Consider the following 288,358-nt stretch of genomic DNA (forward strand, 5'->3'; position numbering starts at 1 on the left):
CATGTCTAACCCAATACACTGTTGTATTTGCTTTCTGAGCCACATGATGGTGCTATAGCAGCATATCACGCTCTGAAACCTGTCACTGTCTTTAGAGCCAGTCAGTACAGTGAGAAACCTGATTTTAAATGAGCCAACAATAACCAATTTAATATTTGTATAATTCTTATACATATTTCTATTGTTAACATAAATGCTCAAAACTTAAAAATAAACCACACGTGTTAAGATTGTTCCTGTGTCATTCTATTGCTGGTTATCAGTCACACAAATACTGGAATAGAGATTTAACTTAATACCATTATTCTGTAAATGTGGATTAATATGCAATGAATGACAGATTCATATATTTGTTTGATGTTTTTAAAACAATGCAAAACAAAGAGATTTAGTTGGTACAATGAACAAAGACTGCTCAGAATACAGAAAGAAATATACTTATTTCTGGCCATCAAAGAAGAATGACTAAAATCATAAAAAGTCTGAGACTTGGAAGAGTTACAGAAGTAGTGACAAATGCTTTTAGAAGCTCACCTATTTATATTGTATGACACACCCATTTACAACTTGTCATATTTAAAGAGCAACTGTAGATAATTGCATTGTATCCAGGCCACTGTGTAAATTATATCTGTGCCCTACACAGTGCAGCACAGTGATAGATTGCCATTATATTGCCCAATCTCTGTAATGTGTTAGACTTGAATGAACTCATTTACTGTAAGACTTATTTATGAATTATCTTTACGGCTAAAGAGGTTAAACATCTGGAATGATATAAAACTAACTTAATGGCAGGAAGGAGCGGCAAATCAGTGAAGCAAACAATTTACATGGCAGCACATCCTTCGTAAATCTAAGCAAACAGTAGTTCGACTGCCATTAAGACCCTAATACTTTACATCTATTGCCAGGGACTAAGACTAAGAGAGGGACTATGAAACACACATTTCGTTGTCACCAATGCCCAATACATGAAAATAAAATAGCAGTGGTAAGACACTTTGTGGCTTTGCAGAAAGGTAATCTTCCTACACCACAAATAAATAACAGAATTGTGATTACAATTTTGCAATAGCATTTGGGGTTGGGCTAGGTTGAGCATAATTCTGTACCAAGCAATACACATAGAGTCAACAAGAAACTTGATGTAAAGTATGTTTCTGTAGGGATACTCCATCACCACCTAATCTTATCATCAATGGAAAACTGAGTCCTTGTTACACACTGGTCTGGCGAGGCTTCTTATCAGGGAGTGAGAGGACAAAGGGGAAAAGTATGCCCTTCGCTGCAGAGAGGACACTCAAATCCTCATCTTTGAAAGCAGGAGAGATCTCATCAGCCTCAAACCTCATGGTGAACTGGCGGCTGACACAATAGATTGTGTCATCCATTGTAACACACTGGAAGGCAGGGCAATGGAGGAGCCGTTTGGAGCTGCACTCATACCACAGTCGAGCCACTGTGTGGTAGCGGTACACGCTGATACCCAGCAGAGGGCTAACATCAAACCGATATAGAAATCGCCCCACAGCCATTATATCTGCAGTTCTGTCTTTGCTGCCTGCTAACAGACTTGGCCTCCAGGTGTTGATTTTGGGGCTGTAGCGCAGAAGCATACATCTAAGAGTTCCCCCAGAAACAAAAAGCTCTCCATTGCACACTGTGACGTGATGTGCCACAGCAAATGTATCATTAGGTAGTGGAGCCACAAACGTCCATCTGTCCAATCGCGGGTCATAGCGTTCCACTGTTGAGAGGCACTCCCCACCGATGGCGTAGATGTAGCCCTCCAGTGCTGCCAGTTTGCAGCGGGGCCTGGCTTCATTCATAGGACTGATCTCCTTCCAAATGGATGTCAAAGGATTGTAGCAAAACACTCGCTTTGAGGGTATCATTTCTCTGTCTGTGCCTTGGCAGCCCACTGCCACAAATAAGTAGTTATCCATTGTGCACATGGCACAGGCTTTAGAGACGACCTCCTGAGGGATCAGGCAAAGTGTATGCCAGGCGTCTTTGTAGTCATCATAATAGTACACTGCACTGGATGTACTTCTTTCCTCTTTCTCTGTTGTCTGCCCCCCTGTGTTCCTCGCCCAGTCTTGAGGGTCCATATCTGCCACCATGAGAAACCTTCTCCCTCTCATTCTCTGCTTCTGGATTTGTTCCCGCTCACCAGCCATTAGCCGCCCATAAAGGTTTGGGTCCCTGAGCACCTGGAGGTAGTTATCTGACATGACTCCAAGGGCTGCTTGCTGCACAGGGTTCTGGCCCCACTGTTTGGCCAAGCACAGTGCCTCTAAACAGTTCCCCAAATCAAGCTTACTTTTTAAGCTTTCCAAATCTGTGCCATCAAGAGTTTTTGCTGAAAGGTGTAAAAATGGAACTCCTGTTGCAGTCTGTAGATCAGACCCCTGCCTCACATTAAGGCCTTTATTGCCTGTAGAGGGACAGATCATAGGGTGAACAGAGATTGACTCATTGCTGGTTGAGGCCAGAGAGTGACTCGTTTGAGTTGAAGCTCTTGAAGTTGCAAAGGGCATGGACAGCTCAGACTGCTCTGCTGCAGACAGATAGCTCTCCTTGCGTAGGAGTATAGGCCTTGCGGGGGGCCTCAGCTGGAGGCTTCCTAGTGAGGAGGGATCCTCGACAGTGCTTTGCGGTAAAACCAGATCACGCATAATGATGGGGCTCAAAGAGGAAGGAGATTCGGTGAGGCTGCCACGACGGCTTCCAAACTCCACTGGCTGTGACTCAGCGTTCCACTCATACTGACCCAGCACAGTGTTTGAGTCTGTAATAGAATGAGAGGTGGACTCAACATAGTAGTCATATATCTTTCCACGCACAATATGGTCTCCTGTTCCTTCCAGCACCAAATTAGCATCCTCCACTTTGATCTCTGCCTTGGAGAGGAAGCTGGAGTAGGCCCCCTGGTGCTCCAAGTCTTGCCTTAACTCCCTGCCCACACCCACAATGCCTTCTAGCTTCTGTAAAAAGCAAGGTGAGCGGCGCCCTGTGGTACAGGACATCCCACTCTCTGTTGGATGAGGAAGGTTCCAAGCAGATCCATATGAAATATTACTGGTGACAACCTCTGCCTGCTTCCGAGGATCAAGTATATTTCCTTTTATGCTAATGTGTTGGTCACTAAATGACAGGCTAAATGCATCGTCACTCTTTTCCCCTTGGTGCAGACATGCTTCTGCTGGCATTTCCTTGGTGCTGTCTGATGTCAGATCTTCAGTGGCTGAGTCTTTGTCCGTCGGCCTAGGTTGTTCTTCCCCATCATCAGTATCATGTTCTGTTGAGCTCTGACATCGCAATGTTGTCTTGCAGTTTTGGCAGGTTGCATTTTGTGGCTCTTTGTTGTCTTTGTCACAGAGCTCACTTTTCTTCACACCCCTGGAGCTGTAGAATCTGTAGGCCCAAGACACCAGAATAGCCGCAGCCACAGAGAGACTCAGTTTCAACAGTAGCTGCATGTCGAACTGGACTCCCAAAAGCTCTGCAATAGGCATAGCGGTAGCAGTGATGGTGTTGCCGATTGGTTGACTGATCCTATTGCATGTTATTGTCAAAGGGTCTCAGCTGACGGTAGCACACTGTCTGGTTTTCATTTCTGTGATCTGATGTCTGTACCTCTGTGCCCAAAGGATCAAGTGTAAAATGATACCTCTTGAGGTACTATTTGCATTCCTGGCTCTGTAGAGGCGGGGCGTTGGTCATGCACCACCTGTGACAGTCACATGTAGAGTCAATAACCATAAACAGAATATGTAAATACCCCATAGATCAATATTTACTTATGAAATTAGCTCACTCACCCAAGCTTTTCCCATAACAATCCAAATGTCATCCAAATCTCTAGGGAAATAACTTCTTGAATTTACACTCTAATCCTAACTTTGTTTCAGCTTTCTTTTTGCTGGTGCATCTCTTTCTCTGTGCTTACCTGAACAGGAAATATTTTATTGTGTCAGTTTCTGAAAATGTCCATGAAAATATGATGATAGATCACACTCTTTAACTTGCTCAAATACCCAGCTAGAACTGTGGGAGGAAAACATGGTTTGAATAAGGGGTGGGTTAAGATGATAGGTGACATTTATCAAATGCTTAATAACCAGGATACATCTGTTTGTGCAGTCATGGCACAGATCAAAGGTCTTTTTCTGTGCCAGTGTGGATGCTTAAATTACTCTGTCAACAATGAAATGTCAGTCACTTGGTATTATAAAATCACAAAACTGTAAATAATACAGATAACCATCTGAAGAATGCCAGATGGAAAGTGTGTCTACAGAGAAACTTGACAGCGTCATTCATTTCTGTACACTATTTTGAAATGCAAACATACATCTTTGTCACATGGAAGCCATGTCACGCAGTCCGTACTGTCAGGCTGTCATTTATGGTGCTGATAACACACTCGAGCAAGGCTGTGGTCAACAACAGAACAGTGTTTATTTTAACAGCACTCTGTGGAGCATTTTAAAGGTGTATCACGTGAACGGGCACATAGCAGATGTGTCAGGTGTTCTAGCTGACATGGGCGCTGTTTGGTCATCTGATAGCTGAGCCTGCAGACGACATAAAGGAAACTGGACTCTGCAAGCATGGTTGACTCGTGAATAATTCAAAGATGGGCCGTAGAGGCAGCTTCTTATCCTCACCATTGCTCCCAGCTCAGGTGAACTATCAGAAAACTGCTGTGAAAATGATTGTCAGCCATGTGCATTGTTGGGTGGAGGCACTTTCACCTCCTCTTGCTTGTGCCATATTTGTGCACTGTGTGACTGAACAAGAACAGAGGGCACAGAAGACATTTTTTAACAGGTATTTAAGCTTCTTCCTGTAATAACTACAGAGATTAGTCAAGCATGGCCTTCAAAGGGATATAATTGTCCATCACATTTTTTGAATCATCAGCTTGTTAAAAGAAAATAAGGGAATAATTAGTAAAGCTGCAGCAGGTGAAACTTAATCTGTAAGGTTCATCCAGTCACAAATAAACCTTTTCTTCACTTATTTTTCGTGAAGAAAAGGTGCACATGAAAGCCTTGCTCTTGTTTTCACATTGATGTTACAGTAATTATGAACAATGACAACTAAAGGGAACAATTAAATGCTTCACGTCGATGGCTAATATAGGAACCCTTTCTTTCTGGGTAACAGAAAATGTAATAGAGACAGATATTTAAAAGGGTCATCTTAATTGCCTGTTGGATCTTTTTGGTCCAAGACAGCTTTGATCTAATGTTATGAATTTTAAGTTACATGAAGTGTTCATACGTCATTAAATTGTGGACATTTGTAATACACACACACATGCATGCACGCCCACACAAAGTTATGATGCACATCATCCACTAGCATGATGATTAAGCCATACTATATAAAGATAATTTGCACATTCTCTAATGCATTCAGAAATGCATGGACCTGTTTTTCTCTCTTGAATACGAAGAGAGTGATAAAAGCAAAAAAGCACAGAAGTGCCTCTTGAATCAAAATTAAAATGATAGGTGAGTTATAATGCTATACAGTGGGTGGACAAGGATTTGTGCCCTTTGCTTCCTTTACTGGAAAAAAAAATTAATTCAAAGTGCATTTGACTGTCTGTTAATAATGTTTGTGCTATGCAGCTCTCATCTCAGGAATGCAGGAATATGGATTGTACTTTGGCAAGGTGAGCCGATATCCCAAACGGACAGGTCTATCCTTTCTATTCGACTAAGCTTTAAAAATCTCTCCTCTTACCTCCCACCTGGTTTAAACCTTAATCCCTTAATACATGTTGTGTCCTCAGAATAGCTTAAATTGCAATTCTTGTGAAGTCCAAAAAATGCAGGATTACTCTGCATTAAACTACTCTTCACTGTGTGTGTGAGAGTACAAACTTCAAGGGTTAACAGCAATGTCAGAATCTCCTTCAAAAGCCAATTTGGGGTCAATACAATCAGAACTATCTGAAACAAAGACATTTTTGGAACATTGCTGTAGCTGGGCAAAAAATGAAAACAAGTCTATCTCTCTTGGCATAGCATGCTGTCTTTCAAATTCCATTGATATGGTGGGATTATCAGCAAATTAGATTGCACATAATTCCTGCAGCCATCTAGATATGCAGGCGTGTGCAGTATTAGATATATTACCTGTAGCCAGAATTAAGGAGGACTGAAAGATGCACATCTGCTACCAAACATGTTGGAACACATGTTGAACACAGTGTTGTAAGCAAAGTCAAGGCTTGTGAGTTTTATCATCTCTCCATTTTAATACAGGTGAAATGAAACAAATGCAACAACCCTGTTTACACACGCTGCCTCAGGTGAAGACCTCCCTGGAATGGTGGCTAAAATGATCCTACTAGTACTGTAAATGTCTGGGTAAGAGTTACGTATTGTACACAATGTAGGTCACTTAAGATAGTATGTCACAAGTAAATAACTGGATTACAGGCCAGTGAAAATGAGTTGCAGTGCTGTCAATTGCAACACACCAAAAGGAGAAAGAATCTTCAAACGTCACATGCACCACAACCCCAAAACAGCAGACATATGTTAGATTTTTTTTTTTACTCTGTCATTGGAGACCTGCCATATAGATATAAAAAGACCAAATGAGAAACAGAAAGGGTATTAATGTTTTTGTCCTTTCAGCCAAGGATTATTTCTGAAAACAGTGTTGAATGAAGTACAAACAAAGGTGAAGTGTAAACTCCAACTATCTCAGCAACCATCCCTCACCATAACCCATATAACCTCTTTAATTGTCTTTAAAATTTACACTGATGTACACAAAATACACTCAAAAAGGAGATATTTTTTCTAGTTTTTCAATGCATTGAAATCCTCTTGTACATTCCGAGCCATCAAAAGAAAAAGAAAAAAGGAATACTTGTATTTTATTAAAAAAAGATTGTTCTCTTGGAGCATCTGCATTTGTTCTCCCTTGGTTTATCAGCTCGCTGCTAATCAGGTGCATCCCAGGACATGTAACAGACAGGTGTGGTTGATATGGTGGCACAGCCTAAGCCAGTCCCACTTTTCACATTTCAGTCAACACCAATGACATTTTGACTTATCAAAAAAAAAAAAAAAAAAATCCAAATGCTTTTTTTCTTTTCCGTTTCAAATTGACTGACTTTATTGATCAACAGGCAGACGTGGGACAAGAAACAAAAAAAAAAGGTGTAACTGGGCAGGGCTATATAGGAGGTGGTTATTGTCATTTTCATCACGTTGTTCTTTTTTAAATCATTATCTCGGTTATTATTTTTGTTACAAAAACAGTGGTGCGCCATCCCGTGGCAGCGCTGTTTCCTGATCGACTGACGCATGGAGGGTCTGTTGATGACTGGAGAAGGCTTGCAGGATTGTGGAAAGAGTGTGGCTGTGTGTGCGTGTGTGTGTGTGTGTGTGTGTGTGTGTATATATATATGCTGCGTAAGAAGGGCAAATATGTGTGCGAGTGAGTGAGTGAGAATGTCTTGGATGAGAGGTTTCACGTCAGTTCCACTGTCACTGTGAGGACAAGTGCCATCCACGTCAGTCCGAGCACGTCCATGCAGGAGGCTCCATCTGCAAACACAAAAAAACATCCAGTCAGACAGGGACATACTTCCTCACTCTTCCACTCATTATGTCAGAAACATCATATTTCAAAACAGTGCTTCAAAACTCAAGTCCCATTTTGCATGACTTAAGACCCTATTTAAATGCAGTTGATATGGTACCTTTAGTGTGTATTGTAGTATTTTTCAGCCCTTGTTTTAAAGTAAACAACAATGTACTAATAAATCAGAATGGCCAAAACACATATTTACAAATGCCTTACAATAAAATAAGAAGTAATATTAATTTATTTGAAAGTCATTTTAATAAATGCAACTAGGTATGTTTTAATATGCTTTAATTCCATATACAGTACCAGTTAAAGGTTTCAACACACATTACCATTACCTTGAATGAACCTTTGACCAGTACTGTATATTATCATCAAAATAATATTGTTTATTATAATAATTTCGACTGAGATAATATTGCCATAAAATGTTATTATTGGCCTACTTGAAAAAAAAGACAACAAATGAACAACAGTATGACATAAACAGTCAATCTTATGTTGCCTAATTGCCTGTAGCTAATTAACCACAGCACCTTTTAATCTGAAATTGTATGTATTGTGTGTATTACATTACATTAATTTCTCTAGACATTAGTTTCCTGGACTAGTAGTGTGCTGACTTGATGACAGTCGTGCTTTGAGAAGATAATGTGCTACAGAATAGTGTCACTGCTACACCAGCAACTAAAAATGTTCCCGCTTTGTCTTTTTTGTAGTTATGGGAAACACAAAGATTCTCTTTCTTTCCCAATATTTGAGGAGTGCTTGGATAAAAATGGTGGTGTGTGGAGTAAAGCCCTACTTTTTTTTGACTTGTTGTTTTAAGGCCCACAGCAGGGATACTAGATTATAAAGGAGAGATCAGCAGAGCGAGAGAGGCTTTACGGTATTGGATACCTTACAAAGAGAAATTTGGAGCAGAGGAAAGTTGTGGCTTACTCTGGGTGTGGCTTTGCTGACATAACCAACAGCTTCTCCAGACTGTAGCCACACAAACAATAACAAAGTGTGCCTGACCACAATGAGATGTGGCGAGATTAATTCGATTCAAAATTTGATCTGGTGGTTAGACCTGACACGTAATGCAGTCTGGATGATGAAATATTGTCTGCACGGTGAGCAATGTGGGTTTTTATTATTATGAGTTGGATCAAAAAAGAGTTGGATCATATGTTTGTTGGGATTGTTTAAATTAAATAATCAAAGTTTCATGATATCGCCCTAATTGATGTAACAGAACAGAACAACATAATGCAACATCTTATATACAGTATATTCTACTCTGTTTATGTATGTCATACAACATTAGACAATCTCAACTGGATCTTCTCAATAAGAACTTCATCTCATTCTGTAATGGGCTCATACAACCATAAGATCATCATCTGAGGTCCCCTTCTAGTCTACAATCATAGAAGCAAGTCACCCAGCCATCTGTTTGCCTTCAGATTTTGGCTCAGACCTCAGTGCTTTTCTGCCAACCTGATTTTTTTCTTTTCTTTTTTAGACGACTTTAGACTCATTTCTGTGGCAACATGCTCTTTTTCATAAAGGATGACTGTACATCAGTTGCACAGGACATAAAATGCCACATGAAAACATCATGCTTTTGCTGTCTTCTTGCACACGTCTATATGACTACTTTGACTCCAGTGAAGATTTAAGTTAAGTTGGCTGTCTGTACAAACCTACTTGATAATTCTGACTGTGGCTATGACACATCTGTTTGCCCTCCTACCAGTCTGGCTCCTGTCTCTGATCCGACCTCAGTTCTAAAAGAGGGTTCAATTTTGAATTTTGCATTGCAGTCATGACATGTCTACCAAAAAGGAAAAAAAAAGAGAAAATGCATATTACATGATGACAGCCTCAGGTTCTTGTGGTTTTGTTAGTTTTGACTCTTTGAATGCAGTCCATCATTTGAAACTTCACTTTGATTACACCCCTCATCTCGGCCAAAATAATGCATTGTCCACAATAACATGACAACCCAAAACTTTTGACACTTCCACAAGCCTAGGCTGACAGGTACAGTATTATGAGGCAGAAAATGTCACATTTTTTTCCCTCAGTTTCACTCATCTCTTAAATTTATTTCATTGCCATACAGTTCGGCTTGTCAAGTTGTCTGGGAGACTGGAATTTTGACAAATATGAATGAATATAACTCCTCATGGGTAGCATAGTTTTCTTGTCTGCTGTGGCCCTGACTGACTGACAAGGGTGGTCCTTTCAACTTGCACCATGCAGGCAAGGAGTCGGGTATTCAACCATTAAACGATCAGGCACGTTTGCGGTGACCTCTTGGGGCCATGTTGTACAACAATTTGACTTGCATGCAAGGCATGTCTGTGCGTCCATGCTGACCTGATTCTGTCCTTGCTGTGACACACCTGCTCCTGTGCTTACCATAGCATTTGCATATTCAGATTTGCATCCCTAAGATACGACTAGCAGAGACGGGAACAGTAGAGATGTAAAGGAAGAGATGGGTGGAAAAAATAAAGAGCATAGAAAGAGAGATAGAGAAATTGACTGTGAGAGAGGATGAGAGACAAATAATGAGATGTATTTGAAGTAGGAAACACAAAGCAACTGTGAGAAAGGGGAAGCGTGAAAAAGAGTGAAACCCATGTCAGACTACAAAACTGTTCAAATCCTGCCTGACTAGTGCAGTTCAGCTTAAAGACAGCTCTGCTTGCCATCTGCTTGGGAAGCTGTTCACACTGTACGCTGGGACAAATAAGGGCGGTGCACACATGCACAAGGGATTATACACTATGTAGTATAGCATTCAAATACATTTTCCAGTTTATTAACAACAGCTCACATCAAAAATCGATTATAGTATGGATGTTTTATTGATTCCTGCTTCATGGTATGAAGTTACAATTAACATTTAGTGTACATTACTGATGTATTTTAAAGCATAACTTTGAAAATTATTTCACTAACAACTGTATATTTATGTAGATTGATTTATATATAATATGTAATGCTTGAAGAAAATTGGGCTACTGTAGGAGTCTTGCTTGTAAACTAATCTACACAAGTCTCCTCTTATACTTTATTCAGTTTTACCTCTTTAATCTAGGGTCTTGCTATGGGGTCACAACTTGATTTCAGTCTTAATTCATTTCAGGAGAATATAGAAGGAAATCATTTATTTATTGATATGGTGGAAATGGACAGAAAAGAGAATGGAGGGATGAATAAAGTGGTAAAAAAAGACAAAGAGCAATACAAAAAATTGATGAAAAGGGAAGATGGGTTGGCATTAACCGTGTTTCCATCACTGTATTTTATATGGATTTTAGAGTATCACATTAGAAAAGGCAAAATTCAAAAAACTCAATTACCCAAAATAGTTTTCACACACTCTTGAGATGTTTTTTCCTTTTTTTAATTAAGTTAAAGGACCAGTGTGTAGTATTCAGTGGCATCTAGGTGTGGGATTTCAACCAACTGAATACTGCCACCCTAACCCCTTTTTTCCCCAGTGTGTAGGAGAACATATAGTGGCTGGCTCCAAAATGAAGAAAAATGCAAAATACCAAATATTTACAAGTATTTACCAGTACCAGTATTTGGTTTGTCTTTTCTGGGCTACTGTAGAAACATGGCGGTTGCTATGTAAAAATATAGAGCTCATTCTAAGGTAACAAGAACACAAGGATTCCTATTTGCAGGTGATTATTCAAAAATTAAAGCATACAATATTATATTAAATTTTAGCTAATCTGTTCCAATAGATGCCACTAAATTCTACACACTGCACCTTTAATGCACTAAATGGGAAATGGAAACACCTTAGTTGAATAAGTTCTGAACATTTGACTCACATTACTGATCAGCTGTGTTTGCTGACAGTGTCTTCCTGGATATTCCAGAGATTTACAACCTCTACTTCTACTTTGTTTATTACAGCCATGTGTAAAGTAGCCTATACTACCAATTACGATGAAACTACAGTTTGCGTAGCCTAGTTTATTCTCTCCAAACCAGCTGATGGAAGCAGGTCTAATTAACTTTTTCTTATTTTCTTTTCTGCGTCATTTCAAAAATTTGCTTAAAATTTGCTTCACCATAGATGGAAACACAGCTACTAAGATTCAGAATGTGAGTGTGAAAAGTCAGGGAGGAGGAAAAAAAGAAAGAAAAAAGATTGACGTAGAAAGAGAGAGGGAGTGGCAGAAAAGGGGATAGATGGAAAGGTTGTTGTCACAACCTTATAGCTTCTGCTGACAATCCCTCATCTTTACATATGATAATCTCAGAAGCCGCAAATGAGCCACCACTGCACATATGAAACACCAATAATCTCACACTCAACCAAAAGTGACAGGCTCGGTTAGTCATTGGAAAAGGCTTGTTGCTTGCTGCTACTGAATATCGGCAAAGATTAATCCTGACTGAATCACTCTCACGCAGTCTATCTGGGGCAATGCATTCAGGAAACATCCACCTGTCAATACTCTGAATATTGAAACCACAGTCTCCCAAAGAATTTGCCTCTCAAAACAGACTGCAGTGCCTCATTTTGTTCTCATATTACATACAGCGTCTCTGGGAATATGATGATCAAATGATACAGCAGGAATCATATGATGCATTATAATTAAAACACACACACACATGCACACGCACACACACGCACACATGCACACACACACACACACACACACACACACACACACACACACACACACACACACACACACACACACACACACACACACACACACACACACACACACACAGCAGGTCATTTATGTGTTTGAAATACTCACTGTTTTGATTCTGTGTGTTTTTCATCATGCTTGGATTTTCTGTTGGAAACAAAGAAAAACAAAGATCAACAGAGATGATCAAAACAATTAATTGTTACTCTGAAATTGAGAAACTCAGTGAATGAAGGGGGGAACAATTAAGAGGACAAAGAGAACGAGAAGGAACAAGACAGAGAGAAAGAGAAAAAAAATAGTGATCTCTTGGTTTTGTGGCTTTCTAATGAAGCTGAACTCCAGAGTTCCTGAAGCACATGTTAAATGACACATCCCCAGTGAGAAAGACAGGGCCTGTTAATGGAACTGGGAACACAGAGCACTGCTCCAGAACAACCAGGACACTTTTAGCAGCCGTGAGACCAGCTGTAGCCAGACAGTATGGGAGAGTGGTTTTGAGAAATTGACTCCACCTTTAATAAGTAGCACCAATGTCCACCCTGTACAATACACTCTGACAACGTGTTTTCAAAGTTCTCAGAGGGATAAAGTAATTGCAAGGAAGGAGCAAGAGGGCTTGCTGAGTATTAGTAACACCCCTAAATTCCACTTTGTGAGCTATTTTTGGATGTTAGTCTTCACATATGAGCAGGTATGAGCTACATATACGTTGTGAAACTTTTCTGGTCTTACTGCAACCCCATTAACATAGCAGCTCCTCTGGGAGGCACAGAGAAATTAGTGTGTACACTGTGCATATGCCCACTTGTGTTTGCCTACCCCTGCAAATTTGCATAAGCATACATATCTGTGTGTTTCTGCATGTGTGTGCAGTTTGGGTCCCTGCCTATGTGTGTGTCACTGCCCGACTCCTCTGTGCTGACTCACTTCACAGTAATCTCAGAGGGTATTATCACTGAGGGTGGCTAAAAATGTACATCATCAAGACGTGAGCGCTGCTCAGCGACAGTGGAGAGTCTCTATACCAAGCCGTCATTATACTCTATTATTCCTGATGATGTATATTGAACACTTTGCCAAGTGAGCAGAGCCCCCAAATATTGCCCCCGGCAGAGAGAGAAGTGTCTCATCTCAAGGCCACGAGGGATGGTGCCAAGGTCACTTAATCACCATTTACTTCCCCTAAGCACGAGTGGAAGCAATCTACAAGGAGCAGGCAGACAGATGGGCCATACTAGGCACGTAGCCGATGACACCTGAGGGTGCATCAGGGTGTTAAATAGACATTAGTGCTCTTCCTAGCAAAACGCCTCTCAAGGTAACGCCTCCCTAAAGTGGCGCTTTACCCTTAAAGTGGGTTCTTATTAGACCCGCCCAGTAATTTGTCCATTTGTGACATACTTAAAACCTGTTCACAGGAGTATTTCAGGTGGAAGATTTAAAAAAAAAAAAGAAGATGGATACAATATTCTTTGTTTTGGAGTCAATGAGGTACGAAAAACGTGTCAATCTAATTTACGTTAATAGAGCACTTCATGGCTGACTGTACGTGTGTGTGCGTGCCACACACATTTCTGCTCACCTTCTTCAGTTGGGCTGAGCTGCTGAGCTTAAGCTGCGTTTGGTTAGCCTGGCACCAGACAGGGGCAGGGACCACTGATTTAGTATGAATGGATAAATTAGATGTTAACTAACTAATGTTAGGGGAGCAAAAGTAGCTTTTTTCACCATGAACTAAGCTAACGGGTTTATTTTCACCACTCACGGACTACAGCTATCTTTTTTCAATCAGTCTTTTGTCTCCTATCTTTCTTTTTGTTTTTGGAAGTCAGATTTGTCATTAGCAAGCTGAGATATGATGCTCCACCAGCACTCCGCCTTGCTATCAATTCACTGCTAGCAAGTACAGTTCACACCTCGCTTGGGGACAGGACCGAACCATTTTATGTAAATAGGAGGGTGGTGATAGTTTAATAATTTAATATTAGAAAAAATTACTTAATGTTCTAGTACTTTTTAGGGCTCCTGTCAGTTACAGGCCTTAAATTGCCCCCTCTCAGACTGGCTGGCTTCATCAATAGTAATGTCTTTTGGGCTTTCAGACGTAGTTCTCTGTTTCTGTAAATGTTGTAATAGCTCTATTCAAACATGACAAGGCCATTACGGATACGGCTTTGATGTTTGAGCAATATTTGGCGCGAGAGGGGTTGGTATCACTGCTGCAGAACAACGTTGGAAAAATAATGAAATCAAGGAAGTGTTAAGTCCTCTCACAGGTTGCATCAGTGATGGATTTCATAACTTGTTTTGCAGTTGAAGCCTCAATTAATGACTAACGGCACTACAGTGTTATGCTTTTGGATCCCCTCCTAAACTTCCTCTTTAATTTAATCATTCATCAGACAGAACATATAATTCTGCTCCTTATTTTATACATATATTTATCATTTAGTTTGCAGCTGCCTTTCAATTAATGTGACAGCATTCAATTCAGACTAGCTGTGTTGGACATTTCAAGGATATGTTACTAAGTCTCATTAAGATTGCTAGTTTGACTTTAAGGGAAGAGTGACTCAGGGGCTTTTTCAGACATGAGACAAACATATAAAATTCTCTCTCATAAAAACTTGATTTGATTAAAATAGCTTTCCATCCATTGATGGATGCTTCTAATGCCACTTCCTCCAATAGTGTCCAGTGTAAACAGATCCAGAGGAGCAGGACACACTGACACAATAGAGACTGTAAGAAATCCAAGTCCCTCATCAACACCAGTAAATGAACAAATTCCATGTTCCAATGAACACATTTACCTTCGTTTGGCCAGTGAACAAAGTGCTTGTCTGACATTGTCAACAACAAAGATCTTTTGATTCTATCATGGGGATTTGATGTCACTGCTGGTGTTTAAGTGCGTGAGAGCAGTGCAAGCCATGCCACTGATGGAATAGTCATTAAATTCCTTGTTAGAGAATAGTTATCTCACTAAGTGCAGCCTGAGAATCTGTTGTTGAGCCAATTAGGAATACAATCTCTTATTAATCACACACTTAGCTACATGAATGATTAATACCTAAAAGTGGCCACATAAATCTCTTAAGTATTTTTCAAAGTTACTGTAGATACTTCAAATGGATTTTGTAGAATTATGTAATTTTCCATGACATTTAACTGTGTAATGGTATAAGTGTTCCAGATAATTCTTGTGGATCCAATTTGTTCAGTCACAAAAAAAGAAAAAAATGTTTCATATTCATCAGTCTGTAAATAATTCATCAAACTTAAATGTGATTTCAATTTAACTGCTAGTGTAGTAGCCACTCTGGAGTATACATACCAAAGACTATGAGGCGAGTGTGCGTATCCGTAGAGCCCAGAGGATTCTGGGCCGTGCAGCGATACATGGAGCCATTGAGCTCAGCTGGCACTCTTTCCAGAATCAGCTCCTTCCCCTCTCGCTCAGTGCTGCCGTCCAGCAGGCGGCCCCCCACCCGCGTCCAGGTGAAAAGGGGTTCGGGGAACACCTCATTCTATCAAAATCCAACACCCAGATGGGATGGAGCAGGGATGAAAAAAAGAAAGAAAGGAGAGGAAGAAAGAGATAGAGCGAAATAGAGGATAGGGAGGGGTGAGAGGGCGGTGCAGAGAAAGTCTGTGAGTCTCAGCCAAGAGATTAAGAGCAAAGGATACATGAATAATACAAGCTCCAATTTTTTCCCCCTAATGCAACAGCAAGTTAACAACATGCATTAATAATCAACACTTCACTTTACAACAGTTTTTCCCCTCACATTCAGAGCCCTCCAGAGAACACCCCCAATTTCCAATCTAAAAGTATAACCCTCCATGAAGCAGTATTTCATTTATATCAGTGTGTTGACATGTTCATAGATAATAAGGGGACACAATATGAGGGTGAATCTCTTGTATGCTATCACCTTGGAGGAATGAAGTTTTGAGAGATCAACAATATGACCTCTTCCTTTGTGAGAAACACTGTGAATGGAGTAGGAGTATAATCAATGGCCTCAATGAGCTGGAATATATTGCAAAGTTTAATTCTCAGTTTGGTTTGTTTTCGTTCACATTGCTCAAGTGCATGAACTTAGATAAAACTAGTGTTTTTACAAATGTGGGGTGAACCCACAAAGAAACAACAAATCGAGACTTATTTCAAGTTTTGACTGTCTTATGGTATAAATAACTGTTTATACCACAATAACAAATGTAGGAACAGTTCAATTTGAACATCAGCTCAGACTGCAGCCTGTCCTTCCTTCAAGGGTTTTCAAGCACAGGTGCTGCCTACTCTCAGATGTCAACATCCTTCTCCATTGACTCAAAAAGTGCCTATTTTGGATTCTTTCATTGAGGCAAGCACGTTTGGTGCAGTTATTTGGCATGCATAACCTGATGTGCCAGATGGTTTGTTACCCAGAAGCATGTGAGAAATCATCCTTAGAAACTATTTGGAAAACGGGCAGGCACTTTAAAAAAAATGCTTGGCGCCCAAGTTCAAATGATATCATTCTCACAAGTCCGAACAAAGCAAACACTTCAGAGTTAAGATAAACTGCTCAAAACGTGCATGGCGTGAAAGTGCCCTTCAAGTCCCCCTCCAATCAAAAGTATCTTTCTCCCTCTTTTTCTACAGTTGAATGTTAGAGCTCCATTGTAAATAAGATAAGATAAGATAATACTTTATTGTCAGACAGGTCTGAAATTTTTCATGTGCCATCAGCAGTTCCATTGCAAACACAGACATGCAACACCAATACACAAAAACAGTGACAACAGACATCATTGTGCAGAATGACGCATGTATGTGCAGAGTTTGAGACTACAAGGATCATTTTAAACTGCTGAAAGGGGAAAGTTTCTCTGTGCTTATTGAAAATCCAATTTTAAGGGTGCGGGCCAATAAGCACGATAGATGACATCACACCTGGTTTGGAAGTCAATCCTGGTCGAATATTCAGCTTACAAAACTGTAATGTGGAAACTTGAAGCCTCCAGTGCACTTACACTGAGAATGGAGTTTACAGTGAAGCAAGAGACATCTTGTCCAGCAGTTAACCTTCTGAAATAAAATGCATTTGCATATTCATGGCTTCTGTCATTTTTAATGAGGGAGAGGGATAAGATGCCATTTTACGGAATTTTTACAAGATAATTGAATAGTTTTTTTTTTTTTTTTGCAGAAACACCATATTAGGCAGACATTACTATTCAAGGTAGAGTATTTTATATACATCTTAAAACATGCCTGGAGGGGACAGCTGGAATTGACCTATTACGAAATGGTCATATTGAAAATCCCAAATTAACTGGTTTGCGATTGTTGTGACAAAACTGTGAATTGTCCAACCTTTCAAAACATATATAATACATAATAAAAAGGTTCTTCATGCTCTGTGTTTGAATGACAGAGGTTAAACGAGTTAGTAGACTTAGACAGGCTTTTGGGAAAAAGTCACATTAAGACAAAAAGAAGAAAAAAAACACTAAAAGGGTCTAAGTAAAACCTTCCTGTCACATATCCCCAAGAGCCTATGGAGTCCAAATTAAAAAAGATCTGTGCACCGTGCTGCTGAAACCGCCAATGCCCTATTAATCTCACACATAAAGCAACAAGAAAAAGTAGTACAAACTAAATCCCACACTGTAGGATCATCATCCATAATATATTCCTAAAACAATAAACTGGAGGGGTTACTGGCATCCATTTTATCATACTAAGAGAAAGGCAAGGCAAAATTATCTGTCTTGACACACAATCTTATCTACTTATGAAACCCTAGAGCCTTGGTCCAGTGAAGGATAAGGGAAATTTGCTTTCTGATCAATCTGCATGCACTGATGCCTACACTGCCGAGGGGCCTGACTGGCTGTATGCCATAGTCAAGCCTGTTTACAATAACTAGTCATAACAATGTTCAAAGAAAACCTTTAAAATAATCCTGAGGTCATTGGGCAGACATAAACACATGTACAAATCTGTACAGGCAATATCTCGGTGCACCAAACCGAGAACAATAACACGCATTTTTACATTAGCCATGTCTCAGAAGAGTGAAATAAAATCAAACAACAAATCTGAATTATGATTTCTATAGATTCCTGAAGCAGTGGCCTGAGAAGTAACAAAGGCAGTTTGTGCTGTAGTCCATTAGCATGTCCTATATCAGGATTAGCCCTATCCTCTTCACTTGACTGACTTCAGCTACCCGGCTTCAATGTGTCATTCTTGTCAAAGAGATCAGGACCATCCACAGCCAATTCACACTAGGGACATAGTCTTTTTATGACAGGGGATGACAGTGACACAAAAACAATCTTATTGCTGTTACCTTCAGCCCCTTCTTTTGGATTAGAGAGCAAGATGTCTCAAGGCAGAAAAAAAAATACTCTAGCTAGCATAACATGTCAGCCTGTTGGCTAAGAATGACAGACGTGGACATCAGATAGACTTCAAACAAATTAATTGCTTTAAGGTTGTTCATTGCCTTTTTTTATTCCCCAAGGCTTTACTGAGTACAAATAGCTTGAAAATACTGCAAGGCTCCAAAGTGACAATATGAATCCAATGAAATTGGTTTGTAACATTTTTGACAAAATTAATATTTAGTAAGTACGTAAAACTGAAAATAACTAAGGAAAAGATGTCTATGCACAACAAAGTGATAAAGTGAAAACAAAACAGGATACACATACACACATACAGTATGAACAGGATGTCTCTTATTCTAGACTGGCCTGAACTTGGCCTTTCTTTTTCTTCAAACCCCATGCACTTACCCCTGGAGATCCTACCTGGAATCCTTGCACAGTGATGCGCACCGTGTCCCCTACCTTAGCCCTGGTGGGGGACATGTGGAGTTTAGGACCCTTAGGAGCAGCTGATAAGAGAAAAAAAGACAAAGAGACAAAGGTCATTGTACTGAGCATGAAGAGCAAATCCTGCTGGACACCTGTTTTGTTACAGAGGGAGAGAGACAAATACAATTTCCTGTCAATTAAGGTCACGGGGCGAGAGACGAGGGACCTGCAGGTTCTTTCATCTAAAGGACTGTGCTGGATTTATTCCCCCTTGGAGAGAAAAAGAACTAAATTGGGTAGATACTCATTACTAGAGCAGAATGGGAGTGCACCGGGTGGAGTGTGGAGGCAGTGAGATAAGGGACACTCAGAGAGCTAATTCCCTTGTCTTGGTGTGGACAGCGGCCCCCAGATGGCTTTCATTTGGACCCTCTAAAACAATAGGGGCGCAAGCAGGAAAGGGAAAGGGGAAATTCTAATATTCAGAGATTGTGAGGGGCCAATGATTGTCCTGTATATGTAATGCTGAGATAAAACGAGCGATTTGCATAATGGTATAAAAACGTGAGTCACTTCATTATGCCCGAGCTGCACACTATACTGCATTAGACCCACATAAGCAAGTTCTGCACAATTTGAGATGATTAACAATTCCCCTAAAGACACTGCTTCACACGTTGTCCCATTCCATATGTTAGACAAACGGACTGAGCAGCACATGCAATGAGACTCAAGCTAAGGGCATCCTATCAATAATGCCTGTACAAGTCCACCCCAGGAGTTCTTCAATTAATTTGGTTTCAACTCTCAATATAAATCACACTGAATGCTTGTTTTCATTGATGACTTAAACTAAAGGATAAATAAATAAATAGACAAATGACCTTAGTTTTTAGCTATTAATCTGGCAACAAACTGTCCACTGTGGCTAATGAAGCACCACCTTTTCTTAGGCATCCATTGACTACAAGCCTGCATCAGACTAACGGATAAGGAGTTACACTGTCATATCTGTAAATAGGATTGAGTGTGTAGCATTGCCCACATACTGTATATCATGTCTGAAGATCATTTTATAAAATGGAAGCAAAAACATTTCAGTTGCTTAAAACGGCAAACCAGAAGTAATGAATTGAAGTAATACAAGGGGGAGAAAGAGCTGACAAAAATATTTTGGATACATTTCAGCACAAGTAACACATCTTGTTATTATTCATGAACTAACTCAGTCCAAACTAGTCAGCAAAGTCTAATAACTTTCTTATCTAACATACATTTTGGAATCTGTGGCTCTTTGAAGATTAAAGGAAAACATCCACATATTTATATTGGCAACCTAACCAAAGACATAGTGTGAGCAGTTTGACATAGCTAAGTGTTCGTTTTCATGCTGAAGATGGATGGCATTTCACAGGTTAGTTTTGGCATGACAGTGTGAAGCACTATCTTTCCACGGCCCACACGCTGACGGAAGGGTATTTTTAAATACTAGTGTCATGGCGTCACATGGAGCTTGCAAGGCATATGGCCGGGGAAGATGATGGCTGATATCTGGGATTTGCTCCAACAGTGACAGTTGGTGTCCTACGTCACCACCTTTGATTAGGGCAGCATGCAGTGTGATGGACATAGCACAACCTCTCTCTGAGGGTGAGGGCATCACTGTGGAAATGATTCACAGTCTCAAGAGAGCGTCACCTAAGACCCAGCTTCTTCAATTTGCAAGAGGAAACTGTTATCACTTCAGAAGGGGTCAAGAATAAACATGCCCTCAAGAGACACAACTGCGCACCCAGCATCAGGTGTGCTTTAATACCAAGCTAAGACATCAGCAGGTCTGCCCAGCTGCACAACAGACTTAAACAGTTGAAGGGAACCTGCCACATTACTTGGGTGACTGGTTTTGTTAAAAAAAAAAAGAAAAAAGAAAAAAGAAAAAAGCAGGACAGGCATACAACAAAATTTAAAAGGCCTGACTGGATGCTGGATTGCTTTATCGCGGTGAATCAGCTGCTGTGTAATGTCTTTCATGGATTCAACCAACACGCTAGAGTAGGTGACCCAAAGCCGCGAGATAAGACAAATGGATGAATGTGGAACTGAGCTGCAGGTGAATATGGATACAAGCAACATACTAGGTACACATGACAAATCTATATTTCCACTGGCAAACAGACAAAGACACATGCCCACAGTGAACACACAGGGATTTCCATACAAATAACCATACACATGCATACGCACCCAATCCTCCAAAATGCACACATAGATATACACATGCACACACACAGATCACAGACGCCTTTCTGAAACTGAGCATCTGCTCTTTGATTATCACGGTCTGGCAGAGCAATGACTGGGAGATGTGAGGAAGCCTGGATCTCCTCTCACTGCCGTACAGGGTATGAAATGAGAATTCCACCACTTGTCTAATGATGTTGAATAATAAACACCCAAGCTCACGAAAATCCACAGCAAAGAGCTTCTTTTAAATATTAAGAAGCACTATGTTCATGAATACAATCCGGGTGTGCAGAATATACCTGCCTCATGATCTCGTTGAGGTGTAGCACTTCTTTAGACTCCCAAGGCCCGGCGCCAGCTTCAAATCAATTTGTATGCATGGAACCATCCATGAATATTCATGAAGTGTAATACAACATTGGTCGATTGTCAGACTGTCGCTCTGTCTCATGTGGCAATATTAAATCTCTGAAAGATTTATCACTTATGGGCACTGCAAAGACCTCCTTTTCATTTCCTGACCAAACACACCTGAGAGAGCCAGGAGAGCCACTGTGTATATGCAGTACGACAGTTCTTGAGTACAATTATCCAGTTATAGCTGCATAATATAAATGAATAGGGTATGTAAGTGATGGGAATCCTGAGATGCTTTACACAGTCACATTAAATTAGAGTTAAACAGTCCTCAAATACTCTGAAAAAAACTTCTGTTCTAATTTTTGTCTATAACGAGCAGATTCAAATGGAGGAGAACTCTTTTGTACATAACCTCCGACCTGAATAACAATCATATCTTTTTTATTTTATTCTTCCATTCCAAGATGGATCAAGCCCCAAGCAGGTCTATGAACGCTTTGAATTTCAAGTGTGCTCTAATTAGAATCAACAAACGCACATTTTCTGTTCTTTTTTCTTTAGGTGGTGGGAAAAAGAATGTCTGGCGATGCTCCTTCCATCTCTTAAGAAAGAACAAAGGTAGTGGTAAATTAATGACTTCAAACAAAACTGAGAGAAAGGCTTGTCAAAATATTAGTGCCTTTGACATTTAGCAAGAGTTTCACAGGGCCCATTCCCCCAGGGTATGTCATCTGCTTTATCATCAACATGTGAAAGAGGCAAATAGCTGTTAAAATATCTTATTGCAATACTTTGTCTTCAGGAGACAGCTCATGCCGTTATACCTTTAACTTATGCTGTCTCAGTCTCACATGTGATGTATTATATTTCTGTGCATTTGGGATATGACGATAACAGATATTTTAAACAACATTTGTATGAAATGAGATATTACTATTTTAAAAAAGTGACAATACCAGCTCTGACAATAGGTTTTTAAATAAGGGGCAAAAGGTTTTTGTTGACACTGGGTCCTTTCCTCAGCCACAATTGACTAATTCTAAGGATGGGGCAGTAACATTTTTATATTTTTCTTAATATGACCAAATTGTAAGAGACCAAAGTTAAAATCCAACAATGAATTGATCTTACCAACAAGTGCTGCCTGTGTAGCCAAAGCCTAATAGAACATACAGTATTCCTTTTGTGCCATAATTCTATGACCATGGTCACTTCAGTTTAATTTAAGTCACACATACACTGACCCGCTGCCAAAAATGCTCAGCGGCACATTAAATGTATACTATTTATGTATTTGTTGTGTGAGCAATTTTAAAACTAGAAATATTTTAAAATAAATTAAATATTTGTGACCTTAATCTTTTTTTTTTTTAGATTTATGTCTTTGTAATGAACAGGTTTGTGTCTGATTGCCACAGTTGTGACTGTCCTGCCAAGAAAAAATCGTCAGGATCTGTAGTTTATGCAAGTGACCCAAAATGACATATGCCCCCTAGCAGCCTTAGTAATTATGACTAGAGCAAAGGACAAAATGAGGTGACGTTATTATAGAGCGGCAATGTCCACATAGGGAAGAGGTCAGGGTGGATGGATTATTCGACAGGCTTTAACACAGGATATGCTGTGTTATATAAATATAAAAATAAATATAAAACATTGTTTTTTAAAAGCTGTGACCTTGGTCAAATCTTAAGGAAGTAGTTCAACCCAAATCATGATCTTTCCCCAACCCTAGTAACCTTAGTAACCCTAGTAACCCTAACCCTAACCCTACAAGCCGTAACCATAGTGTTTCCACATTACAAAACACAACAGAGATTTATAACAGTTTTGAAAGGCTCAGATAAATTATGCTGTCCTTCCAATTTCATCCGAAAGTGGCATCAGCTCAAAATGCTTGTGTCATTCTAGAGTGCCTGAATGACACAAGCAGTGACCAACAACGTATTGGTTTTTTTTAATTTGGAGGAATTGTTGCACGGACACATAAGAAGTCGGATTTAGTCTTTTCGTATGATTTGTTCACAGTAAACGAAGTCTTGAATAATGCAAGCTGTTTTGAATTTTTAATGCCAGATTTGTATGGAGAAAGTACACTCCTCTTGTCAGTTTGAACTGAAAACAGATTGATTCAGATGCTACAACAGAAAGGAGTGTCCCTTCCCCACTAATTGAGACCCTGTAGATTCACCCTATTAACCCAGATATGTATATGGATTCTGGCAGGAAATCTACTTGGCATACAAATAGTGAAGAACTGAAAGTTACAAAAAATAGAACACTTTTTTTTTTCTTCAATCGCCAATCTAGGAGTGTGCCATGAAAAGAAAGCTGGACTCATGGATGTTTCAACCTGCTACAACAAGATTATTTGTCATCATCTCCACCAAGAATACATTTAGACCAAAGACATCCAGGTGTTTTTTTTTTTTTTTTTTTTTTTTAATTACCCAAAATTCAAGCCAGTACTTAGAGCCACTACTTAAGAGCTGTGCTGTGTATTATCACGTTATCAATTAAAATATACTAACTTTGTTTTAGATAATGCATTGCCTATTGAAGACTTTCCATTTTAAAATAATAATAGCAATTTCTATCAACTCAAAGTGACCAAAGCTGCACACCTGCATATTAAGTGGGATACTTTTAATTAGATGAAAGGTGGTAATGTGAGATAAAATACTGACAGCATGATACAATGCAGCCAGCAAACACCAGTCGTAGTTTTCTAGTTCAGTGTCTCTTTCCGCCTTCAACCATTGCTAGTGTCTCATGGAAGATAATGTCTCTGTTTATCATGTCAGGATTGCGTGGCTTGTCTCCAGGAGGACCATGCCAAAATATTGCCTTTGAAGTGTTAATTGGATGTGCTGGAAGCCATCTTTGTTTTTAGATTTAAAAAAATTATCAGAAAATGTGTGTGTGTGTGTGTGTGTCTCCTGAATCACACATTAAAACTTAATAAATTTTCACTTAAAGTATGACTTCTTTTCGTAATTCAGTACCTGCATCGCTAAATGAAAAAAACAAATAATCCCACTGCCATAGTGTTTCTCTCTTTGAATAAAAGTGATGAACTTTAGAAGCTATCTTCTTTCTGTTTAAAATACTGAAGCGTGAGACTGCATAGCTTAAGACAGATGCTCACTGAAGTTTGAAGGAGGGCAGCATCTCTGAGATCGCCTTTCCAATGATATAACACTGGTCAGTGTGTCTAAATTCTGATCTGACTTCACTAATTCAGGTTGACTTTTTCAATAACAGCAATGAGTTAACTCAATCTAGCAACAGACAGCTCGATGAATTGCCTTGTCAGTCACTTGGAGTTTTGCATTCGCCGCTAAACTTGCAATCTGCTCAGCTGTAACACAATTAAGCGGCATCAAATGAAAATCAGTGTTGTTCTGAGTACATTTGCAAGAGAGACATAAGGGGGCTCAGTTGGTTTCCAAGTGTGGCAAGGGGATACAAGGAGACATCAGGAGATTAAAAGGGAGAAGAAATGAGAAAACTGTGTGTGTGTGTGTGTGTGTGTGTGTGTGTGTGTGTGTGTGTGTGTGTGTGTGTGTCTAGGTGGAGTACGAGGGGGAATAGAGGACGATGAGAAGATGAGAAAAGTGTTTGGAGGTTTGAGAATAGCACGCAAAAACAAGTTAGTCTGCATCTTACTCACCCAGAGTGACCTCTGTCTGCATGGGCATAGACAACGCCGGATGCTTGACCTCGCAGCTGAATAGGGCATCATTATCCAGCTGAGGGTTTAGGGTCCAGGTGAGTCGGGCCTGGACCACAACAGAGCCATCACTCTGGGGGATGTGAGTGTGGCTGAAGTAGTAGAGAGGGTCCGTGCTGTGCACCCAGCGGGGGAACTCCCGGCTCACCACTGTCTCTGGGATGACCTCTGTGGCAGGGCTGGGCTCAGAGGCCTGCTGGCCCTGAGTGTGGACACGCTGGGGGCTTTCTGTGTACAGACGGGCTGACCGCCCTTCAGGGTCCAGGAGGGAGAGGGACCTCTGCAGCTTAGTGTCATCGAGGTCCCTACTGATGAGTGGCCTGGCCCCTCTCACCCCCGCTGAGCCGCCTCCCTGCTCGGCGGAGGGTAGAGTGTAGGAGATCACCTCTATCAGCTCACCATCACGCTTGAAGTAGACCTTCAAGACAGAACAAGGAATATTGAAATTGAGTGAGAAAAAGACATAGAGGAGAAAGAAAAGTGGAAACAAGAATTGCAAAGACATATTTTACGGCACTCTGTAACTGCAGCAAAGAAAAACATACAATCAACCTTTTGGCCACACACAAAAAGCTTTAAACAGAACCATGAGCAGATCTAGGAATTGACAAGATCCGAGGCTAAGACCAGAGCACCCAGACCCAGGTTATTTTTATTTTTTTTATTGGATTGTTCACATGAGCAGAATTAAATTTCACTGCATTGTATGACTACTGCAACAATTAGTAGTAGTAGTAGTAGTAATTTATTTTGGTCCTTTTTTTTTTTTTCCAAAAAGAATGCACATAGAAACAAAATAGTAAAAAAAGCATTAGATCAAAAGAAAAACATATTACATTCATTTTTAATTACATTTCACTCTGGTTGTAAAATGCTTCAACTGAAATATCTTCAGAAGTATCACTCTTTATCACATTTATTATAGTCTCACTCAGATTCAGTTGGCAGCTGGTTGAAGTTACTGTTCAGAAAAAGTGACTATATATATATATACAAAGTCACTTTTTCTGACTATAATCGATTATATATATATATATATATATATATATATATATATATATATATATATATATATATATATATATATATATATATATATATATATATATAATCGATTATTATTATTTATATATATATATATATATAAATAATCGATTTGGGGCTTTTGAGAAAACATTTAGGGCTGCAGCCCCAAAACCACTATCTCTGCCCCTGAACAGAACACTGACAGGGGGGCAAAAAAGAATTGCCAATAGACACAGAGAATTTGGCATCTAGTTTCTGGCCATCTGGCAAATCTGAGTTTAACATTCATTCTCCACCAGTTCCTGAGGAAAATATCTGGCTTATTAGGTGCTAATTTCTCCACCATGCTCAGTAGTTAGCTTCAAACTGTGTCTGTCTGCTGTTTTTTGCAGGGCAGACAGTGGTTTTCACAAAGAACTTGCAGATGCCTGTTGCAGGGTTGAGTTGAGCTGTGACAGCAAACAAACAGTAAAGTTGTGGACCATCAAACCACAACAATCAGCTGTAAGATGTTAAAATCCTCTGTAGAGCTGAAGGGAGTTGGATGATAATTATCTTTAGTTTGGTCAACTTTCACACCACACAGTCATTTTCTTTCTGTTGCTTATATTAAAACATTGATAAGTGCAGCTTTAGGAGATTATTTTAAATTAGGCTCATCCACTGTGTTAGTTCAGTAAAGAGTTTTCTCACCATTAACAGTCCATTAACATCTCTGGCTACCTAATCTCCTGGCAGGGAATTGATGCCCATTCTCAGTACATAACCTGCAGGTATTTGCATTGGAATAAGGTCGTATGTTCACTGTGGTGCTGCTGTTTCTGCAACACATATTCTTGCGTTTTTGTTGTTCAAGAAAGGAAAATTTAATCTGCAGCTCTTCTGCGGACCTTTGGTCATTTGAATTCAATTTTCCAAAGATCAAAGAGTCATTATTGTAAACATTGCATTTCACTGTATTGTTTGAGGCTTTTGTGAGGAGATGGCTGAAACATGCTTTTGATATGGTGCCACCTCAAGCGCTGATGCTGCGAGTGGGTAAACAGCAATAATGAATGCAAACAGGATAAGGCCAAGCTTCAGAGGAATAACTCCAGATAATATTTTTACATTCACATAAGGGATAGAATGTATAATCCCCAGACCACTATACAATTTAATAATGCACAACCCTTTGTATGAAAAATGATTAACCTTTAATATGACAAATGTTTTTTTCCCTCAACATGTTGACAATACAGTATTCAGACACATTGTCCTAAGCTGCATGCTGTACTGTGACATAAAATACAGGATCTACTCATACCTGGAGAGATTTACCTTCCAATAAAAATGAAATGAGCCTGGCTGAGGATTTATAAACCTTATGGATTTCATTCAATTTAACCTTTATTTAGCAACTTTATTTTAAAACACTGATGGATGGGGACTGTCTTTTTGGCCCACCTTGTTGTTGAGGTTATGTTTGCCAGGACAGATGCAACTTCATTATATAACAATCTGTATTGTGTTGCTGGGTTGTATCATAGTATTTATAGCCAACTCTAAAAACTCTCTCATGCCAGCCATCACAGCTGGTACACATACACAAGGGGCTGGGTGCCCTTGCTCAAAGGCGTTACCAACAGTACTGGTTACTCAGTACCACAGATAATTGTCCTCCTAACCAACCTGCTGCTCTAACTGGACTGCTCTGTGGCCCCATCTACCTGTAACACACTTTCAATGCAGATGTAGCATCAAGACAAGTTTAACGTTTTCTCAAAGTTAGTTTGTTCATTTTCAGTTGTGACTATAGAGGTTAACACACTGCAGTGCTTATTTATTGGAACGCATTTTTATTAAATTCAATTAAATATTTTATTATAGGAAAAACAAATTTCACAACTTGAAGAGGATGTTTTCTTTCTTTTTTTCCATACAGTCTATCAACTGTGATAATAAATGTTCTCCTTGGAGAAATTCTGAACTCTCACATTATTGCAATCTGTTGTTAAAAAGATAAGTAATGACTACGCCTACTAAGTATAACCATAGTTTCTAATTAATGCGCACTCAAACACGCACACACAAGATATTGACATAGAAATAGAAAGAAGAAAAAAAGCTCCTCTATAGGGTACATGTAATTAATTTCAAATTAGCTTAAGGGCAGGTAAGATGCAGGTTGTGTAGGATTACCTGCCCACTGGTAAGATAATGTAGAAGAGCTCATGCATTAAGTCCATTCCATACCTACAAACAACTTTCCACACAAAGCATTCGTGTCTACATCCTCAGTATCTTCTTATAAACCTTTTGTAGTACAAGTGTATTGATTATAGCTCAGCGTGGCATGAAAGGCTAATTTACAAATGAAGTTACACTGATTAACACATTTTCCTCTGTTGAATATACCATGTGGGAGCATTCAATACTCATCAACCGTTTATTTGGTTTTACCTTATGTGCTCTGCAGATCCCAAGCTTAAAATCCAATAGCACTATGGGAAGTAGAAACATCAACCTCGGATCCATGATGACCCCATTGTGTCTGCTGCTAACTCCTACAGCTACACCACAACTTGCAAAGAGAAGGAGTTTTTTTTCTTTCACTGTGTATTAAAACACCTCATTAATTATCACAGCAGGTGGAGAGAGAGCAGCATGGATTAGACGCATTCATGCACCTGTTCTGTAGCTTTTGTTGGACAAAATGGTGTGGGTACACAATAACACCTGTGCTGGCTATAGATTGTATAATAGAGAATTAATTATGTAGAACAACTGATTAGTTTATGTAAACATTAACAGACAAGTTAATTCACAGTATATGGATAGCAGAAATATGGATTAAACATCGACATGACTTAACACGATGCATGGAAGGGCTTGTTTGTGATCTGAACGAGTCAGAATTAATACTTTTATTGAGGTGTTACCTCCAGCAAAATATCAAGCATCAGTTTATCTATTCATGGTGACTCACACCATGACTAAATATCTTTCTTTGCCACCTGTATGCTTGAGGTATAAGAAAAGGAATCAATGAAAGTTTCATCAAAGACATGAATGAATAGATAGACAGATATGTAGCTGTGGGGAGAGAGTGAAGTGTTTTTCTGCTATTATCCTGCAGTTCTGTTGCTTTTTCCATTTTCCCTTTCATTACCAGGAAGTAAATCACATATGGTTATGAAAATACTGCAGACACTGATAAAAAATAGTATTTATTTATAGTACATATTTACAAATAAGACTGTTATAGAAGTTGAGTGAACTCATTTTAGATTGCAACTTGTAATGTTGTTTAGTGAATATCCTGTCAAGTGTCTTCCAGTCAGCATTGATCATGACCACTCTTTCTCTTTACAACTTTGCCAACCATTTTTATTCAGTGTTAAGCATATGTTATCATAATTTTCAGGAGCTATTCCCTTGATATATTGCACTATTTTACAGTATTTGTGAATGATACATTAGCTGTATATTGAATCATATTATTTTTAATGCTAATCAGCCGAATCTGTTGGCATTTATGGACAGTCACTATTGTTATAGTTGGTTTAAATGCTAAATGTCAGCACTTTTACTTTACTTTAAAAAAAAAAAAACAATACAAAAACATCAACTTGTTAGACACTGTTCAATTAATGCCGACATCATGGATTTCTTTGACATATCTGACATCTATGGCATATATGACATCTGGCATATTGGACAGCACAAACACAAAAAAGAGGGAGTGGAGAAGTGACAGAGAAGAGACCAGACCATATGTCACATGCCCCTAACAAAACCTTCTTTGTTTATATTAATATAAATCTAAGCACACTTAAGCAGACATCTATCATCTCTTGGTCTGCATTCCTTTAGGCTACCTGCTAATTTGCTAAAATCTCATTTCCCACATTTCCTTGTTTGACAGGCAGAGATAACAGAAAACGCATCACTACTTTCATTCTGTTCATATGGGAGAGCAAACACTGATTAATTTTACACAAGTGATTATAAAGCTGCCAAAATAACACTGAGGATGTCTCTCCCTGTGATACATGTCTCCAATAAATGGTTGCATTTTACAAAGTGACACGGCACTTTTCTTGTACGCTGCTTTGGATGAGTCGCCTTTCAAGTGGTTTCCCTGCATTCATTGTGTATTGATGAAAAGAAAAGTCAATTTCCATGCCATATAATGAAATAATATGGCTATTGTACAATCAATTGTAACACAAAAATCTGTTAATGTGATAGATGCCAGGCTATTCTCTTTAATTTAAGGTGGCTAGAAAATACTACATTTTAATCTTGGAATTTCTAAACATGTCCTCCATAGTTTAGCTAGCACAAAGGTACTAAATGGCTATATTGTCTTTAATCAACAGATTGGCTTGTTAGGTAATACATTTAGCTGCTGTAGGACTTGGAAAGTAGTGCCTGCTCTCATGTAAAAGGGGATTTTTGAGTGCTTTGGCATTGATGTTGTATTGTTCTCTTACAAACAGTGTTACAGCACGGAATAAAGTGATTATCAATCACGCCTCTGTTATAAATCCCCAAATACTTCATAGTCCAATATGTGCAGACAATGAAACCAGACACAAACCACTTACTTCATTCTGAAATGAATGAGCTCAGAAAAAAGAGAGATGTAATTCTAAGCAGTACCCCATACACAATGCCATGGCAGTGGTGAAATTAAGCTGGGATGGCATGAGATGCATTTTCTCTGTGAATAGACAGTGATGAAAGCACCTGCACTCTGCACACTGCCAAGCCGCCCCCACCTCACCAACATCTCAAATCCAAAACGTTTTTGAAAATGTAACAATCATGCATTGGTCCATATACACCTTTATGTTGCTGCAATTAATCATGGCAATGTCAAAAGGACAAGGCGGTAATTTTCATGGTGACAGAATGATTCAAAGAGAGAGCAGCAGCATGAGAAAAGGGGAGAGAGGGATCCTGGCCATGACTTAATCAGCTTTCCTTCTTATTATTAACTGTCATTATCTTTCCTCTTTTCAATCAGTGCTTGCTTGTGCTCTGAGGATGTTCTAATGAGTGGCACTGGGAAGCTATTATTGATATGTCACCAGCTTGCTTCAGTGACATCAGATGCCGACAGATCTTGAAACATAATGCCAGACAATTTTAACACATGCAGTCCATTATAGTCAGCTCTCTCAAAGCTGCACTAGGGGAATTTAACATGTTGGGTGTCTCAAAAAAGTGATGGGAAGTAACTGAGAATATAAGAACTTGTGAACTTCAAGACACAGAAGTCATGTAATGACATAATGCTGGTAAACCTCACATAATTTTCTCATGTGTAGTGTAGAACATAGACTTCTATACCACTACAACCAAAGTTGACTCATATTATGTGTGTGGCAAGGATACTGCGACAAAACACAAGAAACCTTATCATTTTAGTGACATCTGCTGAGGATGGATAATATGTAGCATGTTTAGAGATTGTAGTCCATTATACCAAAGCTTCCAATATGATAACATTGTTTATATGAAACTTTAAGTAACCATAGCAACAACACTTAGTTGATGTCTAATACATGACTGGACCATGTATAAAACAGTCGAGAGCTTTTAGTTTAAAACGACAGGTGGCGCCGAAGGTCGACCAGTGATGTAACTTCATCACTCACTCGGTCAGTTAGTCACATATGTTTGCATTTATATAGGGCTGGACCTGCTTTTGTGGTCCAGCCAAGAATCCAGGTGAAAATTAATGAAGGTATCGCTTGCCTTCAGCCCATTCATCTCACGGTCCCTGGGACAACGATTTGTACCAATTAAAGCAAAGAAAATAGGTCAGTGGCCACAGATTTGTTATGTTTGCCCTGAACATTCAGTTGCAATGTCCGTCATGCTGATATCATTTTTAGTCAACATGGAGCCTTTAGTGGTGCCTGCTATTAGATTTTTCACATGAATTGAAAAAATAGGTCAGAGTTGTTTCTGTTAGTTAACTAACAAAAACTTGTAGAGCTGCTTAAATCTCATCTAAGCTTGTCATCATTTTGTGTCACTATTTTTAATGAATGTAGTGACAAGGCTCTGATTTGTCGACTGTCTCTACAGCCGGGGTGAACAGCAGTCAATGAGCACAACACTAGACCTATTTGAATTGCTGACCAAATCAGATATGTGTGCAGTGATTCAGAGGTCTGGTACCAGGCTATGAGCAATAATGTGAGTCTGATATGGTTTTTCCATAAAAGAAGCATAATTACTGTTTTATCCTTAAAATTACATCCACTCACTCTCCCTCATTAGAAATCACAGAATCTTTGAATATGCAAATACATTTCATTTGAAAAGCTTAACTACTGGACACCAGATGTCTCTTACTTCACTGTAAAGTCCGTCTCTGGTGTCTGTGCACTATAATTATACATCACATTTATATAAATTGAATATTAAAAGAGGATGTCAGAAATCCTGCTCATAAGCCCAGCCCAGTACACATAATGGGAAATGAGATGAATGTGGAAACAGTCTTCTAGTGTCAAACTCTGCACATACTGTACATCATTCAATCGTGAAGCTCATATATCCAACTACAGGAACAAGAAGAAAAACATATTTTTGAGTGGAGAAACACTAAACCCTTAACATTATTGGCTGTGAATACATGTGTGTTATTTTTTTTTATAAAGTCAATTCTTATATGACTTTTGAGGAACCGATTAAATGATCATAATACGCCAACGTAAGGAACATTATAAGCATTCAGCATACAAGAGCAATGTTGGAGGAACTTCAACACTTGCAAGTGTCTACACTAAGCTAAAATGAAGTGTCAGAAATTATAATGGATGCTAGAAGGACGCAAAAGGATGTTGCATAGCAACAGTGAATATTTTTTTCTTCAAGGAGGACCAAAGCAAATTTATCACGACAAACAAAAAGCTCATGTTCCTGTTGAGCATAAAAGAATATGTTGTGTTAAAAGCATTTCCCCCCCCTTTTTATACAGAGAGACAAAGTTAAGATTATGTTGACCTACGACACTTGTGCTTTTAGTGTCATTACAACAGAGCTAAATTATGATTGCACAGTATGTTTGGTTTTTCTGCCTTACACGTGAAGAGTTCTGTTCTTTAAGTTCAGATAGAGATGAAGAAGTTAGTCTAAAGCAGTTGTTAGGGATCTCTCTCTCTCTCTCTCTCACTCACTCTCACTCTCACTCTCACTCTCACTCTCACTCTCACTCTCACTCTCACTCTCACTCACACACACACACACACACACACACACACACACACACACACACACACACACACACACACACACACACACACACTTCGATGTTGGCTCATTATTTTTAGCCTTTGTTAAAAAATCTGTTTATCTGTATCTATTTTTGAAAATTAAAGCACAACAGGTACAAATAAACAGAAATAATCAATTATGTGGAAATCAGATTATAAAAATAACACATGCAGCGCAAACACTCCATGGCTTCACCGTTTGTTTTGTTTTAATTACTTGAAGGGATTCTGGCTGATCTGCAGTTTAATCAGCTGCTCTTGTCTTTCCTACCCATTTTCTCTTCACTCTCTATTAACAGCAGCCATATTCTAAGCAGTTCTTACCATGACAAGATGGTTGGCTGTGTTTTCTAGCAGCATAGAACTTTTTTTTTTTTTAATGCCAGGAAACATAAAATGTGGGTAAAATAAATGTAAACTGGCCTAAACCTTAAAAAATGTGTTTCAGTGTTCATCTGATATTTCCTTGTGATCCTCATTTTGATGAAGACTGGCTACAGATACTATACAATAAATGGTCAGTTTACCTTGTATATATATACACAAGGTTCCTTTGTATTGTTGGATATTGTTGGCCAGCTTCAGACCAGACACTACCATTAATCCATGCATATTTCTAACATTGTCATATTTGTATTTTTTTTAATATGTGTGCTTGTTTGCAAACTTGCTTTCCTCAAGCTACCCCTTGAGGAGTGAATAGCAGTATTCTGAGTTGAATTAAGATGTAAAGCACACACGATTTAATCCTAAATATATGTATATACTGGATACCAGACAGTTATATAACAATATTTACTGCATTAATATAATAAATTAATTTCGTTTTGGAAAAAAGAAAAAGAAACTAAGGTTAATTATACTTTTCCATGGTTGGATACAAATGTAATTCAGTGTGAGAAATACCACACAATGGTCATATTTAGTAGCAGTTAAATGCTGGCTCAATAATTGTGGCCAATTTCTTGTGTAGTTTATGAGCCACAATTGAGACCAGGCTTGCAAAGTTTTGACATTGAAAATAGAGCTGACAACAGCTAATTCCGCAACAAGCCCCCAGGCAGCAGCACCGACAAAAACCAAATGAGTTTCATCAAAAAGCAAAGGGAGCCGTTTGAAGTTGCAGTCACATAACTGGGCCAAAGCAGCAACATTCAAGCAAATACTTACAAACCTAATAATGAGGCTTTGTTATGTAGCATGACTGTGGACAACAACATAAATGAAACAAATGGTCACAGTTTAAATGTGATATTTGTGCCTCTTAAAAATGAATGGGGACCATGTAACTGTACTGCCGTGTAGATGCAGGCATAGACATAATAGGCAAGAATAATGCCACAACAGTGTGTTTTTATGTTGTAATTGTGCTTTTTGCAACTCTTTATTGAAGCTGAAATATTATTTTAGTTTTGATACTAACAACTGCTATTTGGTATTCGAAGATTTGACATAATTTAGATGCTTTTAACTATGAAATAAAATTCACAACAACTCTAACTGTGATAACAGTAACCATTTAGACAAACAATCTCTTATAACATCACATTATTTTTATTTTTAAAGAAACCTTTTAACAGGTTTTAACTTATCACACTGATTTCTGCTGTTTTCCTGTTTTTTTATGCTATGTAGTGTTGGTGTATTTTTTTAATGTCTTCATGATATGGTGTGTATTGTTTGTATGTTTTAATGTGTTGGAGGAAGTTGAAGACAAATTTCTACTATAAGGTGGACAATACATTCAATTCAATTCCATCAAGTTAAATATGAAAGTAATCTCCACTTCCCAAATGACTAAACTTTTTCATGTAATTTAGAAATCAATATTTTCTTCTACTAATTAAGGACCGAAGTGTAAGATCTCAATTGAGACTAAAGAAAAGAGTGCAGCACTGGGGCGCCTAGTGAGGCTGTGGTGGTAAAATATATCCATGAAACCTGTCACAGTTTGTTTTCTGGGTTTTAATTTAGTCCAACACGTTGGCAGGCCATGATACACTCCCCACAGAGCCAATGTAACTTTCCAAGTTGAGTATCTTTCTTACTTCCTTGGATTGTGCTGACTTGACTTCATGTCTTGGATCATTCCTGTGCCAACAGTGTGCATGTTTGCTTTCAGGATATAATTAATGTCCATCCAGGCACAAATTGCAAGCTGTAGAGGTACATTTCCTGTGCTAGTTTTCAGGCTCACATAATGACTCACAGATATTTTTTTTAGCAAATATTTTCAAGATATGAGAGAACAAGCAACATTAATGGCCCTTCACACTCATTGTACTCAAACACTATTTTTTTGCTTGTGTTTTTGGATGATTAAACCTCCTCTCAGGACTTTGTGGGTGTGTACATATCATACTTGAGTAACATCTGACTCCCCTGTTAGATTTGTTTCATCTGCTAGGGTGGAAAACTTATGGCTTCATGATTTAAAAAAAAACTATATATGGAGTTTGGTGACTTTTGCAAACTTCCAGCGTACTGTAGATCCACAGAGCTTCAAACAGAATAAGTAAGAAAACCTGTGTGGGTGTGCAGGACCTTTAAATTCTGCTGATAGTGTTTCTGTTTCTCTGGTGGAATAACTTGGTTCAAAAAGCCACTTTGGAAACAAAATGAGTCAATCCGAAGATGTAGGAGATATATTTTGTTATTTTTAGGATTATGTATTATTTGGACACTGCTGGATCACAATTATGAACTGAAAAAGTGACACACAATAAAGGTTCACCATATCAGTTTTGTATGTGTCCAATAGAAGGATAATGCACATAGCTAAATGTTTTTAATTAATTTCACATTTCTTTTTATATTACTTCCACTACTGATTCTGCAGCATGTGTCAACAATCATTTGTGCTTAACAGCCTTTAATGAGAGGCCAATACAGTAACAATACTCAACATTATTTTTTTTACATTCTTTGTTATACTGCTGTATCTTAAGAAATAGTCACTTGTCTTATGCTGAGAAGCTTATGAATATGATTACATTTGTAACACTTGTTGTGTCTCTTCCACTGAGTCGCTATGCCACATCCTGCATCATTACCCAGACATTCTTAGTTTGCTAATTTTTCATTGTCCCATTTTTTTTCACCAAGGCAATCTTCAGTATACCACTAAATCTACTGTACTTTCCTGTGCTTTATGCAGCAAATAATCTTCCTTTTATGATACCTGACCAAACCAATTCTTTATGTTTGTTTGAAGTTCAAACTTTTGTGTCATTTGTGTTTTACCTTGACTTTTTGAAGGTAAATTCATAGAATAAGTCTATTCTATGAATCAGAAAATGCTAGAATATATGGAACAGATTGCTTTTATAAATGGCATCACTACTTGACACAACATTTTTGAGCGATATAGCTACTGGAATGAAATAACCTTAAACTGTTTGTGCATTTTATAGTGACCATGAAAACCTTTTAGTGTGTCTCAATTTTTTTCTGTTCAGCAAACACAATGATGAATGTCACTAAATAGTCTTTCAGTTTTTGTTTTTATCTCAAGTCATCAACTTGAATAATTTGCTTGTTGATTCATTGACAATGCCAATTATCCGCAGTGTGACTTGGCCAATGACAAAGATATGGCCTGGGCTTACTGATCAGCTGAAACCTTTCAGATCACTTCTCCTCCATTAAGCATTGGGAAAAGGATCCAGCGGTGCTGAGTTTTAATGGCTTAAGACTCCCTGTGAAATAACAACAGGGGAGAACCTCACTCATCACACCATCAACCAGGAAGTACCTGAGAGACGGAAATCAGATTCACCTTGTATTCACCTCTCACTGGGCTCATAATTGCAGGAGATAGGTGTGCTCAGGGTCTGGAGTACATTACCATACACCCATGGACGATGATTAATGACCTAGTGGGAACAAACAGCGAGCGACCGCTCTCAGACAGCGTCAGTAAGCCGTATGCCACCAAACACAGCAGCAAATGCTTGCAAGACCTTGTCTGTCATTTCAAAAAGTTGAAGGAAAAGTATGTGTGAAAAGTGTGTGTGTGCTTGATTGCATGCATATACACACTGACAGGGAGCATATTAAAGGAAAAATCTGAACAAAAGAGTGGAGAAATATATCAAATGCGGATGCTTCTGTGTGTCAGGGCTCACTGAATGGTTTGGTGAGTAAGAAAATTATGTGCATAAAATGCAAGGGTCTTTACAGTCACTAAATCTAAACCCAGTTGAACACCTATTGAAGATTTTGGACCATTGTGTAAGACAACACTTTCCACCATCATCCCCTTAAAACCAAATGATTTAATATAAACTTTCATCTTAAAATCTATTTAGTGATGTCTGTGATTGTATCTGATGTTATTTGTCCTTTTGTTATGTCTGGCTATGTTTGTTTTCCCTTCAGTCTGCTGTGCTCAGGCCTCTCTTGCAAAAGAGATCTTGATCTCAATGAGATTATCTGATTAAATAAAGTTTGTATATATGAATGAGGGAATATTTTGTGGATAAATCATGTTCATCCCTCAAATAGACTTCACTGAAGAGCACCGAAGCTGTTCTGGAGGCTCGTGGTAGCCTGACTCCATATTAAGACACTTCATGTTGTGTTTTTTTTTCCTTTAATTTGTCACCTATCTGTAGCTCTGTTTCTGGATGCATGTATTAGGGTGTACAGTTATCATTCCCTGTGCAATCATTACTATCTTGTCACTGCAATTAGATTAATTGCCCTGAGTGTGACCATTAATAACATTAATGTGTCTGTTTCCTAAAACTGATCTACTTTTTTAATGACTGCACTGCATGACTGAATTAGTGCGAGTAATCAATCACAGGTCAATCTGTAATGAAGGTAACAGCGGTACTTTGTGGCAGCTACGTTAAATGACTGCAGGAATACACTATCTGTGTATTCATGCCTGGCACAGTCTGTGTGGGGCTTGATGTAAATTCTCTGGATCCACCAGCAAGTATTGCTAAATGGATGTCTGCAGGAGGCACTGAGATCAAGGATTGTGCTGTTGTCATACACCTTTTGAAATCCTATTTGAAGAGCCTTTTTACAGAAATGTTAAAAAACATTTATAACTCCTTCTGGTTTGTATGCTGATATCTAAAAGAAACCTGTCGAGAACATGCAACACAGTGTCTTTTCTTCTGTAAACAACAGGGATATGTGTGCTGTAAAGGCAGGTCCCCAGTGGACAAGCAGCATGGCGTATCTTCAACAGCAACTCACCGATGGGGCTGGCTTCCCTCCCTTTGCCGTGCAGACAAGAGTGAAATTCTGGGCTTGGTATCGACTAAATGGGGCTGGAGTGTTCTCTGCCACCACTGATATGTTGTTTGGAGGTGCTGTGGAGGACAAGAAGAAAGCTTTGTGAAGAAATATTCCAACAAGTTTGATAGACACAAAATGCAACCTCACATATTCTTAAACTGTTAGAAAATATTTGCTTTCACTCACTCAGTGCAATCCAAGAGTTATTTTGTGAGAAAAGATCATATTTGGGTTACACACGTAGGTGGAGACATCACTGCCAATACTGACAGCATAGTAAGTGCAAGAGAGTGGGAACAGAGAAAGAACAATGTCTTTGTGCACAGACTTTTTAAAATAAAACTAAAACAAATTTACAGACCCCCCCCCCCCCCCCTTTTTTTTTTTTTTTTTAATCTATCTATTTTCAAAAGAAAGCAAGGACCTGCTGGGAGAATCTCCTCTTAAAATGCTAACCGAATGGTTGGGACAATATGTTCAAAACTCCCCTGGGCTCATGTGAGTCGGATGAGGCTGATAAGGTAGAAAATCTCATACATATCATATCACTAACCCTCTGTCTGAATCTCTCCAGGGATCTTAGCAAGTATGTCATGGTAGTGTGAGGGGAAAACATGTGAGCGAGAATTCACAGCATTATAGAGGAGCTCGGGGAAGAGAAGGAGGTAATGAATGGAAATCTCCCACATCCACCAGAAAAATCAGCTGTTCAACATGCAGCACTGTAGTCCTTGTATGGTGGTTTAACTAGGAATGTGAATATTTTATGGGCAATATTGTGGCTGATTCAGAGAAATATCAACAAGCAAATTTTAACCGACTACACTCCAGCAGATGATGGCCAGCTGCACAAGGACCAGTTGAATTTTGATGAGCACTGCTGAGTATCATGCACTTTTCACAACATTAACTGAAGAGGCTTTAAGATGCAGAGTGTTTCATGTATTCTGTATATCTTCATGTCTTCCCTTTATTAGTCTTTTCATGCACCACCATGCGTACACATTGAATAGTCGTCTACCACATTATTTCCCTTCCTATTCGACAGCGGAATGTTTTAAGAACACTTCAAATGGCCCGAGCTCTAATCAGAATGAGAAGCATTTGTGAAATCTGTCAAGGACTGTGTGAGGTGAGAGAAGAATTTCTTCAGAAGTTACAATTTCTGAGTCCAGAAGGCACATTTTAAGGCAGATAAGGTAACAAGAAAGGTCATGCGGGGAGCAGTGCCATTTTCATGTGTCACTTTTATGTGTAAATCTATCAAGTGGTTTTAAACAGACATGCCACAGCAATTAATTGATTAAAAGCAGGTGGGGGTTGGTGGGGATTTAGCTGCTGGCCTGGGTGCCTCTGTGTTTCCACACCTCTTAATTGCTTATTGATGGGATTCATATGGTTGTAAATTAACCTTAGAACACTCAATTAGCTTACTGACAAGCCTGTTTCAACCTGGCATATGATAAGCTGTCAGGGGTGTCTGTTCCTGACCAATCATGCCCAAGTACTCGACACAGAAAGCATGTGTCAAGTCCTGAAGTGCCTCCGGTATGGTGAAGTTGTACCACTATGCAGAGCATATAATCCAGCTTTATAGATTCATGATATTGATTGTTCTTTTCCATAAAACAGTACTACACTCTACTTTGTAAAGCTTGCTATTTCCAGTAAATATAAACACCATAGTTAATGTTTTTGTCTGCAAAGTGCTTCAAGTGCTGCTACACTACGCAGTTAAAAAATATGATTCATTTTCACAATATTTGCAGCTCTAAACACAAAGATACCAGGAGTTTTGCAGCAATCTGCATACCGTTTTAACAAACCAAACCACACACATTTAATTTAGAGAAAGCTAATCTCATGAATCCAATCTTATTAGATTTAAAATAATAACTGTCAAATTGCACGTTTCCCCTTGACTGATAAGTATTTATAATCCCCTAACAAGTACTTGTGCAAAGCAGTCTTAACAAAATGCTTTATTTAGTTAGGATAAAATCCCTAACACAACCTTGCAACTGCTGAGATAAATATTTTTGCACTACGATCAAGTTAGTTCAGGAGAGCTGCACATTGATTATGATGCTCAATTGTTTACTGCCCTATAGGTGGGGGGCACCTAATGGTAGTCAAAGCCAAAGACAACAGTAAGCCTTGGTGAAACATTTGACATGATGAAACCAAAACTACTGTGCACAGCACACTATTTGCAAACACAACAATCCTGTGTAGGATTAAGGTGGTTGTCTGTGATGTCTAAGCCTTTCATACCTCATTTAATTGCAGCTCTCTTTTCGCCCACTTGTTAAAGGTTGAGCTAATTTTTCCCCCTTGTTTTTTGTGCTGCAGTTCTTTGTTTTAAGCTGTCTGTTGGGGTTTTTTTAATGGGGGTGGCTGCCTCTCAGTTCAATCCTTCACTGAGGCCTGCATACCAATCATTTTAAGGCAACAGATAAATAATTAAATGTCTTTTTTTGACAAGGTTACTGTCTACTATGTTGATGCTGATACAGTGCTCATACAAAACAGGGAGAACAAAAACTTGAAATTATTGAAATAAAAAAAGAACACCACAACCAAGTTTGCTAAACAATATGTATAAGTCTTGGGAAAACATATCAAACACAAAGAAACTTTTGAAAAAAAACCCCGTAAGAAATGTCAATATCGTTGACAATCTTCTGGAGGTTTCTTTAAAGACTCAAAAGGTTCAAGTGCAGATATAAAAATTCCAAATCCTCTCCACACTATCTCTCCTTTTCCTTTACATAATGAAAACTGCACAGCTACATGGTGTACTGCCAAAAGTATTTCTACTCCTTGTGCCTGGCATTCTGATTGTCACACAGGTTTTTCATTTTTCCTCAGAATTGATTGAAATCTTTGGCAGTGCATATTTTTGGTTTGAGTTTAGGTCACAGATTTGGTTCAATTTTGATGATTTTCATATTTTCACATTTCTTAAAGATTTATATCATCCTCTATATGTGAGTCAATTCCACCCACTTCCCACTGGAACTCCTCCATAACATGTTGTAGTAAGGCCTTGTCAAGTGAAAACATCCTGAAGCCTGGCAATTAAGGTTTCACCTGACATTAACATGATTAGCTGCTAGCTGTACACTGTACATATACTTCTAGCTGTGTTCTATTATGAATACAGTTCCTAAAACCATAAAACAATACACGGCAAACATGTAAAAATGTGAGGCCTGTGGTCCCATGAGCCCTTCCTTCTTGTTCCAAAGTTCAGAGCACACATACACACTACTGAATTAAAAGCACAATTTATTTTCTTTTGTCCCTAGTACTGCTGTGCTAGTTGCATCAATAATGATCTCTCCCTCCATCTCACCACCTCCCTCTTGTTCTATGTCCTCAAGCACCATTACTCTGCTATCTTTCCAAAAAAGAAAAAGGAAAAAAAAACCTGCAAATGGGATTGGTGAATGTGCAGAACAGGAGCACGTTTAATGTTCCCAAGAGACTGCTTTCCCTGGCCTCATAATTAAGGGATTTAGAGCTCTGGAGACAGTTGGACTCACAAGAAACAATCCTAACGTCACATCTCTGAGGTCTTATTTATAGTGGAGGAAGATGTGTGTGTGTCTGTGTGTGGGTTTGTGTTTGTGTGTGTGTTGTGGGGGGTGGGTGTGCGGGGGTCTTCGCAAAGGAAAGGCATCAAGGTCATCCTTGGCTTACTTTCACTGACAGTAATTCAGTGATAAGTGTTTGATGAAGCTGTACTTCAGCTCAAGGGTCCCAAAGTAATCAGTATGAATTTTGAATGGTTTCACCAGGCTAAATGATAGTGATAGACTAGTGACCTGTGCAAGGTGTACCCTGTGTCCCACCCAGTGCATGCTGGGAGAGGTTGCAGCCACCATGTATCAGAACAGGATTAAAGAGAAAGGACAATTGATAGGACAACACAACATTTGGTAAGTTTCAAAGTACTGCATCAATCTTACAAATGACATTGTTTACTTTCAAATAGCATTAAACGTCTACAGGTGAAAGCCGGCATACCAAAGCAGCGACTAATCTTTCTTGCAAAATTAAACTAGAAGTCAATTTACATTGCAATCACAAAAGGAACATTAGTGGAATCATTTAGCCTAGGTTTTCAATTTCAGACAACTCACGATTGCCTGCTTTTTTTCTTTGTTTACTGCATATTAGCTTTTATGCACGACTTGTGCTTCAGTCACCAACTATCCTGTGTGGATGCATGCCATTCAGTCACAAAAGAACATTGGTTGTGAATGCTCTACTGCAGAGATTTCCTTTTAATAAAGCTGTAAAACACTAATTTCCATCCGCATTTGTAAGGATGGTAATTTATTTGGATTTAGTGGATTTAGTTTTACAATTAAAAAGGCCCAATTAGATCTTGATTCCTCTGAAGCAAGTACAGCGAATACAGCAAAAGCCATTCTCTGTCTTATCCCTGTGTTTTTCAAGATGTGCAGTTGTATATTTCAAACTGCATTGAAAGTCGCCCTAAAGGTGACAGAGTATCATCAATATGTAAAACAATTTGGTGTCTGAATATAAGAGGTTCTTTAGAGTTGAAATTGGAAATAATAGCACAGACAGAAAGAGACACAAGTGGACCCCAAAGAACATCTAAACAATATTTCCCTCCTCTTAGTACCAAAATGACAATATCATACTGTGTCTCTGATACGCAGATCTGTAACAAAAGCCAGAGACAGAATACAGATGGAGGAAGGGGAGAGGCTGCCATACACCATGTGTTAAGGTGATGTTGCTCATTTTGCAAGATACTGTCTTCTGCCTTTACAGTGGCAGGGAGAAGCATGTTTTTATTGACCCTATTGAGATTCTTTTCTTGAACGTTCCTCCACAAAGGAGTCAAAGTTCAGGGCCTCCTCCACAGAAGCATCCCTGGAGCTGCCAATGGTACAATTACTTGCTCAGAGACCCTTGCGCAGAGCAGATGCTAACACTAAGTGTCAAAGGTGCTTGAACCTGTACACTCCAGTTCATTCAAACTATACTTGCCAGCCACTTCATCTTGTTTCACCATGTCTATCTTGACACCAACCTTTGAGGCCCTGTTGTCAGTCTATGTTTTGTGTTTTATACATTATGCAACTTTTTCTTATTATTCCACCAATGTCATCAAAACAAATCCATTTACTGTACATTTATTTGTGTGTTCCATCAAGTGTTTACATAATGGTATTGGACACAGCTTGCATAAGGACATTCTTCAAAAGGAAGGCTACATATTCAGCTTCTCCTAAATGTGATCTGTAATTTGTCCCAAACACAAAAGGTTGAGCATGAAGAGTGGAAACAGAAATACCCATACCACATTACTGCAAATTAAGCAACTGGAAATTCAAAATGTCAGTTTAATTGACTCTTTCGCCTAATATCCATCCCAGTGGAGTCTTAAAAGGAAGGTAATTGGTTCATTCCTGAGCCAGTCCTATGATCTCAACTTTACATGTAGGTTTGAGGATGTGACTCTAGCATTCAAAAATCAAAAGGAAATTTTACACTGCCAGCTCTTGGCAAAGCACACAGAAAATGCCCCACTGCTGTGTCAAAGACTGTTCCTAGCAGAGAGGTAAAGAGGTAAAGTATCTGTAAATCCCTGCTTCCATAAAGACATGAACTTCAATACACATACATGTGAAACAAGACTTATTTCTTATGATGTTGAGAAAAATACATGCAATCCAGAGTGAGTTAAGCTGAGTGAAACATAAAACACTGCCAAAGTGCTTATATCCTGTATTTTGAGAAGTCACACAGTTGGATGGGCTGTGATTGCAGCAGTGGGGAGATAGAAAGCAGCCTGAAAAACAATCAAAGTAAAGTCCTCTTGAGAGAGAAAAAAAAGACATGTTGAAATGAGCGCTGGCATAAGTCCCCAATACCTAAGTCTGCTCTCTTTGAAAGCCTTTATTCCCCAGCACGAGCAGCACCATGAGATAAAAGACACTGAAATGCTTTTTAATCACTTTTCCATTGTGCTTTTAACATTTGCATTTACACCCCACCCTGTTAATTTGCATGGGTTATTACCGTGCTGTCAGCTCATATCGCATCCTCCCGCCCCAGCGAACCAGCTAGCAGTGGCTGGTTGCGAAGAGAGGGAGACTCTGGTGGCTGTCAGGAAGAGGAAGGGGATGACACACAGAGACAAAAGCTTGTGTCACATTGAACAAGTTCCCCAGTTCCGAAGCCCATTAATCATACCGATGTTGTTGAAAATTCAGTGAGCACATAAACTACATGCCCGTGTACTTGGATTTCTCTGTGTGTTTAAGGGTGGAAGAAATGCATTTGTCTGTTCTTGTCTTTGGAAACATATGGTTTCATTGATGCATTACTGAGCAATGACAGCTGTCTAGTGAGTGGCACACTCTCAAGTAGACAAAATATTATGGTCTTCCTATGAGATATGCACCACCCACATACACTCTCAGTAATATACAACACTATTCAGAGCTGTCCAAATAAAAACATCTTACAGGTTCATAAGGCTCATTGTTAAATAGGAGGAAAGATAGACACAATAAAATCATTCACCATCTAAAGAGAATGATTTGGGAGCTTAGGCACAATTGTGTATTATTTTGTTCTCTTTTCCCAAATGATAGGAAATACAATATGTCAAGGCTGTATGTGGCTTTCCTCAGTCTCTCCCCAGGCTTCCACTCTCTGTGGGTAAACCAGGCTTGGACTTACAGCTTTGCGCTTATAATGAGGACAAGGGGGACAGAAGAGAGGATTTTGCCAGCACAGTTTGAAGGCTGGGTTGAGACAGGACAAAAGGCAAAGCCTTTTTTTTTTTTTGTCTCCCAAATAGCAGACAGTGGCAGATGGGACTTACCCTGTACCCAGAACAGCATCAATTATGCTGTGACTGGCACCCTCATCCCTAAAGTCCATTTTTTTCTTAAGGGCAGGGGTTTAGGGTTGGCAATCTGTTACAATTTGGCCCCTTTACCTCTAGCCTTCCCTACTCGTCCCTCTTTGGCAGCCTGGTAATTCACAAGGCATTGACATGGATGCACCTTTAAGGTCCCCTGTGGCGACAAACGTCTTGATCAGTGTGACTGTGAGGTCTGGTTGTGATGTTTTTTTTTCCCTTTCTATTTTATGACACCTAATTTAAAGACCAAGGAGGTAAAATGAGGCTGTAAAGTTATATGAGGCCACAGAGAGTCACTTGAGGTAGTGAAGTATCCATCATTCAATTCTCAATTCTGGCCTCAGACCATATGAACAATCCCCTAAGAAGTCTTTGAGAAAATCTACATCAAATGCCTGCAGACAGATGGCCACAAGCTCCACAAATGTCGATATAGTATACACAGCATTCAGGGACAGGGAGGAGAATTCATATTTCAAGCTGACATGCAAGGGTTGTTGATGGGCCAGTTATGACCAAGACAAATGGGTGACCATGCATCAGGGGTTTCTGTTTTTTAAATGGGCAAAAAAATACAACAGAATGACTTTCATTACCTTGATGCGGCTACCTTTTCTGGATGCTGGGAAGCTTTTTCTTTTTGGCAAAAGAACTGTTCCTTTGTTATTATTACCTCATATATTTTGCCCATCAAATTTCTAAATTTTAAAGCCTCTTGTTTGCTGTTTGATGGAAGTGCATTTCAGATCATTTTTTAGTGAATAAATCTGCTATCATTCTGACAACAACGATTTCCCCAGATATTTAATTCATTTATGAGACATTACTTATCACTGAGGTAACATCTATATTTATCTTATTTACATTTTATATCTTCACTATTTTTATTCTTACCTCTTATTGTTGATATTAAGCCTTTCTCTGTGTTTGAAAGTAAATTTAGTGATTATTATACAGGTAAAAATAGGTATAATTAACTTATTTTGAATATAGAACTGAACGTTTAATACAGCAGGGTTGATAACTATATGTATTGTTATTTATTTGGTAAATAGCATATACTTAAAACTAGTAGTACACACTGGTAATTATATAAATATCAAATCTCCAACATTCAAAGTGCCACTAATTTGTATGACTACTGTGTTGCGTTATACTGCAGGCAATGACAAAGTTATCCTTCAAATGGTCAGAAGTGTTAGATGTGTAATAGCTGCCTTTTCAATAGGCTGTCTCTCTAAATAAAAATACAGTCCCTGAACATTATTCAAACCTCCTAATGCATGAACATTTTTGCTTTTTATAATCTTGTGAGAAGACTTGAAAATGAGATTTTAAATTGAAAATTTAAAGTGTAAAAATCCCAGTGGGCATCCTCAGTTACTCATTTTGGCTGGAATGGCGAGATATCAGCTGAAAAACCCCCTTTTTTGAGCTCAACATAGTACATATTTTGAAGCACCCGTGCTTTCCGGTAGCTTGTATGTGTTTCAACAATGTGTGCCTTACGTGTTAATTAGACATGATAAGTGTCAAGCTGGCCAGACAATTAAGTGATTTCATGGCATCTCAAGGGCTCGTTTCACAGTTGCTACTTGGTAGCAAGCTGCTGCAACATCTATGAATATGTTTGACACAGCGTGTTTACTCACATTAATGGTATACATGTGTGATTAAATGCTGTTACTCTAAATTGGACGTTGCTGCTGTGCTTGTTAGTATAAGGAAGAAAAATGTTTTATTTAAAGCACTGCAGCCATACTAACTTTCTATGTAAGGGGTTTTGGGTAGGAGAGATTTCTTGGTAATAACATGCAGCACATTATTGTGAATTTCTCATTTTTATGATGTGCTTTGTTTTTCATTTGATTTAACAGCAGACTCTTGGATTTAAAATCACACAAGCTCCATCTAGGCTTGGGCAATTGTTCCCCACAATTTTACACAATGTGATCCTAAGAAAAACAAAAGCAATAGTTTTTTCTACAAAATAGTTCAGTTTTAGTTTAGTTAATTTACCTAACCATAAATAAGTTATTATTGTAACCATGTCAGTAAGGTAAATTAACTTTATATGTATCATTATTCCAAACCACAATATAGCATAACCATCCCCAAAATTATTTTAATTCAAACCATGTTGTTTCTAAACCTAAACTTAACTAAACCTTAACCATAGATTTATGATAACAAAAAAGGTTTTCTTTCATACTGATAGCAGCATTAGATCAGAAAACATTAACGGAAATTTTTGTTTCAATTTATTGGTTAAGCTTCTGCCAAATCCTGATCTTACTGTGTCTATATGAACACATTTTGATATAGTCTTCTTTTTAAAAACTTAATGGCAGCTTCACCTCTCTAAAAATTGCTGGTAGTACGGAGCATCATGAATAATCTGGAGTTGGAGATTTCATGTGAGAAAGTCATTTAGTCACTTGCGGTTATGGGCAATAATGAGCGTTACTCAAATTGCACAAACTGCCACTTGTTGCAATCTATACCTTATCATCTGTATAATTAAGATTTATATCATTTATATCATTTCTTTATTCAAATTTAACTGTAACTGTAAATTTCAGTGACTCAAAGATGAAAATTCAATAAGGCTTGTCCTCCAGTTTAGGGGAATTTAAACCAATGAAAAAATACCTCAAATCTTAAAATTGAGTTACCAATTTTTAAGTCTTGGTCGACCACTGCTTTATGATATATTCACCATATTTTCTGTGCTGACAATGGGCAAGGACGGCATGGCTTTAAACCTGGGCCAGTTATTAGTTACCAGTGAGTTCTTGCTTGAAAAAAATTTAATGAAAAGAGAAAAATGCAAAGTAGCTACTGAGTGCAATGTGTTCTCCATAGTGTCAATCCACTCCTGAGGGACATTGACAAAAGGGGTTGTTTGAAGTGTATAACTTCACACGTTAGAGGTATGAAAAGGTTCATCAAATGCGAATAATTTGTTGCATTTGATTGATGGGTTCTTTCTGGTTGGTAATCCATTCTGGAAAGAATGAGAACATATAGCTGATAGCATGTTTGAACAATGTTCATTCAAGTGTTCAGCACATTAAAGCTTTTAATGGGGTTGGATTCTCCTTCCACACTTGTACCATATGCTAAATTGAGTGAGTTTTAATCTAAGATAATGATATACAGAGTACTGCAGTAGTCGTGTGGTAGCGCTGTGCTGACCTTAACCTTATGGCACTCTTCACTTTAAGTGTTACACTTAAATAACTTGTATTGTTAAGCTGAAATATGTGACTTCCTGCTAATGTGTAACTCTGCAGCCCTCTGCTTTTTCTGTAGATTTACTTCCTCCTTTCCTGTATTTGTGTGTGTGTGTGTGTGTGTATGTGTGTGTGTGTGTGTGTGTGTGTGTGTGTGTGTGTGTGTGGCTTTGTGACTCAAATAGCAATAGGACCTAAAAGAGGATCTGAAGTAAACATTTCTGTTCAGGACATCATGGAGAACATCTCTTGTCAAATTTGCTGCATTTTGTGCTTTACAATATTTCATCATAAAAAAAAGATTAATGGTGTTAAAAAATATATATTATGGATACAACATCCCACATTTATGTCTTGAAAGCTTGATGCTTTAAGTCTTAAAAGACCAGAAAACATTTTTTTTTCTCATCCTGCTTCTATAATGGGAGGTAGCGTCCTACATAAATAAAACACCTTACTGCCAAAGATTGAACTTTTTGTTTTTTTCACATTAGAAATGTCTTGTCTGTGCCCCTCTCGTTGGTTTAAAGTTACAAAAAGGTGACATCACATCCTTCCATGCAGCAGTCAGGATTTAGTAACATTTGAATCACAATATGATGACTGTTTTTTGCTTGTGTTGCAGAGTCACTGTCAATCAAATCCAGTCTCACAGACATGATGAAGCAGAGGTTTTGAGTGCTAACAAACTCTTAATGAATAATACTGGACTGTAATACCGTAATGTAACTTATTTGCTTAGTCATAACTATTTGATGTAATAGATTAATTAATTAATCACACCAAAATAATAGTAGATGGGAATGTTGAGCAGTGTGAAACTCTTTCTGACCCTACTCTGGTGTTTGGACTGCCCAAACTATGCTACGTCCTTTCAAAGAGAAATACTTGGTGCACCTGTATTTTCTCAACTTCATTACTGCTGTGCATCTATCAATATTTACTGGGCGCAGCAAATATTATGGCTGACACTCACAAGAAGATAAAATCCACAAACTGAAGTTGATTTAATTTCTCAAAGGACTAAGCCTACCCTGTTGATCCAAACACTTTCCTCTGCTTTGTCTTGTCATACAACAGTTTTGTTTATCTTATCTTTTTGTTTGTTTGTCTGCTTCAAGGCGATTACATGAAGCACTACAATGATTTAAATTAGAAGCTCAAGATAAATACAGCCTATTTACGTTGTATTATACTCTAGAAAGGTTTGATGAAAATGATTTAGTCAAACAGTCCAAGATATGAATAATCAGTTGGCATGGAAGTTTGAAACGCTGTCTTATTTCAGATCCCCAAAAAAGGAAAAAAAAAAGTTTGTACCCCTTTTACACCTCACTTACTTTGACTGACGGTTGTTTTAGAAACCTAACACTGTAATTTTAGAATTGCTCTTTCAAAGAAAAGATAGAAGAATGGATGAATGAAAGGATGAGTGAATGAATGAATGCATGGATGAATAAATGAATAAGAAACTAAAAGTATGAATGAATAAATATATCAGCCATACAACTCTTGAGAGCTCAGCATTTTATACATGTGATACAAATGTAAATCCACCATTAGCATGGAAATTACATTTGATTACTTCACGGTGAGATATTACATCTTCAATTCCTAAATATTCATGAATGCATTGGTTTTGATTTTGGCTGTAGAAATATTCAATTTACGTGGTGGCTGGAAACATCTTTCATTTTCAAAATAAATTGAACTATCATGGTGCAGCAGCTTTTTCAAACTAAAAAAAAAAATAAAATCTTGGTGATTCTGGCCTCCCACTGAGGCAAAAAGAAACTTCCACTTCCCACTAAATGTTCCAAACTTTGGCTATTTAGGTTATCCCATAGTCAGAGCTGTTATAACACCAAAGTGCATATCTTTGGGCATCTTTCACTACTGCTGCTTATTCCCAGTCCATAATTTTCATTTTTCTATTTTGACAATTGAATCTTTGAACACAGCAGTTCAGAGAAGTTGTCATAACATCCCATGGCAGCTAATTCCGTCACATAACTCCAGCCAAAAATCCCATTTTCTACTTGAGCTATTTCACACTCGGCAGACTGGCAAACGTTCTCAATTAAATCTGAAGCGTTTGCTTCTAGACATGGTGGGTTCTGTTTCGATGATGGCTTTAATTGCTAAACTAGTTAGAAATTTCATTGACATTCCAAGGGTGATGCCAGTCATTGAACCGACATGCACCGTAACACTGAAAGATCAGGCTTAGAAATGTGTGAAGCACCGATGAAAATGACAATGACTAAATAAAAGCCTTGTTAGGAGTAGATGCATGCCCTGTTGTGTGCCTGCACGGTCTATCCATAATAATAGTAGAGTTCAGTGTAATATTCCATTGAGCCACACTGTGTAGTGAATCTATTGTAAAATGAGGAGAAGAAGATAAGATGAACCATAAAGTTATGGTCTGCTGTTTGATTTATGTGATGTGGCCCTTGTTAAAGGCAGGTTAAGCAGTTGTGCCATGCTGCACTACACCTGCCGCTTCAAATTCTTTGTATAATGTTCCAGTTCCCAATATTCTCAGGCAGGGCAAGACCTCTGCAATGTTCCTCTCAATACAGGAAGGCATGGAGATAGAAAAAGACTAACTTGGCCATACACACTGAATTCAATGCCTCCAAATGACTGTAACATCACATGTAGAGCCACTTCAACACAGCACACTGCTGCCTGAGGTTTTGATTACAGTTTTCCTCGAGTACCTCACAAGTGTAACCATAATTAAGATGACCAACTTGTTTTGATTCACCCTGGAAATTGCTCAGAGTTTTGTTTGAACAAGTGTGTTTGTAATGCAAGTGTATGCATGTGTTTATGTTTATGGATACAGATCAGTATGTTGGTGTGTGTAGGCGAACTGTATGTCTTTAAGTATGCATGCTACAGATATTTAATTTTCATGGTCAGATGTCATCTTTTCCTGCCTTCACAAAGTATTAGAAGATGTGTAAATGTGCTGTTACTGTTGTGTAGGAAGCAACAACTTACAGCTGCTGTAGACTTTTTCTCTTGTATAAAGAATTTAAAGATAGTCCTAATGAAGAAAAAAAAAGTCCTCACTAAGGTGCAACATTTGGCTCATTTTCAGCAAAGAAAAAAACAACCCTTTCCTGGACATGAACCCCCAGACCTGGGGTTCTCATTAAAATAGTATTGCCATTCAGTGACCAAAACAATGTTAAACACACAGTGAACTCTCTCTTTCAGGTTCTGAACCTGTCCTAATTATTTATGGCATAATTTAAAGTGTTTTTTATGGTTTTTATTCAAGGGTAAATATTTTTAGACTCAGTATCTCTGACTAAGACCAAATTGTAATCGACAAAGTTACTAGAAGATATTTTAGGAAAAATGTATAAAATACACAAAAATACATTATATACTGTATCATCCCTTATAAAAATGTTTTGCCCATAAACAAGATAAATGATTCCTTGTTATGTTCATTGTATGAGATATATCTGGAAGTAATTAAGTAGCCAAATGCAACTGGGCCTTACCACTGGTCTTGTTAATAAACTAGACAAAAACACCCACTACTCATGAAAGTATTATCATTTTTTATACGCACAAATAATTAATGGAACATGAGAGTTACATTGCTCCATTTGACATGAGTGTCAGTGAGTGAGAAATAAACATGTTCAATGTCATGACCTTGTTATTAAGAGGAATATGGAGAACATCATCTTCATTAGAACTGCAAATCCAAACTTAAGGTTCTCATTAAAATAGTGTTGCCATTCGTTGGCCAAAAAGATGTTAAACAAACACTGAACTTTCTCATTTCAGCAGCTTCAGCTGAACCTGTCCTAATAATTTATGCATCATTCATGTTTTATGGTTTTAACTCAGGTGTTTTTCTAATATTTTTGGACTGAGTATACCTGAGTTTGACCAAATTTCAATTGACCAAGTTACTAGGAGAAGATATTAAGAAAAAATAAACAAAATACATTAAAATATATTACATACTGTAGATATTACATTTCTAGGAGTCTTGTTTGTATCAAGATATATGTCAGGAAGTAATTGAAGGTAGTTAGTTAGTTATTAGTTAAAGTTATTCTGGAGAATAACTGACTTTCTTAGCACAACAGTCCATCCTCCTTTTCTCCTTTCCACTTCTCACTCGACCTGCGTTCAGCATCTCTGTCAATAGAAGCAGCCATCTGTTAGCTGCAGCACCTGCAGAGCTGAGAGGACAGCAGCTGGACAAACTGCCTTCATCAGGCTGACTGACAGCAAAAATTTAAAGAACCAAAGTAGTTTGCGTGTCGGCTCCACAAGAAGATATCGACAGTGTTTGTTTTTATTTATTCACTGACACAGTTTGTAAGTTCAAAACACATGTACAGCAGGATATTTGTGTGATTGAAACAGCTGCCTGCTCAGATTATGCTTCTTTAAACTTGTCAGAAGGGGTCTCCATGAGACTGTCTCAGATTCAGTGTGGATTGATACATTTAATAAAATGAAAGTGTAACTGTTCTTTGAGAAAACTTTTTATGTGAATTGGCCACAGCTTCTCTCTCTCTCTCTACAGTTTGCCAGCCCTTCACCATTCGAGGTTGCTGGAGACTGGACACGATCATGTCCTCAGACGGACACCTGCTTTGATGACCTCCCCCTGTCCTGTCCTTGAGCCCCATGCTGATTGGATGGAATAGTGTTGTGTGTCTCAGTTTGAGCCACCTTGTTTTCTTTCCCCTTTTTTTTCAGCGCACACAGAGAACAGGGTCCAGAATAACTGACTCTACCTTTAAGTAATGTAATTAATGGCCAAGTTAATAAACAAGAAAAAACACCTCTTTCTCATAAAAGCATCATCTCAAGTTTTTATACACACAAATAATTAATGGATAATGAGTGTTACATCGTTCAAATTTATATATGCAAATCCAGTTATATACATGGTATATATAAATAAAGTTGGAATAAAATATTTTTTACCTCTTTCCATGAAATGATTGTGACAATGTGATGTATTATTGATAGATAAAGTGTATATATTCTGAAAAAATTGTATTGATCAATCTCATTATACCTGGTCAAAGGTGATTACTGATGTGTATAAATAGAAAATAAAGAGGAATGTGTCTGAAAACTAAATTATTCCAACTTTATGGGCGACCGTGTATGAAAGTGAGTGACCCCCAGCCAGTCCGATGACACTCTTATCATCATTGTAGTTATTTTTCCTTTATTTATAATTATTTCATATTTAAAATTTTTATCATTTCATTATTTAACAATGACTATACAATTTGAGATTAACAGAGCCTCACATGATTATTAAAAGTAAAATATAAAAATAAGCCTTTATAAAATGACATTTCCATTAGCTCTATTTCTAAATAGTTTATTTATTATTGAATCTGGGAAAGGTCAGCATCACATATTGGAGATTCTCCAACGAATGAAGGCTGCCATCACAAAGAAAACATTGGTCAATTGTAGAAGAGGTAAAATAAGATGAAATGTTCTGTAAAAACATTTTGGCAGTTTTTGCTGTTTTGCATCATTGAAAACATTTTGCACAACTTTCTAGTGTGGCAGAATTACAAATGGTCAATGATTCGTTCATGAAGCTCAGATGAGAGACCAAGTCTGCTACTGACAAAAAAATCCATATTTCTAGCTGGAACTTTTAAATGAGTTATTTTACATGCAAAAGCCACAGAAATAGTTGGATTTAGTGAATGCTCAGATTCTTGGTCATCTAGAGGGGATTGTGGGGATTTTGGTTCAAACCAAACTGAAGCTTATACACATGTCACTGTCAGCAATGTGCTAATCAATACAAAAAAGGGTGTCTGCTATAGCACCACACTGTAATATCTCACACGGAAAACTTCCATATGAAAGCTCAATTCCCCATTTTCTTGACAGATGTGAATATGCAAACCACTCACATTTTTATAATGTCTAAGTCAGTGAAAAATTGAGTGGTTTGTTAATATTGAGGTGATTTATTTGCAATTCCACTCAGTGCTGAGAAGGCACAACATTCCCCAAACTCACCCAACCATAAAAGTGATACACAAGCATCCGTATCTCTTCTTTCGAGAAAACAATATTACACTATTATGATTATTTGCAACTGGCAAATTAACTGTTTTCAGAATACCGAGTTCATTTGCTATGATAAGAGATTGACAGAATGAAAGACTGACACATATCGCCAATGATTGCTCCAGTGTAATATGTGTGATCACCTGTTATTATTGACTACTCAGTAATTTGGCATTTCATATTTCCACACCAACGTGGCATTGGCAGAAACCTCTTTGAAAAAACAACTCATAACAATGATGGATTCATGGAACATGTTGCTCCAAGAACAAATCTCATGTTGTAAAGAGACTGAAGTTTATTCATTAAAGCCCCAAATGGTTGAGATTAGTGTCGTGCAAGCTCTGATTCCTCTCTGGCTTACAGTATTATCACGTAGATGTCAAATGTATAACGCTAGTACGGATATTATTGTTGTTGTTGAAAGGGCCTGAAAAATTCAAGGGCACAGTATTACATAATTAGTTGTCAAGAAGATGACAGTGACTCATGGTTCATAGTGTGAAAATTATAAAGAGGAATTAAACAGTAAATTCAAACAGAATCACGTTGTTCAGAAAACTGCTGCTGCTGCTGCTGCTCTGCTTGAGTTCAAACGTTCAAGCATGAGCTACTTCTGGTCACCCAATCAGTGATGTCACAACACGTGTCTGCAAGAGCTGTTAAAAAACAAATAATGATCATGATATCACCATATGTGGAGCTCAATCGGTTATTGATCATGAGTGAATTCACATTTGGAAGAAAAATAATTCGAAACACTTTTACTAGAAATCAAGAGTTCATTTGCAAATGCCATCCTTTAAAAAAGTAAAGGATAAGTATATCCATTAAAAGGTGTTGTTTGTTTACTTCATCAAAACAACCCAATTGCAGTTTGGAAAGAACAAGAAATGTCTTTACTAAAAATACTAAAAATATTACTATTACTAAAAACAGGCTCTTCAAATGGTAAAATAGGTATAAGATAGATTCAGAGAAAATAAAGGAACTAATTTCTAGTAATGGCTAAAGAGAAGAAAAGCAAATGGATTACTGTAATTCAATTAGACAATTGATGTTGCATTTTTGGGCAAAATCATACCGTAGGCTCCTTTTTTCTCACTGACTCCATCATGACTGCCTTCAATATGAGTGAAGTCTCCATTCATTTTATTCTGCTGACAAATGTCTGGCTTGGCTTCAGGCTTTGTTTAGAGTATTTCCCTGGTGGCACAATAAGCCATATACTGTACAGTATATGTCAGGCAACACAGTTTCTGGCTACACTTCTCTGCCCATAGATCACTGAATTGTTGGTACATTCAGATAATTTCATATTCCCTTTGGCCTTTAGTTTGAAGGCCAGCAGAAACATGTCTTTACTTAGTTCATGGTCTAACAGATCTGGCCATTCATAGCAGCCATGCACACTTTTGTTTTAGTGTTAGATGAGTTGTACCACATGTAAAACAGTGACTTAAATTAATACTCTCCAGACTTTTTAGTGTGAGAGCTGTGTAAGAGCAGTTTTTTATTCAGTATGATCCAGTGTTAATTTACAATTGAAGCTGATTCCTCACTGCAATAGGAGTTAGGGGGGACATTTCTTCACTGGCCTCTTTTGGAAGGAAAAAAAAGCGTCATTTGGACTGAGTTAACAAATCGGGCTGTGTGTTTGTCTTTATATCAGTAGAACAGAAACACGGGGGCAGAGACAACCTCTTGTGTCCTGACAGAAATAGCCCAGCTATAATTGTAAGTCAGGTTGTGAGCCTGTTTCTATTCCACAGTCATTCAGTCACAATAGGATAGAACAAGTGAGAATATGCTCTCGGGCAAAGTCACAGCCAGCAGCAACAGCCTGTTGAGAGAGTCTTCATTATATGGAACAAGGAATCATTTATGGAACACTGTTACTCTTTTCAGGGGCAATCTGACAAACATATTGACTTTGGCACACATGAGGTTGCAGATATCTCTGCACCTACTTTTCAATATGGCATAATTTGATTTAGTTGGAGCGTCAGTTCTGTAGCAAGCTTTCGTTCTGGCATCTCATAAAAGTTTGGGTAACGTGCATTTTAAGTGGATATTTCCTTTCTAAGTTGAGAAATAAAGATTATCAATGCAGTACAATGTGCATCACCTATCTCCTGGAAATGCAAAGTGTGATATACATTAACTGTTTTTTTAATGTATCAGCATTTCACCACTGCTTGCATAATGAGATTATGAAGGAATCCACGAGTATGCATTATTCAAGAAATTACTATAGCTGATTTTGTGTGGTCTGCAGTATGAAAAAAAAAAAAAAGATACCTGTTTGTCTGAAAAGTGAAAAGACAGCTTTTCCAACCTCCACTAGCACACATCAAGATTTCACATCAGTTTCCAACTCAAATCTGCTTTTGGCCCATGGCCACTTCAACTCTGTCACAGATTTAATTATTCTAGATCAGAACAGATCAAATCTTAAATCCCCACTTATTTTATACCCAAAAACTGCACACACTCCTTAAATCCACAATAGCAACAATGTTTTATATATCCAGAAGATCCCTCTTAAAATAATTCAGATCCAGTTTATTAACACATAACTTGCAGAATGCATCGTTTAGTGAGTGAGGGATTCAGATCTGGCTTCATCAGTAGAAGTTAAAGTACAGGGAGGAAACAAGCTATAGGTTCATGTGTTCCTCAGTTAAAAGTAATTCAATCCACCTGTCTAAGTGCACCACACAGGAAAGCACTAGACAGGAGTCAGTCTGATCATCCAGATGAGAAATGCTTTTATCGTTAAAGAGTAACAGCCTTGACATTAGTAACTGAGGTCCCTCTGTTTATCTACAGTTGACTTATGTGAATGAATCATTCAATCGATTATGAAACTCCATTGGTTTATTGAATTCAAGGTATTCAACTGATATTCAATGAATATGTATCTGGGCAAAAATCTATATGAATGCTAATTCAGTTGTTGGTTAAAAAGTAAATGACTGCCTGCCTACAGATGTATATGCCTCATTATGTGGAGATGCTTTGAGTGCTTTATAGCTTTCTGGGGGCATCTATTGTGTGTTTCTGCAAAATTGTCAAATGCCAGTCATTGCAAATATTGCCTATGTTTCTATAAAGCATTTTACAAAACGTAGGCCAGTCACATAGAAGCACTTCCATTTTATCATATGCGTCAGTCCAAAGTGACTCATTCATACACATGTGAGACGCTTGTTTTTTTTAATGCTCTAAAGAGAGCTGTTTCAATGACAAGCCCTGGTAACCTACCAGATAAGATGCATGCCACATACAACATTGTCGCATTTCGTTCTCAAATCTCTCCCTCATTTCCTGTTTTCCCTTGAATGTCATTATACTAAATGCATAACAAATGCCCAAACATATTTAAAAACACAAATAAAAAAAAATCCTTTAGATGTTGTGAACTTTTTGTTTGTTATTCATATGTTGTGATTCTTAATCTTATCTGAACATCAATATCAGTATAAACATATCATTTTGCATAATCCAATATTGAAAGATCTGTCTAAAATCAAAAATGAATCCCAATATCAAATCAGTCTGTATTTGTTAAAACGAGAGTTCATCATCTGCTAGCAGACTGACTTTAATTTATATGCTGATGATACCCAACTCTAAATAGCTGATCATTCTGATGATCCTCATCATTATTAGTCACATTACACAATAGTGCTGGATGTTAGATATCATCACTAATTGAGGTCTTACATCCAGAAAAATCTTTTAAGAAATGCTTCAAAGGTGAGGTTTGTTATTTCTTTACAAAATGGCGAAAATCTCGTCAAGCCTTTTTTTTTCAAATAGACGTGGCTTTTTCTAATAAGAAATCTGAAATGGCTTTCAGTTTTTCCTCACAATGCCAACAAATCGATTGCAACTCATCAAGGATGCTGTTGCCAAGGTTTTAGCAGGAACAAAGAAAAGAGCTCACATTACTTGTGTTCTAAATCCTGTTCTAAAGCCTTTGCTCTTGTTGTGCTCGATTAGTCTTAGGATAGATTTTAAGATCCTTATACCTTTGCCTATAAATTTTTGCACTGTTTTGCCCCTGACTATGTCATTGATATGCTGCCAAAATGTGTCCCTGTAGGGTCCTCAGACTTACAGTCTCTGCTGCACTGAAAACTCAAATACATACAGAGAAGTTGTACACTATGGTGTTGGACCAATATATAATAATAAAAGCAAATAAATACATAAATAATAATAATAATAATGGAATCTGAGGACAGCAATATCAATAAACATTTTACCTTTTTAATATTTCTGGTCTTTTGTCTGTTATAGTTACATAATATACAAATACATTTATTGTTAATAATATTATAGAGTCATAATTTATAAGAGGACCTATATATTGAATCAGCACTGTATCTACGCCGGCTTTCATCTCTCCCTCTCTCTCTCTCTCTCTTTTATTTTTTGTCAAGTGCAATAGTTTCTTTCTTTTGTGCATCAATCAAAACATGTATTACTTTTTCAGGTTGAATATCTACATTTATTTTATATATTTATGCTCAAACGCAGGAAACACCTGCCTAATACAGTCTTTGCCAGTGCCACATGTCGTGCCACCAGGGCTTGAAATCAACATTTGCCAATCTGCCAAATACGTGCTAAAAATTGGCAGACAACTCTGTCAATTCTAAGGGCCACTTTGGCAGGTGGAATGTTTTGATCTTGGTTCTGCAAGGCTTCTCCAATAGTTACACATTGACTATTATGTCCTCTTGTGTGTTATATTTTTTAGAAATATGACAGAACATATACATTTTTATTTGACTATTGATTTGCCTCCATTACATACCTCCCTATTGTGCTGTGACAGTGACTATGATATCTTACTAGGTTGAGACAGCAGTCAATTAAGTTCAGTGCTCCACAGCATGAGAGCAGCTTTCTTGTAGCTGAAGCACACACTGCCACAACGTAGTAAATATGGGGAAAAAAGATGGATTGTGTGACTACATTACCATAAACAGTCTATCTGCTCTCTAGCAAAGCTACTCAGAGTGTATAAGGAAGCTGCTTCTGTGATGCAAACACTGAAGACACCCCACTCCTCCGTCTATAGCTCACTGCATCATATAACAACCTCAGATTCACTTGCATGCAGCCTGCGTGTGATGTATGATAGCCCTGGTGTCAAGGTGAGAGTAGCATAATAAAACTGTGTGAACATATTTTATGCATTCTGTCTTGGGATCCACTGGTTGAATTTCAATCAATGGACTTACAAATATGTCATGTGTTTTCATTCCCTACATGGTATCCTCTTGTGAATGGTTTTCACCTCAACATGCAAAAAACATTTTTGAGGAAGACTTCCCAATGGTACAATTACTGCTACCAAAATAATGAGTAGGAGAAGAAGGAGAGGAAGAAAGTGAAGTTAATGTAGGATGCTCCAATTAGTTGTTAATTCCTAAAATAAAGCAGAATCACCAAACTGGCATTTGGTTCTTCTGAAACAGTCACATCTCAAAAGCTTTCATTTTCATTTCTATATTTATCAATCTCACGGCTGTATTCTACCCTTTGAAATACTTGAATATGTAAGTTAATAAGCCTCAATTCAATTATTTCTAGGGTGCTTTTGTAAATTGGCAATTAAGCCAACAACACCTCTCTCTTAAGAAAAAAAACAGACTTTTGCCATGCACCTGTATGTATGAATGTTTAATGCATTCATTAACACTCTCTTAAGACTGAAAAATCTTCAGGCAACTTTATTTTATTCCTCTAAAGACATCATTACACATCTGTGGACTCCAACAGTACTCCCTCAGACCAACTGTTTAGACAATTAATGCAGGATACATTACCTACCCCCTAATTTGATGGATTTTGATGAATTTTGACAGGACAGAATAAGGGTCCACATATAATATAAATTTACCATTTCAATTCTCCCTTCAGCTTTCCCTCCTCTGATTTCTATTCAAGTTTAGAAAAATGGCCACACTGGGAAGAAATCAATCCGATCCATGCCCACAGGCTGCTTTCAGGGGCTCCTAAACCTGTATTTCTTCTTTCCCCATAAATGTATCGCCTGTCTCACAGTCTTTTGTGCGGCAGCAAAGATGAGTGTCAAATTTCAAAGAGCTAAGACCACAGTGAAAGGTATACTCAGCACCACTTTTAGAAATGTCTGCCACTTTCCACCCTTCAAGTATAACACTAGAGAGATCAACTAAATTAAATGACATTTACAAACCTCATTTGTGAAGGAAATGCTTATAAGCAGTGAGGAAATGTCAAAATCTATCCGTTTATTAATATTTGTATAATTTATAATGAAAACCTCATCTGCTCTTCTAGATCTTGATATTGTTAGAGAGCCCTTCTGGTGAGACATGCATCAAAACAGTTTTAAGGGAGTTGACATAATATTTTGATGGATAGGACACAGGCGTTATTGTTATTAGAGACAAACAATCAGGATAGAAATGACAGGTGATCTCATATCTACAGTATATATTCCCTGTTGTTATAAAAAAAATCTTGCAGACCCACCGGACCAAGCTAAAAATAAATCTATACCTACATCATGGGGAAGGATTGATATTACAGACTTGGGAGCCATTCTGACTCTTTCCATCCTGCCTGGCTCTTTTTAGATGACCCTTTTCAAGTTACAGAAGCCCTTGGGTTAGTCTCTTGAGAAATTAAATTAATTTGAAATACAACACATAACCTTCTTAAGTGAATGAATTGATTCCGTTACAGAGTGAAAGATAACACTGTCTGATAAGTTTTGTCAAACTTGCTCAGAAAAGAAACTATTTTTAGGGAGATCACTTTGTAGGGAAGGAGACTTATCAAGCAAGGTGATATTGAGGTAAAAGGTAGAGACAAAGAGGTTTTCTCATCCTTTGGTACAATCAGCTGCGTGTCTCTGGGGAGGCAAAGCTGTTCTTCTCCTCTGTCGCCTCTTCAGTCATCCACGCTCAAAAGGAGGGACCTTGGTGGGGAGCAGAGCGCAGCAAGTGATGAAGACATCCTTAGTGAGGGGGAGTGAAGGGAATGAGGGAGACTGCGCCACAAGGAATGAAGCCTACACTTCACAGCATACAGAGAACCACAAGGAGACATCCAGGGAGGCACTGTGTTCAATATCAGACATGCACGTCTCAGGATGAAGGCGGGAAAGCTACCCAAGAAAACAATAAAGGACTCCACCATGAAAGACATCACAAGGTTATTTTAAAGTGATGGTTTAAAGACTCTTGGAACTATTTGAAGATGTGTACTTCTGTGTTTTAAGCGTGGTGCTTTGAAAAAAAAAATGCTGATATGCGGAAAGTTTCTTCTTGTCCATGTAACTGACAACTCTACAACTTTGTGCTTATGCATATAACATCCTTGAATTGAAAAGTATTTGATGTAACTCATTCACTTCAACTAAATATCTCTGACTCTCCATCAGGCAAAAGAGTATATGCAGCCCAGAAATACAGCACAGCAGAGACTTATCTTTGCATGACATCCACCAGTGTTGCTGCTCTGCCATGACCGGGATTATGTATCGTGGGAGGGACATTCCTAAATGATTAATGCATGGCAGTCAGGAGATTCTGTGTCCCACAGGGTTTAATAAACAACCCTCGATGTCACGCAGAGCAAAATGGTATTTGTTCATTGCAGCAGCCTAGAATACTCAGCACAGCTCTAATTTGTGCTCTTTAACAATAGTGCCATATGGTGGAGGAAGCAGCGGGGTCTACTCAGGACATGCCTACATTTAAAATGAGAAGTCAAACTTTTAATGTGCCTGCAGGGTATCTTGTCATTAAGTGGGTGTAGTGAGGAGCCCAAAAATGGATAATATACTCAGCATGGTGTTCTACTTGAATGTTACCAATACAAAAATTAAGCCTTAATAATAGAGTTTAACTGCAGAAAATAAAATCTTAATAGGACATTATCAATCTTCTTTAGAACAAAATGTTTTGTAATTACTTGCCTGAATTGTGTCTAAAATTAATACTGTATGTTCATGAGTCACTGACTGGTTATGCTAGCTTTATGGTTAGTATGTGCTGAGTCACACTAAAGCTGGAAGTAATTAATATCATCATTTCTCATAATTTATATATCAACCCTCTTCAACAGAGCTTACATGACACTATTTCAGTGCCTGTGGTGGGACTTTTTGGCTCCTTCAAGCTCTGTGGACTTCAACTGAGGATTTTCAAGTCTTTAAAGATTCTTCATGAGTACTACTTTGCTAATCCTTGCAGAAATATGGCTCCATGCATGCAAATGCAAATTAATCAGTGTACAGAAATGGCATGCATACAGTGAATCCAGGTCTTAGCTGATAAACATTATCTCCAGCCAAAATAGTGACTCCTGGAGCCTTTCACTGGACATAATATGAGCAGATGATGATGCAACCATCAGCTGCTTGTTTTTTGTTTGCTGTGTGAAATCTGCGGGTATAAAAACAGGCTTGCTCATAAGGCTCAGCCTTGGCATGCATTGGCTGCCCCACTGATGAGTGCTTGGTGAATGTCAACTGAATGAGGCACTGGATGAGTTAGAGAAGGAAAAAATGACTTCTTGTTAATGCAGTACCAAATGAGATACACTGTGGCTACAAATATGATTGCAGGTTCATGCTGCGAGCCGGTTGAGGCTAATTTTAACAAGATGGCAGCAAAAGATTTCACGTTGTGCCCAATGGAGTTGGACCATTCTAAATTCGTGTTGCTGCTAAATTCCTGAAATATTCCACACTACAGAATTTTTTATTATAAAGTAAGGTCAACTAAAGGGAAAGAGGACAGTTTTCTACCAAAACTCTGACAGCATGGCAGGAAGACAAAAAGTCAAAGGAAAGTCTTTAGCATAGACCAAGTGATGCAAAGACTACCAGTTCAATGCAGGGTAGAGCGATCCTTGAGGAAGCCCATGGGTTGTTTATTTTTGCCTCAATTAACACCCTAGGGTTTAGCTCAAAGACAGACATTTAATAATTCATCTGCTCTTTGAATTCATTTTATTCTTTTTTTCCTCCAAGGGGATCCAAGCCAACATGTTTTAATGGCGTTGAAAGCTACTCCCAGTCAGCAAATCTGAATGTAGGAAGAGAAGTGTAGTAGGAAGGTTTCACAGAATAAAAATGTAAAAAAGAAGAATTGATAATAACCAGACAAAATGATCTCAGAGAGGCACCTGTTGATGTATTCCATGTAGACTACAGTTGGTGCATCATCTTGTCACAAGATAAATCGTTGCTTTCCACATGGAACTTTTTTTTAACACAAAATCAGTTGAATAGGCTGTGATGCTGATAGCACACTGTAGGACATTAAGTGTGATGAACAGGAAGGTGACACACAGGATAAATTAGAGCGCAATGGAGAATGATATCAAGGACTCTTGAATAATCCCCTACGGTGACCTGAGGCGTACTAAAAAAACAACCTGACAAACACTTCAGGATACAACTGATGAGTCTGACAAAATTGGCATCCTTTCTGAGAAATGAAAATGAGGCCACTGTGTTTGAGTCACTCTATGTGTCGATTCCGGCCAAGATGTTCTCTGCACTTCCCAAACAAGTACAGGACACAACACCCACTCCCTAGCAATCCATCAAACCCCACCACCCAAACAACCCTCTCCACACACAAGCACGCAAACTTGCATCCACTCTATCGCACACAATCCCTAAACTATTCCGACTAACACACTGAACTGCTGTGTCTGCAGGCATTTCTGTCTTTGGGCTTGGCTCGTACACCATTAATCCCACCCATTTATAAACGAGCGCCTAAATATACACAGCGCTTAATTAAAGTTGGGCATCCATTATTGAAGCGAATCCCAGTTTTATAGGATGTGAAGGTAATTAGTCCCTCTACACCTTAGCGCTCATCTCTGTTTCCAGGGGTTATAAATACCAATGCTGCCAGCTCATGAAGGGTATCCTTTAAATCACATCCTCACGTGTTACAAAAGGTTAGAAGAAAGGATTTCTGAAATTACGTGACATGATGTTTAAACACAACAGCTATAAAGATGTTCTTCATGCAGTGGAGGAGTCACCATAACCTAACGGTCATCTGATATAGACACCAACACAACAACCTTAGTTGTCGCGGACAGTGTGCACAAATCAAGTAGTAGCTGGCTTCCCAAGGTCAGACTCAGTTCTGAGGAGACAGATAACCTTTCCTTGTAATCTTTGGAATGTCGCATAGGAATCACTTTGGGTAATAACAAATAATGACCCAATCTCTACCATTGGGAAAAGAGGTATTGATTTCTTTCACCCACCAAAGCCTGAAATTATGACCTTAGCTTTACAGGGATGGATATGTCACTATTTGCAGGATGATATATCTGTTTTATGTGATTGGTGATGGTTCAGAAGTCTACCCCTAGAGATGATGAAATCACAATATACTGAATCTATTATATTGTTATATATATTACACTGACATTACATAAAATATCTGCTGTTAAATATGTACATTTACTTTTCATTCAAAGCATTCACTGCCCTGTACATTATTACCATAACAATGAAACGCTCTACAAACAAACAACAACTAAAGATCTGAAGAGTGCCTCAAAATTGTGATTGACATTTCAAAGTCTAGCTATTAATTGTTTTTCATAAAGTGCTTAAGTGAACTGGTGAACTCAAGGTTTCTCAAAGTAACTTGCATTGACACTGAAATTGCTTTGATTGCAGGAAGACATTACTTAAATTCATGGTACAATCAAGAAAAACACTGTAGGCTATGTTTATATTCGAGTGACAAAGCCCTCTAGGGCAATGACATGGCTAGAGCTGCACACATTTTCAAATTCAATCAAAGTGAAAGAACATCTGGTTGAATAAAATAAGGCTGGAGTTATGTCCCACTTTGCTTTCAGATCCACAGCCGGCAGAAGTAAGAAAAAGGCAGAGCAATTGTTGCAATGAATATGACCTGATCTTTCTTATTGAAATACTGCCCACAATTTGACACGACTTCCTGTGATTTGTTTGGAAATGTGTTAATCACATTACACAAGTTCCTGGCGTTAGCAGAATGGCACGGGGGTTAAAAGGCCAAATTGTAGTCTATTGTCATTTCTCTAACTGCTGTATATTTACATCTTGTTGAGTGTATCCTCTGCAGAGTGCGACTTAGAATGATTTGACAGTCAATTCAATACCCTAATACAGATTCTGTTCAGCATATTTAGCACTTTCTCATGCTGAGCGTCTCATCCCTAACCTCCCAGTTCAGATGCTGATTTTGAACTTTGATAACAATAGAGTGTCTCATCATGCGATGTCTTATCATGCAGTAATGCATCTATAATATCATTTTAAGGCACAGAGCAGAATTCAGGTTAAGGGATAAACATCTAACACAGTAGATAATAAAATGCCCTAGTTATGGGTAAAGCCTGGTACTGTATCATATTCATGTTCCTCATTATCAGGATAAAATATTGTCGGTGCAACTGTCTGGGGATTAGTTTACATTAAATAAAAAATAAAAAACAAACACAGCAGAAAACCCTCAATTATTTTATAAGAAGATTGTACATGACACTTTGGCTGTAACAGCTGTCATTTATAGTAATTTATAGCGTTCATTATGGGATATAGCTTGAGCTAAATTGGACATCATAATATCACTATGACAGTCATTTGGAGGAGAGATTCTCCATGCCTTCAGGCTTAATAAAGTCAACATATGCTCATAGTGCAAAAAGAAAAGCAAAGACTTTTCAAACTTTCCTGAGAGTGAAGGACAGTAGCGAAGTAGATGAGTTCAGGGTTTAGCCTTTTAAAACTGGATGATTGAATTTCTTGGCAGGGGATTCATTAAAATGATAATTCTTATTTATGAAGCCCTTTAAAAAATTAAAATACTCTCCGTGTACTGCTTCCTATTAATAAACTTTTTTTCCTCTCATTTTCTTTCTTTCTCCTCTCTACTTTTTTTCTTTACTTCCCGCTGAACTTGACACACTAATAGGTTATGAATAATTCTGTTTCAGTTTAGATGGCAATTAGCCACAATGCCAGAGGCCATTCTTCTTCCTCTCCAGTAGAGTGGTGATTTAAGACCCAGCTGAGTTAGGGTGCTCCAACTATCCCACGACTACATCATTCACGTCTCCTCACCCAGTACTGAAACAAGAAACAGTTAACTGAGTAAACCCTCTCTCTCATTGATAAAGTCTTTCACTGACGTCACTGTGTGAGCACGTTAACAGAGAAATGGGACTCGTCATCAAAAACAGAGCATGAGGTTGAGGTCTTAATAAAATAAAATAATAATAAATAATCAAATAAAGTAAGAAAAAAAGGAAACAAGAAAACAACTGCCAGGTCTCAGAGGCACAAAATGTGATAATGGAGCAATATTGTCACACAGTGTCTCGCAAGTGTTCCACTGAAAAATTTCACCATTGCTAATTAGCCATAGGACCACATGGAGAACAGCATGTCTTTGCTGCTGGAATTGATACATCAGAGTCAAGCAAAGTGACTGTCATTAGGGGGGCTTAAATACAATAATTACAGCCCAGCCTGAGCAATAGGCTACAGGCATAGAACCTCCTCTTATGATAGAATAAAATATCATGAATAATGGTAACACAGAAGCAATAAGGTGTGAAGTAAATGAAATGAAGCAAATACATATCAAATAGAGCGAGAAATATGTAGATACATAGAACCATGCAGCTGGGTTCATTGCAGTTGCATTGCAAGGAAGCAATGCCCTTCTCTAAGAGCAGAAATTCTGGATCCACATCACCACTGAAATGCAATCAATCTGCTTATCTGCCCACAAAATTTAAAGGAAATGTGTTCATCAATTGTTGATGTCATACAGACTGTCATGAAAGTAGGACAAAAGAAGTATAGCCAGAGAGGGGAAAAATAAACAATAATAATAAATACTTCATCAACAAGAAAAATCACCTCTGTTTAAAAGATCCTTGATATTAATTGGGCGAAGCTGATTAATCCACTTGTTGCCTGTGGTGCCATTGTTTTCTCCTCATAGCTTCAATCCATCTGAGTGAAGTGTAATTTTTCAAATTTTCTCACACGAAGACTCTCACAGAAAGATCTGATAGGTGTTCTCAATTTCAAACCAGACTAGTGTGAGACTATTGATCACTGGTATTTATCAAACATTTATAAAACATTATTTTCATCGTAACAAGTGTTCAACAGTTTTTCCTAGAGCAGAATGAAGAAAGCAAGTTTGCACATTGACACACGGTATATTATTGGTTTAGCTTTTAGATAAAAGATGCACCCACAATCACAAAGATTCTGATAGAGATGTGATTTATGCACATTTCCATCAAGCAAGACTGTAAAACTCTACTTGCTCACTTTCGATATGAGCATCAGCTAAAAAGTTGTAAATAAATGAAACTTTTTGCATTATTTAACATGTTTGATCAAAAGCACAACACCCTTGTTACTTGCTGAAAAACAACATATCCCACTTACAGTACTACCAGTAACATCTGGCACCTCGCATGAAACTTACAAGCCTCACACTTTTTTGAGTGATCAAGAGGAGTCTGTCTCCTGCCTGCAGGCCTGCACTGCATCCAGTTTTTCAATCTTGTCCACTATCCAACCCACTGGCTTTGAATAGTCCCTCACGGTGCACCCAATGTCCCACACCAGCATCACATTTTACACAGAAATACAGTGGGAACTGTGAGCACACTAATTGAAAGGATGTATTTTAAATGTAAGTAAAGTGCAGTCAAGGGTACTCACACATAACAGTAAGAAAAACATTCCCTGAAGCCAGGACAACCTTCTCCCTCGTTGCCCGGTCGTAGATTCCCACATGGCATTCATAAGGCCCGTTGTCTGAGATCCGCACCTCTGGGAGCCTGGAGAACAAAATAGCACTCCATGAGCTGGAACAAATCTTTGCATTTTATCAATAATGACACTGATGCACAAAGTAACAATTAGATTTAATAGTTCACTGGTGGGAAAATAAATATTGATGTTCATAGATATGAAGTTCAAATTGTTTGTACAGAGTGCAGAGCTTTGTGATTTGGAGCTAAATTCATGTGAAGCAATCATCAGACACTTAACATATTCCACACATAATACAGATTTATTCTTTTCGACATGACATTGGTGAATGGTGTGTGATGAAATTATGAATGAATTATGATGAAATATGAGTTGCAGTTTTGTACATGTACTGTATTTCTTCCGAAGGTTCATTATAGTTTTTCTCAGTCAATTTGGTGCATTCCTGAGATGAGAACTGAAATTCTTAAAACTTCTTGTTTAACCTCCACATCACCTTGTCAGTTTTTCATGTTATAAAATAAGTTTATTATTATTTTGAACAAATTGGAAATGCTTTGGCACATTCATGCAAGTGATTATGTTCAAATATCTGCTGTGCCTTGTCCCATATTATTAATTGCTTATGTCTTATTGATCAAAATGTATTATACTGGCTCTCTGTTGAATTGTCATACCGCCCAAAACATCTATGCATTAGTTCATTGCATAAGTCTTTACATGTAAAAAGGTTAAATTAGTTGTCATGTTTAAGATGACTGAAAATCTGTAGAGATGAAGAAATAATTCATATCAGTAACATTTTATTAAACATAGCATTCACTCTGCTTGAATAAACCTATTCTAAATTGTCAGAGGATACAGTAAATGTTTGTTTAACAGTTTTAGGTTTTTTCTCAGGTACTCTTTAATAGATTAATTCAAATTGATTTAAACCTGCTTTACCAGCTAAACTGTCACACACTGCATCTGCTCTCACACAGAGACTAAATACATTGTAATGTTTATAGTCTGCATTCTTAAATCAAAAAATACTAAAATAAAAGAGGGATTTTTCCATCGTATGTATTTTAGGGTCTAAGCAAAAGTTAAATAAATGTCTTTAATAGTAATGTTGATATAACTGCTGTCTTTCTGTCAGTGTGACCGGTGCTAATTATTATTATTTTTTGGTTATTGGCATGTTTCCCTGAGAGAACATGTTACTCTTTGGCTACACTGGGTAACGTCAGCAGACCGCTCATGGTGCGGATGATGCAACCATACGCTTCCATCACAATCAATGAAAGTGGCTACACCCAGCACCAAAACAGCACATACGCCATGTGTATGCGCCACAGAATACAAGTGTAAAAAGTGTGTATAAGCATTTTGATATTTTTTATGTGAGCCATACACAGCTATAGTGCAGCTGTAATGGTCTATTTTTTTTAAAAATAAACTACAAAGGATAAATGCTTCTAACTTTTGGCATATTGGTTTTGAGACTTTTCTAAATCTGTATTATTCCTGTTGTTTCATGTCCCGTGCTTTCTTTGATAACAGTTGACAACAGAGATAGAAATAACTTTTTTTATGTCAATGTTTAGTTACTTTGTTCATTTTTGACAGTAACAGTTGGTACCTCACCTTGTAACATTATCCCTTACACATGCAGATGTTATCTTGTCATATCACACAAACGCGGCAAAAAAGCTGAAGTTAAAGAGTTTTCATAAGGTCCAGAGGCTGAAGACACAATCCCAAGCTACCAGAAAGCAGCACGTCTGCTCCGCAAGCAGTCTGCTAACATTATGTCCCCAGTGTAGCCAAAGAGTAGAATAAAATGAGCCGAGCTGCTTTTCGTCTTTTCACAGGTATATGTAACTAAGAGGTTTTTGTAAACAAAGATTGAAAGAGTAGCTTGTCAAATATTAAAAATTCACAAATATCTAAAAAACCACAAACCTTTGGGCCAAAAAGAACATTCACAACAAGAAGATTCACAACATTTCTAACTTGTAATGAGGACCAAAACTACAATATGCACCCAAAACCCCCCATTAAATATACACCAAACAAAAACTTTGTTTCAAAGCCTGTTTCAGTGTTGAATATCTCAAGGTAACATGTTGCATTCGGTCAGTTTCTAAATATCAAAAACAGAACTTTTTTAAAAGGCAAGAGATGGAAAACCAGCTCATCTTCCTTCTATTACTCATCTGTGCTGAAAAAAAAAATCATCAGCACGCTTTATGGGAGAAATAAAAGAAAAGCAAATCTAGGTAGACTCACACTTACTGTGGTTCATTTTCTCTGCTCTCTCTAGTGGGTGTGTTCACCACACATGCCACTATATATTACACAAACATGAAGTGCGATACTCACTGTCAGGTTTGGTCCAGTATTCTCAGTGGTCTTGTTTAGTCCAACATACTCTCGTGTTTCAGCCCTTGTTTGGTCTAATATTTGCCGGCATTTTAGCCTTAATTTGCTACAACATCTCCAGGTCTCTCTTTGTCAGCTCAACGTCTATATCTCTTCACCTGACATGTTTATCTTTGGCATTCTTCCACTCTATGAGGTCTGGTGCACAATGAGCTGAAGGCTGCACTGAGCTGCAGACTAGATTGTAGATTTGCAGTTGGGATCATCAACTATAGCTAATACCTTACACAAAGAATTCTCCTTAAAACTCTATTGTTTATTGTCTGTTATTGTTTATTCTGCACCAAATTAACAAGCTGGTTTATAGGATAAAGAGCAATACTGTGCTTCTTCCTCACGTCAGATGTTTTAGTGGGTGTATTTATTTCACAGCCGCACATGCATTTAATTATAATGTTTGACAACTTCATTGTTTGACTTGGTAAACGAGCCAATTTAAAGTTAAATCTCTGGTTTTGATGAGACCTTGCAGAAAAAAGATGATATAGAAATTTAATGGAATACATTAAACGTCCTCTGTTGTACTTTTTTTTAACAACTTAATTACAGCACATACAGTGGAAGAAGTGTTTGTGTATGTTTTTATTTTATTTTTTGAGATCACTTCAGTACACTTTAGGTTAAAAAAAAAAAAAAAAGCCTATAATTCTGCAGAGATATACAAACCGACAATTATTCAAACAGTTACAGCTGATGACAATTTTTGAAAGAGCTGGGGAGCATAATCTGTATTCTGCACTCGGCTAACATGCCAACAGTGATAATCAAAGTGAGACACCACTAGTCACATTTAGCCTCTGTGATTTATTCCCACAAAACAGGAACAATTGTCCTTGCCGCCCGGGCGTTTCAGATGGGGACCTCTGTTGGAACAGCGGCAGGGCACTCACAGCAGCCGGGCTTTAATGAGTTCAGCTGTGTGTGTGCTGAGGAGAGGAGATCACTCGGAGAGCTGTCGTAGTCATCTCTCTCTCTCTCTCTCTCTCTCTCTGTATGTACAGTATCAGTTAAAAGACATGCATCCCCATTCCCTTGTATGAGAAATTGTGTCCAAACAAGGGAATGTTTATAATTATGACAACAAGACCGAACATCTTATCTATATATATCTTGTAATCTTTTAAAACTTTTTTTTTTAACAACACCTAATGAAACCATAGAAGGTTAGATAGAAGTATATACCTGTTGCTGTCCTGACTCACAGAACCATTGAGATAGTTGATAAAAAACCTATCAAGTTCAACCTTGCCTTCAATGTACTCGGAGCAAGAAAGCAAAGCACTGCTGAATGAACCAATGATGAGTAAATGTTTGAAAAAGCTAAGTATATATGAAAAAGAGTGAGCACCTCGAGATATAAAGTGAGGTTGTCTCCACCAGCACTTCCTCGAGGGATAAGCATAAAACAACTAAGTCTTTTTTTTTTTTTTTTTCACTACAGTGCAAAATGATGAGAATAGCACTGTAAATCTCTCTGGTGGTGGATGAGGAGGTAATTGGTTTTGTCTTGGCTGGCTACATTATGGTAAACGCTGATGTAGCCCATTGCTTTGTTTTACAAACAAAGCCGTAGTTCAGTTATCCACAATCCTGACTGCTGCTTTCATGGATTCCAAACAAGACAAGTGGAGAGAGAAGAACCCAGAGATAAGATAGTTCAAGACATGGATGTATCACCGGAAGAAAGGTGACAAAGCCACAAAGAAACCCACAACCACAGCATTTCTGAGAGGCTGCCTAATTCTGATAGACACATCCATCACAATGAGGAGCAGGAAAAGAGGAAAGGTTGTACTCCTAACATTGAGACTTCTGTTAAATATTAAGAGTGGTGGGATTCATTTTTCAGCACGCCCTCTAATCTTTGATGTCATGAATTTCTAAGGTGCTATAGTCCATTGAGAATCTGTTCACAAATGATTTTTTTTATTTATTTATTTTTCCTGCTTCAGGTAACATTTGAAATTTTAATTGGAATTAAATCACTATTTAAATGGAATAATTGAAATAAAAAAATAAAAAAAAACAAAACATAAAATGCCCAGTGCCAGGATGAAGTGACTGAAGGCACTTTTTTTAGGAGACTAAAATTTATGGATTTAAGCATACTATAGCCTCAGAAAGATAGTGTTTGTATTTATGAACAATTCCTGTCAAAATCAGCAGGGGGAGGCATGTAGAAACAGCTGTTTGTGGCTTGCATCTCTCTCTCTCTCTCTTTTTCTCTCTCTCTCTCTCTCTCTCTCTCTCTCTCTCTCTCTCTCTCTCTCTCTCTCTCTCTCTCTCTCTCTCTCTCTATCTCTCTCTCTCTCTCTCTCTCTCTCTCTCTCTCTCTCTCTCCCTCTCTCTCTCCCTCTCTCTCCCTCTCTCTCTCTCTCTCTCTTCACTGCTCTGCCGTTTCCCTCCTGTTTGTGGATTGCTACAGTGGGGTGAAAATGGAATTAGGGCTGAACGTTTTATTTACAACCATGAAAAGCGAGCAGGCTAAGAAACCAAACTAATTGACGTGTTCTGTCTATCGATCTCCTCCGCTTGCAAATAACCTTAAATTACACTCAAAATATACCAGCAAAATTCTTCCTTACCTTTCCTCAATTTAAACGGAGGTAGCAAAAAATACAACTAAGAGGGCTAGGCCCCTTTAAGTCCACTCATGACCAGCCAGTCACACATATATTTTTTTCCCTCTGATTACCCAGAGAGGGGTAATCAGAGGAAAAATTAGAAATATCTACAACTGTGCCACACAGCCATCAGTATGTAATTTCATTTTAGTAAATAGCCGTATGACAGCTGTTAAGCAAACATTTGAGTGTTTTGAGTCTGTAACTTAAGCCTCAGTTATTACCTGGTAATAACATGTGAGTGAGCTGTATCTGAAAACATTATGTGAATAATGCAATCAATGGAAATTACTGCCTCTTGTAATCTTTAATGTACCTACATTGTGATCAAAATGACGACACTGGGCTGGGTGAGACTGGAAAGACTTAGCTGCCACTACTACTTGTAGCTTTTGACAGGTTTGCTTAAGCTCACATGAAGAGGTGGGTTTAGATGACCTTGTAGGGATTGCATTTAAACCCAGCTAAGATTCCATCACAATGTGGTCCAGAAGATCTAACCGATCCAATCGCATTACAATCACAATGTGTTCTAAGTGCTTTTATACCTTGCATTAATGTGTGTTCCCAGATATAGACTGCATTTCAATGCAAAGTGTAAATGGGGTAAATGGTGAGATGGGCATAATTTTAGTCTATATTTGTGCAGCAGAACATTTTTCCTGTTGTAACAGCTTTCATTTTACTATGAAGAACTACATCTTCCACTTACTTTCTTTTTTCGCCCCTAACATCCTCATCTTTAGTAATTTTTTCATGTTTTACTGTTTCTTTTAATACAGTCTATTAATCTTTTTGTCCTTTACTTTGTTTTGAAATACATCACTGACCTCATTAATCAGTGATGTATAAAAAGCTGATTAAAAGTGACACAGACTGAGGCTGATGCTGAGACACAAAAGAAGACACACACACACACACACACACATATATATATATATATATATATATATATATATATATATATATATATATATGTATACACTTCAACTTAGATAATAAGCACCAAGTGGACATGTAATTGAATAAACAACAAAACACAATAAACACACCGCAAAATCTACCAAACAAGTAAACCAAAAACAGCACATGCATGGTGGAGATCAATAGCAATGGGCCCCTATGGAGGAGCAGCAAAAACAGCACACCACAAAGAGAGATCGATTGTCCCCTAGGAGTTGCATCTGAAAGCTCTTTCCTGTTATGTAGACCTTCCTCCAGAACTCCTCCTGCCTACAAATGCAAGCAAACGTAACTGGCTAGATGGATAGTGAAAAAGAGCAGTCTTGACAGAGCAGCGTCTGATAGCTTGTCCAGTCAATCTCTGCATCAAATCAACTACATTGTCAGATACTCTTTCTGGCTCAAAGCATTAAATGTGAATGGATCAAGATTGGCTACTGTAAGCGGTACATTTATTGGAAAACGGAGACAAATTGCCCAGAAGACAGGATGCAAAGAAAGGTGTCTAATCACCCATGTTTCCTTAAAGGTAGCCTGAGTAGGATTTGTTTTTTATGGTTTTTAAACACAGCATTTAAAGTTGGCCCCTCCTCGATGACACCAGAAGCCCTACGCTGCAGTGCAGCACTATGTCAATATGTTTTTATAGAGTCCCGCCCTCACACCTTATGTGCTATTACTGGCTGAGGGTTACACACCCACTGGTTAAAGGTAGACACCCAGAAACATCCCAAACATAGCCAAATAAGAAAATACAGGCGCACGACAGACTGCCACACACTTCTAGTGAGTCATAGATGTATTTTGTATGAGTCTATAGATTGTTTTTCAGGAAAATACTGCTCATTCTGCCTTTAAGGAATGAGCATGAAACAAAATGACGAGGGTAATGCTGTGATTCTCTGAGAGCCAAGGGAGGTGTGATTGGTTTTGTGCTGGCTGGCTACATTATAGTAAGTGCTGATGTAGCTCATCTCTCTGTTCTTATCCACAAAGCTGTAGTTCCGTTGTTTGCTATACTAAGTACTGCATTCATGGATTCAAATCCACACAAATGCAGAGAGGAAAGCTCAGTGATAAAATGGTGGAAAGCCTGGATGTATTACTGGAAGAAAAGTAAAGGGCCACTAAAACGACTCACAATACTGACTTTTCGCTGATTACGGTAGCTCTAACACCTAATTCAATATGGATTTAATAGGTAATGTATTTCATTTTATTCATAACCCATTTAAGAAGGATATACTTCACTCAGTACTCCCTAAAAATAGTTATTTAATGCATGCTACATGCTCAAATACTTTTCATTTACACCTTCAAAATCAAATTGGTGAGAAAATCCTCACATATCTTCAAAAAAGAGATTTGGCATCATTTTATTTTCAGTAAAAACACATTGAAACCTTACATTGCCATCCTTTTTGTTGAATAAAACCTAAATACAGTAACAATGCTTCCACCCACAGATGTGAATTCTCTCTTTTCCAAGTAGAAAACCACAGCGGACACTACATTCACCTTCAATGTAAGATTGAGAGGAAAGCTATCAGAAGGAACATGTTTAATTTGCAACTGTAATCAAAATCAAATTGAAACAGACATCCTTAACACAGCTTCCCACAGGAAATATTTATCAATTACTACAACACCTTACTGAGTTGTGCTACCACATGAAATTGCCAGGACGACAGCTAGGATTGTCTGTCAGATTTAGTGTGAGAGGGACAAATAAAACACAAACAACTACAGCAACATGGCTCTTATTAAATATTAAGACAGTAGAAATTATATTTGAGCATATTGGATATTTCTTCTCCTTCAGTAATAATAAACTAGTCACAGTCAAACACAAGATAGTTACTGTGAAGCTGTAAATCTACAAATTAATGTTCGGGATACATCTTTCAGAGTCCAAAACCTATGGAATTGTCCCTGCTGATTTTTTTTAAACCAATCTCAAATGACAAATTAACCACTCAGATGCATTCAGAACTGCACCCGGCATGTTTTCTACATGTTTTTTTTTTGTTGGAGAGAGTTTATCGAGGTGAACAGAGAGGCATAAAAAAGACTGACCAAAACAACTTTTCATCAGGCATATTCTCCGTTTGTATTGTATTGAAAATAAAAGATGTTCTTTTTCAAGAAAGCTACCAATGTAAGCAAGGATGTAGCTACTGTAATAACATTATCCAGTAATCATAGCATTGTGTGGGAAATAATGGGTATCTTTTAAACACACTTTATCCATAACACACACAATAGATTTGTATTTGTTATCATATTAGCAGGAAAAACTGTGTAGTGACAGCAGAACCTGCAGTGACAGCTGGCCACAGGCAGGTGGAGCACCCGGAAATTTGATCTCAGCACCCCTAAAATTAAACCTTTTATTTTTATTTTTTATTTTACTTGCAGGGCACTGTATGCCAAAATTTAAGGTGAACGTTATTAAAAATGCTCCCTGCAAGATAAAATCCAGCATTCGGCCTGTTCTGAACGTGCCATTTGTAGTGTTACTTCGGTAGCTAGATTTTGTTGCTAAAGTCATTCCATGAGTCGTTCATATTTCCACTCAAATATTTTTCGATTGGATACTGGCTTGAATTGAATTGAGAAGTTTATATTTGGAGTAACCAAGGAGAACATCCTGCTACTAATGTTTGTTTAAAAAGCCTCCTGAAATGCTGCTGAGGGGCCGCTTCTGGAAGCTCATTCAGAACAAAGTGGGCTCATGAGAAGGGGGGCTTAAAGAGACAGGAGCTAAAACAGCCTGTTTCAGACATAGGCTGAACTGAAGGGGCTGCATAAAGGGTCACTATATTTTTTTAAACTGTAAATAATGAAAAATGTATTCCAGTCGAGTCCTAAAATATAAATATAGACCTAGAAAAGTGTACAATTGGTCCCTTAACACTGGGGAAAGATTGTGGACATGGTTGACACTTTTTATGCTCCACCATTCACCCTGACCTCTAATAAGAAGTTTTGCGGCGATATAACAACACCTCTCTACTTTATATTTACGCTTAAGGGAGGTCATTATTTACACAGCCACAAGAGGTGGCTTGTTAGAACAACATAATCATAGATCATTTTGAATTTAAACAAAAAGTGCTGTGTGTTTGTCTGTGAGAGTGCATACAAACACATAACCATTATGTTTCAAAACTGTCCCTAACACTGTTAGAACCAAATCTATATAGACTCTTGGAGTGATGCATTCCTCTTTTATAACAAATTAAAAACTCTTTTTATGGAAAAAAGATGCAGAATCCTGCTCCCATAATTAGAGTTTAAATACTGAAGGTTCTTCAAACATCAAGTGTCATCAGCTACATGCAGGATCTCTTATTTGTCTTACAAGGACTAATCTATGCATTGGCACCTGAATATAAAGAAAGTTACAGCTGCTTCCATTCTTTGAAAGATGACGACTAATAGCTGTCAAAGCTAGGCAACACTAGGCAATCTTAGATGAAGTCAATATCAATGTCACTTCTGAAACTGTCTGATAATTTGAAAGCCTTCATGAGAGGATAAAAATCACCTCTATTAGTGTTAGTCTATAGCATAATAATCACATACAGCTGTGAGGGAGGTGGGAATCGACAAAAAGAAGAAAAAAGGAGAAGCTAAAAATGCAAATGCAAAAATAAAAAAAGCTCTCAGTTTATAAAAGATAGAGAATATTGAAGTATTCATTTCTGGTTGTACAAGTGGATTTGTCAGGCTGCTAAGGCTTTGTACAGAAGATTTACCATTCTCAGGTGGAAATGGAAGATTATAGCAAGTAAAAATTCAGCCTTTTGCATTTGTTAGTGGTGTTGAACTTCTATGTCACAGCATAAAAGTGGGACCGTGACCAGTCAGAGTGAATATTTTTCTTGACTTTAAAAATGATGTGACTGTAGAAAGAGTCAACATTTCTCTCAGGTTGCCGGACACAGGCTAAACTTTCTGATACAGATACGAATACAGGTCAATGCAGGTAGCATCCAGCTGTTTTTCAATGCTGGTTCATTTGAAATACTACCCCCTTTGGTGTGTTTGCATTAGACTTTCTCACACTCTTTCTGTGTGTGTGTGTGTGTGTGTGTGTGTGTGTGTGTGTGTGTGTGTGTATGCGGGTGTCAAGGCGTCACAGGGTCAAGATTCTGTTAGTGTGCGCATTTATGTTTCCATGTCTGTGTGCATGTAAGTGTGTACACCATTCCATTGTGATGATGCCTACTCTCCCAAAGGGATAGTAGGATTGTCCAGATAAATCATCCTCAGCTGGGCAGCCACACCACACATGAGAGATAGGGAAAGGGAAGAGAGAGAGAACAGGGAAAAAGGAGAAAAAAATACATAGAGGAAGGAATGTACACAAGGTGAATCAAAGAAAAGCAGCAGGACAAAGATGAGATGAAAGGGAATGATGAAAGTAGGATCATTACAAAAGGAAGTGCAGAGCATTCCAATTTTAAATGAAGTCATAGTTGTGATACATAGCCTGCACTTTCTTTGTGCTGCTGAGCATTCAGACAAGGATATCTGCAATAGGATGAGAGTCAGAGCAGAGCGAGCAAGAAATGAGGAGATGGGCAGACAGCTGCCAGCCGTATTGTTGAGGCCTGGGGTAAAAGAAGACAGTCCCCAGGACGCCTTAAACGTGTAATCAAGCCAACCAGAGCCAGATGACTCCTTCTCCTCCTGCTCTCTCTTTCTCTATTTCTTGCTTTCTGTCACTAAAACCTGTTAATGTACGCACAGTGTGGTTGTGTGGAGTTACCTGGCATATAAGTTCCACTATAGCTGGAATAAAAACAGGCCTAGCCAGATGTTAGCTAAATCTTTAGCTCTAAAGTCTTTATCCTGAGCAGAGTTGGTGATTAGAGTTTGCCACCGCCTCCTGTCCTCATGTAATAATGCACTAACCCCTTTGCCCGGTCACTCCAGTCTAGCCTGGTCTGACCAACAGCAGATGGCAGAGAATGAAATTGTGTGGCACTGAGCAGGAGTTCTTCTCTCTGTTTTTACTGTCTGTATTATCACAACACGAGATGTTGTTGGATTGAACAGTACGTTTAAAATCATCAGTGCTGCAAAAAACATGGAGCAAAAAGCAGTGGAGGTAAATGCTGAGTTAAGCAAGTAGTTTGATTTCAAATGAAAGATAATTGATTTTGAGGCTCACCGGACGGTAGATTGGTACACAAGGTCTTCACGTCTGCGGTAGTCCTCCATGTGAGAGTAATTGGTATTAAACATAGCATCATAGGTGAAGATTTTCTGCTTGATGGTACCTCCATCTGTGACCTGTGAAGTAAAAAGAGAGAGCATTAATACGATGATTCCTCTAATGATGGATGGGACAGGGGCTACCCTTTTGCCCCCATGGAGAACCTGTTGTTTCATGGCCTGGAGTGTTATAGCACTCCTCCCTGCAATTACCTCATTGATTCATTTGCAGCCCTGATAAGCACATTCCTTATAATGCCTGAAAGCAAGGGATTGAAAACCTGCTGACATGATAACATCAGCGAGACAGTCTCTTAGGCAGCTGCCGGTATGTGTTCGAGCACATGGTTAAGTCTTAATGAAGACAGACACAGTACAGTGTTCTGTATGTGTCAAGCCGTCTGCTTTCTGCAGAGGTAATGGCTTGTGACGAGATACTGCAGAGGTAGTTGGATAGGATATTCTAAACACTGGTCTCATCTTTCTTTTTTTTCTGGGCATGGTAGATGATGGAGTAGTTCTCTCCCGTCTAATATTCACAGGAGTGCTAAAGTCACTTAGCATTTGAATGACTGTGATTTCTTCTCTCCCCAGAAGCCACAGGCAGCCATAAAGGAAAAAGGGTGACAGGATTTTAATGGAGCCACTAATGCTGCTTTGAAGAAGGAAATTGTTGGTGGGCCAGAAATCCTTCTTCACTTTGCCAGTGAAGATGCTATCGTTCTGATCCAATCCAATCCTTTCAGTGAGGTAAATAACGTCAAAGCATTTTATGATTAGTCCGTATAATGTATAATGTACACATCGCCTCATGAAGAGACAAAGCTAAATTGTATTTATAAGTGCAAACAATTGTTCCCTGTGAATGTGGGTAACTCGCATAACCTCTTGCCTCCAGAGAAAGCACACTGCCTCAGGCTTAGTTTGCTAAGTGGTACTGCACGGGGAGTTGACAGTGCTGAAACAACCCAAAGCAGGAGTGCAGAAATAAATTACCTTTGTCACCTGTAACCAGTACAGGCTTTTGGATATTTTTACAGATCTAAAATATTAAAGGTCAAGATGATTACTTGCAAGGCTTTTTGTTTAAGCATTCACCCTCTTCAGCAAGTGATTCTACATTTTTGTGACACCATTTGTCCAAAAAAAAGTCTAAGCACCCTTGTCAAGGACCAGGATCAGCTCATCTTTAATATCAGATCAGGGCTGTAAACACTGAGCAATGATGTGGCTTTGTTTTGTCCTACAGAACAGGAAGAGGCAACATAAAAAGGTCAGCCTTTTAAAAGCAAAGCCATGTTTAAAAAGTGTGCTTTCCAACCATCCAGGCTTGTGGCACCACTGTACTTACAGTCATTGGCCTTTTAAAAACACCGCCATCGGTATTCAAGAGACATTTCTTTCTGATATGGCGGTATAGCACCTTATGTGAGAACACTTCTACAGAGCTTTATATGAATACCTCCCTTAACCTCTGTGATGTATGGTATCTATATGGGAAGCTGAGAGGCAGCATATTTTTACTAGATTAATAATGAGATGTCACTGAGACATAAAGTGATATACGTTACAGATTAATACAGTATGAGGCAAGCATTTATAAAGACAAATTACACAGCAAATCTGTCAATGAAAACTGAAATGGTCCATTTCCAGTTGTTTACCTCTATCTTTCTCCATATCACACAGTAATAATGTTAGTGCATTTTTCATACGACAAAATTATTTTCCTGTTTGCAGTTTTCATTTGTTTATGTTCCTGTCAGTTCAAGAAAAATGTATTACCATTAAATGTCAACAACTAAAAAGCTAATTTACAGTAGATCGGTCCACACTTTCAATAAGTGACGCATGACAGAAATTAAAGACTTGCACAACATTTTTTACTTTATCTTTCAGCAAAAGGTTTCAGTTGTATCCATAGTAACCGGACGTTATCTTCCAGCCGGCTTGTTTAGCTACGTTATACTGTATCATCCCATCCTGTAAACTGATTAAACTAATTAAACAAGGCTGTTGCAAGTTATCTTAACTTACAGACCAAAATATCAATAAGGAAGTTCAGTGCAAACTACAATCTCCATGGCAACGCTAGTAACACTACCCAATCACATTACATGACAAAATATGATGATATGAAGGTGTCTGTGACTTAGCAAAATCCTCCAGGTGTGCAACATGAAAGGAAAGTGTTGAGCGCTTTCTTTTGTTGAAAATATGTCATTTCTTTCACGTGACACTTATCAAAAGTGTCTAATGACTGACAATAAATTCATCTTAAGTCAGACAACAAGTCTCCTTTTACAGTTGTAGCTGGCTTGTATACAGAGCCCAGGAGGTATACAAATGACCTAATTCATGTTTGCAATTAAATGATTTGTGTGCACATATACTACATATTACACATTACAAATACTTTAAGAGGAAGCCACAAAGCCACTACTTAATGAATACTTTACAGCGGCTGTGAAGGTTAACCAGACTGCAACCCTCACACACAGGATTTGATCCATAAGCATTGCAGAGAGTGTTAAAGCCACAATTGGTGTTTACTCAGTGGGGGCGCACACATAGACCTGTCCAAATTCACAACATACCTTTCTTTCATCTATGTTAACGTAAGTAAAATTCCAAACTCTCCTACCAAATGTAGTATTACTGGAAGCTTTCAGTTTGCAATGTCTACAATATTTGCAGTGATATGTAGAAATGTGTTTGTATAAAATATGTTCAACAAATCAACAGGAGCCTCCCACATGATTTAAAGCAGCCATTGAGGTGATCAAGGCTTTGGCAACAGTGGATGTGAACGTTGTGTGACATGTCAAATGTCACTGATACATTTCCTCAATTCTGGTTTGAGAACATTTTAGCTTGTCAGCAGCAGTTAACATTTACTCTGCTCACCTTCTCATCAGCACACTTGCAAATACATTTCCAATACAAATACATCTTGTCTAATAGTCACAGGCAAAACATAATTAGCTTGCTGTCAGTAAGTTAACCATGAAAAACATCTCTTTTTATAGCTAGGCAGTTTCATACTTAGGCCATAAAGCCCGCTGGCAATTCTCCACTGGACTTTCAAAAAAGCACCACAGTTAGTTCCTCTGAGAATAGTTCTACAGCAACACTTCTGTTGGAGCTACATCTCTGGGTTGGCGCTAACATGATGCCCTGAAGGTATTTGTTCAAAGTCCATATGTGGGTGTTGGTCATGCCTTAGATAACAAAGACTTTCTATAGGACCAACCTGCTGTATTTGTTTGTCAGCTAAGTTTGACTAAATCCAATAACACTGCAACTATGACAGCTTTTCTACCGACACCTTAGATGTTCGAATTCTTTGAAAAAGACAACCGCTGACATAGTAACCAGTGTCAGCTAGGCAATTCTTAGTTTCCACAAAAGTGACACATTTTCAAATGGCAGATGTAGAACTGGATGGTTGCTGCAAGCAGCAATAACCTTTGCACTGCTGAAAAAGACAAAACAAGAACTCAAGCATCATTACTACAATTCAGGGAAAAAAGACATCGGAGTGTCTAATTGTGATCTCCTGGAAGTGCAATGAAACACACCACAGCTATAAGTGTATAGCATCAAGAAAAAGTGCAAAAGCTTTTGAATCATCACTTCAAAAGGGATTTTATATTTGTAGTTTCTTTAAGGATTTCTTTAGTTTAATCATTAGTTCAAATCAGATGTATATATCTATGCCTGTGACATGCACATTATCAGTATTTAATAGTCCATTTATTACATAGAACCAAGTAAAAGGGAAACACAACTCACATTGCTATTCATAAAAATATGCCTGCTTATTTACGCAGTTGAGCAAAAGCAAGAGTTTACAAATCCCCCGCAAGAAAGCTCACCTCCCATCTACCCAAACACATTGCTGTTGACTTTAGAGTTACACGGCTTCATAAACCATTGCAAAAATGCTCTGTTGGCCCTGAAGTACTGAGCTGAGTTAGAGAATGTTTCTAGCTGTCTCCTCTTTCACAGTCCATCTAATCCAACAAGCATTACAATTGCTTCTATCCTTGCTGTGAAAAACCTGGTGGATAGTGCAGGTGTCAGATTTCCGGTTGTCTGGAAGCCATAAAGACCAGAGATGAGATTTCTGTCTCAGACAGGTCATGTCTGTGGTGCCCTCTCTTTATCTATCCCTCCTTAATGATTTCACCTCTTAATTAAGACTGACCCGTAAACCCCCATGTAATAAATCTGGGAGAGAATCTGCACATCAGTGGATGACTCTTTATGCCCACAAGGGGATCTGTTTGTGGTATAAATGACTGACTAAGGAAGGAAAAGAACAGTGAGTAGGGAGCGAGTGGGAGGGGAGAAAGAGAGCCAAACTGTGCCAAAATGGCTGTACAAGAGGGAGGGCAAGAGGGAGATGAATACTCTTTGATTGCAGAAAAGCACCATTGGGGAAGCAAAGCTTTGCTACAACTGCTTTGTTGAATCCAAGCTGCAAATGCAACACATATGAGGCGCAGAAGCACTAAACCTCTTCAACACTCGGCTATCTGGAGATATGAAAATACAGGCATGTGTGGTAAAGATTCAGCTACGTCTCCCTTGTCAGCATTGTAACAGACAGTGTATTTTGGCTGAGGGAATAGCCAGCAGGCAAAGAGGAGTCCGCGACAGGTAGCTGACAATGGGCTTATTGTGAAGATCCTCAAAACAGGATCCTGTGCCTCTCCTGAGATGTGATAATTCCAAAATCTTTTCAGACGAAATGTGGCCTGTATACTTCCTGGCCAGCCACATGAGCTGGTTTTCTAATGATACCTCCTATTATTGGGGTCAGATCAGGACTGGGTCTCAGGGGTTAACCAAAGCCCTCCTCCCTCTGCCTGTCTGGGGTGGGCCTATTTATAGGCTGCAGCTGCATCAGCAGCCACTGGAGGAAATTCAGCTAACACACTGCAGGCCAACTGTGAGAGATTCAACCTGTATCCTGCTTCATAATTTCAGGCAGCAGTCAGAAAACCACTACAGCTAGTCTTTTATAGTATTTTTTCGAGCTGGTTAGGAAGAGAGATGGAATATAAAATGCATGGAATTACTGAGGATATTCAAATCTCCCAGTACAAAGATATGGAGGACCTCATGGAGTTTAATGTTATGCCAAGATAAGTTTAAGTAATAACAGTATGTCCTTCACATGCTGTCTTACAAGTAAATGATAATAGCTAAAAATGTCATTCATATTCTACAAGCATTTCTTTGTGATCTGAATCTACAAGTCTAAAACTTTCATTAGATGGACAGCAGCATACGTAGCTCTCAAATAATGTCTTAATGAAATTTATTCCCATTCAGTCCCTCATTTAAAGACTTAGACAAGCAGCAACAAAAGAGATGATCAGAGCATTGCCACGAACCGGCTCTCATTCATATCCACACTAATTTGCCTAATATTATTATCTCACAAAGTGTCTTTTTGAAACAGGGCAGAAGCATTGTCGAGACATTGTCTTACTTGTAAAACTGTTATCATTGCTGCACGCTAGAACAAAATTAAAACAATGTTGGCATTTAACACAAAATCCAAACCTTTCCACAGTAAGGCAGAAATTGGAATCAAATTACTTTTACTTGTTTAATTTTATACTTATGATACAGTGTGATAACAATGATGTTATATTTTTGTTTATCATCAGTTATGATTTTTCTTCTTCTATTTATTTTCCTCTATGTATGTTTTTGTGTTCGCGTACAATAGAGAATAATTAAAATCTAACATGACCTTCTTAAAATTATATTTAATGCATCTTGAAGCCTATCCTTTAAATGTAAAATGTGTGCAGGATCTTGATAGATGTACATAGTTAATAATAATTAAAAAAAAAAAAAAAAACTAGAAAGAAGGTCGACATTACTAAGTGAACGCATCATTTTCCCTCCATTAAATTCAGAGGAACAAAAAGCTACATATCTTTGAGTTTCTGAGGTAGTGTAACAAACAGGCAGGCAAAAGACTAGGACATACACACTGGGAAGTATGCAGTATGCGAGGTAAGCGAGTGCTGGGGTGCAACAATAATGCAGAGATGAACTTTGCTGTCATTGCTTTAATGGAGCACAAAGCATGATATAGTGGCGACAATACAGAAGAAAGTGTTGCGAAATTGTTGTACCTTAAAAGTGTAATAAACAGAACAATATACGATGCAGCAGGATAAAAGCGCATCATGTATTAACTTTATTAGTCTGCAGCACTTAGAGCTGCCAAGTGCAACTACAGTGGACGCTGAGGTGTGGATATGTGGTAGGTTTGCTGACGGAGGTGGTCCATAAGTGATAGCTACTTCTGTGGATGTGCTGTGTAATGCTGATCTTCATTCAGTAAGCAGATCCAGTATGCAGCATTGGTGGCCATGCCTCTTAACCTGTGCTTTTACAGCGTTGCATGCTGTGCTCCCCGACTGGCTGCTGAGTGACAGAGGACTTGGTTAAAGGGATTTCATGATTCAAATGACAGGCTCCTCTCCTCCCTCAGTCTGTCTCTACTCTCAGTGGGGAGCCGAAGCTAATTTAGGCCGGTAGCTAACTGATGATGCAAATATGTACAGTAGCTTTGATGCTGAGATTGGCTCATCATGCACTTCCACGCTAATTTAAATGGATGTTGAATTTGCAGGAAAAGTGAGTTTAACATCACCTTTACAGGGAAATATGGTCAAAACTTTTGACAGAGCAATCGACAGGCATTAGCATATTCTTTCAGTGTAATTTGGGGATATTTATTAGAAACAGATAATTCATGGCAGTCCTAGATTGTTCCTTAAAACATATTGGAAGCCAGTGTAATGTATACATTATCTATATGCACATACAAGGTAAAGATGGCATGATTGTAGATATTATTTCTGGCCCATCATTGGTGTCACATGCTCTAGCTCTGCTGTCAGGCATTTTCATTCCAATATTACAGAGTGCAAGCACGTTGTGATTGGCTGCTGCTGGAACTGCCAGATTACATACAAGGATTAGAGCTGGGCTTCGTGAAAACTGTGCCACCATCAGGAACAGACCAGCTGCATTTAGCTGCACCCTGGAGGTAGAAGGGTGAGGGTCAGGCATAGCCTGGGTATAAACTCAGGCAGTTAAGCGTTATGCAAGCGTGTTATCTAAAGCCATCTGAGACAAAGCCATCCAGAGATAGTTATTATGGCTGTCATTCTGAGGGAGACAGGCTGTCTGTGGGCTGACAGTAAGGAGGTGATGAGATCAAAGCGGGTCAGACTTGTTGGAGACTGTTGATCTACAGTATATAGGTTATTATATAGAGTAAGGCAGCATTGCCAGTTCTGCATTCAAGTACACTTTAGTGTGGTCAAAGTAACACAACTTCAAGAATGAAATGAAAACAGTTCATTAAGTGGTGCTGGAGTTTTTAAAAAATGTGCATGTCCCTGTTCATTTTCCAAAAGTGGCTTGAAAAATCAGGGCAAGGAATCGCTTATCTACCTCAACAATTACCATTGAGATGCCCTTGAGCAAAGCACTTCTTGCCAAATTGCTTCATGAAGCTGATTAGCTAACAAAAGAAAATTTGCACTTGTTCTCAGAAGCTTGTCGCATATGTTAACCATTTCAGGAGCACCACTGATGCTAATAATGGCACAGAGACTATCCATGCACCAAAATGCCCACTGCTGTTGGATTAAGAAGCCTTTTTTCCTTTTGTTTACCACAACACTATGATAATAACAATGGTGATGTATTGAAGAATGGTATGTCTTATTTCTCTCTAGCAGTGTGAGAATGTATCAATAACAACAAAAATTAAAGAAAAAAATTATTCCTGAAACCGAATAAAGCATCAAGTTTTAAAAGTAGAATTACAATAAAGGATTACATAACTTCAGCAATTAGTGTAATACAGTGACTTCGACTACATATCAAAGAGTTCTATCAAGGACGTGCAGGTAATGAGATGCGGCGCCAGGGGAGGAACATCATTGTGGGCACTTGTCCTTAATCTGTTTGATCAATGTGCATTAAGTGACTCCACGCTCACACCTTCCTTTGACAATGTCTTTATCAGACAGCTGGCAGGCTGTAAGAGGCTGGGCGCCTGCTGTAGGACACAGAAGGCAAAGCTGACCAAAACGTCAAGTTGTATTGTAACCCTACTATAACATATTATAAGTGTTTACTTCCTTTTATGGGAACTGGGAATGTTTGTTAATGTTGTGGATGTATTCTGAATAAAACTTTATTCAATTTATCTGTTTCGACACACAAATGCCTAACAGATATAGACAATGTGATGTATAATTTTTAAGGGATAAGACTTCATGAATTCACATTCTGGTCATAATCAGGGGTTTACTGCACAGTTTGTTTTCTTGGATGTTGCATGGATTGTTTTGCATGGTCACCTGGGTTAATCTTTCTATATTTGAACAATTTTGTTTAGCTGATGTCTCATGTCTTATGCCACCTTCTGCATTTTCTGCCAAGGTATATGTGTCTTTTCTCCACCAAGTAATAATTGTCACCTTATTCACTTTCAGTCAAATAAATGCAGAGATTTATTTTTTGGTGGTGACAATAGTGCAGAAACATAACCACTAACAACAAGCACCTAAATAGATGCAGTAAAATGAACAGTGTCTAATTTAATTACACCTTTGTCTTGTTTTGTGTTAATTAAGCATCTATTCTGTTTAATGCCACATGTATTCTGCTCCTCCACTCTCTGTGCTTTTTCATTGGTTGAATTACTGTTTTGCCCAATTGACCTCCAGGCTCTTGTAGCCTTGATTCACCCTGAGCCACTTCGTTCCTATTACTGGACATGTGTTTTGCTTGATATGCAAATTACAAAATTAAAACAAATGACGATGACTGCATTCAGCACTGATAAGGTATTGTGTCAAAGTCTGAATAACTTATGAGTACGAAATGCAAGCTGTGTGGCAGCATGTAATTAAGAGGCTGCGTATGTGAGTTACGGATGTTGAATGTGGGGGTGATGGTAGTTAAAAGTTTAGAGAAGTGGAATGAGTAATGCTGTCCACTGCCTCAACAATTTACATTGCAGCAGCACATAATTGCAGAGTGGAACTTGTCAGTGGTTATCAGGAACTCTGACAGTACAGTGTGCAGTTTATACATGGGGGATTGTGTATGTTTGTAACTTTCGCCTCCAGGCAATTGCTGCTCATGTGAGTGTGTTAATCATACACACATATACATAGATGCCGCATTGGCCTTTGGATGATACGTCGCCACCATATTGGATCGGGCAAGACTGGCCTATAAATAAATACAAGTAAACAGGGCAGCTGTGGTTTTTCAGAATAAAAAGCACTAACATTTTCATTTCTCAACTGATTTCAATTAGTCTTTTTTATATTCAAGTGTTTATGAACTACATGAAGTAGAAAAAACCTTTCAAAAACTTTGTTTCTACTCCAAGTAGCCCTGAAACTCTTGAATATAGAAAACTCTCATTGAAATCAGTTGAGAAATGAAAATGTTAATGCTTTTTATACACAAGAATGCTACTGTGCTTGATGTGAGTGATCAATCTCAGAATAAGAATTGTCAAAGCAATTATGGTTACCAGCTCATCAAAGAAAAATCTAGAGAAATAATGTTCCTTTACTGTCTAGCTAATGATGTGCTTTTGTCTGCTAAACCTATGTCCAACAACATTTCTGCCATTTTATTTTTTATATCACAGATGGGTTTTGGCTCACAAGGGCACACAAGTTGGAAAACAGATGGTCTTAAAAGACATTAGGGCCACTGTGGACAAAACGAGTCTGCATATGTTTGCAGCTTCAGAGTTCTTTTCCTCCCCTCCTTTTTTTTTTTTTTTTTTTTTAATTCCTTATCCTCCAGATTACTGAAGCCACCATCTGCATCTGCTGGTTGATGGATATATGGGGTGTGTTATTCAACGCATAAATCATAAAGGAGGTCGTGAGTACACAACAGAATGCTGCATTTGGCAGAATGCTAAAATAGACAAAAGGTTTTTGTTTTTTTCATAGATTTTATTTAGTTTATTGTGATAAAGCATTTTCTGTCTTCATACTGAGAGAAAATGTATCACAGGAACTGTCCTCTGACAGAAATTGGTTGAACGCAGAAGTTCACAAAGGGATTACTGTGAAGCAAAAAATGTAAAGATTAAAGCAACATCCCACCAAATGATTGATTTCGCCTACAGAAACAATGGATTCCAGTTAATGTCAGCACTGCTTCCATTGTGGAAAATAATTTTAGGAATTTTGTGGACATGGAGTTTTTGCATAACACAACACAAAATATTTGAACCAAATGTTTCTGTGTTTCATGCAAATCCAAAGAATATGTATTCTGGTCGGGTTGAAACATTTATCTGTCTGTACAGCATGCAGCATAGGGCTCATTTCATGCTTAAATACAAATTTCTAATCCTTAATGTGGCATGGGCCCTTTTTCCATTTTTAATAAGACATGCTTGAGTTAAATTGAGGAAGCAGACAGTGGCTCATATTATTTACTACTAATGCTTGTTTCCAGGGTGACTTTGTCTCCTCATTCAACTGAGCTAAGTACTGAGGAACAAAAATTCTAATTTGATATTAAATGCTTCTATTTTCCTGATTTACTCTACACGACTAATCTCATGTTCCACTGCTTTATCTTCTTGTCTTGGTGTGTCTACAATGCAGACAGGATTTGACGGTAGCACGATACCTTTATTGTACTGAGACTCTAAATGTATTTCCTAACTTAAACATATGACTTAGGGATCATTATGACAACATTAATTAAGCACTAAAACACTGCAAATACCTGTGCGTAGAGTAGTGTGCATTAAACGTCTTCCCAAACATCTGCTGTAGTGCCGCAGCGACTCATGTTGATTTATGATATTTCAAACAACAAATCTTTAATAAGTAAAAACATTATTATGATTTATTTTTTCCTATTTGGTCTGTGATACATTTCATACTACAAACCTTCATCCGCACCCTCAGATCTGCCAGCAGCTTGCTCCTCTGGGTCCCCAGTACTAAGCTCTGCACCATGGGGGATCGAGCCTTCTGCTCTGCTGCACCACGCTTTTGGAACAGCCTTCATAACTATCTAAGGGCAACACAGACCCTAGTCTCTTTAAAAAAAGGCCTAAAACCCTTTGTATTCAAGAAGGCTTTTTCATCTTAACTCTTATTATTTTCTTGATGCACTTTATGTTGTGTGTTGATGTTATTTGTACTGTCGTACTTTGAGTTTCATTATGAATGAAATGTAATGCAAATTAAATGTATTATTATTATCATTTATTAGCAGGGACATCATGCATTTACAGCAGAAGCCAATTATTTGTTGAAGTGCTATAAATGAATCTGTGGTACGACAACAAGTTTTTTCTCCACCCTCCCAACACACACACATACACACACACACACACACACATACACTAACATAGAGACACTTACACATTTGAGCCTGAGATAATTCTCCCTCAAGCAATTTAAATAAGGACTTATTTCTCATATCAAAATGTTATTTAGCAGTAATAATTATAATATAAAATGATTCCCCTGTGGGAATGTTGACACTAGCGCTGTTGACATAAAAGGGTCTCAAATGTAATAGGAGTTCGTTTTCCTTCTGCCTCATTCCCTGGTATCAAACAGGGAAGCGTTAGTGACCTGACATTATTTTTGGTAGCCTTGAGCTGAATGCTGTGTTTTTGTTTACCTCCCGGGCTGGTGAGGATTTTGGAGGTCTTGTCCAGCCTATTGTGGGGTTAGAAATTATTAAAGTGATAGCAACATTGCTATTCACGATATGGCAATATCTGCCATAAATGATGTCTCACAATCATCTCACTGCATACAGTATATTGTCTTGTTACCCTGTTTGGCACTATATTATATCAAGTTGTTTGATTTAAAAATACACATGAAGACAAAGCTCATTTTTAAATATGTTTACTGAAGCTGCTAACTAGTGGCTATAGTTCCTCTCTACCTTGTATTTCATACTGACATCTGTGATATGGGTCCACCTGTTCACTGGCTTCCTATTAAACCATGTGGCCAAACACACATCTAATCGCAATCAGCTTGTGAGATAACCTGGCCCGTGGTGTGGGGTACTCAGCTGACGATAAAAGCATGGGAAATGATGCCCCCGGGTGCCAGAAGTGTATGTCATTGCCTTGCATCATTCTCTGTGCTGAGATGGACACAGAAGTCAGACCCCACGTGCCCCTCTGTGTGAGGCGTCTGGACGGAACGACTAATCAGACAAGACTTGGGAGACGAGCTGCCCATTTGATCTCTGTCCTTTTCCTCCTGGGCACATTCCCCTCGCAATGATCCATCAGCTGGACTAATGACGAACACCAGATACATCTCAGCTGCACCGAAGCACGTTGTAAGGTAGAGTATCCCTCACAAGTTCATTCCCTTCAAGCTTTTGTACTCTCTGTCCACTTCTGTACCTACTGAAATCTGTAGTCCAAGGTGGTACATTCATTAGCAGAGTTCATCTGAAAGGAAACCGGTCTTTAGAGTCACCAAAAATATTGGTTTCCAATTAGAGTAAAAAAGGGTGCAAAAAACAGTGTGAGCATGTCAAGGCATAAATGTTTATTTGCTTGTAGCAATGAAACAAAAAACCACAGCCTTGCCATGCAAAAAGGAAAAGAGTGGTAGTATCAATGAAACCTTGTTATTATGTGGGGACTAAAGCAATATAAAGGATGTTTAAAGAAGGTTTTGGTCACCTGGTAAAGGCCAAGGGATTTCAAGACTGTGTGATGAAGCAACACTGGCTAATGAAGCAGCAGACAATAAATAACACGACAAAGAGGGAGTCGGATGCGGCAGAAAAGAATCCGTCGCTTCTTTTTTCCCCTCTCCCCCTTACACAAATCTCCTCTCATTAGTTTCTTTCCTTGTGTTGTGCACATCGCTTCAAGTCTGCTGCAAGCAAGAGCTGTCAAACACATGTGGAGAAAAAAAGCCATTGTTTCCTTACTGAGAGAATCCTTGGGAAAATATTTTAGTGTACAATGAAATCACAGACTTCTGCTGCTAAAACCTATACGAGGCACCGGGGGGAAACAAAACCAAGTCACAGTTTTCTCTCATCATACATGGGTTATGTCCTATGAGTGCCATTGATGTGTCCCTTTTGTGGAGGTCAATGTTAATTTTATGATAGAGGCATTTGAAGGCCTTGAAAGTATTTTTTCATCTTCTACTTGCAATCTTTTTGTGCAGTCAATGTGTGCCTGTAAGTGCATGTCTTTATGTGCAACACTTCTACTTTTGAATTACCTAAAGAAAGCAATTACCTTGAATTAAAATAACTTTTTCACTACAAACATTTTTTCATATGGTTGAGTTGGTGAGAAAATAATGTCTTCTGTTGACAGCTTATATAGCGGACTGCAGGAGGGTAAAAAATGGGGGCAGAGAAGGAAGGGGAGGACTAGGCTATGAAAGAAAAGAAAATAACTCTTCCCCTATACTGTGGGTTTCTGTAATAGAAGCTGCATTTTTTTTTTTTTTGCTATCCACACAATTTAGGTTTGATGAGCGAATCTGAAACAAAGACAGAGCCGTGGGATATCAGCTTGTGAAAGTGCCCACACAGTCACCCAGTTTCTCTGAGCAGGGAAGCTCATTTCACTTAGCACAGTATTCTGTATATGCTCAATATGGACTGCATGGATAAAATGGACATGTCAACACACTTCCAAAGAACATTAATGTTTCAATCAAATGCGAGGATGCCGAGGAGATTTGCAGAAGGAGTGGCGGGGCGTCAAGTCTGCGTTTGAGCCACATTGATGGATCCAATCAGATGTTTTTATCTTTTAAAAGTCTCCCGGTGGAGACGTTTGCAAAGGACTGCTGGCGTCAGAGCACTCTATTAATGCATCACAGCTGCTTTACAATTCAGTTTATCTCTCTGTCACTGTTCTCAACTCAATTTATCAGGGAATTCGTTTGAGCTGTACATTCAGTACAAGCTTCTGATACTGGGAGAAAATGGCTTGCCTCAGAGATATCTTAACAGCTTTCAAAAGATGCATAAAGAAAGCATGTGACAGATTTATCTAATGCCATAAATTCTAACTGTTTTTTATGTATCCCATCCTTTTATGTGCCAATTTGAACGGTGTAATTGAACCAGTAAACAACAAGGCATTTTAAATACCTGATCTGCAATGGCAAGACATCCTACTGCAAATGAATCAAGTTGTCATCAGGTAATTTTAAATCAAAATGATGCATTTATGTGGTAGGATTGGATGAAAGTGTGATATACAGTTTATGTGTTCAAATATGGTTTATGAACATATTTTCTGTCCAACAAACCATACTGTGGATAAAAGACTGCCAATTAACTCAGACTATGTTATTGAAACCACACAAAAATCACACACACACAAACACACACACACACAAACACTTGCACTACAAAAAGACACCATAATGCATGCCCTGCTTTTACATAGCTGCAGGAAACTTCTTGATATTTGTCTTGCATGTTGCTTTGTAGCACTGAAAGTAATCTGGAGTCAGGTCCACAGAGTCAGCCATCTATGGAGGTCTATCTGTGAGTGATTTACCACTTGGGTGTACATGTCAGGACAGTTATGTCAGGGTTGCATCAAACAGGATTAGAACATGTAGCTTTTAATTGAGAATACTCCTGCGATAGCGTTCAAGCAGATGCCTGGGCAAGCTTCTGTCATGAGCTGTAAACGTATCCTTTATTGTGTCACTAGAGATTATTTCAGTAAGGTAAAACATGTCTACAGAAAACATGCAGCTGATCACACAAAACATGCTTAGAAGCAGTTTTCCTGCAAAATGCTTTGAAGTTGGGTTTTCAAAAGTTATGAGATAACACAGCAGGATACAGGCATAAGCGTGCATTAATTTTTCACGAACTGCAAACACAACACCATATACTGTATATATTGCTCACATGAAGGCTGTGGTCAGTAAAACTGTATCACTGCCAGGAATGTTTGGCTATGAGTTCTGTGCTTTTTGCACGTTTGGCAGTGTTCGCTCCACTGTGACTTGGTCAACAAGGGTGAGCTCCAATGAGCTCTTTTGTTAACAAATTACTGCTATGCTAAAACAAAATGCAAATAATGTAAACATGTTTGGCAGGCAGTTTTTTTTTTCCCATGAAAAAAGGGAAATTAAGGATTTAATTTTGCATGATGCTGCCTGGCTCAGAATGCCTCAGTCATTAGCTTGGTGAGGAAAAGGGTTTACCCAGACCACATAAAATCCAAGCTGAGATGCAGGCCTCCAAATGCAAGCCAGTATCACAGCTTTCTCAATAATTATGAGGAAGACCCTAGATGAAAGAGAGTTCTTGGACTTTTTGGCATTTTCCAAAGGCTATACCTCTGAAATGTAAAAGAAAATAAGATATGAAAGCCATCGGTTGGCTGCTTTTAAAGATGAACTGTGACAATGGCACAATGCCCAAAACAAAGATAATAAAAAAGAAGGCTGATCCTTTTTGTGGTTGAATGCTAAGCCTATTATCTCAGTCACAATTAATGAAAGCACTTGTTGTAAAAACTGTTCTTATTTCTTTAATTCTTAGCTTGGCTGTTGTCACACAAATATGTTTAATTTAATATCTAAGTGTATTGCAAAGAAAAGAGTTGGGAGGAAGGACAAACAGTTAAAGCAGGCTACTTCCTCCGCTTGCATCTGCCAGACTCTGACAAGTTCATTAACATTATAAAATGCATCAGTTGGCAATGATCTGAAGCCTTATACTCCCTTGAAAGAAACCAAAGCTCAGAGGATGTACTGGCATTTAAAGGAACTGTATTTTACAGTTGATTGGCGCAGTGAATTAGCCAACACTTGAAAACAAATGTCTTCTATTCATTAATGCCAAGGTGAATCAAGAGGCATGTTACAGTAAATGTGTCACTGCATGTAATGCAAACTCAACAGCTAGTTTAAAAGCCTCATAATATGTGATTTTCAATTAATGGGTTTTTGACAAGGTTAATAACCTTTAAATTCAAACTATGAAATTAAATGTAAATACTATAAATACTTGCAGCCCATGTCACCTGGATCTAAAGCAGCAATAATATATTTTGCAACTAAGCATAAAAAAAGGAAAAACTTCTCAGTTTTGTGAATTCAAAATCAAGGTCTTGAAACACTCTTTTATCTTAACTAGGACACATCAAAGTAGTTTCTCTCTATTGGGTATCAACCTTATTTATTTCCACCAGCAGGAATTGTCGTCCTTATTCATTGCATGGTTTCCACACCTTAAACTAACAAAGCTGTTTCTTTCAGACGTATGCACCTGCAGAACAAACATTTTTTTACTTTTAGATTGCACTGTTTCACAACCCTGTAAAGATGTTAAATACACATGGACAATGACATTCTCTTCAGACTGTACTGTGCTGCTTGATGATGTGCCATGCATCCATCTATTTATCTATCTCTCTATGAAAAACGATATGTTTATGTAAAATAGCAATCCAAAGGAACATAAGACTTTCCAGGGAGAATATTTGAGCAGCTTTGTCAATACTTCAGTTTGTTTAATGGGACCACTGACATAACACTTTGCCACTGTGGCTGATCGATCTGGATCCACTGCACTTGTGCTGCATCAACAGGGGAAGCAGAGACCATGAAAACCTACATTACACAGACATCTCTGTTGTCTTTTGATTCTAAATGGTTGGATCACATCAGGATAAAAGGGGATTAAACAAAGTCTTCAATTTGTAAATCAGAGGGTAACGGAGCACAAAATGCGTGTAAAAGTGTGTATGATGCAGCTAGGTTCAAAGTTACCTGTGTGTGCCTCAGTTGATAAAACACAAAAATACAGACGCACAGTATTACATGTATTGTATTAAGACTCCACCATGCTGACATGTCACATTCACATTAGTACATAAAAGCAGAGACTTAATGCACCGTATAAACAAAGGTGTGACTGCAGTGTTTTTTATATTTCACTATTGACTAAGTTGCCATGTAAATACGTGTCAAATTAAAAGGCTTCTCAGGAATGCAGATATGCATCCACAACATTCAATACTAACTGCCGTATCCTATTCTGTTCCCTTAGTGTAGATAAAGCCGACTGAGTTATAGAAATGTTTATTGGAATGGACATCAATCATTGCTCAAGTCAGCTCTGGTAGATACTGTATACAGCTAATTACTCAGGAGAGATTGACTAGTCAATTCGCTACAGTTTGTACCCCCGCAGGAAAAAAAAGCTTTGCAAAGCTTAAATAATATAGATGAAACAGGGGAAATTGTGCAGTTGCCGTGGTTGACATTAGAAACAGGCTGTGATCAGCAAAAAGAAACAGAATATTGTTCCACATAATTATGGTAAAAATGTCCGATTAAGGATCAAAATCTAACGAGATACTTTGATGGCATTCTTTCATTCGTTGTGACACAAGATGATATATAATAAGTAACAACCGCTTAATCCCCAAATGTGCAACAACTTTCTACTAAAAGTTTCACGCGTGTGCCATCACTGTGCTCCAACAATGACTGTTTACTTAGACGGCAATATTCCAATCATTATTTAAGTTAAATATTCTGAATAAGAAAGAACATTTTCTTGATAAACACTATAGAACTCTGAATCAATACATAATGTGCATGTGGGCATGGGTTGCACGCGTCTAATGGCAGTGGGAATATGTAAATGTATACTGTAGGATGTATATGGGAATATCATGTGTTCTCAAAGCAACAAAGAGCACACATAAAGTATTATAAAATACACAAACCACTTATCCAAAATGTCAAAAGTCAAATTGTTGTAAACAATATAAATACAATCAATAATAAGCTGAATAAAAACAGGACATGCAAAAAAAATATCTAAAATTATTAGCAACAATCATTAAAACAAATGAAAAATAAAAATGACTCATCAGTGATTATCACTTAAAATGTTAAATGGAGGCATTATGATATTATAATGAAAAATGTAGGACAGTGAATTTAGAGGACACCATTTAGCTGGAACATTTTCACCATCACTGTCAAGCAAGCATGTAGTTAAAACCTCAATGTTAGAGCATAACCATGCACCAATAAAACAGCATGTCTGTTCTCAGTCTTCTCTCTGTTTCTCACATGCTTTGGTATCTACAAACATGCCTCCATCAACTAGTCAAGATGCAGTTTTCAGTCATGTCAGTCCAAACTTATATTTTCAGGTGAAATGGAAGTTATTGTGATACTGACATGAATGATTCCAGTGAATATTTGAACATTTGAGCAGTTTCATATAAAGCAGTTCAGACTTTAAATAATGAATATAGAATATTTCTGATTGCACTGATACGGAGGAAGACATAGAGATGGCAAGTGATGAAAGTCATTACCTAGATTCATTTTCTAATGGGCCACAAGAACTCTTACAAATATTTAAGGGATTCAATCAATACATCTGAATAATGATGAGAGTAGTGTGCTTTTCTTCAAAAAGGTTGAAGAACAAATAGTGCTGCAGCTTGTGTAAATATGTACATAAAGAATACACAAATATTGGCCCACAGCTGCAGATTCAAAATCCACTATATTTGCCATCTATCTGTTTTTTACAGTAGTTGGAGGAAAATGACTTAAAAATACACAAGGAAACACATTTCCTGACAAGCTTATTCAAATAATAAAACACAGAAATAAAAACATGAAAAAAGACAAACAATTTTTCCCACCCTTTTCATTCTTTTCATTAATCCATCGAGCTGACATGATCAACAACCCCAACTCAACTGTTCCACCGAGGCTGAAAAAGCCAGTGTCAATTGCCAGGGTCTCATGGCATTTAAGAAAGAACTTGATTGCATAGATGCAATCTCCACTTTGAACACCCTCAGAGGCTCTCTGGCGATAACTACCATGAGGAGTAGCTGTCATGGCTGGTAGTATGACTCACACCAAGTGCCAGAATGATGTCCTGGATGAATATCCTTTAGCCCCACTGGGAGTGTGCTGTCCCACTCCTCTGATGTCTTTGAGTGTCTTGGACCTAGAGGTCAGTGTCTCATTTTACATGGACAAAAATCTATTACAAAACCTATCTCTCGTCACTTGCATTAAACCCACTGGGGAAGATAGGCTTTTTTCTAATTGTTTTTCCTTGGCTGCAGAGCTGGCCTGGTTATAAGTGAGCCTAGTCCACAGAATGAGTCTGATTGGAGAGCAGGTCATTTAGGACCGTCATTTAGGACCATCATTTACCCATTACAATGCACGGTATGGCATTATTCAAGGAGTCGTTCTTTTCATTCTGGTTGTAGCGTTCCTGTTTTCCACCATTTGCATTTGACACAAATGAACTGTGTATAAAATATTCACATTTTATAAACACATTCGATTTTATACTGATACAGATTTGGTTCACCATGCTTTTGCAATGTAAGTACAGAGAAATGTGAAGAAATTGTTCCCCCCCCCCCCCATTTACACCAAGCAACATTTTCATTGAACTAAATGGCAATATTATTGACTGATGCAAAAGAAAAAGCCCCGGCAGAGAAGATACTAAGAAGTGCAGGAAGAATATTATGTTTTCAGTAACTTTAACACCTAATAGTTATTTAAAATAACTTATTTTGAAATAGCATGCTACAGTGGCTGAAAAGACACAGAATAAAGTGCAATCTATAGACAAACCTAATGAAGAAAAAGGGGATAATTTCATATCTGGTTTAAGAAAAAAGGTCATGTACTGTCCTGTATGTGTCCTCTGTATATGTCAATATTCAATTAAACATGTTTTAGTCATTAAGACTCTGAAAACAGGTTTCGTTTTGTCCACAGGTCTATTCATTCAGAAAGGGTAAAACTGAAAAGAGCAAAATTAAGAAAAGATTGAGCTTCCTTTCATGTTAGCTTTTCTAACAAACCAATGGGATGAGGTGGTTACTGTATAATCATATTACACAATGGTCAAATGAGATGAGCTAACATAAGTGTAGTTAATTAATGGATCTTATCATTAGCAATGTGAACACAGCTGTAAGATGTACAAAATAACTCAGTATCCCATAAATAATGTTACACAAATGCAGATAAGTGAGTAAAATAATATTACCCACGATGATTTTGTATCACATGACAAGTCACATGTTACAAGCCAATGGAAATTGCAAATTGTTAATGTCCACTAGGAGGAGACAAAACAAAATAGAAACAATTATATTATAATGGTACAGGTACTATAGTGACATGACAGTAATATTTGCCTAAATGTCGGTTGCACCATGGCTGCAGCTTCTATGCAAGATGGATGTTCATGAACACAAGGCCACATTTTGTGATTGGGAGAAAACATGCAAGTTTTGTCATAACATTTTTTATGAATGATAAATATTTGACAATAGGACCAAAGGTGATTCAATACCAACCCATCCTCATAATTTAAAAAAACACATATGTTGACTGTTACTGCATTTCAGAATGACCCATAGGAGTATAATATAATGTTGCAAATCACTGTTACAAAAAACCCCAAAAACATCATGGTTTGACAACGCTGCGGTTGAGGTCCGGTTAGGTTTGGCGTAACTGTCGCTTTATGGGGTAAACATAACTATAGATCATTTTGTCCAGTTGAATTTTATATATTCTTTACTTCTTTACTTTTCTTTTTATTTACACAGAGCCAAGAATCAAATTCAAGGCCATGTTGAAGTATCTTTAAAATTGACAAAAAGCTCAAGCAGCTCTTGTGGTCCTTCAGTTGTCCCTTTGAAATGGCAGGGTGCAGATGCCCATGCTGAAAAAACACTTCTAGCAAATTGTTACATTGAAGCGGCAGTATCCTCTTATAGCATCTCTCTGCACTTGCAGTAGTCCTCTTAACAAGAACACAGGAACAATGGTGAGTGATGTTTGTGGCAGTGATGGCAGCAATAATGCACATTTCTCAGTATAGAAAAGGATGTATTATAAAGACAATAATCGAGTCTGACCATCCGGTTTTGTAAAATGTTATGGTTCTTGCATTTATGTTATAATTTTCACCACAGGACATTGTGTGTGCAAAAACAGAAAGAAAAAATGTGGAGGTTTTGCCTCATATGTCCCAAAATTATCAACGCCTTCACTATCATGTATAATTTTCAGTGAAATACAATCTGCATGAGCACGCAGCGGGGAAGATGAAAAGCTGTATTCAATACTACGTTATCTTCTACACAGTGAATGACAGTTCTCCTGAAATTATATATTATTTGTGAAATAACGTCAGTATTTCTCAGTACAAAGGGCATCTCCCTCAGGTCATCAAACAAAAAATGTTCTGGAAGAACACTGGGCAAGGAATGACTCACCGCACATTGGGTAATTTACCTCAGATTTTCCATTAACACTAAACCTAACAGAGGGGTCACTAAAACAAAAAAATTGCTCCAAAAAATACCCCAAGTACCAAAAGTTCAATATAATGCTTTTCACAAAAAGGACAGGTAGAAACCTAAACAAATCAGGAAAAATATGTTCTTTTAAGTTAAAGGAACTTCCCATTAAAGAAGAAATGAATACAAAACTCAAGGTTCTTTTCTTTTAGTGAAGCTCTCACCAGCAGCTATATTCTATTTAGCGTTAAAAGCATTATTTCTGAGGTTCACATCTCAATAGAATGGTCTATATATTAAAAGTTGTCCTCATAATTGCTCTGATTAGTTCAATTATAGTTTGGTGACCTATTCAGTGTTTTCTCTGACTTTACTCACTAGATACTCTTCGGCTGCCTTATAAAACTGAGTAAGAGCAAGAGGCAGAAGAAAAATGATGGAAGCGCCATCCACAGCCTTCAAACAAAGGTCAAATCTCAAAGGAAGAAGTGGAAGAAGCTTACTATTGCAACTCCAAAGTATTTAATTCACTAGTCTGCCCATGAATAACATGAAAATCAAGATCTATTGTTTTCTTGTACAAGTGACGTTAAACTTGGCAATAATAACACTAAAGCACACGTTGGTTACTCATTTTAAGCAAGTTTTACTGTATTAATCTGAATCCAACTGATAATGTTTAATCAGCTTCAACTGCTGGCAGTGGTGCGTTCACAGCTATGTTTGCCACCTGTGTTCACATGCCTCTGTAATTTGTGATCAAGTGGGAAATATGGGATCCCACGGTAAATACATTTATCACAAGCTAATTTTAATTACTTACTATTATTTTAATTAGAGGATGTTTGTGATGCTTTTTCCCTTATTCATTAGATTTACTTCTAAACCTGATATGTGGCCTTGTTACATTTCTGTTCAAGGCAAAGACTGCATAAGAGGAATATAAACAAAATTATCAAAATCAAAAGCTTTTAACATTCTAAACAAAATCAATTCATTAATTAACATTCAATATGTTTATTGTGCTGCTTCACAATGCCACCATCAAGCCTGGTATATCTACAAAAATGAATAATTTATAGCTGATATTTAAACCTTTTACTGGATCTTGATTCAACAACTGTTTTACTGCATTTATTTTCAGAAAAGTATTATCAATTGACAAACACTGTGGTATGGTTTAGGGCTGGGTTACAATGAGGATGACAATAATTTGTATCGACAGCCTAATGCTTTTTGCAAGAGGGGAACAATACCTGGATTGCAGTATCGCATTATTCTGCAAGGTTGCAGAGTAGTTGTACAAAATGTAAACTATTTATTACAGATTGCCAAAGAGAATCAGGTTTTCAGAAAGGTGGGCAGTTTGGCCCTAGGCTACTTTTCAATGGAGTCAGTGCCTTGTTTGAAGGGATCAACAAAAAAACAATCATCTCGAGACTGACCTGATTATTTTTGTGGGAAAAAAGAGAATGTAGAAAGAAAATAAGCCCGCTGCAGATCACATCATAGCTCAAATGTTATGTGGACGGAATAGAAAAAGGAAAAGAAGCATAAACATACTCTGCTTCATAGTTTTTAACATTTATTTTTTTAAAAGTCACTCACAATCACTTTTACTTGAATTGTAGAGAGCATTGCAGATATACATATATTTCAGATTCAATTGCTTACACTGTCTGTATCCAGCCAAAAATTTAGCATGCGTACCCCGAAAGTATCGACCTCAATCATTACTAATTAACTCCTGGTCTTTAAAAAGTGCTGATAACTAGTGCCCCGATTAGCCCTGTGATCGAGTGATGACCAATCCATGTGCCATTTACTCAATGGATTCTGGGATGCTAGGATAAGAACCTAATGACTCTGAATAGTAAAAAGAAGGAGCAGAAAAGGATTGAAAGATGGATGGATGATAACTGTTGTGCTAAGGGATGATGTCTAACTTTATAGATAGTAACAATAATTTGTAACATGGAGCATGGACTATCTTAGATAGCGTCAATCAGTGGATAATTTAGTTGTGTGATGGTCTCCCATCCGATTAATTTTTTTCCAATGTTGTTGCTGTTTCTGTGAAGCTTTAATAGATAAGAAAGTACTCATATGTACACATATTACTCTAATGTTTATTTGTATGAAATATAAAGTGGTTTCTCAATGGTTACTGCTCCCACACAGATGTTGCATCATAGACTGTTAATGTTCTTTTCAAATGCAATCATACAGCAGGAATGGGCCAGCACAAATTACATATGTCTAGTAGTACATGTGCAAAATTTTAAATGGTTGTCACATGTTATTATATCACCTTCAAAGGCACAAGATATGGCACTGTATGTCATTAGAGTCATATGAACCTAGTGCAGTAGTATGAAAGAGAAATCTAATGACCTCTTAGATAACTTTTACAATTATAGTTTAGTTTCTGAATTTGGCAGAGCTAAACTGTTTCACATTTTGCTTGTTTTTTTTAATTGAAAAACTAAGTGCAATAGTTTTGATTCAATTAGCAACACATTTTAAATTTAGAGCCGGTGATGTGATCTTGAAAATAGAATACAAAACAATGTCACAGACAATGAGAACAGCTTTGTATGCTCCTCTAGATGCAGTTTTCAAAGTCAATTAAATTAAATGAGTACCATTCACGTCATCATGTTTCTACAGTTTTTAAAGTCACCAATGCTGTCTCTGCTCTACACCCTGAAAACCAAACATCTCTGATTTCCTTTACCATTTTATAGCATTTATGGTTACATGGGACTAACATGGCGATAGTAATAGGAGCTAGTGGACTTAAAATTGTACATTTACAAAGCTCTTAGTCAATTTTGTACTGAATTTTCTATGAAAGAAGTATCCAAAGCATGTCATCTTGTGCAGGGTTCACATTATGTCATCTGTTTGAATGTAAGTGATTTTTTTTTTCCTTTGGAATAACATGAAGTGACAGTCTATCCAAATAAACAAACAAGCAAGTAAACAAGTAAATAAATATATAAAGAACTAAATAAATAATTGTTTTGCTTCTGCCGTGCCCTCAGAGGACTTTAGTATGTGTTGTTTTGATGCAGGCTAGTGGCTACTGCTAAGACTCTTCTGGCATGGAAATGACTTCCTCCTCTAATGCAAATGTCACAAAGAGGCTCTGATCCACTCCTAATCACTAAGTAATCACTTTCTTGTTTGATCCTTCTGTGATTGTTAGAATGGATTTCTAAAATCTGGTGTGATTCTGGTTGGAAGATTACAAGTTTCTGAGACATGTTGAAAATTTGAAGAGCTACAGTAAGCCTTAAAAAAATAAAGCAGAAGTGATGACTTCTAAATTAAATTCTTCTCACAGATGGCCATTGTTAATGAAATGTTATGAAGCAAACATTTTGACATTTACATCATCAACTTCCATTTTTCTTCTTAAAAATGTTGCAGTATGTTACAATATGAGCTTTGCTATCATAGCACATTTTGGGATTAAAGACTAGATACTATACTACTATAGTATAGTTCTATATTATACCCTATACTACTATATTATACCCTGATGCTCACATTCACCATGAAGATGAAAATGTGTGATGTAATTATTAGACTGTATTTGATCCTTTTGTCATGAAGAGAAAATGAATCAGTGGGGAAGAGTCAAATGACCCTCATAGAGAGTTTTTCCATAATCATTTGTTGAATTACCTAATTAATTAGATACAGAGTATGCTCTTGATAGATACCTGGGGATCTCTGGGAGATGCTAACAATGAGGAGGCATTATTCACTCTTAGCAGCATGGAAACAAAAAAAATCCCATTGTCATCACAGTCACTGCCATTAGTGGCACAAGCTCTCAGACAGGCACAGCAATGATCAGTCCCTTTGTTGCTATTAGCATTTGTGGATAAAAAGGGACTCATCTACTAGTTTGCTGACATGAAGTGTGTAATTATCATTCCATGTATAACAGGCTGCTTATTTGCCCTAGTGACATCCTCAAAGGGGAAGGTTGTGGTGCAGTGATCCATATCACCTTATCTCCTATTCCCCCTTGGGGCACCACATTCAGCATGCAGCGGCAGGCTAATAAAGATGACAGAGGTTTGTGCCAGTATTTAAAGGGGCAGGCTGAATTTTTCTCCTGCAGAAAGGGTAGTATAAACATTGCTCAAGTGAGATTCAATAAAACGGATTTCTAAGTTCTTTTACATGGGACATTTAGCTGTGCCCTGTGGAGAGAACCGGGTCACATACTGGGATCTGATATATTTTTAAAACTAAGAAATGTCTACCTTTATTACATCTGTTAGCAATTGGAATTATTCTACAATTAATGTAACGTGTGAAAGTGCCCACTTGTGAGATATCCTCTCAATTTGGTCGAAAACACAAAACTGGAGAAGAAAACGACCACATCACAAACCTAATAGCCCCACAGTGCATCCTGGACAATGCAATTCTGTTATATAAATGGTAAAATGTGTGTAACTAGGGTGTAGAATAATTACTTGGGGTGCAAAATGTATTATTATTACACTGCATGTGGCTCTTGAGGGCCTACTTGAAACACGTTCTTTAATCTAAAGGATCAAAACATGAAAAGAAAAACAATATCAAAAGAATTTAAGATTAGTTTGCCTAGATTATACATTTGGAAGAATATATCACAATTTCATATACTAATGCTTAGATGTCTATTGTGATAAGAGACTAATTCCCATCATTTTTATTCCCAAATTTTTAAGACAGTTTTGAGTTAGGGTTTATTGCTTTCCAGAGGCATATAAATGTACTTCTGAGGGGCTCATGATGAGGGTCGAGCCCAAAGGCAGAGGCAAGATCAAGGCAGGCAAATGCTTCATCACTTGTTTTACTTTAATGATGCCAAAGTCAAAAAAAAGAAGAAGTCTACAGAGGACAGCAACAAACTCTACTGCCAAGATGGGTACATTAACTAAATAACCCAATAACAGACAAAAAAGGAAAACTAAATAGTTGTGATACTAAGTGTTCTCAATCAAGAAAATAATTCTGTACAAAGTTGGAGCACAGACTTAAAAACAGAGAACAATGTAGTTTCTCACAGGGGCTTATGTCAAGACTCAGCAACCTTAAGGTTGGCTATCAGAAAAATAGGCGGAGTGTACTTTTGTCTAACAAGCAAGTTAATTCTCACAGGTGCCAAATTAACCTGTGGGTAGATTCAGGGGATTTTGGAAGCACTCAGAGTTTGCCCTGGGAGCCAGAGCAACATCAGCACTATGGGCAGAGGCTGGGGAAACCCTTTGGCATGGACCTTGTAGCAGCACCGTGGCCTGTGGTTCTGCTAGTGATCTGCCTGTTGTACTATTGTTATTTGTTGATAAGAGGCTGTGGTGATACATGCAGGGTTTATGCATTTCTTAGTGCTCTCAGGCACATGTGAATACATCTATGCAACACTCCTCTGTTTATTCATAATGTTATGCAGCTCACCTGTGCTTAGTTGTAACACCGTTGCCAGCTTGTGAGCTGAAGAAAGGCAGCTACCCAAAAAATCTGTGCAATGCATGAATAAGCAATTTAAGCAGAGTGCTGTCCTACTTCTGATTTTTGATATTTTCCTTTGAGGATTCAGCACCCATGTGGGTTGAGCCTGTTGATTCATTATCTAAAACAGTAGAAATTACTGTGGCTTGATTACACTTGATGATGGTACCCTAAGTTCCAAAATTGAAATGTAAAGATAAAGTTACATAGTGAGTGGAACTGCTAAATATAGCTTTCAAGTCCTAAATGTGCTTACATACAAATGAAAAGCTTGGATTGTCTAACAGCGTCTGAAAAAACCTTATTGACCAGAGACAGGAGAGGGGAATTCAACTTTACAAAACAGAAGATTTAACAATTACACCAACTTTATGTATCGATTAGCCAGCAGTGATGGAGCCAGGAGACGGCTATAGAAGCAGGTTTTTACATCACCTTTGAATATGTCAATTTGGAGCAGGTCATTTTTTTGTATATCTTCTTGAATTGATTTACATTTGTAGTTTGTTTTAGCCCCTCTTTCAGACTATTCAAATTCTCCCCACAAATTGATATAGTGGTGCAAACATAGTTTATTTTTATCTTCTTTCTTTCTTTTACTTTCTTCTCAAATCACAACCCCCTCTCTGTCGAAGAACAGTTTTTATACATCACCTGGTAGTAGGTTATTTCTTGCTTCATACATAATGTGTGCTGTTAAATTCTACCAGATCCATGAACTTCAAGGTATATGACTTTTGATTTTTTTCTATATACCTCTGAAGTGCATTGGTGTGTTGGCTATACCGTACATTGCTCTTTTTTGTAGTATGCATAATGGCTGTAGGGGGCTTTTATAGGTGTTATCACGTACCTCCACACAGTAAATCAGATATGGCAATACAATTGAAACATATAGAGAGTGCAGCACTTGGGGATCCAGTATGAGCCTTGTTCTTCCTCATACTGCAATGTTCCTTGCCAGCTTCACTCGCATATATTCTATATCAGGTTTCCAACAGATTTTGTGGTGTACTATCACACCTAGAAAAATCTATTTTCGTATATTCTTTCTAAGATATATATATGCACATTATTAATAAATAACTATATACTACAATAGAACATAACGGAGTAAAGATTTATTTTCCTTTTTTAACCTACAGTTACACTTGGGGATTTAACAGCAGGAAGTTAGACACCCAAAAACCCCACAGGAGAGTGCTGTGCGTACACACTCAGTGAGCTCTCTTCTGTACTCACAGATTCCAGTTGCCCAGGCAACCCTGTTTTGAAGATTTTAAACTCGGATTTAACATATGACGCCTCCTGTGTCTCTCCACAGTCAAGAAACAGGATTACCGACTAGAAAAACACCACTTTTCCGTTGAGTATCCCGTAATATATCGTTGCCATAGCATTTTGCGGGAACTTGTGGCCAGAAAAAGCCAACAGTAAATCCAGTGACACACTGCCCTCAGGTAATGCACTCCTATATTTCTTGGCAGACTGTGACAACAGATAAGTCATTTGCATAGCTGTTACATTGTGCTTTGACACTGTCAACAGATTTAATGGGATTTGTCAAAATGTGGGCCACAAGTAAATCTGAAAAACACTACCAGAGGCATTGTAAGAGTTGGGAGTATAAAATGAGGCACACATAGTTTGTGTGGGCACCAAGTGTCTCACTTATATTTCTCAATAAGATTCTTGCTGTAAGTTCAACTATACAATTGTAGTTTGGTCCATGTTTTATGTAAAGAGCTATTTTCATATTTCCAAATATAAACGTCATGTACTCCTCAAAGCAACTAACACAGCTGGCTTGTGTCCAAACACAGCTGGCAAACACTTAAGTACACGTGTATAGCACTTCTGTGCTGTTAAGATAATGGCAATGTGTCGAGAGGGAAGAACAGTGCATGCAGCATTTCGGTGTGAGAACTCCTACTAAGTCACTAAGGATTGTGGTCTGCTTATGAGGTGTGAACACTGCACACTTTGGAAAATAACATTTAAAGGACCAGTGTGTTGGATTTAGTGGCATCTACTGTAGCAGTGAGGTTGCACATTGCGACCAACCTCTAATGTCCCCTTCCAAACCATGTAAAACCTAGTCTAAAACTCTTTCTTTTTTTTTAAACAGAAAGGCCCTAGAGTCAATGTGTGGTTTTTCCATTCTGGGCTATTGAAGAAACATGGCAGTGCAACAATGGCTTCCGTGGAAGAGGACCTGCTCCCTTTATATAAAAAGGTCTCATTCTAAGGTAATAAAAACACAACAATTCTTACTTTCTACTTACTAGTTACTTACTAGTTATAATACACTCATTAAAACATGCTTATGAATATTATATTCCATTTCTGCCAAGTCTGTTTCGCTAGATGCCACTAAATTATACACACTGCGCCTTTATTCACATAAAACCAAGTAGAAACATAGAGTCTACGTGACTGTCTCACTCTTAGTTCAAATGAGCCATGAAGTCTGAGCGAACAGGCTTATTTTTTTTAGAACTTTCAGAGATGGGGAGAATATTCTCATTGGAACACCCAAGAGAGCCTCTCATTGTAGCAAAAACAAATGTCCTTCATAACAAAATGGGTCACTTTTCAGTGCATTGCAAAATGGTCCCCTGAGTTTTCTAAAAGCACTTCCTAAACACTATTAAAACTATGTGGTTAAGGTTATATAAAAGCTCATTTCAAGATAACATGGGCTCAAAGTAAGTTAAAGGAAACCTAAACCAACGTTGACTATTGCCATGAAAGTGGACACGGGTGCTGTCCCTGTAATTGCTTCACTAAACATCCCATTACTTCTCAGTTTGGTACTGAACTGAAAAGTCATGTCAGGTCTGATTGTTTTAAGCAGCTTGACCAAACAATCAATGCCATTGTTTTTCTAGAAAGGACTGTCTTAGCCTTGTGCCAATAGTGAAAGCAGCTCCACTGTGGCATATGTGGGTTAAATGTTTTGCCTATAGTATGTTAAGCAATATAAGGTAACTTTTTTTTAACTATGCTTAATGCACTGTGGCATCCACCTTTGAAAACCAATCTTTGCATTCTGCAACAACTAGGAATTGTCACTGAGGTTAATGCAATACTCAATAATGAAAAGCTAATTGGTGATCAATCGGTCTAAAGTTCCCAAAGTCTGAAATTAAACTATATAACATACATTTAAGTGTAACAATCTATCTTTTGATTACTGTTTGGAACAATAGCAATAATGATTCACAGTATTACATTCAGTTCAGCTGGTCAAATATGCATTGGGGTGAATTTTACTGGTTAGGTGAATAAAATGGAGTAATCCTGCCCGGTGGTTATTCATCATTACAGGTACAACATTTTGGCTAAAAGTCACAACTAAATACTTATACTGTATACAGTTGCCTTGTGGTAACAAAGCATAGGTTGTAAAGCTAATTCATGATGCCCTGAACAGAATCAGTGGAGGCAGATGGCTTCATTAAAATTTGTCAAGCTTTCAATGGTAGTCAGCTGATGATGGAGATTTACAACTGTCTTTGCTTGATGTCCTATCTGGACATTATAAGCTAATGATTTGTTGCAGCTCTCACACAAATACCAACACACCCACATGGGGGTGGAGGGAATCCCACATCACATATTCTGTATAAAAACTTTAATTGGCAAAACAACCATCATTTATTTTTCTAGCACAGCATATTATCAAATATATATTCAGCTTCTGTTTACCTTGTGGAGTTGTTATTCAAGTTGCAATTCAAAAGGAAGCAGGGAGCTAATGGTACTGAGGGTGCTGGTATTTCACAAGTTAATTATACTAACAACCACCACATGTTTTTAATTGTGTTGCAACTTAAAACATTTATGACTGACTATATAAAAACATGCCTAACATGCACCTATAGTCTTTCTGTGATTTGTTACCCTAAACTGTTGTTCTTTTAAAACAAAATCATCCACCTACTAGTTTAAATGTCCCTTTGCAGATATAATTTTGGTGCATACAGACATAATTAGAAAAGGTACGAGTGTATAATTTCAAAAGAACCTCAACATAATGACGTACGGTATTCACCCATTCAGCTCCTGAATTTGAATTTGAATGAAATTTCTTTGAAAAAAAGAAACCATTATCTTTTAACCTTCAGTCTTCATTCTTTTCATCAGAAAAGAAATATCACAAGACCACATCTAACAAAACGTTCAAAATGTGGAGGCTGGATTTCAGTTTCTCCTGCTTGCAATAACCCATGCTGATTATTTTACTATTTGTTAATGAGGAAAACAAAATATATATGTTGTGTCTTTAATTGTCAATATTGTTTCTTGCTACTTTCTAAAGCTACAATAGGATATTCTCATACTGCACACGGAGTCAGAGAGTGGTGTTCAATTCAGCAGAGAGCAGGATTATTAAAACTGGTGAGTTTGAATTATAATAATGAAATGGACAGAGGTGGACACAGCTGAATGATGAGAAGAGAACCAGCTCAGATAGCAGACAGGCCAGTGGTAAATTAAGGAAGTGTCTAAGGGAAGACACTTGCGTTGGTGAGAGAGAGGATCCCAGAAGAGTTATGTCAGGCAGGATGTAGGAATTCTGTAATGGGCGGAGTGAGAGAGGAGGGAGAACAGGAGAGCATAGATGGTTGATCCAGTGATTAAAATTAAGCATAGTGCAGAGCGGCACTCAACAGGCAAGCTAACAGATACCGCCTGCTCCACCACTGTCAGCATGACGCACCTGGGCGCCCACTGGGAGAGGTCCCATATGTATATATTGATTAGAATGACATAAATTAAAACGAGCACAGCATCAGATGAGCTTGTGCGCACGTCTTTGAGGAGCAGTCTCTGAGCGCAGCCATGCCATGCCACATTCTTCTCCTAAACAGCCAGCACATTAGCTCCACCCTATCAAATGATCCATCATTACTATTTGGTACGCTATTAAAGCATAGCAGACAGCTTGATGGTATTACACATCTATAGTGCTTAATCCATGGCCTGCCAGTATTCACCACTCACGAAAAACATTCATATGGCCTGTAGTGCAATATCATACACACTTTAGAGGCTTTCATTTATTTGCTCTTGAAGCATTAACAGCAGGACTATACCACATCCATTACCGAGGCCTGCTCTGACTCTCTTCCATTCACTCTCTGTCTTTGTCTGTCTCCTAATCTTGTGTCATCCTGAGTAAACTAAAGTAGAAGTATTAAGAGGGATTTTTTATTTTTTATCTTTATTCATTTGACATAACAAGCAAATAGATATAAAACGCTACATGCGGCGACAAATATGTAGGCATTTAAAATGTCAAGGATAACACAGTGAAGTTAAAGGATAACTTATTTCCATTGTGATCCTCTTTCAAAGCAGGCAAAGATAGCGAGACAAATCACAGATGACATGATAGCCTGTCCTGTGTCATGGGGTAAAATAAAAAAACATAAATTAATAAAAAAACAATATATATATTTATATATATCTGTCTGTCTGTCTGTCTGTCTGTCTGTCTGTCTGTCTGTCTGTCTGTCTGTCTGTCTGTCTATCTATCCATAAACACCATTACTGTACAAACATACACATACACCCAGCAGCCACCTCACCACCAAACCGTGCAACACCCAACACAGCGACCACTCCCATCTTTGAGTGAGACCACCACATTCAGTGCACCAAACTAATTGTTCTCCGAGCTCACATACCTATATAAATGCACCCGCATACATTTCTAAGTCATTCTTTCATTTTGGTCAAATAACCATTCCCCACATGCACATTTAAATCTATGACAGGATCAACTGATTTTTATCTCTACTGGAAGTCTATTTCATTCTACTGCTGCCATGTACAAAAAGGTATTTTGCCCAGAATAGGTCTTAAATCGACATGAAACAATGTCTATGGCCTTTTCTCTATTTGAATAGCCATGTGAGTCCTTAACACGCATAAAATAATTCCTAATATACCATAGCCCATTACTTTGGGATTTTGTGTGTTAGTGTCAATTCTACGTGCCTTCTTCTATTTTCTAGCTTCAACCATTTTACTTGATCACATGTCTATGATTATTATCAGTGGGTATGGATAAGAGGCATAGAAAGAGAAGGATCATATATTGTTAATTTAATCTTTTTTTCTGATTAGATTTGCTTGATGTTTCATGTTCCTGTTTAAGTACTCGTATATATACCACTGCATGCATTTACTGATGCATTCCCACACTGCACAGAAGAGAATCATCGACTTAAACTGCAGTGCTTCCAGGGTGCGGACCTTGCAGGTTATGCAGAGGTGGATGCCGGCCAGACCTGTAAAATCTTTGGGTTCAAAGTATTAAAACAGATTTACGCTACTTTATTAATACTTAATCATCACAGCCCCTACATTTTCAAAGCGGTCACTGGAAAGGGTGCAGCTGATGGCTACTGTACACTGAATAAGAAATAGAAGTTAAGTGTCAAACACCTTATCCGAACTCAAATTGGCTTCTGTGGTGTGTTTTTTTAAAACTGTGGAGTCCTCTTGTAAACATGCAAAGCTTTTTGTTAATATTCAGTTACACTCACCAAGCGCATTATGTGTATCCTTGAGGTCTAAATTTGTAAAATGTGTTTCCTTCCTAATACAACATTTGCAAGGACCTTTGGAAAATTTTAAAAACCTACATTGGTTACAGTGCATCCTTGATTACTTGCTTGCTGCCTTCTTCTCTGCCTTTCACTGGCACATTACTGTGTTACTGCGCCAAGTGGGTGTGCAGACAAACAAACCCATTCATACAAACACTGTTCCATAGTGGACAAAAAACAGGATACCTTTAGGGTTAATTCAATGGTAGAGTATTGTATGATAAGTTTATTTCAAATAATATGGAAAGGTCAAGTCAAAATCTTAATAATAAAAAGCTCAGAGACAAAGAAAATACAAAATGCTTTAATATAATACAAACCATTGTGGCACTCATATCAAATCCATTACTTTTATCTCTCTTGTTCTATATATAATGTTGTAAAGAATTTGTGTGGCTTGAAAGGTTCTCTGAAGTAATCAGGTTTATCTTAAGTACACCCTAAGACGTGCTAATTCTGACTGAAGTCTGGATGTGTCATGCATTTAAAAAATCCTCAAACAGAATACGTCAGGATCAAGCTCCACGAGTGAGCACTTGCTGAAATATTCAGTTTATTCAGCCCTCTGTCTGATTGGCCGAGCTTCGATTAGATATGAGGATTCCCCAGGTGAGTATCAACCCCAGTTCCATTTGAACAGGAGGTAAAATGAGAAGTCAACACAATTTAGTCAAATAAAAGGCAGAGATTAAAGAAACTTTGGCAGGCGAGTGTGAGTAATTGATTTATAATTTATCAACGGTTGTGCTGAGCAGGGGCCACCGGAGAGATGGGGCCGATTTCTCTTACAACCTCTTTGCTTTCCTCGTGAGAAAACTTAATATGAGAAGCATTATTCTGAAAGCGGTTATTTAAACTACAGCTATCAATAGACACCGCAAAAATCTGACAGAATACAAGCAAAACAACGCAGTCCAATCCCTGCCTGATTAAATGAAATTGTCACAGCCATGAAAGTGATCAATGATACTAAGGTGAATGGGTAAAGTGCCATAAATCTCTTTCTGTCCTACCTTGAAAGGTCAGCATTTGCTAAGATGAGTACAAAGACACCGTTGTATTTCACAATAATAAAAGTGAGAAAGCAGAAACTACTCTAAAGACATAGTTCCTGCCTAAGCAATAAAACGCTGCTCGCTCATTAATGAACAGTGTTCCAGCTCAGAGAGGAGGGTGAAAGCAAGGTGAATGTCACCACAGTGTTGTGCTGTACATTCACAATAATCAAATGCTGGATAGATAATTATAAAGTAAGATGCTGAATCGATCAGGAACGATGACATGTTGGCCAGCTGCCACTAAGATCACCCGGGCCAGCTGATTGGTCAGTGACCCAAGTTGATGAAGAGCTCAAAAATTGAGTTTTAAAGTGAACGGCTAAGGCTAATTTACACACTTTATAGTTTACACATGTGCAATCTAGTTCAGTTCAGCACAACAGCAATAAATCACTTTCCTTGAAGCTTATTATTTTCTTTCTGCCATCAGAGGCCTATTATTTGATGGGAGTAAACTGGTGCAATCAGTTGACTGAAATATTTTCACTCTGTAACAGAATTTCATTCATATGCCCTCTCTGCTATACAGCACATGGATGTGAACTGTAGTTTGTGTTGTTTATAAGATTTCTCTTCATCTTTCACTACCATCCCTCTTAAATGAATACTCAGTCGTAACTGGGGCTTACTAACTAAGGAATACTCCAGCAATTTAGTACTGCACTTCAATAATGTCAGAGGAATAACAGAGGCTATTACAATGGTTAAAATTCATGAGTAAAGCTCCAGAAACATTGGACGCTAAGTACCCCGTAATGTAACTCAATAGTGCATTTTGCCAGATGGCATCACTGGGGTTATTTCTCAGACTTTTCAGAAACAAAGCAGACATTATACAACTGTTTTCCCATGCAGAATAGCACTACTCATGATGAGTAAACTGAACTTCATGTATCTCATCAAGGGAGTGCTGCTTTAAACAGCTGCAAATTAGTTTATTTTCATGAGCAGAGGCCCCCTTGCAATGTATTTGTCGTCTTTGTTTTGCTATGCCATCTGTCATTAGATTAGATAAATTGCATCATGACCAAGACAAGACAGAGCAATACATTTTAAGAAAGACACATAGCATTTGTTTATATTATAAATTAATAAATTAATTATATAATTTTAGACTCAACAATTTGGCCGTACCACGTTATTTGAATCCTATCACCTCTCAACAACGTCACTAACAACTTGGTGAAGAGTCAGCCGCTTTCATGAAGAAAAGCTGTATAGCGCTCATGACATATTGGAGAGTTTTTGGCAAAAACAATGGACAGGCAAGAATGTGATTGTTGCAGCTGCTACTGCTTTCCATTTCAAGTGCTCATCAGTGACTCAGTGAGAAATGTTTCCTCTGTGCATTGCAATATCATGTACATTTCTTTATTGATATTAACTTTCATACAATACCCAAACATTACGCCAGATGTATGGATCAAATAGACTCAATCTTGGACATGTATTTATTTATATATGTATTTATGTATGTATTTATTTATTGTTCAATTGAATTACTGGCGTCACTTAAGCAGTAAACCAACTGGGATTTTAATAACTGTTGAATCACCAGCTGTGACCTATTAAGAAATGATGGTGATGACCGGCGGATTGAGAAATCAAATTCCCAAGCTACAGCCAGTGATGCCTCCCATACAGCTGGTCAAAATAATAGCTTGTTTCCTAACAATTGAAAATTCACAGTGCGTGGTTACTCTCTTCTAACACAGTCATAAAGCTGTGATATGACTATTAGCATTGACCCCCTCCGATTCTGATTGGTTTGGTATGAATTAAATGGATGTTACAGGGAATATTGGCTGCTTAATGGGACTGAAAATATAGACAGGTTTACTCACCCTGTACCAAACAATCTCTCGAAGCCTTCCGTCAGTTTTGAAGTTACACTTGAGAGTAACAGTCTCTCCCACAACAACAGGAGGCAGCGGCTCTATGGTAACTGTCAAATATCCTGGAAAAAAAGAAGGGAAAAGAAAAAAATGTCATTACAGTCATAAAAAGAACACTTTGTCAGAACAAAATACATTTTTTGGTGCTTTGTTTGTTTGCCTGTTTTTCTTGCTGAGGTAAATTTTAGACAGTAATAAGCATTCATATATTTAAAGGTATTTAAAGTATATTAGTATATTAGCATATTAGTACGTGTGAGTCCACATTCTCTTTTGGAATAATGCCATCATTCATCTTTATGTTATTGCACAACAAGCGCTCTCCCACATCGGGGTTAATCTAGGTAAATACCACTTCAGTGTTAGTTACTTAAGGATTCTTTTTTTTATTAAGGTATTCATTTTTCCATGACCTTGCACAATTTATTCATCTGGTTTGGAGATTAAAGCAAACAAACTCGAGTTCGAGTGCAACCACTTCTAGACTATGTGATATACACCATAGCTATAGCTTTTGAAGGAGTTATTTATCAACAATTAACAGTATTATCTATCCTGTTGTCTAAAATTCAAATTCCATCTTCCTTGAAACAGAAAAGTGTGTGAAATCTGGATGAATGTAAACATATTCTAGGACATACATACTCCTCTAAATAAATTATTTCAATGAAATTTATCCTGCATGCCTTGTTGAACAAAGTCAGTAAAGACTTTTCACCAATTATTTATCTGAAGTTGTTTGTCCTTGAATAAACATGCTAAGCCAATAAACATCTAAGAAAAGTAAAGAAAAAAAAGAAAATGATTGATTGTATTTTAAAAAGTAAAGCTGCCATTGCTTGACAAGGACAGCTCAGTCATTATATTTATACAATAACATATTTGTCTTATATTTAGAAATCACAGAATGGGCTTGGAGCTTGGATTTTATCTTATTTTTTTTAAATCCATCTATCTTTTTAATCTATATAGGTCTTTTGTCATGGCAGGCATTAACAGACAGCAAAAAACACATTAAGTAACCCCACGCATACACTCACCAATAATATGTAAAAAAAAAAAAAAAAATTTAAAAATGTAAAAAGTAAAGGAAATATAAGAAAGGATTGTCAATTGCAAAGGCAGACTATTCAGTTCAGACGTTAGACACTCATTTGATGTTCGGTTTCTCAAAGAGGAAAGTGCCAGACAGATTATTGACCTTGCTTTATTATGCCTGATCATAAGCACTTTGAAAAAAACCAGACCTGCAGGTGTTGTTTGTCTATTCCACACATACTGTATAAGGTGAAAGTCAGTAAAGGTTTGAAGTTATATCATCCAAATAAAAATACAAAGGCAATTACCCTTTCATAATAGGAGAAAATAAATGCATGAATAGACTGCAGGGGGTGCAATTAAATGAGGGCTGATTGAAGGATGCATTCAAGTGGTAACACATAACCTAAAATTAGGGGAGGTCTCAATGTTGTGTCAAAATATATATATCTCAAAATATATCTATTTTACAAAAGGGTAAGGAAAGTCTCTGGCAAGCAGACGGAATCAGCAGTGGTGTGTGGGTTGACTTCCACTGAACACTGAAAGACTGAAAGATGAGTAACCCGAACAGCATTCAAGGGAATGCAAAGAAAAAAATAAGGTGGATATAGCAGTAAAAATAAAGTATAAAAAGGGGGAAATGGGACCCCATGACCAATAATTGAGGTCATTAGTGTATCAACAGACTCCAACAGTTGATCGGAAAAGAAAGGAAAACTAGAGATACTGCAGCTTTTGAATACTGTACAATAGAGATTCATTTCCTTGTCAAAATGTTACAATGTCGATATCTATGAACATGTTTCTCTTAAAATTGTTTTGGCATTTTGCTATTATTTGAAACAGATGTTACAGACAGAAAATACATAGAGAGAGAGAAAGAGAGAAGCTGTTATTCAGTGAAGAATTTCAATTTAAAAAATAATAAAACTGTATTTTGGCTGTATGACTCATGTCCTGGCTGCTAAACTGGTTTTCGACCACAGGAACCTGTTTATTGATAGGACAAGAGTCATTTCCCCTACTAATCAACAAAGAGGTGGCAGCCAGTATCTACTATGTGTGTCACGATGTATGCTGACAGTTTTATGTTGAGGCAACAGTCATTCCCACTACACCCACATGTACTGTAAGGGTAATCATAATGAAAAATGTCTCATGTCTCATTTTTCTCCTGCGGCCACAAAATGGGTTAGATCTTGAAAAAGATCTTTTCATTGACAAAATATCAGAGAAAAACAAGACTGCGTCATCAACCTTTGGCATAGTGTTTGCATGCAAATCCTTATTGCATATTCCATATTGCTCTGTTCCTCCTGATTGTTAGCGATACACCCGGAGTGAGCTTCTCCTCCCACATAGATGCAGCAGTGTTCACACTTAGTCACCAAAATACCTAACAGGTTCAGTAAGAAAAGCATGTATATGCACCTAAAACAGCTACAGTGCAGGTGCAATTGACTTTCACGAATAGAGAACCTTCGATATCAGTAACTTCCTCACATATTCACTCATTGTTACTCATTTTTACACTGCTTGGCCCTTACACTGTACAAAGATTATTCTGTTGCCTAAGTGAAATCATGCTGAAATGGCACATTTTTCCCTTTTTTCACATCGTAAAGAGACTGTCCCTTGCAAGGTCTTTCGTGAAAGAATCTATTTCTCTACATAGTTGTTTATCTTCCACAAAAAGGTAAACTATACACCTAAAATACTGCATCAGCAAAATAGTATGGATTTCCAGAATTACCAAGTTTTACATACAATTTAAGGCAGTGTGAATGAGAATAAGACTTCACTGAATAATTCAAAGGTATACTGCATGTCCAACATGAATACTGAACTTCTAATTTTAGAAAAGACTACACAATACAGCGGTGGATTTGAGTGGCAAAGCAAAGTAGAAAAGAGGTGAGTAATCATTCACACATTCTGCTATGTAACTGAAAGAAAAAGATGTGATATTGCAGAAGTTCCGCGTAACTTGCTTTTTCAATAGATAGTCTTGGGTATCTGCATTGGTAGACACAGATCAGCATGTCTCTCGTGTCAGTGCACCTAGATATGCTTATTAAAGAATCTTAATTTAATCAGCAGGCTGAAGAGATCTTCTCTCTAGAGTCAAATTGAATGGATAAACCTTTCCGGAGACTGCATGTCATTAACACAGAGCTGATGCTCTTAGAGAAAATCCTAACCACTTACTATGAACCCACAAGAGGAGCAGTCTGGCCTTGTAAATGTCTCTTTGTGAGTTTTCCAGAGAGGTGGTTGTAATGAATATTACAAGAAAAAGAAAAGTCAACTGACTCTGTGGAATAGTTTTACTCACTCACCAGGGGATAAACACGTGCCTTATCTTTATGAAGGGACACTTTTAGAAATAGGTTGTATAATACTTCTAAATTCAACCTAGTCCTACAGGATATGCACTGTATACGCTTACACTTGTAATGTATAAACAATTAAACAGAATAATAAAGCCTGTTATTAGGGTGCATTATTCAGACAATACAAAGAATACTGTACACAAATCTAGTGGTCTTCTTGTGTGGTTTCAGGGATTAATTGTGAACAATTCATTGACTATGTGGCACAGAGGAAAATGTTACATAGCCAATGACAGAAAAATGCTCCCGAGCATGTGGGGAGGGATGAGGAATTTTTAAAAGAGCAAATTACATGGGTTATGCACTCATGCCAGGGAAGTTCACATTTCAAATAATCCCTACGAGAAACTGGAACAGTTGCAGGCTGCACATACCAAGACATGAGGGCATAATTCCCACGCAATTCAATAACCACCCAATGCCATCCAAATGACTTCATAAATTAGACACATTTTATTTGCCAATTCTCTGTTGAAAGTGTTCCAACGAAGCAATATCTCTTGTTATACTTGATGCCCTTGTTAAAACCCGGGCTAATAAGATGAATATTCACACAGCAAAAACGCTTGTGTTAATTCAACTCTGAGCGTAAAAAATCAACACGGCGCAAAGTGTTTGTGTAAGTCGTCACCCATCAGAGATAATTCAACACTTGTGATCGTTTAGACAGCTGCCCCGGAGTGTATCAGCTCTGAGTGGACACACAAGTCTCCAATCAGAACTCAGTGCTGTTATGATTCAAACATTAGAAAATGTTTATCACAATAGAAAATAAGTAAATTGTTGCTTTTATTGAACCTTATGCTGCAAGCTCTGGTAACACCAGCAATTAAGTTAAAACGAACAAAAAACCCCAACCAAGAGTTTTAAATTAATTTAAAAAAAAAAAATTAATCTGCTGTAATATATTGTATGGATTGAAGCTGGAAATGTTACTTTACTTCAATGTGTTGTGCAAACTATTTCAATTCTCAGGAGGAGAGTGATTCTCCTTTGATAAAAAGAACAGCACTTGAATTATAGTTGTGATTTTAGTTTTTTTGAAAAACTCGACGAGTAAAAAAGAAGCACAAAACAAGTTCTTCCACAGTTCAATCACACAAATATGTGCTTTGGTGTGAAATGTTTTCTTAGATGACTTTTTGAGCCTTTTAAGGTAATATGACTTAAGCGTCAGGCTGGATATATCCAGTAAGCTCTAACAAGTTATGTCTGGCACCGTGAACACCTTCGGTTTAGCTGAGCTTAAATTCAGCAGACAGAGAGAATTACATTCTGTTTTCATGCTAGCGCTGCACAATATCGATCCTTCCTGTGTTATAAGCCCCGCATTCGAAGGAAGCCCCGGGTATATTTATATAGCGCTCACAGCCATCTACCCATAAGCTTTTTCTGTATGAATCAGACGTTCTGCTAGGCTGACGTTACCTTGAAATGCAACACTCTCGAATAGCAGCTGTGTCTCTCACATCCCAAGTAGAACCAACAGAGCTTGTGTCACAAATAGCTCCAATTACTGAGGGGAGAGATTTAAAAAAAAATGTGGATGAAGATCTTAAACATACTTCTGATCAAAGCAAAAATGTTCAGTAACCTCAGAGAAACCAACTGCTTTAAAAGGACATAATTTATTATCATAGAGTGTGAGGGTAAGCATATAGTTCTGCAGAAAATCTACTTATCTTGAAAGTAAAATCCATTTGGCCATGAAGCTGAATACTTGGATATCATTGTAAGAGCACATATGCAAGTGTGGAGTGGCCAGAGAGTGCACAGCATTTAATTGGCTCATATTAGCTGGTTGTAGAGGCAGACAAGGCCTCCAGCTTGTCTTAATCCATCAAAGGCGCTGTTGGAACAACATCTAATGAGGGCTGCAAACTATGCTTTCTCCCATTAATAACAGCAATTTGCCAAGATGCAATGAGAAAACAAAACACGGCCCAATGATAGACCGGCCCAAAATGTGCCTGTTATTGTGCTCTGTGATTTATGGCTATGGCCTACCTTTGCTTAGATGTCAGTGCAACGAAATGTATGAGAAAAATGGATGGCTGAGTTTCTCAGTTCTTTTCCTCATCTGTGCCTCTAAGCAGTGTAAACAAACAGAGCTGATTTGTAGTGTCTAAAACAAAGTTAAGCATTATCACTTCCAGGAACGAGTATATGTGGAAAAATATGTTGCTTTTTGTTGGAAAAAGTGATTGCAAGAACAGAGGATAAATGTTGTAGCTCGTGTTGAATCATTTTTACTAAAATAAAGAAAGGATACCATAGTGTCAGTGTGGCATACTGCATCAATACTTGTGCTCATGTCTTTTAGCAAAACAAGAATTTTGGCACAGTTGCACTACATCATCTGTAATTAAACACATCTAATATACTTGGCACCAGCTTCCACTATGAAAGTCCAGCAATGCGGACACGTGTAATCTATGAATTCAGCTAATAACTCCACTTCTAAAGCCAAGTGACTGATTTGAAGGCAGAAACTTGAGGCAAATAAGTGATGTGCTGAGCAGTGGAGGCTCCGACCGTGGCTGACTTATTAATACTTTACATGTTTTGGCAGCAATAACCTCTCCATTTGAAATCTTTGCATTTAGTCAATGTTATGTGGGTCTCCTCAGAAAAATGCCCACAAAAAAGTCCAGAGCCTAGGGCAAACAGGGATATAGATGCCCATGTTATATATCTTATTCACATTATTATCAATAAAAAATAGTCACTATGTGAGGCTATTAAAGCTTCTAATAGGCGAGACAGATATAGAAACACCTTAATTGCCTCATTCCTTTTATTTCTTAAAACATGAGGATAGTGGGACTTTTTTTTTATGAAGGTAAAAAAAAGTCATCATATATTTAGTTTATAGTCCCACATAGGTTTCGTTAAACACTGGTTAGATAATATGAAAAGTAATAAGACGGTATAATACTTTTTTTTGAATGGAGCACAGAAAGGGCATCTTGGGACTTTGCTGCATTCTGAAACTGTTTTATTGTTGTGCAGGCTTTCTAGACTCAACCTCCAGAGAAATAATAGTTTTGAGGCTCATGAAATGACATCAGATCCTAAGCGTACAGCGTATTATGGATTCTTTGTAAGGGATACAGGGATATAACACCTTTATTTTCAAATTAAAGTCACTTATCCAACCTTGGTCTTATTTTGTATTATTTTAGCCTACATTCCTATTGGTTTTGATACCGTTTTGCTTCATAGCTGAGATGTGGACATGTGGCAGTTCTGCTAGTCACAGCTTTACAAGCGGACTGCTCATATCAGCCACACAAGCGATTTGTCTGACAGCTTGTGTTGCCATATTGGTCTCTGTTGTAAAGCTGTATCTACCTGTTTTGCCTTATCCCCAGATCCCAGAAATGTCATGGTGTTATAACCAGAAATGATAGCCCAAACTACTAAAACAGGTCTGTAAAGAAATAGACGTTTCCTTTCAACTTAACTTGTTTGATCATCTTCTGTCAGCAGGAAACATGCACAAATATATGCAATGCACAAACATTAACAAATGGATTCAAAGCTTTTATGTAGATTATGCATCTAAATCTCTTGTTTGTATTGTAATGTTTATTTTGCTGTTGTTTTAAACTCCACATAGCATTGCCTTTTTCTTTACTTCTTCTCATCACAACACTTGGTTATTTGTAATGCTAGAATTCATCTCTGATAATATAAAATGTGCAAAAATATAAAGTGTTTTTATCATCACCTTTATCAAACTAACAGTGTTTAAAGTGGATGAATGAACATCGCTGTGGTTGTTCACCACAGTCGACACATCTCAGGCAGCAATTTGTAACTGTACATGCAAACTGGGCTCAGAAAGTGTTACACGGGAGGACAATTCGAATGACTGGTTGCTGATTTATTCTGGCCAAGAACACGATCTGTGCCTGCGGAGAAGGTCTTCTTTTGTAAACAGAAAGCTGGGAGCCAATGCGTTGTTCAATCAGAGTGATTTACTGTTTAATGACATGCTTCAGCTTCAAGAGTGTCAGCACCCATCCATTGTAATCCATCGCCCTCCCACAAGCCCGTACTGCTATAGTGGATAGCAATCACAAGGAACCCTATCAGCGGGTGCTCATTCTGAATGGCCTTAGGCATGTGGAATTATCATGTCATTGGTGAGAAGAGTTGAAGCCAGAGTGGAAATGCAGCCAGCCTTCCCACATGGAGTTAGTCAGCTGCAGTGGTGTGTATGTCATTGCTGCAGTTAGCTGGCCAACTAAAGCAGTGAATCTCTGATCCCTCTATATCCCACTCTTTCTTTTCTATCCCTGTATTAGTGAACAGCTGCCATCAAGAAAAATTGCAAATGTAGGACTGCTGTTTCTTCCTTGTTATTACTTACTAGATATGCAGCTATTCATTTACTTGCTGTGTGAGTTCCATGACCCTCAGCACCATGAATCATGTTAAAAACCTGTCATGTAATTTCAGAAAATAAATAAATGCCGACAAGAAAACAAGCCCTTTTCTCTCTTGACCCATAAAAAACCCACTTTTGGAAGATGCAAGGCTTTGGTCCCACAGCAACAACATGAGTCTCGCATGATAAAGACAGAAGATGACCACTGCTGCAGCATGTAAGTAGCCTTCGGGGAGTCTGAGTACCAGAGTTTTCATGGCCACACCATCAGGAAAAATGACATAGCCATGTCTGGTGTGTAGATTATCCATCCGGGAACTTGTATGTGTGGGGATAAAAATGTGCCATTAGCTTGTGTGTATCCTCTGGAGATTTGTAAAGCCTGATATAATCACTGTGGGGAGATAACCACACATTTGTTTATTCATATTTCAAGAGTGGCTGACAAACAGAGAAACTGGTAACTTAAAAAGGACCAATGCACTGCTCTGCTCTCAGCAGCAGTGCTGGCAAGGGTGCTCTGCAGTCCACAGAGTACTGCGTTTTATCACTGAGCTGGAATTACAAAAGGCCTTTTTTGATAGTGTGACAATACCGCATGTGAAAATTTCACTTTGTGGCTGTGTGATGCCAGCAAAGGCTCCAAAATGTAAAACTCACAGGCTGACAAGTATGATTTTTAGTACAGTGGATGAAAAAGGAAAAACTGTGAACAAGGAAGAACAAAGTTTTTTGACATAACAACCAACAAGAAAGTGTCTTTACAAGTAGAGCAATGAGATCTGACAGCTAAAATCAAGAGCAAACACTGCTGAAAAAATGGAATATCATTAAAACTCTCTTTCTATAACCTACAAAAAAAATATGAATTTGGGGATGTTAAAGGACCATCACAACCATGTGAGAGCTTTTGCATCAGTGCACACAAAGCCATTGGTGTTGTAAAATGGTATTAAAGTGATAGTGTAAGTAATATCCCTTTGCCTTGCTTAAGAGATTCATCATAATAACATATCTAGTACATTTTATGAGAACAGGGCTTACCTTATGACATGTCAGTACAATAAAATGCATTTTTGTTTTTGAGAGGATATTGCAAAACCTGCATCACTCCTGCTGGCTAAATATAGATTCATCTGCCTCCTGGCTTCATTATTGCAGATGGAAATTATTTTTTATCGTTGTTCTGTGGCTGCCAATCTCAATAATTTACTGAGAAATAATCAAATTTCAGCTCACGGAGGGCTGTGTAACTCTGCTTTTTGAAAATAGCTCCACAGAAGTTATGTCTCTACAAGTATGTGGGTGATATTATTTAGTTTCATGGTAGTAGCAGGTCTAGTGGTTCAAATGTAAAACATTTTATTACAGGTTCTGCTCAACTCTTGGGCCATTTTATGGCTTCAGAGTAACACTTTTTGGGAATGTAAATTGTGTTCTTATGGAGCAAGATTAGCCATTGTCGCCTGTCCCACAGTCAGTATACTCTAGAAACTGATGTTTTCACCAAAAAGAGTAAGCCCCCAAACAGTTGAAGTGAACAAGACCTGTTTGAACAGTCTCATGTCTTGCACCTTTAATAAAGCAGGCTGGGGATGGTGCACACACTACAGTGAGCAAGCAGAGCCTTCTTCTGGCTCAGTGCCGCAGTATGATACACCAGTGTGTGGCTCTGTATGAGTTTTCATCAATAAGGGACAGTCAGTGAGGTAAATATAGGAGGTTGTGGAGTAAATGTTTTTTAGCTGATGGTGCAGCTCTTTGGCTATGAAATATTTGGATTTTGCTGCATTCATTAAATTTCTTGCTTATTAAGTTTTTGCTTGAATTTGGAAGATCAACTGCTAGAACTTCCTTGTCGTGTGTTTGGTGTTTGTACAAACTTTTTTGGGGGAATTTAGACAAAATTGGAGTGAGCTGATGATGGCAGATTTTTGTGTTTCTCTCATTATAGAGAGCAACACTTGAACATGAAGTAACCAGGTTGTAATGTTCTATTCAGCATCTGCAGAAAGGAAATCAGCTGCAGACATGAACAAAAGCGGAAAGTGGTCAAAGTGTCTGTTCTGCTTAGAAGTGTTTATTTTGCCTGGGAAAATTAAGCGGACACCAGCAGTAGAAATAGAAAATATGTTCCCAAATCCTGACTCAAAGTAATTTTTCAAATAGCATTTTATGATTCTATTCACTATTCTTCATTCCAATTTCAGTAAAAGCCTCTGGTACAATGAGTGTGGGTGTTATACATGAAGTAAACACATTTAGAGCAGAGCGGGAGTCACAGTCCAATTTTTAGTGACACACACGCACATGCATGCACACACACACAAACAGCCAGAGTCAGATGCAAACAAACACATGATAATAGATGGCTAGATACACAGATGGATACATAAGGGATCATTTAAATATTTGTTCAATAATACGTTTTCAAATTCATTGTAAAAGATCTTCAACATGGAGCTGTAACAATGCTGCACGCACCCCATGTGTGGATATGAGCGTATGTTCTGGTTCTCTGGAATTAATACAGAACACTTACCACTCAAAAGTTTAGACACACTTTCTCATTGAAGGGAATGGGAAGGCGTGTCTGAACTTTTGACTGGTACTGTACATATAAATTCAACTTGTAAAAAATATGAGTTGATGTTTGTGTTCATTTAGAAATTCTTGAAAAATAAGCTGTACAAACTATATTTACACAAAGACCAGATGTTTTTCCTGAAAGATACCAACAGTTTATTTGTTGTTTTCTTCCATAAGTAATAAATACAGCAGACCATCTAGAGGAATCTAGAGGAATGAAATGTCACAGACTCTTGGAAAGAGATATTCCAATCTTTTTTTAATAAGGTAAACAGGACCTGGGCGCCATATTAATATGGCCTCAACAAAGTCATAATGGTGTTACCAAGGAAAGCAAGTTGTCCTGGTAACCCACAGACAGACTCACTAGGGTATCAATCACTGTTTGTGCATTCAATCTGTAGACCCTTGCATCACCACAGGTCATGAGCAATAGCAGGAAACGAGGGAGGGGACGGGGGCAGTGCGGAGAAATGGCCGCTCTGAATGTCAAACGGGTGGGTTTGAAGAACGCATCCAGCATGCAGGGAACATAAACTGCAGAGTCAATTTATCACAACGGAATTGCTGCCGTTAAGAACGCCATGTTTCAGTGACTATTCACAACATCTTTGCAGTGGTGTGCGCTTGTTTTTTGCACTTTGAAGCCTCACTCAACCACTTTACAAACACAATCTCTCAGGGGCAGCAACTGTTATTCTCAAACTGTTCTGCGGTAGTGTTGAGACCAAGAAGAGGAGATCTAATGTGCCTTCATACCCTAATAAAAAAAGAAGGAAAACTATTGACAAAGTGACCTCAATTAAGATATTGATGCTTGAGTGTGTTAAGATTTTCTAACAATCACAACCTTCAGGTTTGTGCTAGTGGCTCAACTGATCTGGTATTGTATTTTATATTTCTATTAACTCCAGTGTCCTTCAAAAGGAGCCTCTCTGCTATTCTAACCTCATGTTTTTGCTTGCGGTGAAGTATATTTTTCCTTGTCCAAATGAGTCAGTGGCACATACGCCAGAAAAAAAGAGAATCTGTCACCTAGCTAACTTCATTTAAGGCCAGAGGAGTCATGTTATGCATGATGCAATGGGAAAAATGAACGCATAATCTTCAATCTATGCTTACACAATCATCATACAGCTTAGAGGCAAGGGGATCAGTTTTGTTTTTTTTTAAATTGTAAATTAAAGTAGGAAAGGGTGGGAGGGAGAGGGAGAGAAAAAAACCCCACAGACAAAACACATTTTTGATAGCGTCTTCTCAATAGAATCTCATTCTAATCTCATCCTACTTTGTGTGATAATTTGCAACGTACAAGGTGTGACTTCAACAAAAACTGCACCGGGGATCAATGAGAAGATCTAAGAGAAGCACGGAGGAGGTTACAGAAATTCACCACAGACTGCACTCATGACTGAAAAGTTCAAAGAGTGGCACATAAAACACATAATAGTTTTAGAAGATTCACAGCAAGGAGGGTGTTACTGGAACATAGAGAGTGATCAAAGTGATTATTGAAAACCGGTGGCTTGTCTAGCTTTTCTTGCCTTTTTTGTTCTCAGCTATATTGTTCAAGTTATAAAAGGTTTTTCATTTATTGTGCAATTGCCAGTGGGAGATTACATAGTTATTTAGTATCAGTGAAGCTTTCTGGCTAGACTGCTGCCCCCTCCTCACTGATCTGACTGTCTGTCTGTCTGCCTGAAAGCTAACCGGACCATCTGAGACCATCCACCTGTTAGCCCAGTGTCTCAGCACCAATCTGGCCCAGTGCAAAGGGCGTAATCCATGATTGGATATTACATCAAAAGGCCTCAAAGGCGAGTGGGGGTTTGTTCATCACTCAAGAGCCAAGCAAACTGGTAAGGGGGATAAAAATGAAACTCGCATGCCGATTTATCAGCACTGTGGTGAGGATTAAAGGACTGCCAGCCCTCTGCCTGCATAGCCAACCTACTGCCTGCATGCTTTGTTTCAGCAGCTTTTAAACCCCCTCTGTCTCTCAAGATGTGCTTCATCACTTCAACAGAACCATGCCTTCGCCTGACCGACATTGCAGAAAAAAGACGCTGCAAAGGAGACAGCAAAGTCCTCTACTCATTGATACAATTCACCTCTATGTAGGCAAGGTAAGCAAACCGTTTTTTCCTTTTACAATTCACCTTTACCGTCAAAGAAAGGAGAACAGGGACACACCCAAACCCAATTACAAGCTTTGTTTTGTGTAGAGAGCTGAAGAGGAGGAGGCCACATGACTGCCGATAAAGAAAAAAACAAAACAAACATCTCCACCCCCACCCACTTTCATTTTCTATTTTTTTCTTTCCCGACACAGCCTTGCTGGCACTGCCATGCTTCTGTACTATGTGGAATTGCATCCCATTTTTAAAAAAAAAAAAAAACTAAAATCCACATAAAGTAACTACTCAGCTCAGCACCAGAATTATTCATTGAAGGGTGGGGTGGGTTGGTGAGCAGACCTGTATTAAAAACCACCAGAAGAGGAGACAGCTGTCCCAGCCCACGTTCTTATGTGATCTCTGCTTAGGGAGCAGGCTGGTATTCCAAAGCCCCATCTGAAAACAAATTAAAGAGGATTAGAGGCTGCCACTGCAGCTCCTCTCCTCTCTGTTCTGTGGAATAGAGTGTCCTGCTGGCCAAAATAGTGACCTTCACACTGACTTCCTGTCCTGTGTACAGGCACACCCTAGCAAACATTAAGGTAGTATAGATTCAGCAAAAATGTCACTATGGCTACATTGAAGGTAGAAGGGTCAAAAGGATTACATGACCGGCTGAGTAAATGGGTGAATGTGTTAAAGCTTCAGTACATGTATCTTAAAAAAGCATGTACAGTACAGTGCTGTCTAAAAATATTTGGACATTGAGATGTTTTCTGTTGTGTTGACTGTGTACTCTCACAAATTGGATTTTAAATCAAGTGATTACTATGAGGTTAAAGTGCTAAATCTCCGCTTTATTTTGAGGCTGTTTACATCCACATCTGATAAATTGTGTGGGAACTGTAGCCTACATACCTAGTATATTACCTGGCGATGGTCTGCCAGGCCTATACTGCACCTGCAGTGTGTTCTTCAGCAAATGAAGCGCATGTTTAGCTGGATTAAGGTCAGGTGATTGACCTGGAAAATATTTCACTGCTTGGCCATTAAAAAAAATCATTGGTTGCCTTGTCTCTGTGAGTAGGATCATTGTTCCATAAAAGTAGTGGCGTTAAAAGGCATAAAATGAGCATTGAGTTAAGTGATCTCCTGACCTTTCATTTTGCGCCACCTGCAGGTCAGGTTTTACAGTTTTTACTGTGACCTGTCATCATTTTAGTTTTTCTGGTGTGAAATATCTCAACATCTACTAGATGGATTGGCAAAATATTTCATCAGGGCATTTCATTCACCTTTTCCCCCTGAGGATGAATGCGTATGACTTCAGTGATCCTCTGATTTTTTTAAACCCTCTGAAATTTTGTACACATATTCACGGTCCCCTCAGGATAAATTGTAATCACTTTGGTCTTTCCCACTTTTCATCTAGCACCAAAATCAGGTCAAAATTCGTATTCATCATTTAGTTAGTTAAGACCACATACCTGCAAAACCTGTACATTTTGTTAAGTGCTAATTAGCTGCTAGCATGGCTGTAGAAACTTGGTCCTGATACTCTATGGGCTTTAGAAACATTGTCATATAAAGTAAGCACAGATGGCATATGCATGACATGAAACAGCTGCCTGATGAAATGACTTCAGAACTGTTCCAGTGTACTTGTTCTGTACTGTTTGACTTTACCTTCTGTTTGAAGCAGGGCTTTTCTTTTTCTTTTTTGCCGTAGGTCAATGTCAGTCTCTCTCCAAGGCTGCCTGCTGTCGTCTTTGACTGAAGCAAGGGCATTTTTACTGATTAGACTGAAACTGGTTTGATCATCTTTCACCATTGTTCCCCTGTGGCTAAAGTTACACCAAGCATTAATCAGTCTTCATTAACTCTGGTGTCACATGTATAATTCTACTGTCATTTTACCCGCCTATATGTCCCCTCCCACTGCTAGCTAGTGGCAGGTAGGACAGTCAAAGGAGACAAGTTGTCTATCCTGCAGCGATTTCCCTTTAGTCATTTTCAGATCTCGCTGAAAATCTGGAGCCATAAAGTCAGCCGGGGGGGGGGGGGGGGGGGGGGAGGGGGAAGGGGGGGCAGTGCCAGAGAGATGGATGTCAGGTTCTACAGATCACAGTAGGCATATTTTGGGTTTTTATGGCACTGGATAAAATGATAAAAGCTGCAGAAGATCAGTGTGATTCCATCTATCCCAGCAACATATATCTCCCTGATTATTAATAAACTGCGGTTACCCTGATGTCAAGCATTTTGAAGTTCACATGCCCGGAGGCGTGGCTCATCCAGTGGAAATGTTGCCATAAACTGGAATGACACAGCTATCTCTAAGGGCACCTATTGTTGTTTAAGATCCTTAAGGGGAGGAGAGATAGCTGAGGACAGGAAGAAAATGGATGAGAATTACTATTATAGTTTCTCTGGAAGTGCACACCACTGAATGGGAGTATTTGGTGATTTTCCCAAATTACACAGATTCATCTGATCTCAGTACCTCCATTATGCCTTGCAATTATTCCTCTAATCGTGCACTCCTGTATGCCTTAATGGGTTATTTTTTTTCATCTCCTTCCTTGAGCTGATTTATTTCTATAGTGGAATGAAAGAAACATGGCAGTGTGAGGAAGAGAGAGCAGGAGAAGCAGAGAGGGAGAGAGAGCACAGCCTATCACTCGTCTTGAGTGAGGGGAAGTAGGAAGCATTGGTATTCACAGCAGTCCCTCCATTTTGGATCCCGTTTGGTACTTGGCTGCAGCCAACTGCAGCTCTGACACATACACATCTCCCCCTCACACTGTTAGTAAAAGAGCTACTGTGTTAATTGGGCTAAACTGTGTTAGGGACGGGAGGGGAAATTAATGCATGGCTGTAAACAGGCATGGATGAATCACATCTGTCAGGTTTATGAGATCAAAGAAGACGTACGGTGCATGCGTCTCCAGCATTTTATTTCCTGCGCACATCTGGAGAACTGGGCTCTATTTAATGAAAAGCAGCTAAATGGAAATCACTATGTTCAATATCTATGTTACAAATCACACTTCGAAAAGTTAAGCTAATTGTTGTTTGTTCCTTCACTGTGTTGTCTCACTGGTAAACACGGTTGTATCCTTTGGCCGTCTCTTAATTAGAAAGACTCAGCTTCAAAATTATGAAAGCAAGCCAAGTTGAAAGATATGAAGACATTTCTAACAAATAAGTTATAATCCATACCAGTCTTAGCTCAAATAGGCCTATTAATTGCAAGTAATTCTCTGCATTTGTACGTGTTTGAAGTGTTGCCAAAAAGTATAAATTATTACAAAAATGTACATTTCGAAATATTTCCTGTGATTGAAACTTATTTAAAAAGCTAGTCACTGTGTGGGTTAAAACAAATAGTGAAAATGATCAACTGTATAATAATGTACTACTATGTACTGCAGAGTCATGTCTATATCATTCATCTAAGTCTGCCTCACCTATTTATATAACTTTTTACTGATTGGAGAGCAGATAACTGATCCTCAGAAAAGCCTAGGCAAAGTCATCTGTCAAACACTACAGAAGACAAATCAATAAGTCATATGAAAGCCATCCCGACATCTTTACCTACCCTGTAGCTACACAACCACCAGACACAGCTGTAATATTACAGTGCCATTATTTGTGTGCTCTGTTTTACCTGTGTGAGTGCACAAACTCACACACATACTCACACACTCAGACTTAGATTGGTACAAATCAAATCAATGTGTTGTTAACTCTCACAACACTGTTGCTGTCATGAAGCCAATCATTCCTAACCAGTAACAATTCACTGACATATTACATTAAGTAAAATGAACCTGGGACAATTAATGATTGTTTTAATTTTGTTCATTAATTACTGTGCCTATTCTGTTGATTGCAAAAAGAGTTGATTACTAACCACGTTACCTCTCCAAGGACCTCTCTCTTAAAACTGAAAAATGCAAAGCCAACACTGGAAAGGTTGAGCCTTACAACATGTCTTCTGTTCGGACTTCTGTGAGCTGAATTTACTTATGTGCAGAAAACGGTGTTATACACAACGTTATACTATATAGCAATAATGTCTATATAATATAAAAAAAGACAAGGCTGATCAATGTGCAATACATATACCATACATATTTCCTATATAGTGATGGCTAAATAAAAAAAGGTTTGTCTTGCTATAATTTTAAGGCACAACATAAACAAATGTAAGAAAGTCCTGTTGGCTGCAAAGCTCATCCAACGCAATTTGGATCCAATAATTGTGTGATGGTGTGATAAAAATGAAAATCATCACAGTCTGGACAGCTCAAACAGCAACTGTCCCATACTTGGGTGAGTTTAGCTATAAACTGGTCAATAGAAAATAGCTTAAAAGTTTTCTTTACAACAACTTCAAAAGACAATATTATTCCTGACAGCTCCTTTCACGCCTCTGAGAAGGCAATAATTGTGTGTAGCGAGTGCGATGAGGGAATTTCAGCTGCAGAAGACAGGTACATGTGTCACACAGATAGAGGCTGCTAAACGCTTGGATACTTTTTGCGGGTTACTCTCCCACTATTTTATTCGACTTGTGTTTGTGCACACAATTATTTATCCTTTTTTTTTTTTTACTGTGTGTCAAAAATAATTGAATTTGTTTCAAACAATATGTATACACACTCTGCTAGAAAAACCAAAAACCAAACAAAATAATAACATTAAGTACCTCTAAATAACCACTGGCATGCCCCCAAGCAATTCTGTGACCATGATAATTGCTAACAGGGTCAGGATGGCAGCTTCCTGCTCAGCATTGCTGTGCTCAGTGCTATATGTACCTGCCACTCACCGCTGTGACAGACATGCGCTATCTACTGCACACCTCAGAACATCGACTCATTATTCATATAACTTCATTTATAACACACAGCATTTAGATATGACTGGACAGAAGCATGCAAGAACAGGGGTTTTCATGAAACCCGAGTACGTATTAAATCAGAGATGTGGGACCAATGTTAACTGTTTAATGGCTTGTGGCTCCCTGTCTTAATATAATTATACAGGACTGGTTGGGGGCTGTCATTATGTATGTGTGTATATATGCATATTTTGATTGAATCTACTGCATCTGTGCTGCATGTGAACATTAACTGTAGGGGCATATTTGTACTGTAAATCTTGTGTTAACAGTATGTGTGATTGTTTAATCACAAGCCAGTAGGGGTGGGAAGGAAGGGTGTTGTGGAGGCACAGTAGTGAAGGCATAAAGCTAAATGATGGAAATCCCTCCTGTCACCCAGGGTCCCTGCAGCATGTTCACTCAGGATGCTCATCTGTCTCAGCCTCCCACTTTAGCAAAGCAGTCTAAATAAGGAACACGAGAGGCATCCTTGGCAAAACCCTGAACATGTCCACAAGGTCAGCTATCCCACCAGGGCCCTGGGTTACTATCATGGGGGACTTGAGCAATCAGGTGTGAAAATCTGCACTAAGGGAGCCTCTAATTCTGTAAGGCTCCAGGACCAGACTGTGCTGAGGCTTAAAAAGCTGTGAGAAAAACGGTAGTCAAGAACTTGATGTGGGAACAGATGTACTGTAACAGATTTGAAACATATAAATGTAACGTTGACCTTGTCTGTGAAAAGAACTTACACACATCCTTTCAGTTCAAATATATGACATATATTATTAAAGCAGTTCAATCCACAAAGTTGTGAAAGGCAAAATTTTATGTAAATCAACATCTAGCTGAGACCATTAAGAGAAGCTGTCCCATTCCCTCTAACTGAGATGCTGAAGACATATTTGCACAAGTAAGTCATGGAAATGTACATTTGTCTGCCTGATCTGAAGACAAGGCTATTTTTTTCTACCTTGGAGTAAAATAGAAGTCATCCCCTAAACATCAATGAGTGAGTAATTTGGTAAAAAAGTCCCACAGACCACCCAAGCTGGTAAACATCATCAAAATGTGTGTAATTTACAAGCATCACATTAGATCATTTCGGGGGTATTGAGAATTTTAACACTTAATGTGACATTGCACATTCTAAAAATACAGTGATTTTCTGTTAAAAATGTGCAGCTTTGTGTACTTGGTGATGGTTTCTGGGGTGATGTGGAAGACAGAAACCCTGTCATATACAGTCTTTGCTCTCGACCTGTTTCTTCCCCAAGTTGTTCTACTTGTCTGCAAAGTCACAGTTCACATGCAGCTGTCTGAATAAAAAACGGTGCAACATTTTCAAGTCTCCTCTCATTTCACTTATTCATTTGATTTTCCATCTAATTATTATTCAATGACGGCCCCACTCTCCCAATGACAGGTGATATCCTGTGTCCCAAATATCAATTTTAATGTTGTTCGCTAGCTACAAACACATCACAGTGACTCATGGGTTTTAATAGATTATTTTGTGAGCTGTCAAGTCCAGGGCCTGTAATAATGTGACAACGGCTCATTGACTTTTAATAGGATGCAATTTGAGCTGAAACTCTGTGTTTAGAGCAGCAAAGTGGAGGAAGACAGCAGAGTGATGTTCCTGATTCCCTTAACTTTTGATGTTTCTTTGGGTTTTAAATTTGGTGGTAGGAGGGGAGAAAGGAAAACAGTCAATGGAGCTGTAAATCTCAGGAAGATACCGAAGGAGCCAGCACAAAGACAGAGCAAATCTCGACTTTGTAATGCAGGAGAGAGACATCAAAGTCATTCAATGACAAGAAGACGGATGCAATAAATATAAGCTTAGAGCGGCATGTGATGTTGCATGATGACATAGAGTTGTCCGCTATGGCTGTCACTCAGTCTCAGATTGAGTTTGTAAATGCTGTACATGGATGTGTGACCTATGGATGAACTGGGGTTTTTTTCTGCTTGGATGAAGAAGAAAATGACAAAGGGTGTTGTTGGTGTTGGATGGAGAGGTGGAGGGAGCTGGAGAGGGGTGGGATGAAAACAGGACCGTTTTGACATTGCCTTTTCTGACATTCATAATGCTTAAAGGACACTGTGAGCATCCAGTGCCCTCCTCCCCTGTCGTTTTATGACAAGCTCAGACACTCCACAATCTGGTGGCGCCCAGGTACCATCACTCCAGTCATTATCTCGCAAAACCCATTCCATTTGACCTCTGCAGTTGATGCGCATTATTCACGATAGGAAGAGCTCTAACATGCACCTCAGCTCTGGTGAAGGAGACACGGGAGCGCAAGAGTGAGAGAACGAGTGAGTGAATGACAGGAAGAAGGAAGGAGACAGAGAAAGAGGGTAGCCAAGAAAGAGCCAAAGACCAAAGACAAGGAGACAATAAGTTAAAAGAGACAAACCAATGATGAGTTTAACAACTCAGGGGAGACAGATCACATGGCGTGAGTTGTGCTCCTCCATTAAATACTGTGGTCACCTTCAAACAAAAATAAAATGACCGCTGTGTGTCTCCACCCCATGACCAACACCCCTCCTGCTCCCTCATTAGAGCATAAGTATATCTCTAATGAGTAGGAAAAAGCTTTTGTGTTGTAGGCAAGATGAATGGATGCACAAGGCTACTTCACACTCTGCCTGATGCCGTGGTGGTGTCTCTATCTCTGTGCTCCATGGGAGGGAGCCTTCTGGTGAGTCCTTCAGGACCAAAGGGCCCCTAAGAGGCCTTAATTACATCATTCAGCTAATTATCCACAAAGCTGTTGTCATGGATAGCTATTTAGCTTGGGTGAAAGCTTCAACAGCGACAGAGGGGCAACCTCAAGGAAAGGTATCTATACTAGAATGAAAGCCTTGGAACTGATTTTTTGGCACATACTACATAAACAGGATAGATCTACTGTGAGGTGAAACAGTAATCGTCTCTCTTTGTACCATATAGACTTTTTGTAAGATCTTTTAGCAAAGCTTTGTAATCCAATGCAGCAAGCAACATTGTTCATCCAGTACGCTGTGAGTGGCATATCATATTTAGAGGTCTAAAAGACCTCTGGCAGCTGGTGATATTTAGACCTGTCATTCTGCAATACCATACCTGATATCTGAAATAGGTTTCTCTCTTGGGCCAGCATAATAAAAGGGCTCAAAGCCTTAGACGGAAGAATTATTAGTTTTACATAATTCTGTTAAGTGTCAAACTCTGAAGCAGGATGAACATAGCACAGTCTTGCTAATGAATTTTGCTTAACAGTATTTCCAAGAGATACAGAATTTCATCTAGTATGGTGTAGCCATTTCCTCTTCATGACTATATCTCCATCTGTGCTTTATAACCATTTATTCTGTGACTGGGTGGGATCTATCCTACCAGGAAATAAGGTAAAAGACAGAGAAAACATGGTGGACAGTTCACCAGTCAATTATAGGGCAAACAGAGAAAAAAAATTCATAGCCATAGCAATTTGGAGTCTAGACTGCATGTGTATGGACTGAGAAGGAAGTAAAGCAGGATGAGACCCATGTGGACACATGTAAATCTCTCACAGGCAAGACCAGTGCTGTCATTTGAACACAGGACAGTGTAAAGGACACACCATCTGTCTGTCTGTCTGTCTTACTATCTATCTATCTAGACAACGAGACAATGATCATTATATAACAAGATTATTATACAAGTTTACAGATTGCATAACAGTTGGATAGGATGTGGTGATGGTATGAAAAGTAATGGACTGGTAAAAGTAATTATCTTGCGTGAGTCCTGAATCGATGTGAGGAACAGTCTGAGCTTCCTCTACAATATCCAAAACCATGACTTATTGCAGTTGAATGTTGCATCATTATGAATCCATTCTTTACACCAAAAGGCTATGAAAATAAGAAAGAACAAGGTCTGAGGAGTGAGAATTGAACATTATGGGGCTCTATGAAAAGGTGGGTTAGATTCATCAAGGCAAGCATAAACTAGAGGAAGAGAGTGGTTGCTTGAACCCAGTGATGGATTAAGCTGTTTGATGTTGCTCATGACTCATATAGAATGATCATCGTTTAGAGCAGGAGTCCATAGTGTATTACAATTGCATGCTGAAACATTACTAATACTGTAAGCCACTTCGCCGGAACATTATTGAATTTATCTGTGTGAATTAACCATTTTGTGGTTATGTATTATATTGTTCTACAGCAAAAAATAAGATGTAAAAAACACAAGCAGATATTCAAGACGACAGGATAGTATTGCATCCAAAATACTGTTGATGTTGAATAACTTGAAAACATACTAAAAAATAAGCTCAGTAAGTGTGGTCACCTTTTTCAAATGTCAGAACATGCTCACAGAAGCATCATTTTGAATGGTCTTGCTTTACAGCAATTAAACCAGGTATCATGGCACTGGTTGAAATTGCTACAGTACATTTAAAATGTCATCAGACCTGCCCCAAGGTTTACATTGAAACTGACAAATAAATGTAATGAGGGGATAACAGATCATTGAGGTTCAGCTCACTAACAGCCACTATACAAAATAGCATCTGCAGATCCCCCTGTTTGCAGAGCAGTCAGTCTGAAACAATGATGTCATATATTACAGGCCACTCTTTCATTGAACAACCAATGGCTTTTTCAACACATACAGTATACAGTAGCTTATTATAATAACCTGTTTAAGATAACAGAACATATAGAGTGGATTCAGATAACTCTGTACTTGTGCTGGCAGAGCCTAATGGACCTTTGGTGCATGGAAAGAATTACTTCTTCTTATAATTGGGATTCAAGTTGCATTTCAAGGTGTGAAAGTAAATGTAATGAGAAACAGCAGGAGAGCTATGATAAAACAACATACTCCAAATGCTGTCAATTTAGCAATGGAATTGATTAATTGAGTCATTTGACATGCCTGCCCACTTGCCAAAAAACTGCTTTTTCGACATGGCTCCAAGGAAATCACTCTTAACTAAAGCTAATAGGCTGGAACACTTTTTGAGTTAGTGGTTTGAGACCACACATAAATATCTGCCAATCAGATTGAATCCTCTTGCAGGGTCTGTATCCTACGTCAGCAGAAGCATGGTTTATAGCATACACACACTGACATTTCCTGATGTGACTGACAAGACTCAGTGAAGATGAGGGTCACTGTGGCACTTATATGCCTTCCAACCCCACCCCATGACAATCCAAAATAGGTGACAGTCACAGTGAAGACAGGGTGCCAACACAAGCACAAATTTGGCCCTCTTGTACACTTCATACTTTTGTCGACCATGACAGCCACTCCATATATATGGTCTAATGAGGTGGCTGTATACCAGCATGTGACACATGCTGGAATAGTGAGCACAATGCAATGTGTTGACTTTTCAGGCACTTTTTGAGAGCCTGACTTGTCTTTTCATTGGCTTTTAGATAGGTGTCTGTTAAAAATCACATGGGATGTTTCACAGTGGGTGTGAAGTAAAAAATAAGTTTGAGTTCATGGATAATGCTTTTTTTATTAACTTTTCTGTCCCACTTCCATTTTGCCTGGCTGTACATTTGATCACTTTCTAAGCAGCAGATTTGTAAATAAGTGATCAGTATTGACCCAAGTGGAGAGGGATTGTTCTCTGGCAGCTTTCCTGTCTGAATAACACATTATGTTTCTTATAATATCCCACTGATAGAGCATGGGACATTTTATTTTCATAAAATTAACAAAAAAGGTAATAATTTGGACTGAAAACAATATTAAATAGCACTCTATATTTCAGGGTAAAGATGAAAAGATGAATCCAAACATATAAGTGTCCTATATTTTTCTGTTCAAAACATATGTGGAAATTGTATGCTTAAGGCAACAGGAAAACACTATGAATACATGAAATGTTGACTTTGGGTATATTTCCAAAAAACATGTACCCTGAGAAGGAGATATCTTCAAATCTCTCACAGTGCTGTAATTTTCAAGGGTATTTCAGAAAACTCCCTTTTTGATTCTTCAATTTACACAAACCTAGGTATGAATGGTAACAGTAGGGTAAAGGTGCAGTTTTCTACCCACACTGCTGGGTTTTACAGTAAATGGGTATCATGTTTAAACCAATTCATTTTTATTCCAGCTGCACAGATTAGTGGTTAGCAAGGTCATATTCCAACTGAGGAGCCTAAGAATGGACCACTGTGCATCCATAAATGAGGAAGTTTCACCGAGCAAGATACTTAACCCCCTTCTGCTTCACTGACTGATAAACCCTGCGGCCAAGGGGGAAAAGGGAATTTCATCCTTCGGTAATGATAAAAGCATGAAAAATAAAACAAACAAAAACATGTATGTGCAAATAAAAGACAACTCATTTAAAAATGAGTTTGATTTTTCTTCTTTAAAAAAAAATAAAAAATCGTTAGGATCAAATATTATTATCAAATATGGTATGATAAAACATAACAATCCGAAATCATAATTAAAGTTAGCTAATTTTCATATAATATTTCCATTTAAATCAAAACATTACAATGTTCCAGCACATTTTGTGAATAACATTCAGTACATTCACACTGATTGTCCAAACATTGACATTGATGTTTGTGCTGGAGAAAGTGGTTTATGAAGGCTTCAATTCTCATTCTCTGTAAAGTGGCTCGTAACTTCCTTGACCTGATAACTTTAATCTATTTGATTACAGCAGAGTTATAGGTAGGCCTATTGTGTTGATGTGAAGGTAATTTAAGCTGCCTTGTAGATGCCCGACACAAAAAGTCAAGGCCCATTTTTATCATATACTTCTTAATATCTCCATTAGACTTCACTCACCGACCAGATAGGGAACCTTTTAGGTGCCCATTGGTTTTCAGATGCTAATGGAAGCTTATTTGAGCCATAATATATAGTAATTGATGATACACTTTAAAATACATTTCTGAATATTTTCCTCTTTTTTGTCAGCTGTGTGGGGGATAATTGCAAAGTTACAGACAGAAGGCAATGCCCGTACGCTGCAGAGCAAGAAGAACACACACTCCAGACTCCCACTATTTTTATTTTAATAGTGAGGCAGCTGCTTCACAGTAACAACTACATGTGTAGTATGCAGAAAAGGCTTTTGGTTTTATATTTCACTTTATGGTCATATTCTAATGCACTCTAACTACACATCAAACTTATGTGGTATTTTTTGGTTGAAAAATCCCAATCATCGGAATTTATATGAAAACTATTTCTATGAGGCATTTGTTCGAGAAGCGCTTTCACATTTTTCACAGCCAGTGGAGATTCTCCCACATGCTTGGAAAGGGAGGTGAGGGGAGAGATATTCAGTTGGTTGCAGTCTGCAGCCTCACCACTAAATCCAACTAGTTATTTAAAGAGCACTTATTATGCTTATGCCCAGCTCTATATTTTGGGACCCCACTAGAGTAGCTTTGTATGACTCACAGTTGGTCCTTTATCAACTTCTCAGTTCAGCCTCTCTCTCTTAAGAAGGGGTAGCTGTATCAAAGTTGTGTTAAGTTACCACTGATTCAAACCAGTGCTTTACTGCTTGATATTTTATTGTGAAGAATTCACAGGAAATGAAACATGCTCCTAAAAAATGATCAACACAACAAGATATGGAGATATTTGGAGCTCTGTGTTCAGCAGATCAGTTTAGAAATAATGCAGTGAGGAATAGTACAAACAGAAACAGTCATAGTGAGATGTTTGATGAAAGGCTCGACTCCAGTCATGGCTCTGCGTGACTACCCCTAAAGCAATGGAAAAAGTCCATATGTCAGTGTTGCGAAGCAGTGAACTTGCATTATGTGCGTAGGGCAGATAACCATAAAGAAATCCGTCACAAGCCAGCGTTGGCTTGGGCTGAAAGTAGAAAAAAACATTGGAAACCGAGCATTCAAAGCAGTCTAAAGCTGATGATTTTTGCTCACAGGGATTACTTTTACACATGTTTACCTCATTATTTGACACTTTGGCTATATTCAACATCCAACACTGTAAAATGATATGCATGACTGAAAATTTAAAAAAAAAGCATAATTGGTCTCCTTTAAATAAAGTCAATTAAATAACTGTTAAGGGCAGCTATGGCACATAATTTCCCAGGGTATTGCTCATTATTCGAGGCAGGAATAGTTAATTAAGCCATGTCCTTTGAAATTGTAAAAGGACTTGGTTTAAAGTACATTTACAAATAGCAAACAGTTTGCAGTCCACTTTATTAAAAAGTATTTCATATATCTACTATGCTTTGTGCTGTATAGGAAGACTTTCAGTTGGCCCTGAAAGTCATTTATTTTATTTTATTTACTCAATTCACCTGTAATGTAAAACATTATGTGAATTTGTGATAAATGTATCTTTATCTGAACTACCACAGGGGTGATTTTAATTGCAGCATATCCGAACCAAATTTTTACAAGAAAGTGCTGGATTTTGTAAATCAATTCTCAAAGCTCTACGCAATTACATTATTTTCTGACATTTTAGCCAACAGACCTTAAAGAATGGATCCGAGAATGGCCTGAAATCCAATGCCTGCCACCACCAGTGATGATGACAAAGCTGCTCCTTTTAGTGTTCTTTCAGTTTGGCAACATTTTCAGCATGAAAATTGGATAATCTATTATAAGAAAATATACTGATAGCTGTTACATCACACAGCATTGATGTAATACCACATGTACACATTTCCTCAGTGTAAAGCTATGGATGTACAGACTAATAAACACATACTCAGTGCGTGTAGGAGAAATGGCAGTCATTGTAAAGGGTAAGTTGAGCAATAGAGTGTGATGTCTGTGCATTCCAGTGTGACTGATATATTACAATAACAAGATGGAATGTGAGTTTGGACGTGTCCATTAGTTTCAATGGCTTATAGACATTGTATGCTTTTCAAAGGGAAGATATGCCTCAGTTCTGGTATTACTCCATCTCGAACCAGAGTAACGTGAGTCCTTCACGTCCCCATTCTCAACACCCCATTGGAAAAGTATTTTATTGTGCTAGAGCTCAGCTCATTAATATATCTGTATCACGATAAGCCCCATTTGGCGATCCAAGTACGAGTACTTGTGCGATGGATGGCCACTGTTTCCATTAGTTTCATTATACTACCAATGCATCTCTGGTGCTGACCTCAGTTATGGAATTATGTGATGGCTCCATTTCAGCATTGGTCCTGAATGACTCAGTATAGTCCCCGTGTATTAATCTCAGTGTAGCCTCTCAGCCAATAGGTTTATTACATTTCTTTCTCATACAGACTTCATAATATAATTAATGAATGTTGTTTTTGTTTTTCTAGGAATAAAGTTCTTCGAGTTGTAGCAGGGATGCAAGAGCATATCATGCTAATTTTTAATAAGATGCTAAAATAAATCTTGCTTAGAGATACATAAATATTTGTTAGCTTTTTCCGCACATCATTTTGAACTGCACACATGCATATTTACGTACAAACATTCACACCTGAAAACCTACATTCACACAAATATACAGTGCATACACACAGTCAGGCACACACCTCACCCTCGTTGCCTGCATAACAAATTATGTTTATGCCTACAGCACTGGGTTGATAACACTTTAGTAAATATAGATTGTTCATGGGGTGTACATTATTGTCTTAGTTGTGTCTATGCCTCTACTGAGATACAAGAGCAGGATCCCTCAAACAATGTCTGCTTGTCTGCCAGGGTTAGAAAAAAATACATCTATATTTATTTGCAAATGGAAAAGTTTATCTTGGGGATGAACTTTTGTGGAACGAATGATGAATTTCACCAAGTTATTGGCTTCTACTGTCAAGGTTGCCCGCTTGTCTCAGACAATTTTATTCAACTGGCAACAGCCACCAAGAGAGTTCATATCAAATATCTGCTCTCCTTATTATTCTAATGATCACTGTCAATCTTGATGGATTAGTGTATGCATTATCGACCTGAAAATATGAGAGAGAGAGACAGACTCAGCATGCATCACTGAAGGAACAGTTTGGTTTTATGGGCAAACCCATTAGGCGCGTTAATCAGGATAAAATGTCTATCTCATCTATTTTCAGTGGCTGACCGCAATAATGAGTCATTAAACATTGTGTTTCAGAGAAATCCATCTCCATCTTGGCACAAAAATATTCTGAGATTATTTGCATTATCTTTTATTCTCAACCCAAGTATAACATTAGATCAAATTTTAAAGCATCTGGAGAGGGAGATGGAACAATATCAAATTATCAAATTAAATGTAATCAAGGGTTAATAGGGAGGTAAGTATTCATACTTAACATCTAAGCTTTTTCAAACATCCACTACAGAGGACATGTTTTTGTACTGTGCCATTTCATGCAGTTTGATGAAAAGTCTCCAGCTTATTTCATTTGAGGTTCAATGATACTTGCAGTCATCTGATGATGATATTGGCTGTGTTTACATGTACTGCACACAGTATCCTGGAGACTATCACATTTCCTGCTGAAGTAATCTTTGTAACACACATTTTCTAATATTACTGTATCTATACAAACCTGAAAATAATAAAAATAATACTTCATGTATTGTGGTCTGCTGGAATGCTACTTTTATTATGGCTTCATGTCAAGTGGTTCTTGTGCAATATGATGAGTTTATGTTCCCGTGCCACTGTACTATATACTTGAAATCCATCCATTCATAAATCCTTTTATCCCTCCCTTGTATATCTGATATCTGATGCGATATACAGGGAATACAAGAAATAATCTTGAAAAAAAAATCCAATCATACAGAAACTGTCCTAAATATGTAACTCCTTATTAATTTTACATTTTCATGGTAAAACTGTATTTAAAAACAATATGGATAATGTGAAATGTTTTGCATGCCATCTAAACTATTTGTAATTTCACGCTACAAAAAAAACAACCTTATAATAAAAAATGAATGACAGCAACACACTGAACTGTTTGTCACCCAGAGGCTGGAATAATTCAAAATGAATGTAAACTGTGGGTGGCAATGTTGAAACGAGACTTTCAAGAAATGTAATCGTAATGAAAAAGCAGCCTCCATCAAACAATGACAACAGAAAATAAGAAACAGAACAACTTCAACAAAGATGAACATTAGACATCTCCCTGTATGCAAAATAAAGTAAAAAAACACGACATATGTGACCACACAGGACCTAAGCTTATTGATTAAGTTAATGAAAGGATTTCCTATTGGTTTAGCTGCACCAAGGGGAGCTGAGCTCATCAGATTTTCATGTCTTTACATACAATTGCTTAAGACGGCACAATAAGCAGGCTTTCCTTTCTGCAGGCTCTTCTTTTTTAATGTGCATCTTGTTGAATATATTGTTTTCTGACTGAGGTAAAAACAATCAAGCAGCTGTCATGACACTGGATGCCCAGAAAGCTTTTGACGCTATCAAATGGCCTTATTTATTTGAAACCTTGAGGAGGTTTAGATTCGAGAAGATTTTTGTGGACTGGATTGAAATGATTTATACAATTCTCTCTCATAAGAAATAATACCTCATCAGAGCCAGTTAGTCTGACAGGGAGATTGCCTGTCTCCTTTGTTATTTAATAAAACGTTTAGCAATTGGGATAAGAAGTCATGCTCTCTTCCGGGGTATTCCAGTTGGTGCATCAGAGTGTCTTGTTACGCTGTACGCTGATGATCTAATTGTTACCTTAATGAATCCATGAATCACTCAGTTTTGCCCCCCGGTGGATAAAAACAATGCTTATGTCCTTAATAAAGCAATATGCCTCACTGTCCTCCTTACTTTTTTTGTCCTCCTTTATTTGTCAACTGAATTAAGAAGGCTTGGGAAAAGGAAATCAATGCTGTGTTGCCTCAAAAATATGGAGCACTGTAATTTCCTGTATTCCTGTAGAGTTGTTCAATAAACAACAGAAACAGGTTAACTCACTTCAAAATGATATACCGTTTTCATCATTTTAAGGTCATGTTTATGATGAATGTAAATCAAATGATGGTACATTGTTGCATTTATTTGGCGACTGTCGACTAATTCATCTGTTCTGGACAAGATTTTCTTTTTTCCTGGGGTTTACCATAGGACTCTCTCTCCAGACAGGGACTTGGCTCTCTACGGATGCCCAGAAGACTCTTTAACTCTCCCTTCACACCAGAGTTGTACTGGCCATTGGGAGCACCAGGAGAAATCCCAGTGGACTCGTCACTATGTGGGCCACTTGAGCAGCCCATTATACAAAAATAAGAGGGAGTGTGAAGCTTGAGTAGTCCATTATACAAAAATAAGAGGGAGTGTGAAGCTTGACTAGTCCATTATACAAAAACAATAGTGAGAGAGATTTGTTGGCCGCACCCCCCGCAGTGGTTGATCTGTGTAAGAAAGTCCAGGGCCATTTATTTGTCCCAGTCTGACCCTGCTTCACATATTCAAATAGCTCTGTCAATGGGTACTAGCAAGAAAACCTTATTCTCAGAGACTGGAAGACACTAACTCCACTGTGCTTCAGAAATTAGTTGCATGAACTTGTTTTGGTTACTGACATGGATAAACTGTGATTTAATACACATATGTATTATTATGAAGTGTTGTGCCCTTGAAATGTTGCTAAGATTAACTTTTCTTTGTCACTTGTATCCCTCTCCTCTGGTGTGTATATGTGTGTGTGTGTGTGTGTGTGTGTGTGTGTGTGTGTTTATTCTAAAGTTGGGTTTTGGGCAAATAAAGTTTTGTGTGGTTTATATGTTGGTATGAGTAATGTCTCAACAAAAACAATACTCAAAAAATAAGCAAACAAACAAAAAAGACTGCAAAGAACCTCCATAAAAGCTGTATCAGGCAATAAGTGAAAAGGAATGCCAATCACTGAGCATTTCAAGTGAAAATAGGAAGAATGGAAATCAAACATACACTTCTAAATCCATGCCCATTTGCTGTATAGCAAAGTGATTTTTCAAAATGGATTCAAGCTTGGCTAATGAGACAGTAGAATGTGATACGTGACACAGCATGACAAATCATCACTTATGAATCTTGGGAAAGCTTTTGTAGTGTTTCACATTTTATTGCGGGGCGAGATCTTCTGGATGATGTATCTTGCAATTAAATTTAAAAAAGATACTTGCTCAGCGATGCTCATGCTGTGAAGCAGAGCTTAGAAATATAATTTTGGATGTACGGTATACTATACATGTGGGAAAGAAAGGAAGCTTTAAAATTTGAAGTAAAAAAAAAAAAATTAATTGCTTTGACTTCTACCTAAAAATGTTTCATGGCTTATTCAGTGTAATTATTAGGAATACCAACACATTTTATTATCTATATATTGTTCTTTCATTATCCTTGTTATATCAACTAACATTTGTTTCACTTAGGGTTAATGACTGATCTATTGGAGACATGGCCACGTGTGTGATACTACATAACATTTATGTAGTCAATGGGATAGCTATATGCCCCGATATTTTTTGAACATAGAAAGTGTGCCATGGCAGGAAAAAAGGTTGGGAAACACTGCCTTAGGCTGTTTACCTGCTGAAGCTCAACAAAATATGCTGTGCCTGATGTAGCAATTTCTGTGTGAGACTGGGTGGATAATATGAATGCTACTTGATTTGCTTAAATTACACTTGCTAGCTGTTTGTGGATACATATCTTTTGCTCTAAAATGAAAATGCTTGATTTTGTGCTTGTGTGCATTGGGATGTGTATAACTATATAGTTTATGTATACTTAGTTTGTTCAGTGTTTATGTATGAATATGTATTACCAAGATTGCATGGGCCTGCATGTGAAAGGGTGCATAAAAGGCAATAATCTACGAAACAATATTATTTGCATATGCATTTGAATTAGGCTGCCAGACTCCTCCGCCTAGTGGTTAATCAAACATTTAATCAATTCACCACATACAGCTGTGTAGAAACCCTTATTGCACTCTCCCCAATGTTCAAATCCTACAACCAATTGCAAACAGACTTGAAACATATTTCCAATTTCATTCCCACACCAAAGTTCAAAGTAGCGACATAGGTCATTTGATAGCTTTATACATTTTTGTCTTACTAGGCTACTCCCCAACTGTTCAACACAATAATGATTCAACCTACAACTAGTTTTAGTATACAACACATTAACAAAAACATAATATCTGTGGCACTTTTATGCATAACTTGTTGGCTTGTTAGAGTAGACCACAACCTATCTGTCTAGCTCTGTTCAGATGTCTGAACTTAAGAGACCCTACAGAAATTACAATATCCCTACATCTGAACTTTGCTGTTTGTATAGTCAAGTGACAGTGAAGATGTCACGCACTGATGGCTGGGAAAAGTTCTCCTGTAAATCTCTATTGATTACCTATTGCTGACTCTTAACTGTAGAGCACTTGGCAAGCAGTTGATTTTGTCTGGATGCTGTTCAAAGCAGAAATACATCTGTTGATGGAGGAGCATTTAGGGGGTAAACCTAAGATGGCATTTTGCAGTGAGGACAAACTACAAAGCCAAGCAGGAGAGCTTTGGCTTTAGACCAGAGTGTTCCATGTACTCAGGGCACATCATTCCAAGTAACACTTGTTATAGTCCCTTTTTCAATTTTCTAAAGAATACCCAACAGTAAGGACGTGTGCAGATTTCAAAGGAGTGCAGATATAACATGCTTTTCAGATAACCTAACTAGTCTTGCTAGTCCTTTATCTAAAATCAAAGTGCAGTGATTTGGGTGGTATTTAGTGAGACAACATTATTTTCACCAAGGCAACGAAGTCCTGCAAAAATTTGTAACAAATTAGTTACAGTTTTGTGTGTGTGTGCGCGTGTGTTTATGTGTGTGTGCGTGTGTGTGAGGTTATATTTCTGTGTCTAATGTAGAGAAGTGTGTTCAGTGTTTCGCAAAAAGTGTGAGGATAAGAAAGTGCTTAAAGTAGTGCAGATCTTGGCTGAGGTTTTGCTATTTGACTGTCAAGTTTCACTTAATGTGTGTTATTTTTATTATTAAAAAGCTGTAATAAAGCTACATGAAAACCACAAAAATCTGGATTTAATGGATACTTTCAGGTAATTTCAATATAGTGCAATGCTGACAAAATCTAATACATACACATAGTGTAACTAGTAACTAATCCTCAGTTGCATAATAAATCATCAAATAAATCAAACACTACTATAAGGAGAGTGTATTCATTGTATATTGTCCCCTAAGTGACTCAACTGCAAGGGCGTTTACTACTCACTCAGGTCAGTCTGAGGAAGTCTAGCCTTCTGAATATCAAACAGTCTGCAGCTTCGTCACCTGCCCTTTTCTCTGCCGGTGACTTCATACATCACAGTGTTGTCTGAGCATAGCCCTTGGAACATGGAATTTATATGAGATTACAGTTTTACAGTCTCTGAGTGTATTGTCAGCTCAGAACAGCGCTGGAAAGACAAATTCCTACATTCAGATAGAATTAACAGCATAACTGTTTAATATGTTAACTGTTGATGTTTTTGACGTTTATTTAACCATTTTTGTAAAGATATAACGATACTTAGGGCATATTTTATGATGCAGTTCTTTGAAGTAGCCTAACTACATTCTGTACTATTCTCCTTAATTATTTATCTGGATTGCTTCAATGCTGCAGGTTCTGTATGGAAGGCTTACAGTGTATAATACGGTGGCTATGTGGTGCAAAACATTTCACATTTCAGAAAACACGACAACATTTCACCAAACCCAAAAAGCATTTCAGACTAGGAAATGGAAGGAACAACAATTCTTGATTGCAATTGTATAGACCCCAGGTCAATTAAGATTATTCACTGATAGCCTACTATAGGAAGTAAACTCACACGGTGGGTGTTCCCAGACCCCTGGTTTACATGTACCAAAACGTATATGATAAAGCCCCCTCTAAACACGCTTCCAATGTCCCACTATACATTCATGACCAGTCAGAAGATCCATATAGTATCACTGACCAATCTTTATTAAGCTATGGATTGACTTTGGTTTTGTCAAATTACAACCAAGAATTGTTGTCCCTACCTTTTCCATTTTGTGAAATGTCTTTGTATTTTTTGAAACATTGTAATGTTTTGTGAAATGGTGTTGTGTTTTGCAGCTCAGGGCCGCCGTAGATTGAACTACTTTGTGGCTTGCATCATGCTGTGTGAGTAGCTTTAGAAGAGGCTAAGATGAAAGAGAAGTGGGGTTCTGGACTAATTATTTCTGCTTACTTGATAAGGATAATTCATCATGACCACAGGGCTAGCCCAAAGTCTGGCTGTGTATCAACCGAAATCCCTAATGTAAGAAGCAGCACACAAACACAAATCCAAAACAGGTGCTGGATCAAGAGAAACAATAAATTAAACTACTTTTTTCCTCTGTATTCCAGAGGAGCAGTCAAGTTTGTTTCTGTTTTTTTCCCCCCCTGTCTCATATATCCACTCTTAAATCTAGTTGCTTTCCTCTAGAGAGTATCAACACTAGAAAAGTCGAGTTCACCCTAAAAATCTGACAGACTTCTTTATGTGTTCATCTGCTCCACACATAGTGCTTGTTGCCTGAAGCTATTCATTAAACATCATCATCACTCTGGCTATTTCTGCTTGTACTGTTCCTTATTGCATTATTTCTAAATGTTCCGCTGAACCAATAGTTCAAAATATGTCCATGTCTTGTTATTTTGACCGTTTTTTAGCACTGCTAACAAAATCTGCTAATTCAGTGAGGAACACATTTCACTTCCTGTAAATTCTTCACAATACAAATCTCCCATTATTTAGTTGAAGCAGTAAAGCAGTAAATGTTGGGTTTGCATCAGCATGAATTTAACACTACTGAAACATACTGAATCATGCAAAGCTACTGTAGTGGAGTCCAAAAACAAAAAAAGCGTAAAGCTGAAAATTAGCAAAATAAGTCCTCTTTAAGATAATACTCCCAGAACAAAGTGTTTACTCATGGATGAAGCGTGTGTTTCAGTGATGACGCTACAGTGGATATCAAAAAAAGGGCAAGATTATTTTACATAAAAGATGCCACTGTACTATATAGTCTTTATGGTATATGTGACCATAATCTGTCTAAAATGTGCATCTCAATTACTAAAACACCAGCTAATTGCATAAAAGGCTACCTTCTAGGCAAAGTGAGCTCTAACATGCCATACAATGGTGAAAAAATGTTGAGACATCAACAACCTTAGAAAACACATTTAAAAAAAGAGTAAAGTGATGCTGAAATAGAAAAACTCATCAATGAAGTAACAAGCTACCCAACATTTTTACAACACTGTAATTTCACCATACCTCACAAAAAGGTATCTGAGCATGATCATAAAATTAATGCAATGTGGAAGTTACTACATACACATACATAAAAGAAATGTAATGATATGAATGCACAATGGAAAAAGGTTTCTCCTGAGGAAAAGAATGGAGGAGTTGACTCAATAGACTCTCACTCCACTCTGTGCCATATCGCAGTCATTGGACAACCCCTTTGGTGATTGATAATGGATAAATATTGGGTTTATTCACTGTATAAACTTTACTAGAAACCTTTGTCTGTGATCATTGACGTTTAAGTCAAATAAAGATTATTAAAGTTTATTTCACTAATAAAAAAAATGCCACCAATGCCACAGCTTTCATTTGGTATACTTTGACAAATTGGCACCTTCTCTTGAGAGCTGGAGGAATTCAAACGCAAAATTGACCAATGCAAATTGTGACTGCTAGCAAATCCAGCAGAATGCATAATCAACCACATTTATCAAATCTCATTTCACTATTTGTGCAATCCTTCTTTCAATGCATGTGCAGAAAAGAAAGAGGCACATTTAATTAATTACACATAAGGGCAAGGTACACCTCAGATGACAAGTGCACTGTTCTTCCGGCTGCTGTTTGATAAATTGCATGCATAGTTCTACGTGTACTAAAGGCTTAGTCAAATCTGGCCCATAATGGTCCTCTTTTAAGCACTGCACTGAACACATGCAGCATGAGTTTTGATATTGTTTTTTGTGTGCCCACATTTCACAGAAAAATGTTCGTTTATTTCACTTAAATTAATTCATTTGATGTGACTGCTTAGGCGAATAACACCACTTTTAGTTTTGGGAAAGGTCATGGTTGGTGGTTGAATATTAGAAATAATTGTCAAAGTTGACTATGAGTTGAAGATAACCACTGATGCCTTCAAACACCTAAAACTCCACGTCCACATTTTGCTGACATGAACATAGGGCTAAGAAGGCTAATTTAACCAATATGTAGTCTAAGGCAAGTACCAGCGCTGAAACCAATCAGGATTTAATTCCCAAAATGGGTGCCTGGTCAAATGTTTCAGCTTAAAAAATAAAAATAAAAAATAAAAACTTCATAGAGCAAGATTTGAAAATGATGTGTGATGACCATTTGAGTGATTTTGGTGAATGCATGAAAAAGTGGGCTTCAGGTGCATTACTTGAATTTATATTAGTATATGTTACTGTTAACAGTATTTGCAATTACTGCGTGGTAAAGTGACTGTAGTTGACAGAACTTGGCAGTGTAGAACTAACATTCAGGCGGTGCTATCACTGTCATTACATCCCATTCAAAGCAGGTATGGGTACTGTACATATTTCTCCCAAGCCCCCAGGAAGTGCACAGGACTTTGAACCAAACTGTAAAACTTCAACTTCTGGGTTCACCTTTGGCATTTTTCTCACACAATCATTGGAGAAAGAGCAGCCGTAAAACAGTGGATAAGTGTTTCTGAGCATCACAGCTCCAGCAAAATGGCTCGTTTCACTATCATAATTTGATCAATTTGGTCCAATTTTGGAATCCATTTAGAAAGTATCGAAGAGCTGCACAAGTTAACTACTTTTTCCCCATTTAAGGTAGTGGAGGGTTAATCTGGAAGTTAGCTGACTCAGCCGGCGAACGTTTCTGGTGCACACATGCTTTATGGGTCCAGCAATCATGAAGCATGTCATTTCTTTACAGCAGAAAGTGGATTTCGTGGCCTCATTCGCCCCTGAACAACTTCCATAGGAATGAATGGAGCCCTGCCTGTATCCAGATCTTTTTACACATCCATGGATTCTCCAAGCTGTTAGTTATGAAAATGTAAAAGGGAATGTGTCTTTATCCTTCATATCACATCATGATTTTTTTCACAAAATTGACAGTATGACGAGATTGATTTGATTTGTGTTTCCCCGAATAAAAAATGCAATGAGAAATGAAAAAGCAAGCTAGATTTTCCATTAAAATTGCTAACTATTTGTACTTGCTTAAATAAATACAGCTAACATATACTGAGGAAATAGAAAGATCAATCAAAAATACTTTATTGAATTTCACAGTTTTCACTAGGAATATCTGCCATGCAATGGGTTCATCACTATCATCTCATGGATTCTTGTCCTAGCATTTTCAGATTCTTGGAATAAATATTTGCCTAAATATATAATAATATTTAGTAAACAGTTAATGTTTCTTTCAAAACAGTTACAAAGAGGATTTATATGAAGTTTTCTCAATTTGGTTAAGCTTAGGTGTAAAAACATCTTGGTTAGAGTGAGGGAAAGACAATATTTTGGTACAAATAATTGCTTTGGTACTGTAAGTTTAGGAAATCCTAAATTTGATAAACAAAACCAACTTGTCCTCTGGCTTTGTTGAGCCATTCATCCACTTCAACCGCCTCCCTAACTGGACTTTAAGGCACTAATAATGTCATGCTTTCATTTTTTCCCCCCTGCTGGACAAGAATCATATGTCAAACTCGGAAATCCTATAATATATTCCACATATTTTACATATAAATGTAAAACTGAATGAATGAATGAATGAATGAATGAATGAATGAATGCCTTTTTAAACAATGTGTCATTTTGTGGAATATAGTTGGTCTGATCCTACTCTATTCAGTTCAGCTCCTCTGTGACTGGGCCATCTCATTCCCCAAACCCTTTGTTAAGAAGCATACAAAAACGTGAAAAACAATTACGGCTAAGCTTCTTTCCCATAATGAATCCAGTCCCAACATTTGTGGTAATTGCTGCCATTGCTGTTTGTATGTAATTAATGTGCGATAAGTGCTTCAGCACAGCCAGAAAAAAATGACAGAACAGATTTTGGTGAGATACTGTATTTAGATCACAGTGATTTTTGACCATTAATGATATGAATACTTTCAATCATCTACCAGCCCTTAATATTGAACATATCATTAGTAAAATACTCTGCAACACACTCTCAATGTTGGTATACTTTCAGGGTGATACTGTAAGTTTTGTTTGTTGAATAAACATTTCATTCTTTTGAGCTATTTGTTTTTGCTATTTTCATATAATGAATAAATTAACTGAATGAGTTTTAAAAAATAAGAAAAAAGGGAAAGAGAAAAAAAAAAAGTCCTGCTGTCTCAAAAAGCGTGATTTTATGGGCAACACAACCACTGATTAACCTTGGCGCAAAATCACCTCACTTTCACAAAAGTGGCAATTGAGAGGAGTCTCATCACGTATGAAAGAATTCACAAAGCTCTCTTTGTTTCATTAAAATGTTGAACAGCTGAGATGAAGTCACAGCCTTAACTACGCTCTTTAGAATTACACCCACTTAGTTTTTTTTCATCTCAACACTTTATGCCCTTGACAATCTCTCAGTTTTTAATCTACTGCAGGATTTAACCTTCTTAACTGGGTTGTGAATGCGTGTTTAGGTCACATGTTGTAATCCTGTCATTTTCAACCTCTCAGAATTCCTTTTATACTCCGTGCATACCATACCTTCTGCTGCTATATCATACTTTGCTGATCTTGTTAGAAATGTCATTTTTTATACTATGTGGTAAACATATCTGCAATGGCAAATAACACAAAGACATTAGTCTAGTTTGAGTCACATTAAAACGCAGTGGAATTAAAAGATTGTGGAAATCTCAGATCCTGAATGCAGAATATGAAGCCTAAATTGACCCTAAAAATTAATTATCTCTCATTAAACATCCTCACACAGCCTCCATAGATAGAATCTGCACTTAAATCAGTGAAAGATTCATATTTTCTAATGACAATTAAATAAAGTTTAACTAAAGAACTAATTAATATTGCATTAATGAAAATACTTTGGTGGAATATATATCTACTGGGGATTTTTGCAGATCTATTTTTTCTTCTCAAACAATATCCTTGATTTTGCCTTATTATGCAAAACACTAATGAAAATGAATATTCCTCCATTTAAGTTGTTTCTGCATGGAGCCTCATAAGTGGACTGACTGATAATATTACTGACAGCTATCCTTTTAGTAGCTCAGACTGGAATTGATAAAGAGTGGAGGTGAGTTAATAGATCAAGAACAACTAGTTAAAGCTGTTATTCTGTCCTCTAAGAAGCTTCTCTATGGCAATTACATCAGACATTTTTCTACGTCTAGCTATTTTTTTGTGGGCCACACATATAAGTAGAATGATTGATTCAAAGGTCTTTATTTGTTTGCAAAGATAATAGAGCTCAATGTGCAGGAAAGATGGAAACCAAGAGGCATACAAAAAGTTTTCAATACTACAAAAAAAAAAAAGAAAATCAATCAGGTGTAATTCTAAGTATCATACAATAAAACAACGCTCAGACAACAACAGCGTGGATTCAATTTTGAAATACTGCCATTTTTCATGTGTTGTAATTTCATGATACATTAAATATTTAAAACAAAAAGCAGTGTGATGTGTTAGGCTATACAGTATTTATTTCCACTCTTCCGGCTATATTGTGTGTGTACTGATAGGCAAAGCAGCACATTTCCTTCTTTCTTCCTCCACTACTACCTTTTATTCTTCATGATTGAGTGAGATTTGGCTCTGTTTTGGTTGTATTACTGCGAGTGATTTTGCCAAGACTGTGTTTACAACAGCTTTTGTCATAAAGCCTCCATTTGTCTTTTAAACATTGAGATTTAAAGTAATGCTAAGATGTGGATTTAACCAGTGCAGGTGTTGCTTGCATCTCCAGTGGGTGTATCATTATCATCCAGTGTTATTTCTACTTTCTATCCCGTGTGCACATAATCATAAACGAAAGAAGTAAATGTGTTGTTTCAGCCAGATCCTTTTCTGGCTCAATATAGTTTAATCCTCTTGTCATCTGATTTCTTTCCTCATGGGTGGAGCTTGAACAATAGGATTAATATTAACTACTGTGTAGCCTCAGATGGAATGGTTAAAGAGTAAGAATTATGAATAGTCCAACCCTTGTACTGACACGATTCATTTTGCCCTTTATTCTGAGATTACTATCCTGAGCACTGATAGGGGCCAGTGTGGTCCTATCAGGAGAGTGGCTGGATGGGATGGAAATGAGGGATATAAGGGATGAGACGTACATTGACAGACTCTGTGGAGTGTGACAGATGTCTGCTTTTGTCCCTTCACAATGCGCTTTAATTCTTGAAAGAAAAAAAAAACTCATCTTCCAATCTCATAGAATCTATAACGACTGAAACAGATGGTTTACATATACTAAACCTGCTAAGGGCACCTATTCCTACAATTTATGTCAACTGTGATGACGATGCTGTTGTGGGAAACTGAAGCGCTGACCTTTGTTCCTTCCCTCAAACCAAATGACACCATAATCTGACACCATAATCTCCTGGAGATTCATTCTCAGCTGTCTAGCATATATAGCACTGCCCTCTATGTTTTTAAAAAACAATTAAATAAAAATGTAACACAGGGTTCTTTTTAATTACATAACATCTGTTTTGTTGCTGTGGCATCAGATGTCCAGCATCTGATATCAAGCACATTTCACTGAATTTCATTGAAGTCAAAGTGCAGTCAATTTGTCACTACTATGCAAATTGAGGCTTGGTGCATATATTCATTGGGTTTCCATGGAAAAGGGGATTAGATAAAATGGCAAACAAAAGTGATAATACACTGTATTGAATCTAAAATCTGACTGCATTGTGAATTGGCGTTTTCTATCCCTGAGTGTTACTATGACAGGATAGAGGTCTCACTATCCTGCAGAATGTAGCCTAATGTTCACTCAGCTGTGACGAGAACTAATGTGAGCTTTCTCTTACATTCAACTCCCCTTGGAAAAGGCATCCACATGAGGAAACTGAGCAGCTGAGTGGGTGCGTAAATCAATCTGCTGAAATGACAGGGAAGCATTTCAATTCAACTTTGCTGTTGCTTTTGCCAAACAGGTGCAAAACCAATTTTACTACAAATGGCAAATATTTGAAAGAGACTTAACAAGATAACTATACCAATAAATACTGAACAAAGTCATTTCACTTAACGTGCAGACAACATAATCCTTAGGAGCCGTGAGCTAGATCAAAACTGGTCCTGGTGTTAAGAATGTCCTTGACCTCAATCCAAATCCAGATTTGCATGTACAGATTACAACCGGGTATTTATTTTTTTGTTATTCCTTATTATTTTGTTCCTATATGATACAACTTGCACAACTAAAATAAACCTACATAAAAATGCATAAGGGAAGGTAGATATGTTTTGACAGTATCATAAAAAATGAAGCCCTTTTCACAGCTTTCCTTATTTTTATTTTATACACTACAGTATATAGTGTCCTTGTGTTTGGTGTAATATCCATGACGACAGGAGTGCCAGCCTGTATCTGCCATGACAGGGAGCGGTACGAAACCTTTCTTCCTACCCAGCAGGAATAAAAAGTCCACCAGCAGAAGCACTTAGCACCTGTAGAACATCTCATGAATTGACGCACAATTATCGGTTTTAACCTGGTGTGGCTACATTCACAATCCTTTTCATTGGAGACAGTGTATTTTTTATTATACTATTATAGATCGGTTTAAATATAGGTTTATCTGTACCAACCTGGATCCTTTTGATTGGTTTCGGGATCCCCGCAATCCTCCTCCTTTAGAATGCAGGAGAATTTTGGTCAACAACCTCAACTGAATGGAAAGAGTTTAGTTTTAGTTCATGACAAAACCTTGGAAAGCATGATTCCCAGTCTGCCAATCTAATTATTGCACACTTCAAGTGCACAGCTCTCTAGGCCTGTTTCCTACTACTCCCTTTCCCTATTACCATCACTTCCCCATGCTGCTCTCTAAGTTTGATTAAATATAGTCCAGTGGGGGTGTTTCAGCACAAACTTGATACATGACCGAGAGCTGACTTCACTCAGCTGCGTCAGAGAAACAAAGATTTTGCGCCAGCATTCCTTTTCCCTATTCCCACCTCACATTCATCACTTCATTACAATCTGGATATGCAGAGATCTAGATGAGAATTTTACTGAGCCTGTTGGGCTTGGCCACCAATTGTCTAAGGACAATCAGCATGAGGGATACAAGATTACATGAACTCCAACATTTTTATCCACAGAAAAAACAGCTCAGGCTTTCACAACTTTATATGAAAAGTATCTCCAAAGCAATCTTCACTGAAATCTGCTACCGCCAACCATAATCTCAAAATTTGTTTTCCCTCTTTTTAGAAAAAATCTCAGCTACAAAGATTAGATTTGACCTCAGCAACATGCCGTTGAACAAACTCTTTCTTCAATATATAAACTGATATATCATAATAAATATCTTTGCATACTGTGTCAGAAAAATCCCACTGTCAAGGTAAATTACTGACTGGGTCAGTAAAGCTTGAATATTAAAGAGAATAAGCTTGGATCAGTGAAAAATACATTTTTCAAGTGGCATATGAGCACAGACTCTTAAGTGCCAAACACTGCCAAATTGAGAACTGCTTATTATTTAAGGCGACACGTTATGCTCATTTCCTGCTCTATATGTTTATGCTGGGACTTAAGTAGAGTAGCTTTGCATGAGTCACAGTTCAAAGAGCTACTTATACCAGCATCTTATACCTGTCCTTTATGCAGCCCCTCAGTTCAGCCCATTCTGTTCTTTCCAGAGGCCTGACAATCGTCAGCCATATCAGAGATGTGTTAAGTTACCGCTGATACAAACCCAACATTTCCTGCTTCACTGCTTCATGTTCAAAGTTTTTAAATTGCTTCATTTTTTTAGATGTTTATTGTGAAGAATTTACAGGAGATTGAATGTGCTCCTCACCAAATTAGCAGAGCTTCAGTAGCAGAGCTTGAAACAGTCACATGTGGAGATACTTGGACTTTTTTCAGTGGATCAGTTAGAAATAAGCAGGGAGGAATAGTACAAACATTGACAGCTACAGTGATGATGATGTTTGATGAAGAGCTGCTGATGACCAGTACACCTCAGATAAACAACTTACTATACCTTTGTATACTTTGCCATGCTGGTGTAATGGAAAAACACTCACAGCATGCCAGCTCGACTTGAGTCATGGCTCAATGTGTCTACACCCGAAACAATGGAAAAATGCCAAAATATTAGCATAGTGGAGCATTGAACTCGCTTGCCTTGCATAAAGCAGATGACCATATTGAGAAATCTGTCAAGCTAACATCCGCAAAGACATCAGCTTGAGCTGGAAGTAGAAAAAACTGCTTGAGCTGAAAGTACAAAAAACTGTTGGAAATTGAGTCTGAAGGCAGTGCTTTTTGCTCACAGGGAATTATTCTGCAAAAGTTTACCTCATTATTTGACACTTTGACCACAGTTGATATAAACACCAGCCACTTTAAGATTATATATATTACTGAAAATAAGAAGAAAGCATACTACGTCCTCTTAATGTGACCCAGTGTTCAATACAACCAATGACACAATATGTATATGAAGTATGTTTACACAGTTATACATGGCCCATATTGTGCTGAGTGATTGTGAATATAATGACATCTACAGCAGCAGTAAAGGATAATGGCAAGTCATTTAAAAAGCTAAGTGTGGCAGGTTTGTGTAGGAGACTGAGCTCTCAGATAGAAATTTCTGTTCACATAAAACGCAGACCGCTTGATTTTTTTCAGAGGAAAACCGAGGTGACAGCTAATGTGCTGTAAATGGCTACAATTCACATTGACAGACTCTCTGACCATTAGATCTAGGGAATTAAGTGTTTGTGTTATTGGGATATACAAATAAATGTGATGTTATACTGTATGTATAACCAGAATAAATCAAATTCTATGAATATGAAATCTTAGAAAATGGCATCTGTGGGTAGTGTATCTTCAGGCCTACTTTTTCCAGAGATTTAGAAATCTGTCAGATAAAATATTTTGAGGATTATTATTCAAAAATTGAAAGAAAAAAACCAACAACAACAAAAAAACATTACAGGATGTACACATTTAATGTAACAGAGAAAAAAAATGACTAAGAGCAGCCTCTTCTTCTCTGGCTCTGTGTAACAGTTCACGCCTGGGACACATTGCCTGCGGAAACTCTTGCTTTCCATTTCGGCGCCCATGTTAACAGGTTAAAGCACTTACACGGCCCGCGTGCAGCAGACCGTCATCTAGAGATTCAGCGTCTCGCCTGTTTTTTTTCAGTGTGACGTTTGCAGTTTTCATCAAAAATAGACAGTGAGAATGATTTGATGACAGTCACATTGATATCACACCAGCAACATTACACCTTCCCCTATAGTTTTAATGTATCTGTAGAATATGTCACAGACATGAACAAAACAAAGTGTCACCATGGTGGGTCAGCCTGTGTGCCGGGGCAGGGAGCCTGTCTGGTGGGGAACTCTAATGCGGACAGTTGGTAGCACACAGTTTCTTTTCTCGACTCCTGCTCTGTGATATTAGGTCAAACTGGTACTTCTGCCTGTCGTTTTACTTGCTTCCAGTCAGAGATTCAATGTTGTTATTTCCCTTATTTGTTGCCAGTTACCCTCTTGACTACCCCTCCTTCCCTCCTCCCTCACTGTGGCGGTTTGTTTGTCGGTGTATGTTTGGCTCGTTTGGGGAACTCAATGTTGTCATGGAATGACTTTCTTCACATGGAGCAGTGACAGCAGGGGTTTAACTGGCGGAATAATCAATATGATCAATAAAAAGACCTGTCCAGCATGAGCAGTGTATGTGGCAGACACAGAGGTAGCCCCAACTAGCTGCAGCAGCAACACTGTCTGTATGGACAACACTGCAGCGGTTCAGCAATACACGCACTACTCAGGTAGATGTACGCAGTGTGTCCCCGGCCCTAGAACTAGAGCTGAGTGACTTGACACACCTAATTGATATTTACATTCACCAATTGCCAATTAACCCCAAATTGCTCAGGAGGTATGTGCTGCAAAGTGTTTTCCCTTAGAAAAACTACCGCAACCAGATATAGGCTACTTTCATACTTCTTCCTTGTCTCGCCTTTGCTCTATTGTTTAATCTCAAACCAAGCAACAAGTTACTTAAGTGGCAATACTTCTGCTTTATTAGTTTAGTATATCACCTAAAAGGACCTTTCAGCAGATCATAATTTCATATTGACTTTTGGTCATATCACCCACCCCTATTTCAGACATGTTCAATTGCATTTACATTTGTTAAAAGCAGTCTACTAATTGACTGATTACAGAAAACAAGTTGGGTTCTCTGACACAGTCTGCAAACCTATGCACAAAGGAAACCTTAAAGGAATGCAACAGACAATACCTGTGTCTATAGCTGTAAAATGGCACAAGCACAGGGAAATATTATGTAAAATATCAGGGAAATATCGACCATATTCAATGATCTCACTCTTGGGAAGCAGTTTTACACTGTTTTTCTGTTGATTCATGTAAAATGTTTTGACAGACCAACAAATAGTGACATTTGTACTAGCTGATCATTATTGCCAGAGTTCACGATTAACTTTTTTGTCCATCGGCCAAATGTCTGGTGAATGTTCAAATTTGACCAGCCACTATCATTACCATTGTTTTTTGGCTGGTGAGAGAAGCAAATCTACCAGCTACTTGCATATTTTATCAGCATTTGGCTGGAGACTGGTGAGCCCAGGTTATTGCTAAACATAATTAAGAGAACAGGCTCTTGTTCCCTTACCTGCTGTCACAATATAGAGTAAAGTCCTGGCCAGAAATAGTTGCTCCACATTTCAATCAAAAAGGAAACTACCTTTAAAGAAAACACATTATACACAGAACTAGGACAACGGTATAGCTGGAGCTTGGAACTTCATGTTTGTGTTTCTCAAGAGATTACAATCAGAAAATAACAGAATCACACCAAGAACCCACATACTACACTTACTACATACCACATACTATCAGGGAACTGCAGATCTTCTGCAACCCTTCGTTCTTTCAAATCAAGGCAGAAGACTTTCCTGTTTGTCGTTGCCTTTTATTAAATCAAATCTGAGGATTTTGATTAATAAACTCTCCTGTTTCATCTGTCTTATTCTATTTTTAGCTTATCTAACACTTTTTTAAGTTTATTTTATATTATGTCTTTATACCAACAGTGAGGGATCATAACTATTTCTACATGATAGTATTTTATTCCACTATCATGAGAAAATGGTGCTGTAGCAGAAAGAGTTAAAAGGCACAAGCCAAACTCAGTCTCAGAGTTAAATGAACAGTGACAGTTTTATTAGCCAAGAATAAATTAGCTTTATATAAAAATTCAGAATGGAGGAGCGAACAGCCAAAAGTTGAGTGTAATCACCAGAGGAGCTGAAGCAACCTTGCAATATTACCCTTCATCTTGAAAAACAGTCAAGTAAAATAATCATATCTACACAGGCTCAATCCATATCGTAGTTTCTATTATTGTATAATTCTAGTCACATGTTCTGGAGATTAATTCTCTGTACTTGCATGACAAGTTCTGAGGCAGATCAAAGGTTTGCTGATAAATGTTATCATAAACGACAGATGTTATAGGATGAACACAGAGGCTTGTCCTATCATAGACAGATTCTGTCTGTGAAACTTCACTAAGACCTGCTCCTGTGACTAGAGATTGATGTCTTCATGATTTTTTTTCTGATAGAAAATGTCGGGATGCTGTCCCGAGGGAAGAAAGCCTCTCAGTGGCATATATGTAGGGAGTCAGCATGCATATAAGGAAATAATCTGTTGTCACAAAATGCATAGCCCACACAATCCTCCCTTACTCCCATCTGCACAGCTTCAGCCCATCCAGAGTGACGTCAATGTGCAGATTAGTGTTTTTTTCTCCATCCTTTCCCATCTCTTCCCTTTTTCATGCCTAATCTGGATTTTTCATGAAACCTCTGCGATGCTGCATTCACTGCCTATAAGATGGCTTTGAATAGCTCTAGACATAAGAAACGGAAGAATCATACTAAAAAGTCAAAGCAGTTATTTAGGATTTTAGAGTCACTACATACTGGGAGTACAGAGAAGGCTTTAAATTTAAATTAAAAGAATAGGATTTCGAGTTTGTTAGATTAAAGTATAGTTGTTTACATTTAAGAATATATGAAAGAAAACCTCAAAACTAGAGAAAATATAGAGGGCTTAAATATATTAATGTTACATTAGATTCAATTTTAGGGTCCTGGTAAGTTAATAAACTGTAATATATGATGATTTGGGGGGATGTAGTTTTTTGGTGCTCTTAAGTACATTATACTGAGAGGTGTTTCTACTATATTTAATCTATTGTCATTGATATAAATGAGTTGGACAAAATATTAGAAACACCTTTCAGTTTGAGGCAATGTAATTCAACAGCACTATACAGTTAGATCTACACCTCAACAGTTTCTGCAAAAAGTGAATATTTCACCCTTCATGAAGGAGGGGTTTATTGTAGGGCTGTTGTAATGTACTGCTTTTGTTTTAGCTAGGTATACCGAATAAACTGGCAACTGAGTGTAATTCTACAGAAATGAGGAGACATACATTATTAAAGACATGTATTTTGACAAAGACAATATACAAAATGTATCATTCCTTGTTATTTCCCATTAGTTTAACTTATCCACTTTTACTAATGCTGTTTGACCACTTTCTAGTGAGCAGACAAAGAACAATATCTCCTGTCTTACCATCTCAGATTTGGCTTATCTTGCTGCTAGTGAAAGTCATGCTGATCCTACATGTTTTTTAGTACCATCACCTTGATGTACTGAACGTACTGAACGTACTGTATGCTAACGCAGAAAACCACAAGGACAGCTAAGAGTTTTATCTTTAGGTCACAGTGACGTTGAATAATTCGACTTGCTCAGGTACTACAAAAAGGGTCATTGCTTGCAAAAGCAAAAGCAAAAAACTGTAAAGAAGTTGGTACATGAAAAATCATCTGTGCACAGCAGCGTTACTCTTGGAAGCTTAAACCTCCTGTGATAAACCATGAATGCAGAGATAAGTGTCATGTATAGTATACAAGGCACTTCTCAAAGTCTTTAATAAGGAGGCTAATGTTGGGACACAGTGGCAGAGCAATTGTTATTACTCAGCAGCCGTGTTTGAACACGATAAGCAAAATTGCATAATCCACATTAGCATGAAGGAAACAGTGAGGCGAGAATACACTAAAACTGCTGATAAAGCCTGTCAAGAAATTCCTGCTTATGCTGGCTGTTAATTTCAGAAAAAAGGTTCTGATATTAAAATACTATATCCATGAAAAATGTTAATAGATAACATTTTTGGAATGGGAGCATCTGACACTATTTGACAATATTGTAGGCCAACTGTACAGTAGATCACAAAGAGGAATGTGATACTTTCTCTAAGTAGCCTGTCTTGGGAGAACTTTCTGAGCAAAGCTCCTCTTTTTTCCTATCTCTCCAAAACAACCAGCTGCTGAGTGAATCAGAGTTGCTCCAAACTCCCACGCAAGCCAAAGACATCAGCAAGGAAGCCTACATCTGTGTATGAAGGACTTCGGGGTAGAAAGGGAAGTTGCTATACTGTTTGAACTTCCTTGCCCCAGGCGTTAAGTTGTCTCTACTAATCACAGGGTTTATCATTTGATCATTTGGAGCATTGCTGCATGAAAACGCAAATGTATTATAGCCATACAGGCAAAGGAGGAGTTTCTTTTTCCTTCACAAGCCTTGATTCTCTCCCTTACTACTTTCCATGCAAGAGGTTGTTGTGGTAGAGCAGAGGGGGGAGGACAGATTTATCATGATGGTTACAGATTCTGTTGCATTATTTGCATTGTGGGAGCCGTATAGTACGCCCTGTGTTCCACCCCTTGGGCCTGAGGCTTCCAGGCAACAAGTCATCTTGGATGTAAACCCCATAGTTGAAGATGCAAGCTGTTAATAAAATATGTTAATGGATTTCCAATGAATGGTTCACTGCAAACACCACACTTTAGCCTGTCCAAAATGTCAAAAAACATGATTTGGTTTCACACATTTACCTGAACGGCAGATAGCTGGCATGTATGCTAATGCTCAGAATATGTTATTCTCTCATATGTGGCTTATCACTGTCTCAGACATTTCAGGGTGTCACACTATTGGGATGGATGCCTTTGAAGAAACTAAAAGCCAGAATTTCTTTCAAGATCAACACCCATACCTCAATGTGAAAAGCAAATGCGTGCACAGTTGAAAAGTGTAAAGCTGCTTCAGACCTGCTGTTGGAAATTTTGTAGTTTAAGTGTCTGAGGCCTGTTAAATAATAGCATAACAAGTTTATTCAGCTCCTTTGTGAAACAGCACAATGTGATTTTTTTTTTTTTTTTTTAAAGAAAAAAAGGTTTGAACCATAGTCAAAGGAGATCTTTGCTGCTGAAACTTCTGCTAACAATGTTGGAGGTGAATGGAAGAATGGAGTTTGCACTGCTCAAAGAATTTTATATTTGAAAAACTCAGTATCAGGAAACACTGTGCTGGTTGATCCATGACACACTTTTGAGTTTTCTATATTTGGTCCAAAGTATCCTCAATAAAAACTGTAACCAGGACAGTTGGTTACTCTCCATGAACAAAAACTATCCCCAGTGACAGATTTGATTTGGATGATGATTTGAACTGATCCTTTAATGACAAGGTGAAACAAAAGCTACATTTCCTCCTGTTCCTGTCTCCCTGTGTTAATTGTTCTTTTATCCCTGGGTTTATGTCATGTCAAATGTCTATTCTGATTCATATCTCTTTGTTTTCTTCCAATAAAATGTTACAATATATATATATATATATATATATATATATATATATATATATATATATATATATATATATATATATATATATATATATATATCATTTTCATCATGAAATTGAAGGCATATACATTTATGTATCCAATGAAATGGATTTTGGGTGACTGGCTAACCCCACCTTTAAGTGCTACTGCTACTTGTCGGTAGTAGACAGTAGAGCAATACAGGGGGTCAGAGGTGTGTCTGGATCTCATTTGGCAAAAAACGTTGTTTTCATTTCCAGGTGAGGGTAGCTGTGCTCTAATTTATTAATTAATAACTGATTAATTTTTCTTCACCTCCTGATCTAACAACCCTGGTGAGGGAGGTGTGGGAGGAGGCTGGTAGTCCTCTTCAACTCCACATTGCTTTGTGTTCCCTAATCTACACCCACTTTAGCAAGATCCAATCAAACCGGAAGAATTTAATCAAATCTCTCTGCAATTATATCCCACCCACTTGTTTCATTTTACTCGGAAATGCGTCACATTATGGAAGCTAAAAGAGCACTTCGCTCTGCACATTTACTGTAAAGCCTCTCTACTTAATAATCAGATAATAAACTTCAAAATTCCCCTAAAGTCCTGCATGACCCCACAAAGACCTTTTAAGGTCATTTTGATTTTTCAGTAAAAGCTATTTCATTTTTAGCACATTGGTCCACATATACAAAGCTGGCTGAAGCCCGTCGACAAAAGCTGTCATTTCTGGGTCACCAACCTGTTTCAAGTTTTAATATGGCTCTTTCATCACATTAAATGTAATTTCAAGTTACAAAAGATCCTGACTAAAAGGTGCGTATAACAAAAATTATACTTTAATTGAAGGTGATCACTGAAGGAGACAATTGGTAGTCACACACAGTATCTATGATGGCTGTGGGGAAAAGTCCTAGAATCTGTTTTTTTTTTTTTTCCTTCTACAGTGAAGCTATTAGTCACCACCCAGCCACATTTGCATGGTATTACTGCCCTAATGAAGTCCTCACAACTACTGTAAGAGATCAACCAGAGACTCAAAGCAGTTCTGTTTTGCTGTGCTGTATGACACTGGGTCCAAGTGAGCTGCACTCTCTCATTCTTTATGTTACTATCTAAAAAGCAATTAAATGTTATATTTTTCTACAAACTGCAGCCCCCACAGTGTTTGGAGTAGTGGACTGTCGCATCAGAGATATCAGTAGAATACATAATAGAGTTTAAAGATGAATGGGGTCCTATCAGCTGCAGAGGATGGTGTGATATTAAATTATGCTACCTCATGTCAAACCCAGTTTATTGAGCCTAGGTTTACATTAATCACAAATAGCTTAGTAGTTTAGATTGTATTATCTTATTTAAACTTTATTTAACTAGGTGATATTAGGATTAAGAATCTCTTTTTTGGAGGGAAAGCATAATAAAGCATAAATAAAAACACAGTTAGAGACAGAAAACACAAAAGGAGAACTGAAAACAAAAACAGCATTGGGAACTCACATTTCAAAAGATACATTTCTAGGAGTGAGTTTCATAACCAGGTAAATTAAAAACATTGACATCTTCAGGAATCTCGCTCTGGTTCTTTAATTTCGAGTTTAAAAGCATTTAACGAGATAAATCCATTAGGTTTCAAGCCATTCTTTAACTTAGACTATGCCATGGGTGCAGAATACACAAATGCCTTTTTTCTATTTTTCGTAAGAGCATTTGGAACAGAAAGCGTAAGCAAGTCCTGAGAGCGCACATAATAGTATAATAGTATTGTCTGGCTTTTTTCTGCATGAAATCTGGTCTAATCTGCATTAAGAATAAGTTTCAGCTGAAGTAGGGTATTCTGGACGACAAGCATTTTGCAAGCATTCAATGGCCTGTACAAGAGTTGAATTAAAATTTGTGAAGAAAAGTGGACCTAATACAGAGCCCCTTGTAGACGGATTCTATATCAGAACATATATCATCATATCTAATGCACTGAGACTTATTACTAAGGCAGTTTGAGGACAAAGCAATGGAGTCTGAGAGTCCTGAGCTAAGAAGCTTTAAACCATCATTGTCAACTGTGTCAAAAGCTTTGGACAGATCAATAAAGAATAATGCAAAACGTTGCTTCTTGTCAAATGCTACAGAAATGTCATTTAGCACTTTTGGTGATTATTGGGTATTGGGGATCACTCAAGAGCTTCAAGAATTTTAGTCAGTAATAATAAATTAGATATTGACTTATAGTTATTTAAAATAGTTGGATCACCCCCTTTTAATGAAGGGAGAACAAAAACAGTTTTCAGCAATGTTTTAGTAATTTCCTTATTTTCCACTGTAAGGTTACGATAAGATATGCAAGAGGCTCTGCTACAAAATCAAATGCCAATTTCAAAAAGTAAGGATCAATAAGATTAGGTCATGAATATTTTCTAGGATCTAAAATTTTTAAGGCCTTATGAACCTCCGGAAAAGAGAAAGGTATGAAATTAAAAGACTGACCAATATAAACTGGAACATACAGGGTTTCACAGATGCAGAGCAAGCAGAGTCAAACAGATAGCCAGAAGATATAAAATGCTTGTTAAAACAATTCAATAGCTCCATTTTGTCTTTGCCTTAGCCCAGGCCAAGATAAGCTCATGAATAGTAATGCTAGCTCAGAGGAAAACTAGGGGTTATTACGCCCCTTTACTCTCCTGGATGGGGCATGTGTATTTATGATTTGTGTAAAACTACCATTAAAGAAGGTCCAGGCTGCGTGCATATAAGGAATAATTTATATTCTACTCCAATTAAAATGAAACAAATCAACCCTTCATTAAAATGTTTGAGATTACTCTTACAAATATCACATGGTTTTAATTTAGGGACCTTAGCGTTCCTGACAGCAGAAACTACACAATTATCACTTAGGACATTGGAACAGTAGTCAGAATCACGTCAATTAAGGTGAACTTTTCAGGGCATTTAAGATTTGGACGAGTGGGTAAGATTGTCAGAATCACAAAAATATTTTATATCATCAGACACTGGCTAAGCCGCTCACTATAATTTAGTCTGAATGGAAAGTGCATCAAAGATTGCAATGCATCTTTTAGTGCAGATGGAGGCCTACTGTATAACACCCTACAGACGCTCTTAGTAATTTCCACATCCACTGCTAGAAATTCAAATTGCTTCCAGATTGATTCAGCCAGAACTATCCAGATGTGACATATTTTGGTCTGTCAGCACGATAAGCATTGCATCCATCTGTGTTTTTCAAGTTTCATATGTTACAACAATGTCCACATCTGTTGATTTAACCCATATTCTAATCATATCCATTTTGGATAACAAGCTGAAATTTTGAACAATATTTAGACCAGACAGAGATTTCAAATCAGTTGGCATCTGAATACACTGCAACTCCAGGTCAGGGTTCGGTTGCATGTTACCAGATATAAGTAATAGAAAAAACAATCAACCATCTCTGTTCAGCAACATTACATGACGATTCCTTCGACATTTCATACGATAAATCCGAACAAGATCTGTCATTGAGCACAAAAATAGTTACGTAAAGCCAGAAGGTTTTGAAGGCAGGGTAAGTCTCTGGGTAAATTCCATGGTAAGTTCATGTCCTGTGTCAACCGCTTTGGGGTTTGCACAGATTGCACAACAGCCATAGAAGCAAGTGCATCCATGAGCAATGTTCAGCGGGCAATACACATTGTTAGATGTACTCACCCGGGAACGATCACTTGCTCATCAGTCCCACACAGGCAAAGTGCAAAGTAAAGTCACGAGAAACGCCATTGTCTCTGTCCAGAGAATGTGTGGGTATGTTTGAGAGCACAACAGGCCGCAGGCAGAGGAGTTGAGATGAGCAGAGGGGAGGAGGAGATGCGGCGGCGTGGCCAGGAGGAAAGGCCGGGTCATATTCAGAGTATTGCAACGGTTTGCATCCCAATTAGATGGTCTAAGAAGGAGATATCCTCATTCTCTTCATAAAATAAAGTTTGCAATTGCATTATGTAAATACTTTGCTTTACTTAAAAGTAAAAGTAAAAACAGGCAATACTTAACACTGGCATGGACTGGCATGTTGCCATCTTAGAAATGAGTTATGAGCAAAAGGATCTGTACTTTTACAGCAATTTCCAGCTTAGCTCTACTCTTGCTAATAGATAGTCCTGTGAGAAAAAAAAGCATTATTTAAACAGTCACATTGACTGACCAAACAAACAATAGCATAGCAAAACAATGAAGACAGCTTCTAATCTGAGCATAATCATTTTATATAACTGCTGAAAGCTGCAGCACTGATGCAAAGCCTGGTGATTGTTAGATAGTGGCATAACCACAACTCATTTAATATCCAGCTAATATCTCTTCTCACTTCCTGTTATTCAAGACCAGCCACCAGTAACAGACAGGCACTGTGCACCGGAAACCATCAGATCTAACAGAGATCCAGTGCCTGTTAAATCTGTCAAGACTGCAGTGATCTACAATCTACAAGCCAACCTGTGGTGTGAGGGAGTGCTTTATTAAGCAGGCTGAACAAAAGGGTTAGTAATCTCTTAAAATCGTAAAGGTTTCAAATTTTAGGCTGAAAGAAAACATGACGCAAGTATTTCAACATGTGTCAGATTCAGACATTTTACCCACAGCAAGCCAATTGTAAGCATGTCATGTTACTTTTAGTTTATTGCCACTCTATAATTTCAGAGACAATCACCTATAACAGCTTGTATTCTTTAACTCTAACAACCACAGCAGTGTGTTGGGTGTTGTAGTTTAAGTAGGTTTTCCATAATGCTTTGTATCCCTTTGACCTTTTGACACAGGGAACATGAGTCCATGAATGTTGATTATTTTACTCCATATCTATGTTATATTCCTAATAGATTTTACTTATAGAAAATCACTATAGCCTCTCTGTGCCATTTCCATAAAATCAGACTGCCTTGTAATGCTCTTTGAACCCACATGCAGCTGTTCAGACCTGAACCTAAAGCAGCCTATGACACATGCAAGGACTGCACATGCAACACTGATTGGGAAAACATTAAAACAAGATATATAAATATGAGCATCTGAGGAGAGATGCATGATTGATTGAATTGGACAGTAGTCAGTCAGTAGCTGTGAGAGTAAACAAGGATAAATAGCATTCATGTAGGGCACAAATGTGTATATAATATTATATATATATATATTTATTACGGAGTAAGATACTTAATTTATTCGCAGCTTGCACTAAACAGCAAAAGGGAAATGCATTATAAATACTTCTGTTAGGCAAGACTGATCTTAGAAAATAGTCGAGGCCAGAGAATGAATATGACTGATATGATGAAAAATAAAGCCAACTGCTCTTACAAGAGAAAAAAAGAAGATTCAAAGAGCTGCAATTTTATATAATGCCAATTCAACTTTTGAACACTCTTTTCTACAGTCTTAATCTCTTAAAAAAAATCTGACACTCTGTGAACCACGTCTGTTCTTCCCTTAATGGCACTGTAATACAGCCAATAATGCCATCCAGTGCCAACTTTCTCATTTATTTTCTTTTTTGGAGAGTGTGGGTGAGGTCTGTAAGGACAAAACAAATCCATCAAATTACCCTGTAAAAATTTGAATGGAAAAACACACCCCTCTTATCTACCAAAATTACAAATGGGTTTTGAAAAGCATCATTTCCATTTTCTAGCTACTTCTATTCACCTAAAACCTTAAATTCAGGGATTCAAAGATATATAGTTTATTAATTACTCCCCAACAAGAAGCCATAAATCAGAACGTAACAGTGGAAGGTGATCTAAGAGCTGAATAGTTAGTCGAGATGAAGCTGGACAAATAGATAATCTGTGTCTCTTATTCTTTTGATACAGTAAATATCAAGACATCAGGTCATGACTGTGAAACATCATGACGTGCTCAATTAAGTGACATCAGCGTATATATTTTCTGTGGATGATTTGGTAAGTATTTCTGAGTGTCGGCTTTTAGTCTCTTTAATTTAGTACACATAGATGTGTGATATTGCCTGGGGCAGCTTAAAGTAATAGTTCCAAATTTTGTGAAATACACCTATGCACTTTCTTGCCGAGAGTTGGATGAGAAGATCGATATCACTGTCATGTCTGTAAGGTAAATATGAAACTCACTAATTAACATGTACTATCTGGTTTGTTTAATTTGTATAAAAAACAAAGTGTGAATTCGACACTTTGTGGGTAATGGTTATGGGCCAGACTTGATATCTTGGTTGGGCACAGTAACTTCTTGGAGTCTTGTCATCAATGTAATGTTGCCAGTCGACCAGCACCAAGAAACAATCTGGCACATAACCCCTCATAAAATCACGATGTGTCATTTTTACACTTTGGTTCGTGTACAGATATAATAAACAAGATGTGACGAGTCAGTTGGGGAGCTTTAAATGTGCTGGTAGGAAGATTTTGTTACCTCTGGACTGAGGCTGGCTAGATGTTCCCCCCTGTTACCAGTCTTTATGCTAAGTTATGTTAACTGGCGGCCTGCGGTTCCTTCATATTTACCACCCAGACATGTGAATGGTGTCAGTCCTCCTATCTAATTCCTGGCCAGAAAGCAAATAAGCAAATTTCCCAAACTGTGAAAATAAGTCATATCCACAGTTAGTTGACACTAATTAGCAAAATTGCAAATGTGCACTGCTATGTTTATGTTGCTACACCAATTAAAGCTCAGTGTTTTAAAGTAGTATCATTTCATTTAACACTGCAGGGATTTCTGACAACATTTCAAGCACACTGCTATTTAGGCTGCATTTAACAACTGCACATACATTAACACCTTATATCATATGTGATACTTTCACATTTTTGACACATTACAGCAAACTAAAGGTATTTTCATAATTCATAATTTGGTCTGATTGGTGCTACTCTATTTTAACTTACATGATGATGATATTGAGTACTTCGAGATGTTTAAAGATCTCGTGGGTTGTTTTTTTTTAATAGTTCAGAATCTGACTTCATCCTGGCCAATTTGAGCCACTGCTATACAACTGGAGTTCATCTTGGATTGGATTTGATTGTTCCATGAATGTTTGACCTACAATGCAAGCACTCTGGTGAGATCAATCCTCATAATGCTGTGTCTCCACTGATGCTGCAAAAGTCAATCAGACGAAACAGGTACTCTGGAGGCTGAAAACACAACTACATCAAAAATACATGTGCACTCCCTTACTACAGAATTATATAATTATATATAGGAACACCTATATACTGCATTTCTGATATAACAAAGCTCTTATAGCTTTTGCTTTAAATTGTATGTGTGGAGGAAATACAGTATCCCTGTCATTTACTAATTGCACTCTGCTGTTTGCACTCATATACAGTAGATATTTACTGTGTACTGTGAATGTAATAAATAGCTCCTGGGGAAACATTAAGCATATAGCAATTGAATATGTAGCCTGTTCTTGAAACAGTGACTCTCTGACATGCTCAGCGGTCAAACATAAATCCTAAACTACTGAACTGCACTAGCTGAGGCTAGCGTGTAGGCAAGGCTGCATTAAACAGGGGGACTGTTCCACAATTTCTAAAAGGGAAGCATATCTGGCTGACAGCGATGGACTGTAACTTAACTGAGAGAGTTTGATTCTAAAATGAAATACCGTATGCGTCACTTCTCAGAATTCTTGCTGACCTGACGGAAAATGTTGGAGAAAATAAAAATGTATGACATTTCATTGCTTGGGAGAGAGATGAGATTGGAATAACTGACCGCAGGTATTCTCTTCAGTGAACAAAAATATATCTTAAGACACTGGTGCACTTATTGAAATAGAGAAGCCTTGATTTAGGTTGTTTTGTTTTTTTCTAAAACCACACACACACACACACACACACACACACACACACACAGGAAAATTGCACACCGGTATAAATTGAATGTGATATCCAGAAGACAGCAGACATCAGTTTATATAAAGAATACTGCCTGGGGGAAAAAAGCTGACAATAAAGGTGAAATCCAAGGGTCCATCCACACAACAAATCTATTTTGTTGAAATAATACTGACAACAAAAAACAACAACTATACGGTCTGTCTGCAAGTCAACTCAAATCTTCCCAGATGATCAGTTAAATTCAAACTCTTCTGTTTGTTTGCATTTGAGTCATTATTATCTACCGCATGAAAAATCTCCCAATCACTCATCCGTGACATATAATGATCCAATACAATCTAACCCATTGTGACTATTTAAAATGAGCATGACTGCATTATTGAGGTATAGCCCTAAATACTTTACACAGAGTGGGGCCTGTGTGTCGTTTGCCATCATCTCAGCAAGTCCAACCCAGAGGCATTTTTATCCCTTAACATTATGTTAAGCCCAACTCACATAATGATTTCCTATATAGGTTGGCGAAGGTCAAGAACACTTCAAAACAACAAAATCCTCAGCTAACAGTACAGGTTAACAGGTTAGTGTGTAAAGCATGCTCCTCTGATGTTGGAGCAAGAAGAGAACTTTCTCATAAAGTCCTACAAACACCACAGTGTTACCGCCAGTCCACTGAGTCTGTGCCAGCTGAATGGACTCTTTCTATATTTCTCAGTAAGGGAATCAAGTGCCTGAATCGCAGTGCTGTTAAAAAGCTCTTAATGATGCATGACACCTTGCAGAAAACAAAATGCCCCTGCAAGTCACAGGGACTAAATGTGAGGACAAGCACTATCTCAAAAGTAAGAGAACAGCTTTAAATTCCTGTCAGCAAGTCCTTATCTGTTGCAAATATTTGAATGTAGTGGCTTCCCTTAAATTGCAGTGCAACATCCCCAGTCTCATCATCACTGCCTCCCCCCAAAAAAAATATGAAAGAAAGAAAATATAACCCAGTAGTAGACAGCCCAATAATTATTTACAATATTCGCTCAAATCAACAATTTATGAAACATCACGAGTGCCGTGTTTTCATTTAAGCATGATCCCAACACGTCAGCGGAGGACAGAGAGAAAACACTGATGCCACCGCTGTGCTGAACAGACCGTGCGGGAAGGCAGACATCTGCATAAAAAAGACGCACTTTAATGTTCTTCTGGGTAACAACTGAAGAACTAACATCTGTTGAGCCCAGGTGCAACATCTGGTGTGCCAAAGCCACGATGACCAGAGCGCCGAGCATTGCGCTTCAGCGTGCTTTAGTTTCTGTGGTGCTCAGATAGGTGCTGTCATCCGTCCTGGTTGTGATAGTCAATGCAGATGAATTAAGACTTAATACATAACTAGGCCTCCTTCAACCCCTCTTCTTGCCATTTTCTTTGAGCACACCGAAACACCGCGGATTGTGCAGTCTGAACTGAATCCGACCATTATTCATTGATTTCTCTATACCACGACTTGGTTGGCACGGAGGGGGAAAGTTGGCAATAGGCAAGCAAGGCACCGATCGCCTCCATCCGGCTGTCCTGTTAATGGCCAGTTCGTATTTCACCGTCACATATGAATCACTCAACTCACTGACAGTTAGGCTTTTGTTAAACCACACGCACGGATCGGAGGGTCAACGAGAGGTGCCTGCTGCGTGAATAGTGAAAATGATATGACAGGGTCAGACTTACCGACGGCTAAATCCAGCAGATCCGCGCACAAGAGCAAGCACAATGAGAAGACGGTCATCTTTCCCTTATTTTGCAATAAATCCCAAACTCCATCTGCGTTTACATGCTCTCCGGGTTTCGGCTGTGTAATCCCCACCATTCCAGAGGTATGCGATTGAAAGGTGCCCCCAAACTATTCATGATGCAGCTCAAGTCTAAGTGGAGAAATCGGAGAAGTTGACTATGAATACAGCATTCAGAGAGGCGAAAATCGAGCATCAGATCCCGAAGAAAAAAAAAAAGAGAGAAAGATTGACGGACTGACTGCAATTTACTGAAATGTTATTTCTTTTTTCCTCCCAGTTTAAACAATATGGAGCTGAGCTGAGCCGCGTAGCAGAGATAGGCTCTGGAAAAAACGGAGAGGTTTGGATGAAAATGTGCTCCTCTCTCTCTCTCCTCTCTCTCTCCCCCCTCTCTTTCTCTACCCCCCTCCTCTCTCTTTTCCTCTCTCTCTCTCTCTCTCCTCCCGCCCTCCAGACAGACGCACAGTCATTCCTGATCACTCGCTCTTTTATTTCACACAATTTTCCCTAATCCTACCCTGGATTCAGACCCCTCTAAATCTGTCCATTAAGCCGATTTATTTCTGTTCGATTTTTTTCCCCTTGCAAAAACCGTTTAAAAAAAAATCTTATGCCATATAGCCTTTATAACAATACAAATAAAATCAGAATACATATACAGAAACTTATGGAGTGGGCAAACCATGTCCAGTTTAAGGAACATAATTTTATCATCATATAAAGATTTAATGTTGTTTAGTTTGTTTTAATTTTGTGCAGCAAAAGAAAGAAAGGTAACTCTATTCTGCTTTTATGAATAAGTGCTGTCTACTTAGCTTCCATGTTGCATTAAACCTTGATTTATTCAATAGGGCTGTTGTTTAACATACAATTATGTTGTCCACAAAATCCAAAGAACTCTAACTGGAGAAGATAGACATATTAAATATATTTTGTTGGAACAATATTGAAGCCCATAAAGACTTGTTTGAAGTTTATGAGTGGCTGTGTAATGGACTTGATCGGGCAAGTTAAAGTCACTCTTGTGTTTGAAATTGGCTTTGATCCTTTGGTCTCATTTAAGGTAGACTCACAGGTCAACGCTTCGCTCATAGAGAGTGAAGACAATCTCCCGGGTTTTGTCGTTAAAACTGGGTGGAAACATTGAGAGAGTTAAAAGAACAACTGCATTGCAGAACAAAGTCAAAGTCTGTAGAGCCATCCTTCATATTAGCCTGGTGACATGCAGTTAACTATGGAGGAGAATGGCGGCATATGTTCGTAAGCGGCCATTCTCATCACCGTTCAGTCAACTATCTTGCATTTAGAAATCCTCAGACTTCAGGAGGTGGAAGTATCCAATTGTCTGGTATCACAAGACAAAAAGTGACCTGCTTTCCTAAGGAGGCATGATGCCTCTATGTTACAGTTACAGCGTGTGCTAATGCTGCGAATGACTAATGTCACTCAAATCAGAAAGCCCATTTGTAAATGCCACTTGCATTAACAATGATGCCCCACATGTATTCTTAAGTATAACAATGACATTTGCTAAAAATACCAATTAGCATCTCCCTGCTCTCACAGAAATGAACCCGTTCTACATCAGTTGCATTTGATGAATTAAGACTTAACTAATACAGAGTTAAATTTTGCATTGTGTGTTATTATGATCAGCTCCAAATCACCAGAAATGTTCAAAAGAGATGTGCTCACACAAATTGTCAACACACTCCAAACTTTGGCACATGCCTCGGGCTATATAATTTTAATCAGCATCACCTTGTCAAGGTTAACCCTGGTTTGCCACTCTCTTTTGCTCTGAAATGGTGTTTGCAAGACTATAAGCCTTTTTGTGCATTTGTCCAAATACTTCTCTTTCAAAGTCCAGGCAATAAGTTATTCAGGAAGGCGGCTACTAGCATGCCAAATCCATTCGGCAAAAAATGAATTCAGTTGAATAAAGCCATTGGTTTCCTATTTTCAGCAAACTCAACTTAATACATCAAGGCTCTAAACTTGTTTTCATCTGAACAGCAGTGACCCAGTAAGACCTCCCAGGAAAGCTGTTTTCTGGCAGGTAGCAGTCTTGTGGTCCATGCACTCTATACTCAATATTAAAACCTTGCAGTTCAACAACATCAAACTGCACAATGAATTGAATAAGCTGCCTTTTATAACATGACAAGGAAATGTGTAACAAATATATAAATTCAACTCATAAGAACATGAATTGCAGTGCTTGAGATGACTCCCTCACATCCCCTCCTCCCACTGCTGACAGAGTAGAGAGGATGCTTCCTTGGTTAAGGTCTGCAGTACTAATGCACTATCACATATCTCTAGAGGGCAGTGTCAACAACAATTTATTGGGGTAACAGAGCTGAACGTGTTGCTGTCCATATGGCATCTAACGCATGAACAAAGAGGGGTCTTGTGCCTTGTGAGTATACATACTGCTCTCATGTGCTTACCTTTCTCTTTGTACCAGAGGCACAGATAAATAAGCCTTAACACTCACACACTGCTCATATCCTGACCCATCACAGTATTTCCTAATCATTAGTCTCTATTGCAAATTTCTGAACCACAAATCATTCATAAACCCCCTCATCAGTCACAGATAAATGGGTGATTAATCCTCAATGAAGCTTTCAGAGAATAGAGAGAGTTTATTATTTGGATTTGTATGCATTGTGTTTATAGAGAAACCCTATTACAGTCAAACAATGGTCCTATGTCACATTAAACAGGATAACACAATTATTTCAGTGAATAATTTTATATGTGAAGAATGCAACAATATGTTTGAATGTTAATTTTTGAATAAATATGGGTCAAACAGTCTCTACAATAGTGTGGCAAAAAGAAAAATGTGTTTAAGATGTTTATACTGCTCTAAGGTTTTGGGAAAAAAGGGCCACATTTGACACTGAACTTTATGTAAGGGTTAAATAGCTTTTTTAGCTTTTTATTTAGGAAGTGAGGAATTGCCAGGAAGAGGAAACCTGACACACAGATTGAACTGAGTCCATCTTGGAGAGGATTACTCTGTCTCTTCTCATTCTTCTTTTCTTTCCATGTATCCTTAAGAACTTGTTCCTTTGAATAACCGTGTTGATGCCTTTGATGCATGTATCATTCCCACTTTACCATTAACAGGAGTGTGAGCACATACAGTGTATCTGACTGTCACTGAACTAACAGAGACACATTTTGGTCAGTCACTTGAGTCATGGATATCAGGTAAACACAGACCATTTTTAACTAGCATGAATATTAGTTCGCTTAGCAGCACCTTGTATAATTGCATGTTTTTATGCAAATCCAGTTCAAATTAAATTCAGCAAGCCCGATAAATTTCAACCATCAAATGCAGAGGTATGTTTGACTTGATGACATGGAGTGAGTTAGTTTTTAAATGGGGCATGCCATGTGACTGAAAGGATTCTTTAGGCCGTGTGTTTGGGTTTCCTGCATGTTTGGAGGAGTTGTGTCTTCTCTCTGAGGAATTGTAAATATTGCGTTTGTAAGATCTGATTAAGATTTGCAGTCATGCATTCATGAAAAAGTTTTCAGGAAGTTGTTCCATTTTTATGTTCCCATTTTTCCTATGGAGCCTATCTACACGCATAGCCAGCATAACAATGCTGTAGTCTATGCCTCAAAAAGTTAGTTCATCTTGCCTAGGCTATGGTGACTATCAACTAAGTAAATCCGACTCTGAACTATAGATTAAAACCAATAGCATCACAGCAGGACTCCCATAAACCCATCACATCGACTAAACATCTGGCTTCGTCTTACAATAGCCTATTTTGTTAGAATTATAAAATCAGTTTGTAAGAATATGAAACAGAGAAAGAGGTTTGAAGAGGATTTTGAGAAGTTTAAGCCAGCACATATTTGGTATGTTTTACTTGACAATTCTTCAAATGATTCAGCAGTTAACTAAACTTATTTTATTGATACTTTTTCTGCCACTTAACTAATTACTTACTAATTATTTGGCAAATTGTGTCAGCACTACCTAGATCAATATGGTAAATGTACTGCATTTATATAGCGCTGTTCAAGTCTTCCAACCAGTCAAAGTGCTTTTACACTACATGCCAACGTTCACCCATTCACACACATTCATACACTGATGGCAGAGGCTGCTGTGCAAGGTGCCAACCTGCTCATCAGGAGGAGTTTCACACATGCACACTCACACACTGATGATGCAGCCTTCAGGACCAATTTGGGGTTCGATATCTTGCCTTAAGACACTTTGACATACGGACTGGAGGAGCCAGGGATCAAACGGTTGATCTTCCGATTAGTAGACAACCTGCTCTGCCTGCTGAGCCACAGCCACACAAAAGTTATGTTATGTACAGTACCTTACAGGATACTGTATGTATGAGATCTGTTTAATTAAAATTAGAATACTAAAGGACAAATATCCCAATACTGTGCCACTGTCTTAGAAATCTAAGAGCCTATGCTTTCCCTTCACCATACCTGATCTTCTTGTTGGAGAGAATCATGCAGGAGCATCTGTCACTAATTGTGGTAGTCCCCAATCATACAACAATATTGTGGTATGCAGAATAGACCCAGCTGATGTCAATCAATACCATGACCAGGCCAGATGTCACACCCAGCGAAGTCACTCTTGGTTTACGCCAAGTGGGTGAATTTGGGTCTTCCTCCTTAATATTGCAAGCTGTCTAGAGTTCATACATTTGATTCAGTTCAGGCTGTTTGTACTCAAGAAAACCAGGTGCTCTATTTGAGATAGGATGGTGACTTAAACAGAGCATCGGATTCCTTTCTGCAGCTCCACACTTTTTCAAATCTTTTTCCCTCCACTTTATATTGAGGAAAGTTGGGGAAAATATTGTCTTAAGTATTTATTACTTGAAAAACAACAGTTATTTTTTTTGTGCGTGTTTGTGTGGGAATATATTTGACCTCCTGGGCTGCTCCTAGCAGAAATCACACAATTAGCAAAACAAAAACTAAGGAGAAAAAAAAACTGAATTTAATATTAAATTATTTAATAAAAAAACAATGTTTTAAATAGCAAATCAGTTTGAATCTGAGTTCAATTGCATCCCATCACAGCTGGCAGCAAGACTCCTGATTGTCAGCACATCAATGACTCTGACAGATCCTGCAACCTTGGCAGTACAAGGATCAGCACCTTGGACAGCAGCCGTGAAACACTGGTGCAGATTGTTCTTAGTGATCCACATCGGCTGCAAATAAAATCAGTAGTTGAACTTTTACAACAGCTGAATTGTTGTTGTTTTTTGTTTTTATGCAAAAGCCTAGAGACAGATAAAATCACATCAACCTGAATCCCTGTCCATACAACAATATATGTTTATTAAATGTGGAATTATTTTGTATTACATTGTTGTGGTGGCTGCACAGCCTGGCATAATTGTTATTTGTGTTGACTGATGTGTTCATGTGGCTTGTGAACATATGGATAATCAAAGCCAGATTGATCTTTTAAATAAATCCATACAATTCATTTTCACAGTGCATGTATGCCTACAGAAGGTATAACTTAAACTTAAAACAAACGATGAGCTCTTATGCAACAGTATAAATACGGCTAGAATTCTGTATATGTTTCTCCCCAGCGGCACACTGCCTATGGCAAATTAGGCACGCAATGGAAAACACAGCTACAATAATGTCATAAAAAATGTTTTACAGCATTAGTAATGCTGGCTTATGAACAGATAAAATATCAAGCAGATTCTAAAACACTAAAAACTGTTTCCCTAAGGGCAGACACTATACATACAACATGCATAGCTCTAAGCTTGCTGTGTAGAACAGCACACAAGGCTTAAATAGATCTGTCACTGGAACCATCTAGCAAGATGACATGAATCAATTGGCTAAAGCAAGTTGTGTACACAAACCAGTAATGTGACCGCTGTGTTTGCTTCCTAGTCAGATACCTGTGAACTGCAGTATAGCAATCACCAATGAATTCATGAGGGAACTGTTGATAAAGGCAACCATCCTATCTAGTTTCTAAGCACAAAGAACTGCGGCCAAGAGGGTATTTGTGAGAACCCTGGGCATTTTGTTGGGGATGTGAGATGGCAAAAACAGAATCTTGTGTACCTCAGGCCAAATGGACACTGAGGACTAAACTGACTAAACATCAGAATGTGTTGCAGTTTCTATGCTGCAGTGACATCGACTAAGATTTGTTCATTTTTATTCACCAAAAAGTCACTGGCATTAAAAGAACTTGAAATGAGTGCTGTGCAAGACCAGCCTTAAATCAGTCTTTACTATTGTAGTCCTCCCTTATTTAAGTTGACACTCTCAGATGGAAAACCATCTACTTGCTGTCCAGATCAACTGGTGACAATGCCTGCATCTTCCAGCATAATTAGTAGTCAATCTAAAATGGCCAAACTGTTTGTGAAAAGTCCAGGCTGGCTAAGTGACTTGAGTGAATTCATGTTGGTATCTGTTGTTGAATTGAAAGCTTGCTCAATTTCTGCATTCTTGCAAATACAAAACTATTGTGTGATCATAATAAAGCACATTGTATGTAATTCTCAACTTTGTGTCTGACAAGTGATAATATAGAGCAATGCATTCTCATTTGGTAATTTCGAGTGATGCAACGCATATAATTAAATTAAACTTAAGTAATTTATTGACAGTCTCGGATGCAGGATTTCGCTAACTGCCTGCTTCCAGTGCATACCCAACATCCCACATTGGCCAAACAGCCACGGAGCCAATGGTGCTGGACACCACAAACACTACAGTCGAGGTTCAGCCACACACAGCCCAATTACATGCATTGGCTGACTGTCAGCTTGGTGTGTGATGTTCGTGACAGCTTCATTCCAGAGCAATGGACGTGTGCATCTGTAATAAATTCTCTCATCTGAATTGAATGCATATGGGGCTTAAAAGACATTAATTGTCAGAATGTACCTTTAGGAACACAGAGCCTATAGATGAACATCAGACGTCACTGCTTAACCATGCATGTCTCTCTCAATATTCTCTATGTATTGCTCAAATGATTAATTAGAGTGAATTATTATCTAATTGCGTGGCTTTAGAAATGCTTCTTGTCATCTGACACATTGATCTGAATATAAACTTGTCTTGTCGTTAGTGCACATGACCTGCCCGCTAATAACCACCTTGCAATTTTGACCAATTTAACAGCTCAGGTACGGAAGGGTAGCTTCTAATTATCTTTATTATCCTCTATCCAAATAGCCTTCGTGTCTTATGTATGGAATATTTAATAAGACAATCAGATCTGAAACATCTTTTACACATCCAGTAATGGAATGTGACAGCCTGAGTATTGTCAAGTATTAAGGAAGAAAAATGATGATCATTAATATTGATTTCCTAATCATCACAAAAATTGTAGTCACTATATTTGACCATTTCAGTGTCAAGAGACTAGTAGAATAAAAGGGAAGAGATTAAATATCGAGAAGGCAAGTTTGGCTTACTTTAAATGGCATTTTTACCAAAACAAAAAGGTATAGTTGTTGTACAGTTGCCTTTTCCTACAAAACTGATACAGGTTTTAATAGTTGTCACTATCCAACTCATTTTTGTTATGTTTACACAACCTTTTTAAAGACTTATTTAAATCAACTTGACCATGTCAAATACATGTGTAATAAACTGGTGACAAATGGCCACTGTCTGTTCATGAACACATTACAAACTATTTGAAGTAAAAAAATATTTCCATAAAGAATGCACTACAGCAAACGCTTTCAAAGAAATTAATACCAAACTCTGTATAAAACCTGGATAAAAGGCCAGACTCAAGGCAGGGATTTTTTTACACTACCGTTTTTTTTTTATGTCATTTTCTCCCTCACTCTTCTCAGACCCGCAGCTTTGAGGCTCTTACATGTTGCAAATGCTCATTTTCAAAGAGATTACAACACATATCTGTCAGAAGCAGAATTGCATGGATATTATGCATGGGGGACGACTCAGAAGTCTGCCAGTGTGGAACACATTGCAGTGTGCCTGAACCATCACCAGATATTAGCGGTGACTTCTTAAAATGGGACAAGACCACGCCTGCGGGGTTGACCAGGTTGGAACCAGCTGTAGACATGCTTTAGCTGCACAATTTCGCATCATTTGCAGCGCACGTACATAGAGAGAAATAAAACATCTATGTCAGCTACAAGTATTTCCTCAAGCGATTGGCCTCATGTGACTCACTGAAAAGAGTGATACCCTGTAGTGGCTTTATGGAGTACTTGAGGCCATTAATACAGTAATTCCACACACACACAAATAGGTAAGTACTGTGTGTATGCATTTTCAAATATAGTTAAAGACGTATTTATTTTTTATTTTGTGTATTATGTGTACATTCTGTAAACATAATCAGTTGACCTGTAATTGAAAAAATGGCTATTTTCACATAATAAAATTCACCTGCTAATGGCCTAACTGATTGATTTTTCCCTCTTGTTACTACAAGTACTACACTCTAGTTAAATGCCTGTTTCTTAATAGAAAACAATAAATGAATCAGGGAAGGCTACAGCAAGCAGGCATGAAGGCAGGCTATTTTTTGAGGATATCCAACTCAGTGTTATAGTAATTCACTGGAAGCATGTAGTATATATTGTGATGCAGTGATTCACCTATTTCCAAAAAAACAACTGAAAGGTACGTTAGCCTAACACCAACAACACTGCCTACTCAGTGGGACTCATGAGCTCAACGATATGACCCCTGCTTTTTAAAAACACAATATTGTCCTAAAGAAAACTCATATTCAGGCCAGTAGTTAAAAAAGCTGATAATAGGAATGTAATAATTATATTTTTTTAAAAAGAAGATGATTACCTGTAAACAGATAGGTCCAAACCTAATTAGCATAACACAATTATCCACAAGCTTGGGATCATCCACCCATGTGTTGTCACAACTGCACATTTGTCATCAGAGAGCCCTGACATGCTTCATTCTGTGCAGCGACACACAGCTGGCAGTCGTACTGTGATGAAAAAATAATTCTTACTGAAACTGTTCCCAATGAGGTCTGTGGATTATCATGAGTAACTGTGTCACAATTTAAATTGCCTTTATATCAACACTTGCTCAGAGGAACACACTGTAACAAATCTGACACATTTTGGCCATGCTCTGTCTTTCAGGGCGAAGACAACCATCCATTAATTAAGAAACTGAAGATTATTTTGATTGAAACTCAAACGCTGTCAGTTCCTGACATCAAAGCACTAGAAATACAATTGTCTTCCAGATGTGGTTTTGTTGTCTGGCTTTGATAATAAAAGATACCGTAGCATATAAATAAAGTTCTGTTTTGTGTCCCAGAAAGCTGAACCCTCCCCACTGATACATGAGCATGGCATAATAGTCATGTCTAAAAAATTATAATTGTCCAGTGGCAGTCATCCCAGACTCCGACATCACGGAAATCTGATCAACTGAACCTTGGGCCCACGGCCATCTGCCACTAAATTTCATCCAAATCCACTGATTAACTTTTGGGATGTCTTGCTAACAGACAGGCGACAACAGATGAGTCAAAATATAACCTCATTTGTTGACTGAGGTAAATATCTTTAGCACAATATTTTAGCCTTATCACACAGCCTGACAGCCGTCTATTCCAACTTTTATTTGAATAATTTTGCCAACAACACGACTGCCTTGGCATCTGGGTCACTATGCATCTTTTTTTTAAAGAAAAAAAATCATATTGCTTGTGTCAAGTTGGTGATGGAAGGATAAAGAGAGAATTTTTAATTCAGTTTCACCAAAGCAATACTGTAACCACTTTGCTTGCTTATGCCTGAAAGCATGTAATTATACTCCCACCCCATCTCTCTTACACACACACACACACACACACACACACACACACACACACACACACACACACACACACACACACACACACACACACACACACACACACACACACACACACACACACACACACACACACACACACACACACACACACACACACACACACACACACACACACACACACACACACACACACACACACACACACACACACACACACACACACACACACACACACACACACACACACACACACACACACACACACACACACACACACACACACACACACACACACACACACACACACACACACACACACACACACACACACACACACACACACACACACACACACCAAGGCAACAGTAACAGTGGAATGAGAAATTAACTTTCCTTTAAACAAGTATGCAGAGCATATTTGGTGTTTGCACAGACTCAGATATACTGGTATGGATTATTCCACTGCATTTATACACATTGATTCCTCAAATCTCACAAAAATGCAATATGGTCACAGTCACAGTTAGGAGGAGCACATATATGATTTTTTTTTTTTTTTTTACTGGGCTATTTATTGGTAAAGTTCTGGACACAAAATAGACGTATGCACCCTTTACTTGACCAGTTTGAAATATTAATGCTGTTTCAATTGGTCCTCATGCATATAAAAATGTATTGTGGCATTATTCTTTTGAATTTATTATTTCCTTAAAATCAACATCAAATGTCACAGTTTGGTATGTTTTTCCAATCTGAGATGAACCACCACAAAACATTTCTTCACTCACTTAATGGATCAGTTAACTTTTATGCATTGGTACAACAGCACTTTGGAAAAGGCGAACTGCATTTAGAATCCATTCAAATTCATGCTTGAAATACACGCTTATAGTTTTCCTACAGTAAACTTATTTTCTCCTCAATAAACTCCCACTTTGAGGATTAGAAGTTACACAAACAGTCCTCAGCCAATAACTCTAGATGGGGGAAGATCCCCCACCCACTGACTCATTACTTGGTAATGCCTTTAGTCAGCTTTGATTGCTTGCCTCCATCTCAGATCCTCATTGCAGATGGGCCCCTTCTTTGCATTCAGGGAAGGCATCCATGACACCGTTCACTTTCCGTGTGTTTTAGTGTAATAAATGTACGGTATGACACAACCTAACAGTCCAAATGTCTCAGCTTTTTGTTGATTGTAACCAGCAGATAAATGCATGTGTTTTCACTATATTGAGGTACTATTGATCCGAACGAAACACTGGAAATTCAACATGTCTTTTTAATTTTGCGGTACTGACAAAATGAGATAATTTTAAGCCATGCCTAATGAGCCTAAAGCTTATTTTCATATTAAATGGACACATACTGTGCTCATGCTGTGGCAGAATACATGAAATTTCAATCAAAACATAAATGAAACTCATATTACACACTTAACATGTCCCCATATTAATGTAATCATTATGGTAATTGCTTATAAAAGATGAATGGTATCTTGAATTGTATTTAATAGAGCAATGCAACACCCTCACACCTTTATTAACAAGAATTGCTGAGTATAAAGTACAATATTTCTTAAATGGAATTATGTAAATACTGGATTTCATAATAGTCTTTAGAATAAACAGAAAAATAATTAAAATGATACAATTAAATCCAGCCATGGCTAAAGCTAGACTTGCCAGTCACTTTGGAATTAAAAATAATGTTTATTGGCTTTAGGTTTAAGATCTATATTTTAATACTGATATCCCATTACAGTCTGGACAGCAAGAGCATAATGATGACACAACAGGCAGCAATTATCACCATATTCTCCTCCTTTAGTTAAATGATACACTGACAACAGGTTTAATTGTCCGGATTCAGTCTCGTTTAACGGTTCGCTATTTTCACTTAACTATGGCTGTGGACTAGGGATGTGACACACTCAGCTCACGAGACGAGACGATACAAGATATCGGGTTCGCGAGAATGAGACGATATTTTAACACTATTTTTAAGAAAACTTCAATGATGAAATATATGACTGGAAAAATAGTCACAGGAAGTCACAAAATGCTCAATTATACAGGTGCATTTTGAAGTTTTAACTAATCATGAATGTCACTTCAGTTATACTTTCTAAGTGTGAATTATCATATGCAGTATATTACGCTACCATGCATCATTACGCTACCATAGTTGCGCTAGGTTCCCCCGCTCCTCCCACCTCAGGCTTTCAGTGTAGAGACCTGAGGTCAACCTACCCCTGCTCCTCTCTTCATTTCCTACTTCTGACTGTGAGATCTCTCAGCAGAAGCTGCTACTTAACTAACTAGACTAAGAGCGCCCACTTTGACAACATTAATTGATCCACACAGTGACATTATAAAAAGAAGAATGACGTAAGGTGTGCTGGAAGATGTTTTCAGTAGGAGGGGCTGCTAACTGAATGTAAAATGTGTGGCATCACATTATTATGTTAAGCTATTATTATAAGTATTTTCTTATTTTAGGCATATTATTTTTTACCGTGCAATGCACATTCTACACGACTGGATGTTAACATTATTTGCTCGTATGAGTGAATGAATAAACTGTAATAATAGTGTAGAAGAAATATGGTTAATATAGGCTGAATTACCCATCTACGCACAATATTCTGCTGAGAGGAGAAATTAGTCATGCTACATAAGGATAATAGAGAAATAAGCTCAGATAGGTATTGATTCCTACAGCCAGTGACAACAGTGACATTATGTTGCTATGACAACCAGCATGTTACTAACGTAGCAACGCACTGTTTGACACATCACTTTCATATTTATTTATATGTATTGCTGTTGTTTCCCACAATGCATCTGTGTAGTTATAGAGTAGCTATTATAGAGTTATACATGGTGAAACCATGACTGAGTTTAGTAGGTAGATTAATCAGATTCCTGAGATTTGCAAAATTCTGATTTAGGTGACCAATGGAACAGTGCACGCTCGTATCCGATACAGACCATTCTAGTCTCCCAGGTCTAACATGATGCAATAACTCAATTAAGGTTATGTACGTGCATTAGAGCTAGATGTGTCAAACTGTGTAGTGCTGACGCTCTGACAAGGGGGGCTGCTGACCCGGCAGCACCGCCCCTTCCCACATTAATGCATGATGTGCAAATGAATTATAGAAAACTGATCGTCTTTTTTTTTGGAGTGTGCGCCCTGTGCCGCCCACTGAATATTGCTTTGCGAGACAGACTTCACCTTGACAAGCAATTGTCACATTTTAATCTTGTGAGATCTCGTGCCACAATATCTCGTCACACCCCTACTGTTGACTGTATAGAAAAGTAGAAAATATAAGAAAATGCTTCTGCATGAGCTATGAGATGACTTTTTACCTTGCAAAATTGATCAGCATTAATAATTTAGAAAATGTTATGTAAATATAAACATATCTAAAAATACAGTAACATTCAAACATCATGAATCATAAGTGGATGTTATCCTATGGCTTAAATTAGTTAAATACCACTGCACAACGATGGAAGTGCACATATGGTAGAATAAGCTGCAAAGAATATGCCAGTAAATTGGGTCTTTAAACATTCCATATTGTCATGAATCATGACTTGCGAGGTAAGTTCAACTATACCAGCAAACTTTATATTCCAATCTAAGGGGATTTTTAGATTGACCTTACCTCGGGTAGTTAATTAACACATTATCCATGCAGCTGTGCAGCATTCATCATATGATTCTCCCAAATTGATTGTAAAAGTCTGAGAGTGCAAGAGAGCACCCCCTTAAGCAGACGAAGCTTTTGATAATCAGTTGAAGAAGAATCCTGCCTGCACATTTTGATCTCTAAATTTTCAGTCAGAAGAACTCAAGCTCTTCGGGAAATGTTTCTGGAAAAAATGTGGAAACACGGAAAAATGACAAATTATAAAGTTATAATCTTCCACCTGTTTCAAATCTTGAGACTTTCACGCTCAGTCAGTTTGTCTTTGATCACAAAAACACTGAGGAAAGTATGTTTTTGATTCAGCATATGAGGGAAAAATATCCATTTCCCTGCAGTTTATTTATTGTATATTTCTATTTCACTCCCGGCGCCTTGAGTTTAAGACATTATAATTTAAAGTGCACTGACCACAGCTGCAGAAGTGGACACATCACTTCCTAAGGAAGATGGATTGCTCCTTCCTCGGGAACTAATTAGCCAGTGTCTTCCAGGGCCCATCTTCAAATGCCAAGTCCTGAAGCTCCATGACTGTAGGGAAGATGGACAAAGAAAGATTGACAAAACAGGCAGATAAACAGACAATGCTAATTGTTCATTATGAAAGCTTTTTGGAGGCCATTTGAGTAGGTTATTTTGAGGTCACTTGTTCATATCATTTACATTTCTTCTTGCATTTAAATTATTTTTCGCAATGTAATGACATCACGGAGAAAGTTCTGTGAAGCTCAGTGTCCCAAAGTTAGTTTTGGGCTCCAAGTAGAGTTCCTGATGTCTCAGGCTTTGATAGTATTTTATTATGTGTACCCACTGAACACAACAGACTTTTCAGCAGTACCAATGATTATAATCTTTTCTTAGATTATGGGTTGGGAAATAAAAAGTCTCAAAACTGATCATTCCATGTTTATCAATCAGTACGCCTATCTCTGAAACACATACGATCCAGAATACAAATACAGAGTTGACATTCAGAAACATCAACTTACCTATAACTGCTATAAAATAGATGCATTTTTCTCTCCACATAAGCTATTTTTTGATTGCCTACAAGAGTGTGGAAGAGTTTTCATATTTCTGTCCCATTTGTTTCTTTTTTTAAATATCTAACATTCACATCTAACCTCCACTTTGCCTTCCTTCATCACAAAGTGGAGGATGTGTGATGATCCATGCACTGTAAGTGGATTTAACGCTTTGCAGAATGGTGAGGAAGGCTGCAGCAATAAATGATGGTGTGTGATAGTGTTTTCTGACACACTCCATTTTGATTTCACTCTAGTGAATTTGAATAGCACACTGTGGGACAGGCACAATGGCTAATTGGCTGATCCATCTCAACATTAAAGGCATTTCATAGCACACTTAGTGTCTGTTCAAGGGTATTCAATGTGCCATTACAAGAATTCAATTGAATTGAAGGTAGCACAAGTAATAGAATTGCAGAGGAATGATTAGTCATCAAGTACTCAAAACCATAACAAGCTCTCTCTGAAAACTGTCAGTTTGACAATAAGCATAATGTGTCTCTAAATCATCCACTTCTTATTGTGGAATGTGTGTTAAGATGTTTCTGACTAACACCCACATCTTTTCAAATGGATTGGTTGAAGTGAGAGGCCAATGAACTGCAGAATAAAGAATTATTTATAAAATGTATACAAGTTAAAGTGTATGGTTGGAGTTCAAGTAAGTAAGGTATTTGATGATGTGAAAATACACTACATATATATATGAAGTAAATACAGCATACTTTGTCCAGTATGTACAAGAGGGCATGGCAGAGAAACATGGATGTGAATGTATGTGGGAGTTTAAGGGAGTGAATGATATACTCCTTTGTGTACAATGCATTACCATAACACCGGTCATACAAGGGCTTTTGTAACACATCCCCACCCACTCCATATTGAAAAGGAATGCATGTTCAAGGGGTGAGAATAAATTTAACCTTGAGTATTTACTGACTGCCACTTAGCTTCTTTGGCACTTCCCAAGTCTCAGTTCTCACTCATTTTGCCCCGAGGCCATGTTGATGCTGAAGGTAGGGGTATAGAACCCTGGAGAGAGTCACGCTACTCTTTCATTCATTTGTGTTTCATGCGAAGATTCTTATCTACCTGGGCTACCACTCACATAAGATACATCTAAGACTCAACTGCTGAATATTCATGAGAAGAAAACAGAGAGAAGACACAAAGAATCTCTTTTGATATAATTGAATGTTATAACAGGGAGGAGCCTATTCTAAGTCTGTTTCTGAGGGCAATGGGGATGGTGTGTGTTGATAACATGTATCTCAACAAAGAACATCAACTTGACATATCATCTGACTATGACACGGGATGTTTCAAATTTGCTTTTTTCCTTGCAGATAAACTGGAAGTAGCCATTCGTTTACTTGTCTTACATCCAGCAAAGGAGCCTCTATGTCTTGGTTACATTAGAGAAATTGCACCTGCGTGTGTACGTTTCCGGAAAGAGTAAATGTGTAGGTGTGACAGCGTGCATGTGTGTGTATCTGCACACATACACACAAGTCGCTGTGCGCAAAAGTACGTGGGTGTGACATGGATTAATTTGAGTGAATACGGCTGTGCACAGTGTAGCTAAACCGTTAAATGGGATTAATTCAAGGTGGGCTCATGGAACCAAAGATGCCTTTTACCTTGTTTCCACTCAGGTTTGCTGCTTTTAATAAGCTCTCCTGTTAAAACGTATGTATGTGTATGATGTACAGTATGTTTGTTTATATTTGGTATACAGTTATGTGGGTGTATGTGTTTGCACTTATGTATGTAATTGTGGATAAAGGATACACTATATCTGAAGAACAAGGTAATTACCCTCTGACATGTAAACTCAGTATTTATGCACTGTTTAGACAATTTAAGGTGAAGCATGAAGCAACTTACTGGTGGTGTTTTAGAACAGTCACAAGAAATATAAATTCATACATACTTTACAAATGACCTCCAGGGTCCATTATTTAAAATATTTATTGCCAGACAGAGGGCTCAGCTGAAGTCAGAGGATTTTACAGCCCCATTTAGCATGGACACACTCTATCTGAAATATATTCTGAATAAATCTAATATACATTCAGTAGAATATTACTTTATTTTTTGTGTCTTCTCTCTTGCTTGACCATCGCTTCAGTTGCTTCAAATCAGGGATATCCTGAAACCTGACAAAAAGACTCAGAGAACAGGAACTTGAGTCAGAGCTAAACCACTACAGGGATGATGTGAACCAGCTGCACTCAAGGGTGACTGCTCATATTTACATCACTATTCACCCCCACGGCACGATGTTAGTGCAAATATGGGTATCGGTGTGGTCTCATGTGTTTATTTTTATTTTTTTCATTTGACAATTGGATTGTTAAGTCAGCAGTGATGTTTGGAGCTGCAGGGATGACGCTTAAATTGTTTCTTACAATATCAAGAGAATATGGATGAAATAGCTTTCATAGCAAGAATTCAAGGAAAGTTGAATGTGATATTTGTCATTTCCTCTGTTATTCTTTCCCTTCCCTGAAACAATACCAGAATATGGATGAACAGTGACAGAGCTATACTCTGAAGTAAATTGCCAACAATTTCACTGTGTCTTTTGTCAGAGATTGGATGTATGAATGTCTCCATTGCAGGAACTAATATTAGTGCTGCAGCTGCAGAACAGAGCACTGAAACGCACAGCTGGATGATACAGCCTTGCAGCATTTGATTGCAATGACGTTGCATTTTTTTCAGCATAAAATAGTGCATATCACTGAAATCTCTGTATTAACTTCTAAGTATGACAGACTAACCCCGGGTGATATGAACATGATGTATGTGATCAGTCATTTCCCCGTATAATTTATTGGCAGCCGTTTTGCAGAGGTTAAGCAATTAATTTCATCCACTGAAGTCTGACTTCATCTCTGGTGACTGACTTGGCTGTACAGAGGAATTTAGATGAAGTGACACATGCAGTATCACTGCTCATAGAGCAATCTGAGTCAACATCAACAACCTGAGCTTAACATGAGAAGAGTTGTGAAAGATAAGAGTATTGGTCATTTACTGCACCATCTGGAACATGATGAAGTGCTTAAACATCCTGGAAGTATTAGCAGGAATAAATGTAACTGGGAATTAATTGTTAATGGAAGGAGAAAAACAGATTTAGTGATTTCTTTTTTTTTTTTTGCTTCCCTCATCGGGTTGTCTACACTTGGTCATTAAAAGTAGAACTCTTGAGGAAACAATCTCAAAACTTTGGTGGGGAACTATCAAGGTGAATAAAAAGGTTCACGAAAACACACTTCCCGGTCATGAAAATCCCTCTACTGTGATTCTTGTGGACATGCAGGCTCGGGAGACGCAAAACTTCCTCCACAGCACATTGCTCTGAGCCATTGCAGAAAATCAGCAGAGGTAAGCGTCACAGGGGTAGCCCCCCTTGTCCCAAGGCCACAGCAGCAGGGTGCCCAGGCTATATCTACACCGCAAAAACCTTACCTCTGCACCTCAAGCTGGGCACAGCAGTTTTCACCACCAGCCTCAGATTTCACCACCACAAACGAGTCTGAAGTTCTAAGCACCCTTGCATCTTCGTCACCCTCACTAACATCAACATTGAATAATATTGTCTTCATTCGAGACCCTATTTTGCTAAATCTGGACACATGAATTGACTAAAAACCTTTAATGACTTTAAAGTATACTGTTTCCCAGGAGCAAAAGTTTCTGATATTGCACATTTTGTCCCGTCAGTAAACACAGACCACTCTGCTATTATTATTGATGCTGGCACAAATGACATCGGGCTAGAGATCAGATGGCTTTAAAGGAAGCTTTCATTTCATTACACACCAAGATAAAATCTTCTTCCTGCAAAATCATCGTATCAAGCCCACTCCCTGTCTACAACTGTGGCAGAGAAACTTTCAGTCACCTGCTTTACCTCAGTGACTGGCTTAGAAACTGGTCACTTGCAAACAGTGTAGATTTTATTGACAGTTGGGACTGCTTCTGGGGGGGGCCCGTATTATTCAAAAGAGATGGTATTCACCGGAGTCGAAATGGTAAGTCAGTACTGCCAAATAACTTTGTGGAACATTTGTTAATATTATGACACTCTAAAAAAACTATTTGTAGTTTGGTAAGGAATTCACCGCTTGGCCATTTTATTCAGTCATACACATTATGACTACAATACTGAAACTGTTATCTCTGTCAGAAATGTCTTCAATATTGAAACTATTATTTCTGATAAAAAGCACAGAAGCGGTTGAAGAGATGGTCTCATTTAATTACTCTATGAAAAATCATAACCCAGCCAAAACGTTTAGACACATCACCATTATCTATTCTTTCACATGACTCACTGTTCTTAAAAAAAAGAAAAGGAAAAGAAAAGACACTTTTTAAGTCTGATTTACACTGTTGAGCTCTCTAACCACATGCATAGTCAACTTCTCTCAGGTGAAATGATATGGATTCATGAAAAAGTAAATGAATTCAACCCTAAATTAAGATCAGCTCTAAACAAAGTGGCATCTGAGAAAACTAGAAACAAATAAAGGAGTGTGCATCATTTTTTGAAAATAAGATTAATATCCAAAAAAAGTAGACTGTTACTCATCTTAATTCATTCTGTAAAATTAGTGAAGGGGAACATTGTAAAATGATTCTGTAATTGAAGTACTCCACTCACTCCCTGGATGCAATTCCTACTACTTTTTAAAATAGGTTTTAGATTGTTTTATTCTCAATCTATTGTTAATTGCTCACTAGAGACAGGCTGTTTCCTAGACACACTTAAATAAGCTCAAGTAAAACCCCTACTTAAAAAACTCAACCTCGACTCTTGTGTGCTGAGCAATTCAATGTTTAAGATTAAGATTATTAGAAAACTTGGAAGTCTGGCACAACAGATAAAGTTGCAAGTATTCTTGATTCTGAGGTATTCTTGATTCTCACGCCTAAACAGTGTTACAAAGATTGCCTTTATCAACTAAGAATTATTGCTGGAGTTAGACCATACCGTACACTGGAAAATGCCAAAAAGATGACTCATGCTTTTGTATTTTCTCAATTGAATTATTTCAGTGCATTTCATTCAGGTTTACTGAGGGGAAGGGGAGTCAAAGGGGGAGTCAAAACTCATACAAAAATTCAGTGGCCAAGTGTTTTTACAAGAACCAGGAAAAGTGATGACGTTATTCCATCATTACACTGGATGCCTGAGTCACAGAATTGATTTAAAAATCATTTTACTTGTTTTGGTTCTGAGGGGGTTCGACACCTGCATACATTTCTGATTGCTTAACTGAGTACATTTCAAACTGTCCCTTAGGTCATAGAGTGCAGACTTACAGTTTTCCAAAAATGAACTGTAAAAAAGTATAACATTTTGAACATACTCACACCACAAATCAGACAAGCAACTTCTGTTGTTAGACCTAGACCTATTTTCATGATCTTGCTTTTAATTAATTTTATTTAAACATCACTGTTTTAATTTGATACTTCTTTTATACCTTTATGCACATTTTATGATTTATTTTTATTGCTCTTTTTTATTGCCACTCATGTCTTCTTTTTTGAATACCTGTGTCTTTGATTTTACTTTATATTGTAAAGCACTTTGAGCTGCATTTTATTTATTGAAGGTGCTATATAAAAAAAGTTTATTGTTATTATTATGTCGATTCTGGATCTTGTGGCATTTTAGTCCTGCACGATCTCAGCACAGCATTTGATACAATCAACCATGACATTTTACAATGCCTGGAGGGCTATGGTGTTAAAATGGTTTACCTCCTACCTGAGAGAAAGAACCTTTTCAGTCAGAATAGGATAGTGTTCTTCATCCCCTGCTCCCATAAATTATGGCATCCCTAAAGATCCAATTTTAGAGCCTCTTTTATTCTCATTAGACATGCTTCCCCTTGCCTCTGTCTTTGAGAAATACAATATTCTATATCACCGTTATGCCGATGACACACAGTTATGTCTACAAGTTGCCCCCGACAGCACTGGAGAACCTCTTTAACTGTCACAGCAACATCAAATGCTGGATCCTGAGGAATTTCCTTCAACTAAATGAAAGCAAAATTTAAGTAAGTATTTAAATATATGACCCTCCTGGCTCTGTCACTAGCCTAACCAATATGCTTGGTGCCCTGTCTGCAAATTTGCACAATGTAGTTAAACGTATTTGTGTCCTCTTGGACACTGAATTTTAACAAACATGTCAGTTGTGTTGTGAAAGGCAGCTTTGATCATTTTAGAACAATAGCCAAATTAAAGCTGGTTTTACCTCATAAGGACCTGAAAACAGTTTTTAGTTTTATCATCTCTTGGTTGGACTACTGTAATTCCCTGTGTATGGGGTTGACCCACTCCACCCTTTCTCAACTCCAAGCGGTTTAAAGGTTTAAAATGTAGCTTCTTGACTTTTAACTGGAACAAAGAAAAGACAACACTGCAATCCTACTAGCTCACTTTACCAGTGAAACACATAAATCATTTTAAAATCTTACTATTTGTTTTTAAAGCCTTAAATAGATTAAGGGTCCACGATACATTACCGATATGATAATTCCGTATTCTGCTTATTCCATGTTCTGCCCACAGGTCATCCTTAAGTAGCTACCTAAAAATGTGAGAATCTACATTTATTATTATAAAGTCTTGTTTGATGGGCACCACATCCTAAGGAAATGTCTTTTTTAATTTTAATGTTATTCAGCCTTTGATCATAGGGCCATGTCATGCCAAACTCTTTAGTTTTGCTTTAGATGATCTCATTTCAGCAGGTCCGCCATTGATTTGGTTGAGTTGGAGTTGGCTGTAGTGAGACATTTTGGGTGGTGTAGCCTGGTTTGGGCCGTGTTGTGTATATGTGTCCCTTAAACAAGGCTGAAACATTGCATGATTTAGATATTACAAAGACATTTAATTCACACAAATTCTGTTTTTGCTCAGATTTGCAGAGAGATTCAATGAATGTCCTCCAGGAAGGTGAGAGTTTTATGACTGGTCTGGGGAGATAAGAAAAGGAGTTTTTGATGTTGAATTGTCAGTCTTTTCTCCTGGTTCAAATGACCCTAAAGGGCATTTATGCTTTTAATTCAGGCCATAATTTAATTATTGGTCAGAAATGGCCTCTCATTAGGTCTGTTTAATCTCCATTTTGTCACAGTGTTTAACTGTGGTCAGTGTCATGCTGTCAGACCCAAATTGGCAAAGAGGTCAGTTCATGGAGGGTCAGTGCACTTCTTGCACTCACCTCCATATCTCTGAATGATCTTCATGTCTCTAAATTTAAAAAATAAGATAATTTTATCCCATGGAATTAAAGAAAAGCAGGGTCTAGTGTCGTAAACTATCAACAGCTCCCCTCAGCCCCCCACTCACGCCTCAAATTTAAACCTCTATGGTTTAAGACCACTCTTAATGTGTTATTACTGTTGTTGGTTATATTCAGTTTCTCTTAACTTCCTATTCTAATACTTTGATTTTGATTTAATAATTTTAGTTATTTTAGGTATTTTTTTCAATTTCATTCTTTATTCTTATACATGCATTATTGTATTATTGCCTTTTATGTATTATTCCTTTAATCATGTACACCTGTGTTGAGGCAGGTGTTAATCTGTCAATTTCCTCAACTGGAAAGCACTTTGGGTCAACTCCTGTTGTTTTTAAATGTGCAATATAAATAATAGTGACTTGACTTGACTCATGCTGGCATGTCATGGCCCCTGCATGGATACTTTGACATTCACATAAAGGACAGGCTTGGTAAAGCCAGTTATCTCTCAGTCCAGTGACAGCAATGGTTGTGTGGCTGGGTGATGGGGATGCATCCTTCAGCTGTGTTTGTGATGCGCTCTTAGACAGGACAGCAAAGATGGAAGTTCCTCAGGGGATGAGTGTGGTGAAGGATGGTTTAAAAACTCGTCCATATGGCTCGATAGATAGAGATCACAAAAAAGCATGTGTGCCCTTCCCCCTTATTGTGATTTCTGAATATAATTGAAAGCCATAGATTACTTTGACATTCAGACCTGACAAGCTTTTAGAAACTGAGATAGTGGACTATTTGATGGTAGCAAAAGCTGAGGAACCATACTGGGCAGATATTTATTTCTTTATTAATTCATATAAGTTCATCACCAGCTTTTCACCTCTCATCTGTGTCCCAGATTAACTCCAATAATACTTAAATTTCAAATTAAGTTTAAGTTTAGTAACTAATAATACATTCATTTGAATATTAATATAAATAAATACTTTTGCGTTACCTTTCGTAATTCAAACTTTGGTATGGGGGACATATTGGTATCATTTTATCCCTATAAACTTGTCTCTATAAACAAGAATCATGAGTGACTTGTGCAATATGTTTGCATCTAGATAGAAAATATAGTGAGATTTGCTATTTTTGGTGATAATAGAGATTTCTGTTTTTAAATTCTGTATTTACAATATTTCAAAAAAAAAAAGAAAACAACACAAAAAACAAACAGAAAATGTTTTATCTTTGGTATCATGTTGTCTGATCCTTGTTTTGCTGCTAAATAAGTTCTGACAAAGATGTTTCTTTCATTTTAGAATAACCTGAGTGGGGGTTATCCAGAGGCAGTGTTATGAATAACAAGTGACTGGTGCAAATACATGACAGGCAAAAATGCCAGGGAGCAGCCAGCAGGAAAAGACAATGGTTGTAGCAGCTCCCATGTTTTACTTAATGAATTTGTGTTCTGGCTCTCCTCATCGGTCTCCTTAAATCACCTGAAATTAACATGATGTGTAAAAATGTGAATACAGGATTTGTACACCAAGTCAGAGGGAAATTACCCCTCCTCCAAAACAATTATGCATGATACTCAACTATCTGAACCGGTATAGCCATATTGATCTTTCAAAACATACTTACTAAATAATTGCCAAATGCCAACTTATTAGAATCAGATACTATGAGAAATGCTATGATCCATGTATCATAAATGTTATATTCTGACCTTTAAATTGTATATCAAAACTTGCATTTAGGCGAAATAGCCAAATGTTTGCGATATCTGGAGCATCATATTCAATGTGTAAGCTCTTCAGGCACTGCATGCATAATCAAGAAAAACAGTAATGAAAAAAAACACTTTGCTTGTGCCTCATCCAAAAATGATGCAAAATATACAGCGTGGGAAGGTGTGAAAGCAATTCTAGTTAATTCAGATGCTGCAGACCATTCTCTGTCATCAAAATAGGCTTTTCACTCGATATGATCCTGTTAGCCACAAAATCCTGTGATAGAGTAACAGTGATGCAAATGAAAATGGTCAAGAAGTGCTCTGGTCTCAAAAATGTGTATTTATTCATGACTGTTGGTAAATATTAAATTGTATGCAATGGTACTGTGCTGTCAGTATCTTGCATTGTCCATTTGCACTGAATGTGTTGTTATTGTAGAACAGGTAAGCTATATCTCTATTAGCTGTACAATATAATGTATCCCCATTTTTGCAAATAACATGAACTCCTGTATTGTTTGGACTGTTTAATGGTAATAACTTTAAGTGACTGCAATGTGCCACTGAAATATCTATTGAATTCAGCAGTGTTAAAGTCAGTCAGGGCTACAAAAACAACAACAATAATAAAAAACTAAGATCGGTGATGCCTGTTTCGAGGTTACTGCTACATTCATAGGAAAAAGCTTCATTGTTATGAAAAAACATGTTTTCCAATGGGCCGCCATCCACTGTGCTCCATCATTATTATGATAATCTGTCACGGTGCATCAAACAGCTCCTGGCTGATAAATTATAAAGATAATTAATGGGAAATGTTTCTCAGAGAGCACCAGCAGGACCCTATTGTCCATTTTTTTGTAGCCACAGCACTACCAGTGGAAGTCGCAGAAGGTGGTAAACATTTACCACCTCAATAACTTTAATCAGTGTTTGACATGCACTTTGTGGCGTGAATGCTCAGTGTACAGGTCAAAGTGCTGAGTAGAAGTAAGGAAAAATAAATAAATAAAAACACATAAATCAGGCCCTACTGTAAACTGCATTTATTGCAAGCATTTGACACATTTATGGTGATTTTATATGAGTAACTGTAGTCTTATTACTCTAAAAGGATACGATAACATGCAAAAGTCTTGCACCACCCAGCAGCTCAATCCATGCAATAAATACTTCATTGTGTCTTAAACCGGATATAGTGTATGTTTTAGAAAAATGCATTCTGGTATATATTCTGACAAATACTTGTGTTAAACAGTGTTATTGGAATGTGTATAAATACAGCTTAGAGTTGTACAGTTGTGACTAACACTTGTGGTTATTCTTTGGCTCTAGATCGGGATCCGGTGGCATCGGAGGTGATGTTTGAGCTTAGAGAAGTGAGGATGTGGGGAGTTCCTCCTGTGTCCAGTGTCACAGTGTAGAACAGGAGATAATGTCAGCACTGTCGGGATTAATCTGCCTCAGCTAAGGGCAGAGATTAAGGCCATCCATGAAAGTGGGACAACGTGGCATCAGTGCTCAGCTAGATGGAATTGAGTCCCACCAGCTTGAACAGCGCCGCCCTGTGTGCTTAGAAAATAGGGTACGTTCATCCTACAATAGTATACCATGTCATCCGAAAATTCACAGACCTTCCTGATGGTAATAAAGGACATTTCACTGGTTGTTGCTCACCCTAAATAATCTTGTGAATCCATATACTATACAGCATCTCTTTTAACGTTCCATGCGTGTCAGTATAAGCTTTAAATAATGACGTAGTATGAGAGCTATTTGAAAATCCCCTGTTATGTGTTTTTTTTTTTTTTTTTCAAATAAATTTAGGACATCCGCTTGGATTATTGTGTTTGACTTGTAACTGTTAAATAATGTTATTACAGCCTCCTTAACCCATTGTAACTCAAAACATGGCCTCATATTCAGCACCATGGGTCTTTATCATCTTCCTTGCTGCTGTTTTCAGTGACTCACTAGTATTCATACACCAAACCCTTTAAATTAGAGTAAATTGCAGTCAGAGTCATAAACAAGACATGTGCATATTAAGAGTGGTTAATGACTACAGAACTAGCTGATAATTTGTGCATAATAAACACTTTTACTGCTCATGTTGACTGAAGAGACACGCCTTCATTACACACTCACATGTCGAAATAGCCCCGGTCTTTGCATTAATGCTGCTGGAAAGCACCTGAAAATCAACCGGTTAATTACAGAGCTAGTTGAGGCTAAATCGGTAGCAACTGTCATTAGAGGAGGCAAGCCACATCTCAAACAGTGCAAGTGACACGTTTATTAGTTTTTGCGAGCAGATTAGAATCAGATCTGGCTTCAAGCATTTACTAAGCAGCTCCTTAATCACCTCCTTTATTGTGAGTTTGTTTCTGCTTGTCTGACCAACTGCATGCATCACAGTTAGATCCCCACACACATAGATAATAAACAGTGATGCATTACAGGCATCTTTAAGTATTTGGACAAGTTAGTGACTTTTCTTTAAAATTCAGAGAAATTTTGTCTCATAACAAATTCCTTTCTGTCTCACCCTCCTCTGACTCGGTGCAATGCCAAAACATACAAAACAAATCAACCACAAGAAAAACAGTTGCAGAGCTCCAAAACCGGAATAGCCATTCAAAATTAAATCAATCAATATGTAAGAAGTAATTGTTGCCCTGAATCGAAGTATTTGGTTACTTTTTTTTAACCAAGGCTGCACACATGATAGACTTCAAGATAACATGATAGTAAAATAACTGTGCAGTATTTGTGCTAAACTAAAATCTTTAAATAATTGTTTTTTTCTCTCATGATGCACGTGTGTCTATGTGTGTCCATTTGTATTCTATATATAGTATACAGTATGTGTGTTTTTGTGTTTCATTATGACTATGCCACAATAAGTAATAGATACCTGCATTTCCTTTTTTATAATGTTATTTTGAACTGGGAAATAAACATAATTGACAGTGAACTTTATCCTGAGATTTATCATTTAGGCAGGAAAACGTTGCAGCGCGGTTTGATGAAAGAAACCACTCAGAAAGATTTAAAATAGAGATTTATCAAAGCGTGCACCTTGGTCATTATAAAAAAGTGCTAGATTCAATAATGAGATACAGTATATTGGTGAAGGCACATTTTAATATAAATTGCATGCATAATCAGTTATTCATCAGAGCATTCAGCTTTCCTGTTGGATCACCTATTAGTTTGGCTGTGAAAATAATAAATTATGTGCTCATGGTATAACTGCTGGTGTGCACTGAAATAATCTGTATGCAGATGAAATACATGTCTGCTTACCTGGGATGTACTGTAATCATGACAGGCAATTTGGAAATGTTTGCTGTCAGTTAAAGTAAAGCCAACTTTATGGACACAATGACAGTTGGCATGGCAATTTAAAAGTGAAATGGACAAACTGGTTCATAAACATCAACTAACATTAATGAGCTGAAGACTAATTTTGTAGAAAAGTTAACTCAAAGTTAATTCAAAGTAACTTTTGTAGTACCTCATCTCTGCAGAACCTGCTGATAAAGTGTTCTATAGGTTTGATCTATGCTTTTACTTTAAGGGTTAAATATACGTCACTATTTAGCTGCATTTCTGTACAATTTTACTTTGTAATATTTAAGCTTGAATAAGATTCAGATTCAGCCCCGTTGGATTATGTGAGGTTTTGTTTGTTTAATGTCCATGATTTGTAGGTTTTAAGGCTGTAAGACTGTTCAAAAATTGTGCATACGGATTTAAACACATGGAGATTTTTATTCTGCATCCAAAATCAGAGCCAATGTAAAGGAAGTGTCAACCAGTGCACAGTATACTGGCACAAACAAAGACACAAGAAACATGGAAAATCAGCAGTTGCAATATTGTTCGTTGGCGTCTATTTGTGGACAAGTCTGTCAGTTTGGAAATGATTGCCATCGTGGTAGAGCCAAACAAAAGAATCTCTGCCAATACTTGGACTAATTCTGCATCTTTGGACTGATTCCTTTATAGGCTATCATATAAAGCTACAAGGTGCTGAACTAATGGGTGCACAGCTATAAAGCTGTTTGTTCAGTGGAGGACCAGAACTTGTACACAGATGGGATAGCTACAGGAGGCCAGACAAGTGTTTCTGTTCATGACACATTTGAACATTAGCATCATTCAACAGTCTGTTTTCCTATTTGAAGACGAGTGGCCAGTCCACATTCCTTAAGTGTTTCATTGGTTTGACAGGGTATAGCGAAATAAGACAGGGCATGGTGTATAGCGATGTGGCAGCATGCAATGTGCTTGAAATGAACCATTATCACTCATGTGGACATTACATTATTTTCATTTTCTTTATGTTCTGGTGGTTTCATTTTTGGGGCCTTCAGAGAAAAATGGCACTATCTGTAATTTCCTGCCTGGCGAAGGAATTAACGAATGCGCATGTCAAGTTGATATGACGCTACAGACTTTTAAAGGGTCGGTTCGCACAAATATTTTTTTTTTAAACTCACTAACCGATTGTGGTATCCATGCTGTTTTATTTGCACTGCTTTTGAAATATCCATCTCTAGAGGTCCCTGAGTCAAAATGCAGTTTAAAAAAAAAAAAAATGTGTTTCTAATGCTAGAAGAAATGTATATGATAGAAAAGTGTCAATAGCAGCATGCGTTTCTAGAAACATGTTGTAGTTACTCAGCATAATTCAGACATTACTGATAGATTGTAATCCAATGAAAACTGTCTATCAAGCAGTAAAGTACAACTATCAAACTATTTAAATAAAGCGTCTGATATTCTTTCTGTCCAACACATCATACTGAAACAGTGTTGTTGGAAGTGGTAAATTGCCTCCGAATGTATTCTGATAAAAAAATAAAACTCTTTTTTCATACTTCTGCAACACTTGATACTGCTGATTACAACAGTATAGTCTATTACAGTAGGACGGAAACATTGGCAGGGATCTCAGACACAGTTCTGATAATATCATATTTTGTCACAGTCCAAAGTTTCCCATCATACAGAGGCGTTCTTTGTGGAGTGCCATAAATTGATATTCATTGCTATACAGATAAAATTTAACTCTATATAAATGGAGGTAGCTGCATTTTTTCAATGTTGTTTTATTTTCTCCTTTTTTTCCCCATTTAAAACACCTTTTAGCTCACATTCATAACAAAGCGCACCAAACTGTATACTTTCTCCCTTATGTGCTTTTCATGCACTGTTTTTGGCAATATTGATAACTTTTCTATTATGACACTAAGCCACTTTGCACATGGCACTTTATTATATGCACAGATGTTTAGTTTTTCCTTTCTGTGTCATCATAATTATATTTTTTTCTTTTTCCTGTCATATAATGCCTGTGGTTGTGTTCTTTCATTGTATTAGTCTTGTATTGGTCTTGGGAGAAATGCAATTTTATTTCTTACATTTTATTTTCATCTCAATAAAGCTGACAATAAAGTTGAACTTGAAGTGTCATTCTAACATAAATGAAATGTATTAGTATCATTATGCACTATAATAGAAATGCCTTCTTAATGTTCTTGAAAGAGTAAATTAGCTTTTCGAAAATGTCTTACATCAACACATTTAGCCAACATTAGTGCTGGTCCCTCCACACTGCCAACTACCTTAATTGTGAACTAGCATTGTGACATATGACATAAAATATAAATGCTCTCTCTTGACTTGCGTCATCTAACACATACAGTAGTTACAATCACTGAGACAACTTTGCCATGATTAGACTATTACAGATGGTGTGTAAGTTGCAGCAGGATTCACAATCAAAAGAAGTAGGTGTGATACTCAACATTTGGAAAATGTTTTTCACTTTCATTCCCAAATTGACCGTTTGATAATGTTAAAATCAAGTTATAATGTTTGTCTTAGGACTAAAATCAAAAACTTGATTGACACTATTGACGCAGAGTTAAAGACACATGCAAAGATTGAGTGTGTATTGTACAGATGATATTGGTATTTAGTCTCGTCAGAAGTATTTGGGGCTTAGACTCTACAGTGAGATTTTGTAACCGAGGGACCGGAGTCCTGAGCAGCAGCAAAATAAAATTCCCCCGTGGAGTCCAGACACTGGTGGTGTTGAGACTGATAAGGCTGATGAGGTTACTGAAGACATTTACTGATGAATCTGCAGAGACTGGGCCATGATAGGGAAGTTGTTGCGGTGCGCATAATGGCAGCATTAAAACATTACAGGCAGAAAGGAAAAACATATTTTAAAAAGACAGCCAGAAGATGATAGCCTGACGATGGAGGTGCGTCGCCGTGCTATTGAATAGATGTGACCAGCTGATAGCTCAATTGACAGCCCTGGATAATGACTGCAAAGGAAATTATGAATAAGCATGCATGAGAAATGTGAGACGCATGATGGTATGAGAAATATAACTTCAGGTTTATTTGCAAAGATAGTCCTCCTGACTCACTGAACTTTGGCTATGGCTTCATAACTATCACACTTCACTGTGTGGCAGAAAGCGGATGAGGAAAATAGAGCAGTATAGCCCTTTACATCAGGGAAGTGGTGCAGAAGAGAAGATAAATGAGACACACTTGTGAGCCGGGGGAAGGGGAAAAACTGACAAAAGCAGCATGGAGGACAGCAGAGAGCAGTGAGAGTGAAAAGGAGGAAATAAGTAAACCTAATCCAGTCTGGACAACCTGCCTCACCTCTTAAAAGGAAAATAGCGAACAATGTAAAGGTAAAAGAGAGTGGCAGTGGTAAAAGGGAACCGGCTGGATTTTCCTGGATATCCCTAAACAATCCTGGGCTGAGGAAGCATGATGATCCCCAGAGCATGTTTTGGAGGAAAGTTTGTCCGTCTTCCCTGGGATGTGCTCAGAAGCTGATCCTTATCTGGGTTGAATCTCCAGAAAGAGAAGCTAAGTGTTAAGTCTTCTTGTCTGTAACTCTCCAGGCTTCTCCTACTCTTTTCTCCTTTAACCCTAAAACTAATTGAGACCACTTCAACTGCCCCTTTCCCTGCTCACTCCCAAAATAACACACACACTGCACCATTCAACTGAACTGAATATAACCCCATCACTCTCATTAACACACACCACTCACAAAAATCTCTATAACAGAAAGGAAATAAATTCAAATATGGTTGGAAATAAGAAATATATGATTGGGAATGTAACTACTGTTTCTTATATGACATGAGATATGTGAAAGACAGACTTTGAGTTATTGATTTATAACCTTATTGGATTTTAGTGCTTTGCTTGTTTTGATTTTGAGTTTGTTTCAATAACATTTCATTGATGAAGATGATTTGGTAAATGGTGTTTGTCCCCACACCCCCATGTGATGTACTTTTTTTAGCTAAGCTAACTGGGGTTATTTTACTAAATTGCTTATGTATTTATATTTTATTTCCTAAAACCAACTGGGTCAGAATGTTTTTTTTAAATGATTCTCCTGTCTGGCGCCCTATATTTCAAACTATAAGTCACTATTTCAGTCCCCAATGCTACAGCGGCTATGATGTTTTGTTGAATGCTTTTTTACAATGTGATTTAACAGACAAATAGTAACTATTGCTTTTTTCTAAGCCCGTCTCTTCCTATGAATACAACAATACATTTAACTTTGATGCTCAGAACATGCTGTTATTTGCTTTTGAGGCCATTGTATTCATTTCTTGAAATATCTGAAACTGGTTGAAAGGGTTATGACATTTTGTAAAATGAGCATCTTGCAACTGAATTACACTTGTTATGCTTGCAAGCATTTTCATCATCATCCAGATGGAGGTTGTGTGTGCAACCTAGTTGGCTGATGGACTGTGTAACTCCGTGTCTTGATAAAATGTGACAGGTGATACAATTAATTTATGAAACACGACAATACAAATATTTTAACAGGGTTGCTCATAATTAGATGTGGTTAGTGCTTGCCTCCTCTGTCTTCTTCTATTAGATGTTTTGGTTATTTAAACATGTTATGTGCAGGTATAGTAAACAGGAAAAATAATTGGTTTTCCTATCTCAAAATTTTTTCATGGGCTAAAAATCAGATTAGATTTTTCTTTAATTATGCAGGAATATGTGTTTGTGACTTTTTAAATTTGTATAAAAGATAATAGTGAATGATTTGTGTGGGAGTATGAGAGGATTGCATTCACTTAAATGCAGCGAAACATAACTTCATTACTCTTACAAGCCCTCGGAAAAATGGGATATATCACTACAAAAATCATTATGGTGATATATTTCAAATTTAAGACTATATTTTTTTAAATAAATACAATGATATTAAAAAATAAATTAAAAAAGTTAAGAATGGTTGGAATGAATAATATTTGAAAGCTGTTTGAAACAACCATTATGGCTTACTCGACAGAGAGATGATGAACTGACTTTTGAACAACCCAGAGCAGTTGCATCCAGTGAAACGGCTGCATATTAAAAAAAACTAAAAAAATAGATCATACAGTATAATAGAAGGAAATGCTGTTGAATATTTAAATCTGGAAGTACTCACATTTCAAATAAACAATAAAGACATATGTTTGCAGTCATTGTATTGGCTTTACATCAAACAAAAGCATAGAGATGATTTAAGTGGCTTTAAGTCTGTGGTGTGTGAAAATTGTGTTTGCTAAACATTGTTGAAAGTCTCATGATGATTATGTAAAAATGTTCAACCTGTACGATTTTAAATAAGAGAGACAAATGCAACAAGTATGTGTGATGCGAAGACAAGCTGAGACTGAGAGGTTGTACAAATTGTATTGATTAGTGTATTGAATACCAATGTAGCTGAAGCTTCAAACCACACGTTGCATGTATCCGTTTGATAGCTGTTAAAACAAGCACGAAAAAAGTTAAATCAAGTCATCACTCTGAATACTTCCTGTGTCTTAACAGTTTTCATTAGCTAAATATCAGCTAACCCTTTCTGTTTACAAAGATCCATAAAGCCAAAATTCCCCAAAGTCAAATACCAACAGCAACTAAACAAATACACAAAACTAATGTGTCACTTATCTTTACTCACCGAGAATTCAAACCTCATGCCAAATGTCTTTGGCTCAGATGTACGGGTGTAACATGCTTTTTCCAGATGTTAATGGAATTTCTGCCAGCATCCAGGGTAATCTATCCATTTCCAGATGGATTTCCTCATTTCATTAGTTCCTGATTTGGTCATAAGCCACCTTGAACAACCTCCAAATTACCAACACAACTGATATGTTGGTAGAAAGACCTAGTTATACTGTGAATCCAACAGTAAATGCCTCCTGACATGCATGATTATACCATACTTTTTATATGTTCATTTTAATGAAATATAGAATTGTTTCTGCTCATGACAGCACTGATCAACCTTTGACAAACAATATAAATTATGCCATGTTATTTTTAGTTTTCTATCAGCTATGTGCTTCAGTGGTAACAGACTGAGAAATCCTTCCACCTGCAGACGAGTTAAAGCTACTTGAAACCATCTACAGCAGAATGATCCATGAGCTTGCCACCATCTCAGATAAGCAATCCATGTTCTTTTATTGAGGCAAAAGCTTTTTTACACTCTGTAGAGGTTTGAGTCTATATTGCCAGTCCAGACCTTTATGAGTAATGACCTGTTACATTGGTGATCCCCCCTGCAGCTCCAATCACTCAAGTGATGGTACAGTGGGAGAGGAGTGGGATAAACTAGCCCTGGGCCATAATTACACAGGTCCAGTGTCCTGCCTGAGCTAATATGGGCTAAGCTCACTCTAAAAAGATAGAAAACAATGAAAAAGACAGAACATATAGGATCCCCAACCAAGCAGATAGATCCTGGTGGAGGCTTGCCTGTGAGCTTGAAATGAAACAGTTAAATGTAAAAGGAAATCAATGAGTCTAGAGACACATCGTTCTCCCAAAGGAGCCTGTCCCTCATGTCTGACACATCTTTCAATCAAGGTAAAACGTGTGCTATCTGTTCTTGTCAATGATCTCCTGAAATAAAGAGTGTGAGCTGCGATCTAATGTACAATGCAAATCATGCAACTTCTAACTTGGAAAGTAAACACCAGGATCAATTAGAGCATGACTCCTTAGAAAACATAAAGATGCTAACGTCTCTGCCATGTCTGTCATGTCTTACATTTTTCTCCAAATATTAAAACGACGGTGCCAAAATCACTGATTAAAATAATGTACAATCAGCCAAAAATAACAATAACAATGCTTGCTCTCTAATCAGAAAAAATAGCTGCACTGCCTGAATATTTAGCTGATATTCTACCAAATTCGGCAGTAGCATTTGCAAGCATTAATTAACAGTAGAAGTTGGTAATTGTTCTACTATACTTTTGAAGAATGTCTATGTTGTTATTGCTTTATGACCCTCCATATAATGACAATAAAGCTACTTCTACTTAAATATGCCTGTCTACGCCATGTAAGCAAACCACATACCTAACACTCAAGATCAGAATGGAGACGTAACCACTTAAGTAAAAGATGAGAGTATTTGCTATCCTAAGTTTATTTAAACTGAAAACATGTTTGATATTGTGATATTTAGATGTTTCTTGACAATATAGCCAACAGCCAATTAACCAGAAACCCTGGCGATCTCCCTCCAGCCAGCTGTCACCTCATTTACGTTTTTGAGTGAAATGAGGACGTATCATGGCGATAACTCCACTTTAACTAAATGCATCAGCTGTTTCTCATCCATGACATGCTTTTAACAAAGAATGGATCATTAAAACCGAATAATTGTTTGCAAGGACCAACTTAAATCTTTGTGAAGTGGTTGTTTTGTTTTTTTAGCTGTGCAGTCTAATATGAAGGGTTCATTAACAGCTACTGGAGAGACATTTTTAATGTCAACCACTAGGAGGATGTCTAAGTTTTTGTAAACCACCTCCACCTTGTGGTGAAGTAAAGCCTGGCCCACGAGTGAATTTTTATTCCTGCCCTAGGCTACTTTGACTCTGTAGTAAGTTAGCCTGCTAGCTAGCTGACTGGCGTGAACATGATGCAAACTAAGCCACACAAAAGTCCAGCGTGGGCAAACTAAAGTAAAGGATAATCTTGTCAGGTGTGAACAATGTGGAACAGAATTGAGCTATTGGGGTTTCACATCGACAACACTGACTCATCTGAAAAAGAATCTGTCTGCTTTAACGTTTACTGAGAGAGACGGATCTGACGATAGTCACGAAACTAATATGTCAACGTTTGTAGCACCTCCTCCAAAGTGTGACAAAGGTAGAAGTGAGAAAATTAACGTTACGTCTCTCATTGCTAACACAATTGTAAAGGATATGCTATAAGTGTTGTTCATGATGGGTAGATAAAAAAATCCACGCTGTTATGTTTTTAGTGGTTTGTAAGCCTAAGATTTTTTTTTCTTTTAATACATGTATTTCTGTTAAGAAATGAAGGTTGATTATTATGTAAATAAATATAAGTTTGTGCAGTTAAAGCTTGTTTTTTTATGAAGTTTATTCTTTGACACATTATCTATGTAGTCCTTGTGAAAGTCGGCATGCAGCAAATATTTGGTTATTCATTTTAACCACCCACTGATTAACCGACCATGAAAAAATTGGCTCATGCTCATCCCTACTTTGAACACGAGCAACAGGATGTAAATAGAAATAGGGCATCCGACAAATGCTGTGTGCCACATCAGGCTGTGCGGCACTGCATCACTTGTGGCCAGTCAGGACAGAAAATGAAGTAATCAGACTGATTTTGTTGCTGACACTCGCTCACGTCAAATTCAGTTAAGACACTGTGTTAGAGTTCAAATGTAGAAAGTAAGTCTGCCTACAAACAATAGTCAGGTGGCCATGTGAACATTGAGACTGTTTTTCTCCTCAGTGTAATCATTCCTCCTGTTCATACTGACCATTAGAAGATCCCTTCCAAATCTGCTTGATGCTGCTTGATGGGGGGACAAAATCCAGTGTCCTTGTAGTAAGCATGTTGTATTAAACAGTGGATTTTATTTAGTTAATATGAGGCTTCAGCCATCTGTGTTCGTCAAATATCTCCCACAGTTACAGTCTTTTGTGATTCAATAAACAGTGTTTACCTGTTCAGCTATAGTGGAAGGATTGTAACAGAAAGAGGGAATTTTGGCACTAAAAAGACTGTTACTGAGAAATATTGATTTGATTGGACTACTTTGAATACTGTAGCTGAAGCCTCGTATTAGCTTCAAATAAACTTTTTAATACATTTTTTATACAGAAGGACTTACATTTAAAGTGCATTATCAAGGGATCTCTTAATGGCCAGAATGACTAATGTGTGCAGCTATTAGTCAAAAGAGCATCCTTCACCAACATGCCATCCTAGGTCCATACAACAATGTACACATTATCACATTTCTGGACAAACCTCTAATGATCAGGAGCCAGAGCAGCCCCGGTATCACCTGGAGCAATGTTAGATTCAACAGGGTTGCTTTGGTCCACAACTAGTTCACAGGTCATCCTCTTTTCAACACACTCAATCTCCTTCTATACTCTCTGAATCCTTTAGAATAACTCTTCTCTGCATGGCATTAGAGGTTGGAGGATCACCAGCCCCACCAACGCACACCCCTTCTACAAGTGATGGAGGAGGTTTGTGGAGACATCGATCAGGGGTCATGTAAGGCCAGAAGACAGCACTCCAGGCGATACTTTCCACACTGCCTACCTCAAAACAACATCACATGTGATGTGGATAAAGCCTTCAGGCCAGACCCTTAAAGAAGACAAGATTCAACCTTTTTTTTTCAGTTATTTTTTTACAGTCTAACACAAATGTTTCTTCTGCTGTACATTTGTTGTTCGAGGAGTGTTAGAATATTTTGAGAAAACAACTCTTTTATATTAGCATGTTATGTTCAGAATATAAATCTATACTTTTTACATTTGGATACCTGAGTGAATGTATATTTACATGTATGACAACACTTTACTGCAAACTGCTATGCCATGCACACAGAAAAAGCAAAAACCACAAGCATATTTAATTTACACTATCAGTGCACAATCAGTATTCTTATTCAATTCATTTACGTATTCAGATGATAGTAATTGTGTACAGTATTGACAAAAAAACACAATGTTTAAAGAAAAACTTGAATAATTTTGCTAGAAATGTTTGCCGTTGCAAGATATTTATCATGTTTTGCTGGTTTGGTGTAAGGTTTTGTGCCTAGAGTTTTACAAAAATAGACTATAGTTTCAAAGATAGTCCCCAAGCAATCAGGAAAAAACTGTAATGACTAACTCCCTCAATTTATTCTCACTCTCTCCTCTGTATTCTCTTCAAATGGATTGTTCTACTTGGGAGAATTTTGGCTGTCTTTACCATCATGACATAGAAAGTAGCGGTTCACTGAAACCTCATGCAAGTGTAGATAGTTGCTGTGAGTGATAAATACAGCAAGTACGACCTTGTTGATTTGGGCATCACTCATTTTTGGAATGCTTTTCATTAATACTTATTAAAGCCCAGTAAAGAAAATCACATACTGTTATGTTATTCTAGGGAATCATATTTGTGACTCAATGTGTCATTCTTGACAATTAATCCGAATTGTATTTATGATTAAAAAAATCAACTCAGCCAAACTAAGGTAAACTAAGGATGGCAGCTTTGTTTACTACACTGCTGGTATCGCTGGGTTTTGTGAAATAAGCCCACAGTCTTTTTCTCTTTGGCTGTTAACGCTCCAGTAAGTTCAAAATGCAGAAGAGCCATTAGGCAGTCATCTACACACCTCGTTTTTTCCTGTCCCTGCTGCTGCAAATGTATACGGATGAATATGCAAGAGGTGTGAGACAGTGAGACATTAATGTGGGTTAACCTAGAGCTATGAATGAGCCCAAAACACACTACGAAGAGCAAGACAATTCCCCACTGATGTTACGCTGCACTGACTACTTGCACAGTTTGTTCCTCTATCAGATACCTAGGTCACATCTTAGTCTTGGTAACCGGCGTGATATGCAGTATTGGTATCAGAGAACAAAATCTAATGGGAAAGAGAGCTATAAATTAGATATAAATGTATGTCATTGTCTCACTATATTGCCAGCACCCCCTTGAAACATTAAATAAGATAAATGGATACATGTTCAGTGATGGCTCTGAGGACCCAAACGTGCCTTTTGCCTATTTGAATATTTACTAAAACATATTACAGTTGTAATTGTAACACTTGTGCTCTATAGGCTTATGAACAGCACCTAAAATAATTTACTCACACTTAATAGTAACACTATGCACTTCTGATGTGTATTGAGAGGGTGTCGGTCTACTTTGTAAATAATTAAAGACTCAAACTGTGTGGTCTCACTTAGACGCAACTTAAAACTCCCTCACAATACACATCAGCAAACAAAGAGCTAAACATTTTAAAATCTCAAAAAAAATCAATTTATTTAATCAAAACTAGGCCCAAGTCACAATAAAATAAATTATTACAACTGCCCAAATTTATTTTATAGGCCAATTTCACATAAACTTTGCATATAAATAAAAACAATTATGCGCATAAGAAAACAGGAAGTGCAGCTTTCTTTAATTAAGCTCCAACATTATGAAATCTACATAAAGCTATAAGAGATGTGAGATCTGTGAACATTTTTAAACAGTTAAAAAAATATGTATTTAATGTGGCTTTTAATTAGTGTCATTTTTAAACTTATTTCAACTGCATGTCTAATTTTTACAAACTGTCTAATTGTTTATTTTACGTTGTTTTATTGTATTGTATTTTTTATTATTCTCTGTTTGAGCTACATTCCTTGTATGAAAGGTGCTCTATTAATACACGTTTTATCATTATTATTAGTATTATTATTAGTATTATAATACACATGTTGAAGAATTCTACTCAACTTCACTTAAACACTAACTGAAAGGGAATCACCAATACAGCAGATATAGAATACACAGAAAATATAGGTGGGCATCTTTTACTTTAACCCCTGATGCATCTTTTACTTTAACCCCTGATGCAGGCCTGATTGTGGTAAGTGAGCATTACGGTTTATGACCGTCCATGAAAAATAGGTTTACTCATCACCCAGAAGTCCGGTTTATAGCTTACCAACTCCTCCACAGATGATGAGAAAAGTCTCTCTTCCTACGTCGCCAGAGGTGCAACTGGGCTTTTCCTTGTAACTCAGTGTGATATCTGGTTTCCTCTCGTCTGTCTTCAGGCTGATGATGTGCACTAAGGTGCTAGCTGAAGGTTAGTTAATGAAGTTCACACAGGCTAACTTTGCAGTAGCTCAGCTGCTAACTTAGCCGCAAAGCTCACCCTAAACTTTGATAAAGTGAAAACATAACCCTGCATTTAACTTAAAATAGCAGCACCTGCAACTCTTACTGACTTTATCCAAGCATATTTATAGCAATTATGGTCAAAAGTACACAATTTTTCAGAGCTCCTCTCAGTGAGACAGCCGACTAATGATGACCTCTCACACACACCTGCCTCACCTGTAGTTGTCCCGCCCCCAGCCAATCAGCAGCTAAGAAACTTGACATTGCCTCTAGGGGAAAAAAAGGGTTACAACAGTCCTAATTGTAAATTGTGCTAACAACAAGCCGGTACGCTGTTTCTTTTTTCCCAGGATAGCAGTCATAACTTTATGGGATACTTTACCAGGATGGCGAAGTCACAACTAACCCTGCTCTAATCTGATTGGTTTACCATAGCGATCAAACTTTCTGACGTCAGGTCTATGAAGTCTTTCATACTTAAGAGACAGCTAAACTATCAGTTGTTTCTTAGTGTTTTTGTATTATTATTATTATTATTATTATTATTATTATTATTATTATTATTATTATTATTATTATTATTATTATTATTATGTGGTGCAGAATGGCACTGTGTGTTCATAACGTGGTGCTACTCTGATAATCCACATATGTAGCATAGGGGAAAAGAGTGCTTAAGTGCACTGTGACCAGGCTATTGGCTACAGCAGCCAGTGTTTTAAACACTACTAGAATGTGATGTACCTCAGTTTTCCATGTTATTGTGTTGATGTCAATACTTTTCATTGTACATCATTTCAAACGTGTCTTTCATGAACAATTTCATTCAAGAAGTTGGTTATTGTTTGTTATAACTTTGCAGTCACTCTTGGTGTAACAAAAAGCTGCAAAAACTCTATTGACCCTGTTATTATCATCATGTCGCATATATCACCCTTGATTGATTCCCATGAATCATTTATCAATTTTGACAAGATTTGTCCAAAAGGTTTTTGGTTTGGTTTTAACCCAATTATTTCTTTAATTTTATTTTTTAGGATTTTAATAGAATAATATATATATAAAAAGGGTATATCTCATTCTACTATATAAAAGTAATGACTTTATCTAAAGTGTAAGCTTGGTTTTTATGAGACACTGGCTGCTGTAGCCCATAGCCTGGTCACAATGCACTCATTAAAAATGAATAAGGAAAATTGAAAATGTTATCTTTTCCTATAGGCTACATACTTGCATTATCAGAGTAGCGGAACCTTATGAACACACAGCAGTCTGGCATTTCATGCATGCCAGCCATGTGAATATGATAGATTTTTTCCTTATAACCACTGAAGAAGATAACTAAACCATCTATCAATGCATCTTTTTGGTTAAAGTACCTATAGTCGGATATATACCTTCCTTTTGTGGTCGGTAAAAGGTTTGATGTCAGGAATGTTTTTTTTTTACTATGATTGGATCAGATTAAGTCAATCAGAGTAGAGTGGGGCGGGTCATGACTTCACCATCCTGGGGGGAAAAATGTTCTTACATTACCTTTCAACCCAAATTATTATGCTGCATTCATTGTCATCAGTAAATCACACTACTCCCAGGTAAATAGTTACAGACATTCACAACTACACACTGCACATCATGAAACCATACACATAGAAATATGGAAAAATGAGAGCCAGTATTGGTTTTGTCCATTCTGGGCAACGTGGGGGTGCAACATGGCGGTGCAAGGTGGAAGAGGACCCAGCCCTTATGTAGATATAATGGGCTCATTCTAAGATAATGAAAACACAACCATTCTTAGTTTCAGGTGATTATACGCTGATTAAAACATACCTATGAATATTATATCCCGTTTCCGCCAATACATCCCCCTAAATCCTACACACTGATCCTTTAAGCTTGTGTGTGGTGAATGAAAAAAGCCTTCATCAATGGAGCTCCCATACTTTGATTTACCATGGCAACAGGTAAATAAAAGACAGAGCCTCCAATTTAATCCAGTGGACATAGAGATATTAAAGCATGTGTATGTGTATGGTGCACATGTTTTCAAAAAAATAACCTGAATCAGAGTGAGCAAAGTGTCCATAACTTAACAGAATTTGGTATTGTCCATTAATTCATAATTTACCAGACATACTTAATGAATGATAAAGTGGTAGAATCTGACTGTGTATAGCAACTATAGCCTATATTACATTTTAAATATATTTTATTCTTTAATTTGATGGGGACAAAACACAGGAGATTTCAACTGAAGGTGAAAAGTTAGAGATTTTAAAAATATAAATGAAAGACATAGATTTTAAGCTCAAAATCTGATGGGCATGCAGAGGTTTTATTCTGAGCTGAAGGTGAATTCATGCTGTGTAGTATTTTAATGTCAGGGCAAAAACCACTGTTCAGAGAAATGAGTGATGTGCACAAAAGCGCTAACTTTTGATAGTCCTTGAGTAACAAACTAATATCTGATCAGGATTTTTGATTCTGGCATACTTAAACTTGTGCTAATTAATGTACTTTGATATGGATTGAATCAATGAGGAAATTAAACAATGATTCTAGCTCTGGAAGCCGGAGGAGACAAGGAATAAATTCCTGAAAAGATTTCCTTGTTAAAGAAAACCTGCCACTGAGAAGGTTAGGTTCACAGAGTGATTTGCCATGACCAGAGTTTAAGTTACCTCTCTTTCTGGAACAGAAAACTCAGAGTTTCCCTCACCTCAAGCTTAACAATTTCAGATTTCTCACTGAATCCACTCTCTTGAATACACCCCTGATACATCAACAGACTAAAAACAAAACTTCAGAAAATACATATGTCTACCTGTATGTTTAGCATGCTTCTCCTCTACTTCTTTATTTATTTATTTTATTTTTTTAGACCTGCACCCCTGATGGCGTTCATCTTTTCATCTTGAAATGCACTCCTCTGGCTCTTCCTGTCCCCACACACTCCACTTGCTCAGCCCTCAGCCTTCATTCGACGTGAGGAGTTGTAAACAAGGCTACCCTGACATTATGTAATTAACATTGCATATTGTGCAAAGTCTACAGCAAGGAAATATGTTGTTGTTTACTCATTCTGTGTGAGCTGTTTCTATGGCATAGCATAGTGCATATGCAGTGGCTCTTTTATAGTATTTATGGGAAGCTATGTATAAATCTTATTGACGTTGCAGAATAGTACTGTTTTTTTTGGGTCACTGCATTATAACCCTGAGTGCCCTAAAATTGTATCAGTGCTCTTGGCAGGCTCCACAAAGGGCACCAGTGCATTCAGTAGGGGCGACAGGAGAATATTAACTGCAGCTCATTCTGGCGCATGGTGACATTGGCTCGTTATATTGGCACTTACTATTAGATGGTGCCGTAAGCGGTTGCCTATGTCGCCAAAAGCTAGGACCGGACCTGTGTATTGCACAAGCTCAAGAAACATACTTCCCTTAAAAAAATCACATCCTGACCCGCAATGTGCACAGCATCCAGTTTTGTTGCATTCTGGCTCCGTTGAGGCTGTTGGCAACAATCAGCTGAAGTAAAGTTTATTTTTAGTTATTTATTTCACTTGTCTAAACACAGATACAGCAAAACACATTTTCTGTTTGTAATTACATGTTTTAATGAAGCAAATTTTAAAAATAGTTGCACATAAATAGTACCTGTTTACCAGTCATTAACAAGCTGTTGCTGCAGATATAATCTTTTTCTAAAATTCACAAAATCACCAGATACAACTACAGCCCTCCATATTAAACAATCAAACACATCATTTGACCATGTGCACATCAAAACTACACACAGGAGGATTTATTAATATGATGCCCATATCAGAAGTAATATGCAGGGCAACATAATCTCTGTTTTTATTGTTACAAATCATGATGTTTCATGATGTGACCAGTTTAGGTTAGGTTTAGGCACAAACACCATTTGGTTATCTGTAGGGAAATATAATCGTTTGGGTTCAAATCAGAGAAACATGTGGGTTACCACGTCCTTAAAGTTCAGTGACCATCGTCATCATGGGTACAATGATCACAGGGTTAAAGTTAGGGGACACATTTGGAAACAGGAAATGAACAGTGGTCCCCTGTGGCAAAGTTCATTTTTTAGGTTATAACCCTCCTCGTCTCGTCATCTCAACTCCGCCCCTGCTCCGGATCATAATTATTATAATTACTACAGCCACTAGATGGCATTTGTCAAACAAATGTAACTATATTAGGTTTTTGGGGCGACTGACATTACAGCCTATTGAGTCACTTTTCGTGGGAGCACATTCTCAAAATACAGGTTAATGAAAGCAGCTGTGCTTTGAGATTGGCTATAATGACTTTTAAAATGAGTGAGTGCGTTAGCACAAAGGGTTGGCATATTCAACTACAGCCACAAAGAATCTGTTACCACATCTAAATTAGCTGCAAAAGTTTATTAATTATGTTTATAAATCAAAATTTGGGGGAAAAACCTGAGCTGGTGAGGAACATACATTTCTGAAGCATTTCCAGTGGACATTAAAACAGCAACAGAGCTGTGGCTCAGATCCTGTGGACATAAGGAGTTAGATATGGGAGCTCATTAGTGTTCTGCTTCACCTTTTGTATATCTCAAGTGCCCATTAGTGCATGTAATGATCATTCCATCACTTTAGCAGAGTAACACCTGTAGAGACTTATCAGAGAAATTGTAGACAAGACAGGACAATGATATGATCCTCATAATCTGACAGCTCACTCTCTCACTGTGCCGATCAGGCCTATCACAGCTGCTGTTAACTGGCTGTGCTGCTTATTCCTGCTGCACAGTGCCTGGTGGACAGCATCGTCCTTTTGTGTCAATACAACTGTATAATTATTTACTGCTTCAGTATGAACAGTATACACGACATTACTCCTCTACAATACATTAGACTGAACATTCAAACCAAATCATTCAAACATCAAATCGTGGACCACGTGGAAATATTTATTTAAATTTTAACACATTTTTGTATTAATTTATAAAGATAACATAAAAATCTAACACAATATTTCAAATGAACCAGTAACAGTAAAACTGTTACATCTTTCCAAAATACTTACAGCCAGTCCTATATTTTATCCCCGTAAGTGCAACAGTCCATGGGAACACAAATCATGTTAAGTTTATCTTTGTTCAAATCAATGGTCTAAGGATAGAGGATGTGCTGTACATATTGTCAATTTGTGATATGTGATATTGGGCTATATACATAAAAAATGCCTTTACTTGATTATATGGCAACCTTTGAAAAGTGAATCAATTGGTGATTAAGATTTATGAAAGGATTAAAGATTTGTTTCCAAACTCTCTCCCAGTCAATGGATTCTTTCTTCAAATGATACAAATCTTCTAAAAGGAGATTTCAAGATGTGTTCTAAAACTGGGTGCATCTTTAATCTTTGTCCCCATGAGGCTCCATAGGCAAAAAATGCTCACCGTAGCTTCAAACACAGAAAAAAATATGAAGACTTTGAATGAAACACCAAATATAGTTCTTGAAAACTTTAAGAATGATATATATCCCCAAGAAAATAAATACCTTTTGATTTAAAATATTTGCTGTCTTTAATTATTGTTTTGCCAATGTGGAGTATAGAAATTCCCCTTTATAATTCCCCTTATTCTAAAATTGGTTATTTAGTTTCGGCTTTCTTTACTGTCTTAGAAACCCTGTCAGAATTACCAGCGGGCAAAGATGAAAGAGAGGATTCAAATCTCTTAAAAAAGTGTGTTGGATTTCTGAAAAGAGTGTGAGGAATGTCTGCAAAGCAAGTTTCAAAACTTTGAAGAAAAGATTTGTAGACAGATCTGAACATTGTAAGAGTCAAGCAATTATTTCAGACATTCAAATCTTATTATGCAATGTTTAAAACATATTTTTCGGGTATTAAAAATCATAGTTTACACTTTCAAAACTTACTTCAAACGTGTATGTTGTGATTTCTGGTTGTAATCTCAACTCATAATTAATCGTGCATCTTTTTGAACATCTTGAAGGTGCACAGGAACTGTCACTGATTCTTCTACCGCCCTCCAGGAAGTCAGTGATAGTGGAGCCAGCTGTGCTATTACTGGATGGTAAAACTGAAAGTGAGAGAGAGAAAGATGCTTGTCAACTTTAAAAGATTACAATGTGGAAAAATATAGTTCAGGAGTTTTTTTTCTAACATCGATACTTACAAAATAGATTGTAGATGTTTTAATTGAAATATCTATATTGAGATCATCTTTAAACATTCATTGCCAACATTTTTTCATGTGGATATTCCTTCACTAACAGCAACTAACAATTAAACCCTGATTAAAGTACACTTAAGTTCAGTATGAAGCTTTCACTCATTCTTACATAATAAAAATTTTGTCCACGACTTCGACTCTCACCTGCACTATACTATACTGCACATACATCACTTATAATACTCCATCTGGCCAATCAGTATACTGTAATTGCTCAGATTAATTGGTGGCCAATGAATATAATTTGTAGGAGGCATAAATGCTATAAAAGCCCCAAGCTTGTGTTTCTAACAAAATAAAATCAATCTGTTGTAATATGACCCCTCAGGTAAAGCTTTATTGCAGAATGGTAATTGTTAGAGTCGACAAGCATTTGAATCTACATGAAGATACAAATGCATCTTCATAAAATGTTTAACACAATACAATAGCTGTGTACTCTTTGTTTAATAGTTTGCACTAATGGTTGCATTTACACAGAGAACAGCTTTGACCTTGAGTAAGTCATTACTATAAAAATTGCTAAGTTGTGCCAATATGCCAATATTTTCCACCAGGGTTTTGTTAAGTTTATTGAATAACACTGAAGTGTAGCACTGTTAGTCTGTAGTCTATAAAATGTTGGTGGCTTTTGTCCCTGTATTTACGATAAAGTGAAAATGCACCAATCCAATACTCAGAGTAGGTATCGGTCTGGTACTGGCAAAAGTCACTACATTGAATATTGAAGAAAAAAAAAATCAATTATCCATCAGCTTAAACCATCACATAAATATTTAAACGCTGAGTCACATGCCTTAAAGAGTGACGTGTCAGTAGTAACAGAGATGAGCAACATGTGTCCAGTGAACAGTTGCTAGAACATGAGTGAGACCTGCCATCATGTCAGCTGTGTGGAGTTACTTTAAGCTTAAAGTAGAAAAAAGCGAGTGATTCGAGGGGTAGCAGCAGCATTGGAAACTTCAACACCACGAACTTCATTAATCACTTGCAGAAACATCATGGAAAGGACCATTAAAATGTATACAGGCAGCAAGCTCCTACAGAGAAAGTCACTCAATTGATCATATTGGATGACCAACCTGTTTCTGTTATCGAAAATGTAATCAAACATTCGGAGCCATGCTGCGCATTGCCTACTTGGCATTTCATCTCCAAATCAGCTATCCCAAATGAGAGCAAATGTTCAAATTAATTTAAAATGCTTGGAAAACGTTGCCAGGGTTAGTTTCAGAACTGACGTCTGGAGCACAAACTTGTGTGCAGTGTTATTACTAAGTCTGACACCACAGTGGAAAGACTCAAGTACTTTTCAAAAAGCATGCTGCAGGCTAAGCAGTTTCATGGCTCACACACAGGAGAGTCCATTGCTACAGCAACGGGGGAGATGTTAAATGTATGGCAAATTGAGAAGAGGAAAGGCCACATCATTTTTTGAGACTTTTTTGCTTGTAACATAATAAAAGCAATGGATCACTTTGGAGTTGCCAGCTTTGCGCATACTCTGCAACTTATTGTGAGCGAGGGGCTGTAATCACGGCGTGGTATAAGTGATGCACCTGCTGTCAGCAAAAGATTGGTGGGTCACTTCAAGCACTCGCCACTTGCATATTCACGGCCAGATGATATTCAAAAGGAGCTCAATATGCCATCAAAGTGTCTGCAGCAAGATGTATACATGAGGTTGAACAATACATATTACATGAATGAGAACCTCATTGCACAGAAATGGGCCCTGTGTGCATATACAGTGGAGTATGACCTGCCAGCCACATGGACTGCAAATCAGTACGGGGAATTGGAAAAGCCCATTGCAGCCCTTTCACTTTTTTGAGGAGTTGACAAGAGCGGTAAGCTCTTCATTTGAATTTGCATCTGATGTCATCCCCATTGTCAGTGTCCTTAAATATGTTCTCACTCTAGAAAACGTGGCTGACGAGGGAATTAAGACCATGAAGGGCACCCTCCTTAAGGCTGTGAAAAGATATGGAATTTGAGCCATTACATTCAGTTGTAATGATAGTGGATCTGAGGTATAAAGACAGGTATGTGGCATTTCTGTTGACTTTATTGATTCTCACGTATATGTGTGTGAGAGAGAGAGAGAGGGATTTACAGTGTGTGTCGGGAATTGTTTTTGTTTTTTTTGCATATCTAATGACAGTATTTCATATCAAGCACCAGCCTTAAGAATGGGATTAATCACTTGATATTAAGGATAGGCTAATTTTAAATGTTACATATGTATATTTTTAGCATTCAAGGTACTTCACAAATGAAGAAACCTCAAGACATGCAAAGGATGCATTAATGGAAGAGGTAAGGAAGATGGAAGAAGTGTTCAGGAGCCAGCAGAGGGGACCTCATCTGAATCAGCAGACTGTTGTTACAATGGCTAGAAGTACGTATCAAGGACCATGGTAATGACGGCATAGATGTTAAATATATGGGATCCCTGAACAAGTCAGTTAGACCTGAAGAACCTTGGACGTAACGTAACATCTTCAAGTATCTTCAACCAAGTCCAGTTACACTCGATTTAACCCTCCTGGGATTATCTGGATGACTAGCAATCTTCACAGACACCTCGGAGCACCTTCAACAATTGTGAAGAGCGAGAAGCTCCTCGGCACAGCCTCAGTTATTGTTGATGAAAGGAGGAGCAGACTGACAGCTGAGAAAGCTGAAATGCTTATCTTTCTAAAGAAGAATCTGTTCATGCTAAAGTGAAGATGTTAAAGTCACATAGACAATTTGATGAGCCAGTGTTTTTTGTTTTGTTTTTAAAGTTCAGGCATAGGGGTGTGGGATAATATTAGATGGTGAATGATTAAAATGTCTCCACGATCTGCCTTTACAGAAATCGTTACTATCATGCTACAGTGCACATTGTAACAGTTAAGCTCTGTGACGGAGCACAGTGTGCTAGCAGGAGGCTAAAGGGTAACAGCACCAACACAGCGATTGCCTCGTACCACATCTCCAATCTGTTGGAGAAAATGACCTGCAGTGACAATGATCTCGGATAAAAACAAGCTCACAGTAGAGCAAGCTATCTGCATGGTTCACATCAGGAGCCCAAATTGTTTGTTTTTCATGGCAAATGCTACAAAAACAAGGAGCAGCGGCGGCTGTGTCGGGCCTCACTGCTAGCCTGTCCCAGCATCGTCATGTCTCCAGCTCACCGTTTAGCTCATTGATTTGATGCTTGGTAGCGTGTTCGTGAAATGCAGTGTTAATGTCCTGCTAGGAAGCTCACCTGCTGCACATCACGCTAAACTGACAGCTGGGCTGCTGGTAAACGTCACCTGCTGAGACTTGGTGACTGACCTTTGATGACAACTCTGTCATACCTCAGATATAATGTTAGAGTTCACAGTCACAGCTTGAGGCATTTGACACAAATCATTTAGTATTTGTATGTCTCGTTCACTGTGTTAATCTGACACTGTGGACATGGGGGTATCTGCTCCATACGCATTCAAAATAACTTCATCTAAAGGCATAAATACATTACCTATATATACATATCACATATTGTGTAGCTTATATAAACTCACATTTAAAATGTTTATTATTGATGAGTTGAGGTGGTGTGTGGCTCAGTGTTAACTCAGTGCTAGCTAAATTGTTACGCGATTTTGAAGATAAATCCACTTAATCCCAAAAGTTTAAGCAGAATTGGGCGTTTATTCCTCCGCTCCCCGGCTCTCTTCCCCAGAGCTAACCAGTGCTCAGCAGTTGTATATCAGGAAATGGTGGTTCTGTTCCTTTCTGCACAAATATTTGGCCTTTAGCTTAGCTTTGTTTAGTTTAGCTGGTTCCTGGCCAGCACTGGCAAGAAAAACATGGCAGAGCTCAGAAAATTTAGCAGGTGGAGACTCAGACAAAGGCATGGGTGGGGAGTGCAATTTCAATGAAGCCCCAAGTGATGTTAGAAGGGGCAGAGGGAGGTATAGGCTGCACTGAGTGTTGAGTTATATCCAGTATTTTACACTGGAATTATAATTCCTTTGTTATTCTAAATACTCTTTAGCAAAAAAGTTGCACTTTAAATTTAATTTTGAAAGTTTGGGTAGTGCTGACCAATCAAAAATAATTTCAAATGATTTGTAAAGCACACCAGGATAGACGCTGAAAGAAGGAGACAACAACAGAGAAAGTTTGCCAGGACTTTCACAGCTATTGGACTCGAGGCTACTGGATTCCATACAATGCACAGAAGGAATTTCTGTTTCTTCTAAAGTTTTGAAAGAAGATCAATTATGTTTGCTTTTGCCTTCCTGGAAATAGATCAATACCAATTTATTGTTGAACAAAATTCAGATTGCTAATCAGCACCTCAAAGAGCATGAACAAATGTGCCAATCACAGACATTTTATGAATTCTAAATTAAACACCACTGGCTTCTTTGATTTTTCTCTAAATCTCGACAAGTTTGTACTGATCCCATTATCCAATAACCTTTTTGTGCAACATAGCAGAAATACTTTTCCTTGGTGCTCTATTTCTTTGACATAACACATTTAATTTGTTTTGGTTATGATGTATGTCTTATTAGTGGATGTTTCTGAAGCATGCAAACAAACACATTTAGTCGCCTAAATAACTGGAGCATAGCAATCGACCTCATACTTGCTGTCAGCTTGACATTTCTTCCAAGTACTGACAAGAGAATGGAAAACAAATAAAATACTGTAAATCCATGATAACACAGTAATAGATGCAGATTGAATACTTTGTTTTATTTATCCATTAAAATGGTTTGGTTGAGAATTCAGTACTAAATCATGGCAAGAGGAAGTATGTGTTGCACTTTCTACACTTGTCATAAAGTAACCATGTACACTTTATCTTTGTAAATATGAATGTGACTTCTTCTGTTTGATCTCACTATTAAGCATGCTAATATTATTTCCCTTAGCATATCATGTTATTGGTTGTTTATGGCTTTTTACTGAGCAGTTCTCTTCTTTGCATTAATAATTTCATTGGATACTTTCAGTAAAGACATAAATTATGATGCTCACCCTCCCCTCACATGAACTTAAAGTGACTCAACCTCAAAGCAGTTGACTTTGAAGGTAAGAAAGAAATGAATATTGATGCAACTGCTATATAACTGTACTACAGTTGTGTAATGAAGGGCATATATTCAAAACAAGGTCGAAGCTTGTTAAATGCACATTACACAGATTAAAAAGAACCCGGAAAGTGCATATTTTACAAAAAACTATTGTCAGATATCGTAAAATACATAAGGACCTCAGTTTAACCCCAAATCAGCCTAAATTAATGCAAAATATTATATTTCTACATGTTCTAGTCAAGCTCAAGTATGTTTTGTACGGTTATATTGAAGCCACCCCATCATATTTTAGCCCCTGTTGATTTATGTTTACATTCTACTCAAATCATTATTGCAAAAAGCAGACATTGCAAGAGCCTAAGCATCCCATGGTAGATATAGCATTATCGTCAATTACATGCTAATCCCTAATGGGAATGCATTATCTCTGGGTGATTTGTGTCAGTAATTAGATGCCAGGAGGCAGGATGGCTCTAGATGTTTGATATGGCAGACTCGCAGACATTCAATCATTGTCTAACAGGTAAACTGGGAAATGCTTCTAATAGCTCGGATGGACGAGAATAGTAGCAGCCGTTCCTGTCAAGTCCAGTTCAAGCTACCTCTCTTCTTGTTATGAGCCTGCACATTTGGTCTAAGTGCTGTTATTGTCAAATGCAGTAATGGCCATTACCTCTCACAGATAAAAATAGGGTGCAGCTCATGAATTCTTAGAAAAGAAAATTCGTATTATAATATAGTAAATGACGCACCATTATTAAGCACTAGGAGTGAAACAACAATATAACCAGCTTTCATCCTTCCTGAATCAAAACTAGTACACGTTATGTGTGCATAGAGAGAGCACAAAAACAAACTCATATATATATTGAAATAAAAGCAATGTAATGTGTATCCCACTGATAATCTAATGCTTGTGTCCAGGAGAGCATTAGAGGAAGATGCCAAGTGCCTCTTGTGCTCTCAGCATGGATGCTCAGCACAGACATCGAGCTCAGCACATCATCTTGCCTCTGTGCATTTAGTTGGTGTTGATAGCAACGGGGAAAAAAGCAATTGGAGTCATGGTCCAGTTTTGTTCTACAGATCAGTCGATATTTGACACATCCCAAACACCTGACCATGTAATAGCCAGCTTTGTGTGAACTGAACAATCAACATTACTGTTTTGTATTTAACAAGAAAGTCAGGCACAACACAATGCGGAAGACCTCATTGCCTGACGTAAAGTAAAATTGTATTAAACTTCTTAGAGCTTTAATTAAATAGAAAAAAATTAAAAACATTTCTTATGATGCCCATTTATAATGTATCATAGCTAGCTAAATATGATATTTGCTCTAGGCCTTAATCATCCATTATGTCTGAAGAATATGGTTATGAATATGAAACTAAACTACTTGCTTAACATTATGGAAACATTATCATGATGGTTAAAGTTAGGAAACTAAAGCCTGATGGTTAGGGTTAAATAATAGTGATGGTTATAGTAATTATTTGGTTAATATATAAGAAGGTCAATACTTTTATCAGATGGGATTCTGGCTCAAGATCTGAATGAACTACGAACACTCACCACAGGGTTTTTTCCACTGCGTAAGGGTGACAGCAGTGAGTGGTCTTGAGTATGAGCAGAGTAGGCTTAGGTTTACTGAGTGGAGGGGGGGGGGGGGGGGGGGGGGGAGGTGCTGCTGCTGGTGAATGTGTACTCACTCATATTCAGATGGTGGAGTGGGTGCATCACTTGTCTGAAGATGTCAAGGCGGGGCCTCTGAGAATAGCCAGTAGATTATCCACTGTTCCACTGTGAATAACATAAAAGAACATGGCTTTCAAATTACACATTACTGCCAGTATGAGTGGGTAATATTTAATTAGCTCTCATGCGTTTTCATTTATCGAATATTGGATTCTTGTATAAAATCTATTTTAGTCCTCCTCACACTGTAAAGCAAAGCAGTATGCACCAGCCTGTGCATCCATGTGAACACTGTACAAAGAAGAGGGTGATTGACTGGTGCATTTAAATAATTTGGATGTTTGCTCTAAATATGTTTACTTCAGAGCTGATTTAAACATCTGCTCTGTTTATACAAGTCAAACCTTTTTTGATGTGAGTGAAAGTAGAGTTCAGCTTGTATTAATGCGGCTGAAGATGAGTTTTTCATTTTGTCTGCAGGGTTGTGTAAAATATATTGCTCCTCTGACTGTTATAAGAATAAAACATCACAGGGAGTTAAATATTAAAAAGACTATTTAAAGTGATTCTCAGATAAAATACTAACTGCAATATTGAATTGTAGTCTGGAGTTTGTTTATATGTTGTTCTTTGTTGTCTCATCTCCCAAAATGCTGATGTAATAACAGGTGCAGTGCAGCAAACCAGAAAAGTACATGTAACTATACTTAATACAGAGAAAAAAATATATTTTTGAAAGACACAACCTTCAAAAGCGGTTTATTCTATTGAATTTAGTTTCTTTTGAGCAATACTTGAAAGAGACCTGTCTAGACCAGCATGATAATTATTGGAAGAAACGGTTAATATGAGTAATTTTGTCATGAAGAGCAGAGCAGGTGGACCCAAATGCAGGAAATTGCAGGCAGCAGGAACTTGAAGAATAAATCTTTATTATAGACTGAGTGCAGGCAGAGCAAAACTGGGCTGAACAGAGCAAATGATCCAACAAAAACTGAACTGAAACACAGGACTGAAATACTAACTGACCTAACGAGGAGGTGAGGTACAGGTGGGGAGACGGGCGGAGAAGCTCAGGTGGGGCGAATAAGGTGAAAAAACAGGAGGAAAGGAAAGGAGCTGAATGGCTGGGGAAAACACCAGGAACTGAGCAGCACTAACAAGGCCGATGCAGGGGAGATCTGGTGGGAAAAGCAGGCTGGGGAGAAGTATGGGAGGCTAGGGAAAACAAGGAAAAACACGCGGCAGTAGCTGCTCTGGGCTGTGGACAAATCAAAAATAGAACTTAATCTATGGGTAAAAATTAAAGTCCATAATATAATCATGAACAAATTGTCCAAGGAGTCACAAGTACACAAGTCACAAGCAAACACAGAGAATAAACTGCATACATACATTGCCAACCTAGGAACTTTTAATATAACCTGTAACCTCTCCTATTTCTTCCTGTCCTTCTCCCACTCAGTCCAGTCTTCACAAATGCGTAAAAAAAGTCTGAGGGCATCTGGTGGACTGGTAGAGAATGGCAACCAAGCGACATAGAGCCATGACAGATTTACTAGTGCGACTACATGCCGCTGAAGTGCAAGTACAAGTTAACCTGAAGTGCCAGATGGTTTGTTACACCAAACCATCTGAGAAGTCGTCCATGGAAACTGTTTGGAAAAGGTCAGGCACTTTCAAAAAGTACTTGGCAGGTGCTCGGATGAACCATCTGTCTATCACCGTCTTACCTTGCGAGGCAGCTGGATTCGCTACGCTGATTGGCTAAAGGCTACAAGTGCATCACTTGACAAGATGGATTCTTGCGTAATCTCATGATGTTGTGATCTCCTGAATCCAGTAGCTTCGCAAGGTTTTGTTGCAATGTACAAGTCCAAATAGTTTAAAAAAAATCCAAATTAAAAATGAAATAAGCAAAAAAGTATAAATAAACAATTAATACCATCTAACTTAATTCCATTATGTCTGATATGAGTAATGAATAATAAAAATGATAAGACTAATGAATTTAGTATCAAGAGATTTGTTCACATTTGTTGTTTTAATGTGACAGTTCAGTACTAAATTGTGATACATGCATTTATTTGTTGTGTGTTCTGAAATTGCCAAACTACCACAATAACACACTGCTTCTGCAATTTTAATTAATTTCTCTTTATCCACTAAGCTGAGGGCCCTGCTGTTGTTGACAGGATGTCTACGCGGTGTCAGCTAACGGGCCCCGTGTGGCTCCACTGCATTTTGCAGAGAAATTCTCAATTTTTAATCTAGCATAAGGTTATTGGCACCTGCCCTTGTCGCTCATCTTCCACATGATGCACTGACTAATCTAGCGTACCCTTCCCTACCTGCAAATGTGTTTAGTGAAGGTCAGATAAGACCTGTCACATATGAAATCTATTTTTCTCCCCACCTCACCTTACTGGTAATGCCCTGACTGATGTAATAGCTGCAGCTGATGTTGAGACATGAATGGGGGAAGGAAGTTAATGGAACATTCCCATCTCATTGCATACCTTGAACGGACTGATTTAGAATTGTGATGCCGTGTTCGAGGTATATTTGCATATTCTCACACGACTGATCAGATGTTACATTATTTGGCCAATCGGCTGTAAATTATGAGTTATTTAAAGGTATCTTCAAACTCTGCATGTTTTGAACTTTAAAATAAACCTTTGTGTCACTGTTATTATATGTTTAGATTGTACAATGCATTGTCTTGCATTATGCAGTTGTGCAGTTGTCAGTGTCATTCCACATATTTAGCATAATGCAGATTGGATATTGATTGTTATATCTCAGCTTCATAAACTGGGTTCCTTGCCAGACACTGCTAAATGTATATTCAGGACATCTAATTTACTGTGACAACTTTTCTTACATCTTTCTATTAGATAATAAATTCCATTTATCAGGTTTCAAAACCTAATTCCAAGCCACCCTTTGATGTTTTTGAGTGCACTTCATTTAAGAAAAAAGAGGGAGATGTAGTTATGTCAAGTTAGTAATAATCAGTTCTAATTGCTGACCTTAAAAAAATCAATTTATTAAGCATTTTTTATGGATTAACATGATTAAAAAAAGATCACAGAGGACACTTCACAATCAACTGTTGAAACTGGGGTACGGACGAGCCGTGCTGATGTGTGTCAATACCAAAAGAACTTATAATTAATTCAGAAAGAGGAACATGTTGAATTTATGTATCCTCCAAACCTTTTTTTGATGTTTTTTTTCTGTATGCACTACATCCTCAGTATTCAGATTTTTAATTATAACAATAAATCTTCTCAGAATCAGAATTAAGCCATCGTTCTTTTGATTTCACACAATTTAATCTCAAAATATGTTTGAGTTTTTCCTCTGAGTCTACTGGAGAGAGATCTGGGGTTCAATTCAAGTGAGATCTGGGCTGGCTTTGTTGAGACTGTGGCACAGAACCCAGGCTGATTTTCCAGGGATATGGTTGCATTTTCTGGTTCAGAGCTCAAAGTACAAAAATAAAATAAATTCATTTGAGTGTTAAAAGCACAAAATCACAGAATTCACACAATTGATAGCTACTCCTCTACTGCCTGTCTTGGTAAGAAGTTCTTTCATGTACTTAAGAAACTGATTTGAATTAATATTTCTGTACTTGCAAGCTAAATCACAAATTCAGAAAAAAAAAATCAAAATTGTCATGTGCTCTAGATTTTGCTTGATAACAGCATTTCAACAACATGTTTAACTATCACAGCTGAATACCTAAAGTACCAGTTGGAACAACACATCCTCTCGTGCTTTTTCAGCTAATTTACTGAACAATCCTTATAGCCCCAAGCTATGAGACTGTGAAGCCGTGAATATTTAAATGCCAATAAACCTCCAAGTCAGTAAACATTTATTTTTATACAAAAAGTTATATTTACCACAAGGTCCCTCACTAAATGCACAAGGTCCAGTTTGAAAACCAAAATGTACTCTCTGCAAAAAAAAACATAAATCAGCATTTTATTTGTATTATTTATTGGGTGGCTGTGAATGGATGTTGCAAGAAATTATATTTCCTCTGCTCTTTGACAGCTTTCCTTGCTTTGTGTCTCAGCTAACAAACAACAAAGCCTCGCAACAAACAGTCTTACAGACAAACATTTGGCACTCTGATCAAACGCATATCCAGCCATTCAAAGCCTAATCATGGATAGACAAACAGAAAACCAACCTGAAACAGACGGCATGAAGGGAACACATTGTCTCAGCAAAATATAGTTTTCCTATTTATATCCAAATAAACCTCTTATAAATTAAGATTAAGGTATGCAGGACAGATGGGCACTCTGTTATATTCCTGCAGAATTTGCACAACGGAGGGAAATGATCAAAATCTGAAGTTGAACACGTGAGCACCAGGCTCATTCTTTACATTCAGGCATTTGCACCTACTAATTACATGTGAAAACACCAACTGTCTCCGACTTTCATTTCAATGCAAAAATATATAATATGTGTGGTGTGTAGCTTTTCCTTCTGAAGCTTCACAGCTGGAAAATAGACCCCCGTCCTAGTTTGTTTGCTTGTCTTTTGTTGTGGTGATGTGTTGTTTATGTATTCACTCACAGTGTGAAGTTTAATTTCAGATACCGTAGATGTGAAATGCTTCAAACAACAGATATTTCATTTTTTTAATCATATGCTGTGGCATTAAGACTAAGAAAGACTACACACTGATTTTAAAGAACAGAGAAATGTATAATCAAGGATTAAAAAGGAGGTCATATTTAGTTGCACAGGTGAATCATGTGTTGAAAAAACAAACATGATCTTTTAACAACTCTTTTGCAGCCTTATCTTCACATTGTAATTTTCCCTCCTGGTTTTGGTGTGTATTGTGACAGTAACACCAACACCAAAAGCAAGTGAGAATCCACTGCCAAGTGAAGAAAATTGATCTGACAGGGCTCCAGAACTAAAGTCTCTATCGTTAACCTTAAATCTTAAGCAATTAGTAAATGTAGCTACGGCTCGGGGGATTCTATATTCTGTAAAATGGTTGATGGGCTCTTTTTGGCTGGTATGGGACAGATAATGAATGCATGAATTTAAAGAAGAGAGCAGTGAATTTGCTCAAATGGTGTGGTAATGAGGAGGAAGTGGAGGTAGTCTTTCTCTGATAAGAGAGGAGATTTTCTACTGCAAACTCTGACCTATGAAAAACAGATGAAAGCTTATACATGAGAAGTGCAGTAATGAAACGATAGGGCCCTTTTCCATACGTTTAAGGATTGTAGCTACTGCAGGTTACTGCTCAGATGAGTTTCGGCGCTCTGGTGTCACTGTACTCTTAAGATGAAATCATATTATACCAGAGATTAAATATGTTTTACTGCTATCATTATTGTACCATAATGCTTTTGAATCTAAACATATAGACACAAGTTTGTTTTTGTTTGTTTGCTTGTTTTTGTTTTGTTATGTTTTGTGGGGTTTGGGGGGGGTAGGTAGCATGGATTGGGGTGGTTTAAAAGGTTCAATAATATGTGTTTAACATATGACAGCTTTGGTCATGTAGGTATTTAATCAGTTATAACACTTTAAATCACTATGGAGAGCGATAAACTATATAACCTCTAAGTGAAATTAGATTGTCCCCATTAATGTCGATTTTTTTTTTGCAGTATATCTCCTTTGATTTTACAATCTTGTATGTATTCTACTAGTTTCCCATAAAGGGGGTCATACAGTGCAGAGAATGACCTCCAGTTTTACCTTTAAATGTACTGTTATTCTGCTCTGTTCTGACTTTGTGACTTTGGTGAATAGCTCGCTAGGACATCCCAGGGGAGTTGTGCTGTCCATTAACATTTTCCAAAGTGCTGCCATAACTAAGAAGATTCATTTTATTGCAAAGTCTAGCGTTCATTTCATTCCTAAAAAGCAATTATAGCACACATTTGGTATAAAGCCACTTTGTCCTGGCAGGGTTTTAATTTCAGTGAGGACAGAAGCTGAATGCCCAGATAAACAGCTCTGTCAGTTAAGGGCAAAGACTGACAGGTGCTTCCAGTAGTGCAGTTAATAGACAAACGGTGGTGTCATAATTCATTTCCAGCTGAAACTAAGGTTCTTTGAAATACACTCTCAAAGGGAAGAAAGTAACTAATCATTTTACTGTCACATTTTAGAAAATGTGACCTTTTTAACTTAGATTCTTTTAGTTTATTAAGGTAAATGGAAATTTAGAAGTCCACAGTGCCATTCATATTGAGTCATATTTAGGTTTCAGCTGAGGCCCAAGTAAAAGTTTGAAGGGAGCTCCTGCCACTGATGAACTTTTACTTTGTTGAAACTGTGCCACAATTTAAAAGAAAAACTGGTTTTACAACAAACTTTTAACTTTATATTTTATAGTATCATTTTTATAATAGTGCTGTCTTGCCTGCCAAAATCATCTTAATTTTTGAGCTCCTCAACAAACAAATAAAAACATAAATTATTTGGGTAAAGGAAATCAGTTATATTTATTTACATGATAAATCCTTAGCATCAAATATAATACCAGAATATTTTCTGAGCTCCATAACCTTGATTACATTTTTCCTTTAGTTCCTCTGCGACTGTTTTAATACATATTTCAGTCCTTAATAAATCAAATGAACACAATTCAGAAGCACATTATTTACGTTTAGTATATCATTTTCCCTTATATACTAAACGTTTTTTACTTCAGAAAACATTGTTCCATAGTTACTGTAGTTATCATATACATATAATATAACAGACATCATATCACATCATAGTATGTTACATATTCCTAGATAAATTCATATATATACAATGCCATGAAAAATACATGCAGATACAGAAAAAGTATAGAACAATAAGCGTACAGTCTGACGAGATACAATGGTAAGAAAAGCTGTCTGATCATTCTTTTTTAGCCTGTAGAGAAGGTTAGTTGGCGCTCAGCAAACGCCCACAGAAAGAGCTTAGTAGACACATGCTGGAGCCTGAAAGCAATAAAATAGTAGGGGACTGTGTTATCTTAGCCACCCACCTCAATAATATTATTCCGACCCAACTGGGGAGGATTTGAGTGAGTGTCCGACGGGCAGGTGATGTGCTGAACTAAAAAGCAGAGCTCCAAGATCATATCGGCACCAACCGTCTATAACAAACTGTGCCGACATTTGCTCTCAGCTCTGCTCAGACGTGGTTGGCATGTGCTGTTAAGTCAATCGTGGGTTGCAGTGAGCATATTGATTTTCCTGTGGAGTCTCACATGCATCAAATCAATCCTCTTTCCCACCTTCTACACCCACTCCCAGACTCGGTCATTCAGGGCTGCAGATGGCACCGAAATGCTTTACTCATTTTTGTTTGATATAATTCCTTATGACCTGTGCGAAAAATAAATAAAATAAATATATAAAGTCAGAGAGAGAATGATGAGTCAGGGAAGGGCAACACACTGTACATAAACTGCCAAGTAATCAATTGAGTGACAAGGTTTCCAGAGGGACTGTCAAATGGTGTCATAAACATGAGTGTAAATGCATAATGAAAACAACTCTGACACATGACGAAAAAAAACGATATAAAATCCCTGTTTGTCTGAAGAAAGGAGAGTCAGATGAAAGGTCTGAAACTTTTTGATGGGCGTGACGTGGTTTGTTTTCTGGGTGGTGAGATGTCTGCGTTCTATACATCTTGAAGGGGATATGACCTTTTGGAACAACTTTACTATGGAAGGGCCTGAGAACCACCAGGTAGAGAAATAAAATCGATAACTGCTTGCAACTATAAGACCTACCGCTTGTCAGAGGATCAGCACAATGTGGTACAGAAACACGTTGTCCACCTGAAATCCATATAGACAGATTTTTTACTGCATATCATGAGATAGTCATTACCATAAAAATAGCTGATTGTCAAAAAAAAGGATGTTCTGAGATACTGTATTGCCCATTTTAGAGATGAAATAAACAATAGTATCTAGCTATTGTCTAAATAAATTGAATTTCTTCTTGGCTTCCTGGCTGAATAATTGCAATGTTTCAGCAACATTGCTGTGGCTCTTACAATTAACTTGCTTGAGTTTTGACAATGTAGTGCGGGAGTCATGCTTATAACACATAAATACTGACAATTTAGATAATAGAGGCATTTATATGAAGTGATTGCCAGCTTGAGAATGTGTATGTGCAAACAAACGTTTACTTCAAGCTGCAAAAGTGCTTTGAAAACTGGAAGTTTTAATAATCTTGTTGAAGATTTATATATTCAATTTATTTTCCTTTCCGTACACACCAGTGACTACTTTTGCTCGTTACAAGTGCATTATTGTAGCACTTAATACCATCCACTTTGTGTACATTGAGCAACGTATTTTATCAATTGTAAAGTATTCTTGGGCAATTACTCTCCCAACCTCACTCCTTCTCTCTCATATTAAAATAGCCAAGCTAAACCCCATGGTTACTACAACTAGAATCCTCTGTCACAGTCAGAGTTTCCTAGATCAGCAGAAATATTCCAATAAACACTGTGCAGCACCATTAGCTGCAGGAAGCTCTTTCATGGGAGCTGAGGCCGAAGGCTTTGTTAGTCATACATCAATTAATCACAAAGCCCAAGACATAATGGCAGTTGGAGGCCAATTGTATTCAAGCAACGTGTTGACATACACATCTCTTATTGTCATGGCGTCACCTGGGCGCACCTAACCATCTGCTCATTACCACTTTCTCTCCCGGTGGGCACATGGTAGCAAATACTTTGAACAGTAAAATAAACTGTAAAATAAGTTGAAATCACACGCCACTCATTAATAGTACACAGACATAATGGCTATGTGTAATCTGTTTACAAAGTCACACTGTAAAGCAATATTAATTTAAAAGAAAATCTGCTTTGACAGTGTACAATCTTCACACATTTACAAGAGGGTGACACAGGGGTAATATCTTCATATCCCACCCAGTCCTGAATTTTTTTTTTTTTCCTATTTCATTCACACCAGTTGTCACTTTTGTTGTCTCTTCCCATCCTGATCCTGTCTTACTCACAAACTTTAATTTCCCATGATGATTTGTATAAAGTGTCTGGTGAGTCTACACAATATAGGCAACACTTTTAAATGTTAATACTAAGATTACTGTATTGGACCCCCCTCACCCTTCTGATATGGCTGAACTTTATGAACACATGCACTCAGCACTTTTCATTGGAACTGTTTATTTGACAGGGTAACTTCACCTTGTTTCCAGACAGACACAGTTGTTGAATTTTTTAAAATTTGCAGCCGAGCCACACATATGAATTCCGTTCACTTCCATTATAATGAAATTACACCTATGCTTTACCACTATGGTAATAATATGTTGTGATAAGAAACATAATCACTTAATTATGTTATGTTCTTTTCAAGTAAACTGTGTGCTACATTTCTAGGACTGTACAGTTGTTGGTGGGTTGATCTGGGTGGATTGTGGGCGTGCAAAGTTCAGGACCTTGACATTGGAAAATAGAGTCTGCACCTTGAGTCCCACAGCTGGTGATGTTTAGCCAACAGCAGGGATTGACTTTTTCTGACCATGTAGTTTCTACTAGCAGATAATGTATTGCAAACGTGGATATTATTGGAAAACACACATGAAATATTATGTCAGTGAACAGTCTGTTGATTTGTTTATTAGTGACTTACCGCATTAACGTTTTCTCATTACAGTATGTTGATAAAAGAAAACATAATGAGGATTTACTTTTCCTTTGAAGTCTCCTTTTTTTGCTATTTGTAGGAGGCAAAGTTGCTACCCATATTGGAGTTGTGGTAGACATCTCCAATGGCATCTACCAATATCTCATAATAAAACCATTAAAAAATAACTGCATAGCTATAGTATATAGAACCACCAAATGTGTGAGTGAATCAATGCTAGTTTTACACAGCTGCTAATATGACGGATGATAACATATATATTTTATTTCGATGCCTGCTCACTTTCTAAGGGATTTCCTGTCCCATCTTGATCCCAACAACACAATATATGAGCTATTCAGTCCCACAGCACTTCAACCATCCAATCTTGATTAGGTGCCACCCTCTATGAACCCAAGATGAGCAAAATCTCTAAAGCTTTGAAAGGATATCATGCACAAAAGCAAATATAATTTTAACATGTCTTCCAGTTACAATCTGTTTCTAAACTCTGTTAATTGTTTTACGGATTACTAAATCAGTGGTCTAACCTCACTGTATATTATCCCTCTAAGTCTACCAAGTCAAATTGGCAAGTTCAAACTAATTTACGGTAATTACATTGCTGTTAATGTCATCCAATACCAATGCTTTTCTGTCTCTCCTCCTCACTTAGCCCACACTCTACAAGATTAATATTGACATATTTACACCCAGTCAAAATACACAGTATATCCAGGTAGCTGTAGCAGGTCATCACCCGATTTCCTCCTGAATATCCAGCAGCACATTACTGCCGACCACAGAGGGCAGCTTCACAGTACCCATCCTGCAGTATGAACTCTTAAAACACAAACAAAATGGTACTGGGTGATTCTAAGAGACATTTCTCTTTCTGCTTGGATTGCAGGAGCACTCATTTGTGAGAAACCTATGCAAATAAGCACCCCAAATGTCTGAGTTCATGGTCGTATTGAATCACAGAGGCACCACATAATCAAGCATATGTGTCAATTAGGAGTATACAGCAGATCAGGAGATTCATTTCACTGTCTGTGCTATTGGAGCTGGTAGGAGTTGGAACCCATTGTCATCTTGTTACACATTAGAAAATCAAGCTTAAAGTCATACTCTCTGAATCTGAAGAAAATGTTGAGTCAACAGTATTGTATATAGTTGTAGGTCAATGTAACTGTTCCCTTGACTTGCCAAAAGAACCATCCTGGGAAGACTGTTGATACAATCCCCCCAGGCTGAATATGGTTGGAAGAGTTTGTTTGGTTTTCTTTGTTTTCTCAAGGTTATGAGTTTTCTTATGGTTTGTGAGTTATCATTTCCTCTCTTAGGGAGGACAGAAAGAAAACTTTATGTTGCTTCACATGCTAAGATAGGATGCAGATGAGCAGCAGAAACAGTTATATTTTATTATCAAAACACATGCATGCAGGGTGTACTTTTTATCTTTTAACATTCACTACAAACAATTTGAGAGGGAGAAACAACAACATGTATTTTTCTTCCTTACGATGAACATTTTTACAAAGAACAAGAGAAGGGACTGATATCTTTTTTATATGCTTTACTACACACAGGCGTTTTCGGTTGCTTTTAGTGTGAATGCCGCTTCAGTTCAAGCTTCTCCAGCCTCTATTTTATCTTGTTCACAACTTCACTACTTTCGCTCCCAAAAAGAACTTTGTGTTGGTAACCTGAAAACAAAACCACAAACAATATTGCAGTTCCCAGACCTCTAACTTCAGTAGAGTAGTAAGTATTCTGCAATTTTGACTTGCAAATTGCACAGTTGCTACACATTTTCTTGTGTTGTTTTAAGTAAGGCCCATTTCGAGCTAAACCAAACATTACCAACAATTTCTGAAATTGTTTGGAACTACTTTTCTTCGGAAACCAACGTCACATCTTTCAGTCAACCATATTATTGTGTTCAGTCTGTGATTATGGTAGCACATCCTCTACGGGACAACTGTCTTCCTCTGAACATTTTTACCATTTACAATTATGAAAGTGTTCAAGCTGTGAAAATATAACAGTTTCAAAGACAGCAAACTCAACAATCCAAGTTGTGTACACTAACATTGACATGCAGACACTATAAAGATGACCAGACTTGACATTGTGTACACACACACACATCATTCAGCTTTGTGTTGCCATGTGTTGAACCCATATGCCTACGTAGTTCCTTCTTAATCTCATCTCTCAGTGGACTTGGATTTTCCCTGGAATCAGAAGGGCATCTGGTGAAAATCCTCCCTGCACTTGAGCTTGCAGGCTCCTTGAATTTTCAGTTCAATTCAGTTTATTCACAAATGGTAAATGGACTGTACTGTATATAGCACTTTCCTAGTCTTTCAACCACTCAAACCCCTTTACACTGAAAGTCACATTCACCCATTCACACACTGATGGCTGGGGCTGACACGCAAGTTGCCAACCTGCTCATCAGGGGAAACTAACATTCACACACTCATGCATCATTGGTGCAGCCATTGGGGGCAATTTGAGGTTAAGTATTTTGCCCAAGGACACATTGGCATGCAGACTGGAGGAGCTGGGAGTCGAACCGCTGATCTTCCAATAAGTGGACGACCTGCTCTTCCTCCTGAGCCACAGCCATTCAGTACAATCATATAGGACATAATGGAGATATGTGAAATGGGACACCCTGATAAGCTTTCTGAAGCTTGAAAATAGAAGCCCAGACACTAAGCAGATGGTATTAAAATGTATGTTTACTGACATGTTGTCTAGCTTTAAAGAAGATGCTAAAAAGTACTAGTAAATAGTCCCAAATAGATAAAATGACATAACTAGAAACACATTGCACGTGGAAATGATAGTACAATATGAATGGATTTCAGAGTAGAAGTCCCAAGACATTCAGGGTATTCTAGCTTAAACATATTTTGGTAGCAAATGCTGCCTCAAGCTGTTTTTGAAAATAGACATAGATAATGTAATTTTATAGTGTTATCAAGCTCATTCCACACCTGTGGACCTCTATAAACACCACTAAAGCTTATAAATTTAAGATTGGTTTTTCTAGTCTTATGAGCAAATGTAGGTCATAATAAGGTCACAAAGTCTGTTGTTGAGCATATATAAAACCTTATACATTATGCAAGCAGTGTGAAACATATTACATTCAGTAAGCTTCAAAAGACCGTAGCTGTAGCTGTATGGGAACTTTTCATATTGATAATGGTTTTAGAGGCTTCATTTCTGTCAGTTGGCATCAAAAAGAATGAATTCAAATAATTGGTTTGAAGATATTAGTCTTAAAGTAGCCCCTGTCCGGTTAGCTAATTTTGTCAGTGAGATTTCCACCTATGGAGATAAAATGGTGAAGTTGCATTGTCCAAATCATTGCTGGCATTGTGTTTGATTTTGTTGTAAGGAAGCGCAGTGGTTTTGTGACCCTGACTTTGTTGAGCACCTTCCAGGATTGAGAAACTTTAATAATCTTGGTGTGATGTCTTCACTCACCCAATCAAATTACATGGTGAGTTTATTTCTGTATTTTGTATATGATTTTTTATTTGCACACTTGGATTTCCTATATAATGAGTATACAGTTTGTTTTTTTTATTGATGGATTTACAAATAGTGAAAACGTTTAATGGTCTGGTATGTAGTCCATCATTTCATCAATTAGAACATTATATGTAGTGTCTGTTATAGTTATAGACTGAGTCCCATGCTTTGGCTCGCAGGTTATCGCATAGTTCTTGCAAGTTTTTTTTCCTGAAGAACTTTAACTTTTGTTTAAGATGAAAATCATCAATCTTTCTTTAACAAGATCAATGAAAAGTACAATAGGAAAATGTTCTGTAATGTCTGAAAGTGTTACACCTGAGTCAAATCAAACATTGTGAATATTTGTAATTGGCTTGCTGGATTTTGTTATTCTCGTAAATGTATTTATGGTGAGGAAAAATATAAGACTATTTTATTAATGCAATATAAAAGTTTAATCTTGATGGTGTCAGAGTCTGGGGGTCAATAAATCACTTCAAATATGAGGTTTTTACAATTGCTTACATTTATCTCATAAATAAAGAATCAAAGTGACCACTTTCAATAAATAGATCATCACAAATATTTATGGAGTATGCTGAATGTACATAGACACACTCCACCACCTGGTCTACCAAGTCTATTTCTGTTGTATAATTTGTAACCATCAAGGTAAAGAATATCCACATATGATTTATCTTTAAGCCACTGCAGCCAATTACATCGAAACTACAGCCTTTACTGGCCAAAAGGGAGACTAGATCATTATGATGCTTATTCAGACTTCTAGTGTTAAGATGTAAGATGTAATGCAATGAATATGAATAGCTATTTTTTGTTTTTTATATATTTCAGCTGGTCAGGTGCGACACTTGCAATTCAGCCTCTGGTCGATATTAAGCTAAGATATGAGATACTTCAGAATTTTCATTACAGCTTATATCATCAAGGCTTATACAAAGTTTGATAGTGAAAGGAGAATGTCTAGTGACTGATGATTGAAGACTATACTAAAAAAAAACCCCATATCTAAAGATTTTAACATCTGAAATGTTAGAAATAGAAAGACAAAAGAAAATTCAATTCAATGCCTGATGCAAACAAAGCCCAAAGACCAAAATGCAACTACATCAGAAGCCAACAAGCAGTAAATATAAAGATATGTAATCAAATAGTCCAAACTTAAGGAGAAACACAACTTACTGGCATCAGACAGTTTACTGATAACATGTCATGGGTTTGAGTAAGCAGGTAGTTGTATCCATCCTGAGTCCAACTATCTTCAAGCTTATCCTTGTGGTCTTTTTGCAAGTCATCAATCAGTTTCACTTTCTTGGCTGTTAGATTCTCCAGAATGTGCAGTACAGATCCCATGAGTCTTTACAAACCTTTGAAAACCTTGTCCCTGAAGTTGTATAGAGCAAATGTGACAGTAATTCCCCTTATTTTGGCTTTTTTACAGCTGTGCTTCAGTCCAAGGCAATGGCCCCTATCAGTTGTAGAGGGCTGCACTTCTATACTGAGATCATTTTAAAATAAAACATATTTGTATGTTCATGATCGTTTTCTGGTACACCAAAAACAACAAAAAACGTTTCCTCTGCAGTACTGGCCTTGTTTCTCTAAGGTGTCCTCCAGTACCATCATCATACATCTTTTCAAGTTCATCAAGTTTTCCAATCATGTTTTTTGAAATCAGGGACTCCCTTACTAATTATGTTATGGAGTCGGTGATAGTCTTCTTGACAGAGTCCTGAATATAGTCACAGAGTCTTGAAATAGAATATCAATCTGCTTGCTTATTGTGTTTGGTATCAGCTCTGGCCTCTGGGTCTGCTACTTTATAATCCAAGCTGCTTCAGCAGAACAATAGGGGGCCTAGCCCAACCCAACCTAGTTAACATGAACATGAAACTAGTTGGGACCACTTAACCTCACACAGTTCAAAAATCATACAACAGATAACCCTGCACACATCATTCTACAAGTCGTCATGGATCACGGGAGAATGCAGGCATTTCCTGGGGGGGGGGGGGGGGGGGGTGGACAAGGTGAAAGGGCTTGGGAATATAGATTTGACATGTGGTGTCCTCTCCGTGGCCAATGCCTGGGCGCAAAACGTTATTCCTCAATGAGTAGATAAGGCCGCTAGCCATATCAGTTTAGTTAGATTGGTAACTATGCTAGCTGGTCCAATAGATAACAATAACAGCAGCAGAGAACACAGTGAGAAACACATCGGCTTATCTGCCTGTTCTCCTCTCTGTCCTGATTGGCCGGCCACACACATGCAAATTTCAGTGGGCGATTGCAAGCGTGTGATTGGAGAAGAGTGAGCCAGAGAGTCTAGTAGAGGGTGGAGCCTTGTGCGAGATATAACTATCAAATTTATTTCACCATCATAACATCCTGAGCTCACACTTACCTCTTACACATGTTGCCCTGATTCTATCACATGTTCGCAGCTTATTTTTGTCCTTTATTCATAAATTTGTTCCATGCAGCATACTTTGTCAGGCATTCATGGCATCCATGAAATTGGCTTCCCCTACATCGATCACACATTTGGTGCAATCTCACAGTTTTCTTTATCTGTTTGTGCCCACAGGCATCTCTCCCACTGTTCCTGAAATACATAAACTTGGCTCTCAGTTTTCTGTGTAGGCTCTATGTGTTATGACCTCGTGCTGCTTTATTACAGTTTACCCCTGCTGTCCTTGCAACATCATCATTGTCACTAGCGACTCCAACTGTGGCCTCTAAGGCCAAATGCCCATAACAAGATTTTTCATCTGAAGTTATGTCTCATTAGTTGAATGTAATTTACACCTTGATGTCAGAACAGTAGGTACACTGGAAGAGGAGTTAAGGATATAGAGAGCATATTATACTATACCATACATCTTGTTTGTCAGTCCTGTACATGCCTGTATACAAAAATCATATATGTTTTCGTTGAAGTGTGTTTTCTCTTTCTCTCTCTCTCTCACTATATTTCTACTCATGTTACTCCTTGCGGGTATTTTTTTGTGATTTAATGTCCACAGACTGGGCACTGTGGTTCAGGCCATTCTACTCAGCACTTTTATTTTTCTACTCCACTAAAATACCTATAACTGTTTTTCGATAGCATGTCACTGAGCTATGGTTAAGCTTTTGATCTTTTTTTAACTAGAGAGGAGTGCTATTGTTTGTAATTGAAGCTTAAATGTACAAGCAAACAGCGCAAACAATGGACGCAATTTGAAGTGAATATGAATGCTGAATGTTTTGTTTTGTCATGACTATTGTTGAGATTTTTAAGGAATTAACACATGGTTTCACAATAACACAAATAAAGTATTAAAAGAAAGATGAATAGCTTTTTGTTGATGCATGCTGATAATGCATAATGACTAATGCACCTGGGAGGCCTGCAGGAAATTCTCAGGGGGCTCTAGAATTCTGAGCACAGCCTGGGCACTTTCTGTTCACCTTTCTGCTTAATTAATTAACACTTTTGTCCCATGGGTAGTCCTTGCTCAAACTATCAATTTTGAATGTGTGCTCTCCCATCAGCAACCTTGATTATCAAAGCGATCATGAAACCAAAAAGAATATTCTCTGATTAATAATGAATGCCAAGAGACACACACACAGAGAGAGAGAGAGAGAGAGAGAGAGAGAGAGAGAGAGAGAGAGAGAGAGAGAGAGAGAGAGAGAGAGAGAGAGAGAGAGAGAGAGAGAGAGAGAGAGAGAGAGAGAGAGAGAGAGATCTCCTTAACGGTGACAGCCATTAACTTTTCGATTGAATGTCCAAATATAGGTGTGTGAGAGGAGTGTTTAAACGTGTATAATTTGTTATGATTTGTAACAAGCCCATTATTTTCTTTTGCATTATTTCCAATCTCAATTATTGAGATTTTCATAGAACCCCTCTGTCTCTCTTTGATTAAGGAGTCGTGGCTGAATAATCAGCCACAGCAGGCAACACACTGCTGTTTGCAAGGGATTGTGGTTGACCACTGTGTAGCTCCATCGGAGCTATCGGGGAAGAAGTTTGCTCAAGGGCACCTCGATAGTAGTCATGGTAATCCCAAAGCCTGGTTTAATCAAAGTTCTTTTTTGTCTGCATAAATCTGTTTTCCTTCCTGGGCTGTGGTATTATTCTAATGTCCACACATATCAAGTCACATGGAAAATGCCTGTAGCCAAAAGACAGAATTTTATGCTTATATGCACTCCTTGGTGCAAGGGGGAAAAAAGATTCAGAGGGAGCACAGTGGCTGCTGCAGTGAGATGGAGGGTACATTGGTTATGTGAGCCCTTTGAGAGAAGGTGTGTGTAAAATGATATGAAATATTGTACAGTTTGTATGATATTAATTGACAGAACTATATTTACAACCCCTCAAAATTACTATGCTGTACTCTACTCTGTTTGATACATGGTTTACAGTGTGCAGCAGAATGGTCCAAAATCGTTTTTCCTGTAGGGGGGAAATCTTAAAAGTTTGGTTGTTTCTTTTTAACCATTACATTTCCGAATGTTGACATCCTTTTCATATTTTGCATGGAAACATGGCTTCTGTACTTGCTCATGTGTCACTGTCACAATCCATTTGGATGTACTGACACTGACAGCACATCTAGTCTCCCCTGCTGACTTGAGTGCTTTATTGAGCTATGCTCAGTATGGGCTTTGGATCTAAAATGTGAAGCAAGTGTGCACAGTAAGCCAACCATGAGTGGCGTAAGCTGTCTTCCTCCAAGATCTCTGTCTCCCTTTATTTCTCTCTCTCTCTTTCTCCACCCCACCCCTCTCTCTCTCTTTCTCTCTCTCTCATTCTCTGTTGTTGTGATGAGCCACTGCAGTGGGGAAAAGGACTTTGATCCACTGGCTTGACAGCAGCCTGCCAAATTCCCTCTCCCCACGCAAAAATGCACAGATCCTGCCTTCCAGCAGTAGGGCCCATTTATTTGTAATCTCATAGATTACTGTCCCCAGGCTTAAGTGTAATGAGCCACAAACATCCAAGAAAAACATGTTATTTTTCACTCTAACTTGAAGGTTTAACTTGTGTATAAAGAAGTCTAACGGTAAACCAGGACATACAGTAGGTCAAACTTTATTTTAAAGCACAGTGTAGCATACAGAGCGATTAATAGCAGGGGAGAGTTAATCAGTGTGCTGAACGTCATGGTTGTTCTTTTCTTCTGAATTAGTTTTTTTATTCTTTTCTCTCTTGAAATGTATTGAATAAAACAGGTTGGGGTAGCCGGTCAAGTATCCATTTCCATTTGAAGACCTTGAATTATACAGGCCACTGCTATATAATCAAAATGCCTCTCTCAGATGGAGTTGCTGTACATTTAATTAGAAAGTGTTTTAATTAAAACAATTAAGCACAAAGTCTTTGACAGGACAACAAAGGACACACCAAGATAGAGTCAAGAAAGAATAAATACTTGCCAGAGACTGCTAGAGGTAAGGTAGGTCAAGTCAAGGCTAGTTTACTTGTATAGCAAATTTCAACAACAAGGCAATTCAAAGTGCTTTACATAAAACATTACAAGCATTATGAAAAAGTACAAAAGAAGCATATTATAAAAGGCTGTTTCAATACAATAAAGGGTTAAGAGAATAGAAAATAAAAATAAATTAAATTTGATTTAATCAGCAGCAGCAAACACAAAAAGTCTTTAGTGGAGATTTAGAAGACCTGAGAATTGGATCAGACCTGCAGTTTTCTGGGAGTTTGTTACAGATGTGTGGTGCATATAAACTGAAGGCTGCTTCTCCACGTTTAGTTCGGGACAGAAAGCAAACCTGTCTGAGAGGTCTGGATAGTTCATAACATAGCAGCAGATCAGCTGTGTATTTTGGCCCTACACCATTCAGTGTTTTACAAACACATGGAAGTATTTCAAAATCAGTTCTTTGACAGACAGGAAGCAAATGTCAAGATCTGAGAATTGGAGCGATATGATCCAATTTCTGGTCCTCGTGAGGACTCGAGCAGCAATGCCCTGAATCAGCTGCAGCTGTCCAATCGACTTTTTAGGGAGACCTGTAGAGACACTGTTACAATGCTGAACATATACTCATACACATTTTTTCCAAATCCTGCTGAGACATAAGTCCTTTAAACGTTATTCTGAAGGTGATAGTAGGCTGACTTAATGTGGCTGTTGAAATCCAGGTCTGAGTCCATAATTACACCAAGATTTCTGGCTTGGCTTGTGGTTATCGATTGAAGCTGGGCGCTGGCTTTTAATCGTTCTTCCTTGGCTCCAAAAAAACAATTACTTCAGTTTTTGTCTTTGTTTAATTGAATAAAATTCTGGTACATACAAGCGTTGATTTGTTCAATGTACTTACTCTGTGCTTGTATTGGGCCATAGTCCCCTGGTAATATGGTTATGTAAATGTGTGTGTTGTCAGCATAACTATGGCAACATATACAATTATTTCCCATGATCAGAGTCAGCGGGAGCATGTAGAGGCCCCAGAATATAGCCTTGGGGAACTCTGCATGTCATTTTTATCTGTTCAGATGTGTATTTACCCATAGACACAGAGTAGTCCTTGCCCTTTAAGTAGGATTCAAACCAATTGTATTACTGTGCCAGAAAGTCACACCTATTCTTCAAGTCAGTCTAGTAATATGTTGTGGTTGACCAGCATTAAGATCCAGTACAACCCATTCTCAAGTCAAAATGTCTAATAGCTATCACAGCTAAAGTTGTGAGATGACTATGTTTTTGGCCTATTCTTTTCTATTGAAACAAACAAACAAACTAAAACAACAGGCTGACATTCCTTTTATTCTCAGTGGAAACTTTAATATTTTTTAAAGATAATTTCAGCATTAAAATGCATTTTTCTAATATGTCTAGCAAGAAATGTGCATTTTATTTTCATAATCTTTGTTCAGTGTAAGTATATTATGTTCAGTTTGTCAGTTATCATGAAGATTTTTTCAGACTTTCAATAGTTGCATGTTGTTTGAATCATTTTCTTTGAATTGTGTTATTTGCATTATTTTATATACAGTAACTGTTTAAGGATGTTATTTCAATAAAAATATAGATTTTAGAGCACCTCAGGGATTATTTGAATTTGATATTCCTGAAGCTTGTTGACTGGCTGACTGGAAGACCTGCAGTCCGTAGGTATTTGCTTCACTGTCACCAAGATTTTCTTTTAATATCTTTTACATCTCCTCAACACAAAAAAGTGCCCTTGATAACTCAACAATATGATTGGTTAATGTTAAGGCCATCAATTTTAATTATTTCTCCTCAGCGCCCTGACCTCTGTGATTCTTATACCCAACCCCCAACTCATAAAGACACAGTTCCTTTTATTAATTTATTTATTTATCTTGCTTGAATAAAAAAAATCTCATAAAGTAGAAGTTAACATTTTTCATTTCCCCTCAGTCCTCCCAACCGTCTTCAGTGTGTCCCTTGGGAAAAATGTCTCAATAATAAAAAACAAAATAAAAAAATGAAACACAGCCACGATACTTTTTCCTGTGCATGGCTTGGTTTGTAAAGCAGGATGGCTTAGGAAAATCAAGGACAATTTCATTCAATAAACAACGCCTTATATTTACCTACATTATGTGCTTTTTTCCACCAGCAGTTTGTCTGCAAGTGTTACAAATGATGACTGTTCACTAAGCTAGTCCAGCCTCAGTCTGATTTCCCTTTCTTCTCCTTAAGTGCTTCAAATGCAATATTCTCAAATAACACCAAAAAGTAAATAATAGTTAGGCTACTCACTGAAGACGTCTCTGGCATTGGATGCATTTGCTTCTGACAAACTATCATTTAGATTTACCTGCAGTGCTGGTGCTGAAAGTAGCTTTTCTTCCCTTCTTTAGAGCGAGCTGGGGGGAGAATGACTTCTGTGGGTTGTGGAGATGGGAGAGTTAGAGCTACACAGCTTTAAGTGCATGCAGGAAGACATACTATGGGACGAGGGATTTTTTTCTTTTTAAACAGCCTGTAAATGCTTTTTATGAGACATTGTTAGCAGGATATACCATTTCAATAAAATAATGCTCTGTGAGGATAGGTACTTCACTCTTAAACTATTTAGATTCACTCAATGAAATATTGTGCTACAAGGAGACAGAAGTGAAACAGTGTTGCCAAGCAACAGTAAACAGTCTAGCCCTTATGGCCAACATTAGCTAGCATACTACTGTTGACAAATATTAAAGCTGACAGTTAAAATTTCACCTCCAGTTCTGCCACCCAGTGCTGACTGTGTCTCTCCAACCATTTTTACATCCAGACTGGTTTTGCTCCTTCTGGCACAATAATCTTAATAATATCCTGTAGTGTGTGATGTACCATTATTTTCAAAACTTGTATTGAGTGCATGTTTGAGATAGAGAGAAGAACATCTGATGAGGCCCCATTTCAAATTAAACCCAGCTTAAAGGTTATTGTTAATAACTAAACTTACAGCACTGGTGATGAGGATTTGTTCGTGGTTAAATCAAAAGCTCTGGTGAAATATCAAAAGTTTAATGTCAGACTGTTTAGAAACTTGTTTTTAATGGGAAAAGGTTTCATTCACTTTTTGGGCATTTGTATTCAAAGTAGAAAAACAAAGAGCTTAAAAGAGAACAGACAGAAAGAAAGATCAATAACAAAGATAGGAGTTTGTTAGATTTATGACATTAAACAAAAGTCATAGCTATGAAATATAGCAATTAGTATCAGTAGAAAATATAGCAAGAAATATATAAAAAGTTATTTTGATTAATAATGAGCCTCTAATGAATTTAAATGATTTCTCTACTGTAAAGACCCCTTGCTGTGTATTTTATCTACAAAAGGCCCTGAGTTGTGTTTGGTGTAGGCCCTGGAGGTGGCAAAAGTGTCTGTGATATGTGTATTAGCAAGGAGAGAAATGAACATGTCAGGTGACAACTATTGAGTAAAACCTGATTCAACTTCTGATACTCTTATCAGCACATGCTACCATCGCACAGTTATTCCTGTTCAGAAAATCACTTTTTTCCCACAATTTTCATCTGGTGCAATCAACACGATTCTAGCTCAAAAACTAACTGGGATATTGACATTTTAAATTGCTGGGGGCAGTACCACCAGCAAGAAAGGTCTAACAAGAAAGGCCTGCCTCTCTATTACTGCCTCTCTATTTCTTACCATAATTATTATATGGTTGCTACAGTTTTGTGAACTTTTAAATTACAAATCTATGAGGAGCTGCGATGTAGTTCATATGGTGGAACCAACCATTAAATGTGCTGTGGGATCAAATGCTCAAAAGCAACACTGTCTAGACCTCAGACCAAGGGCTCAGTTGGTAGGAATGACGTTAATAGATGGCTAGCCTCAGTGGCAGAGCTTTACTGTGAACCCATCTGTCAGTTCTCAATCCTGCTCTGGATGTGCCCACCCTTACCCCTTTGCATCTATATGACTGATGACTTGTGCAGCACTCTCCATGCAGAGCTGCACTAAAGAGAGCTTCGTCATTTTCGGCTCAGGCGTGAAAGTTAGCTTCTGACAACCATTAGAACCCTGGGTTTTCTGTGACCTCATGTCGCCTCTGAAAAATGCACCTCTGCAAGCTAAGAAGCACGTACTGGACTTTGACCTCGGGCGTTGGACAAGTTGGTGAGAAACAATTCAAAAGTTGTTGGACAGCAGTGCAGGGCATAGTTCTACAAAGTACAACCGCTAAAACCCATTTCAGTTTGCTGTAGAAGCAGTTAACCTAACAAAAGGGTATTAAGTAATTGTATTAATTTGTATCATAAATCAAGGAAATACCGAATCACAGACTTTATCTCACTTTACACATGCATCTGATAAGAATGTGCTTACATTTTAATGGGTGGCTTTTTCTCCATTACAGAAAATGAACTGGAAAATGAGTTTTGAAAACCAGCAGACTGAGAACCTGCCAAAGCAATCACTGAGTCATTGGTATTGATCAACAACCCTATCAATCCCCGGTAGATCTATTAGGGTCATTTTGTGCAGCAGGGCAACAGAGATCATATCTCATAATTGGATTCTACACTTTAAACACAAAGGCAGGTACAGCAATTATATTTCTTATGAGGCAGCCGCTTGTTGGTACAGCATATGCACAGGTGCTGATCAGTTGACACGGTCAAGGTGCGAAGTACTAGGGGATGTGAGAGACAGGATATATTAGTGGGAAGCATGATGAGTGTGACCCTTCCAGCAGAGACACAAAGCGACAACAAGTACTTGGCACCAGTCCTCACACTGATTGACTTGTCTCCACCGTGGGTGAGATAAGTCTCTGACAACGTTCTGCGCACTGTGCCAACACTCGACCATTAACGTTGTTGTTTTTTCCACACAGCATTAAAATGCAATCAGTGTGACTTATTGTGGTCAGCTGCGCATTAAGACAGGATCACCACCAACTTTTCAGGCCATTTACTTGATGCTGAACTCCAATTACAACGAAGGTCATTGAAATACCCATTTGTTCAGAGGTCTATACCTGTTGTAGACACGGCCAGGCTGAGGAGACAGAGTCAGATCAGATTAATGTCTTTACTGGTCTTTGTATTGATATTTTTTTACCATTGTCTTAAAACTTAAAAAAAGAAAAAAAAACTATTAAAAAAATCTCGGGCAACAAAACTTGATATAAATCCAATTGACACAAACATTATTATTATTCTATTGTTGTTGAGTAACTAAACAGTTAAACATACCACAACAGTAATTGGTAGCACTCAGCAATAAGGTGAATAAACACAGTTTGATCACTAAGGAATGAATCAAACCAAACCAGGAATTAACCACTAAGTAATGAATAGCTAATAGATAGTGGTCTGTGTGAAGGATTGCACAGTAGATAAATGATTTGAGAACAGACTGCTAGATTGTTAGATTGTTTGTCAAGCCATTTACCTTTTTATCCAATCGTGTGTGTTAATTAAAGGCTGCTAAATACAGAAATATCAAATAACAATATTATAGCAATTCATAAAAATGTCACCACTCAATGTCTAGACAAATGGTGTTAACTACAGGCATATTAACAACAATACTAAGCTAGGAAATATAGTAGTGTAATATGAATCATGGTCAAGGAAGATCATTCAAAAAAGTATAGCAATATTATAAATGTGGCATATGGGCCAATTATTTCAAACATGATATTGACTTGCTTCTTAGTTTCTTTGTTTCTAAGAGCTTGAATATATTAGAGCTGGAGTGTTCATCAAAGAGGGAACTCAACACTAAGCACTACTAAACTATGAAACAGTGAAAATCTACTTAAATCTTGTCATAAAACACAATTGGATAGAAAAGCCCCAAATCTGAAGCACTATTACTCAACAATAGCTGTTCCTATGTTTCTCAGTTCTTGGTAATTCAAGGTTCAAGGTGACACCACACATGTATGAGTAAGATTACAATGAGTACTGATTGTAATTTCAGACTACAGTTCTTCTCAGTGGCCTTTTGTTCTGCAGATGGCCAAACATAGATTCATCCATGGGGGACGTTCACTGTCACGACTCAGTAGCTGAAAATAGCCGTGTTGATTTGCACTATCCTTTCATATTGTTGGGAGTCATTTCAATTGAATTTTGAAATTGTTGCTTGATGGAAATTCTCATTCTAAAATGACTACTTTTACTGTCAGACAGAAAACAAATTTGTTTAGTTCAGGTACATGTACATGTTTCGATTTGAAACAAGGAGATATAACAGAATCAGTTCAATTCAATTCAAAGTCTTGAAACTCTTCATCCTACTGTATGTCATGGTATTCTCAAATGTGCCTTTACCCAGAGACTACAATCTTTGCAAAATGTTAATTGGTGTTTTACAGTGTAGGTAATATATTTGCTTATTTTCCACCAATTCTGCCTCAAGTCATGTTTTACCTAATTAGGCTAGTCATTTTCATATTCTCATAGAATATGAACCAATAATGAACAGAGAGAATGGCAAATACATTAAAATTGCGCTTTATTTATAAAAATAGCCTAAGGTTCTACATACACTGCACCCACTGTTTGTTTAGCATTTTTCTTTCTGTGGAATTGTAAAGCAGAGGGATTGTACTGTACTTATGCAAGTGAAGCATATCGCCACTGTGTGTATTTGAAAGATGTGCTTCTATATGAAACAGAGCTAATATTGCAAGAGCATAGACAGTGTCAATATTAATATACAAGATAATTAAAAAGTTAATAATGCAAACACATATCGTCCACTATAGCTTTACAACATATCTCATGTTTTAATTAAGTTTAATTTCCTTGTTTATTAATAATTTTGCAATTTTGTATTGCTATGACAGAGCAGAGCTAATTACAGCAAGGTTATAAATATCAAAAGGCTCCAAATTCTACTAGAAAATGTTGAATGAGCTGTGCTGTAATCAGTATCTGCAGATCTCTTTAACTCGTCTCACAGTGAGATGTGCTTAAGGGTCTCTGTAGAGATTGTGAAAGGTGCCACAGAATTTCAGAATCGATAGTGCTGTGTATTCTTTTCCTTGGTGGTTCAGGCTCATTGATTTGCCAACCAAACATACTGGTTTAAGCTTGTCCTCCCCAAAGGAACTAAACTGAAATGGATTCCTTGAAGTTATCTTTGCAATTATCAGATAAAGCATTAGATAGTGTGATATAGAGGCTTGGTTTTGTATTACTGTATGGGTATTTTGTATTGTGTACGTGTTGGTGTTGGTGTACATTTTTTCACCAATATCCACCATCTGATCATTAAAAATACAAAACATGTGAGTCACTTTTTCAGTATATAAAACATAGTGGTTGTCAAAATGATCTCTATATATAATGCTGCTCTATTTAATACACGCTCACTTGTGCATAATGCAAGTCTCATTGTGTAACCGTAGGCATCTGCATCGTTTTGAAATGCAAGAACATGTGAACAGTTTTAACCAGTGGTGTACTAATAGGAAGCAATGAACACCAGATTACCATTATTTCTTTTTGTTGCAATAAGCTTGTAATACTTGCATTGATTTCTTGGTTATTTCTTCTAAAAATGTTTTGAATAAAAGATACAGTGCTGAAAACAGGTAACATGCAGACCCAAGGACAGCTAAGGGGAGCACCTCTGTCTAATTTCCAAATGTTCTTCTACCATAAGGTTATTGTTAAAAAGTAACATCCAGTTCTGGGTTGTACTTGAAAACACATTCTTCTTTGGGACTCCTTATAAACTAACTGCACATTAGCTTCAGGTACAGTTTGCATAATATTCACAAGATTTCATTTTATTATGTTATTGCATTGATAAGAAAATGTTCACCTCTTACTGTGCCTAAACTTAATTAGACTGGAACCGTAAGACGGTTGCTAGCATTATGGTAACACTAAGCAAATATGCCAGCATGCTAAACATTAATATGCTAATATGTGGACTTAATCTAAAACTATAGATGAGTGTGACAAAGTGCAGCCCAAGATAACAAAGAATGGCTGAGACTGATGGATAATGAGCTAAACCTGGCCGACAATGATAAAAGTTGATGACTGAAGTGTGCCAGAAGGCCACTTAAGTTTGGATTCCTACTTTATTATGATGAATGTGGCTCTACACAAAAAGGCTGTGAGCAGACATTTGAGGTTATCACGCCATTCATTCACATTTTTCCAAGCTGCAAATTACATTAATGCATCTTCAGCTACTCCCAAAGAAAAACTGTGGATGTATATTTCTGAGGAACTCACCTTATGAATTTATTTCCAAGAGATGAGACTTCCTCCACAGAAACTTTTCAACGGGGTTCTCTGAAATAATTTGGTTCTGCCATTTCACTGCTTTGCCATTATGTTCCACACAGAGTATTCCCAGCTGTTTTCTTTCCAAATGGGATGCCTCACACACACACACCTTGTCTTAGATGACACAGCATGCTGCTCTCTCTTCTCTCTACCTACACTGTTGATTCATTGGCTGGTGGATTGAGAGGCTTCACTTGCAATTTGGGAAAATAATGTAATCTCAGAATGGGCAGAATTGTTGAACCCTCTCTGAGATTACTCTCTCCTGTCTGCCTCAGTGATTACTGATCACAGGCAAAAGAAAGAAACGAAAGTCTTCCCTCTATTGTATGTTTCTATTTTCATTCTCACCTCATCCATCTGGCGAGGGTTATTTTTGATAGGTTTTGTGAATTGGCACTCTCTACTAGCCTACTCCCCCTTCTTTATTTTCATTGCTTGCTGTGCGGCAGTCTTTTTAAGTCCAAGAGCGAAAGTTGTGTTCTATCTTGTTTGTGCTTGTCTGATTTGCTATCAACACATTTGTGAGTAATATTGTGGCAATGACAGAAAGACATAAAAGTGTTTCACTGTGCTCAGAATTATATTGATCATACAGCATTCAAAGACTTGTGCTGGTTTCTTTTTTCCTGGTTACTAAATGACCACTTCATCTGTGAAAACTGCTGCAACCATCATAATTAGGCCGGGTGGAATGGCATAATATTCATATCATAGTCTATTTTGAATATTGGAAGGCAACAATGTAATGATGATGACAGGATTTCCATCTTTTTTCCCCCAGAACATGAAGATGGTTGTACTTATAAATTAAATCACCTGCTCGGTTTCTTACACCACATTTACATTTAGATTGCACAGAAAATGTTATCTTGTGCAACCTGACTTATATTGTGTATGTTTTTGGCAACAACTGTGCATTAAATAATCCTATTCTACTCCACGTCTGACATTCTACCTAAAATGTATGTGACTATACAGTGTGATCAGAACAGGTAAGAAAGGTAGTCTCATAGCATCGTCCACTTTTCACAATCTTTTCCACCAATCTTTTCCCCATCTCTTTTATTGAGCCACGACGACTGAAAAGGAAGACAGTGTGTAATTCACTGTGGGGAGAAAAGGTCTAAGACAGTAATAGGTGAAGATACTGCATATGAAGATGTTGTTAGCATTGTGTGTAAAGGACTGAGTTTGAGTTTTGGATAAGGGAGAAAAACCGACTCATCAAGATATCTGGAAGAGTCTTTCCAAAAGTTAATGATCCAATTAAAATGTCCGTCCTAGTGACAAATTCCTTTGAAACCAGGCTCTGAACTCCAAATTGCACAGGCTCTTCTTTAACAGAAGGAGAGAGTGCACATCACCATTCACGCCCACTGTTAAACGATCTCATCTGTTGGGACTTTCTGTGATGAATGGTGAGAGTAAAGGAGGGATGAGGGGGGTGTGGAGACTGCCTTGCATCAATGTAGACCAAAGAGAGAAGAAAAAGTGTGACCATTACTATTTCTGACATGACATCCAGGGTGAGATGGATGTCACCCTTATTTGTCATCAGATTAGGGAAGCCAGGCAAGGTGTAACTCTCAGCCAGTACATCACATGGCCGTAATTAAATGAGTGAAAGCACTGGATGCTCCTTTGAGTCCAATGTTTGGAGCCTGAACAAAAAGACCTGTAATACATAGAAGGTAAAAGAATGTCCACTGATAGATGTCCTCACATGGAAAAAGGTACATATCTAGTGACAGAAGTTAAGCTTAACACCGCTGCCTAAATAATAAAATGTTTAATATTAATAGAGAGAATGAAATATATGTGTAATATATTTCATATTTAAGTAAGCGTAGTAGTTTATAAAAATAAAAAAAGATCTCTCTGTGAAATGTGCCCACTGACAACCCCTTTTGAGCTTTGGTGAACAAAGACAGCCTGAGGCAAAATTCTGACAACGTCAGAAATTTAAGACCAAATTCTCACAATGTGAAAGCTGCTTTGACCCACATCTGCAACAAACCAATCAGAATATGACATAAAATGACACAGTATTCACTGGCCAGCGTGACATTTTGTTGAAGTTGGAGGTTTTGAGTAAAGTTTATGGGGAAAATAGATTTGCTCTCCTTGTCACACAAAATCTAATGGTGTTGCATGAGCAAATGGTGTTGAAATGAAGAAAAGAAAAAAAGGTTTGTGTGACCTTGCTGTATTTTCTGCAACATTAGAGCAGAGCAGATGGATGGTGCCAGTTGATGATTTGTCTCTGCTTTCATATTTTTTTTTAAAAATTGTACAATTGCACAATCTAACATGTCTCAAATATATTGTATACTGTAGCTTGACATATAAATGGAATTCATTCCCTTTTTCATAATGGGTCATGGTTACCAGCACAATACTCCTGCCTCCAAAATGTCCTTCCTCGCACTCCTTGTGCACTAATTGTTTCCTCTTTGTGAATGGACTTCACTTGAGATCTGGGATGAGTACCTGTCACATGCACATGTTTCTCTTTCAAGCTGAAAATGTGTAAGATTTTCTTTTGATTGTTTGTTTGTTTTTTTGATAATGTTGTTTGGTCTGACGTGGACGATGGCCCTGGCTATTTTTGTGCCTTGCATTTATATTGCCTAACCTCAGGACACAGTGATATGTTGTTACGTTATAACTGAATGTACAATAACCTTACCAATTATATTGTGCTCCATATAAATAGTCCATCAGCCAGAACAGCTCTTCATTTATATCAGAAGAGAAGGAAAGCTCTAAACTCACTGTGTCCAGCTGGTGCATTAGAACCTTTATTGTAAATGTCTATGAGAGGCTTGAGACAGTCAGGTCAACTCTTTATAGCCCTGTGTGACAGCGTCTGTTTTAGTTGAGTTTGTCACACTGGGTGGCTGATTAAGCATTAAGCAGTGTGTCGGGGAGTACAGACCCCAACCCCTTCAGTCTTCTATCACTCTTCCCCATATTGGGCAGTATAAGATTACTACCTCATTTGTGCACCTTTGGTTGGATCTGTTGACTGTTATGTCTTCCGGCAGTCTCTCAATTATTCTACCAGTGGTTTCAACTCCCAGGTACTAGATTTTATTACTCGTGACGCTTCTGGTACAGCGTATACCAAAGCTTTGCACAGGCAGCATACACATTCTGTTTCTTTCCTTGTGGCATATCAAGGGATAATAGGTATTTGTTTAATAGAATAAAGAGGTAGCAGAGCTTTCTCACAGAGGACTAGTGAAACACAGGTTTTCCAAACAAAATTAATTATGGCTTCATTACCTTCATACCTTAATGGACCCAATTATCATTTCTATTTACACCCCTACTTCTCCTGTTTTGGTGTGAGTTAAACTAATTTACAGATCATTGGTGACAGTTTTTCTTTGTTTATGCATCACCATGAACACTTCTCCCCGCTCCTGATCGGACTAATGCAGGACTTACAGAGTTGTCATGTGTCATTTGTTCAGACTGTTAAAGCTCTTCGAATACTTTCAAAACGTTGTCGTGTTTTGTCTAAAGTATCAACTGAAATCTGTTTCTGCATAAATTTCAGTCAAGATCGCTATCATGTTCGACTTTAAATTGTTTATGTAGTCATTTGCCTGCTTCCAGAAAGCAGGGGCGGGTGTTAGCACTCATTTCCAATGCAAATACAGCGCTGCTTATCACTGCCATCTAAAAGACTCCCCATAGTTACTGATTGGTCTGGCTTCCAGGGCTCAGTAAATTCTCAGTGGATGTTTGACAAACATGCACTGTATCTCATCGCAAAAACTGGGTTCATGAGATTCAGCTTTGCAGTGCCATTTGTATCGCTGCTGTTTTGCTGCCACTGACGTTTCAAGGGCAGTCTTTCAGGAATTCACAGAATTCATTTTCTTCATAAAAATCCATTTATGTTTCATACTTTCTGAATGAGAATATAAAAATACAATAAGCAGGGTAATGAATCTTGCATGATCAGTTCAGTCATTACTGTTAATATAACTGAAGCCACATTGATTTTAAACATTTACACACAAAAAAATGTTGCATTAATGAAATGTAACTTTTATTTTATCATTCAAGGTTGCATACTATTAGCATTAAAAATTGCTAGCATTTTAATAGCTGAATTTAAAACAATATTTTTGCCATTGGATTTCTGTCAAATGCCACCTGCACAGTCTACAATGCAACCCCCCCCACCTACTATCTCACATGTGTACCCAAATCAAACCCTGCACTGTCTGCCTTTGTCCAAGTGCGGTATTAGTAAAAAGTAATTTCGCCTGCTCAGTCATGGCTCCACAATGCCTGTGAGGTGTATATTTTTTTTCCCTACAGCTGTCAAACTGTATCCAAGCTTTTTCTACCAGACATCTGAAGAGTATGACCTTAACGCCTGAGGCTGGTATACAACACACAACCACAAATGTGAGGTAATTTGTTACTAACAACAGTATTTTCCTCCATATATATATAATCAAGTTTTGTTTTTGTTTTTTTGTTTTTTTATACAAGTTAGAAACAGTGTTAATGTACACATAGAATTAGATGGAACAGTGTTTAGTATAGTGCCTATTTGCAATGTTTAAATTATACATTGCATGAATCAGAAACTGCTTATACAGCAGATATTCTCTCTGAATGTAACTTTTGTTTCAACATATTTTATCTTCCCTGTAAGAGATATAAAGCATTTCACTGACACATGATATGCACTTAGAATCAGGCATAAATAAATTAAAATGTGATATCCTTGGGCTAAAAATGTGAGGTTGACTTTCTAGAATTGTACAAGTGACCACCATATATACCAAAATGCTAGTGCAGTTCAGTTAAATATCCTATTTAAATGCATGGACTGCAGTAGATGGAAATGGTATAGAGTTGAGTTGAGGTATGCAGAAATGAGTGGATCTTGGGTGAGCTGAGAATCTGAATACTGGTTCGACTTATGGATAACTTCACATTGGATAACTTCATTTTCTGTGACAATTGCTCCTTCTTAGCCACCTGTGAACTTCAAATGAAACAACTGTTCTGTCTTCTAAGGTCACTATTGCCTGGGGAGAAACGATCTATGACATTTGTTATTACAAATCATGAATGCTTCACAAGTTGATAATGCCTGAAAGAGAGGAAGATGACCAGCAACTTTTAAGTGTGTTTAATAGTCTGATATCCCCATTGCTAACAAAATAACCCATAAAGTGTTAATTACACTCCCACAATTCAGCCTCAGTCAGATTCATTGACTTGGTTCTGTCTCTGCAATCCTGCTACTTTTTTTTTTTTTTTGTACCACATTGTTTGATGTTAAATAGCTACAGAGAGCAAGTCAATAGCATTAAGAACGAGTAATTAAACCAATAAAGTCTAGCTGACTTTTTGCACTTAGCAGCACTCTGCATGACTTTAGTTAACATGCGTTTGACCTACTTCCCTAAATGCCCTTAACCGATTGCTCAGCCTTTAGCCTGTAAATGATTCCCCTCAATCAGATGAACATACTGTATGTTATAATATACAAAACAGTCATAACAGGATATGAGAAACCAGTAGAATCTCTTGACATTGTTTTCAGTCAATACTTAAGATTGTGTTTTCATAGTAAATGTAACACCTGCTACATCTTAGCTTTTGTTTGTGCTTATACTAGTGAACTTCTTTTCCCACTGCTTAAAACAGGTCATACGAATCACACAATAGTTACTCTGTACCAGTGCCCCGACTGAATAAATGCTTTGTTGGAGCATTTTGATATTCATGAATATGCTCACTCACTGTGGCATTACACTTATAATTACATATGTCTAATCCTCATTATCTATTGCTTAAAGTCACTGTCCACGAGTTCTTTTGACTATGGGCTTGAACTAAGCCGCAAAGTGTATTACCAAAGGTGAATTATGGAGCAGGTGTTTTGTGATGATGCATATTAGATTCATATTTGCATTTCAACTTCCTCACACAGTGGAAAACAAATGCATCATGGCAGACATAGTGGGAGCTGGGAGGACTTTGTAATGTGATTGTCTGTTAGAGTGAAGTTATTCCATCAAACCTGGCTACCTTAAAATAAATATCATTTCTTATTTGGAAATACTGCACTGTTTGATACAAGATGGCAGGTGTAGAGGACAGGAGATATATCATTTATTCATAATTTATTTTAATGTGAATACTTTTTACACTTTTAACAGTTGGAGGATAGGTGCTGTAATAAAAAAAATACTTCACAAATAACTTATATAGTAATATTATATAGAAAACAGACTGTAGACAAATCCATATATTGTAATGTTAATGGTTTAAGTTTCTACTTGTATCCAGGAAAAATATATTAATCTATTTGACAGGTTCCTTTTTAATTTATTAAGACCATCCTTAAACATTCCTTAAAATTACATCTGCTCCCTCTACCTCTCTCTCTAAAATGTCCGATTGTATGAATATGCATTTTTCTTTTCTCTAAAAGTTTTAACAGCTGGAAACAAGTTGTCTCTTATTTCACTGAAACAAGGCAAGTTTATTTATATAGCACATTTCAGCTACAAGGCAAATTCAAGGTGCTCTACATAAAACATTAAAAGCAAGAGACAAAGTACAAAAAACTGTAGTTAATTCTCAGTGAAAGTGCACTGGAGGTTTTCCACATTTCCACATTTCAACATCATGCCAGTGTAAATTGAATACTGGACCACCATTGGCTGCAAACCAGTTGTGATGTCACGAATTGCACTCATGGGTACATGACGGCCTCGAAATCAAGATGGCCACAGAAAAACTTTCTCTCTTCTGCAGATGAATGTGAAAACAGCCTTCAAGTGTCAAACTCTACACATACATTATTCTGCACAATGAAGCTCAAACATTGAACTAAGTGACAGTTGAGGGAGACTTTAAATAAAATAGGGTGTGGGATGTGGCGAACATTGAGGCTTCTAATAGGTTTAGACTTTTTGTCTTGTTAGAGCTAAATATGTCTGATGTTTTATGAAAAGCTTTTAGCTTATCCACTCTGAAAATTGTCCATAATTTATGGTTGCGCTGATTTTTTTCCATTGTGATTTCCACTTACATGAAACAAATGTCAAAATGTTCATTTCATGTGTCTCGCAAGAAAGGAAAAAACACCAAAGCAAAAAAAGTTCTAAAAATATAAACTGTAAACTTTGATATATATTTCATTATTGCAAGTAAGAGAGAGACTCATTTGAATTCCAGAGTTGCTGAGCCATTCCACTTATTTCAAGGTATTGCCACCTGTAGAAAGTAGATAAAATTATTTTCTCACTGATTGCGTAAGACGAAACTCACGCACCACCATATTAAGTTATTTGAGAAGGGCAATTTTTATGAGTTAAATGAAATCTGGAATATAGTCAGAGAATCAGCAGATGTTTGGTGATGAAACTGGCAGCCATCCATTTTTGGGTGGAAAGATAATGTGACTATTGACAAACAGGAAACTAAATCTCATTCCTGTTTCTAACACCCAGAAATATTTACAGCAACTCTCACTGTGTACGGTCTTTTAGTTGAATAATCAGCAGTTCTCCCTCATAAATAAATGAAGAGATTGCTTCTGTGTCTACCTCATGTTTCAGGATGAATTCACAGATCCCCAAATGTGCAGTATTCTGGCCTTCAGTCTTATTATGGCAAAATAATGTTTTAGCTTCTTGCTGTGAAAATACATACTGGTATGTTGCTGAATGCATGAGCAAATACAGAAATTACACAGACACCAGGGAGTATGAGACATAAGAAAGAAAATATTATTGAGGTCAACCTACTGTATTCACATGTGTTGCTTTCTAATTGAAGGTTTGTTTATTCATTTAGTAAAGGCAGGAGTGTTCATTAACAACGCAGATAAATAAGGCCTTGCCCTAATTTGTGTGCACCAAAATATTTTCACAGTAACCAGGGAAAAATCCGACCAAAGTCAGAAATCCTGTGGTGATTTTGTTTCACTATCAGTTGGACAGGCGCTGAGGGGTCTGGTGTGTATTGTACCCTTGGGAAAAAATGCCGCTGATCCAGGATGCCTGATGAGTCTTTGTCTCCCTGCTACCTACACTGACTCTAAAGCAGATGCTCATCATTTGTTTCAGTCAAGCGACGCAGTTGGAGAAGGTCAAGGAGGGTGACTGGACCGTGCTTCGTACAAAGTCTGTATCCACACTATTAAATCCTGCACTGTAGAGACTAATCACTACCACAGTACACCGCGTGTCATGTCTGTGCTGCCTCATTTTGTCACTCCCCAGATATACAAACAGCCTTTAGATCTGTCAGACTCTGGTTATGTGACAGTGAATGTTGGGGACTTTATCCTAGCTTGGGATTTAATGAGTTTCTTGATATCCCCCAGGGAGACAGAGACTTATCAAATGCCTTTAATGAGATCCCTAATTGAGGAACACTTGTATCACCCACTAATAGGACATGGACAAAAATGTCCGCGCTCCAATGACATTTGAAGCAAGGATAGGTGAGAGGAGTCATAGCAGCTGACAACAAGCCTCAGTGAGACGCAAATATGGCATGAATAAATCCAGCTCTGTCTGTCCTTGGCGAGAGGAACACGTAAAGCATAATAAATGGAATAATGTGATGTGCTTTAATTAAAAAGGTGAGTGATCATAGATTATCAACCTCTATCAATGACAGGAAATTTGCAACAACATTGACAGGTCCCGCAGCACAGCTTACCATCACAGCCTGTAATTGACACAAACAAAACTACACCTTCACAATCGAGACAAAGTGTTTGAACTAATTAGAGCAGAAATCGGGCAGAAATGTCTGCTTGTAACAACGCCCGACATTGCAAGATAGGCTGGCTCTGACATTTCATCACAAATCAGGCTGGAAAGTGAGTTTTGAAGAAAGCACAGGTTGGAAAAGTGAGTTCTGATATCCGGAAAACCTCAGCACCCAGCAGAGCAATCATTGTGTCATTGGTATTGATTAACACCCCAATCAAACCACCAGAGATGTTTTATGATCATTTTGTGCCATGGAGTGGTAAAAACCTTGCTTATTGCACCTGTAACAGCTTCTTATCAGCACCTGCACCGGGCGTTAACATCTCCAGATAACAGTATAGGAGGTACTATAAGATTTAAGCTTTCGATATATTTATTTGTGCTTGGCAGGTGTTAGGAGGACTGAGACAGGCTGACCTCTTTCCACCTTCCACAGAATAAAGAACCGTGAGCTCCAAAGAACCTGCCCAGCATGAACCTATTAAACTGAGTCAAACATTGAATACTGGGTTGCATAGCAGGAAGCAGGAACTTGATCTCCGATGAATTATGTTTCTACGCAATAATGTTGCATTGGTAAAATAGGCTAGTAAAGTGTTCATGTAAGTGTATGAATAGTTTTTGTTCTCTGCTTCTTTTACTTCAGTGTCCCCCCTTGGATGTAGACGATCATGCTTCAAAATCATACAGCAGAGGCCAGAAAGACTCTGCAGGATGTCGGCAGCATGCAAAATGAAAATCAGTTTACAGAAGAAATAATATGGTTGGCGCTGGGCGTGGAGCATTGTTTACCTGTGTGAAAGGATATTATTTACAGAGCCATCACCACGGAGAAGCTGCTTTGATATGACTGATGCAGGCATGTGAGAAAGGGAGAGACTGCTTATGCAAGCAAAACACAGACAAGACCAAAAGTAAAGCCGGTATGTGAAGAGCGCCCTCACTTTTGATGTATGTATTTTTCAGTTGGCTGCCATCAAAATCATGCATCAATCATACATAGCACAGATGTGGACTGTGATGAATAGACTCTTGACAAGATGCAGCGATGAAAATAAGCTTGACAAAGAACTTGAATGATTGTGACAGGCAAAAGGGGAAAAAAATAAAATGGGGGGAAAAAAAAGTTTTTGTTTCCAGCTGCAGTCTGAATGTCCTACTTCCTTGGAGGAATTCTATCTAACATGCTTTACAGTTAATATATTCTGTTTGCTGTTAAGTTAAGTCAGAGCTCATTTGTGGCCGAGCTACAAGCAAATCAGCATCGCTTTCTTTGTCTTAATATTTATCATCATTTGCATAATACCATTTGGATTTAAGATTATTTCACACAGCAAAACCAATTTCAATGGTTCAGTCATGTCGTTCGCTTATGCAGTCATAATGGTCATCCAACTGTGTAATTGGACATTTTAAACTGTTAAGCAAGTTAGTGATGAGCAACACAGTAGAGTAGACCAGCACATTAAATTTGAATGACAGTTGAATACCGAAGGAATATGGCCGTCAGTGTCCACTACTTAACTGCGCTGTCCATTTAAAATCCTCAGTAAATGCAGATTATGTCAACATGTCCATTAAACAGAATGGACATGTGATGAATATTATTACTGTCACGAGCCTTAGCCCTTCACATATGAACTACAATGACTGTCAAGTGACCTAAATTCGAATTTGTTATGAAATCATTCCTCGAGATTCCTTTTTTTTTTTTTATCTGTGTGTCCTTTTGGGATATCTGCTAAGGAGATTAGTGACTGAGAATCAGTTAGAGTTAACTATGACAAGAGAATGACAGTTCATTTAGATGGTGAAAATTGCTGGTGGGATTTCCGCAGGAGTGCCACCAAGCTGGGTTAATACTGTTTGTGATAGCAGCTGACAGGACGTCTTTTGGGAAAGAGCATTTGGGATTCTGACCTTTCCTTTTGACAGAGGTCACACTTTATTTTTTTTGCGTCTAAACATACAGCTCCGGCTTGGCCGTCGCCACAGTGGGAAGTATTTCAAAACCCTTAAGGGAGGAATAATCAGTTATGCTCAAAAAATCACACATTATCAAAGACAGGCTTTATGTGGGCTTTAAATACTCTGCATGACATGACTGGCAGCACTTAATGGTTGAACTCTACGCTGCAGTGATGAGAATGCATTGCTGTTGAAGATGTGTCAGATTAAGCCTACTCCCAGAAAGGTGATGGCAGGTGCACCGTATATAAAAGAAAATAATCAGTGATATGTGGTATTCCTAGAATACAATAATAACACCTTTTCTTTTTCACACTTATACTGTATTTGTCAATTTAATACACATTTATGTCAAGACTGCTTCATATTTTGTGAAGTCAACGAAAAAATGGAAAAACTAGGATGCAGAATGAGGATATGCTTCAAACATCAGTCTTACAGCACTCTAGATGACTAATGTGGTTGGTGGTTAATAACCACCTCAACTACAGACACCACACCATTACTGTAAGTATATTACAGCACTTCCAGCATGGATCATGTAGCAGGTCCCATATTTTAGGGTTTACAGTGGTCAATACTTTTGGCAGCACAGCTTTTCAGCGCTTGCCGTTAACAGTCAAAATTCCTTTGGGGTGCAAGGATTTTACTGTGTGAGGGCAAAGGATAACACTACCACCCCCACATCTTGCTTCAGTGAACCGAAAGACTGGCATGCATCAAACAAACAACTGCTGGGTAGAAGGCCAGGGCCATTTAAATAAACAAGAATTTTGGAAAACTCTCAATCATTCACCAATATATAATCAAAACAGCACTATTTTCCTGCAATGTTGCTGCCTACATTGGCACCATCCTTTACGCTCCATCTACTATTACTACTCTCCTTGGTCTCTTTCAATCCTGTGACTACCACACTGGGTATAATCAGTGAGAACTAGTGAAGATAAAAGCCTAATCAGTCATCCGTGTTCCTCTCATTCATTGAGCAGAATATATTATATAAATCATATACATTTGAATTATTCTCATTTCAGTGGTTCAATATTTAATTTTGGTGGTACTTGGCAGGAGGTTGGTTTATCCCTTGACAGTGTTTTATGATGGAGGACATGCAAACACTTTGAAATCATTGTTACACAGTCACACAACGTACAAGATAAAAATTCAAAAGGGGAAAAATTATTACATGACCCATGAACTTTGACTTCATACGGTCTAAAGAAAGTTAAAAGAAAGATTAATGCATTGCAGTCTGTTTCGCTCCATTTTCTAAGACGCATTATGCCACAGAATAATTGCTACTAGATGGTAGCCCCAGCTTATGTTTCTCTTCATTTCAAAAGCATGTCCGTAATTAGACTTTATTTAAAATTAGCTTCAGTCTGTCCATATAAATGGTGTAACAGAGCAAAGTATGAATCAAGCTTTCTGTGTGCCCTGGCAGAGCAGCTGGTCTGGCAGATATTAGCTCTTTTAGCGGGCTGACCACTTCAACAAGTCTGATAATATAACTCTGAAAATTGGATATGGTCACTGAGGGACAAGCAGACTGAGGAAATCAGAATTATTCCTCATTTGTATGTGATTTACATTTTTTTCATTGGTCTTTAAAAGGCCAGCATTGGACTCAATAAGAAGATTAAAAGCAAATATAGTTTTGTCAAACCAGGGGCTTGGGTGAGAGCTATTCACTTTCACGTCAGCTTTAAGTCCAAGATTTGCTGTCAGGCCTGGTTGCTACTGTAGCTTATTGGGGGATTTAAGTGTCTTTTTGGCCCAGGATCTTTTAGCCAACCACAGCCTGTGTTATTTCAACTTGATGCTAAAGTGTGAGTTGTGGGAAGAAGAAAGTATGTTTGTATGAAAGTTCTCACCACTGTATAGTAGCGACTATAAAATCAGATATATTTATACCACTTGGTATACTGCATAATCCTACATGACATATTCAGTCAGACCAACCCGATTTTTCACAGTTGAGAAAGTGAATGTGTTAAATAATTCAGCATGAATGAAAGTCAAGTAAGATTTCCACTCTTAAAAAAAAATCACTTTCTTTTTTTCATTACAATAGCTATCTTTTTTATTGCACTTGCTGTGATCTGAAGTGGAATGAAAATCAATAGAAGCATTCTCTAGATCGACGGTTCATTATTTATCTCAGTGGATAATAATAATATAATGCAAACTGTCATGCCTTCAGACGTTCCAGTGATGTCTTTATCACTCTCAAAGTGTCATCAATGTCAAGGGCTTTGGACGTTCATGGGGAAGAGACAGCGACCGGGTTAAAAAGTTGAGAAAGATGTCACAACAGGCTTCTGGATAGATCTCAACATAAGCCACAACAGCTTAGGACGGCTGTGGTACACTGTCTCCTGGCAGGGAAGTGTGTGCTACTGAGACATGCGCCTTGGGAGGCAGTCAAGGATTGGACTACACTGTCATTTGGTTGACAACTGACCCACGTCCCTCAAGTCCCCTGCAGTCACTGCAATGACAATTTCACACCATGAGCTTCCTGTCCTACCTGGCTCACAGAATCCCAATGAGTTGACAAATACCACGGCTGACCTCTGGAAATGTTGTCGCATGTGAGCATGTCATTCACAGCTTTTCCATTAACCAAAGCTCATGCAAACAAAATGACTCTGCATGTATGAACTTGTGTCATGCTTGTCTTAAGTGAGCAACATTTTTTTTTTTTTACCATAATCAAGTGAAATGATTTTGTAGTGTTTCTTTACTTTACTTTTTTCTTTGAAAGCTTTGTATGTCGATTGCACACTTAAGGTATGCAAAGACCAAAAATCAGACCTTTTCAAACATCACTCTTTTACCATAAGTCAACACATTCCTCTCACAAACAACAAACAGATAAACTGTGTTTTCTAAAGAGAAGTGAAGAAGAGAAAAATACAAAAGCTCTGAGAGGCGTGAGTAAATAGTGTAGTCAAAAAGATAAGTACAGGGACAGATGTGAGAGTCTCACATAGAGTGCTGCCAAGGTAAATCAAAAACAAACTCTTTTTTTCTCTTGAGGAAGTCTCTGCTTTTTCCTTGTACTCTGTTTACTGTGTCATGATGGAAAAGCACAGATAGTCTGTGAGCATCGCCTTTACAGTCCCAACCATGGTACATCTTCAAGCATTATGCCTGAATGGCTCTAATGACGCAGCCGAGAAAGCTGATAATCAGTTTTGCTAATTGCTTGATCGTGCACACAATGTACTTCAGCTTTGCTGTGCATGTTACTTGTCTGTAAACTGAGAGAAGGTGTATCTTTCTGTATGAACAGTTGTGCAACAGCAGAGGGAAAAAATAGCATCATATTGACATTACATGGTCTATGTTTCCTCTGTCAGCCTCAACAGCGTTTAATTGGCCATACTTCACAGGGACAATGATCCTAAGCCAAAGTTGCCTTAGAAGATTATAAGTTGTGTGCTTGCAATCCAGCAGACGTAATTGGGTGCTTAAAAAGTTAATAACTTTTGAATAAAAGTGCTTGTCAGCTTTTTAGCACATCACATGTAATCTGTGACCAGGGCTCCAGAAGCTTGCATGCTAATGACGACTATAGGGATTTAATTAAACGATTTCCCCCCCTTCCAGTATATTTGACTTCACGTTTCAAATGCATTCCAACTTAATTTCTCAGACAGAATGATTTGAATAATGCCTTTGCATAAACCACTTTGAATTTAATTAAGATGCCTGTTTGTCTTCCCAAATCAACAGATGCCCCGGTCTTAGTTCAAAATGTGTTTTGCAAGCCGGCGAGAGCAAACAAAAAGAGCTTGGCTTTTGTGGATTACAAAGTTTGTTGCTAAGATGGTGCACCACATAAAATAGAAATCCTTAACCTTTGGCATTACATTTTCTTCATCAGCAATGATTGTATATTTTAGTACTTGGGACAAGAGAAATCCAATGTTTCTGAGTGTATTATGCTGCCAGGAGAGTGTGCATTTTGATGACAGACCGCCCCTAGGTTAAGTTTCAGTGGAGAATAATTGAGTAATGAAAACTCAAATCAGATTTCTCAAAAATGAAAAATGGATTTTTCCACTATGCTTACAGAGTTGTGGGAGCTGTAAGCATACATCAAGTCAATTCAAGGCTGCCCAAATGTATTTATAAAGTGCTTTTAACAAAGAGGGTCATTGTAAAATCTTTTACAGACCAACACAGCAACAAAGCATGAATATAAACATAAAGAGGGGAAAAAAGACTTCAGATACTTCAGTATATTTAGAAGTATGTGTGTGCGTGTGCATTTGTGTGTTTAATGCAGAGACAATCCACAGAGGAAGCTTCGGGATAGCAGTGGCTCATGCAGTGGGTAGAAAGGTAAAACAGTAAGCTCTACTAAATCAAGGGTGTTGTGTACATGATCCCACTTCCTGCTCGGTGTCCAATGGAAGCATTCTGCCCAGAAGGCCTGTTAACACGCACGCCTCCTTGTTACCTCCATGACAAAGCCCTGCACCAACAAACACAAAACCAGAGCAAAGCTACCCCTGAACAAAACAGGCCAATGCTTTGTTCTGTCCTCATCAGCCTGATAAACAGTAATAATCACAGTAATGATGTCTGTTCAAGGGCGCTGGGGAGCTAGGGAGGTGGATAAGGGGCATGTGTAGGGGGGTGCAGGGAGGAGACGAGTGTTGTTAATCTGAGAGGCTTGTGTGGAGTTTAGACGGATAGGGAGGGGTGCCATGGCTGTTCACACTGAGATAAGGCTGCTTCCCTGCCACTGGTTACCACAGCTTCAGCCCCTTCCCAACAAGACTGGCCTAGTTGCTCCCTTCCTAGGCCAGGGATTTTGCCTGCATGCGATAAGATGCTCCTGAGCATTGCAAAATAGCACAGGTATTAGCCTGCCCTCATCTTCACAAAGGAATGCTACGGAATAGCGTGAGGGGACGATGAGGATGGACCTAGACACAAGCCAGCCACTATTCTGGGTGAACAGATAAGTGGTGCTCTGACAAGGGGTTCAGAGAATGGCAAGGACAGCTAGTGGCAACCCTGCTGGGCCAGATGAAGACAAGCTCACCATGTGGTCCCATCATCTACAGCCCACACTTACTAACCAGTAAGCACCAGATTACTGTGATGTGTTTATCTGGTGGTTTATGAATAGATATATAGAATAATTGTGGTATTATTCCTCAATTAGGCTAGATATTTGTTAAGCTATACATTTAACTTTGTCTGATGTGTCCTCGATACTTACTTGATACACTGCAAATTACCACTCAATAGTGAGAGTGAGATAGCAATTTAAGTGAGAGGTTTTGTTATCCTATTCTGAAATTACATTATTACATAAACAGTATTATTAACAGTAATAATTAATATTATTATTATGATGGTCTTTTTTTTGTATTGTCCCTGTCTAATGCTGTCAGATTTGAGAGAATGAATTAAAGTGCTGCATGGAAACCATGAAGAGACACAAGACAATAACCCAGATGGATGAACAGGGAAAAGAAAAATGTATCTGATTTATGTATTCATGAATGCATGTGCTTGTGAATGTGTGTATTTGTATTTGAGAATTTGATATTTGATTACATAATTGGCCACACAAATAGATACTGACAAACCATCAGGCAATTCACTGCAGAGAGTGACATTCTCTTCGTGGAGTTTGACAACTAAAACAGCATTTTGCCCAATTTTTATCCCTCAAAAAGATGCATTATCAATATGGATTCTGCTAGGGAGAGTGAATGGCAATGTCATTTTCCCCTTCAAAATATCAAACATATTGCAAGCAAATGATTATACATTGATTATTTATCTAAATGAATCTTTATTCCATGACACAACAATATTTCACAGCAAAATGAATGCACCCCCAGTAACTTCTGAATGAAAAGAAATGAACAGATGTCTTAATCTACTCTACAGCGATTCCAGGCAGAGTTTAATTATAATGTGCACAGTAGTGCAAGTGAACCTGCCTGATTGAAGTAAACAGTTTGTGATTGTCAGCACATTACTTTTCCCCTAGAAGTAACTTTGTGTTTAATTAAGGAGTGTGGAACTTGGAAGATCTGCTTTACGCGAGACAGCATCAGTGTCTGCTAAGGACGCCACAACACAGCCATGGACACTTTTCAGACAGAGGAAAGTGTTTCATTTAAGAATGTTCTTTCAGGTTGACCACTCTTAAGTGCCCTGTCAACTATAGCCCTGACAGGCAGGGGGAATAACTCATTGCACTACTGAAAGAAAGAAAAAATAGCTGCTGGTGAGAAAGAATAGTGAATTACCATTAATGTCAGGTGCCTGTAATTATTCCCTTCCATTTGTAAGCTGTGGACACTAAAGGTCGGTATCCTTACTGCACCTCTGCTTTAAGCTTGAGGATGAAACTGCAAAAACACTTCAGTTAAGTTGTTGCAGTTATTGACCATTATTTTGTGATGAGCACAAACTCAAAACAGACAGTATGTTTCTCATCACACCTAAAACTCCACCGGCACGCAGTCAACTATCTTGCTGTTCATATCTGAACTTTAAAAATAAAGGTTCTTTTAGTTAGGCAAAACGCTGTTTGGGCATTTTCATAACCAGCAGAAAAATGTTGGGTAATAAAGCAGCAAGGAGGAGACGTTCTTTATAACTTTGTGACTGTATCATCTGCCCATTTGAACTACATTCAGGTTTTGTTCTATATAAAAGATTTAAGTGTGTGATAGTGTAGTCTATTAAAATTATTGTACTGATACAGAGGGCCTAAAGCGAACTATCAAATAAACAAAAGGCCTTGCAGGAAAATATGCTGTCTGATTAATTAAGAGTTAGCGAGTGATGATTATAATAAATCCACTGCTGCCACACACACACACACACACACACACACACACACACACACACACACACACACACACACACACACACACACACACGTAGACCTATCAATGTGGCAATCCAAAGTCTGGGAGGATTGTTGTGTTTAAGAGCATGCCTATTTTGTATGACTTAGCTTATCTTATTTTCTAGTTAGCATACTTACAGTAAAATAAATAAATAAATGTGTTCATGTGTAACATTTTAATTATCTTTGAGAAGTTGGAATTGCATTTCCATATTCAAAAAATAAATCACAAATGACAAAAATACATGTACAAAATGTTTTGGACAGTAGCTTAAGCAAGGAAGTAGACAGGATTGATTTTTGTTTGTTTGTTTGTTTTTAGTCAACTTCTACATTATGGCGGCTGACTTAGGCCTTTCAATACAATACATCTTTCACCTACTGCATATTTTATCACACTGAGCCAGAAGCTTCCAAAATATGTAACTAGGCAGAGACATTTTCAATTTGGTGATCAGATGTAATGCAGTAGACTCATAATGCCTCAAGCACCTGATTTTTAATCCTCACTGTTTTGGCAATATGAAACTTATTTTATTGGAATGCCACAACACTGGGTGAATTCAAATTGCCATCATACAATATTAATTGCAGTGTCCCAGCAAAACTGAAAATCTCAAGGTCTATGAAAGATGCTAGGTCATAAACCAAAATGTATTTTGTCTGTGTTTTTTTGGAGGAATTATCAATAAGAAAAAAAATGTATTATTATTTTTTGGCTATTTTGTTACAAACAAGAGGTTCAAGGTAAAATTATGCATACAGCTCTGAGGGAAAGAATCCACAAGTCAAAAATATGTTGAGCCTCATCAGTGGCAAAGGCACAACTACTGCACTACTGTAGATTTATCAGCAGAATACATTTGACAGCCTCCTGTCAGCTTTCTGGCTGATCAACTGTCTTCATATCATCTGTGGAGACAGCAGCAGTATGGCTTGCTAGTACCAACATATGGGTTGTACATAGGTAAGTATGTATGTTTATACATATATAGATACTGTTATTTACTCAAGGGAAACCCACTGAGAGCGACACTCTCATTTACAGTGGTGACCTGCAAATACACAACCACACAAGTCATATAACATCAAGAGTAAAACCAACAATCTTATATCAAACATAAATACAACACAAACACAGGGCAAATGACACAGGGCTAAAAAAGATATTAAGAAAAAAAAACCAGGAGCATTCATTACATAAAACACGGCCCAACGGCATCTCAAAATGTTCTGGGATAAAAATAAATATGTCTAATTTAAGGGAGTCCTGAGGCTTATTCAACCCATGAGGAGCATAATAGGTGAAATCAGTTTTTCCTTGTTCTGTATTCATATAAGGGATATCCAAAGTAATGTGAACAGTTCTGTTATCCCATATTTCTAAGTCTTAAAAGTGATGATGAATAAATGGTAGTTTATTTAGGATGGCTTTATAAATAATAACAAGCAGTGTTGTTCGCTTCCCTTTATTTCAGTAAAATAAGCTAATTTAAACCTTAGCTTTTCAGTCAGTTCCTCAACATGAGTTTCAAATGATAATTTGTCATCTCACCAGATGCCCAGGTTTGTATGACATGGGACATTTTTTACTAATAGTAATACTAGTGGATTCTTTACTTGAGATCTGGTTTAGAGCCTGTAATTAGTCTTATCTAGATTGAGTAGAAGCTTAGGTTTAATGAGGGACCTTTGAATAGCCAAAGAAATTAGCCTTTAAATGACATAATACTGCAAATAAAATTAGATGATGCTTTGTCAATAGAGGGCCAGATCATATATGTGCAATTTGAACAGAATAGGACCTAGTATTGAGCCATGTTGCACCCTTTTGTTACTTCAAGGAAATCAGATTGATGACCGTACGCAACTATTGCTTGAGTTCTGCCAGTAAGATAACTGTGAAACCAGTTAGATGTATCAAAACCAATATATCTAGGTTTATCCAAGAGAAGAGTGTGATCCTCTGTGTCAAATGCTTTAGAGAAATCAATGAACAGGGCAATTCAATGCTCCTTCTTATCCAGAGAACAGATTATATAATTTACTATCTTACATGCTGCTATCAAAGTGCTAAGCCCAGGTCTGAAAATAGACTGATGGGGATTTAAATTACAATATTCAGCTAGAAAGTGGCATACGATTTTAGTTGAACATGACAATTTGGAGATTGGGCAGTAGTTATTTGGATCACTAATGCCACTGCATTTATGCAGAGGAAGTACATGGGCTATTTTCCGTACTCAAGAAATATTCCCAGATACAAGTGTTAGATTGAAAATATGAGTTAAAGGGTAAACTATAATAGGTGCAGCCAATAATAAGAGTCTTGTATTCAAAAGGTATGCTCCAGTAGCCTTTTTCGGGTCAATTGAGGCCAAGGCATCAAAAACCTCCTCATCAAAGAAATGTCTGAATATCTCCCTAAAAAGAGTATTGCTATTGCAACTGAGCCCATCTTTGATTGAGATTGTAGATAGCGATGGATTGTCAAACAGGTGACCAGAAGATATTAAATGGCTATTAAAATGATACCAGATTTGTACTCTTTCTGAGACAAGGTCAGAATCTAGAGAAAGGTGCTTGGGTAGTAATTAAGCATGATCATGATTTAGCGATTGAATTGTTTTCCAGAACTTTGCTGGATTATCACTGATATCAGATAATGTTGTTTCTAATTGCCCTGACACGTTTGTTTCTCAACTGTCTAAAGCTCATACACAGATACAGTACCAGTCAAAAGTTTGGAAACATTTTCCCATTCTCTTGAATGAGAAATCGTGTGTAGACTTTTGACTGGTACTATACATACATTAATCCTCCTGTTGTCGTTGGGTGAATTTTGACACAGGAGGACAACAGGTGTTAAGTCAAAAAAATGAGGTATAATTTCATTTAAATGAGGCGTATTGGCCATAAATTCGGAATATTTGTGTAAAACCTGTGGTAATAAGTTGGAATGGAGTTGGCCAGAAAGATATAGAATTGAAAGCATAGAATTGAGTGATAATGCATACCTTGTGCTTTATAAATGGTCAAACCAGACAGGGTTAATTTTGACCTGGGAGGACAAAAGTTGCACAGTCTACATGAAGACAACAGGGTTAAGACACTGCTTTAACAACAATGTGGCTCTGTAATATCAGAACATATAGTGTATAACCCATATTTCCACAGAAGAGATTCAATATTCGAGAATGATTCAGCAAAACCCCAGTCAGGAAACACTGTAGTTATGCCAGATAAATCATGGTTCAGGAGTGGTCAGGTTTAGATCAACTAAAACAATTGCATTAAGTTAAAGAAAGATTGGGGTTAGGGTTATTAAAAAATGTGAATGTTAATTGCAGGTCTGGGAAAGAGGCAAACTCCAGTGGTCTGCATGAAAGTCAGCCATGCTTTCCAACCAACTTCCACACCCTTCCTTTCTGCTTAGTATTTCCTAGATTGACAGTGGATGTAAATCGTGAGGTGCAGAATCATATCGATGGAACAACAAGTTATAAATTACTTACACTTTGTATTATATGTCTCGACAGTTCATTCTTGGCCTTGGATACAGCTGAGAGAACAATTCAAGTCAAGATATGCTTACTAACTTACTCTGGAGCTTTATACCTTATCATACAGTATTTATTAGCAGATGGAGTTTGCATTGGTGCTGTGGAACTGCAGATCTTAAAACATCTAAAAAATCAGTCTAATATAGAGTATCCAGTATATAGAACTTAGTGAAAGTGAGTCAGGAAAGCCAGGCAGGAAGGATATTATTTGCATGCTTAGGTTTTACTCATTACTCAAACCACCTGTAATTTCCATCCCTGACGCATGCTCATTCATAATTTCCTGACTGCCCACATCAGATTGGTAACATCATATCCAGTCGCACAGTTATACATCTTAATTGTCAGTCTATCATCATATGGCTTTCTTTTTAAATATGTTTTCTCCTTCTCTGCCGTTAGTGCTCTCACACTGTGTTATGTGCACATGCTGCATACCTATTGTTCGTCATGAAAGGGAGCAAGCATATGTCAATTCCCTTTCGTCAAAACGACTACACCCCCTTTTGGGTGAAAACAAGTGCTCTAAAAGTGCCAGCACCAAATTGAAAGAACTAGTGGCACCATGCCTAAAAGCTGCTGCGTCGCATTTAGACGTCATTTGAGCTTCATCACTGGCAAGTGCCCTACTACTGCACTACTGTCGATTTATCAGCAAAGTACATTTGACAGCCTTGTATTACCTCTGTGGCTGATCAACTGTCTTCATATCATCTGTGGAGAGCATACATACATACATACCTAGATGTATAGGTATATACATACTGTATGCTTATGCAGAGACAGATAACTTTATTTACCCAGGGGAAAGCAATAGAGTGGTGCCCTGTAAATACACAACCAAACAAGTCATGTACACAAAAAAGTGGAAAACCAACAATCTTAATGTCTAAAAGTGTCTACAAGTGCTCTGTCACATTGGAAAATGTCAACATGTCTAAAAGCTGCAGCATTACATTTTGTACGTCAAACAATATAAATTAAAAAACTAAACAAAGAGATCTGTGGCTTCAGGCCATCCACATGGAGGAGAAAAATAGTAAACTGTGGGACTAAACCAGTAAATATATGCATATGTGTGGAAAATACTTCATCACAGGTGCAATAATGATGTTAAAGTCCACAGTTATAATGTTAAAAGTCAGAATTATGAATGTTGATGTTGCATTTAAAGGGCAGTGCATATTGTAAAACCCAGGAAGTCCCAATTTAGCCTGTAACAAAAAGGTCAAGTTAGCTAACAGCTAGCTCGCTAGCACTGGCTGCAGAAAGCTGACTTTTCCCCTGGTTTCTGCCTGTTCCCTGAAGCGATTTTAAGTCATGATGATGGTCATAAAAATCCAAATTCAAATTGTGTCTAAATGCTGCATTAATATTGGATCGTCATGGATAAAATGAAGCAATAAATTACATTTTTCAATATAAACTATTGCAGCAATACATTCACTTGTGAGACATGGTTAATTCATTACTTTATGACCACATATTTATTAATTGCAATTAACCAAAGCTGTACAAAGTTCTTTGAATCAGTATCTGCATTTGAACCTGCTTGTATCAGGATTCCACGCGGATGACTGGGAGCATCTGGATTATGTCCCATCTATTTTTCCACATCGGCTGCAGTTGACAGGAGGCACAGTAAGGTTAAGGCACTACAGGAAAAGAAAGGCTGGTGTCGATAATAGGGTCCTTACAGCCAGAAGAAGGTGAACAATGGCACTTACAGAAGTTTCTCCCACTGAGTCCACTGAAGCATCTCCCACTGTAGCTTCTACCACTGAAGCTTCCTTCACTGACTCTACTGAAGATAGTACACTGAGCAACTGACCAGTTTCACACAGGGAGCAGGTTTCAATTGCCATAGAGGTAGCCAATCTTAGGAAGAGAGAAAGATGAGGGCAGAAGAGAACATAATGCTACACTGCAGAAGGAGCAATCTGTGAATGCTGTTTGAGGCAACAACAGCACATGCAGTACCATGACTGGGCACAGCTGGGTAGTGTTTGTTGTCTTCATTGTTACCTTGTTCAGTTCATCAAGTCACAACCCAAGGTTTTTCAATTGTCTGCCGAGGACCAGCTTTTCCTCTGTTTCAGGGTATGCCAGAATCCATCAATTGCTTTGCTGAGCCAAATACTTGACTAACGACAATCAACCATCCACAACATATTCCGGCATTGGCTGAATCTTTTGTATGCAAAGATCACCTTCCTCATTCACAGGCCTGTTACACAACAGACACAAATTGCACCTCCAGTGATGAAAACCACATTTCCTTGCCTCACACACATCAATTATTGATTGCTTTGAAATCAGAATAGAACATCCAAATGCTCTTAAAGCCAGGTTAAGATGCCAAAAAAAAATATAATTTATTATTACTTGGCCATGTAGCCTCTGAACGCAAACCATGTCTTATATGTTTTTTCCCCACATGGCTTCATTTCACCAGTGTACCACCATCCTGGGGTCCAGGTAATGTAGTGCCCTACACACAATGCACACCTACTATATTATAAGTTCATCACATACATTTGGGGGTTGTTTTTTTTTTTACTCATTATGAACAGGTGTTGTAAATTAATGTTTCACCAAAGCAATAGGCCTACATTTGATGCATTACTTGTTTCAGATCAGGTTTTAGCCTCAAATATGGATTTGTCTTGCTTGGTGTTAGTCTCCAAATCTCACCCTTCACTCACCTATTTGTTGTAGACTGGCAAACTATTTTATATATCAGATATATCATAAAATGATTAACAATTTCATTGAAACTCCTACCTTAAATTAATATTCAACAACACAGCACAAACTATGAGTGTAGCCATTCATAACAGTGCTATAACAAATACTGAGATCAAGGGTAAAATGATGTGAAGTTTTATGCTTAAAAAGATTCTAAAAAAAACTTGCAGGTATTTTACAATAAGTAAAATACACATAACATGTGATTAGTGTCTTGAATGAGCCACTTCCTGTTGGCTTTGTGAAGTCCCTGGGGGATGAGTGTGCTGCCTTGATCAACATGTCGGGTAGCATTGTGTTAAATAAAAACAGACAGGGGGATGTGTAGGTAAGAAAATCAGCTCATCAGACCTGCTCTCTTTAATGTTGGAGTCACTGAGTTCTGGCCATAGCAGCTCAAATGAACAAATGCCTTCAACTTGCAGTAAATGTGACCTAAGCACCACACACATTACTCATGAATAGGAGCAGACCAGCGTACATCACATCATAATCAGTCTTGTGAAAACAATTGTTTCCCTCATCTTCTAAAATCTACCTTACTACTCTACTCTCTACCCTGCACTGACTGTGGACGCCTGGGAATGTAAATTAGAGCCTGAACGATATATCAGTCAGCTAATATTATCAACCAATATTGGCCCATAACAGATATATAAGCATTAGTATCTATATTGTCCGATATGTGGCAATATTTTAAGACACAGAGGCAGCATTTTATGTATTTTTGATCTTTTTACTTAATTTATCATGTATATATACAAATTTCAGTTTTAAGGGAGTCCAGTTTTCGTGCACTGATGTAATTTTATACAATAAAATGTACTGTTAAAATTTTAAATATCATGCCTCCATTACATATGTTTGTCACAAGTGTTTGATAACCACATTGGAGGATCACTATAAATTGGCCCATATATAGATATCAGAAGTGATGCCTAATATCAGTATCAGGCCCCTAAAAATCCAGTATTGGCTGGACCCTAAGGCAAATAAATAATTTGTCATAAATGATGTTGTCATAAACCTCATACCTAACAACAAATGCTTCATAAAACATTCATGAACTATAAATGCATTCTCATATGACTGTGATGCAGTATTTTAAATGCTGCATGTTCTACTACATCTCAAACTTCTGATATAACAAATAAATAATTTGTGATTAATTATGTTGGGATTTCACTATATTTGTATTGTATGTATTAAATGACAGATTTGCAGCCTCTGAACAAGGTGTGTTGTGCTGAAGCTCCAGCTCTGTTTCTGGGACTGAGGTTCCAGGTTCCTCAGACTGTATATTTCATCTGCTTTACAGATGAAATCTGCCTTACTGATGAAATCTTCATCTCGGTGGACACAAGAGATGACTGTTTGCCTTGGGGTCCAGGTGATGATGTCTGCATAGCCTGTTCTGCATACATACATCTGCAGTTGCACAGGTAAAACAAAAAGGTACTGCATAGCCTTCTCCCACCATCATCCCACAATCACCAAACCTTCCACAAACATAGAAAATGAAATGAAATTCCTTGTGAAGTGTTATGTATTGTATTACATGGTTGTAGCAGCTGTGGTTGGTCCTCAGAGACATGTAGTGTCCATGTCCTGTCCTGTCTGCAGGCCAGTGATCAGGTAAAACATCACTGCCCCACTTCAAGGGACACTTTGCCTCAACTACTCCTTTCCCACAGCGATCATAGGATATGTATGCATCACAGCTTACACCAATGTAGGTCCTGTCTTTGCAGACTCGGAAGTCTGCCCTCAGGACCTTGAGGCTCTTATGGGCTGTATATAACTCATTTGATATGGTGATTGAAGTTTGTGCTAAGCATGTGGTCGTTAAGCCTAGGGCATATTTCTAAGTTTTGATGGCCTCCTTTTCATGATCCCTACCCCAAAGAATGCCTGGAGTTGCGGTCGGTTTTTCAGACACCCTTTCTGTAGAATCTCTCTCAGCGGTGCTTTTGATGGCTTCTCAAGAGACGTGTGTAGTACCCTGTGTGCAGATGTCCCCGAGTCACCCCCTCCCCCAACTGTTTGCTTGTGCCAAGATGAATATTTTGCCTGGTCTTTGGTTTCTTCTTCAATTGCCTGTACTAGGTCATCAAATAACTAAGAGACTTTCAAACCATGGCTTTGGCCTGAAAGAGTCTGTATATCCCTTAAAAGTGCTGAGACCAATGGACAGTTCTCCATTGGCAGACAGCATTTCGAGTAACTGTTGTTGATGTTCTTTTTTTGCCTTCTGAACTGCCCTCCACTTTTTTCTGACTCCCCTCTCTTCTTCAAGTATTTGATGTGTGGCACAGTGATTAATAGGGCTAAAGATCTCCTCTGGGCATGTTTCAAGATATAAATAAAACACTTCTCTGTATATAATATTCCTCTGATATGGGTTTTCAACAAAACAAAGTTCATTTATATTATAAAACTCCCTAAAATTACATCTACTTTTTCACCCTCATTAAAACTACAGAATCTTGAAATATGCAAATGTATATCTCATTTCAGAATTTTAATTTCTAGACACAAGATGTTTCCTACTTCACTGTAAAGTCAATTTTCAGTGTTTGTGCACTGGAGGATTCAAGTTTCAATATCACAATTATGTAGGTTGAATATTGGACCATGATTGGCACCAAATAATGTGTGATGTTGCAAACCATGCTAATAAGCCCACCCCTTGAAATAGGATTTTCAATGACTGCAGAGAAACTTTCCACTTTCAGCAGATGAATGTAAAAACAACCTTCTAGTTTCAATCTCTGCACATACATCAATCAACTGAGGGAAGAAGAAAAACATTTTTTTGAGTGGAAAGGGACTTTAATGTTATGTGGTCAGCTTACCCTGCCATCCAATCACAGTGAGCTGCTTTAACTTCTCCAGTCCTTTTAGCAGCAACCCGAATCTCGTGGGATTTATCGGTCCTACTCCATGATGGCTTGACCTGGGTCTTGAAAACGGTAATGTCAGCAGACAGTTTCTGGTGCAATACCACATCCACCCAGCCACTGGTGAATAACGTATGTGCTTCCAGGAATTTGTAGTCCTTCATTTGACTTGCTGTGTAAATCCCTACATGAGTGTTACATTTGTTTTCTTAAGATAGTACATTAATAAATCAGTTCAATGGGCATAGATGATGCAATTGCCAACATAAGTGTCTGTGTGTGCATGTGTAGACCCAATGTAACTGATGAGTGAAGATGAAATTATTACTGTCTATATTATAGCCTACCTTATAGCTTCAGGGTGCTAATCAGCTTGCTAAACCCCCCTCGCTAGTTTAAACTTTGGTGTGTAAATATTAAGTATTGTGTATTCTGGTACTTATACAACACATGTAGCCTTGCTGTCTGTTCTCAAACCTTTAATTTTCCTCTCTTTAGTATCACCCAAGATCAATACCATCATTTCAGCATCAGCTGTTGGCTGGCTGCACTTCGTCAGTAGAATGTGATAAAGTCACCATGACAGATTTCATGCTAATCAATGTATTTGTTTCCAGTAAGATGCTGACTAATGCAGTGATCTAGTCTGTCGTAAGGGTTAAGTGATGAGCAGCAGCCTGTGTTCACCCAAAGATCATATTTGGGGCAAGATGCTCATGTCCTCACTATTTACTGCTTGTTTTGCCGTCGGTATTAAACTGCATGCCCTCCAAGTTCAACAGTTCCAGTAGAGTGAGGAGTTTTCTTTGGTGAATCAATCTGGTTGATTTCAGAAAGTTAACATATCACTGTTCAAATGTATTTCAGTTTGTGCATTAGGAAGTGAATGCATCACCAAAGACTCTCCAGTACGTATGCTAAGTAACACCTCACCTCACCATGTCACTGTTAATTATCTTCACTTTTTACAACAATAAGTGAACACAACACTGTGCAAACATATTTCATTTTTTATCCATGATTTTTAGTATGCACATCAGTAAGTCATTGTATCATCATTCAAAGGCATTTCATGCTGTTCATAATGTATGTCTCTATGTGTGCTGTCCTCCAGGCATTTTTTTTATAGTGTGGTGTCTGGCACCCATTACTCATTTCTGTTTAATTGAACAGCTTTAGGGACAACTTCCTTTGTAGACTGGAAGTACAGAAAAAAAAGCTCATATTCGCCTCAAGTGGTTAGTTTTCAGCCCAACCACAGTGCAAAAGGTTATCAGCTGCCATCCTGTTGTGTGCATAGGAAACATTGCCTTTTAGTTGAATCCATTATAAGCAGTTCAACAAAGGTATAGTAATGAAACTTTTGCCAAAAAGTGTGCTGTAAAAGTAACTTTGTGTAGGTACTATTTCTATGCTACGGTAGCATTTCACTGCGCATATTGGTTTCTCCAGTGACTAGCTATTTTTATTTAGCATTTAGCCTTCATCCTCGCTAGTGCTGTGTGTATTGGTCGCTGTCTAATTAGTATTCATTTGGTTTTGAGCCTTTTATTGATCATTTCACAAGATTTAGTACAGACCTGACATGCTTGTACTCTCAGATACTTTCCTCTGTATAGCAAACATTACAGTAATTTTGCTGTATTATGTACTCAGTTTCAGTGTTTCACACGCCTTAAGTCTGCATTACAAATTTGGATCTTGATGGCTACATCCTGATTTATGTCTTTTGCAAATGGAGTCTAATTATGGAAGCTTCACCTTGAGGACAGTATACGAAGTCCCTCAGTAAGCAAACACATCTCAATTCAAATTAGGGTTGCCAACCGTCCCTTGAAAAACAGAACCGTCCCGTATTGAGAAACAAAATTACCCGTCCCGTATTGAGCTGAAAAGGGACGCACTTAGTCACGTATTTCCTCTGAGAATCAAAATAGTCTGTCAAATGTCAACGGAATCATTGAATGACAGGGCGTTTTATATGAACATTTACGGTAATCTTATTGCCAGCCCTCTCCTGCTCTGTGAGCAATGAGCTGACAGCACAATCGCACATGAGAATGACAATGCAGAAAATGCGTGGTTTCATTGGTTGAGTTACTGTTGCTTTATTTTATTCGGTTAAGTTAAGCAGGACAGATTTCTGTTAAAAAGATTTGTTATTTTGCACTAAAAAATAAATTGTTGAATAACAATTTGTTTTCCATGTATTCGTATCACTCAAAAACATGCATCAAATTAAATTCAGGTTTGAGTAAAATAATTTAAAAATCGTTTCACACACACAAAAAAAGGCAAACATTTTTACCAAGCTGTGAGGGGTGAACGCAATTGGGTCGGCCGGTTCCGCCAACTGTCCCTTATTTATTTTTCAGGGAGTTGGCTACCCTAATTCAAATGTATGTCAGTACGTTCATCAGTAAGTGACCACGGCATCGTCAAGTGTATTTTATGACTTTCATTAGCAATGAATGCTTCACTGTTCATGTGGCCCAACGTTCAGCTTAGTCTGTCTTCAATATTAGCAATGTTAAGTGCATTGTGTCAAAGAGCTGTTACATGCAGTCATTATCAAGGCCATCTATATAGGCACTGCACTAGGTAATTGCTCAGTGGCTATGATTTACAACATGAGTATGATTATTCTGTGACTTTCACAGTCTAATATACTTTTAACGAGGAAACAACATACCGCTGACAACGTTGCTCAGTCACTAGTGAGGGGAGCACTGCTACAAACTACTGTTTCATTCAGCATCAATGGTGTCTGAGTTTGGTCTTTCAGCTAAACATCTGTTTATGAGATTGATTCGAGTCATTTGTCAGAATAGGTGCAGCATCCAGCAGCTATGCAAGTCTGTCTATCAACAGCTTCCCCTTCAACAACTGGGCCAATAGTCATTCTCTGCCTATGCTTCATATGTGCGTCCTGATGGCTCTGCAATAATTAAAGCTCAAAGTTTTCTAAGCCTTAACAGCTATGGTGGTGGTTTTGTTTTTTCTTGCCTATTATTTAGCTGCACTCTCTAATTACTAATTTCAGGTCACCATTGACCTCTTTTCAAATCATTGCTGAATTTTAGTTTATCGATATCTATTAGTACCTAAGACTAAGAATTACTATGAAGTCATTCATGAACCCTAGCCATTGTTGGCTAAGGCCCATACATTGCAAGCAGGTTGTGTTGGCTCACTTTGTTAGCTGTTCAGGTTACTGTTCATGTCACTAGCCATTGCTGGCTGTTATGATATAATTCTTTATGAATCACATATTTATACTTCGATGTGTATGTGCAGTGGAAACTTTTTTTTTTTTTTTTTTTTTTTAAATTGCATAACCCCTGTATGCAGGAGTGTTATCAGAAGAGAAACTGGTGGTCTGACCTTCAACTTTTAGAGCTTGGGCTAATGAATGTAGTGGCAGAATCAACTGTTGTACAATTTACCTGCAAAGTTGTTTTTTCTAAGGGTCATGGAGTGTTCAAGAACATTCAGTGGTGGGCATAATGCTTTATGCTCGGCTGCATTTGTGCTAACTGATCATTAGCCACTGCTGGTTGTGTTTTGTTTCTGTCTGTTAATTTATGGCACACTGCTGACTTTTCATTTATGTATTCTCTTAAGCTCAAAAGCAAAAAAAAAGAGAAAACCTCAAACACGCTCATTTTTTTTGTTTCATCTCTAGCAGATTATGCAATCTTATATATACACATACATATATAAATAGATGGAGAGAGAGAGAGAAATGACTTTAATGTGTCAACTTCACTTGTACTTTATTATTGTAAAGCATGGCATTCCAACATAGTTACTTTGTACCAATATATCTAGCAACTTGAAATAGTCCACACAGACTTGTGACTGAAATGTCAAGAATTCAGCAAGCATCTATCACGACAACGTGGCTATTTGCGCTGCTAACTCATCTTATCCTAAGACGTCTAAAGATCATAGCATTCCTCATACAAATGGGCTCCTCCCTTCATATAACTAAACAGCATGTTGAATTTGACATTGACAAGCTCTAGAAACTTTCAGAGCAGCCAAAATAACTTTCATAGGAAACAAGTCGGCTACTCCTCACACATTACTTTATTTTGTTATAGTAATATCAACAAGTAAAGGGACAAACAGAACAAGCCACAAGTATGCTAAACTGCCATTTCTTTTATTCAGAACATTGATTGTAATTGATCCATGGCTGCAATTCTTATAAGAATGAGAGCAGAAAGATTGTCATTTCCCCTGATCTCTGCCTCCTCTGCAGGAAAGGGCCTGGTGACTTTGTGGTTCACCACAAGGCAATTTATTTACAGCCCTCCACTTGTGGCTGTGTAAATATTCTTCATGAGAGAGGAGGCTGTCACCAAAGCACTGCACTTCATCAAAAACAACCCTTTCTTGTCAGGGGCTAATGTGAAGGTGTATATCACACCAGGCGTCCGCCCTCTGAGTAGTGAGACGCAGGGATTGTTGCATTGTTACGAGTAATGGGGCTCCCAGAGGGACTCTACACCTCCACTGAGTGCAAGTCTCTTTCAGTTAGGATGTCCTCATAGTCCTTCCTGGCAGTAGCAACAGGACGCACTAGGATTGTTGTTGTACAATAGTCTACAATGGGAATGAGTATTTATTGAGTTAGACTTGTGGATTCTTGCTGCTTATTACATCATACAGATTGTTCATGTCAGCAGCCCCCCAAAGGCAGGTCACACTGTGTGTCTAGAAATGAAATTTATTAGCAGTTATGGAATGACATATTTGCCTCACTATAACAGTAGACATAACTGTAATGGTGAATAAGGGAAATAACCATCCATAATTTTTCTCTGTTGTCTGCTACTAGCCTGAAGTTTTCAGCGTGACCTCCATAAGGAGCTGTTATTGGATTAAGCTGTCATGCCACCGGACTGATGCGTGATCAAACACTTTTATTCTCCTCAGCAGTCTTTATTACAGACAATCTTTGGGGGGATGACTCATAAAGAGCTGTTATGAATCATTTACAGATGGATGCTTAGCCTGCAGTTAGAAATGGACAGTACAATATGAGATGGAGGCATCTAATTTGATTTCATTATGTGACTATTGTGCCATTATCAGGTCGCTTTCGTCAGTTGTGAACCATTAGCATGGTTTCGAAAGCTATTTTCTTTCTATAGTCTCTAAATGGAGGCCTAGATGAGGCCTGTGGTCTATTTAGAGGGACTTCCTGGGGGCTAATGAGCTCACCACTCAAGGATGCATAATTTAACCATATGCCTCATTCCATGACTCTACATGTTACACTATTTGAAATATTCAAAGGTTGTTTAAACTGGTACATTTATAGATCAGCTTACATCTTCAAGAGGTGAAATCAGTTCAGTAAACATTATGACTTGGCAACATATTTTTTTATACCCATAGTTCTGTTGTGGTGATAATTGGTACTTAACTTAACTAAAACATAATGCTCATCGGCTCAAACAACTGTTGACACAAAAACACACACACACACACACACAATTAAATTAGTGGATTGGCAATCAACATTAGACAGTATCTCAAGTGAGTCATGCATGGCTTCTCATTTGAGTAAAATGAAATGAAAATATTCATTTGCACCAAAGGTAATGATAGGTGTTTATAAGCACTCCACTTACATTGTGGAATCAATAATCAGAGCTCACACTCGACATGTACATTATTATATTTTCTGTTCATTAATGAATACCATGAGATTTTTCTTGTGTCTTGTAATTATGTAAAGCACATTCTTGTTGGGCTATTTGGAAGAAGAAAGAACCATTCTGACAAAACAATGTTTGGTAAAGAGGAACAATACCTCTCATCACACAACCCACTCCTTTGCAGCAGCATCAGGAGGATAATAGTACCTTTGTCGCTGATGATGCAAATGTACACAACTTTAGAACAAAATGATAATTGCCCCCTGAGATATGCATATTATCCGAAAACATGAGAAGACTCTTTTGTGCATATCTATGAAGCAAATTATTTGTTGTTCATATGATAACGAAGACCGGAAGCAGAAATTACAAGGACGTCGACCCTAATAAGAATAACTTAGTTCATTCATGGTCTCTATTAAAGAAGACCTATTATGCTCATTTTTTTGGATTCCACTAGAGTTGTTTTGCATGATTCACAGTTCAAAAAACTCTGTATCTATTTTATACTGGCCCCTCATACAGCACCCCTGATGAGCCCCCTTTGTTTTAATTGGCCAACTTTCTAGAAACTACCAAGGGACAGCACATGTCAGAGTTGTGTTAAGTTGTTGCTGATACAAACCTAACATACTTACTTCAAATTAAAATCCTTTAAATGACTAAATAACAGGACACTTTTAATGTGAAGAATTTATAGGAAGTGAAACGTGTTCCTCACTTAATTAGTGATTTGTTAACAGCTAAAAAAAACATATGGACATATTTGGAGATATTTGTTCAACAGATCACCAAGAAACAGTGCAGCGAGGAATAGTACAAGCAGAAATAGTCACAGTGATGATGATGTTTGATGAAGAGCTGCAGATGAGTACACCTTGAATTGGTAAACAACTTATTTTACTTTGC

General features: G+C 37.8%; 2 protein-coding genes across 3 annotated transcripts; both read right to left on the minus strand.

Moving 5' to 3' along the window:
• Positions 1-1,220: 1,220 nt before the first annotated feature.
• On the minus strand, positions 1,221-3,521 carry klhdc7a (kelch domain containing 7A). The gene is made up of 2 exons (XM_062415439.1): positions 3,179-3,521; positions 1,221-3,040 (listed from the first exon to the last, which is right to left on the minus strand). Exons 1-2 carry the CDS (start codon positions 3,519-3,521, stop codon positions 1,221-1,223), a joined length of 2,163 nt encoding a protein of 720 aa, XP_062271423.1.
• A 3,988-nt stretch (positions 3,522-7,509) lies between these two features.
• igsf21a (immunoglobin superfamily, member 21a) lies at positions 7,510-176,054 on the minus strand. 2 transcript variants are annotated; one of them, XM_062415440.1, is made up of 10 exons: positions 175,916-176,054; positions 116,824-116,936; positions 80,326-80,447; positions 69,076-69,194; positions 38,991-39,106; positions 25,414-25,891; positions 19,131-19,216; positions 15,655-15,847; positions 12,423-12,461; positions 7,510-7,586 (listed from the first exon to the last, which is right to left on the minus strand). In XM_062415440.1, the coding sequence occupies exons 1-10, from the start codon at positions 176,052-176,054 to the stop codon at positions 7,510-7,512; spliced, it is 1,482 nt and encodes a 493-aa protein (XP_062271424.1). The 2 variants fall into 2 exon arrangements, with proteins under 2 accessions (XP_062271424.1, XP_062271425.1); XM_062415441.1 differs by having other exon boundaries at positions 19,116-19,216.
• Positions 176,055-288,358: the final 112,304 nt, after the last annotated feature.

Source organism: Scomber scombrus, chromosome 3 (genome assembly GCF_963691925.1).
Source record: "Scomber scombrus chromosome 3, fScoSco1.1, whole genome shotgun sequence".
NCBI lineage: Eukaryota > Metazoa > Chordata > Actinopteri > Scombriformes > Scombridae > Scomber > Scomber scombrus.

What these genes read in the sequence shown, in the direction of transcription:
- klhdc7a (XM_062415439.1), bottom strand. Translation starts at nt 3,521, where the DNA reads ATGCCTATTGCAGAGCTTTTGGGAGTCCAGTTCGACATGCAGCTACTG. An exon ending in TCTGCACCAAGGGGAAAAGA is followed by an intron (nt 3,041 to 3,178) that starts GTGACGATGCAT and finishes CTCATCCAACAG; the next exon opens with AGAGTGGGATGTCCTGTACC.
- igsf21a (XM_062415441.1), bottom strand. Translation starts at nt 176,054, where the DNA reads ATGGTGGGGATTACACAGCCGAAACCCGGAGAGCATGTAAACGCAGAT. An exon ending in TCCAGGTAGGATCTCCAGGG is followed by an intron (nt 15,848 to 19,115) that starts GTAAGTGCATGG and finishes GGATTTTGATAG; the next exon opens with AATGAGGTGTTCCCCGAACC. An exon ending in AAACACACAGAATCAAAACA is followed by an intron (nt 7,587 to 12,422) that starts GTGAGTATTTCA and finishes TTGTGTTTGCAG; the next exon opens with ATGGAGCCTCCTGCATGGAC.